The 267,206-nt window shown below is 42.4% G+C and overlaps 4 protein-coding genes, 1 long non-coding RNA gene, 1 other non-coding gene and 2 pseudogenes across 11 annotated transcripts; 3 read left to right on the forward strand and 5 right to left on the reverse strand.

Moving 5' to 3' along the window:
• Positions 1–30,543: 30,543 nt before the first annotated feature.
• Positions 30,544–31,061, forward strand: LOC107973907 (large ribosomal subunit protein eL21-like; annotated as a pseudogene).
• A 15,389-nt stretch (positions 31,062–46,450) lies between these two features.
• On the forward strand, positions 46,451–63,651 carry COL9A2 (collagen type IX alpha 2 chain). 3 transcript variants are annotated; one of them, XM_016959840.4, is made up of 33 exons: positions 46,451–46,533; positions 46,848–47,034; positions 48,496–48,570; positions 49,771–49,806; positions 49,891–49,953; positions 51,379–51,432; positions 51,554–51,589; positions 51,684–51,707; positions 52,045–52,098; positions 52,442–52,495; positions 52,607–52,654; positions 52,867–52,923; positions 53,007–53,060; positions 53,386–53,439; positions 53,836–53,889; positions 53,989–54,042; positions 54,162–54,215; positions 55,900–55,953; positions 56,389–56,442; positions 56,646–56,699; positions 57,963–58,007; positions 58,382–58,435; positions 59,309–59,362; positions 59,632–59,685; positions 59,770–59,841; positions 60,062–60,097; positions 60,189–60,233; positions 60,322–60,354; positions 60,504–60,650; positions 60,995–61,049; positions 61,367–61,555; positions 62,287–62,364; positions 62,795–63,651. In XM_016959840.4, exons 2-33 carry the CDS (start codon positions 46,960–46,962, stop codon positions 62,992–62,994), a joined length of 2,070 nt encoding a protein of 689 aa, XP_016815329.2. In that variant the 5' UTR covers positions 46,451–46,533; positions 46,848–46,959; the 3' UTR covers positions 62,995–63,651. The 3 variants fall into 3 exon arrangements, with proteins under 3 accessions (XP_016815329.2, XP_016815327.2, XP_063659367.1); XM_016959838.4 differs by lacking the exons at positions 46,451–46,533; positions 46,848–47,034 and adding an exon at positions 47,152–47,506; XM_063803297.1 differs by lacking the exons at positions 46,451–46,533; positions 46,848–47,034; positions 48,496–48,570 and adding an exon at positions 48,708–48,920.
• Positions 63,652–69,980: 6,329 nt separating this feature from the next.
• On the reverse strand, positions 69,981–114,628 carry ZMPSTE24 (zinc metallopeptidase STE24). The gene is made up of 10 exons (XM_513352.6): positions 114,249–114,628; positions 111,654–111,800; positions 104,781–104,867; positions 104,118–104,234; positions 102,527–102,679; positions 100,586–100,727; positions 91,362–91,546; positions 78,160–78,264; positions 73,174–73,317; positions 69,981–71,711 (listed from the first exon to the last, which is right to left on the reverse strand). The coding sequence occupies exons 1-10, from the start codon at positions 114,369–114,371 to the stop codon at positions 71,487–71,489; spliced, it is 1,428 nt and encodes a 475-aa protein (XP_513352.2). The 5' UTR covers positions 114,372–114,628; the 3' UTR covers positions 69,981–71,486.
• Positions 114,629–120,989: 6,361 nt separating this feature from the next.
• TMCO2 (transmembrane and coiled-coil domains 2) lies at positions 120,990–124,764 on the reverse strand. The gene is made up of 2 exons (XM_001172267.7): positions 124,453–124,764; positions 120,990–121,394 (listed from the first exon to the last, which is right to left on the reverse strand). Exons 1-2 carry the CDS (start codon positions 124,687–124,689, stop codon positions 121,083–121,085), a joined length of 549 nt encoding a protein of 182 aa, XP_001172267.1. The 5' UTR covers positions 124,690–124,764; the 3' UTR covers positions 120,990–121,082.
• A 6,999-nt stretch (positions 124,765–131,763) lies between these two features.
• RLF (RLF zinc finger) lies at positions 131,764–210,382 on the reverse strand. 4 transcript variants are annotated; one of them, XM_063782187.1, is made up of 9 exons: positions 210,038–210,345; positions 183,578–183,732; positions 181,940–182,021; positions 177,014–177,146; positions 170,665–170,753; positions 170,067–170,269; positions 149,971–150,107; positions 141,030–141,171; positions 131,764–136,894 (listed from the first exon to the last, which is right to left on the reverse strand). In XM_063782187.1, exons 6-9 carry the CDS (start codon positions 170,226–170,228, stop codon positions 132,239–132,241), a joined length of 5,097 nt encoding a protein of 1,698 aa, XP_063638257.1. In that variant the 5' UTR covers positions 170,229–170,269; positions 170,665–170,753; positions 177,014–177,146; positions 181,940–182,021; positions 183,578–183,732; positions 210,038–210,345; the 3' UTR covers positions 131,764–132,238. The 4 variants fall into 4 exon arrangements, with proteins under 4 accessions (XP_063638257.1, XP_524678.1, XP_063638258.1 ...); XM_524678.7 differs by lacking the exon at positions 170,665–170,753 and having other exon boundaries at positions 210,038–210,382; XM_063782188.1 differs by lacking the exon at positions 183,578–183,732 and having other exon boundaries at positions 210,038–210,286.
• Positions 194,831–194,937, reverse strand: LOC112206995 (U6 spliceosomal RNA). Its single transcript, XR_002941474.1, has one exon. It is a non-coding gene; the product is annotated as a U6 spliceosomal RNA (small nuclear RNA).
• Positions 210,383–213,851: 3,469 nt separating the features above from the next.
• On the forward strand, positions 213,852–224,087 carry LOC107976435 (uncharacterized). The gene is made up of 2 exons (XR_001720409.4): positions 213,852–213,956; positions 223,522–224,087. It is a non-coding gene; the product is annotated as an uncharacterized LOC107976435 (long non-coding RNA).
• Positions 224,088–238,285: 14,198 nt separating this feature from the next.
• LOC748678 (ornithine decarboxylase antizyme 1-like) lies at positions 238,286–239,131 on the reverse strand (annotated as a pseudogene).
• Between the last annotated feature and the right edge of the window lie 28,075 nt (positions 239,132–267,206).

Raw genomic sequence — 267,206 nt, forward strand, 5'->3', positions numbered from 1 at the left:
AGGCACTGTACTAGGGGAGAGGGAAACAGCATGATCCGATTTGTGGTTTTAAAAGGTCACTCTGGCTGCCATGGAAATAATTAATCAGGGAAGATAGTAAGCAGATGCTAAGAGTTATCTAAACTCTGGTGAAACCCTCTCCTCCATTTCTTTACTTTCTCCCAAGACCAGGATCCCCTCAAAGCTTTCATCTCATCAGAGGAAAACTAAACATTTCTATTACTTTATTAATCACAACAATTAAATTTTCTGGCTAAGCCTCTTCCCTTCTAGCCATGCCTAGGGGACTTGACTTTTAAAAACACACAAGTTCATTGGGGTGTTTTTCCTCAGAAAACCCATCCAAGTAGGTATTACCATAACCATTTTTCGGTTGAAATAGACAGTCAAGATTAACTAGTTACTGGGTGTGGTGGCACATACCTGTAGTCCTAGCTACTCAGGATGCCGGAGCCAGAGCATCACTTGAGCCCAGGAGTTGGAATCCAGCCTGGGCAACACAGTAAGAACCACCCCTCCAACCCCCAATGTACCCCGTTACCCTGTCTCAAACAACAAGAACAACAACAAAACCCAGTTAATTGCGGTGAATGGTGATTGTACTTTAGTTCAAGCCCTCCCCATCTTCATCTCCTCACTCTGCAAATAGCCTTCCTGCCTTAGTCTAAATCTGGTTAAATTAATCCTTCACCGTGCTCTCTAGAGGGAGCTTTTAAATGCCAATTCTGATGGACTCACACTTCCTGCTTAAAAAATCCTTTAGTGGCTCTCCATTGCCTATGGCAGTGTTTCTCAAATTGTTCCACCTAGTGAGAGATCTCATGGCTTTGTGGTTAAGCACACAGACTCTGGGGCAAGAATGCTTAAGTTTAAATCTTCAGCTTTTACCACCTATTATCTGTGTGACTTTGAGCAGGTTACTTAGCCTCTTGGTGCCTCAGTTATTTCATCTATAGAATGGGAATGATGTTAACATTAATAGTACCTATTTCACAAGATTATTATGAGGCTTAGCTGAGATAATGCCTGTAATATAATTAGAACAGTTCTTGGTAGGTAGTGAATGATAGACAATTAGCGCTCTTCACTAAATATTTCTGGCGTTTTGCCTTCTGAGCACATGGTAGGATTTTATTTCCTGGCCTTCAAGTGATTGGGAAAGACCAATGAGTTTGAGCAGAAAGGATGGATTACTTTGTCTCTGAAGCATTTATTTGTTGCTTTGAGCCTCTTCTGCTTCTCTTTCCCTCTGGCATGGCAACTATTGATGCTGAAGATGTTGGTTGCTCTATTAGCCTGGATTTCTGTGTAGCTGATAAACAAGAGCTCTCTGCCAGCCCATAGAGGATAACTTAGCATAAGCAAGAAATAAGCATTGTGTTGCCACTGAGTTTTGTTTGTTTACCACTGTATAAGCTAGCCTATCCTAGCAGATACATCAAGTATTAGCTCTTTTTATTATCATTACTAATAGCAAAGTAAAGTGAGTGCATAGCCCAGGGTCTGAGGATATAAACAAAGCAAACTGCTCCTCCCAAGTACACATTTTTTTTTTTTGAAGTCTTGAATTTTGCTTTGACTAGTCTTGCAAAAATGTTCACTCTGTTCCATCATGCACACGTTATCTTATCATAAAACTGTTTCCACATTAGTTATAGAATTTTTTTTTTGAGACCGAGTCTCGCTCTGTCGCCAGGCTGGAGTGCAGTGGTGCGATCTCGGCTCACTGCAACCTCCGCCTCCCAGGTTCAAGCAATTCTCCTGCCTCAGCCTCCCAAGTAGCTAGGACTACAGGCACGTGCCACCACTCCTGGCTAATTTTTTGTATTTTAATAGAGACAGGGTTTCACCCTGTTAGCCAGGATGGTCTCAATCTCCTGACCTCGTGACCCGCCCACCTCAGCCTCCCAAAGTACTAGGATTACTGGCATGAGCCACCGCGCCTGGCCAGTTATAGAATTTTCTATCTGTCCCAGTGGCTACTGAGCATAGTTTGGTTGCACTGTATCTAATGGATTTCAGAAAATTGGAATGAATTGAAGAATCCTGATATCACATTTCATACTCAGCTTCCAGATAATTTCTCTTTATTGTTTTTATTTTGTTTTGTTTTGCTTTGGTGGCAGTAGAATTTATTAGAATGTGCCTTTTAAAAATTATTTGAAATAGAGATGGAGTCTTGCTTTGTTGCTCAGGATGGTCTTGAATTCATAGCCTAAAATGATCCTCACACCTTGGCCTCCCAAAGTGCTGAGGTTACAGGCATGAGCCTAGAATGTGGCTTAATACAGGCACCTGGGCTTGCCCACGTTGCTCTCAGTATATAAAGCTTGAATGTCTTGGCAATTTTTCTTGAGTAATGACACTAGGAAGTTGACAGCCAGGTGAATGTTATGTACAAGCTCATTGTCTGTCATCTTCACATGGCCAACAGCCACAGCCAGACATAGCACCTTCTTCATCTGAAACTGGGTTGTGGACTTCACCTCATCCACTTTGGCCACCATGTTTTTGTTGTGTGTCAGCAGGGGAGGGAACTTACCCACCTTATTTAGGCCTGGGCCAAGGATTCATGGGATCTGCTTGATCAGAGACTCTGAGGCTAAAAAGACATTATACTTCTTTGACAGCTGTTTGACCGATTATTATTCTTATTGAGCTTTTCAGCACCTTGATGTCCCTGTGGAGGATATCCACAGCCTTGAGCCATTTTTTTTTTTTTTTTTTGGAGACAGGGTCTCACTTTGTCACCCAGGCTGGAGTGCAGAGGCTCGAACATAGCTCACTGCAACCTCGACTTCCCAGGCTCAAGCAGTCCTCCCACCTCAGCCTCCTGAGTAGCTGGGACTACAGGCGTACATCACCATGTCCAGCTAATTTTGTGTATTTTTTGTAGAGACAGGGTTTCACCATGTTGCCCAGGTTGGTCCTGAGCTCCTGGAATCAAGTGATCCTCCTGCCTTGGCCTCCCAAAGTGCTGGGATTACAGGCGTGAATCACTGTGCCTGGCCCATCTTATTTTTCTTTAATAAATTATTTTCTGTTTGTAGAAATAGGATCTGGCTATGTTGCCCAGGCTGTCTCAAACTCCTGGCCTCAAACAATCCTCCCCACTCAGCCTCTCAAAGTGCTGGGATTACAGGTGTGAGCCACCGTGCTTGCCCTCTTTTTTTTCTTTAAATCAGAGTATTTTGAAACCCCAACTCACATAAATAAGGACAAAATAAAAACCACTATACTAGAGAAGCCACAGTAATAAAATGCCCAGATTACTACCAAGAAAGAGGTATGGTGAACATTTTTGGACTATTGCCACAGGAAACTCTCATTAGTGTATCTTATAGCTAAGAGATCAAAATCTCTTAAGCCATATGTTAATCAGTTTCTGATTCACTGGCCAGTCACTTTACCTATACCAGATAACACTCATAGAATGACCTGTTCATTTAGAAAGCTGGATAATTATGCTCCCTGTTTTACTATGAGCTCAGTGTTATTTGTCACATGCAAATGAGCTTGGTGAGACTAAGCTTAGTGAGCTTCGTGATTCCCCTCTGGCTACAGCTGGTCTAAATGCTGCCTCTGGGGGCACCGGCTGAGTTCTGCCCAGGGTTGCTTTCCACTGTGACAAGGCAGCACTGAGTTCTAATGCAAAGTCCCACAATCACTGCACTCTCCTTCCCCCAAGCACACCAGTTCTCTCTCTGATCCACACGGCTGCTGGTGGGGAATGGGGGAGTAGTGGCATCAGCAATTCAAGACTGTCTTTTGTACTCTCTTCAGTGTCTCTTTCTGTAATATGAAGTTAAAACCAGGTACTGTGATTACTCACTGTATTTTTGGTTCATATGAAGGTGATTTTTTGTGTGGATAGTTGTTCAATTTGGTGTTCCTGTGGGGAGGACAACTGGTGAGGTCTTCTATTTTTGGCCATCTTGCTCTGCCTTCCTATATATTAGATTTTTTTTTTTAAGTTTTAAATCAAAGTAAAAACATGCACATAGTTTTAAAAGTCAAGTAATTATACAAGGCTTATAATGACAAACAGTAATCCTCTGCCCCATCTCTGCCCACACTGGTCCCTACTCCTCTGAGACAACCATTTTCAACTCTTATAGTTGTTTCTTCTACAATTTATGTATTGCCCAAATAACATGTTTCTATCACCATGATTTACCTTCCCAGCTTTGTTTATTCACTTCCTGCTATGGAAGATGAAGATTTAGATTTCTTTATATATACTCCCCCAGACTTCCTTTCCCACATTTTCCTAGTATAGTTAAATGACAATATTTTGTTAAATTAATGCTCAATATTTATAATATTATGACTTAATATTATTGACAGTTGTGCTTTGTATTCATTGATTGCATTTTTTTCCTGGTTAAACTTTTTGTTTTTCCTGGAGTCAATAATTGCTCCACTTTGGAGTGCTTAATTTTCTATGAACCTATGATTAATTCATCTCCTAATACTCTGACAGAAGAGAATTTCCTCTTAGTGAGTTCTAACACATCAGCTAAGCTATAGATTTCATTATTCTTGGCGCTGTCCATCCTGAAGCTTCTGCCCTGCCGCTCCAAGCTGGAGGAGGCCTGCTGCTGTGTAATCATCACCCTGGAATTCCCCTTCACTATCATCCTGGGAATAGCCTTCCTCTTTTTCCTGTGTTGAATGCTCTATTTTCTGGATTTGGTGCTTACGAGGGACAGAGCAAGTGTAACTGACCAAGGCCCACTCCAAGAACTCTGTAGTGTAATGATAGGAAATTGCCCCACACCAGAGCATATCAATGTGAAATGGCAGAACACTGGGGGAAAAGGCAAGATCTGAAGTTTCCAGAGAGGAAAAACAAATCACATGAAAAAGAATCAGGAATGAGAATAGCATGGAGTTCTCAACAGTAGCACTGGAAGCCAGGAGACAATGAAACTTTGCCTCCAAAATTCTGAGAAAAAAAAAAGTTGCCAACCCAGAATTCTGTACCAGCCAAACTACTATTCTAGAGGCAATGTTGAATAAAGACAGTTTCACATACCGTAGATTTCAAAATCTTGCCTCCTGCGCTGGCTGTGTTCCATTGGCTTCCACATCCTCTCTCAGCCCTTCACCTGGCTCTGAGGTCTAAGAGACAACTTTGATAGATGGCATCAACCTGGCTTCTCTGCACACCAGCTTTTGGTTGTGTTCAACCAATGGGAAGAACAGTGGGAAATCAGGGGGCAAGAGGAGAGAGAAGTCTAGTTATTTATTTTCTCTGCTTTCTCCCTACTGGCAGAGCTACTGCCCCCTCCAGTGACAGTCAAAGTGTCTGCGACAGTGGCCCTCTTGACTGTGATGGTGGCCCTCTCCTACAGCGAGGGCTCACATCACATTCTGGTCATACTCTCTCCCCTGGCCTCTTCAGGCTTTGAGGGCAACAGCCATCTGCACTTGCTCGCCCCAAGATACATCATGCCCTTGGTTGATTTTCTTTCACCCTTCCCACACTTTACAAAATGGTCCCTTCTTTAAACGCTCCTCACTGGCCTCTTTTGCGTTGGCCACAGGCTTCCTATTGGAATCCTAACCAGTTTATCTCCCATGCACACTTTGTCAAAAATGACAGCACAATCAAGCCGGGAGTCAGAAGCCTTAGGAATCAACCTGTTGCTCTATTCTATAGCAGCTGAGCTGGCACCCAAGCCACAAGACAAAGTCCTTCCCCCTCTTCCTTTCCCTTTGCTCAAGCAGAGGAGTCTCTCCCTGTGGCCACCAGTGCCCCAGGCCCACGGAAAGTACTCCCTGGCTTCTGTTGATGTTCATTCAAAGCCTAAGGGCTCTTTGGTCAGCTTGTGAATGCTGCGAGGTGTGGGACTCTCCCTTCAGGGCAGTGGGCTCCCCTCTGGCCCAGGGAAGGTCCAGAAATGCCATCTAAGAGCTAAGGTCTGGAATTGGGGACCTCAAGGGCCCACTTGGTCAATCTGGTACCTAAGCTGCAGGACAAAGTTCCCTTTACTCTTCCTTCTCCTTTTTCAAGCAGAAGGAGTCCATTCCTGCAGCCACCACAGCTGGGAATGTGCTGGGTCACACATTAAGCCAGCACATCTCTGAGTCTCACCCAAGGCCCATGGTGAGTCCTGCCTGGGTACTGCTGCTGATTATTTGGGGCCCAAGTGCTCTTGAGTGAACAAGTGAAGAATCCTGCCAGGACTGGGTTCTTCCCTTCAAGGCAGTGGGTTCCCTTCTGACCCAGGGTGTGTCTAGAAATGTCATCCAAAACCTAGGACCTGGAATAGGGGCCTCAGGACTCTGCCTGGTGCCCTGTCCTACTGTGGCTGAACTGGTATCCAAGTTGCAAGGCAAAGCCCTCTTTTCTCTCTCCTCTCTTGTGGAAGAAATGACTTTCTCCTGGAACTGCAAGCTATGCTGCCTGCAATTGGGGAAGGGATGGCAAAAGCACTACCTTGGCAGCCCCAGCTGGTGTCTCATTAAGTCATGTGCCCCCCATGTCCACTGGCTTCAAGCCCAGCATAGCATCAGGACTTTCCCCAGAATTGCAGTCCTCGTGGCCTTGACTGCCTTTGAAGTTTACTTAGAACTCCAGAGCACTTTGGCCTGGGGTGGTGAGACTAATGTGAACCGTTTCCAACCACTGGTATGGACAATTCCCCTCTGGTGAGGATTGATCTAAATGCTCCCTGTGGAGCACTGGCTGAGTTCTGCCCAGGGTTGCTTTCCACTGTGACAAGGCAGCACTGAGTTCTAATGCAAAGTCCCACAATCACTGTGCTCTCCTTCTCCCAAGCACACTGATTCTCTCTGAGCCACACAGCTGTTGCTGTGGAATGGGGGAGCAGTGCCATCAGCAATTCAAGACTGTCCTTTGGGCTGGGCACAGTGGCTCATGCCTGTAATCCCAGCACTTTGGGAGGCCGAGGCAGGTGGATGACCTGAGGTCAGAAGTTTGAGACCAGCCTGGCCAACATGGCAAAACCATGACTCTACTAAAAATACAAAAATTAGCCAGGCGTGGTAGTGGGTACCTGTAATCCCACTACTCAGGAGGCTGAGGCAGGAGAATCACTTGAACCTGAGAGGCAGAGGTTGCAGTGAGCCAAGATCTTGCCACTGCACTCCAGCCTGGGCAACAGAGTAAGACTTTATCTCAAAAAAAAAAAAAAAAAAAAAAAGCTCAGGCACGGTGGCTCACGCCTGTAATCCCAGCACTTTGGGAGGCCGAGGCAGGCGGATCATGAGGTCAGGAGATCGAGACCATCCTGGCTAACATGGTGAAACCCCGTCTCTACTAAAATTACAAAAAATTAGCCGGGCGTGGTGGTGGGCACCTGTAGTCCCAGCTACTCAGGAGGCTGAGGCAGGAGAATGGCATGAACCTGGGAGGCGGAGCTTGCAGTGAGCCGAGATCGCACCACTGCACTCCAGCCTAGGTGACACAGCGAGACTCCATCTCAAAAAAAAAAAAGAAAGAAGAAGAAGAAAAAAGACTGTCTTTTGTACCCTCTTCAGTGCCTCTTTCTGTAATACAAAGTTAAAACCAGGTACTGTGATTGCTTACCGATCAAAAATAATAACTACAACTTTTCAAGACATAGACAGTCCAATGAGATATAGACAGAAACGACAAAAAGTTAAAAAGGAGGGGGATAAAGTGTTGAGTTTTTATTAGTTTTTTTCTTTGCTTATCTGTTTACGCAATCAGTGTTAAGTTGTCATCAGTTTAAAATAATGGGTTATAAGAGATGATTTGCAGTCCTTATGGTAACCTCAAATAAAAAACAAACAACAGATAAACAAAAAATAAAAAGCAAAAAAGTAAAGTGTACCACTAGAGAAAACCACCTTCACTAAAAGGAAGACAAGTAGAAAGGAAAGAAGGAAGAGAAAACCGCAAAACAACCAGAAAACAAATAACAAAGTGGCAGGCATAAGTCCTTACTTACCAATAATAACACTGAATGTAAATGGACTAAACTCTCTGATGAAAAGACATAAACTGGCTGAATAGATGAAAAAACAAGACCTGGTGATCTGTTGCATACAAGAAACTTACTTATAAAGACACAAATAGGGGTGCAGTGGCTCATGCCTGTAATCCCAGCACTTTGGGAGGCCAAGGTGGGTGGGTCACCTGAGGTCAGGAGTTCGAGACCAGCCTGGACAACATGGGGAAACCCCGTCTCTACTAAAAATACAAAAATTAGCTGGGCATGGTGGCACGCACTTGTAGTTCCAGCTACTTGGGAGGCTGAGGCAGGAGAATTGCTGGAACCTGGGAGACAGAGGTTGCAGTGAGCTGAGATTGTGCCACTGCACTCCAACCTGGGCAACAAAGCAAGGTTTTGTCTCAAACAAACAAACAAAAAAAGATACACATAGACTGAAAATAAAGGAATGGAAAAAGATATTCCATGTCAATGAAAACAAAAAAGAACAGAAGTAACTATATTTATAACAGACAAAATAGATTTCAAGATACAAACCATAAAAAAAGAGACAAAGAAGGTCATTATATAATGATAAAGGAATCAATTCAGCAAGAGGATGTATATATCTGCATCCAACACTGGAGCACCCAAATATATAAAGGAAATATTATTAGAGCCAAAGAGAGAAATAGACCCCAATACATTAATAGCTAGAAACTTCAACACCCTACTTTCAGCACTGGGCAGATCATCCAGACAGAAAACCAACAAAGAAACATCAGACTTAATCTGCACTAAAAATCTAATGAACCTAATAGATACAAAACATTTCGTACAACAGCTGCGGAATACATATTCTTCTCCTCAGCACATGGATCATTCTCAAGGATAGAGTATATGTTAGGCCATAAAATAAGTCTTTAAAAATTCAAGACCAGGTGCAGTGGCTCATGCCTGTAATCCCAGCACTTTGTGTGTGTTTTTTGTTTTGTTTTGTTTTGTTTTGAGATGGAGTCTTGCTCTGTCGCCCAGTCTAGAGTGCAATGGTGTGATCTTGGCTTACTGCAACCTCCGCCCCCTGGGTTCAAGCAATTCTCCTGCTTTAGCCTCCCAAGTAGCTGGGATTACACATGTCCACCACCACGCCCAGCTAATTTTTTGTATTTTTAGCAGAGACAGTGTTTCACCACATTGGCCAGGCTGGTCTCGATCTCCTGACCTCAAGTAATCCACCTACTTTGGCCTCCCAAAGTGCTGGGATTACAGGTGTGAGCCACTGCACCCGGCCAAAAATCAGTAGCATTTCTGTATGTCAACAGCAAACAATCTGAAAAAGAAATCAAGAAAGTAATCCCATTTACAATAGCTACAAATTAAGTAAAATACATAAGAATTAACCCAAGAAGTGAAAGATCTTAACAATAAAAACTATAAAACATTGATGAAATAAATCAAGATGACACAAAAAATGGAAATGTATTCCATGTTCATGGACTGGAAGAATAAATATTGTTAAAATATTCATATTGCCTAAAGCAATGTACAGATTTAATGCAATCCCTATAAAAAAAAACCAATAACATTCCTCAAAGAAATAGGAAAAACAATCCTAAAATTTATATGAAACCACAAAAGACCCAGAATAGCTAAAGCTATCCTGAGCAAAAAGAACAAAGCTGGAGTAATCACATTACCTGACTTTAAATTATACTACAAAGGTATAGTAACCAAAACAGCATGGCACTGGCACAAAAATGGACATATAGACAAATGGAGCAAAATGAAAAACCCTGAAACAAATCCATACACCTACAGTGAATTCTTTTTGAGCAAAGATGCCAAGAATATTGACTGGGGAAAAAACAGTCTCTTCAATAAATGGTGCTAGGGAAACTGCATACCTATATGTAGAAGAATGAAACTAGACCCTTCTCACCATATACGAAAATCAAACAAAATTTGATCTAAGACTTAAATCTAAGACTTCAAACTGTGAAACTACTAAAAGAAAACACTGAGGAAACTCTCTGGGACATTGGACAGGGCAAAGATTTCCTTCTTCTTTTTTTTGTGGTTGTTGTTTGTTTTTGAGACAGAATCTCACTCTGTGGCCCAGGCTGGAGTGCAGTGGTGTGATCTCAGCTTACTGCAACTTCTGCCTCCCAGGTTCAAGGAATTCTCCTGCCTCAGCCTCCTGAGTAGCTAGGACTACAGGCACACGTCACCATGCCTGGCTAATATTTGTATTTTAAGTAGAGATGGGGTTTCACCATGTTGTCCAGGCTGGTCTCGAACTCCTGACCTCAGGTGATCCAAAATTTCTCAAGAAATACCTCACAAGCACAGGAAACCAAAGCAAAAATGGACAATGGGGTCCATTGGAAATACTCAACAATCCAAAGGAAATAATCAACAAAATGAAGAGACAACCCACAGAATGGGAGAAAAAATGTGCAAACCATTCATCTGACAAGGGCTTAATAAACAGAATATATAAGGAGCTCAAATAACTCAATAGGAAAAAAATTTAATAATCTGATTTTAAAATGGGCAAAAAATCTGAACAGACATTTCTCCAAAGAAGACACACAAAGGTCAAATAGGTATATGAAAAGTTGCTCAACATCACTGATCATAAGAGAAATGCAAATCAAAACTAAAATGAGATATTATCTCACCCCAGTTAAAACGGCTTTTATCCAAAAGACAGGCAATAACGAACACTAGAGAGGATGTGAAGAAAAGGGAACCCTCGTACACTGTTGTTGGGAATGTAAATTAAGACAACCACTATGGAGAACAGTTTGGAGGTTCCTCAAAAAACTAAAAATAGGGGTCCAGCACGGTGGCTCACGCCTGTAATCCCAGCACTTTGGGAGGCCAAGGCGGGCTGCTCACAAGGTTAGGAGATCGAAACCATCCTGGTTAACACAGTGAAACCCCGTGTCTACCAAAAATACAAAAAATTAGCTGGGCATGGTGGCAGGTGCCTGTAGTCCCAGCTACTCAGGAGGCTGAGGCAGGAGAATAGCGTGGACCCGGGAGGCAGAGCTTGCAGTAAGCTGAGATCACGCCACTGCACTCCAGCCTAGGCGACAGAGCGAGACTCGGTCTCAAAAAAAAAAAAAAACAAAAAAAAACAAAAAACCCACAAAAAACTAAAAATAGAACAACCATATGATCCAGCAATCCCATTGCAAGGTGTATATCCAAAAGAAAGGAAATCAGTATATCGAGGGGATATCTGCACTGTCCTGTTTATTGCAGCACTGTTCACTATAGCCAGGACTTAGAAGCAACCTAAGTGTCTGTCAACAGACAAATGGATAAAGAAAATGTGGTACGTACATACAATGGAGTACTATTCAGCCATAAGAAAGAATGAGATCCTCTAGTTTGCAACAAGAATGGAACTGGAGGTCATTATGTTAGTGAAATGAGCCAGGCACAGAAAGACAAACTTCACATGTTCTCACTCATTTGTGGGAGCTAAAAATTAAAACAACTGAACTCATGGAGACAGAGAGAAGAATAATGGTTACCAGAGACAGGGAAGGGTAGTGGGGGTGGGGGAAAGTGGGAATGGTTAACGGGTACAAAAATATAGTTAGATAGAATGAATAAGATCTAGAATTTGCTGGGTGCAGTGGCTCACACCTATAATCCCAGCATTTTGGGGGGCTGAGGCAGGTGGGTCGTTTGAGCCCAGGAGTTCCACAGCAACCTTGGCAACATAGTGAGACCTCGTCTCTACAAAAAATTTAAAAATTAGCACATGCTTGTAGTTCCAGCTACTTGAGGGGCTGAGAAGGGAGGATCGCTTGAGCCTGGGAGGTCAAGGCTGAAGTGAGCCCTGACGGTGCCACTGCACTCCAGCCTGGGCAACAAAGTGAGACTCCGTCTCAAAAAAAAATCTAGTATTAGATAGCACAACAGGGTGACTACAGTCAAAAATAATTTATTGTATATTTTAAAATAGCTTAAAGAGTATAATTGAATTGTTTGTAACACGAAGAATAAATGCTTGAGACACCCTATTTACCCTGATGTGATTATTATGCATTGTATGTCTGTATCAAAATATCTCATGTACCCCATAAGTACATACACCTACTATGTACACACAAAAATTAAAAATTAAAAATAAGCAATTATAAATACATATTGAAAGTATAATAGTATAGTGATAACGAGGAATAAGCAAAAAAGAGACCAAAACAAAAATTCTTAGTAAACAGGCACTGATACTCATCATTATCCTTGAAAACTAGTCAGAGGCAAAAGCACCACTATCATACCCTGAGTAGAGGCCGGAAGAGTGCTGAAGGTGGCAAAGCAAGAATAGAACTCTGGTCAGTTTCTATTAATGGCCAGTAATTTTAATGGCAAAAACCACAATTATTCTTTATCAGTATCAGCATAAGGGTGATCTGTAAAACCTTCAATGAGGCCAGGTGCACCTCAGGCCTCACTTTGGGAGGGTGAGGCTGGCAGAACATTGGGAGGGTGAGGCGGGCAGATGACTTGAGGCCAGGAGTTTGAGACCAGCCTGACAAACATGGTGAAACCCCCTCTCTACTAAAAATACAAAAGTTAGCTGGGTTTGGTGGTGGGTGCCTATAATCCCAGCTACTCGGGAGACTGAGGCAGGAGAATCACTTGAACCCGGGAGGTGGAGGTTGGAGTGAGCTAAGGGCCGAGATCACGCCACTGTACTCCAGCCTGGGTGACAGAGTGAGACTCTGTCTCAAAAAAAAAAAAAAAATTCAATGTTTTGGTTCATTTCACTGCTCTGATATGCCAGACTAGTTGGTCACAAGTTATACTACTAAAGCTAATAAAATCCAAAACAATTCTCATTTAAAAAAAATTAACTAACCTTTTATTAAAAAACTTGGCTGGGCACGGTGGCTCACGCCTGTAATCCCAGCACTTTGGGAGATCGAGGCAGGCGGATCCCAAGGTCAGGAATTTGAGACCTGCCTGGCCAATATGGTGAAACCCCATCTCTACTAAAAATACAAAAATTAGCTGGGTGTGGTCGTGGGCGCCTGTAGTCCCAGCTACTCGGGAGACTGAGGCAGGAGAATCACTTGAACCCGGGAGGCGGAGATCAGTGAGCTGGGATCACGCCACTGCACTCCAGCCTGGGCGACAGAGCGAGACTCCATCTCACAAGAAAAACAAAACAAACAAACAAACAAAAACTCACAATCTTACTATTATCAACACCCATGGACTCTAGGACATAATTTGAGACATTTCCTGTTGAGGCAGTCTTTATTCCATTTGAAGTCACCCTTGGATGAGCATCCCTCTGGATTTTTCTCTGCTTGTGCCCTTCCTACAGAGCCCAGCTCTCTGTAAGTTCAGAAGGCCTTTGAATGAGAATCAAGAGAAACCCAACTAACAGTAGCTTAAAGAGTGGTTTATTTTATCACTGAACAAGAAATCCAGAGGCAAGGGAGTGGTTTACATTGATTCAGCTTCTGGACAAGGCCATCAACACCCAGGCTTTATCATTCTGCTTTGCCATCCTCAACCTATTGTATTTTTATCCTGATGTTTAATGGTTCTCAAAGTGTGGTCCCCAGACAAGCAGCATCAGTGTTACCTGGCAACTTGTTAGAAATGCACATTCTGGCCAGGCACGATGGCTCACACCTGTAATCCCAGCACTCTGGGAGGCTGAGGCAGGAGGATTGCTTGAGGTCAGATGTTCAAGACCACCCTGGCCAACATAGCAAGATACTTGTCTGTTAAAAAAAAAAGAAAGAAAGAGAGAAATGCAAATTCTCAGCCCACTCTAGGTGTATAAATCAGAACTTCTGAGGATAGGGCTCAGCAGTCTCTTTTAAGAAGCCTTCTGGGCCATGTGCGGTGACCTGTAATCCCAGCACTTTGGGAGGCCAAGGAGGGTGGGTCACTTGAGATTAGGGACTCGAGACCAGCCTGGCCAACATGGTGAAAACCCATCTCTACTAAAAATACAAAAAATTAGCCGGGCATGGTGGCAAATGCCTGTAGTCCCAGCTACTCAGGAGGCTGAGGCAGGAGAATCACTTAAACCCGGGAGGCGGAGGTTGCTGTGAGCTGAGATCGTGCCATTGCACTCCAGCCTGGGCAACAAGAGCAAAACTCTGTCTCAAAAAAATAAAGAAGCCCTCTGGGTGACTATTCTGGTGCACATTCAATTTTGAGAACTGCTGCTCATGCAAATCACCTCATGGTCACAAGATGGTCACCACAGCTCTAAACATTGCATCATCTTCCAATGAAGGAAGAAGAGAAAAGGAATGTCCCCAATCTTAGCTGTTTCTTTTATCAGGAAAACAAAAGTTTTCCGAGAAGCTCACAGCAGTCTTTCCCTTAAGACTCCTTGGCCAAAACTAGGTTGCATGGCTCAGCCTCTAACTGCAAAGGACACCAGGAAAGCCCTTATGGCAGGAGGCAGCAAGAGAGATGGGTGCTGGACATGGCTGTGGGCAACCCCGGACAATGTCTGCCATAGAGTCCATGGTGGTCAGGACCATGGAAAACGTCATGCCTGACTCCATCTGCAAACGTAGTCTTAGAACTTTCAGATTCTTCAGATGGGAGTACCCAGACATAAAAATTTCATTGTTGTTAATATCTATCAATTGTGGTCGAGATCATTACTCATCATGCTAAAATAATCCTTTCCCATCAAAAATGAGCAGGAGGTGCCGCGTGTGGTGGCTCACACCTGTAATCTTAGAGCTTTAGGAGGCCAAGGAGGGAGGATCGCTTGAGGCCAGGAGTTTGAGACCAGCCTGGGCAACATAGTGAGGCATTGTCTCTACAAACTTTTTAAAAAATTAGCAGAGAATGGTGGCTTGCTGCTGTAGTCCTAGCTAAGGTGGGAGGATTGCTTGAGCCTGGGAGTTCAAGGTTGCAGTGAGCTATGATCATGCCACTGCACTCCAGCTTGGATGACAGAGCAAGATCCTGTCTTTAAAAGTAAAAAAAAATAGAAAACTTTTTAAATTAAAATATTTAAAAATGAGCAAGGGAAACAACAAAGAAGGAAGAAGAGAAAGAAGTGATGAACTCTGCCTTGACAGAGTGGAGTTCTTTTCTGAGCAATCAAGGAGAACATTATAGGCAGAGAGATTAAAATGCATGAAAATGCAGAACTGAAAAAGAACTCTGAGCTGCTAGAGAGGTTACATGTGGCAAGCATTAGGAGAAGCTGGACAGAGGGTGAGGGCCAGATCACGAAAGGCCTTGTATGCTGTGCTGAGAAGGTTGAACTCCACCCTGTTCCTAATATCATTAAAGCTTGGAGGACATCTTATCCTGGGTCCACAGATGGACTTTGGCACCTTATCAACACTATTTATTTTAAACATTATTTATAATATCAACCCCCCTGAAATTGTATGAAAAATTTCATGGAGCTGCTCTGCCTATGGAGTAACCATTCTTTTGTTTCTTTACTTTCTTAATAAACTTGCTTTCACTTTACAAAAAGAAAACAAAATTCATGGATGTGTGGGTGTGTGCAGTCTTGGGGAGAGAGGGCCTCAGATTTGCAGGGATGTGCATAACCCAAAGAAGCTTAAGAATCTGGCTGGGTACGGTGGCTCACACCTGTAATTCCAGCACTTTGGGAGGCCGAGGCGGGTAGATCACTTGAGGCCAAGAGTTCGAGACCAGCCTGGCCAACATGGTAAAGCCATGTCTCTATTAAAAAAAATTCTCTGGTGCACGCCACCATGCCCAGCTGATTTTTGTATTTTTAGTGAAGGCAGGGCTTCACCGTGTTGGCCAGGCTGGTCTCAAACTCCTGACCTCAGGTGATCCACCCACCTCGGCCTCCCAAAGTGCTAGGATTACAGGCGTGAGCCACTGTGCCTGGCCTAAAATTATATTTCAACCTCCATGTTGGCAAAGACTTTTAAACTTAATACTCCCTGGGCTGGGAAGTAGAAAGCAGGTAACCTTGTATAATGCTGGCAGGGAGGGGATTGTAATTTGTTAACTCAATTCTGGAGAACAATTCAGAAATACATATCAAATGCCTTAGAATATTGTGTACTCTGTCTGATATTTTGCTTTCAAGAATTCATCCTAAAGCAATAATTATAGTTGAATACAAGGATTTTTTAAAATGTTTTATTTATTTTAAAAAATTATTTTTCTTTTGTAGAGATGAGGTCACGCTATGTTGCCCAGGCTGGTCTTGAACTCCTGAGCTCAAGCAATCTGCCTGCCTCGACCTCCTGAAGTGCTGGGATTACAGGTGTGAGCCACTGCACCCAGCTAGGATTTTTAAAACATTATTTATAATAGTGAGAAATTGAAAACACACCAAAATAAATTTGAAAAAATAGATGAGTATGTAGAATAAATGACCAAAAATTTTTCTAAGCATAAAATCCATGGAATGGAATAAATCTCACACACAGACACACACACACACACACATTTAATGTATGTTTTTAAAGATCATAAAATATATTTAAAGGAAAGCAACTAGCTGGAAGAATATGTACCACAAATATGCCGAATTGTTAATATCCTAAAACACTACACTAAAAATGTGTATGCTATACTATAAACCAATAAAAATGCCCTCCAACAAAAAAATGAACAAAGAATTATCTGAAGACAGGCCAGGTGCAGTGGCTCATGCCTGTAATCCCAGCTACTCAGGAGGCTGAGCCAGGAGAATCACTTGAACCTGGGAGGTGGAGGTTGCAGTGAGCTGAGATTGTGCCACTGCACTCCAGCCTGGGTGACAGAGCAAGACTCTGTCTCAAAATACGAACAAACAACAGCAAAAACCCAAGAATTGTCTGAAGACAATTCACAGAAAAAGTGTAAGTGGTTAATAAACATAAGAAAAATATTTAGCCTTATTACCAATGAAAGAAATACATATGAAAATGAGATTTGGCCAGGAGCCATGCCTGTAATCCCAGCAGTTTGGGAGGTCAAGGCTGGCAGATCACCTAAGGTCAAGAGTTCAAGACCAGCCTGGCCAACGTGGTGAAACTCCGTCTTTGCTTTAAAAACACACACACACACACACACACACACACACACACAAATTAGCCAGGCGTGGTGGTGCACCTGTGGTCCCAGCTACTCAGGAGGCTGAGGCTGAAGAATCGCTTGAACCTAGGAGGCAGAGGCTGCAGTGAGCCGAGATCGTGCCACCGCACTCTGGCCTGGGCAACAGAGTGAGACCGTGTCTCAAAAATAAATAAATAAATAAATAGATTTTTAAGCCAGGCCAAGTGGCTCACGCCTGTAGTCTCAGCACTTTGGGAGGTTGAGACAGGAGGATCACTTGAGCCCAGGTGTCCCAGGCTGCAGTGAGCTATGATTGTGCACTCCAGCCTGGGCAACACAGCAAGAGTTAGTCTCTAAAAAAATTAAAAATAAATGAAACAAGATTTTTAAAAACTTATCAAACCAGCAAAAGAAGTTTAATTATAATACCTAATGTTGTTGAATATACAGGGAACTATGCATTTTCATTTACTTGGAAGTTTAAATTGGTTAAAAGTTTTTTTTTCTGAAAAACACCAGCAATATATTAAATGATTTTTTAAAAAATCACACTTTTGGTTATGTGCAGTGGCTCATGCCTGTAATCCCAGCACTCTGGGAGGCTGAGACTGGAGGATCTCTTGAGGCCAGGAGTTTGAGACTAGCCTGAGCAACATAGCAAGACCCCATGGCTACAAAAAATTAAAAAGTTAGCCAGGTGTGGTTGTGCACACTAGTAGTCCCAGGTACTCGGAAGACTGAGGCAGGAGGATCACTTGAGGCCGGGAGGTTGAGGCTGCAGTGAGCTGTCATCATGCCACTGCACTCCAGTCCGGGCATCAAAGCTAGACTTTGTTTCAAAAAAAAAAAATCCTATTCTTGTCTTTGAGAACCTATTCTAGCAGTATCCAAGGACACAATTTATTAAATGCACAATGCATTATGTGTAGTAACTTTCTTCACAGTATTATTCATATTTTTGTAAACAAAGGGGCTGGTTAAATAATGTATTTATATAGGGGTGAAGGGTGAGAGCAGGGAAACCAATTGCATTTTCATCGTCATCTAGCTCCTTGATTCTGGTGGGCATATCAGCTACTAACAGATATAAAAGTGACTTTAAAAGTATATTGTGGCTGGGTGCAGTGACTCACATCTGCAATTTCAGCACTTTGGAAGGCCTAGGTGGGATTGCTTGAGTTCAGGAATTTGAGACCAGCCTGGGTCTCAACACAGCAAGACCTGTCCTTAAAAAAAAAAAAAAAAGGTGATAGAAATACCAGGTCTGAAGACTACTTTCTAATATAATATAATATAATATAATACAATACAATACAATATAATACAATATAATATAATATAATATATAAGAGAAAAGAAAGAAACTCCAGCATAATACCTTCCCCTCCTTTCTCCTCCAGCCAAATGCAAATTTAACATTATATTATAATACACAATAGATGTATTCTAAAATAAAATATTAAAAAACAATGAGAGAGATCTTTATATGCTGATCAGGAAAAAAATTCACGACATGTTGAAGAAAAGAAAATTGTGAAAAAAGGTTTAAAAATGAAAATAAAAGGTTGGGTGCATGGCTCACACTTGTAATCCTAGCACTTTGGGAGGCTGAGGTGGGAGGATTGCTTGAGCCCAGGAGTTCAAAACCAGCCTGGGCATTGGGCAACATAGTGAGACCCTATCTCAAAAAAAAAGAAAAATGAAAATTGTGCTTGTGTGTGGTGGGGGTGTGTGTGGATGAATTGATAGAGCGTTTTTAAGAGATGGAAGCATAGATGCTGTTTACTTTTTTTTTTTTTTTCCTTAGAGACAGGGTCTTGCCTAGGCTGGAGTGCAGTGGCACAATCATGGCTCACTGCAGCCTCAAACTGTTCCACCCTCCTCAGCCTCCAGGGAGTAGCTAGGACTACAGGTGTGTGCCACCATGCCCAGATATATTTTTTAATTTTTTGTAGAGATGGAGCCTGCTATGTTGCCCAGGCTGGTGTCAAACTCCTGGTCTCAAGTGATCCTCCCGCCTTGGCCTCCCAAAGCACTGGGCTTACAGGTGTGAGCCACTATGCCCAGCCCTTATTTTGCTTTTTACAAACGACAACAAAAAATAAAAGCAAATAAATGTCAGTCTTTAGAGCTGAGTTGTCTCTTTTGCATCAATAGAAAAGAAACTCCTCTCACAACTACACCTGATGAAAGAAAGAAAGAAAAAGAAAGAAAGAGAAAGAAAGAAAGAAAGAAAGAAAAGAAAAAAAAGAAAAGAAGGAAAGAAAGAAATCTTCTTAGGGACTAACCTGGAGTTGTGACAGTTGTGGCTCAAAACGTTGCTTTCTGAGCTAGGAATGAACTGGAATCACTGCCATTCACTAGTGAGGCAATGGTCTGGCTGCTCGACTCTCTCCCTCTGCCGCCCCCACCCTGAGCTCCAAGTCACTTCATCTATCATGATGATTGCACTGGATGTCTCTGCCATAATCCTCCAGCAAATCACGCAAGGAGGGTTCACAGAACGGACTGTGTGAGCTCAAAGGAATCTTGCCCATTTATTTTCTCAGCAAATACTCAGTTTCTATTTCATACTGGACCCTTGCTAAGCAACTGAGGATAAGCAGTGAGGCAGATACAGTCCCTGCCCTCTTAAAGTTTATAATCTAGTAGATGAGACTGAAAAATAAATGGATCGTTCCGGTAGCATACAATACACCCTGACAGGAGAACAATGGAGGGGGCACATAGCCAGACTGGGACCAGAGGGCCCGGGGGAGAGTGACAGGGCAGGATTCCAGAAGAGTTTAGATGTCTAGCTTAGATGTCTAGTTTAGATGTCATCTAAGAACAAGTAAGAGAGAACTAGATGAACAGCAAGTAGGAGCAATATTAGAAAGGATGGGTGATGGCAGCCTTGACACCGTGAGGCTGCAGGCAGTTTAGCATGCCTGCAATGCAGGATGCTGGAGGCAGGAGAGAGGAAAAAGGAGCGACATGATGCTCCACAGGAAAGAAGGGCCAACTCACAAACGTTGCTTTATAATAGCCACGATAAGAATTTGTTCTGCATCCTAGAGTCCGTGGAAAGCCATTGGAGAGTTTTAAGCAGGAGGCTAACAGGACTGAGTTTGCTTGGACAGACCACATCGGCTACAAGATTTAGAGGGGTGTGGTGGGGGGGGCAGAAATATGACCCCCCAAAGATGACCACATACTAATCCCTGGAACCTATGGATATGCTACTTTACATGGCAAAGGAGATTTTGCAGGTGTTGTTAAGAATTTTGAGATGAGGTGTTTATCCTGGATTAACTAGATGGGCCCAATGTAATCACAAAGGTCCTTTAAAGTGGAAGGTAGGGACAGAAGAGAGAGGCAAAGGAGATTTTACTGTGGAAGAGTGGTCAAGGAGATGTCACATTGCTAACTTTGAAGATGGAGGAAGGGAGCCACAAGCCAAGGAATGCAGAAAGCCTCTAGAAAAGAGAAAAGGAAAGGAAATAGACTCTTCCCTAGAGCCTCAGGAAAGGGGTGCAGCCCTGCTCACGTCTTGATTTTAGCCCCGTGTCATTCGGACTTCTTACCTACTGAGCTAGAAGTAACAAATTTGTATTGTGGTTTTTTTGTTTGGTTGGTTGGTTGGGGTTTTTTTATTTTGTTTTTTGTTTTTTTTTGAGACGGAGTCTCGCTCTGTTACCAGGCTGGAGTGCAGTGGCGTGATCTCGGCTCACTGCAACCTCCGCCTCCCGGGTTCAAGCGATTCTCCTGCTTCAGCCTCCCGAGTAGCTGGGATTACAGGCACCCACCACCATGCCCAGCTAATTTTTGTATATTTAGTAGAGACGAGGTTTCAACATGTTGGCCAGGATGGTCTCGATCTCTTGACCTTGTGATCCACCTGCCTTGGCCTCCCAAAGTGCCGGGATTACAGGTGTGAGCCACCATTCCTGGCCAGAAATTTGTATTGTTTTAAGCCACTACGTTTGTGGTAATTTCTTACAGGAGTAACAGAAAACGAATACAGATTATGTTACTGCTGTAACAAATACCTAAACATGTAGAAGTGGTTTTGGAACTGAACTTTGGGAGGAGGCAGGAAAAACACTGAGGAGCATGATGGGAAAAGCCTGTATGGCCTTGATCAGACTGCTGGGAGAAATGTGAATGCTAACAGCTTGGACAGTGAGGACTCTGGAATCAGTAATGAGCAGAGTCAAGAATATATCAACCAATTTAGAGAACATGAACGGACTTGGAAGAAATATGGCTGTTAAAGGTGCTATGGGTGACGGCTGTGAAAGAAATGGGGAATATGTTAGGGGAAACTGGAGGAAAGAGGATCCTTGGTACATAGTGACAAAAAGCTTATCCAGTTCCTTGAAGTTATATGAAACACAGAATTTATAAACAATGAACTTGAGGCTGGGCAAGGTGGCTCATGCCTGTAATCCTAGCACTTTGGGAGGCTGAGGCGGGTGGATCACCTGAGGTCAGGAGCTCAAGACTAGCCTGGCCAACATGGAGAAACCCCATCTCTACTAAAAATACAAAATTAGCTAGGCGTGGTGGCAGGAACCTGTAGTTCCAGCTACTAGAGAGGCTGAGGCAGGAGAGTTGCTTGAACCCCAGAGGTGGAGGTTGCAGTGAGCCGAGATCGTGCCACTGCACTCCAACCTGGGTGACAGAGTGGGGCCCTGTCTCAAAAAGAAAACAACAACAACAAAAAAACAATGAAATTGGGTAGTTAGCTAAGGAGATTTCCAGGCAGTGTTGAAGGGTGTGGTCTGGTTTCTTCTTGCTGCTTATAGTAAAATGTGAGAGGAAACAGATAATTTGAGAGAAATGTTTAACAAAAAATGAACCAGAACTTGATGATTGGGGGAATTCTCAGCCTATTCAGATTGCAAAAGACGTTAAAATGATGAAATTCACTGTCAGGAAAGTGTGCTTTAGAGAAAAAGCCAAGAACGTGGCTGGACAACCTTTTGCTAATACCTCAGAAAGATCAAAAGGTCAGAGTATCAGGCCTGTAATCCCAGCACTTTAGGAGGTTGAGAAGGGAGGATCGCTGGAGCCCAGGAGCTCAAGGTCAGCTTGAGGAAACATAGGGAGACCTCATTTCTACAGATAACAACAACAACAACAACAACAAAAATTAGCTGGGTAGGTGGTGCTTGCCTGTAGTCTCAGCTATTTGGGAGACTGAGGTGGGAGGATTGTTTGAGCCTGGAGAGTCAAGGCTGCAGTGAACTGTGGTTGCACCACTGAATTCCAGCCTGGGCAATAGAGCAAGACACTGTCAAAAAAAAAAAAAAAAGTTCAGAGTATTCTGTCACATAAGAGGTTTTTTGAAGTGATTAAGTGTGAGACTCATATATCCCCTCAGCTACCTCAACAGAAGACAGAAATAGAAACGGGCTTATCAAGCGAAGATCTGCAAAGGAGCATTTTGTCTAATGGAGTGACATACATGAGAGATCCACAGGGTTCTTGAGAATTTTATACCAGCAGAAACACTTGAGCTTGGACTGTACAGGATAGAGAGGGTATGAAATGAAAGAAGGCTATAAGATCCCCCAAATTCTACAGGCAGGAAACAAGTTGATAAAACCACCCAGCTGCATCCATGTGCTGAACCTTTCATGAAAAAGGAAGAATGACTAAGAGGACAGAGCTGTGATCCCAGAGGGCAGAGCTTTGAGCTGCAAAGTATTATTTCCAGGCTTTGAAACCTAATGGAGTTTGTCTAACTTAATTTTGAAATTGCTTGGGACTAGTGACTCCTCTATTTCTTCCTTTCTCTCTTTTTACATGGGAATGTCTATTAGTGTTATCCTATGCTAGACCCAGTATCATATTTTGGAAGCAGAAGCTTATTTTCTAGTTTCACACGTCCACAGGTGGAGAGAAACTTTGCCCCAGGATAGATTATGCTGAGTCTCATCCAATACCTAATTTAGATAATATCCATGATAAATCTGAAACTCTTGAGCTAATGAGATTTAAATGAGACTTTGAACTTTGAGTTGATACTTTAATGGGCTGAGATTTTTAGGGACCTTGGAATAAGGTGAATGCATTTTGTTCGTGAGACAGGTATGAATACTGGGGCCAGAGAATGGTCTGTGGTAGGCAGAATAATGATCTACCAAAGATGTCTCCAGAACCTGTGAATCTGTTACATTACATGGCAAAAAGGGACTTTGAAGAATTGATTAAATTAAGGATTATGAGACAGGGATATTATCCTACATTACCTAATAGGCCCAATATAATCACAAGGTCCTTAAAAGTGGAAAGGGGGCCGGGCGTGGTGGCTCATGCCTGTAGTCCCAGCACTTTGGGAGGCTGATGCAGGCAGATCACTTGAGGTCAGGAGTTCAAGACCAGCTTGGCCAACACGGTGAAACCCCGTCTCTACTAAAAATACAAAATTATCCAGACGTGGTGGCAAGCACCTGTAATCCCAGCTACTCGAGGCTGAGGCAGGGGAATCGCTTGAACCTGGGAGGCGGAGGTTGCAGTGAGGCGAGATCACACCATTGTACTTCAGCCTGGGCAACAAGAGTGAAACTCCATCAAAAAAAAAAAAAAAAGTGGAAGGGGAAGACAGAAGAGAGAAGCACAGGGAGATTTTACTATAGTATGGTCAGTAAGATGTAACTTTGTTGGTTTTGAAGATGGAGGAAGGGGAAACCAAGAAATGTGGGAAGCCTCTAGAAGGTGGGAAAGGCTGGGCAATGAGTTATCTCCTTGAGCCTCCAGAAAGGAACACAGAGGAAAAACAATGGAGCAAAACTGGAAGCAAGGAGTTAAAATAAGAGGCAGTTGCAATACCCCCAAGCAAAAGAGGATGGTATGCTGAATAAGGTAGGTGCAGTGGGGATGGAGAGAGGTGGATGGATTAAACACCTATGAGGTATAGTCACTGGGACAAGGCGATAATATTTCTCGGGGAGGAGAGAGGGAAGTCTCTTCTCCAGGATGACATCCATAGTTTTGGCTTACGCAATAGGGCAGAGGGTGGGACCACTGGCTGTGTAGGCCACACAGGAAGAGGTACAGGTTTGTGGGCAAGAAGATAATTTCATTTGGGACATGTCAGTTTGGTGGTGCCTGTGGAACATCTGAGAAGCAGTTGGATAAGCAGGTCTGAGACTCAGGAAAACATATAGGCAGCAGTTAAAGTCAACCCGATGGATAAGATGGCCCAGGAAGAGTATGAAGAATAAGAAGATAGGACAGGACCTTGTAGAGTGCTAAGTAAGGGTGTGCAGAGAAAAGAAATCTGCAAGGGGCCTGAGAAAGAACAGCTGGAGAGGTAGGAGGAAAGCCAGGAGAGTGTAGTTCATGTAAGCGGACACTAAAGCTTATCAGTGTTGGACCAGCACTGGGAAGGAATCAGATGGAACAAGTGGGAGGTCAGATGAAACCAGGGTCAGGATTGGCAATTCTGAGGAGTTTGGAGTCGCTCTGTTCTAGCTGGAGAGAGAAGCACCTGTGGGAAGCTGATGGTTGGTATTTTCTGCCAGGCATAAGAGGGCAGCCAGAGGCCAGGTGAGCAAACCTGTTTAGGACTCTGGCTCAGCCCAGAATGGGCAGCTGTTTCCAGGAAGGGGTTCTAGGTCGTCTCACTGTGCTGTAATTAAGAGACTCAGCCCCTGCCCCAACTTGCTCCACGGGACTGACCAGCTGTGTTTGCTCTTCTCTAGCAGGGAAGGGGGATCATCTGTCACCTACTCTGTTTTCTGAACATTCATCCCACTCCCTGCCTTTCTTACAAAGTTCCTTCTGCCAATTAACCGGGTGTGGTGGCGGGCGCCTGTAATCCCAGCTACTCGGGAGGCTGAGGCAGAAGAATCGCTTGAAACCGGAAGGCAGAGGTTGCAGTGAGCAGAGATTGCGACACTGCACTCCAGCCTGGGCGAAAGAGCGAAACTACATCTCAAACAAACAAAACGAAGTTCCCTTCTGCCCAAAACAAATATCCAAAGCGTTCTGGGCACTGTGCTAAGTACTTCACGGTCATCAAGAGACACTATTCTCCCCATCTCACAAATGAGGAAACTGAGGCTTAAAGAGATGAAATGACTTGCCCAAGGTCACAGTCAGTATGTGGTAGAACCAGGATCCAAGTCTAGCTGAATCCAAATTCTAAGTTCTAACTCCCCAGAAACCACGACTGCTCCCTCGCTGGGTTCCCACAGTGCTTTATCTGCCTCTATGCCCGTTTCATCTCGCTAGGAGCTCCTGGAGAAAGGGACTTTTAATTCGTCTTGTCAAGCTGTCATCATGGTGTGCTGCCGCAGAGGACCACTAGGTGCCGCCAGAGCACCAGCCAGCCTGATTTACTGCTCACCTGGAGTCGGTCTAAAGGAGCAACTGGTGGGGAAGGGAGCTGGGCCTTTTCTTCCTGCCCTGCAGCCCACCTCTCCTTCCTATCGGAGGTGGGAAGAAACGACTGGAAGATTGGAAGGTTAGAAATTAGAGATTTGGCCGGGCGTCGTGGCTCACGCCGGTAATCCCAACACTTTGGGAGGCAGAGGCAGGTGGATCACATGAGGCCTGGAGATCAGCCTGGTCAACAGGGTGAAACCCCGTCTCTACTAAAAATACAAAAATTAGCCGGGCGTGGTGGTGCACATCTATAATCCCAGCTGCTCAGGAGGCTGAGGCAGGAGCTGAGGTTTGAACCCACGAGGCAGAGGTTGCACTGAGTCGAGATGGCGCCACTGCACCCCAGCCTGGGCAACAGTCAGAGCTGGTCTCAAAAATAAATAAATAAATAAATAAATAAATTTAGAGATCTGAGGAGCGTAAACTGGAGCAGCCCGGGGCTCAAGTCAAACAGAAGATCCTAAGAGTTCTCTAAGAAAGCTAGAACCAGCAAAATAAAATATTGCGGCAAACATCTCCAGGCTGGGTCTCAGCCCCACTCCTCTGTCCTCCCTTTTTGTGCAGATCCTAAAATGCACAACCCTATGCTGTGGCTGTAGTGGAAAATGGGGAAAATGTATGTTACTGAGACCTATCCAGAGCTAGAAACTGTGGGAAAACAGGTGTGTGTCCTTGGGGAAATCACTTCACACCTCTAAGCTTCAGTCTTCTTGTAAATAAAATGAGGATAGGCCCGGCACAGTGGCTCACGCCTGTAATCCCAGCACTTTGGAAGGCCAAGGTGGGAGGATCGCTTGAGCCCAGGAGTTCAAGACCAGCCTGGACAACATAGTGAGACCTCTTCTCTATTAAAAATAAATAAATAAATAAAATGAGGATAATCAAGGGACCTACCTCGTTGAGCGGTTGTGAGGAGTTAAAGACAAAATGCATGTACCACACTGATACAATATCTGTCATATAGCAAGTGCTTAATAAATATTGTTATAAACACAATAATTATGATAATATAAATATTTAAATGATAAACATTATTGTTATATTTGTCAGGATTCTCCAGAGAAACAGAACCAATAGGATATATATAGATACGTAAGAGGAAATTTATTACGGGCGTTGGCTCATGCTATTACAAAGGCCAAGAAGTCCAATGATAAACCGTCTGCAAGCTGAGAACCAGGAAAGCCGGTAGCGTAATTTAGTCCCCAGTGGAAGGCCTGAGAGTGGGGTTGGGGAGGGAAACCAGTTCAAGAACCAGGAGCTCCAATGTCCAAGGGGAGGAGAAAATAGATGTCCCAGCTCAAGGACAGAGAGAATTCACCCTTCCTCTGCCTTTTTATTCAAGCCCTCAATGGATTGGATGCTGCCCACTCACATAGATGAAGGTGGATCTTCTTTGCTCTCAGTCTACTGATTCAAACGTTAACTCTTCCAGAAACACTCTCAAAGGCACACCCAGAAATAATGTTCTACCAGCTAATATCCCTTAGTCCAGTCAAGATGACACGTAAAATCAGTACACAAAATTAACAGTCAGTGCCGGGCGTGGTGGCTCACGCCTGTAATCCCAAAACTTTGGGAGGCTGAGGCGGGAGGATCACCTGAGTTCAGGAGTTCGAGACCAGCCTGGCCAACATGGTGAAACCCCGTCTCTATGAAAAATACAAAAAAATTAGCCAGGCATGGTGGCGGGTGCCTGTAATTCCAGCTACTCTGGAGGCTGTGGCAGGAGAATTGCTTGAACCCGGGAGGCAGAGGTTGCAGTGAGCTGAGATCACACCACTGCACTCCAGCCTGGGCAACAGAGTGAGACTCCATCTCAAAAAACATTATAAGCAAATCAAAGAAAATTGAGGACTGCCAGATTATAATTTCTGACCCATTATCTTTCACCCAACTTGGTCTTGAACAACTAGTAGCTATTTCTCAAATCCAATCCACCTTCAAGGTTTAACAAACAAATAAAAATATGTTCACACACCTTCAAAATAATCTGATAGAAGTTCTGAAGATAGGCTGGGTGAGGTTCACACTTGTAATCCCAGCATTTTGGGAGGCCGAGGCAGGCAGATCACGAGGTCAGGGGATCCAGATCATCCTGGCTAACAGGATGAAACTCCATCACTACTAAAAATACAAAAAATTAGCTGGGCTTGGTGGCACACAGCTGTAGTCCCAGATACTCGGGAGGCTGAGGCAGGAGAATCGCTTGAACCCGGGAGGCAGAGGTTGCAGTGAGCCGAGATCGTGCCATTGCACTCCAGCCTGGGCAACAAAAGCAAGACACCGTCTCAAAAAAAAAAAAAAATTAATGATCACCATTAATAATAAATGGTAGTTCTCGGCCGGGCGCAGTGGCTCACGCTTCTAATCCCAACACTTTGGGAGGCCGAGGCGGGTGGATCACCTGAGATCAGGAGTTCAAGACCAGCCTGGCCAACATGGTGAAACCCCATCTCTACTAAAAATACAAAAATTATCCAGGCGTAGTGGTGCAGGCCTGTAGTCCCAGCTACTTGGGAAGCTAAGGCAGAGAATCGCTTGAACCCAGGAGACGGAGGTTGCAGTGAGCCGAGATCGTGCCATTGCCCTCCAGCCTGGGCAACAGAGTGAGATTTGGTTCCAAATAATGAAAATAATAATAATAATAATAAATGGTAGTTCTTAGCTGCCGCCTTCATGATGACATCATTTAATTATCTTCTCACACTACAGGCCTGACACATAACGTCCTCAACAAATATTTGTAGGATAAAAAAATAAAAATAGTTTTCACTCATGTTCTCTATGTTAATCCAGCTTGTTGATCCTGGAGAGACTTTCTGGACGTGGTGTCTTTAAGGATCAACAGGAGTTTGTTGAGGATAATTGCACCTTCTATATTAAACAAAACAGTGCCTAGATACAGAGAAAGTGTTCGGTAAATACTTTGGAAAGAAGAAAGGGAAAGAGGAAGAAAGGAAAGGGAGAAGAGAGAAAAGAAGGAAGAGGAAGAAGAGAGGAGTGAAAGAAAAGCTCAAGAAGGGCCTGATACACTGTCTCACGCCTGTAATCCTCACATTTTGGGAGGCCAAGGCAGGAGAATCACATGAACCCAGGAGTTCAAGACCAGCCTGAGCAACATAGTGGGGCCTTATATCTTAAAAAAAAAAAAAAAAAAAAGACACAAAACAACAACAAAAACCTTAAGAATTTTTCCTTTAAAACTTAGCCTTCACTTGAAACTCATCAAGGAGGTTTTAAATTTGAGCTAAGGATCTCTGAGACAGGCTGCAAATAGGATCTCTAGCAAGACGTGGTTTTGTTTGTTTGTTTGTTTTTTGAGACGGAGTTTCGCTCTTGTTGCCCAGGCTGGAGTACAATGGCGCAATCTCATCTCACCGCAACCTCCCAGGTTCAAGCGATTCTCCTGCCTCGGCCTTCTGAATAGCTAGGATTACAGGTGTGCACTATCACGCCCAGCTAATTTATGTATTTTTAGTAGAGACAGGGTTTCACCATGTTGGCCAGGCTGGTCTTGAACTCCTGACCTCAGGTGATCCACCCAACTCAGCCTTCCAAAGTGCTGGGATTACAGGCGTGAGCCACCGCGCCTGGCCCAAAATGTTTCTTAGAGAGCTGATATCACTACACTTTAGGTCCCGATAGTCCCACAAGTTTCCTCTAATGTAGCTGTCAGCACACTTCTGTCTTATCTGAACCGCTACCCTAAGTGTGAGCTCTGTGAAGCTAGGGGCTGTATCTATTTTGACCAATGTTGTACATATTTAGTACAAAGAAGGTGCTCACTAAATTTTGTTAGTTCTTAAATTGGTCTGAGTTCTAGTTCTGGTAATGGCAGAGTAGATTGTATCTGACTAACTCCCTCATAGATAACAACTATAAATTCTGCTAAAAATATTTGGCAGTGATAAAAAATAAAAACTGAATTAAGGCACTGTAAAGTGACGAAAACCAGGCATAAGCTGGAAGGAGATTCTGTGTTTCAAATAAGGGAACCACACTGGGTATGATCCACATTTATATGGATTTTCCACCAAGGAAAATTCTTCAGTTTCCACAGCGCAGAAAGCTAGAATTCGAACAGAAATTCAGAACTTAATTTGTCAATTAAATCAGAAGATAGAGTTCAGGCTGTTACAGTGACTGAAAATTGAGGGAGAAACCCCAGAAACAAAAGATCCAGAGAAAATAACCAAAAATCTGCACATAAACTTCCTCAAATCCTGAGCTAAGCCTTGAATCGCACATGCACAAATAAGACTCCAAGTCACTCAGCGGGGAAACCAATAGCTGGAAGGATGAAATTACTGAGCAAAGATTTTAGCTGCTGCTCACTGCAAGGAAGACAATTTGAAGTTGAAATTCTGCCACATTATCAGGGCTTGGTAAAAGACAGTCCATCAAAACCCCAAAAGGACTATACCTAAGGAGAAAACCCTGTATCCTGAGTTAAGAGATATAGCCTATGACTAGGAGCAAAATAAAAACTAGACTTAGGCCGGGCGCAGTGGCTCACTCCTATAATCCTAGCACTTTGGGAGGCCAAGGCGGGTGGTTCACCTGAGGTCTGGAGTTCGAGACCAGCCTGGCCAACATGGTGAAACCCCATCTCTACTAAAAATACAAAATTAGCCAGGGAATGGTGTTGGGCGCCTGTAATCCCAGCTACTCAGGAGGCCGAGGCAGGAGAATCGCTTGTACCCAGGGGATGGGGGTTGCCCTGAGCCAAGATCGCGCCATTGCACTTCAGCCTGGGTAACAAGAGCGAAACTCTGTCTCAAAATAAATAAATAAATAAATAAATAAAGTAGACTTATTCTAACAAAGAGTAAAATCAAACACCCACAAGTTTGAGATGATCCACCAGTAATTTAACTGCTGGCAAAAAAAAAAAAAATTGACACTATTCAGAGGAGTATAACAGAATTCAGAATCTCTGTAACGTATCACTCATGGTCAATGTGCAATAAAAACTATTAGACATGCAAAACAACAACAACCACAAAAAAAAATGTGATCCATAGACAAGAGAAAAAAAGTCAATAGAAACAGAGCCACAGACAATTCGAATATCAGAATTCGGAATCAAAAACTTTAAAGTAACCATGACAAATTGTCCTTAAGAGTCTACAGGAAAGGATGGTTATATTGGGTTTAAAAATGAAGAATATCAGCCTTACGGCCAGAAACGCCACCTTCCAGTAATTCGCCAAAATGACAAACACAAAGGGAAAGAGGAGAGGCACCCGATACATGTTCTCTAGGCCTTTTAGAAAACATGGAGTTGTTCCTTTGGCCACGTATATGTGAATCTATAAGAAAGGTGATATTGTAGACATCAAGGGAATGGGTACTGTTCAAAAAGGAATGTCCCACAAGTGTTACCATGGCAAAACTGGAAGAGTCTACAATGTTCCCCAGCATGCTGTTGGCATTGTTGTAAACAAACAAGTTAAGGGCAAGATTCTTGCCAAGAGAATTAATGTGTGTATTGAGCACATTAAGCACTCTAAAAGCCGAGATAGCTTCCTGAAACGTGTGAAGGAAAATGATCAGAAAAAGAAAGAAGCCAAAGAGAAAGTTACCTGGGTTCAACGGAAGCACCAGCCTGCTCCACCCAGAGAAGCACACTGTGTGAGAACCAATGGGAAGGAGCCTGAGCTGCTGGAAACTATTCCCTATGAATTCATGGCATAATAGGTGTTAAAAAAAAAATAGAAGACTTCCGGACTGTAAAAATGTTTCTCTCCATTGAGTAGAAGTGTAGTATCCTCTCCCCCAAAGAAATATTTAAAGGAAATTTTAATTGTGTCCTAATTCAGTATGCAATGTCTTTACTGTTCGAATTTAATGTATTTCTTGCTGAAAGACATGAGGTAGCTTATTGTGCAACAAATTACTCAATTGGTTAGAAAATGGCCAGGTATTATGTATGAAATATTTGTACTGGTTTGAAGACAGGGCCTCTAAATCATCAAGGAAGAAATAAAATAATTTACAAAAATAAAAAAATGAAGGCTATCAAGAGAGACTTGAAAGTAGTAGAAAAGAACCAAATGAAAATCCTAAAAAGGAAAAATATAACATCTAAAATTTATTTATTTATGTATTTATTTATTTATTTATTTATTTTTAGATGGAGTCTCACCCTGTCACCCAGGCTGGAGTGTAATAGCACAATCTCAGCTCACTGCAACCTCTGCCTCCCAGGTTCAAATGATTCTCCTGCCTCGGCCTCCCAAGTAGCTGGGATTACAGGCACACACCACCACACCCAGCTAATTTTTGTATTTTTAGTAGAGACAAGGTTTCACCATGTTTGCCAGGCTGTTCTCGATCTCCTGAACTTGTGATCTACCTGCCTCAGCCTCCCAAAGTGCTGGGATTACAGGCATGAGCCACCGCACCCAGCCAATATCTGAAATTTAAAATGTGTTGGATGTATTAAGAATAGATTTGACATAATTGAAGAAATAACCCATAAGTGTAAATACTAGTTAATAGGATCAACCAAACTGAAGCACAGAGGGTGAAAAAATTGAAAAAAAAAGTGATCACAATCTTTATGGCCTATTGGACACTGTTGAAAGATCTAATATATGTATAATTGGAGTTCCACAAAGATAAGAGAGAGAGATTGTGGAGAACAACAAATATTTGAGGAAATACTAGCTGAAATTTTCCAACTTTAATTTTTTCTAAGCAGCAATCTATAGACCAGAAGATCAGAAACCCACAATTTGATAAGTACAAATAACACCGTATTGGGATACATAATAGTCAAACTGTTATGGATAAAGAAAAACTTTAGGCTGGACGCAGTGGCTCACACCTGTAATCCCAGCACTTTGGAAGGCTGAGGCGGGTGGATCACGAGGTCAGGAGTTTGAGACCAGCCTGACCAACAAGGTGAAACCCCGTCTCTACTAAAAATACAAAAATTAGCCAGGCGTGGTGGTGTGTGCCTGTAATCCCAGCTACTCAGGAGGCTGAGGCAGGAGAATTGCTTGAATCCAGGAGGTGGAGGTTGCAGTGGGCCAAGACTGCGCCACAGCACTCCAGCCTGAGTGACAGAGCAAGACTCTGTCTCAAAAAAAATAAAAATAAAAAAGAAAAAGAAAAACTTTAAAGTGGCCAGAGATAAAAGACCTACAGGGAACCAAACATATGAATAATAGCTGACTTGTCACTAGAAACAGTGGAGCCCAGCCAACACTGGAACAACTTCTTTAAAGTGCTCAAGTAGGCTGGGCACAGTGGCTCACACATGTAATCTCAGCACTTTGGGAGGCTGAGGCAGGAGGATCATTTGAGACCAGGAGTTTAAGACCAGCCTGGCCAATATGACAAAACCCTGTCTCTACTAAAAATACAAAAACGAGCTGGGCATGGTGGTGCACATCTGTAATCCCAGCTACTCAGGAGGCAGAGGCATGAGAATTGCTTGAATCTGGGAGGTAGAGGCTGCAGTGAGCCAAGATTGCACCACAGCACTCCAGCCTGGGTGACACAGCGAGACTCTTTCTCAAAAAAATGAAATAAAATAAAGTGCTCAAGTAAAAACATACACACACACAAAAACACAAAAACCTGCAAACCTAGAACTTAATATCCAGTGAAAATGTATTTCAAAAATGAAGACAAAATGAAGAATTTCAAATAAATTAAAGTTGAATTTGTCACCAGCAGAACCAAATGTATGAAATGATGAAGAAAGGGCTTCAGTTTAAAGGAAAATTACACCAAATAGCACTTTGGATTTCCAGGAAAAAAGGAAGAACACTGAAAATAGTACATAGGTTGATGTGAAAGATATTATTCTTTACTTTCTTAAATTCTTTAAAAGTCAGTGGACTCTTGGGGCGTAATGTCAGCAAGATGGTGGAATAGGAAGCCCCAGACTTCATTCTCCCATAGAGATACTGAGTTAACAACAGCATATAGTCCAAAAAGCCTTGATGAGGACTCCAGAAACAACTTAAGGAATCATGGTATTCCAGGCAAGCACAAAACCAATAGTAGCCATGCTGAAATGGGAATAGAAGACAGTATTAAATGTGTTATTGGGATTTAATTCTAAAAATACGAATGTTATAGGTTCCTGTAAAAATAAAGCATTTTTGTTTATTTCTCTTTAAAAATAGTCAATGGACTCTTTAAAGCAGAAATATTAATACTGTATTGTAGGCTCAAAAGCATATGGAGAAATAAAATATATGACCGAAACAGTGCAATGAACAAGAGGAGTGGCAATGGAATAGTACTGTTGGAAGGTTCTTACATTATGTATCAGGCGACATAATATTACTTCTAGGTAGACTGTCAGGGAAATGTAAATCAAAACTATGATGACATACCATCTCACACCCATTAGGATGGCTGCTATCAAAAAAACAGAAAATGGCCAGGTGTGGTGGCTCACACCTGTTAGCCCAGCATTTTGGGAGGCCAAGGTGGATGGATCGCTTGAGCCCAGGAGTTCGAGACTACCCTAGGCAACATAGTGAGACCCCATTTCTACTAAAAATACAAAAAAAAAAAGCTGGACATGGTGGTGCTCGCCTGTAGTCCCAGCTACCTGGGAGGCTGAGGTGGAAGGACCACCTGAGCCTGGAAGGTTGAGACTGCAGTGAGCTGTGATTGCACCACTGCACTCCAGTCTGCGTGACAGAATGAGACCCTGTCTCAAAAAAAAGCAAAGCAAAACAAAACAAAACAAAAACCTCACAAGATCAACATACAAAAATCAATTTTATTGCTGTATATTAGCAATGAACATGTGGAAAACAAAATTTAAAATACCATCATAATCACTGAAAATGCTATACTTAGGGACAAAAGTAACAAAAAAATGTCCAGGACTGATATGTTGAAAACTACAAAATGCTGGTGAGAGAAATCAAAGCAAATCTAAATAAATAGAGAGATCTACCATGTCCATGAATTAGAAGACTCAATATAGTAAAGATGTCAGTTGAACTACAGGTTTAACACAATTCCTATCAAAAATCAAGACAAGATTTTTTTTGTAAACACAGACAAGGTTTTTCTAAAATTTATATAGGAAGGCAAAAAGGAACTAGAATATCTAAAACCAAAAGAATAAACAAAAAAGAATAATTAAAAAAAGAATATCTAAAGCCAGTTGGAAAATGATAAAGTGGGAGGAATCACCTACCTTGAGATCCATCTACCACTAGGATCCATTTAAACTGAAAAATAATTTAGTGATTGAAGGATAATTGGATATCCATAGGCAAAAAAATGAACCATGGCATAAACCTCATATTTTATACAAAATTTACCTCAAAAGGATCATAATTCAAATGTAAAGTGTAAAACTATAAATTATTATTATTATTTTTTTTTTTTTTTTGAGACGAAGTTTCGCTCTTGTTGCCTAGGCTGGAGTGCAATGGTGCGATCTCAGCTCACCCCAACCTCCGCCTCCCTGGTTCAAGCGATTCTCCTGCCTCAGTCACCCAAGTAGCTGGGATTACAAGCATGTGCTGTCATGCCTGGCTAATTTTGTGTTTTTAGTAGGGATGGGGTTTCTCCATGTTGATCAGGCTGGTCTCGAACTCCTGACCTCAGGTGATCTGCCTGCCTCGGCCTCCCAAAGTGCTGGGATTACAGGCGTGAGCCACCGTGCCCGGCCTAAAACTATAAATTATTAAGACAGAGAACATCTGCTGGACGTAGGGCTCAGCAAGTTCTTAGACATGATACCAAAACCAAAATATGTAAAAGAAAAAAATCAATACATTGAACTTCATCAAGATTAAAATCTTTTGCTTTGCCAAAGGCCTGATTTTAAAAGTATAAAAAGCCAAGTTACAGAATAGGAGAAAATACTTGCAAACTATACGTCTAACAAAGGACTCATATCTAGAATATATAAAGAAGTCGCAAATGCATCCAATTAGAAAATAGGCAAAAGACATAAACAGACATTTCAAACAAAGAGGATATACAGATGGGAAATAAGCACTTGTAAAGATGTTTAGTATTAATAGCCATTAGGAGAATGCAAGTTCAAATCATGGCAAGATATTATCACACATTTAAAACAACAGAATGAGGCCAGGCACAGTGGCTCATGCCTGTAATCCCAGCACTTCGGGAGGCCAAGACGGGTGGATCACCTGAGGTCAGGAGTTCAAGACCAGCTGGGCCAACATGGTGAAACCCCATCTCTACTAAAAATACAAAAATCAGCTGGGCATGGTGGTGCGTGCCTGTAGTCCCAGCTACTCGGGAAGCTGAGGCAGGAGAATAGCTTGAACACAGGAGGCGGAGGTTGCAGTGAGCCAAGATCACGCCACTGCACTCCAGCCAGTGTGACAGAGCCAGACCCTGTCTCAAAAATAAAATAAAATAATAGAACAGCTAAAATAAAAATAGTAAGAACAACAAATGCTGGCAAGTTTATGGAGAAACTGGATCTCTTATACATCATTGGTAGGAATATAAAATAGCACAACCACTCTGGAAAACATTTTGGCAGTTTCTTTACAAACTTAATATAGGCCAGGCACGGTGGCTCACACCTGTAATCCCAGCACTTTGGGAGGCCGAGGCGAGCAGATCACCTAAGGTTGGGAGTTCAAGACCAGCCTGGCCAACATGGTGAAACCCTGTCTCTACTAAAACTACAAAAATTAGGTGGACATAGTGGCACAGGCCTGTAATCCCAGCTACTTGGGAGGCTGAGGCAGGAGAACCACTTGAACCTGGGAGGCAGAAGTTGCAGTGAGTCAAGTTCGCACCACTGCACTCTAGCCTGGGTGACAGAGTGAGACTCCATCTCAAAAAAAAAAAAACTTAATATAGGCTGGACATGGTGGCTTATGCCTATAATCCCAGCACTTTGGGAGGCCAAGGCTGGAGGATCACTTGAGCCCAGGAATTCAAGACTAGTCTGGAGGATCACCTGAGCCCAGGAGTTCAAGACCAGCCTGGGCAACATGGTGAGACCCTGTCTCTACAGAAAAAATTAAAAAAAAATTAGTCGGGCATGATGGTGCATGCCTGTGGTTTCAGCTATTGAGGAAGCTGAGGTGAGAGGATTGTTTGAGCCTGGGAGGTCAAGGTTGCAGTGAGCTGTGTTTGCACCACTGCACTCCATCCTGGGTGACAGAGCAAGACCCTGTCTAAAACAAAACAAAACAAACAAAACAAAACTTAATATACACTTACCATATGATCCAACAATCGCACTTCCAGGCATTTATTCCAGAGAAATGAAAATTTAGGTCCACACAAAAATATGTACATGAATGTTCATAACAACTTGATTCTTAATAGCCCCAAATGGGAAACAACCCAAATATCCTTCAGTGGGTGAATGGTTAAACAGACTGTGGTACATCCATACCACGGAATACTACTCAGCAGTAAAAATGTACAAACTATTGATACACTCAACAGGTAGGTGTTTCTCAAGGGAAGTATGGTGAATGAAAAAAGCCGATCTCGGCCAGGCGCGGTGGCTCATGCCTGTAATCCCAGCACTTTGGGAGGCCGAGGTGGGCAGATCATGAGGTCAGGAGATCAAGACCATCCTGGCTAACATGGTGAAACCCCGTCTCTACTAAAAATGCAAAAAAAATTTAGCTGGGCATGGTGGCGGGTGTCTGTAGTCCCAGCTACTCAGGAGGCTGAGGCAGGAGAATGGTGTGAACCCAGGAGGCGGAGCTTGCAGTGAGCCGAGACCGCACCACTGCACTCTAGCCTGGGCAACAGAGTGAGACTCCGTCTCAAAAAAAAAGAAAAAAAGAAAAAAGCCAATCTCAAAAAGATGTGTACTGTATAGTTCCATCTCTGTAATATTTTCATAGTGGACAAAATTATAGAGATAGAAACAAAGTACTGTCACCAAGGTTTAAGGGGCAAGTGGAAGAGAAAGAGATGCCACCAGAAAAAGGTAGCATGGGGGATCTTTGCAGAAATGGAATAGTTTTGTGTCTTGATTGTGGTGGTGGCTACGCTAATGTCACATGTGATAAAATTGCTTAGAACTGTACGTGCATGCGATCACATATGAATGCATGTAACACTGGTGACATCTGAATGTAGTCTGTGGATTGTATTGTCAGTTTCCTGGTTTTATAATTGCTCTACAGTTATGAAAGATGCTATCACTGAGACAAATTGGATAAAAGGTCTTTAGCACCTTTCTGTACTATTTTTGAAACTTCCTATGAATCTGTAATTAGTTCAAAATAAAAACTTAAAAATATTTTGTAATACCTCACTATTCTGTGGATCAGGAATTCAGGCAAGGTTTGGCTGGGCGATTTTTTCTCTCCATTTGGTGTCAATTCGGGCTTTTGGAGGTATTTAGCTGGTGATGCTGTCGGTCTGGAAGGTTCAAAATGGCTTTAGTCAAATGGCTAGTGCCTTGGTGGGGACAGCTGGAAAGCTGGGCTCAGCTTGGCCCCTCTCCCTCTCCATGTAGTCTCAGGGCCTCTCCACGTGGTTTCCCCGACACGGGTGTCAGACATCTTACACAGTGGCTCTTGTTTGATTTTAATATTTCAGAGGTGAGACACTTCTGGAGGATACCAAACCCCAGGCATAGCCTTCCTTAAAAATACTGCTGAAGAAGAGTTGAAGAGATGGTCACTAGAAAGGAAATAGTCAAGAAACTGAGAATGCAGGCTGTTGAATGGGTCGTTAAAGAAGTTTTTTGGTTTGTTTGTTTTTGTTTTTTTGAGACAGAGTTTCACTCTGTCGCCTAGGCAGACAGAGTGCAGTGGCGCGATCTCAGCTCACTGCAAGCTCCGCTTCCCGGGTTCACGCCATTCTCCTGCCTCAGCCTCCCAAGTAGCTGGGACTACAGGCGCCTGCCACAGCGCCTGGCTAATTTTTTGTATTTTTAGTAGAGGCGGGGTTTTACAGTGTCAGCCAGGATAGTCTCAATCTCCTGCCCTCTTGATCTACCCACCTCGGCCTCCCAAAGTGCTGGGATTACAGGCATGAGCCACCGCGCCCGGCCTAAAGAAGTTGTTGATGGCCAGGCACGGTGTCTCACGCTTATAATCCCAGCTCTTTGGGAGGCCGAGGCGGGTGAATCACCTGAGGCCAGGAGTTCGAGACCAGTCTGACCAACATGGAGAAACCCCGTCTCTACTAAAAATACAAAAACTTAGCCAGGCAGGGTGGGGCATGCCTGTAATTACAGCTACTTGGGAGGCTGAACCGGAAGAATTGCTTGAACCCGGGAGGTGGAGGTTGCGGTGAGCCGAGATCGGGCCATTGCACTATGGCCTGGACAACAAGAGCAAAACTCTGTCTCAAAAAAAAAAAAAAAAAAGAAGAAGAAGAAGTGGTTGAGGCTGGGAGTGGGGGCTCACACTTTTAATCCCAGCACTTTGGGAGGCCAAGGTGAGTGGATCACTTGAGTCCAAGAGTTTGAGGCCAGCCTGGGAAACATGGCAGAAACCCCCTCTCTACTCATAATACCAAAAATTAGCTGGGCATGGTGGCGCATGACTGTAGTCCCAGCTACTTGGGAGGCTGAGGTGGGAGGATTGCTTGAGCCCAGGAGTTGGAGGTTGCAGTGAGCTGAGATCATGCCACTACACTCTGTCTCAAAAAAAAGAAGAAGAAGAAGTTATTGAAGTGCACCAGGTGATGGCAGGATTCTGAGAGGAGGGGAAGATATGATCCAGGTGCCCAAATCACTAGTGAGTGAGAGACAGTGACCCAGGGAAAACAGGATGATGGCAACAAGGAGGAGGGATGACAGAATCAGTTGGTATAATGGCCGGGCGCAGTGGCTCATGCCTGTAATCCCAGCACTTTGGGAGGGTGAGGCGGGCAGATCACGAGGTCAGGAGTTCGAGACCAGCCTGACCAACATGGTGAAACCCCGTCTCTACTAAAAATACAAAAATTGGCTGGGCATGGTGGCACATGCCTGTAAGCCCAGCTACTCAGGAGGCTGAGGCAGGAGAATCTCTTGAACCCGGGAGGCAGAGGTTGCAGTGAGCTGAGATTGTGCCACCACACTCCAGCCTGGGCGACAGAGTGAGAATCCTTCTCAAAGAAAAAAAAAAAAGGAATCAGTTGGCATATGCCTGAGAGTAGGGATTTCTATAATCAGATGTCTGGAAAAATATCTAAAGACACAATGTGGAGGCCGGGTGCAGTCCGGCCCATGCCTATGATCCCAGCACTTTGGAAGGCCGAGGCAGGAGGATGGCTTGAGTCCAGGAATTTGAGGACAGCCTGAGCAACATAGGGAGACACCTCAGCCCCACTACAAAAAATAAAAAATAGCCAGGTGTGGTGGTGCACGCTTGCGGTCCCAGCTACTTGGGAGGTCTGAGCCTAGGAAGTTGAGGCTGCAGTGAGCCCTGATGGCACCACTGCACTGAAGCCTGGGTGACAGGGTGAAATAAATAAATATATGATTTTTTACAAGAAACAATGTGGACACTGATTCCACCCCCTGTCCCTGAGGGATGTGGTGTGAGAGGATAATCAGCTTCCGGGTAAGAGGGCTGCAGGGAAGGACTGTTGTCAGGGATCATGTTGAGTTCTGTGGCTTGGAGGCAGAGGACACGCTCCCGGAAATTGAGAACAGTAAGGCAGCTGGCTGATTGTTGAACCCATGTCCCAGAAGACACCGTGGGAAGGTTAGGATGGGAGACTGGCAGAGAACTTGGATGCTGGGTCAGGGGAGGGAAAACAGAACAGCAAGGAGAGAGATTTTGGGAGATGATCAAGGAAATGATGTAAGCCTGGTGCATTCGGCAAGGTGTAAGAAGATTTAGTCCGTGAGCTCCAAACTGAGCTCTGAGAACCTGCCCCTGAGAGAGAAGGGCACAGCTAGGGAAGGTCCTTAAGTAAGGCTCAGCCTAGTGTGGGTTGGGGGTTGATTCAGTGATCTGTTACTTGCTGATTCCGTGGCACACGCCTGTAGTCCCAGCTACTCAGGGGCCTGAAGTGGGAGGATTGCTTGAGCCCAGGAGTTCCAGTCTGGCCTGAGCAACATAATGAGATCGTGTCTCTTTAAAACAAAATCGAAGGACTTCTGCAATTGGGGAGCACAGGGGATGAATCAGATTCAGTCTCTGTTCAAATATAAAATATCTCTATGACTACAACTTAAAATTGTATTGAAAGAAGAGAAATCCTGAGTTAATTCTAATAAAAAGGAAATAGAAGGGACATTTATCTTCCCTATTTTTTGCTCTAGTCCCTAGGAGGGTGTGTCCAGGCTCTGTAAATTGTTCCTTGGGAGAAGGGATGAGGCTGGGGAGGGCATGGTGTCTATGCTCCCTCCTGGTCCGGGACCTGGCCTCTTAGGTCCTCATTTTCAGGCTTGATCCTGCAGAAAAAATTACCATGGTAGGTGGAGCAAAAACAGACATTTGAGTTGCTTTTTTGTGTGTATCTTGATATGATCTTAAACTCTTTGCATTAATAGATTTTCTTATTTGAAACCGTTCTGTCCTTGCTCTGTTGCTGAGGTTGGAGAGCAGTGGCATGATCTTGGGTCGCTGCAACCTCTGCCTCCCAGGTTCAAGCAATTCTCCTGCCTCAGCCTCCTGAGTAGCTGGGACTACAGGTGTGTACCATTATGCCCAGCTAATTTTTGTATTTTTGGTAGAGACAGGGTTTCACCATGTTGGCCAGGCTGGTCTCAAACTCCTGACCTCAGGAGATCCACCTGCCTCAGCCTCTCAAAGTGCTAGGATTATAGGCGTGAGCCACCGTGCTCAGCCCAATCTGTTAATATTTTATATGGGATTTTTGCATCTATGTTCGTAAAATAGATTGGCCTTTAATATTCCTTTCTCTTACTGCCTATCACTGGTTTGGGTATCAAGTTTATATCAGCCCCATTAATGAGTTTGAGAATGTTCTTTATTTTTCTATTCTCTAAAAAGTTTGTAGAATATTTGAATTAGATATTCTTTTTTTTTTTTTTTTTTTTTTTTTTTTGAGAAGGAGTTTCGCTCTTATCGCCCAGGCTGGAGTGCAGTGGCGTAATCTCGGCTCACTGCAACTTCTGCTTCCGAGGTTCAAGCGATTCTCCTGCCTCAGCGTTCCTAGGAGCTGGGATTACAGGTGCCCACCACACACCTGGCTAATTTTTTGTATTTTTACTAGAGATTGGGTTTCTCCATGTTGGGCAGGCTGGTCTCAAACTCCTGACCTCAGGTGATCCGCCCACCCTGGCCTCCCAAAGTGCTGGGATTGCAGGCGTGAGCCACCGCGCCCTGCCAGGTATTCTTTTAAGTGTTTCATAGAGCTTGTCTTATTGATTTATAAGAGTTATTTGTATGTTTTCCATATTAATGCTTGTCTTGTAATGTATACTGTAAATTATATAATTTATATAATTTATATAATATATATAATCTAAATATATATTTAGATATGTAATTGTATATGTAATATATATATGTAATTGTAAATATACATTATAATACAGGTGTGAGCCACCACACCCGGCCAACATGGAGTTTCCTTATACAGAAATGTAGATATATGACTCTCAACTTTTCTGACTTTTAATTTTATCTGTAATTTTTATTGTAAAAAAATCTTAAAAAGTGTGATAAAGTCAACTTTAAGCATTTTTCTTATCTTTTTTAGGTTTTGTGTACTGCCCAGAAATGTTTTCCATGACAAAAAAAATTATTTTTTAAATTTCTTTTAGGCCTTTTATAATTTGCTATCTTTATATATGGGCCCTCAATTAATTTGTTCAAGAATATAGTTTTGGTATGCTGATATAGAAATCTAAGTTGAATTTTTTTCTGAATATATGGCCAATTACCTCAACATCTAGTCTACCCTTTCCTCACTGCTCTTGAATTTAACCTTTATCATAAGCTAAATATATATACTTTCATCATAGATTTCAAATATTATATATATATACATCTATGTTGCCCAGTCTTGAAATCTTGGGCTCAAGGGATCTTCCCACCTTGGCCTCCCAAAGTGCTGGGATTACAAGCATGAGCCACCATGCCTATCCATTTGTTTTTACGTTTTTATTTTTATTTTTTGTGTTTTTAGAGACAGTCTTGTTCTGTCACCCAGGCTAGGATGTCATGGCTCAATCACAGCTCACTGCAGCCTCAAATTCCAGGGTTCAAGTGATCCTTCCACCTCAGCCTCCCAAGTAGCTGGGAGACACCACTACACCCTGCTAATTTTTTTTTTTTTGTAGAGAAAGGGATCTCACTGTGTTGCCCCAGCTGGTCTTGAACTCCTAGCCTCAAGTGATTCTCCTGCCTGAGCTTTCGAGAGTACTGAGATTACAGGTATGAGCCACCACACCTGGCCAACATGGAGTTTTCCTATACAGAAATGTAGATATATGACTCTCCACTTATTCAGGGTCTCCCTGTGCCTTAAGAGTCCTATGAAAGAAGTACCTACTGAGGAGGCTGAAGTGGGAGGATCGCTTGAGCCTGGGAGGTCAAGGCTGCAGTGAGCTAAGATTGTGCCACTGCACTCCAGCCTGTTTCCAAAAACAAACAAACACCCATATGCGATTGGCTGGAACCTCCAGTCCATGTCTTGTGGTCCAAAGCCTTCCCTAAAATTTATATATATATATATATATATATATATATATATATATATATATATATATATATTTTTTTTTTTTTTTTTTTTTAGACAGAGTTTCACTCTTGTTGCCCAGGCTGGAGTGCAGTGGCATGATTTCGGCTCACCGCTACCTCCACCTCCCAGGTTCAAGCTATTCTCCTGCCTCAGCCTTCCTGAGTAGCTGGGATTACAGGCATGCACCACCATGCCCGGCTAATTTTGTATTTTTAGTAGAGATGGGGTTTCTCCATGTTAGTCAGGCTGGTCTCAAACTCCCGACCTCAGATGATCTGCCTGCCTCGGCCTCCCAAAGTGCTGGGATTACAGGCGTGAGCCACCGCGCCTTGCCTAAAATTTATCTCGATTGGCTCCAGCTTTAAGCTTCAGCTACCACTGGATTGGTTCAGTTTATAACCCCAAGTGTGGCAGGATGTATTTTCCAAAGATGGTTGCGTCAATAATAAAAATTGTATCCCCAGGCTGGGTGCAGTGGCCCACACCTGTAATCCCAGCACTTTGGGAGTCCGAGGCAGAAGGATTGTTTGAGCCCAGGAGTTCAAGACAACCTGGGAAACATGACAAGACCCTGTGTCTACAAAATATAAAAAATTAGCTGGGTGCATGGCTGGGTGCGGTCGCTCACGCCTGTAATCCTAGCACTTTGGGAGGCTGAGGTGGGCGGATCACTTGAGGTCAGGAGTTGGAGACCAGCCTGGCCAACGTGGTGAAACCCTGTCTCTACTAAAAATACAAAAATTAGCCAGGCATGGTGGCAGGCGCCTGTAATCCCAGCTACTCGGGAGGCTGAGGTAAGAGAATTGCTTGAACCCAGGAGATGGAGGTTGCAGTGAGCCGAGATCACACCACTGCACTCCAGCCTGGGCAACAGAGCAAGACTCTGTCTCAAAGTAAAATAAAATAAAATAAAAAATTAGCTGGGTGCAGCGGTGCATGCCTGTAGTCCCAGCTACTCAGGAGGCTGAAGTGGGAGGATCAGGAGCCCGGGAACTTGAGGCTACAGTGAGTGGTGATTCCTCCATTGCACTTCAGCCTAGGTGACAGAGGGAGACCTTGTCTCGAAAGAAAGAAAGACATAAATAAATAAATTTTATCCCTCATTCTCTTCTTAAAATGTGACACTGGCTGGGCGCGGTGGCTCATGCCTGTAATCCCAGCACTTTGGGAAGACAAAGCGGGCAGATCACAAGGCGGGCGGATCACGAGGTCAGGAGTTCGAGACCAGCCTGACCAACACGATGAAACCTCGTCTCTACTAAAAAGACAAAAATTAGCCGGGAGTGGTGGCGTACGCCTGTAATCCCAGCTACTCCAGAGGCTGGAGCAGGAGAATCGTTTGAATCTAGGAGGCGGAGGTTGCAGTGAGCTGAGATCGCGCCACTGCACTCCAGCCTGGGTGACAGGGCAAGACTCCGTCTCAAAAAAAATTTTTTTAAATGTGACATTAACATTCATCCTTGAGGTGGGGTCTCTGTTCCCTCCCCTTGATCATGGGCAGACCTTTGCAATTGCCTCAACAGTAAGAATGTGGTGAAGGTGCCACTGCATGACTTCCAAGGACGGGTCCTGAGTGGCAATTCTCTTCAGTCTGGTGCTCTCCTACTCCCTCTGAGCTGCTATAGAGGATGTTCAGCTACCTTGAAGCTGCCATGTTGGAGAAACTTCATGGAAAGCCCACAAAGAGATAAAGGAGAGAACTGTCCAAGCAACTCCAGCTGTTCCGGCCCCAGCGGTTGAAGGCTTCCCAGTACTGACATCAGACATGTGAGTGAAGAAGCCTTCTAGGTGACATCAGGCCCAGCCACCATCTGACTATGACCTTATAACAGACCCCAGGCCAGACCGAACCAGCAGAGTCACTCTCAAATTCCTAATCCAAAGAAATTGTCATTTTAAGCTGCTGAATGTTAGGGTGATTTGTTATGGTGCAACAGGTAATTAATACATCAATGTGTGCTGTCCAGACTGTGAAACTCATCCCCTTTCCATAATTTCCACACACAAAAAGAAAACTTACTCACACAAGGCCTTTCTTGTGGTTAGCCCACAAAAGATGGAGAGATAAGTGATGTGAAACAAACAACTTAAAATTGAATTTGGACATCCCAGTTCTAAAAATCCTTTATAGGTTTACCCCACCCACCCCAAGCAATGCCCACCATCCCTCTCTTACATCCTCCTCCTCTTGCTCTCATCTTCCAACAAACTTCAAATTCTTCTTCACTCTGTTAGGCAGAGCAATTACATTCTCTCAAGCTCTTTCTCCCAAACTCAGCTCCAGGACAACCTTTCAAAATCCAGAGCCCTTTGCTAACCTGCCCAATGGAGTTGGACTTTTCTAGCTTCAACTAGGTTCATCATTTTAGCTGATCTGCCTGTGGCCAGCTTCCCCACATTGGATGCCAACCTAGTAAAACAGTCATCCATAAATCATAAGGAAAGCTAAAATGTATCAAGCACCTACTATGTGCTGGTTCGAGGTTAAATGCCTCGCATGAGTCATCTCATTCAATTTCCACAAAAACCCTTTAAGATAAGGACTATTTGCTGGGCACGGTGGCTCATGCCTGTAATCCCAACACTTTGGGAGGCTGAGGCAGGCAGATCACCTGAAGTCAGGAGTTCAAGAGCAGCCTGGCCAACATGGCGAAACCCCATCTCTACTAAAAATATAAAAATTAGCCAGGCATTGTGGCTCATGCCTGTAATTCCAGCTACTCGAGAGGCTGAGGCAGGGGAATCATTTGAACCCGCGAGGCGAGGTTGCAGTTAGCTGACATCGTGCCACTGCACTCCAGAGCCTTTTAAGACTCTGTCTTAAAAAAAAAAAAAAAAAAAAATATATATATATATATATATATATATATGGACTATTAGTATCCCCATTTTACAGATGAGGAAACTGAGACTTCATAGAGTTTGGGGTGCCTGTGGTCATATCTATAATTGTGAAAAAGTCAGATTCTAAAGCATTTTACCAATATTGCCTAAGTGAGTGGGAGGGAAGGGAAGGGAAGGCTCTCTGGAGTCGGGCTATGCTGGACAGCGGGGTTCGGAAACTCTGGTGAATAAAGTGGTAGTTGTTTCTATGAACATGGAGTGAGAAGGCCCAATCCTAAACACACCAGTGCTTAAGGCAGCTGCAGAGAATTAAAGGCAATAGAAAAAGGGGAGCTGGATGGCAGGAGCTTGGATGGGGAAGACTTCAAGGGCAGGTGAAGATGCCAACAGCTTCCTGCCTGGAGGACCGAAGAAAGGTTGGGCTTCACTGCAGACCTCCAGGAGACAGATTTGCTTGTTGGGACAGAGTAGGGAGGTGAAAGCGAGGTGAGGAAGTTCGGGGGTGGGGGAGGTGCACACAGCTCCACTAAAGAGCTGAAAGAGGCCGATGGAGTATTCATGAGACGGCTGATCCAGGAAGGACTGTGGCATATTAATATGGAAAAGGCCTGTTTGTTTGTGCTTGGAGAGGAAGGAGCCAGAGGAGAGGGGAGCAAGGTGGGCGGGAGCTGGGGAGAGCCTGCAGCAAGATCTGCAGAGCCCGAGGTGCTCTCGGCCTGGGCCCTGGAGAGGACGTAGGGTAAGTGATGGGGCACAGGCTGTGCGTCAGGGGGAAGGTGCTGGGGCCTGAAGGTCCCGCGGGGAACCTCAGACGGCCTTATGCCTTCTCACAAAGAAACTGGACCATCATCTCCGACCCGCACCCCGGTCGCCCCTGGGATTACCAGGCTGAGGCGCCCGGGAAGCCCGGGCAGAGGACAGAGGGTGGGCGCAGGAGGCTGGACCGCGCGGGGCGGAGCTGGATGCCTGGCGCCGGCCTCCCTCCCGGCAACCCCGCCGGTCCTCTCAGGTGACAGCTCACGCCGGCCCCCGCCCCGCCCCCCGCATATTCAGGAGCCCCAGCCCACCCCGCCCGCGAACAGCCAGCGCTGGAGGAGCGCCGGGAGACTCTGCCGTCGGTGCGTGCGCGGACACGCACCCGTCCCCCTTGGTCTCGCCGCCAGCCATGGCCGCCGCTACGGCCTCCCCCCGCAGCCTCCTTGTTCTCCTCCAGGTGGTAGTGCTCGCTCTGGCGCAGATTGTAAGTTTCGCAGCCCCTCCGCTGCCAGGGTCCAGGGTGCGGGGTCTGGAGTCCGGGATGGAGGAGCTCTGCCTGTGTCCCGCGCCTACTGACACCCCTAGCCCGAGAGGCCACCTGAGGACAGCGCCGCGGGCAGGTCCCCTCGGTGGGTGCATACATGGTGCCCATCGCGGCACCATGAATGGAGGTGGCTGAGCCGGAGAGTCAAACGGGACCCGTCCCGAGACGCGCGGCCCGGCCCGGGACAGGCAGCGTGGGGCAGGAGCTGGCGCCCGGTCCTGGCAGCCCGGGGAGCCCAGGTGGCGGGGCATACAATGGTGCTCATTCACCCGCTGCGCAGCCTCCGCCCCCGCCGCCTCCCAGGGGGCGCCGGCTCCAACCAGACGCCGCTGTCGCCCCGAGGCGGCCTCTCGGCCCTGCCCGTCTACCCACGTCTCCCTTCCGAGGGCCGCCGGGGGCTGCGGGCGCGCGGGTAGGGCAGAGACTGGGCCCCGTCGGGTGCTGGGTGTGGTTTCGAGCTCGCCTGCGGGGCGCCAGCCTGGCACTTCACGGCCTGGGGAGGTCGTGGGCACCGGGACCCCTGCCTGGGTCCGAGCTGGCCTCTTAAAAGGGCCGCCTTTTAAGATCTCTGATCTGTTCAGAGATGGGCAGCAGGATGGAGGAGAATCTCCAGCTGTGAGCTCGCCTCATCTTGATATGACTTGTGACCTCCCTGAAACCTCACACCCACCCAGGGGCATTGAATTGCAGGCAAACGGGATCCAGAGAGAGGGTCTGCTTTCTGGGAGGTGCCGGCTCCTCCTGCTCCCCTGCAGCAGTCAGGACTTAGCGGAGGGAGGACCGGGCAGCTGTGCTGCCGAAGGGGCGCTCCGAGTGGGAAGATAGTACCCGCTTCACCTCCCTACACCTCCTTTCTCTGCGCCTCCCCCACTTTCCCGTCGGGTTTTCCCGCACCATGGGGAGAGGAGGAGGCGCTGTCTCTGCCTGTCGTTCACGTAAGAATAACAACCCGAGCCACCGCTCACTGAGGGCCGGCAGCCTGCTAGGCACAACCTTACATTCCATCTGTGATTTATTTGAGCTGTCCACGTCTCCATCTATTCCCCACCGCGACCGCGCAAGGGCAAACTGGCACAGTGGAAGGAGTCGGGCAGATCCAGGGCGGAGTCCTGGCGCCGCCGCCCACTCTCAGTGACCATGGACCCTTCACGTTCTGAGCCAGTTTCTTCGACTGCAAACTGGGGCCCGTAATAGCGCCCGCCTCCCGGTTCTGAGTATTCTGTAAGATAATGAATGCATGTAATGGCACACAGTGCCTGCTATACAGAAGATTCTCAATACGTGGGAGTTCGCGGAAGAGGTGCGCCCCTAGGACCCCGCTCCCAGGGTCGCTTGCAGCCCCGGAGACGCCCAGCTTCCTGCACTGTCTGAGGACTGCCCCACCCCGTGTGTGTTTTTCAGAGAGGTCCACCGGGAGAGCGGGGCCCCCCGGGTCCCCCGGGACCGCCGGGAGTGCCTGGATCCGACGGCATCGACGTAAGTCTCTAACCTGAGACCAGGGCGGGAGGGAGGCGGCAGACAAAGGAGAACTTTGTGAGCGCTGTGGTGGGGCTGGGGACTGGGGTGCCCGGAGATGTAGTGCCCCTCGTCGCCAATAGGCGGCGCCGGCCCGCACCACAAGGACGCCGTTTGTTCTGCAAAAACCTCAAACCAGCCCTGACATGCGGAGCCCGTTATAGCCGCCGACAGACAAGGAGCTGCTGTTCAGTCCGCCGGCCGCAGCTCACAGCGAGGCCTCATCCCCCTCCTCTCCTTTCCCCTCCTTGTGGGGTAGGAGGCGACTCAACCCCTCACCCTGCCTCTGGCACATCTGGACGCTTCTTCAGGTTCGCTTGGGAGCCTTGGCCAGACCACCGACCAGCTTGGGCCAGACTCCCGTCTCTTCCCTTCGGTTTTCTCTCCCCGATTTAGAATCAGCTGGGCTTGTTCCCTGCAGGGTGAGGGTTAAATACCTCATTCTGAAAGCTCGCGCAGGAGGGCCGCTTGATGTTTACCAGTCTGGACAGACTTCTATTCAACCTGGTGCCCCCACCCCCCAAACACAGGATGCTGGGCCCCCGGCCAGGCCCTGGCTGCTGAGGGCTCTGAAATGCCTGGAGGCCTCTCTGGGGCTGAATCGCACTCCACCGGCCCTGCCTGCCCACCACCAAGGGTCCTTTGGCACTGGAAGGAGGTCCTTCCCTCCTTGGGAACACTGAATTTCCCCCTTGCAGTCCCCCTTGGTCCTTGCCACTGGCTCAGCTTCCCGTTCTCCTGCCCTGCAGTCTGGAATAGAGCTGCTGCCCAACTCGCTCATCCCCCTTCACGTTTCTCTAAAAGCCCCAACCTTCCTCCCACACGTGCCCAAATCCAAGAGGCATCAGCTTGGAGCCCCCAGCCCTGGTAGTGGGTCTCACAGCTGGCATCTCATGACATCAGCATGTCTGTACCTTCTTGCATGTTGCTGTCACCCTCTCCAGCCCGGCCAGGGTTATTCTCATGCTCCTATGATTTGTTTTTGGTTTTTATTTTTGAGGAAAAGGGGGCTCTTTTCCCAAAGATTGCAAGGCTTAGGGGACCTGGACAGAAGAGAGGAGAGTGAGGAGAGCCTTTGGGAGCGGCCTGCCAGGGCCTGTGTGTGCCCACTTGGGGTAGTGTGAGCCGTAGTGTGCTGTCTCACCAACTTGTATCTTGCAGGGTGACAATGGGCCCCCTGGAAAAGCTGGCCCTCCGGTGAGTGCTTTATCCTCTTTGGCCTTTGACCCTTCCTGCTCTTGCCCTCCTCTGGCTCATGTTTGTTCCATCTCTGTTTTCAAGGGACCCAAGGGCGAGCCTGGCAAAGCTGGGCCAGATGGGCCAGACGGGAAGCCCGGGATTGATGTGAGTAGCTGAGTGTCGGGTGGGGCAGGGTAGGGCTCTGCCAATTGACCTCCAGGGCCTGGCTCTGGCATCTTCACTGATCTGTTCAGAGATGGGCAGCAGGATGGAGATTCTCCAGCTGTGAGCCCCCCTCACCTTGATATGACTTGTGACCTTCCTGGAACCTCACTCTCACCCAGGGGCATTGATTTGCAGGCAACCGGGGTCCAGAGAGAGGGTCTGCTTTCTGGGAGGTGCAGGCTCCTCCTGCTACCCCGCAGCAGTCAGGACTTAGTCTCACATTTCTGGCCTCCAAGGATCAGGCTGAATATGTTGGGTGGCTGTCCTTGTGTGCCCTGTCCTTTCCTCCACTCTTCCCCTGACCCCTACCCACAGCCCCAGGCATGACTCAGGAGAGAAACATCATTTAGCTGATACCACAGAGCTCCCAGGGGGCCCCCAAGGTCACAGGCTCTTGAACACAGCCAGCCCCAGGGGCATGAGGACAACATCTGATGGGGTTTACACTGGGTCAGTCACTGAAAGATGGGAGAAAGGAGAAACCTCCATGACTTGCCTCTGCCCTGCTGGCTCATGAGGTGTGACCAGGGCTGGGACAGTCACCAGGGCCCCTTCAAACTCATCCACACCCTGCAACGATTACAAGGCATATTGCCTTCTACGTTGCATCGGTTCTCACATCCACCCAGAGAGGCACCCAGATGAGAAACTAAGGCTCAGAAAAAGTTGCCAATGGCCTGGCGTGGTGGCTTATGCCTGTAATCCCAGCACTTTGGGAGGCCGAGGTGGGCAGATTACTTGAGGTCAGGAGTTCAAGACCAGCCTGGCCAACATGGTGAAACCCCATCTCTACTAAAAATACAAAAATTACCCAAGCGTGGTGGCACATGCCCCTGGTCCTAGCTACTTGGGAGACTGGGGCACAAGAATCATTTGAACCCAGGAAGCGGGGGTTGCAGTGAGCTGAGACTGTGCCACTGCACTCCAGCCTGAGCAACAGAGTGAGACTGTGTCTCAATTAAAAAAAAAAAAAAGAAAGAAAGAAAAAGAAAAGAGAAAGGAAAGGAAAGAAAAGAAAATGAAAAAGTTGCCAAGGTAGGACATCAAGCAAATGACCAATCTTGACCCATGGCTAGGTCTTCTAGACTCCTGAACCCGGAGGCATGAAGCCTGGGTCTGGCATAAAGCCAAATCTTTGGGCTTTGGTTTCTCATCTTTCAAAAGAAGGGAATTGTTCTGCCTGCCTCCTAGGGTTACTATGGGAACTGGGGAAAAGGAAAGAAAGGTGTGGAGGTTCCTAGGCCTTCATGAGGTATGGCAAAAGGGAGCCTCGGCCCACCCAGGAGGGACCCTTGAACCTGCCCTGCTCTGTGGGTCAGGGAGCAGGTTGGCCCTCATTGATCCTACATTTTCATTCTTCCCCAGGGTTTAACTGGAGCCAAGGGGGAGCCTGGCCCCATGGGGATCCCTGGAGTCAAGGTAAGGGGCCTGCTGGGGCCTCAGCATGGGCAATCTAGGGCCAGCATTTGGGAGTGGCTGTAGAGAGGAAGTAGGAGCCGGGGAAACCCCAGCCTCTGAGCCTTTCTCGTTGCTTCTGCAGGGCCAGCCCGGGCTTCCTGGTCCTCCTGGCCTTCCGGTGAGTACAACCTGCAAGGGCTTCGAGGGACTCTTGGGGGAGAGGGGACCTGCAGAGGGAGCCATGAAGCCAATTTTCTTTCTTTCTGTTCCAGGGCCCTGGTTTTGCTGGACCTCCTGTAAGTCCTCAGGGATGGGGCAGGATCCCCAGAACTCCCAGGGAAGGAGGGGACAACAGAAAGGCTTCGAGGGAATGGCCACCATGGGGAGGAGCCAGCTTGCTGTGATAGTGTCAGGAATAAGTGGACCTGCCAGAGACCCAGGGCAAGCCCACTCTGGGCCTGTCCACTGGCTCTGCAATTCTCTGGTCCTTAAAGCCTCAGTCTGTCAGTCTCTGGGGTTGGCAAAAAAAAAAAGTAAAGGTGGAGAAACGGGCTTTGGGTGCCTGTCTCTACCTTCATGCCCAGGGTATCTGACCCTCTGAGGCATCCTGACCATCAACTCTCTGCTCCCCAGGGGCCGCCTGGACCTGTTGGCCTCCCTGGTGAGATTGGAATCCGAGGCCCCAAGGTGAGCCTCAGCCACCCTCTGTTCACTGCCTCCTGCCTTCTATCTCCAAGCTGGCAAGCTGGGTGGTCTTTCTGGAAGTTCCTGGGCCTGCTCCTGGCCACTGGGAAACTCCTCCAGGTCTGGGGCAGAAACCCCTCCTATGAGCCCACCCGGCACTAGGTCTTTTAGGGACGCCGCTGGCCCCATCCCTTGTCAATCAGGCCTTCATCTCCCAAGATGGTGGATCTCACAAAGTTACCGGGAAGACAGGGTGGAGAGGGCAGAGGCAGGACCTGGAGGAGGGCACTAGGGTAAGCTGGTAAGGGCTGGTCAGGGGTATGATTTGGGCTTCTTTTGCTTCCAGGGGGACCCTGGACCAGATGGACCATCAGGGCCCCCAGGACCCCCTGGGAAACCTGTAAGTGTCCCCAGACCCCCGACATGGCAAAGTGCAGGGGAAGAAGGGTCTTTGAGCAAGCCTGCGGCGGGAAAGGGTCAGGCCAAGCTCCATCTTCATGTCTCCTCTCAGGGTCGCCCGGGAACCATCCAGGGTCTGGAAGGCAGTGCGGATTTCCTGGTGAGAGGCGAGGTCTGGGGCGGGGCTAATACAGGGGGCGTGGCCACAGAGATAGGGAGGCGGGGCCACGGAGATGGGGGTGTCGGGAGAGATGCGGAGGGGCTGCAGTGCAGGGGTTCCACCAGGTGAGGCGGAGGAGAGCACGGGGCTTGGAGAGATGGGGGTGCACTGCCCAGCTAATCACAGGACCTTGTGGGATTTTCTGTTTTCAGTGTCCAACCAACTGTCCACCCGGAATGAAAGGTCCCCCAGGGCTGCAGGGAGTGAAGGTGAGAGCTCCTGGCCTGAATCTTGGGAGGGTGGTGCAGGTGACAGGAGGGGACCTCGTATTGAGCTCTCTCCTTCCCTTCAGGGGCATGCGGGCAAACGCGGGGTTCTGGGTGATCCTGGGCGCCAGGGGAAGCCGGTGAGTGCAAGGGCTGAGGGCTGTGGGTCGGGGATACATGGAGATGGTCCTACAGGGCTCTGTCCCCTTCTTCATCCCTTCCCCTTCCCCTGTGGGTTCTGGGGACAGAGCCTTGAGCCGGGGGCTGGAGGCCTGTGCTCCAGGTCGGCATGTCTCTGGTCATGTCTCCTTGCTTGGCTTTTCTCTATCTGTAACACAGGACTGTAGGGTTCGTAGTAGTCCCTCCTGTCTGCTTGTGCAGGGGAAAAGAGGTGGTATCTTTGCTTGTCTGCATATGTGTCTTTCCATTTGCCTGCCCGTCTGACAGCTCATCCCTGCCCTTTAGGGTCCCAAGGGAGATGTGGGTGCCTCTGGAGAGCAAGGCATCCCTGGACCACCGGTAAGGAACACCTTGCCTCAGTGGCCCTCTTCTCCCTTACCCCAGGAGCCCTTCATGGAGTCATTCCCCTGCTCAGCCCTCTAGCTTGTAAAAGAGACACCTGTGTCTAGCTGGGAGCATCTCTGGATGGGGAGATGGAGGCTGAAATTGTCAGGAATGAGGGACAGGAACCAAAGCTGTCAGCAAGAAGCCCAGGCTGAGGTCCAGGTCTGCCACTGTCCCTTTGAGTAATGCAGTGAGTCCCTCCTCATCTCTGAACCTCCATGTCCCATCCATGAGACAGAGACTCTGCTGCCTACCTCAAAAGGGCACTGTAAGATTGAAGGTGGGCATCAGACAAGGTATCATGAAGTGGGCCTTGCAATTGCCATTGCTGTCATTTTTCTTTCTCAACAGGGTCCCCAGGGCATCAGGGGCTACCCGGGCATGGCAGGGCCCAAGGGAGAGACGGTAAGTGAATCTTGGGGTGTTCTACAAGAGCTTCCAGGAGCTGCCTTCTGGCCCCTGGAGTTCAGCCAGGACTGACCTGCAACCCTTTCCTCTCCCCAGGGCCCTCATGGATATAAAGGCATGGTGGGCGCTATCGGTGCCACTGGGCCACCGGTAAGCCTCTTTTTGCTCCCCTACCCCCGAGGCTGGAGCTCCTACAGCTACAGCCACAAAGTGGGCATGGCTCCCCCTGAGCCTGTGTGACCTGGATTCCTGCTTGTCTTTCTTGCCAGGGTGAGGAAGGTCCTAGGGGACCGCCAGGCCGAGCTGGGAAGAAGGGTGACGTGGTGAGTCCTCAGGCACCCATTGTTCAGTCAGGGCCCCTGGGGAGTACTGGGCAGGACAAGGCACCCCCTAAGGCTGTGTGTGTGAGAGTGCGTGAGTGTGTGCGTGTGTGTGAATGTGTAGTGTGTGTGTGTGAGTGTGTAGTGTGTGTGAGTGTAGACTGTATATGCGTGTATGTGTACAGTGTGTATGTGTGAGGCTGTCTGTGTGTGTAGTATGTGTATGTGAGTGTGTGAGGATATCTCTGAGTGTGTGTGTGTGACTGCGAGTGTATGTATGTGTGTGTGAGTGAGTGTGTGTGTGTCTGCCCAAGTGGGTGACCTGCTGGGGAGGACCATCTGTGCCAAGAGCCCAGTCAGCCCAAATTCAGACTTTAGGAGAAGCCCTGGGATCCAGTCCCATGGTCACTGGGGCCAGACAATGAGATTCCAGCAAATCAGCCATGGGGCTAATGGGATTTGGTCTCGATCCCAGTTCTCTTAACTCTTTTTTTTTTTTTTTTCCAATTAATAGACCTGTTGGGGGAAGCAGTTTTAAGTTTACAGAAAAAAGGAGCAGAAAACACAGTTAACTGTTATTATTATTTAGTTTTTTTAATTATTTTCTTTTCTTTTTAAAAATTAAAAAATTCTTATACTTTTATTTTTCTATTAGACAGCAGAGATCGTCTAGTTGTTTTGTTTTGTTTTTGAGATGGAGTTTTGTTCTTGTTGCCCAGGCTGGAGTGCAATGGTGCGATCTCGGCTCACTGCAACCTCCGCCTCCCTGGTTCAAGAGATTCTCTTGCCTCAGCCACCCAAGTGGCTGGGATTACAGGCATGCGCCACCATGCTCAGCTAATTTTGTATTTTTAGTAGAGACAGGGTTTCACCATGTTAGGCTGGTCTCGAACTCCTGACCTCAGGTGATCCACCTGCCTCGGCCTCCCAAAGTGCTGGGATTACAGGTGTGAGCCAACACGCCCAGCAATATCTAGTTTTTTAATGCAATTTTTTAACTATACAGAAAACCAGTGAGAGTGATATAAAGAATCCCCATGTACCTATCACAGGTTCCAATTCAGTTATTAACATTTTGTCAGTCTTGTGTCCTCTATCCCCCAGACCCCTCCTTCCTTTGCTTTTGTTATTGCTTTGCTCTGATGTTTTCAAGTAAATCCTTAACATCCTATCATCTCAGCCCTAGATACTTTTGTACAGATCTCTAAACAATAAGCACTCATTCTCACATAATCACATTATCACAACTGACAAAATAAACAAGTACTCCCTAACATCATCTAATGGCCAGTCTCTGTTCAGTTTTTCCCAATTATCTCAAAAATGTCTTTTCCTGGTTCTTGTTCAAATCGAGACTCACACAGCATCCACACACTGCATTCGGTTGTTGTGTTCCTTTGGCTGAGTGGAGTGTGGGGCCTTGGCCAAGGTCTCAGTGGATGCTGGCTCCCACCCCTGCTCTGGCTCAGCCCAGCCTGGCCTCCTGGCACTGACTTCTCCTCCCTCCTGCTGGTGCCAGGGCAGGAAGGGTACTCCCAAGGCTCTCTCCTCCGGCCCCTGCATGGTGTGGCCTGTGCCAGAGGAACTCTGGGACCTAGAGGCCACTGTTCTCAGTGGTTCCCCTCTCTGCACAGCCAGACAGGGGCCCAACATCCTGAGGGTGACCTGATCTCTCTCCGCTTTGCAGGGCAGCCTAGGTATTCGTGGACCCCAGGGGATCACAGGCCCGAAAGGAGCAACGGTAGGTGCCAGAGGCCTAGGCCCACCAGGACAGAGGCCAGGGCCCAGCTGCTTTGTCCAAACCCCCAGAAGAGAAGCCTGGGATGCTAGTCTGAACTCTGCAACTGGTGGGCTGGCTCCGTAACCTCAGGAAATGCCTCCCTTTCTGTGCCTCAGTTTCTTCACCTGTAAACAGGGGTGATGACATACGGGAGGTCATGGGGAGCTTGCAGCAGTCGGGGACACCACCCTCCACACTAGGGAAGGACTGTGTTCCGTGACCCTCATCCCCTTCCCACTTCAACTCCCCTCCCCCAGTTGGCCAGTGGGGCTTCCCGGGATGACCAGAGCCACTCCCTCCCTGCACACTGCAGCTGTCGCAGAGGAACAGGGGTGGGTGGCCAGACCCCAGACATCTCTGCATTATCACTCTCCCTTGAACTTTTCTCCTGGGTAGGGCCCCCCAGGCATCAACGGCAAGGATGGGACCCCAGGCATGCCTGGCATGAAGGTAGGAGTGGGGCTGCTGATGGGACTGGGGCAGGGGCAGGACCTTGAGTCCTGGATTCTAGACACCAAGAGCCTGGGGTCCTCAGGTCATGGACATGCCCTTTCTTGCCTCTGGATCTCAGTTTCCCTACCTGCATCTGGGTAGAAGCCATGGCCCTCTGGCTGGAGCTTTAATTTGTATCTTTGGTTATCTGTCTATCCCAGGGCAGTGCAGGACAGGCGGGACGGCCCGGAAGTCCAGGCCACCAGGGCCTAGCGGTAAGTGTCAGGTGGAGCCACAGGGGCTGGCCAGGGGCTAGTGGCTGATGAGGTTAGAATCCACACACACCCGGGGCTCTTGCTCAATCACCACCTCTTGCCTAGTTACCAACTCTGTGGCCCCTGGCCTGGCGAAGTCTTCATTACTTGGACAATTACTCTAGCCTTCTCTTTGGCCATTCCAGTCCTCCATGTTAGCTAAATGGGATCTGACCATTTCTGCACTATAGCACCTTCCATGGCTCCCCACCGCCTCCAGGAAAAAGTCATTCAGTCCAGTCCTTCAATAAGTAGTTATTGAGGTCGGGTGCAGTGACTCATGCCTATAATCCCAGCACTTCAGGAGGCTCAGCTGAGTGGATCACTTGAGGTCAGGAGTTCAAAACCAGCCTGGCCAATGTGGTGACACCCCGTCTCTACTAAAAATACAAAAATTAGCTGGGCATGGCGGCTCACGCCTGTAATCTCAGCTACTCAGGAGGCTGAGGCAGGAGAATTGCTTGAGCCCAGGAGGCGGAGGTTGCACTGAGCCAAGATTATACCACTGCACTCCAGCCTGGGTAACAGAGCAAGACTCCATCTCAAAAAAAAAAAAAAAAAAAAAAAAAGTTATTGAGTATCTGAGGTATACTAAGTGGCAGGTAAACAATTATAAACAGGACAGATGCAATCTTTGTCTTCATGGCTCATCTTACCATTCAATGACCACCATAATCTGACCCCAACCTGCCCCTCCTGCCATATCAGCAATGGCCCCTCTCTGTCCTTTCCCTTCTCAACAGGCCTTGGCTTTTCTGCCTCCACACCTTTAGGCCTTTGCTGGTCCCTCTGTTTGAAATGCCCTTTCTGGTCTCTTTGTGCCTTCTTATCGTTCAGGGCCATCTCCATTCCATACCTCCTGGAGTCCAGTCCATGGGAGCCTGCCCTCCCTCCCTGTGGGGGTACTGAGTGGCCAAACCTGTTTCTGTGCACACATGCAGACTTGTGTTCCTGCGTGCACTCACATGGGCTCAGGCACCTGAGAGCACATACCCATCTCTTCCACATAGACCCCAGGTCCTGGAAGACAGGGCATTCTCTGTGCCCCACTCCTCTGCCACCACTGTGGGAATGTACAGTTAAGTTCATGATGCCGTGGCTGGACCTTCTGTTGTTCAGCTCCCACAGGTGGGGGAAATCTGGATTGGGGATGGGAAGCAAAGCAGCAGGTGCATGGGGCTCCCTCATGCCAGGGCAGAAACTGACTTCAACTTCTTTCTGCAGGGTGTGCCAGGCCAGCCTGGGACAAAAGGAGGCCCTGGAGACCAGGTGAGGCGATCCCAAGCTGGGGACAGAATTGAGCAAGGAAGTCTGGGGCCAGGAAGACAGCAAGGCCCAGGCCTCAGCCAAGTCTCAGAGGCTCAGCCAGAACATAAGCCCCTTGGGCCTAACCACCTCCCTCCTGCCACCTCCCACCCATCATGCACTCCTCAGCCTGCCTCAGTGCAGATAGGATGGCATGGCTTAAAATCCAGAGGAGAAACAAACAGGAAAATCAGGAGCCAAGAGGATTGAACCAAGAATACCCTCTCCCCCGTCCCAGCTCATCTGGTTCCAGGCTCTGTTTAGGCTTCGTTGGGTTTCCCTGAGGCCAAGGGCCTGACTGGGCCACCCAGACTGACCTGAGAACTGTCTTCCTGCAGGGTGAGCCGGGCCCGCAGGGCCTTCCTGGATTCTCTGGTCCCCCTGGGAAAGAGGTAAATGCCCCCTGCACTGACACAAGGGTTCCTGCTTTAGGGTGAGGCCATGGGGTGGAGCTCTAACCTAGGGAGAGCTCCGAGTTAGTCTGGCTCTGCCCTGACCCAATGATTCAGGGAAGCTCTTTCTCCTCCCTGGGCCTGTTTCCCTATGTACATTGCAGGGAGGGTGGGGACTGGCTCTGTTCTGGAGTGTGACTTTCCTAGATGGCCAAGTTGATGGGCTGGGAATCCAACAGGCAGAGTTGTTCGTTCATTTATTCATTGCATAAACATTCACTAAACACTTGCAACTATGAGTCTCCTCCTCATATGGAGGGTATAGTTTAATGGAAGAAATAGACATGAAATAAATGATCACGCCGGGCGCAGTTGCTCACGCCTGTAATCCCAGCATTTTGGGAGGCTGAGGCGGGCGGATCACGAGGTCAGGAGATCCAGACCGCGGTGAAACCCCGTCTCTACTAAAAATACAAAAAATTAGCCTGGGGCGGTGGCAGGCACCTGTAGTCCCAGCTACTCTGGAGGCTGAGGCAGGAGAATGGCATGAACCTGGGAGGCGGAGCTTGCAGTGAGCCGAGATCGCGCCACTGCATTCCAGCCTGGGTGACAGAGCGAGACTCCATCTCAGAAAAAGAAAAAAAAAAAGAAAAGAAAAGAAAAGAAAGAAATGATCACATGATAAGTAATTCAAATTGTGTTGGGTCCTTTGAAGGAAAACTACAGGGACCCAAAACCATGGAACAGGTGGTCTGGGAAACCTTCCCTGATGAAGCAAATTAGCTGAGACCCAGGGTAGGGAGGGGCTGGCCAGGTGTGGAAGGGTGGGTTCCACCAGGTCAAACGCTTAGCCCCAATTTCTCCTTCCTCCAGGGAGAGCCAGGGCCTCGAGGAGAAATTGGTCCCCAGGGCATCATGGGACAGAAGGTAAGTGCCTGGCACAATGGCCCCTCCCCGGGGGCCTCTGCGGCAGCTGGCACTGCTGGATACAGCATCTGCTCCGTGCAGCCCAGCCTGTGAGATGCCTCCCCAGGCAGGGCCTAGGTTTGCTTTGCTGGTCTGCCAAGTGGAGAAAGGACCCCCTGCCAGTGACAGCAGGAATGGAGGGCACCCTGACCATGCGGTGCCAGGCCTCGGTGCGGGAGGCCACCCCTGCTGAGAGCTGCTGAGGGTGTGACCTTCTCTTTCCATTTCAGGGTGACCAAGGCGAGAGGGGTCCAGTGGGGCAACCAGGCCCTCAGGGAAGGCAGGTGAGTGCAGGCCAGCTGAGGTGGGCAGGGCGTCATATCCAGGCCCCTCATTCCATTTATTCCTTTGGTTTCTTTTCTCCTCAGGGCCCTAAGGGGGAGCAGGGCCCCCCTGGAATTCCAGGGCCCCAAGGCTTGCCAGGCGTCAAAGGAGACAAGGTGCCAGATGGGGCTGGGAAACACCTGGGAAAGGGGCCCTATAACAGGGGGAGTGGGGTCGGCAGGACTCAGATCCTTCCGGAGCCTCCAAACCTGCGGATCTCAGGGTTCTGGTCTGGTCGGCGAGGCGGAGTTGGAAAGAGGGGTGTGGCCGAAAGTTAGGTGGGGGACCCCGTGGAGGGGGGAACTCGCCAAACCCCTCACTCCCCACTTTCTCCAGGGCTCCCCAGGGAAGACCGGGCCCCGCGGCAGAGTGGTGAGTTCCAGCACCCCTGTTCCCAGCCACCCCCAACCCTGCTCTGCGTCCCCGCCGCCACCGCGCGTCTGACCCGTGGTTCCTTCTGCAGGGTGACCCAGGGGTGGCCGGCCTCCCCGGAGAGAAAGGCGAGAAGGTGAGCGCGCGGCCTGGGGAAGGGCGGGGAGCGGCGGCTGGCCCCGGGGTCCCCACGGCTTCGTGACCGCTGCTCCTTGTGCCTGCAGGGCGAGTCCGGCGAGCCGGGGCCCAAGGGACAGGTGAGTCCTCCCCTCCCGGCGTTCTCCGACTTTCCTGGGCGGCCCCTCCCTTCTCCCGGCCCCACTCCCTTCCTCGACCCCCACCCCCCACTCTCGCCCACCCAGGCGCCTTCTCACCCGGCTCTGCTCCCACCCCCATCCCCCCGCAGCAAGGAGTACGTGGAGAACCCGGCTACCCTGGCCCCAGCGGGGATGCGGGCGCCCCAGGGATTCAGGGCTACCCTGGTCCCCCCGGCCCTCGAGGACTGGCCGGGAACCGAGGCGTGCCAGGACAGCCCGGGAGACAGGGTGTGGAGGTGAGTCGGGCCCCGGGGTAGGAGGTGATTCTTCTAGGTAGATCTGTTCTGGGGTGCGGCTTACCCGCCAAAGGCTAGGGATTCCCAGAGACTCACCGACTTCCCCGAGACTGGTTCCAAGCCCCAGAGCAGACAGGAAGGCTGTGAGTGCAGCCTGAGGGATTACCCCGCGACCTTCCCAGGTAAGCCCTTGGCCCTGCCCAGGTACAGTCTGTTCCTCAGCTTGGGAATTAATGACTCAACACCAGAGTCTCCTCCATGGCGGCCTCACGCTCAGCCAGGTGGGATAGGAGCGGTGGGCCCTTGTAGCCAGGGGCTTCTTCCTGAAAGGCCTCTGCTTTCAGGGCCGGGATGCCACTGACCAGCACATCGTGGATGTGGCGCTGAAGATGCTGCAAGGTGAGGGGCAGCAACCCCTCCTCACAGTCAGTTCGAGGGCATCGCCGCCCCCTCACCCCCTCCCGGAGCCTCCACGTGTTCACTTGTCTGAAAATCTGGAGTCCTGGGGGCTCCTTCCAGTCCAGTCTCTGAAGGGTTTTGGGACCTTGAATAAGTCACTCTGGGCCTCTGACTTCCGCAAAACAGAGCCCACGGAAGGTGGTGCTTTTCTGTCTGCAAACCTAGGGGCCAGGGCCCATCGGAATGCTCTGCCTCCCCTAGTGTTACTGCTGACACCCATCTCATAGACTTCCCTCTCCCTCCCTCCCTCCCTCCAGAGCAACTGGCAGAGGTCGCCGTGAGTGCCAAGCGGGAAGCCCTGGGTGCGGTGGGCATGATGGGTCCTCCAGGACCTCCTGGGCCCCCTGGGTACCCAGGAAAGCAGGGCCCCCATGGGCACCCTGGCCCTCGGGGCGTTCCTGGCATCGTGGGAGCCGTGGGTCAGATCGGCAACACGGGGCCCAAGGGTGAGTGCTCCTCTGCGGTGGGCATGGGGGCCAGGCAGTGAGGATTTGTCCAGGCCGGCCCTTTCCCCATTCCCTTCTCAGGATGACATACAGACCCTTCCCCGGTTCCTCAGCCACATGGTCCAGGAGACACTCCTGGGCTCTTTCCTAGTAGCAAACGGATGGCAATGAATGTACTATGTTATCACTCGGGGTTTCTGGGGTTTGTTTTTGAATGTGCTTAGTGGTACCCCATAAGCATCTTTCCATGTCAATAGAGATGGGGCGGCAGAGCAGCAGAGCAGTAAAGCAGGCAGGCTGGAGCCACACACGGGTGTGAATCCAGACTCCCCTTTCTCATCGTGGCTCTCAGACGAGTTACCTGCTAATTTCCCTGGGCCTTAGGTTTACCATCTGTAAAATGGGGACACTGAAAGTACCAACCTCATCATGTGGCAGTGAGGACTATCCTTAGAGTAGTTTACATAGAGTTTGTCTTAGTTCACTGAGACACAGTAAATGCTAGATATTGTTATGCTTACTTTCCTGTAATAAACTTTATTGGTTACATAATCTTCCATCCTTTGTCTGCACCTTCCTTTATTTAACAAGCCCTGCATGATCATTTCCAACTTTCCTCTATTACAAACTAGCACAAAACAGGAATAATTTCTGTGTGTGAAATATAGCAAAAAATAGAGGAAAAGCATTTTCCAATTCTGAAAAACGAAGATTCCCTTTTTTGTCTACAGGAAAACGTGGAGAGAAGGGTGATCCAGGAGAAGTGGGACGGGGGCACCCCGGGATGCCTGGGCCCCCAGGGATCCCAGGTAAGCCATTGGCCCTGCCCAGCTGCAGTGTGTTCCTCAGCTTGGGAATTAATGACGTGTGGACACTGCGGTCTCCTCCATGGCGGCCTCATGCTCAGCCAGCTCAGTCCTTGATACCCAGCTTCTGCACCCCTTTGGAGCACCCCAGAGTCTCTGGGTGGTTCCAGCTCTGGAAGCTGGGCCTCTCAGGACTTCCCAGGATCCACCACCATCACTTCACAGAGGTGATAGAAGGGATGTTTGCTCCCAAAGCTCACTGATTGGGAGCTGGGTGTAGGGGACAATCACAGAATCTCTGCCTCTGGGGCACAGTCCCTTCTCCTATGGTGTTTTGGCCTCATTTTCTCCATCTGAAAAATTTCCCCACCTTCAAAATTCTGGGCCTGAGACAAGAGGTGCCCCTAATGTCTTGGCTTTCTCCTGTTCACAGGACTCCCTGGCCGGCCTGGCCAGGCAATCAACGGCAAGGATGGAGATCGAGGGTCCCCAGGGGCTCCAGGAGAGGCAGGTCGACCTGGCCTGCCAGGCCCTGTGGGGCTGCCGGGCTTCTGTGAACCTGCAGCCTGCCTTGGAGCTTCGGCCTATGCCTCTGCCCGCCTTACAGAGCCTGGATCCATCAAGGGGCCTTGAGCATCAGGCCCAGACAGAGCCTGGCAGGCATCCTGGTGGGAAGGACCAGGTCCCCTCTGGGTGGACATGCACCCATCCCCCACCCAGGAAACCATCTCCCCCAGGACCTTCTGTCTGGGACCCAGGAGTCCTGAGGAAAAGGAATTCTAAAACATGGGGGAAGGGGAGGTAGAGCACTGATGGGTGAAAAAGTGAGGCCAACACACAGGGCAAGTGGTGTCGATGGAGTCAAAGCGCTGAAGGAATAGGGCGGCTTTCCTTCCAGCGAGCATCATTCAGCTGTTACCAAAACAAACATCTTAATCTGCACCATTCTCCACTGGCCATCTTGTCCTTGGGTCAGTGGGACATGGGCACCCTGGAAGGCCTGGGCCCTGCCCAGCTACAGTTCCACCCCTCAGCTTGAGGACCAATGACTGAGGTCTCTGCCAGTTCCTGATCCCATCTCACTCTCTGGACCTACCAGGTGACTGCTGCTGGGTGACTACCCTGAGGCGGCTATACCCTTAAGCCAGCCTCACTACTTCCTTCCCTGCCTCCCAACTCAGTATTTAAACATCATCTCCCTTCTCTTTCTCGCATAACTCCCCACCCCTTTCTCCCCGATCCACCCAGGCCTTTCTGTAAATAAAAGCTCCCAAGTTGGGTACAAACCAGGATATTGGAGTTACTCTATCCTGGAGTTAACCAGGATAGAGGAGTTGTTGGGCTTCTCTTCTTGTGGATGGGGCAGTTGTTGCTGGGCCTCCATTGCCCAGGCAGGAAGGACAGAGGCTCTGGAGGGGGAGGGAAGGATGGGGCATTTTCTCTGGGCACCTGAATTCTGAGCATTAGGATAGCATGGCAGTTTTGAGGAACATCTGTGGGAGGAACCTAGGAATGGAGGCAGGATGCTGACCTGCTGTGTAACTTTGGGTGAATCCCTTTTGAGCCTTTGTACAACTGTGGCAAGGACTCACCTGTATCTTTTCATGCCAGTATAGCACACCCAGTGTCTCGCCGGGGTCTGCCACTTGGAAGGTCCTCTGTGAGTTTCAGCACCCACGGTGTGCTGGCCCTGGGGTAGGAGCTGGTAGTGAAAGATTGGAAGACCTTGTTCTTGCCTTCCAGGGGTTTCCAGGTTCATGAGAAAAACAGATATGGACTTGGAAGAAAAAAGTCTGGGAGAGACTAGCTCAGATCTGATCTGTACCACCTGGGGGTTCCCAGCCCATAGCTCTGTAGGCCTTCAAGGAGGAAGAGGAGGGGAAGGGGGGGAAGGGGCTGAGGCTCGGGGACTCCAGCCTGAAGTCCAAGCATGTGCGGAAGCCTAGACCCTCCCACCTTACCACAAACTTGGCTCCAAGTCCCCTCTGTGCTGACGCATCCTTGCCCTCCTCCTTCTCCCCACTGCCCTCCACCAGCCCATCCTCCCTCCTCCCTCCTCCCCTCAACACACATTTATCACTAGTGACATCTCAGCCCCCCTACCCCAATCCAGGGACACAGGAGGGACACAGTGGGGTTAGACTGAGGGCCACTGATGTGGCTTCACCCTCAGTGCTTGGGCAATTCCCAAGTTACAGCATCTCAGTCCCCAGAGAAGGCCATGCGGCCACTGTAGCCGCCAAGGGCCCCCTGGAGTGCAGGGCACAGAGGAGGAAGGGAGAGGATGTGAGCTGCAGGAGGCAGCTGAAGCCAAGCCTTGGGCAGGCTCTCAGGTATTACATACCTGGTGGGGAGGAGGGTTCTCCCTTCCCTAGGCTGGATCCCTCACTTGCTCCTAGTGCCTGGAACCTTAGGTTTAGAGAGCCACTCTACTCCTTGAAGTCTCTTGATGCACCTTACCTGGGGCCCTTTCCTTATCCCTCTCTGCAGCATTCCCAGAGATGGTCCACTGGAGGGTTTCAGCACCACAGAGAGGCTGATGATTCACAAATCTCATGCAGTTACACCTCATTCCTTCTGACAGCAATTTGAAGGGGCTGAAAGGGGGCTAATCCCTAAGGACCAGTGGTTGGTAGCCTACGTAAGACTCCCTGATGGGTAAATTTCACTCAGACCATTTGCTGTGATCTACGAATCTCCTATATGCCTTTCTAAACTCACCTCTGTGCTTAGACTCTGGTACATTCCACTGCAGCCATACCAGCCTATGCTGTCCCTCTAACACGTGTACAACACACAAGCCATGCCCTCTGTTTGGAATGTTCTTCCCCAAAATATCACTGCCAGTGACCTTGCTTCAGGTCTTTATTCAAAACTGACCTCATCCTTACCCTGATATTCCAGAATACCATTCTGCTTTATTATTTGTCTTCCAAACTTAGCACTATTCAACATAAAGCACTAGAATATAAGCTCCACGAGGGTGGAAACTTTTGCTCTTATTTGCTGTTCTATTCTGCAGCACATCAAACAGTGCCTGGCACACAGCAGGTGCTCAATAAATATTTACTAAATGAATATGTTCAGGATGCTCAGAGGAAGATCCCACCAATCATCAAACCAGGAAGGATGGGATCTGGTCTCCACTTGTGTGTGGCTGAGATGTGTTCTGAGATGGCCCAGTGTCCGAGTTTTATTCCCTCACCTACTGAGAACAGGGACCTGCCCTTTGACAGCTGAATCTTGGGAGGCAACAGTCTGATGCAAAAAAAAAAAAAAAAAAAGTAGGAACTCAATTCCCCTGTTTACAATTAGGAAAAGGGGGATTTAGAAGCTTAACAGAAAGGGCATTGCACCAAGACAGTCCAGCCCCTTTGCAAAGGTTCAACACCAAACTGCACCTCTAGAATGCAGCCTGTGAGGAGAGTCCCACACCTGCTGCTGCTGACTCTTCTTTCAAACTTCATCTCTCTGGCAATCCTCTCCTCACCCTGAAGGCCAGCTGGGTCAGAAACATTTTTTTTTTTTTTTTTTTTTTTGAGACAGAGTCACCCAGGTTGGAGTGCAGTGGCGTGATCTCAGCTCGCTGCAAGCTCCACCTCCCAGGTTCAAGTGATTCTCCTGCCTCAGCCTCCCGAGTAGCTGGGACTACAGGCACCCGCCACCATGCCCGGCTAATTTTTTTTGTATTTTTAGTAGAGACGGGGTTTCACTGTGTTAGCCAGGATGGTCTCGATCTCCTGACCTCATGATCCACCCGCCTCAGCCTCCCAAAGTGCTGGGATTACAGGCTTAAACCACCGCACCCGGCCCAGAAACATTTTAATTTTGTGCTTATTTACGTCATAGCAATTAGGGTGAATTATTAATATCACCAACAAGTATCAATTGTTGAGCTCTTATATTATTAGATACTGTGCTAAGTGTCTGCAAACATTATTTCATACTATCCCTACCACAGCCCTGTAAAGTAGGTATTACCCCATCTGCCATGTTAAAAAATAAAATCTCTGTCTCAATCCCACCTGTAGATACTATCCCAAATTTGTGCTCCCTTTTATGGGGAGGGTTGGTCTCACTTTGGCTTTTAGCTCACCACACTGTTCGCAGATTCCTGCGCTGATTTCTCATGTCTCCAGTATCTGAAAGTCACTTGTTCCTTGGACCACATCTTTTTCTCTGGCTCCTCTCATATCTCATTCAGTTTCATGGCTTTAAACTTTATCTATATATCCCCAGTCCAGATCTCGCTGCTTAACTTGATCCGTTGATCCAACTGCCTAGTCAACATCTCCCCTTCGATGTCTGATGGGCATCTCAAATTTAACATGTCCAAAACAATTCCCGATCTTCCCCTCCAGAATCCCCCCTCCTGCGATCTTTCCCATCTCACCCAAGGGCAACTCCATCCTTTCAGTTATTTAAGCCAAATACACTGGAGTCATCCTCCACTCCCACTTTATCTCTTAGACCCCACATCTGATCCATCAGCACATCCTGTTGGCTCAGTCTTAAAAATATATCCAGAATCCAGCCACTTACCACCTCCCGACTACCACTCCAGTCTAGCACCATTATTTCTTGCAGGAAGGATTGCAAGCCTCTCCCAACTAGTCCCCTGCTTCAACCTTTGCTCCTCAACATAGAAGCCAGAGTGGTCCTATTAAAACTTCAGATCATGTCGCTCCTTAGCCTAAAACTCTACAATGGCTTCCTACCACACTCAAGGAAAAGCCTGAATTCTTACAGTGGCCTACAAGGCCCTGCAAAATCTAGCGTCTGGGATGCTCTTCCCTCAGACACCTCCCTAGAACACCTCACTCTTCATTTCCTTCAGGTCTTGGTTCAAACGTGACCTTCAGTGATGCCTTTTTGTGACCACCCTATTTAAAATTGCTGGCCAGGCATGGCTCATGCCTGTAATCCCAGAACTTTGGGAGGCCAAGGCGGGTGGATCACTTGAGGTCAGGAGTTCGAGACCAGTCTGGCCAACATGGTGAAACCCCATCTCTACTAAAAACACAAAAACTAGCCAGGTGTGGTGGTGGATGCCTGTAATGCCAGCTACTTGGGAGGCTGAGGCGGGAGAATCGCTTGAACCCGGGAGGCAGAGGTTGCAGTAAGCCAAGATCGTGCCACTGCACTCCAGCCTGGGCGACAGAGTGCAACTCTATCTCAAAAAAATAAAAGATAATAAAATAAAATTGCAGCTCCTACCCCCACCCAAACACCTCAGCCCCCCCCTTTTTTTCCAAAACATGTATCACCATATAAATACATTTTAGTTGTCTTTCTCCCTGATACTAGAATGTAAACTCCAAGACGTGGCGGATTTTTGTACCTTTTGTTTACCATGTATTCCCCATCACCTAGAGCAGCGCTTGGTAGAGTGGGGACAGATGGAGAAATACAGTCTCGGTCAAGTTTCTTACCCAAAGTCTTACTAGTAAGTGGCATGTTGGATTATAGAGCCCCAGGCTTAATCCTAATACTTTACCTGTTATTGACCATCATCCAGAGAGCCAGAGGGGAGCTCGGACTCAGCCAAGGGCAGAGTAAGGCAAATCTGCTTCCTGAGTATTGGCGGTCCCGGCTTCACAGGTTTTTAGAACACACAGAGGTATCTTCCTAGCTGTTTCTTGTCAAACTGTTTAGGAAATCCTCCTCCCTGGAAATCATCCTGGATAACAGAGAAGAGCCCAAGATTTCCTTATCCATATTGTCTAAATGGGACTATCCCATTCCACAATGGATTATATTTGCCTTCCCACAAAACTGAACTCAGCCTGGCACACATCATTCAAGTTACTTGCTCACATCACTGTGGTCTTAAAATGTTTCTGGATAAAAGTTTTGGATTACAAATTATCTGTAATTTTCTTTGTTTTGCCCTTAGGATAGAACGTTAAGGCCCTTAAGTGGTAGTTAGCTTTCTGCTAATGATGGCAGGATACTCAAAACCATCAAAGATATAGAAAGTATATAAGAACATGGCCAGGAGTGGTGACTCACACCTGTAATCTCAGCATTTTGGGAGGCCAGGGCAGGCAGATCACAAGGTCAGGAGCTCGAGGCCAGCCTGGCTAACATGGAGTAACCCCATCTCTACTAAAAATACAAAAATTTGCTGGGCACGGTGGCTCACCCCATAATCCCAGCACTTTGGGAGGGCAAGGCGGGCGGATCCCCTGAGGTCAGGAGTTTGAGACCAGCCTGACCAACATGGAGAAACCCCGTCTCTATTAAAAATACAAGAATTAGCCAGGTGTATTGGCCCATGCCTGTAATCTCAGTTACTCGGGAGGCTGAAGCAGGAAAATCACTTGAACCTGGGAGGCAAGGGTGGCAGTGAGCCGAGATCATGCCACTACACTCAATCCTGGGTGACAGAGAGACAGAGAGTCTTAAAAAAAAAGAAAGAAAAGAAAAAAATACAAAAATTAGCCGGATGTGGTGGCTCACATGCCTGTAATCCCAGCTACTCAAGAGGCTGAAGCAGGAGAATCTCTTGAACCTGGGTGGTGGAGGTTGCAGTGAGCCGAGATCGCACCATTGCAGTCCAGCCTGGGCAACATGGTGAAACCCCATCTCTACTAAAAATACAAAAAATTAGCCAGGCGTGGTGGCGCAAGCCTGTAATCCTAGCTACTTGGGAGGCTGAGGCAGGAGAATCGCTTGAACCCAGGAGGCGGAGGTTGCGGTGAGCTGAGATCGGGGCATTGCACTCCAGCCTGGACAACAAGAGAGAAACTTCTTCTCAAAAAAAACAAAAACAAAAAAAACAAGTAGAAGGTTTCCACAGGGAGGGGAATATCACATGTAGGATCAGGGGTAACAGTGAGCATATAAAATGTAAGGGCAAGCGGGGACCATCATTTGGTACTAAAACCACTGAACTGATCCTGGGAATTCTCCTATCCTAAACAGAGGCAGAATTTACAAGCAGTTCTCAGACCTCAGCAAAGGGCCAACTCAGATAAAGCTAGTATATACACACAACAGAGATTCTACCTTAGATTCAGAGCTTAACTCTGCTGGAGTTGTGCCATTTTACCCAAGGCTTTGACCTACTCAATTTTGCCCCTGCTGCACATCCACCAGGTCTTTCTTAGGGTGCAGAGTGCCATCTATTCCTTCGTTGGTGGGCCTATCTACTCTTCCCTTGATTGGTCAATTTCTTAGGAACCTACCAGTATCCTTTTGGCCATCCCTATGCCTCTGCCATCCATAAAGTGTGGGTGACTAAGTCAGTCACATATTTAAAAGCTAATTACTGCCACCATATGTAAGGAAAACCAAAGAGGCAGCTGGAGCAGACCAGGCAGGCCCAACAATTTGAGGTTATAAAAATAGAGAAGGAATGATTCCAAATGAAGCTTCCAAGGAAATATCTGCAAGAACTGGTGATACTCTGGAGCAGAGCAGGAGCAAGACACTGAAGAGACTCTGTGTAAAGCACAGTGGTGGCAGTGACACCACTCATCATTAGGGCTATTTCTTCATTCCACTCTTCATTGCTGGCACCCAGTTCCTCTCAGGTAATAAACATATGTTCAGGTAACAAATGATACACAAATTAAAAAAATGATACACAAATATCAAACTAAAGACAAAGTACATACATTTGCATTGGCAATGTTTAATGTTTCACTTTTGCAGAACTGAAATTTGTATTCAAAGGCACAGAAGGAAGGAAAGGCAGTTATCAGAGCATGAAGTCACAGATAAAGGATGCTGAATAAAAGCATAGGACTGCTCCTCTTTAGCCTTAGGAAAATAAATAATGCAGTATTAAACTAGATTTTTATTTTTATTATATTTGCATGTGAAGACATCACCCAAATGTCAGTGGAGCAAAAGACTTTATGGTCAGATACCAAAGGCGTACAGTTGATCCCACTTTGGAATAAATGCCCAGAAGGTAATAAGCATTATCAGTGAGTGAGAGCTCTAGGCACAAAATAAGTTCTCATTCAGAAAGTGGACAGAGATATGAAGCAGTGAAACATATAGCTTTAAAAACTGGAAATCTTTCATGACATTTGTTTTCAAAGTAAACATTATCTGCATTTCAAGAACTGTAATTTTCAAAAGTAGAATCAGGCCTGATTAAGTAGTATTTATGACTTACAGATAAAATTACAAAAATAAAAATGAAAACTCTTCTGCCCTTGAAAGAGATAGAAAACTATATTTTTTCCCTGTAATGTCACAGAGATTCATCAGTATTTCATCCTTACGTTGCTTAAAAAATGTTATTTTTAATTTGTCTTTCCTGTTCTGCCACTTTTAACATAGCAAAACGTGTTTAATATGGCCATCTCTGCTGAGTGAAAGGATGTATTATTTACTGCATGAATGAGAAAAAGCTACAATTTACCTCCAATGGGATCATATCTACCACGTGGGAAAAAAAGATAAAGACACGGATTTTCCAAAAAACAAAAGAAACAAACAAAAAAACCCCACAAAACTCAATGATTTAAAATATCCTATACATAATTTCTAACTTCAAAGCACTATGAGAAACTCTTGATCACTGTGTAGCAAGAAAGGGAAGAGAGAAATTAAAAATTTGGTAGAATAGGAGAGCATTTTTCTAACTACTTTCATTTAAATAACATTGGCCTTACCAACTATTACCTTTCTTATTTAAAACACTGATTCACCAGGTGAAATCATAACAGCATGAAAGTAAGACCAGATTTCAAGTTAGGTGTGAGCACAATGATTCAGGACCACTGCTTCCACCTCACAGAAAGGATTCCTGTGGTGATGCTCCCTCTTTCAAACATATGCCCTCAAACACCTCACATGCAGATTCCATATAAGTATACAAATAAAACGAGTTCTGTATTTTTCCAAATAATTTTACAACTTGATGGTAAATTAGATGTCAAAGATAAAACTATGCCTTTTAAAACATTAAGCTTCAAAATTCATTCAGTGTTTTAAGAAATGAATTATTAAAATCATTTTTAAAATGACATATTAAATGTATTTAAATCTGGGCTTTTCTGTACTTAATTTTTCTTTTAAAAAAAAGTTTAAAAACATCAAGAGCTGGAACATGCTGCCAGGACAGAAATAATCAGAAATGTCTTCAGTCACAGACCCTGGACATCTCAGTGTTGCTTCATAGTTTTCAAAGCTTGAAGTCTCTCTAGCAGTGGAGGATGAGAATAATGCCACATTGAGAACAACCAGTCAGAAACGGGGAATCCCAAGTTATCTTTGTTAAGTTTGATTAAAGCAGAATATAAGTCTTTAGCCTTCCCAAGTTTCTTGGCAAATGCATCAGCTTGAAACTCAAATCTGCGGCTTAGGACTGTTAGGCAAAAAGAAAGAACCTGAAAAAGAAAATGAAAGGGTTTTAGCCACTGCCCACCTCTTTGTTGTTACTAAAGGTTCCATGAGCTGAGACTGTAGAGGAAGTTTGGCTTGGGATAAGAGGAATGGCAGGACAAAAGAAAGATCACTAATATTTAGGGGACCTAGGGTGAGGAAATTATAAATTGAGCCTTATTCTCCCCCAAGCAAACAGGCCAGAAACACATATAAAAGTTAAACATCCCTAACCAAAAACTTGAAATCTGAAATGTTCCAAAATCTGAAACTTTTGAGTGCTGACATGAGACTCAAAAGTCATGCTCAGGCCGGGTGTGGTGCCTCACACCTGTAATCCCAGCACTTTTGGGAAGCTGAGGCAGGTGGATCACCTGAGGTCAGGAGTTCGAGACCAACCTGGCCAACATGGTGAAACCCTGTCTCTAGTAAAAATACAAAAATTAGCTGGGCGTGGTGATGGGTGCCTGTAGTCCCAGCTATTCAGGAGGCTGAGGCAGGAGAATTGCTTGAACCCGGGAGGCGGAGGTTGCAGTGAGCCAAGATGACACCCCTGCACTCCAGCCTGGGAGACAGAGCGAGACTCCATCTTAAAAAAAAAAAAAAAAAAAAAAAAAAAAAAAAGAGTTTTAAGATAATACATCTCAGTTCTCTGCCAAATTTGTTTATGTGGACAATGCTATATGAATATGATCTATGCCCCTCCATTTTTCTTTCCTGGTGTCCCCACCATACATAATAGAAAAATATAATTCATTTAGCTCATCTTAACTCTACAATCTATCCCAAGAAAGAATTCTTCTGAATGGAGATACCTTAAGATCTTCAATATTATTTCTTAGCTTAGTTTGGAAGCCTTACCAAACATCATGAAATGATGCCATTGTCAGGTTTGTTATATAGTCTCACATTAACCTATGTATTATCACTCACACGGAATACCCCTAATGAGCTAACACAGAGCAATGTTCTTAAGTTTCATTTACCACAAAATACCCGATTTTGATTTTGTGGGTTTGGGTGGATCCCTCAGGCTATATGGAGGCAGGTGGTCATGGAGCAGAGGAACAGTCACTAAGCCTCCCTTACTGAGCTGTACACAGACTCAGTTAGTGTTTGCTTTGTCCCCTCATACACATAAGATTTTTACCCAAGCACTGGTGAATATGTGGCCTAGGACACAACATTCCAATAGTTAATCTCCATCTACCGAGTCCTTTTAGGTGTTCACCACTGAAGTCTAATTTTCTACTTATATTTTCCTAAGAGTATGCAAACGTTTATTTATTTGGGCTTGAATTTTTCTGCTACTTTGTCATACTGACCAGTGAATCAGGGGACTAAAAGACTTTGTTTCATCTATTTGTTAAAACTGTACTGTTCTATTTCCTTTTTCACTATCCTGAAAGCTCTAGATTTGAAGCAGGCAAGAGCATATGTGTGATAATTTTAAAGATCATACATTACCTCATTGTAAGGTGAAAAAATAAACTGGAAGATGATCAATAGTCCAATAAGAGTGGGTTGGCTATCATAAAAACCAAATGCAGCAAAAAGCTCCTTTCGACCAATTAATACAGCAAATAAAAAAAAACACAGGAAAGAATTCATCTAGAAAGAAGGACATGAAATTTCTAAGTTATTACCAAGCTGATTTCACTATGGGATCAGTAGCATCCATAAAGTATAAGAAATCACAGTGTGGCCGGGCACGGTGGCTCACGCCTGTAATCCCAGTACTTTGGGAGGCCAAGGCGGGTGGATCACGAGGTCAGGAGATTGAGACCATCCTGGCTAACATGGTGAAACCCCGTCTCTACTAAAAATGCAAAAAAAATTAGCCGGACGTGGTGGCGGACGCCTGTAGTCCCAGCTACTCGGGAGGCTGAGGCAGGAGAATGGCGTGAACCCAGGAGGAGGAGCTTGCAGTGAGCTGAAATGGCGCCACTGCACTCCCGCCTGGGCAACAGAGTGAGACTCCATCTCAAAAAAAAAAAAAAAAAAATTCATAGTGTGATTTTAAGAAAGGTATTAGTGTGATCACAGAACAAATTATTTAAGTAGCTTTTTTTGAGACAGATCTCACTCTGTCGCCCAGGGTGGAGCGCAGTGGCACGATCTCGGCTCACTGCAAGCTCCACCTCCCATGTTCACGCCATTCCCCTGCCTCAGCCTCCCGAGTAGCTGGGACTACAGGCGCCCCCCACCATGCCCGGCTAATTTTTTGTATTTTTAGAAGAGACGGGGTTTCACTGTGTTAGCCAGGATGGTCTCAATCTCCTAACCTCAGATGATCCGCCCACCTGGGCCTCCCAAAGTGCTGGGATTACAGGCATGAACCATACTGCCCTGCCAGTAGTTTTTAGTTTCACTTTTATTTCAAAAGTAAAATAAAATGTTCCCAAATGTATAAACTGTATCATTTTCTATAAGGGCAAGCTTAAGTTGAGGCTCCTATCATTGAGGGTTTGAAGTGGTCAATAGCAATGGGATATTTTCTCTCTGTAAAAGGGTGAAGGGCTAGAATGGATTCTGGCCTTGTTTTATAACACTGTAATCAGATACAACGCCTCCCACCTGACTTTGAAGCGGAGGCTCCAAAGAAACAGGCTTCCCTTGAATCCTCTCTAGGCCCACTGGAGCTGTACCAGATAGTTAGAAAGGTCAGGGGGAAAAGTAGTTCCATCTTGATCAATAAATGAGAGGAGAAAAAAATAAAAAATCTATACCAAAATACAACCTCTTGGAGTAAGGTTGGAGAACACACAACATTCTTTTTCTGTGCAAATTAGGATCTTGGAGGCCACATGTACCTTATTTAAGTGTGTTGCTTCAAACCATTTGACCCAAACGAGATGACCCAAGAAGCTGTCAGCTTAGAATGGGGCTTAGAGCATAAGAAGGCTCACCAGCTGCCCCAGGACAAGCAGCTTCGACACTCATCCTTCTAACTCAGTGGATCCAATATGACAAGCTCCAACAGAAAACTCAGTGAAGTCTCCTACACTTATAATCTATACATCCACTTTTGTCAAGTAACCATTGTCCTTTTGAAAAATAACTTTTGGTTTGCTACTGGGCCCTACTACAGACTGAATTCCTGGCCATGGGATACTGTGATCCTGCAAACTGAACTATCCCTTCTGAACTGGGTGCTATGTTAATCTGTTAATCTGCCTAGCCAGGAAACTGCTATGCGCAGAAGCACTTCATCATCAAGGACAAGTGGTAGATATAAGAGTGGAAATGAAGCAAGTTATGAAGGCACCAGTAAGTTAAATAAGCAGATGGCTCATACTCTAGTACACCAACTCCTACCACCAACAACCCTCAACCAACCCTTACTCATATGCCGTTCCCTATAATCAATTAGTTGAACAGGAACAAAATCAGAGCCTATTTTACAATAACTTAATACAATATGCTGGCACCAGATGAAAGTGGACTGCTGTGGTATTACAGAGCCACTCAGGGATGGTCTTGGAAGGCAGTGGTGAAGGGAATTACTCTCGGTGAGGTGAACTTTAAGGTGTATATCTCACTGTCTACTCAGCCTGGGAGGAGAGAGAGTCTGAGGCAAGGATATATATCCTAATTTATTGGCAGTGGGAAAAAAATGGTTCGGCTGAATTATTAGGGCCTTGGAAAAAAGTAGAGGATGGCTAACGAGATTTGGAAAAGAGGTATGTGAAAAACTTCCAAAATTACTGTTTGGACTATAGAGTTTGACTATAGTTGGCCTAATGTTAATGTTCACCCAAAGAGTCCCATGGTCAAGGAGGCTCTTGGTCAAGTGGGGAAGACACCTGCTCTGTGAAGGTCAGCTAGCCTTTCTCTGTAGCCGCTCCATGACTTGGTCAAGGGACTTATGAATAGAGTGGCCACAGCGACAAAGATGGAGTTAATGTATTAGTCAACACAGACACCCTCCTCACTGGCGCATGCCATATGCCCAATCTGTCCGGAGAAGCAATCAATCCCAGCCTTGATAAGGTACCACATCTCAGGGACCATTTAGCCACCTTGTGGTAGGCTGATTCCATTGGAACCCTTTCCCTCATGGAAGGGGCAGTGATTTTCCTTATTAGACTGAAAACTCAATTGAACTTGGACCTGGACTTATTTAATCTTACTCAGTGCCATGTATCCACACAACATAGCTTCAGGCCAAGGAATGCATTTCTATACCTAAAGATATAGGAAAGTGCCCATAGGAGTTCACAAGTCTTCCCATATAATCCATCACCCAGAACCAGCTGGCCTTTTTATTTTAATTTTTTTTAGAGACAGGGTCTCCTTGTCACCCAGGCTGGAAGTGCAGTGGTGTGATCATGGCTCACTGCAGCCTTGATCTCCTGGACTCAAGCCATCCTCCCATCCCAGCCTCCCAAGTAGCTGGGACTACAGGTGCATACCACCAAGCCCAGCTAATTTTTTAACCTTTTGGAGAGAAGGGGGTCTCGCTATGTTGCCCAGGCTGGTCTCAAACTCCTGGCCTCAGATGATCTTCCCTCGTCAACCTTCCAAAGTATTGGGATTACAGGCATGAGCCACCATGCCTTGCTCAGCCAGCCTTTTTAAAGGTCTGAAAATCCACTGAAGATTCAATTAAGGCCACATATGCTCAGAACTAGTCAACATGATATAGTGCTTTTTCACTCAAAGCCTAAACATCTGTTGGTTTAGAGGTTCTAGAACCGAGAAGAGGAACATTATTGGGATTGCTTTCTTTTTGTATTTTCTACAATTTCCAATGAATATATGGCAACTTTTTTTTTTTTTTTTTTTGAGACAGAGTCTCACTCTGTCGCCCAGGCTGGAGTGCACTGGGGCGATCTCAGCTCACTGCAACCTCTGCCTCCTGGGTTCAAGCAATTCTCCTGCCTCAGCCTCCCAAGTAGCTGGGATTACAGGCGTGCCACCACGCCTGGCTAATTTTTGTATTTTTAGTAGAGACAGGGCTTCACCATGTTGGCCAGGCTGGTCTCGATCTCCTGACCTCAAGTGATCCACCGTCTCAGCTTCCCAAAGTGCCGGGATTACAAGCATGAGCCACCACGCCGGCAATAACTTTTAAATGAAAAAAATGTTTTAGACCGGGCATGGTGGCTTATGCCTGTAATCCCAGCACTTTGGGAGGCCAAGGCGAGTGGATCGCTTGAGCTTAGGAGTTCAAGACCAGCCTGGACAACATAGTGAAAACCGGTCTCTACCAAAAATACAAAAAAATTAGCCGGGCGCGGTGGCATGCACCTGTGGTCTCAGCTACTAGGGAGGTGGAGGCTGGAGGATGGCTTGAGCCTGGGAGGTGCAGGTTGCAGTGAGTTGAGATCACGCCACTGCATTCTAGCCTGGACGACAGAGAGAGACTCCATTTCAAAAAAAAAGAAAAGAAAAGAAAAGAAAAGAAAAGAAAAAGAAAAAAATGTTTTTTAAAAAGCATTCTAGAGGCCGGGAGTGGTGGCTCATGCCTGTAATCCCAGCAATTTGGGAGGCTGAGGCAGGCGGATCAACTGAGGTCAGGAGTTCGAGACCAGCCTGGCCAACATTGAGAAACCCCGTCTCTACTAAAAATACAAAAAAAAAAAAATTAGTCAAGTGTGGTGGCGTGTGCCTGTAATCCCAGCTACTCAGGAGGCTGAGGCAGGGGAATTGCTTGAACCCGGGAGGCAGAGGCTGCAGTGAGCTGAGATCACGCCATTGCACTCCAGCTTGGGCAACAAGAGTGAAACTCCATCTCAAAAAAAAAAAAAAGCATTTTAGGGTGGGCAAAGTGGTTCACGCCTATAATCCCAGCACTTTGGGAGGCCGAGGTGGGTGCATTACCTGAGGTCAGGAGTTCGAGACCAGCCTGGCCAACATGGTGATACCCTGTGTCTACTAAAAATACAAAAATTAGCCAGGGATGGTGGTGGGTGCCTGTAGTCCCAGCTACTCAGGAGGCTGAGATAGGAGAATCGCTTGAACCTGAGAGGCAGAGGTTGCAGTGAGCCGAGATCACATCACTGCACTCCAGTCTGGGTGACAAAGCGAGACTCTGTCTCAAAAAAAATTTTTTAAATTTAATTTTAAAAAGCATTTTAATGTCCAACTTATCTAGGCTTGTTCCTTTTGATTTTCCAAGTTCTTACTCTGGAGGTGATGATGGTGGTGATAACAATAATTTATATAGTACTCACCATGTTCCAGGTGCTAGTCTAAACTCTTTACATGTATTAACTCACTTAATTCTTAACCAGTCCTATGAGGTATTATCATTCAATGAGGGGACAGAGGCAGAGGTTAAGGAACTTGCCTGAGGTCACACAGGTAGTAAGTCAGGGAGCTGTGATAGGAAACCAGGTAGCCTGGCTGTGGCGTCTGCCTTGGCCTCTCTTATATGACCTCTCATGCCTGCCATAGTTCTAATTTGACTACCATGCCATAAAAAAAGAATTGTCACTCCACACTTACCTGGCTAATAATGATATTTTTGACTGTATGTCCCAACTTCCAGTGCCCCAGTTCATGGCCTAGTACAGCGAGTACCTCCTCATTTTTACATCCTTGTTTCTTATTCTGAATAAAAAAAAATCAAAAATAAATTATTGAGAACCTTTAAAAAGTTTTATCTTTTAACCTAGTAATAGCCCTTCATAGATTTTAACTTAAAGAAATAATCAGTTTTGTTCAAAACTGTTGATTGTCTTAACAAAACATTCCCTGAACCACCGCTCCACATGAGACAGTGGGTTAAGCACTGAAGATAGAATGACGAACAAGATGGACATTCCCAGACTACATAAAGCTCACAGTCTAGACTAACTTAGATTACGAAAAAAAAACTGGAAGAAATAGAAATCTTTATAATGGGACAATAGTTAAATAAATCATGATAAAGTTATATGACAGTCACATTATATTATAAAACCATTAGTAATTTTGTTTTCAAAGATTAGGGCCAATTGCAGTGGCTCACGCCTGTAATCTCAACACTTTGGGAAACCGAGACAGACAGATAACTTGAGGCCAGGAGTTCCAGACTAGCCTGGCCAACATAGCAAAATCCCATCTCTACTAAAAATACAAAATATTGCTGGGCGTGGTGGCTCATGCCTGCAATCCCAGCACTTTGAGAGGTCAAGGTGGGTGGATCACGAGGTCAGGAGTTCGAGACCAGACTGACCAACATGGTGAAACCCTGTCTTTACCAAAATACAAAACATTAGCAGGGTATCGTGGTATGCGCCTGTAATCGCAGCTGCTCTGGAGGCTGAGGCAGGAGAATCGGAGGTTGCAGTGAGCTGAGATCACGCCATTGCACTCCAGCCTAGGCGACAGAGCAAGACTCCATCTCAAAATAATAATAATAATAATAATAATAATAATAATAATAAATTAGCCAGGCGTGGTGGTGCATGCCTGTAATCCCAGCTACTCAGGAGGCTGAGGCATGAGAACTGCTTGAAACTGGGAGGCGTAGTCTGTAGTGAGCCAAGATCATGCCACTGTACTCCAACCTAGGTGAAAAAGTGAGACTCCATCTCAAAAAAAAAAAAAAAAGGATTATGTTTTGACATTGGAAAATGATTAGGTGAAGAAAGACACAAACTAAAAATATATAGTATGATTCTAATTATGAAACAATGTGAATGTGTATATAAAAATATACAAATATAAAAAGTAGACTGAAAGTATATACAAATGTTAACAGTAGTTATTATTATTTATTTTAGATGGAGTTTCACTCTTGTTGCCCAAGCTGGAGTGCAACAGCACGATCTCGGCTCACGGCAACCTCCACCTCCTGGGTTCAAGTGATTCTCGTGCTTCAGCCTCCTGAGTAGCTGGGATTACAGGCGCATGCCACCACACCCGGCTAATTTTTGTATTTTTAGTAGAGACGGGGTTTCACCATGTGAGTCAGGCTGGTCTCGAACTCCTGACTGCAGGTGATCCACCCGCCTTGGCCTCCCAAAGTGCTGGGATTACAGGCATGAGCTGCTGTGCGGGGCCTAGTCCCATTCTCTTACTAAGGAGCAAATAATCAAGGATTTACCAGATATATGAGGTAAGCTGTTAACACAGAAGATCTGATCCACAAAAAAAGCAACATGAAATAAATTATATAAAGAGAAAGTTTAGAAAATTAAGACATTGCACCTAAGAAAAAGTAACAAAATGCTGTAAATTGGAAAATTCAGATAAAAAAATTCTTAGAAATCCAAGCTGAAGGCCAGGCATGGTGACTCAAGCCTGTAATGCCAGCACTCTGGGAGGCTGAGGCAGGTGGATCGCGAGGTCAGGAGTTCGAGACCAGCCTGGCCAACATGGTGAAACCCCGTCTCTACTAAAGATACCAAAAAAAAAAAAAAAAAAATTAGCTGGGCATGCTGGTGCACACCTGTAATCCCAGCTACTCAGGAGGCTGAGGCAGGAGAATTGCTTGAACCCGGGAGGAGGTTGCAATGAGCTGAGATCGCGCCACTGTACTCCAGCCTGGGCGAGAGGGCAAGACTACATCTCAAAAGAAAAAAAAAAAAAAAAAAAAAAGAAAGAAAGTTCAATAAAAGGATTGGAAGATGATGAGGGAATTCTAGAAAGCAGAAAGAGATATATTTAAAATGGAAAAGAGGGTTAAAAAGATAGGAGAGTTCAGTATAACAAATCCAGCACTCGAGTAAGAGGAGCCCTGAAAATACAGAATTTAAAAAATGGAGAGGAGAAAAATCAACAAAATAATTTCAGAAAATTTCTTACAACCATAGGACCTCGATTTCCAGAATAAAAGGGCCTAATGCATATATCACAGTGGATGAAAACAGTGTGATGCATATAACATGATAGATGAAAACAGATCCCCATCAAGGTATGTGAAATTTTAGAACACTGAAACAGAGAAAGATCTAACAAACTTCCAGAAAAGCAAACAAAAACAAAAACAAAAAAAGTAACAAAAGGATCAGCAATTTTTTTTTTTTTTTTTTTTTTAAGACAGGGTCTCACTTTGTCACCCAGGCTGGAGTGCAGAGGCAGGATCTCAGTTCACTGCAACCTCCACCTCCCAGGTTCAAGCAACTCTTGTGCCTCAGCCTCCTGAGTGCTGGGATTACAGGCGTGTGCTATCATGCCCAACTAATTTTTGTATTTTTTTGTAGAGACGGGGGTTTCGTCATGTTGGCCAGGCTGGTCTCGAACTCCTGGCCTCAAGTTATCTGCCTGCCTTGGCCTCCCAAAGTGCTGGGATTACAGGCATAAGCCACCATGCCTGGCCAGGATCAGTAATCTGAATGACTTCAGATTCATCAGCAGTGTTGGAATCAAGCAGGCCATGAAACAATGCCTTCACAATCCTGAAGAAAAAGTATTTCCAATCTAGAAATCTATACCCAGTCTAAGTAGCAAGCCAGTATGACAGAAAAATGAAGGCATTTTAAGCATACAAACTTAAAAACTTTACCTATATAATCTTTCTCAGGAAGGTAATAGAGGATGTTTTCTACCAAAATAAAGGAATAAATTAAGAAATAAAAAGTCATGGACAAGCCTGGGCAACATAATGAGACCCTGTTTCTACAAAAAAAATTTTTTTTAATTAGCCAGGCATAGTGGTGTGCACCTATAGTCCCAGCTACTTGAGAGGCTGAGATGGGATGATGGCTTGAACCCAGGAGTTCAAGTCTACAGTGATCTATGATTGTGCAATGCACTCCAGCCTGGTAACAAAAGCAAGACTGTCTCACAAAAAAAGGGAAAAAAATGCATCCTAATTTGTAAATGTAAAAAAAAATAATAAAAAAATAAGACAATAAGCTCCGAGCCAGATATTATCAACAGGAACAACAAAGAAATCCAGAAAATGGGCTGGGTGCAGTGGCTCACGCCTTGGGAGGCCAAGGCAGGTGGATCACCTGAGGTCAGGAGTTCAAGACCAGCCTGGCCAACATGGTGAAACCCCGTCTCTACTAAAAATACAAAAATTAGCTGGGCGTGGTGGCGGGCACCTGTAATCATAGCTACTCAGAAGGCTGAGGCATGAGAATCCCTTGAACCCGGGAGGCGGAGATTGCACTGAGCCGAGATCGCGCCATTGCACTCCAGCCTGGGGGACAAGCGTGAAACTCTGTCTCAAAAAAAAAAAAATCCAGAACACAATAGAACACTATCTTTATCTTATTTGTTTATTTATTTTTGAGGCAGGATCTCATTCTGTTGCCCAAGCTGGAGTGCAGTGGTACGATCATAGCTCACTGCAGCCTTGATCTCCTGGGCTCAAAAGATCCTCCCACCTCAGCCTCCTGAGTACTGGGACTATAGGCACGCACCACCACAACTAGCTAATTTGCTAATTTTTATTTTTAGTAGAGACAAGTTCTCGCTATGTTGCCCAGGCTAGTCTTGAACTCCAGAGCTCAAGTGACCCTCCCGCCTTGGCCTCCCAAAGTACTGAGATTACAGGTGTTAAGCGCCTGGCAGAATGATATCTTTAAAGTGTAAGAGAAAGAGTTGTCATTTCTGCATTGATATCCAAGAATAAGAGTAAAATAAAAACAAAACCAGAATTTTCCAAAGAAATTCCTAAAGCATGGCCAGGCGCGGTGGCTCACACCCATAATGCCAGCAATTTGGGAGGCCGAGGTGGGCGGATCACAAGGTCAAGAGATCAAGACCATCTTGGCCAACAGGATGAAATCCTGTCTCTACTAGAAGTACAAAAATTAGCTGGGCATGGTGGCGTGTGCCTGTAGTCCCAGCTACTTGGGAGGCTGAGGCAGGAGAATCGCTTGAACCCAGGAGGCAGAGGTTGCAGTGAGTCGAGATCACACCACTGCACTCCAGTCTGGTGACAGAGTGAGACGCCATCTCAATAAAAAAAAAAAAAAAAAGAAAAAGAAATTCCTAAAGCATATACTTCTGGAAGAAGGAAAATGATTCCTAAAAGGTGTGACGTGAATAAGGAATGTTAAGCAGAAAAACAGATAAGCATATAGACGAATCTAAATGATAACTGTGTAAGACCAAAAAAAAAAAAATGACAATTTGGGGGATAAACAATGAACAGGATAAAACTAAAATACAAGATGAAAGGGATAATGGTTTCAAAGTATTTAAGGACCCTGGATTGTTCAGGAAACAGTGAAGATACTGTGTATTTTAAGATCTTCAGTTATGTGGGCATGCTTAAGTTTTAGCGGCAATCATTAAAAGAACAGTAATACAAGAAACTCCAAAGATGAATAATGACCCAAGCGGAATTTTTTTAAAACTTTCAATCAGTTCTTAGAAAAAAGTGGGAGGGTGTATGTGTATGTATTGAGGTGAGGAGAAGATGAGGGTGGAAAACAGAAAAGACAGAAAAGAGACACAAAGGGCATAAAATAAGATGGTAAAAATAATTCCAAATATGTCAGTAATCACAACATACATAAATAAACTAAACCAGTCAATAAAAAGATAGTAACTGTCAGTATAGCTTTAAAAACAACCATAATAAAACCTATTGACATGCTATCTTCAAGAGACATTGAAAATATAAGGCCAACTTAAAAGTAAAGGATGAATTAGATAGTGGTTTGGTGATGGTTATACAACTTTATGAATATACTATAAGCCACTGAATTATACACTTTAAAATGGTTAAGATGGTTAATCTTATGTGAATTTTATCTCAATATTTTTTTTTTTTTTTTTTGAGACGGAGTCTCGCTCTGTTGCCTAGGCTGGAGTGCAGTGGCGTGGTCTCGGCTCACTGCAAGCTCCACCTCTTGGGTTCACGCCATTCTCCTGCCTCAGCCTCCTGAGTAGCTGGGACTACAGGCGCCCACCACCAAGCCCGGCTAATTTTTTGTATTTTTAGTAGAGACGGGGTTTCACCGTGTTAGCCAGGATGGTCTCGATCTCCTGACCTCGTGATCTACCCACCTCAGCCTCCCCAAAGTGCTGAGATTACAGGCATGAGCCATTGTGCCTGGCCATCACTAAATTTTTTTTTTTTAGAGTAAAAAGATGACCTCTGAGGCTGGGCGCAGTGGCTCATGCCTGTAATCCCAGCACTTTGGGAGGCTGAGGCAGGCAGATCACAAGGGCAGGAGTTTGAGACCAGCCTGGCCAACACAGTGAAACTCCATCTCTACTAAAAATACAAAAAGTTAGCTGGGCTTGGTGGTGGGCACCTGTAATCCCAGCTACTTGGGAGGCTGAGGCAGGAGAATCGCTTCAACCCAGGAGGCGGAGGTTGCAGTGAGCCGAGATCACGCCATTGCATTCCAGCCCGGGCGACAGTGTGAGACTCCGTTTCAAAAATAATAATAATAATAAAATAAAAAATAAAAAAGATAACCTCTAACAAACACTAACCAAAGGAAAGCTGGGACACCTGTATTCATATCAGACAAAAATCAACTTTTTTTTTTTTTGAGACGGAATTTGGCTCTTGTTGCCCGGGCTGGAGTGCAATGGCACGATCTCGGCTCACTGCAACCTCTGCCTCCCAGGTTCAAGCGATTCTCCTATCTCAGCCTCCTAAGTAGCTGGGATTACAGGAATGTGCCACCACGCCCGGCTAATTTTGTATTTTTAGTAGAGACGGGGTTTCTCCATGTTGGTCAGGCTGGTCTCGAACTCCCAACCTCAGATGATCTGCCCGCCTTGGCCTCTCGAAGTGCTGGGATTACAGGCATGAACCACTGCGCCCAGCCAACTTAAAGGCAACTTAAAGGCAAAAAGGATTATTTAGGAAGGCCACAACACAATCATAAAAGTTTCAATTTACTGGGAGGATACATTAATTCTAAATTTGCATGTAACTAATACACTGGCCTCAGAACATATTAATTCAAAACTGTAAGATTTGCAAAGAAAACTTGACAAATCTACTGTAATAAAGGACAGTAACAGACCCCTATCAATAATGGAAACACCAAGGAAATAAAATATTAATAAAGATATAAATATTTGAATGAAATAATAAACAAGTTTGACCTATTGGACACATACAGTGCCCTGCAAGTTAGAGAACATATATCCCAGAAAGTTCAGGCTAAACGTTTTGAAATAAACTTCAGCTACTAAAAAGAGCAAATTACGTTAAAAAAAAAAAAGATGAACTTGGAATAGATTTTGTTTCACACAGCTGAGAAAAATGCTGCCTCATGAGAACACAGACAACAAGATTTACTGGAATCTAGATATTCTACCACTTTTCCCCCTCTTTCACCAGTTCCTCATTTTTAAGGAAAATGACCACATATAGAGAAGCTAGGTCTCTTGTATGAGAAAGAGGGATAAATTATAATGATTTGCAATACACGACTGACATTTATTATCTCTTTCCTATTTACATTTTAGAGTTTGGGTCAGAGTACATTTCGTAAAGAATCACATAACTAACCTCGTTCCTTAAAGAGCTAAGAGACACACACTTACCTGTACCTTCAGGGAATGGTCATGAAGAAGGAGTAACAAACTAAAGCACCAATTTATAGACTACTCTAAAGGGAAAATTAAGAGTTACAACTGAAGGATTACATACAAAAATACTCACTGCAGAAACATTTTTAACAGCAAAAAATTGGAAACAATCTGCATACTCAATAAAAGGAAAACAGTAAAAAAAATGATAGAAGACTAGAAATTAGTAAGAAGATGTTTATGGTTTGTTGGATCATTATTTTTGTTATTGATGTTTTCTAACTTTTTAATTTTTATTTTATTATTATTTATTTATTTATTTATTTATTTTTTGAGATGGAGTTTCACTTTTGTTGCCCAGGCTGGAGTGCAATGGCACGATCTCAGCTCACCGCAACCTCCGCCTCCCGAGTTCAAGAGATTCTCCTGCCTCAGCCTCCCAAGTAGCTAGGATTACAGAAATGTGCCACCACACCCAGATGATTTTGTATTTTTAGTAGAGATGGGGTTTCACCATGTGGTCAGGCTGGTCTCAAGGTGATCCACCAGCCTCGGCCTCCCAAAGTGTTGGGATTACAGGCGTGAGCCACTATGCTGGGCTGACTTTTCTACTTCAATCATAAGCAAAAACATAGCTAATGTTTTTGTTTAATAATAACAGTGATAACAGCTTCCATGTATTAACTGCCTATGTACAGACACTGTATGTATTAGATATTTTACAAACAGTTCATTAATCTTCACTAGTATAAGGCAGGTATTAATAGCCTCATTTTACATAAAGTAACATGGTCCTTAGGCTTCTGTTTTCACCAGTCACCTGCTTTCCAATATGAATTATGCATTATTTTATAAAACAACCAATCCTCTATTGTTCAGGATATGCTCTCATCTCTTGGTTGTCTGGGTTTAGGAAGCTGTTTAGAACAGCATCTTGGTCACACTCAAAGATACGCTGATGTGGAATGATTACAGCTTAAACAGTGTGGATCACTTTCCACAGAAAGGAGACTTGCTTATTCACTAGAGATTCTTAGACCTCGATTTTCTTTTCTTCCCACACTAATTTCACATAAGAGAACAAAAATAGGTATTGCCCATCTATTAGTTTTCTTAGCATTTTCCTTTTTACAAAATTCATACAGTGCCTCATTTGATCCTCACAGCACCAAGTGGGGCAGATGGGAAGTATGGTCTTCATTTTAGAGATGAAGAAAAGGAGCTAATATATTAAAATGTCTTGCTACTAAGTAGTGGGTAAAATCCATCTCTCTGGAGCCTGCATCCTTTCTATCATATTTATCAACTGGGAAGACTTTCACATAACCCTAGTACTTACTGGGAAATACTTGCTGTCTTCTATAAAAGGGAAGCTTATATATATTTAAAATTATTTTCTTAAATTGCTTTTGAATATTTTGTATTTTTAAATTTTCTGTAGAGATAGGGGTCTTGCTATGTTGCCCAAACTCCTGGCCTCAAGCAATCCTCCCACCCTGGCCTCCCAAAATGCTGGGATTACAGGCATGAGGCACTGTGCCTGGCCTTAAATTGCTTTTGAGACAGGTTGTTCCAATTCTTCTATTGGTCTTCTGAAGGGTAAAATTCCAGCCAGGTTTCCTAGTTATCTTTTAAAATGTAATAGCCATTATGGACACACTCATCAAAATGTTAATAGTAGTTATCTCTAAGGGGTGGGATTTCAGGTAACTTTAGTTTTTTTTCTTTAAATTTCTGTTAAAAATGAAATGCTTCATGTTCTCTATACCATCCAGGCTAACACCATCTTTGCATCCCTTACTGCATTGTACATAGTAGGCATTCAGTACCAAGTGCTGAATAAATCTGCTTCCTAAACTTCCACCACATCTGTGTACCCTCCATGTAATTATTTACTTATTTCTTTAAACCAATCCACCTTTTAAAACTAGCCTTATCCTAAGTGACAATACATTTGTATGAAATCATGAGTTTGATACACTAGTTTCATTTTTTCCCTAATATATATTAATAGATATACAACTAATCAAATTTAAAATATTGATATAACTAAAATAATCTCACCAGTGGTACATGTGCCGAAAAGCAATAAAGTTAATAACTTGAGTCAATCTCTTTTTTTTTTTTTTTGAGATGAAGTTTCACTCTTGTTGCCTAGGCTGGAGTGCAATGGCTCAATCTCAGCTCACTGCAACCTCTGCCTCCCAGGTTCAAGTGATTTTCCTAAGTAGCTGGGATTACAGGCGCCCACCACCATGCCTAGTTAATTTTTATATTTTTAGTAGTGACAAGGTTTCACCATGTTGGCCAGGATCTCAAACTCCTGACCTCAGGTGATCCACCTGCTTCAGCCTTCCAAAGTGCTGGGATTACAGGTGTGAGCCACCGCGCCCGGCTTGTTGAGTCAATCTTTGACCTTCTCCTTCACTTCCCATAATATCAATCTCTAAGTATAGTCATGCATCACTTGATGATGGGGATATGTTTTGATAAGTGTGTTGTGAGGTGATTTTGTTGTGTAAACATCATAGTGTACACTTACACAAACCTAGGTGATACAGTTTACTATACCTCTACACTATGGTACAGCCTATTGCTCCTAGGCTACAAACCTGTCTATCATGTTACCATACTGCATACTGTAGGCAACTGTAACACAATAGTGAGTAACTGTGTATCTAAGCATATGTAACCTTAGGACAAGTATGGTTACAAACATGGTATTATAATCTTATGGTAGCATATTCGGTCCATTATTGACCGAAATGTCATTATGTGGAGCATGACTGTACTTTCAATCCATCCTTTATTATGACTCTTGCACTTACTTGGACCTCTCATTCTGGAGCAGGCTCTCATTATCTCATGCTTATCTTGGTCATCTTAATGCAGCAGACTCCTAGAAGTCTCCTTGCCTCCAATCTTTGCTCTATTCTATATTCTGCCATCAGATTGAATCTTCCTAAAATAAGCTTTGGCCTCTACCCAAATTAATCTAAACTTTCCAGGCCACTGGAAATAATCACTTGATGGCTTCAGGAAAATGTATTCAAAAAACTGGTCCTGGCCTACCTTCCTATCCCCATCTACAAGAATCTATTTAATCATCAGTTTCAGAACAGGCATTGTGAACTTTGTCTCTATTCATTCCTTGCCTTTAACCTGAAAAACCCCAGCCCCAAGTCACATTTCTACCTACTTCAAATAGCCACACTTCTGGCCGGGCACTGGTGGCTCATACCTGTAATCCCAACACTTTGGGAAGCCGAGGCGGGCAGATCATGAGGTCAAGAGATTGAGACCATCCTGGCCAACATTGTGAAACCCCGTCTCTACTAAAAACACAAAAATTAGCTGGCTGTGATGGTGCGCACCTGTAGTCCCAGCTATTCGGGAGGCTGAGGGAGGAGAATTGCTTGAACCCGGGAGGTGGAGGTTGCAGTGAGCCGAGATCACACCACTGCACTCCAGCCTGGGCGATAGTGTGAGACTCCATCTCGAAAAAAAAAAAAAAAAAAGACAAATAGCCTCACTTCTAAGAAACTTATCTGACCATTAGAATCTGCATTAATATCTCCATTTCTGAAATCCACACTATATCAGCTGCTGCTCATGACATTTACCATGCCCTGCCTTAAACTCTAGGCTATTTGTCTCCTCTACTATAGGTTCTTTAGGGTAAAACTATGTCTATTGTATCTTGTCATGTAATATGTATTTAGACAGTAAAATATTTGTAGTTAATCAAGGAAGCAAAGCACACTGTTTTTGTTTGTTTTGGAGACACGGTCTCACTCTGTTGCCCAGACTGAAGTGCATTAGGGCAAACACAGCTGACTTTAGCCTTAACCTCCTGAACTCAAGTGATCCTCCCACTTCAGCCTCCCAAGTGGCTGGAACTACAGGTGCACATCAGCACGCCCGGCTATTTTTTTAAATTTTTGAGAAGATGAAGTCTCACCATGTTGCTCAGGCTGGTCTCAAACTCCTGGCCTCAAGCAATCCTCTAACCCCAGCCTCCCAAAGTGCTGGGATTACAGGTGTGAGCCATCACACCCGGCTGCAGGCCCCTAAAGCAGCCAGCAAAATAAGTCAAATCCCATTCAACATACTTCAAAGGACCACCCAATTGTTTTTGTAGCCAAAGAAAACTATTCTCATAGACTTTAAATGTCTGTAATTTCTGTACTTTGCTTGTAATCAGCACACCATTAGCTAATGTCTAGGTTTAGCTATAATGTAGTCCACCCCATATGTGGATGCCTCTTAAGCAGGTTAACTTTCTTTTTTTTTTTAGACAGGGTCTCACTCTGTCACCCAGGCTGGAGTACAGTGGCACAATCTCAGCTCACTGCAGCCTCTGCCTCCTGGGTTCAAGCGATTCTCCTGCCTCAGCCTCTGGAGTAGCTGGGACTACAGGCATGCGATGCCTGGCTAATTTTTTATTTTTAGTAGAGACGGGGTTCCACCATGTTGGCTAGGCTGGTGTCTAAATCCTGACATCAGGTGGTCCATCTGTCTTGGCCTTCCAAAGTGCTGGGATTACAGGTATGGGCCACAGTGCCTGACCATAAGCAGATTAACTTTCTAAACTTGCATGATTCTCCAGTGTTATCACTGGGTTATTCTTTCTGGACTTCAGTTTTCCTATTTATAAGATGACTTTAAGATGTCTTCTAATCCCTTCACAGAATTTTATTTCATCTACATATTTATAACAGGCTAGGTACTTTACTAGAACCTGTTTTTAGTGTCAAAACAGATGCTCAGATGCTAATCATTTTCTGGTACTCTCTACATTTGGGTAGAGAGTACAAGGTATTTCACACATATTATTTCATTTAATCTTCAAAACCCTAAAATGTAGGTACCTTTAGCCTAGTATTTCTCAACCAGGGGAGACTCGGCCCCACCGCTACCTTTAGGGGACATCTGGCAATATTCTGAGACATTTTTGTTGTTACAATTTGTAGAGGTTGTAGGGGAAATGGCCCCTAGTGGGGAGAGACCAGGGATGCTGCTAAACATCCTGTGATGCACAAGATACCTCCCACAACAAAAAAATTATCTGGCTCAAAAAAATAGGGTGCAGCTTGAGAAACCCTACTGGCCTCATCTTTCAGTTAAGAAATCAAAGATTTAGAAAGCTTGGTGGGGTGCGATGGCACACGCCTATGATCCCAGCACTTTGGGAGGCCAAGGCAGGCGGGTAACTTGAGGCCAGCAGTTCGACCAGCCTGGAAAACATAACCAGACCTCATCTCAAAATAAATAAATACATAAATAAATGAAAGCTTAACTTACTTGCACAGAGTTACACAGACGGTGAGTGAACAGGGATCTAAAATCATCTCTGTATGACACCAAAGGCAATGGCACATTCCATCACACATACAAATACTGATGATCATTTCTGACAGTTTGTATTGTTTCTTATCATTGTCCCCTCTCCCCCATTTAGTCTTGATACTTTAAATTCTGCTAATCAATATCAGTCAATCTTATCCAGGAAAAGGATTCAGAAGCAGCTTTCTCAGACTCTCAGGTCAGATTTGAGAAATGTCTTTTCTTGTGCTCCAGTTACTATATCTAGAATCTAAAGCTTGACAGTAGCAATTCACATATTGTACTGTGATTGCATGACTATTTCCCCTTTAGACTGTAAGCTTAAGAGGAAGGTATTCCTTTTTATTTTTGTGTACCTACTGCCAAGTAAAGTCTCTCAGCACAGAGTATACATTTCATAAATGTGTGTTAAACAAATAAAACAGACTAAATTACACAACGTATCCAAGGATACAAAGCTACTAAATGACAGAACCAGGATTCAAATCCAAGTCTCTCCATTGCCAAAGCCTACAATTACTGTCTTAATAAAGCTAAAAATTAGATGTTTATCTTCTCTTTATCTTGCTTGTGGGAATTCTTTGATCATAAACACATCAGAAATTATATATATATACACACACACACATATATATATATACACACAAGTTCCTGTTTTAAAGATAGCTTATAATCATATGAATTTTCTTATAAGAGCTTCCAATTTTAATATCCACATTCTATAAAAGCTTGCAAGGTAGTTAGCATGTAATAATAGTGGTGATCTCTCCTAAATACCAGAACTGTAAAGGAGCCATGGTTTTCATCTGATAGTCTCCCTGAATTCAACACTCACTGCCTAGAAATTGATGTTATTTTGAGTTGTCACAGGAACTGTGTATAAAAACTAAGGTAGAATCTCTTAGGAAAAAATAACTCACTTTAACTTTAGCTTTTATTTCTTCACTGTTCCCTTCTTCCTCATTGCGGGGTTCCATGCCAGAATCCTCCTGGATGTCTTTGTTTAGTACAGAGTACTCTTCTAGTAGAGTGTCAAACAAAACTATTCGCTTGTTCTTGAAGAAGCCATAAAAATAAGCATTGCTGTGGGAAGAGCGTTTAGATCCTAAGGAAAAGACAGTTCAAAGCATGGAATATAATTAAAAAGTTTGGGGTCCTTTGGAGAGACTCCTAGAAATTGAATTACTGGAAAGGACATTAACATTTTCAAATCGTTTAATATGTGAAGAAAAACCATATCAACATAATTCACCACCAGCAGTGGAGAGTGTCTGTTTTTTGCCAATAAATGTGCTCATCACAGCTTTATAGCAGTAAGTAAATAAGTAAAGCCTAAACATCCAACAGTTACAGAATGATTCAATTATAGTAAAACTATGAAATGGAATTTTAAGCGGCCAGAAAAAAATTATACTTCCAAAGAATTTTAACAAGAAAAAGCTCACCAATATATTGTGAAGGATACAAAACTTCACGTATATCAGCTTCCATTATCGTCAAGAAAAAATGTACATGTATTAGGTTGGTGCAAAAGTAATTGCGGTTTTTGCACTGTTGAAATTTGCTGTTTGATATTGGAATACATTCTTAAATAAATATGGTTATGTTATACATCATTTTAATGCACATTTCTCACTTTATGTTTTTTGCTAATGACTTATTACTTGCTGTTTATTTTATATTTATTTTAGATAAGGGAAATTATATTAGACAAAAAGCAAATTCAACCGGGTGCAGTGGCTCATGCCTGTAATCCCAGCACTTTGGGAGGCTGAGGCAGGCGGATCACTTGAAGTCAGGAGTTCGTGACCAGCCTGGCCAACATGGTGAAACCCTGTCTCTACCAAAAATACAAAAAATTAGCCGGGCATGGTGGCGCACACCTGTCATCCCAGCTACACGTGGGGCTGAGGCATGAGAACTGCTTGAACCCAGGAGACGGAGGTTGCAGTGAGCAGAAATGTCGCCACTGCACTCCAGCCTAGGCAACAGGAGACTCTGTCTCACAAAGAAAGAAAAAAAAAAGCAAATTCAAGCAATTTTCTTCTTTGAGTTCAAAATGGGTCGTAAAGCAGCAGAGACAACTCGCAACATCAACAACGCATTTGGCCCAGGAACTGCTAACGAACGTACAGCGCAGTGGTGGTTCAAGAAGTTTTGCAAAGGAGACGAGAGCCTTGAAGATGAGGAGCGTAGTGGCAGGCCATCGGAAGTTGACAATGACCAATGGAGAGCAATCATCGGAGCTGATCCCCTTACACCTACACAAGAAGTTGCCGAAGAACTCAATGTCGACCATTCTACGGTCGTTTGGCATTTGAAGCAAACTGGAAAGGTGAAAAATCCTGATAAGTGGGTGCTTCATGAGCTAAGCGAAAATAAAAATTAAAAAAATCATTGTTTTGAAGTGTCGTCTTCTCTTATTTTACACAACAAACCATTTCTCTATCAGACTGTGATGTGAGACGAAACATGGATTTTATAGAACAACGGGCGATGACCAGCTCAGTGGGTGGACACAGAAGAAGCTCCAAAGCACTTCCCAAAGCCAAACTTGCACCAAAAAAAGGTCATGGTCACTGTTTGGTGGTCTGCTGCCAGTCTGATCCACTATAGCTTTCTGAATCCTGGCAAAACCATTACATCTGAGAAGTATGCACAGCAAATCGATGAGATGCACAGAAAACTGCAACGCCTGCAACCAGCACTGGGCAACAGAAAGGGCCCAATTCTTCTCCGAGACAACACCCAACCGAACATCACAAAATCAATGCTTCAAAAGTTGAACAAATAGGGCTATGAAGTTTTGCCTGATCTGCCACATTCACCTGACCTCTTGCCGACTGACTACCACTTATTCAAGCATCTCAACAACTTTTTAAAGAGAAAACGTTTTCACAACTAGCTGGATGCAGAAAATGCTTTCCAAGAGTTTGCCAAATCCCGAAGCACAGAGTTTTACCCTACAGAAATAAGCAAACGTATTTCTTGTTGGCAAAAATGTGTTGATTGTAATGGTTCTTCTTTTGATTAATAAAGATGTGTTTGAGCCTAGTTATAAGGATTCAAAATTCATGGTCTGAAACTGCAATTACTTTTGCACCAACCTAATAAATATTAACAGAAAAGCATAAGCCCATGCCTATTAGGAAACATACCAAAATACTGAAATGTTTATCACTAAATTCTAAAAATATAGATTTTTGTTTCCTTTCTTTTCCCAAAGACTTTTAAAATCAGCATACCTACTTCTATAATTAAAGCAATTTTTATAAAGACTGGAAGAAGACATATCTTTTTTTCTTTTGAGACAGGGTCTCTCTGTCGTCTAGGCTGCAATGCAATGGCATAATCATGGCTCACTGCAGCCTTGACCTCCTGAGCTCAATCAATCCTCCTGACTCATCCTCCTGAGTAGCTAGGACTACAGACACATACCACCATGCCCGGCTAATTTTTTGTAGAGACAGGGTCTTGCTATGTTGCCCAGGCTGGTCTCTAACTCCTGGGCTCAAGCAATTCTCCTGCCTTGGCATCCCAAAGTGCTGGGATTACAGGTGTGAATCACCACAGCTGGCCCATACCTAAATTTTTAATAGCAGCTAACAGTACCTGAACTACGGTTGATTTTTATTTTCTTCTTTATGCACTTCTTTGATTTCTAAATGTCCTACAATGTGCAGTGAGTTGAGTATAGTGATTAAGAGCATAGACTTTGGGTTCAAATCTTGGCTCTGCCATGTATTAGTTCTGTCAATTTAGAAAACTTTCTTAATTTCTTTAAGCTTTAGTTTCCTATTTATGAAGCGAGGCTAATATCTACCTCATTGGGTTAGATTATGGATTACATGAGATATTCTAAGTGAAGCAATTAATATGCTGTCTGATCTTTATACTACTACTGTTATTTATATACTTTTTTCAAAAAAGAAATGATAAACATTTATTTCTCCTGGGAATTTGAAGTCTCTCGCAAAAAACATGAATTTTCTATCTACTCATATTTCTAATGAAAAGTACTTGGCAGTATGTTTAGTAGTAAAACTTTGACAAATAGAAGCTATTATTTATTTATTGCATTATTACATTTCTTTTTGGTTTGGTTGCCAGGAAGAGCCAAACATGTTTGTTTATTTTGTCTGTGTTACCCTTTGAAGTCCCATCCTTCTATCTCTATCTTTCCTGATCCTAAATTTTTTTTTTTTTTTTTTTTTGAGATGGAGTCTTGCTCTGTTGCCTAGGCTGGCAGTAGTGCGATCTCTGCTCACTGCAGCCTCTGCCTCCCGGGTTCCAGCGATTCTCCTGCCTCAACCTCCTGGGTAGCTGGGATTACATGCACACGCCACCACACCCAGCTAATTTTTGTATTTTTAGTAGAGACGGGGTTTCATCATGTTGGCCAGGCTGGTCTCGAACTCCTGACCTCAGGTGATCTGCCCACCTGGGCCTCCCAAAGTGCTAGGATTACAGGTGTGAGCTACCATGCCTGGCCGCTAATCCTAAATTTTTAAATTAATTTAAAAATATTTATTAAACACTATCTGAAGTTATTTATGAAAGTAAGCAGATTGTATGCACACAAATAAAAGTAAATTAATGTCTTACTATCTCCCACCGGTCCAGGTATCTCAAAGTGTGGTCCAAGGAATACGCCAAAATCACCTAGGGGTACTTGTTAGAAGTAGATACTGGAAACACCTACTAAGTCAGAATCTCTGGGAATGAAGCCCAGGAATCTGTCTTTTAACAAACTCTCGAGGGACTTTTATACTTACTAAAGTTTAAGAATCCCTGGCAGGGTGCGGTGGCTCATGCCTGTAATCCCAGCACTTTGGGAGGCCGAGGCAGGTGGATCATGAGGTCAGGAGATCGAGACCATCCTGGCTAACACAGTGAAACCTTGTCTCTACTAAAAAAACAAAAAAATTAGCCGGGTGTGCTGGCGGGCGCCTGTAGTCCCAGCTACTCAGGAGGCTGAGGCAGGAGAATGGTGTGAACCCGGGAGGCGGAGCTTGAAGTGAGCCAAGATTGCACCACTGCACTCCAGCCTGGGTGACACAGCAAGATTCCGTCTCAAAAAAAAAAAAAAAAAGAATCCCTGTACTGTACTGTAAGCTTTTTATATCGCTGTGCCTGGCATGTCGCATACAGTCATGTACCGCATAATGACATTTCGGTCAACAGACTACATATAGGACAGTGGTCCCACAAAATTATAATAAAGCTGAAAAATTCCTATCACCTAGTGACCTCATAGCCACTGTAATGTTGTAGCAGAGCACACTATCTTTTCTATGTTTAGATACACAAATGCTAATCATCATGCTACAATTGCCTACAGTATTCAGTATAGTAACATGCTAGATAGGTTTGTAGTCTAGAAGCAAGAGGCTATACCATACAACCTAGGTGTGCAGTAGGTAACACCATCTAGGTTTGTATGAGTATAATGGTGTTTGCACGACAACGAAAAGCCTAATGGCGCATTTCTCAGAACATATTGCCATTATTAAGCAATGCATGACTGTATATTCAATGATGTTTATTTACTGAATGGATTAATGATATCGCTTGAGGTATGAAGTAACATATCTGAGAACTCCAAAAACAAAAACATTCTACAAAAATGTAAGGCATTGCCATTTTTTGTTTAGAATGCTTCCTCTTAATCTCTTAGCAGCATTTAACATAGTTGACCACTTTCTCCTTAAAACACGATCTTCTCCTGGTTTTTGAGACTCCAGTTTCTCCTGGTTTTCTTCCTACCTCAAGGGCCTCTCCTCCTTAGCCTCCTTCCTGGCTGTTTCTCTGCTGACTCTGACCCTGGTCCCCTTCTCTTAAGTGCCCTCATGGATAGCACTGAACACCATCTATGTGCCAGATACTTCCAAATCTGTATTTTTAGCGCTGACCTCTCCCTAAAACTCCAGACTCATACCTACAGTTACCTATCTGACATCTCCACAGGGATGTCTATAGACTTATTTGTTGTTTGTATTCTTGTGTGTAGTCTTTTTTCTTGTCCAATATTAGAATCTCCTTTCAGAGTTTAGGAAGTGTCACACTATGTAAGAGGCTGCTTCTCATTTGAGAAATCTAAAAGGCCAGATATTTGTTTCGCCAGCACTCCAAGCAGCTAGCCCCATGCCCTGGCTTAGTCAATCAGATGTGCCCCTTAGGGACTCTGAATAGTTAGCTAATTACATAAAAAAGCAAAGCAGTGAGGAATTAATTCTGCAGGTGCTAGTGGCTGAATCCGGTGTTCTGAAGTAGCCACAGCAGTGTCCTCACCAGACAGGTTCTGCAATATGATTATAAGTTCCTAGCCTTCCTATGTAACAGCCCATTTTCTGAGCTTCGCAAACTTAATTTTCCTGTGGATTTTGTGAGATATCAAACGTTGTTTTTTTTTTTTTTTTGAGACAGGGTCTCACTCTTGTTGCCCAGGCTGGAGTATAGTGGCGCGATCTCGACTCACTGCAACCTCTACCTCCCAGATTCAAGTGATCCTCCTGCCTCAGCCTCCCCAGTAGCTGGAACTACAGGTGTGCACCACCATGCCCAGCTAATTTTTGTATTTTTAGTAGAGATGGGGTTTCACCATGTTGGCCAGGCTGGTCTCGAACTCTTGACCTCAGGTAATCCACCTGCCTCAGCCTCTCAAAGTGCTGGGATTACAGGCGTGAGCCACCACGCCTGGCCAAATACTGGTTTTGTTTGTTTGTTTGTTTGTTTGTTTTTTGAGACAGAGTCTTGCTTTGTCGCCCAGGCTGGAGTGCAGTGGCACGATCTTGACTCACTGCAACCTCCGCCTCCTGGGTTCAAGCAATTCTCCTGCCTTAGTCTCCCAAGTAGCTGGGACTACAGGTGCCCGCCACCACGCCCGGCTTTTTTTTTTTTTTTTTTTTTGTATTTTTAGTAGAGACAGGGTTTCACCATGTTGGCCAGGCTTGTCTCGAATTTCTGACCTCAAGTGATCCGCCCACCTCGGCCTCCCCAAGTGCTGGGATTACAAGCATAAGCCACTGCACCTGGTCCAAATATTGCTTCAATAAGCAGTTTTTCTGCTTAAATCAGCCACAGTTGGTTTCTATTGCTTGCAGAATTCTAATACAATGTTTAGTAGGTTCCTCAATATGTAATATAGCCATTAGAAGTCTTAATTCCCCACAAACCTACTCTTCTCCCATTTTTTTCCATCTCAGGAAACTACCATATATCTAACTGCTCAGGTCAAAAGTCTAGGCCATTATCTTTGATGTCACTCTTTCCCTTATTCTCCCAATGCAATCAATTAGAAAATTCAATCAACTCTACCCTAAAACTTGTCCCAAATGTATCCACTTCTCTCCATTAATTACTATTATCCTAGTCTAAGCTACCATTATGTCCTACCTAGACTCTTGCCTGTCTCTACAACATATTCTCCATACAGTAGCCCAGGATATTTTAAAAACACAAAGCAGATCATGTCACTTTCCTGTCTAAGCCTTCAATGGCTCTTCCCACTGAACTCAAAATCCAAACTCCTTACCCTGACTTACAAAGGCCTTTGTGGTCTGATTCTTGCCTATGTCTCAGATTTCATCTCCTAACACTCTCCTGCTATGGTGCAGCCACACTGGACTTCTTCATGGTCCTTGAACATCTTCCCACTGACGTCAAATGGGTGGCTCCTCCCTTTAGGTCTCAGCTCAATCTGATGACCAATCTACAGTATCAACTTATCAGACCAAACTAGTTTAATTTGCTGCATAGCACTTGCTATCTGATAATATTTTGAGAGCAATATTCTTGGCTTTTCACTACAATCTCCCTACCAATTTACAAATATGTAATGTGTGTTGTTATTGTCAGCAACAACATTCATTCATTCAAAATATTTTTGAGAATTGTTACTGTTGTTAACAACAATTAAAACATATATTATAGATGAGTAAACTGCTGTTTGGCAAAGCTAAGTTGCACAAAGTCACACAACTAGTTTGTCTCGAACTCCTGACCTCCCACCTCAGCCTCCCCAGTAGATGGGATTACCGGCTGGAGCCACCAAGCCCAGCACTGATAATCTGTGATAGAGCTATGATTCAAACCCAAGCCTTTTGACCCTGAAGCCTGACGTCTGAAATGCTGCCCCCAACCTACTCAAATCTTGACTTCCCATTAACACCCAACTCAGGTCATAACCTTCCATAAAGCCTTCCCTGACTATTTTATCTAAAATGAAAATAGCTCTCATACTCTGGATGTTGTAGGGGAAAAAAAAAAAGATAAAAAGAAAATCGCACCGATATATTTCACATATTCTATTGACTACCTCCACTGTCATAGCATTAACTATTATTTCATGTTATCTGATTGTAACTTAAGGGATCAGCAACTTAGGTTGCTCCTTCAGTAAAAGCAGCTTAGAGACTATTCTGTTGTACTGATTAATGATTAAATTTCTAGTTTAATATTACCTAAAAAAAAAAAAGAGTAGTTATTTCAGAGGCTAAAGAAGTAAGTATGAACTGGCTTATTCTACCATTTCTCCACAGACTTTTAAGCTACTCCAATCGTGCCTTTAGTTGGGCTGTATATCCTCAGGAGCCACTAAATGTCTGACACATACATATATATATATATATATATATATATATATATATATTTTTTTTTTTTTTTTTGAGACAGAATTTGGCTCTTGTTGCCCAGGCTAGAGTGCAATGGCTTGATCTTGGCTCACCACAACCTCCACCTCCGGGTTCAAGCGATTCTCCTGCCTCAGCCTCCCAAGTAGCTGGGATTACAGGCACGCACCACCACGCCCGGCTAATTTTTTGTATTTTAGTAAAGACAGGGTTTCACCATGTTGGCCAGGCTGGTCTCAAACGCCCGACCTCAGGTGATCCGCCTGCCTTGGCCTCCCAAAGTGCTGGGATTACAGGCGTGAGCCACAGCGCCCAGCCAGATGTCTGAAATTTCTATGTTCTTCCAGTTGCTGTTGATTCATTCTTTTCAGTTGTGACCATCTCTGTTCTCCTCTAACCCTGTGATTGTTTCTGCTTCTATTCCTTCATCTAACACTGCTGCTTCTCACTGGTAATATTTTATTTTAGAGCAGGGATCGGCAAACTGTAGCTCACAGGCCAAATCCAATCTGCCATTTATTTTCATAAAGTTTTATTGGAACACAGCCACACTCATTTGTTTAGTATTGTCTATGGCTGCTTTTGCGCTATAATAGTAGTACTGAATAGCTGCAACAGAGAACAAGTGGCCCACAAAGCTAAAATATTTACTATCTAGCCCTTTACAAAAAACATTTGTGAAACCATAGCTTAGAGGAAACACAACTGAAACCCAGAAGGGTGAAGTCACTTGTCCAAGATCCTATAACTGGTAAGTGGCAGGAACAGAACTATTACATTCATTTATATGGACTTTATAAATTCTGAAAGTCATAGAACCTTACAACAGTTTCTCTCTACATCTCCGTGGTCTTCTTTGAGACTTTAATAGTCAACTACCAAAGTCTCAAAGAAAGTAATAGACTGGGTGTTAATGGGAAGTCAAGATTTGAGTAACGGTCAAGAGACCACTTAAATCTCAAAAGTAATCATCAAAAAAGCAGAGTATAACAAATCTGCAGTACTCAGTGGTACTGCAGTCTTTGGTAATCAATCTTCAGGTGAGTCCTCCAGAACACTGGATATTTTGTTGGAGGAGACAAGGTCAATAACACTGGCTTTGTTTAAGAGCCTCCAAACTAATACTAAACAGAATTTGACTATTCAAGAGTCCAACTTAACTACCTAAAAGAACTAGGCAGATAACAGAAGTGAATAAGTCTAATATATAAGATAATATAACAGAGAGTGAAAAAGCCTTGGCCAAAAATTTAAAACAATACTGTAAAACCAAACAAACATAGCTGCAGACAAGAGCAGGATTTGGCATCAAGCCACCAGTTTCTATCCCTGGCCTATGTTATCAATTTCTGTAAATCTTAAAAAGCCAAAAGGTAAACTCCTAGCCTTTAAATAACAAATTTTAAAAAGAAAAAAACAAAAACTGATTAACTCATTTATTAAAATTTTAAGAATAAAGTATCAAATAAAATAAACCACTTGGATAAAACTTTCTTATCCCCAGGTAGCCTTACCTTCCACAACATACACCTTCGTCAAAGGAAAGTCAATACTCTTTGCCATTACTTCAATTTCTTCTTTAAGCTTTCCCTCAGGCAGAGGTGTGAATTTGTCAAATAAAGGGGCAATATAATCAGCATAGATTGTGACAAGAACCTGAAAAGTAAATGTCAGAATAACATATGAACATGTTCTTAAAGAAAAACCATTCTTTATTATACAGATTAAATTATATTAAAACAATTATGTTGACCTCAAACTTGAGAACAAGGAACTTACTTGCTCTGGTATTCCCAGGCCCAAATAGTACCAGATAGTAAGAGCATAATATCTGTCTGATGAATTAAATTGAAATGAGTAGTCTGATAACAGAGTAAACTTATGAATTTTATTTTAAAGGATAATGCTACTAACAGTGATTAAAATCTCTAGGTGGTAATAAGTATAGTCCTTTCAGAACTATCTTGGGGATTTCTGATGCTTCATGAGTCAATCATAACACGCAGTTCTGCCTTTTAGCGTAATCACAATAGACCTGAAGTCTTTCCCAAAAAAGAATTAGTAGAACTTGATTGTGTGCTGTTACTTGGTTGGCTTATCAGCTAAAATTAATTACCTGTAGTTCATAATTGTACATTGTGGTTGAAATAGCACTTCCTTAAGCATTTTTAGAGCGTTTTCTCTGCTCTTTTTCGTCTTACTTTAATTTGCCATACAATAGATACCTGTAAATCCAACTAGCGCCCATTTTCTGATCTTGATCCCATCAATGGAAAATGAAACAATGAGCATTATGTAATTCAGACTAAAATAAACCTCAGCTGGGGCATGGTGTCACACACCTGTAGTCTCAGCTACTCAGGAGGCCAAGGCAGGAGGACTGCTTGAGCCCAGGAGCTCAAAGCTGTAGTGCACTATGATCATGCCTGTGAAATAGCCACTGTACTCCAGCCTGGGCAACACAGGGAGGCCCTATCTCTAAAATAAAATAAAATAAAATAAAATAAAATAAAATAAAATAAACCTCATCAGTGGAGCTGAAGAGCTGATAGATGATAATTTCTGGGTGCACTGAACAGACCACTTTGGGTTTTTTCATTTGGGTTTTTTAAAAATTATTATTTGTAGAGACAGAGTCTCACTGTGTTACCCAGGCTGGTCTTAAACTCTTGGGCTTAAGCAATCCTCCCACCTTGGCTTCCCAAAGTGCCAGGATTACAGGCGTAAGCCACTGTGCCTGGCCCTGAACAGATCATTTTGACTGTGTTGTAGTGTTTGTGTTGTGAAGCACTTGAGAGTATGGAAAGAGAAGAGGAATAGGAGATGTGAGGGAGGGAAAAATCAGGGGGAAAAGAGTGAGAGGGAAAAGGAAAGGAGAAGAAGAGAGGCAGGAATAGGTGGAAGTTGGGGAGAAAAGGGAAGACAGGAGAAGGAAAGGAAGAAGAATGGGTAAAAGACAGAAGGGGAAGGGGAAGTAGATGGGGCAAAGAAGGGAGAGAGTGTCTAACGGGGAAGGGAAAGGCAAGGGAAGGGAAGCAGAAGAAAGCCAGTTAAGTATATGCTTTCTTTCTCTTGTCCCTCTTAAATCTCATTTCTCTTCAAAATAACCATGATTTTAGGCAGTGGAGGTCAGTCAGGAGTCATTAAATTATCATACTTAGTCATTCTGGTGGCAACTCACAAATGCACAACCCAAAACTGCCTGACAACTGAATCATTAAAAGTGACTAACAACTAGTTTCTATGACCTGAAGAGTTAGCATAAGGAGAAGGAAATTTATGGTCAGTCAATACTCCTGTTTCTACAATCAAAAGCAGAAACCAAGGGGGAAATGTATATAAGCACCTATTTATATTTCAGCTGCTTCTTAAGAACTGTTTACATGCCAATGAAGATTACAGAAATCTCACCAAGGAACTTTTGTAAAAGAAAACGAAATAAAGATTTTACTCACCAGAGACACAACTAATGTGAACAGCCAGGCATAAATAAAAAAATAGTCACCCCCAATTTTAATAATGTAAAGTAGAAGTGAAGACACAGGCAACAAAATACACTGAGTCACAACAAATTTCTTGATTGCATCTTTCATGAAGAACCCCAAAGTCTGCAAAAAGAAAACATTACCACAAGAAACTGGGAAACTGGTTCTGCTTTTTAAAATAACTGATAAATAAATACAAAGGATACATTATTAAAGCAATTTTTCAAATTAACATGCAGTGAAACTATATTATATGACATTAGGCAGCTTAAGACAATGGGTAAATGTCTTGCATTTTACAGCTGAAAATTCATTTAAACATTATTAACTGAGGACAAGTGCAGTGGCTCACGACTGTAATTCCAGCACTTTGGAAGGCCTAGATGGGAGGATTGCTTGAGCCCAGTAGTTCCAGACCAGCCTGGGCAACGTAGTGAGACCCTGTCACTACTAAAAATAACAATAAAAAAATTAACCCAGTGTAGTATAATTCATCTATAGTCCCAGATACTAGGCAGGCTGAGGTGGGAGGATTGCTTGAATCTGGAAGGTCGTGGCTACAGTGAGCCATGATCCTGCCACTGCACTCCAGCCTAGGTGACAGAACGAGACCCTGTCGCAAACAAACAAATGATTAGTAGCTGAAAAACAATAGATATTAGTGCTAAAGGAGTTTATAACATAAATTTCTTTTTTTTTTTTAAGAGACAGGTCTGGCTCTGTTGCCCAGGTTGGAGTACAGTGGCACAATGATGGCTCACCGTAGCCTCAACCTCCTGGGCTCAAGCAATCCTCCTGCTTTAGCCTCCCAAGTAGCTGGGACTTCAGATGCATGCCACCACAACTGGCTTTTAGAATTTTTTTGTAGAGATGAAGTCTCACTATACTATCCAAGCTGGTCTTGAACTCCTGAACTCAAGTGATCCTCCCACCTTAGCCTCCCAAAGTGTTGGGATTACAGGCGTGAGCCACCGTACCCAGTCAAGACTTTCTTTCTTTCTTTTTTTTTTTTTTTTTTTTTGAGACGGAGTCTTGCTGTCACCCAGGCTGGAGTGCAGTGGCGAGATCTCAGCTCACTGCAAGCTCTGCCTCCCGGGCTCACGCCATTCTCCTGCCTCAGCCTCTCGAGTAGCTGGGACTACAGGCGCCCACCACCAAGCCCGGCTAATTTTTTGTATTTTCAGTAGAGACAGGGTTTCACGGTGTTAGCCAGGATGGCCTCGATCTCCTGACCTCGGGATCCACCCGCCTCGGCCTCCCAAAGTGCTGGGATTACAGGCATGAGCCACTGGGCCTGGCCTTAAGTATTTTTTTTTTTTAAATCAGTGTTGACCAGGTTGGCCTCGAACGTGTAGCCTTGCCTCCCCGAGTGCCAGGGCAACTGGCCGGAGCCACCGCGGCCCCCAAGAATTTCAGCTATGATCTTTACGATATCTGCAGTTCCCTTTTTTCTCAATTCATACTCTGAAATAGTCAATTATGTTTAAATTATAAACAGTACAGGACAAAAGCACAGAAGTTTTTCACATTTAAAAGAGAACATTTGTATTCTTTATTATACCTGTTGATTGAAGCCATGTTTTTCTTCTATCACAAAAGTATTATAAAGACTCCATGGCAAACCAGTCAATGCACTGAAAAGTGTAGCCAACAGCAGAAACACCAGGGACTGAGTGATCTAAGCAAAAGAAAAAACAAAAATCCAGTTTTTATGAACTACTGGCAAACAAATCAACAAGTATTTGCTGAGCACTTACTTACTACATCCCAAGCAATATGCTTGATTCTATGGATAACACAAGGTCTGAAATATCATCCCTGCCTTCAAAAAAGTTTACTTTTGAGAGAAGTAAATGAGAAACAAAACAATTCCTTTTTTATTACACAGGCACTATATGAAAGGTACCTTAAATCATACAGACAAATCCCTAAGATAAAGAGCCTGGATTCTTGGCTTACCACATGGAAGAAAGTCACCTGATAACTAAAAATACTCACACTGGACTATTATGTGATTGAGAAATAAACCATTGCAAATAAGCCTGTGATATTCTGGGATTTGTTATTGTAACTAATGTTATGCCAATACAGCATGGGTAACCAAGGACTATGCAAACAGAGAGGCAAATCTTAACATTGGCAGAAGCCAAAAAATTAACTTTAGTAGAAAGCCTGCCAAGCTAAAAGAAATACCATGACAAATACATGCTAATGAATCACATACCTCATATTCTGGTCCAAAGCCAGCATAACCACAGAACCGTCCAGAAAGTCTCCAGAGATAAGGTATTCCTCCAAAGAGAAGAATAAGCTATAAAACAAAGCATACTTTGATCACAGTTGAACAGTACTAGAAACTATCATATGAGAAAGCATGGTATAAAGAAAGAAAGGACAAAATAATCATCTCTATTAAAAAAACAAAAGAGGCCAGTACGGTGGCTCATGCCTGTAATCCCAGCACTTTGGGAGACTGAGACAGAAGCATCGCTTGAGGCCAGGAATTCAAGACCAGCCTGGGCAACAAGGTGAGTTGAGACCCCATCTCTACAAAAAATTTAAAAATTAGCTGGGCCTGATAGTGCGTACCTGTAGACCCAGCTACTTGGGGGACTGAGGTGAGAGGATTGCCTGAGCCTGGGAAGTCAAGGCTCCAGTGAGCCGTGATTGTGACACTGCATTCCAGCAAGGCAATAAACTGAGACCCTGTCTCAAATAAAATAAAATAAAATAAAATAAAATAAAATAAAATAAAATAACAAAATAAAATAATTTTTTAAAAAATAGACCTATTTCACATTTAGTATAAATTATGCATTTAGATGAGTACTAACCATTGAGATACTAAATTTAGGTGGTTAATATAACATTTTTGTCTGTACACTATATATGGATGAATTGTATGGTATATGAATTGTATGGTACATGAATTATCTCAATAAAGCTGTTCTAAAACAAAACAAAAAAAAAACTTTTGTCAAAAGACCACAACAAAATCACAAACTAAACTTAGAAAGGTTAAACAGCCGGGTGTGGTAGCATATGCCTGTAATCCCAGCACTTTGGGAGGCCAAGGCAGGCAGATTGCTTGTACTCAGGAATTCGAGACTAGCCTGGACAACATGGTGAAACCTGTCCCTACAAGAAATACAAAAATGAGCCAATTATGGTGGCATGATTCTGTGGTCCCAGCTACTCGGGGGAGCTGAGGTAGGAGGATTGCTTGAGCCTGGGAGGTCGAGGCTGCAGTGGGCCATGATCGTGCCTGCACTCCAGCCTGGGTGACAGAAGGAGACCCTGTCTCAAAAAACAAAACAAAACAAAACAAAACAAAAAAACGTGTTCGAAATCCAACAGCTAATGAGTGATAGAAATGGAATTTGAACCACATTAATATGGCTCCATAATTGTCTTTTCTGTGAAAGAAAATAGTCCTTTTCCATCAGAACAAAGCACAGAAGTGGAGAGTCATGTCCACTTACTAAACTGGGGAACAGAATGGGATTATCTGTGTCTTTGCTGGGTCAGGAAGAGGTGAGGTAGGGGCCCGGCTTTCACAGGAGAAGGCTCTTCCTCAGCACCACCCTCTGTCTTGGTCTTGGGCAGATAAAGTGAACACAGACATTCACTAAATAACCAGGACATTAGGAGCTAGGAAGCAGCTCAAAATTTGAAAAGAATGCATGTTTAAGAATTCTACCGCCCAAAACACATACAACTTTGTGGAACTCGTTTGTCAAGAGGAATCAATTTATTTTTTCTCTCTATAGGACAGCAGCTTAGGAACACAATGATCAATCACATTCCTTGACTAGAAGCACAATATTCCCACTGGTTCAGACATAGTTCCTCATGGTTTGAGGGGTTTTGGTGCTATCATATTTCATAGGTACCCTTCCAATCTAATTCCCATTTTCATACATGTATCTACAAATAATATAGTGATTTATGTATGCTTTTAAAGAATGTATATAAATGACATCATATTATACTTATCAGTCTATGATTTGCTTTTTATATTCTAAATTTTCTTAGATCCATCCATGGTGGACTTCAACTTTATTTGGTATTATCAGGATATTTCCTAAAGTGTTTATAACAAATTACACTCCCATCAGCAGTACTCCAGTGTTTCTGTTTTCCCACAATCTCACCCACACTTTAAACTATCCATCTTTTAGACTGTTACCAGTACATTGGATTGGTTTAATATCATGGGTCTCAAATATGGTCTCTGGACAGCAGCAACAGCATCTGGGAATTTCTTAGAAATGCAAAGTCTCAGGCCCTACCCCAGATGTACCAAATCAGAAGCTGGAAGTGGGGCCCAGCAGTTTCTCGGTAAACCTGATGTACACTAAAGTTTGAAAATCATTGCTTTAATAAATTGTTTTCTTTTTTTAAGAGACAGAGTCTCACTCTGTCACTCAGGCTGGGGAGCAGTGTTATGATCACAGCTTACTGAATTTTTGAACTCCTGGGTTCAAAGGATCTTTCCATGTCAGCCCCCCAAGTAGCCAGGACTGTATGCGCCACCATACTTGGCTAATTTTAATTTTTTGTACAGATGGGGTCTCACTATGTTGCCCAGGCTGGCCTCAAGCAATCCTCTCACTGTGGCCTCCCAAAGTGCTGGGATTACAGGCGTGAGCTACTGCACTCAGCCCCAATAAATTGCTTTTCAAAAGGCTCCCCTAACACTACCTCCAGGTATTTCCACTTTACTACAACTAATTCAATCTTAGACATAAACCTTGTTTTCCCAAAAGACATGCTTTGGTACCACTGTCTGACATATGCTGTAGTTGTTGATCTAATTGACCTGGGATGGTATTTCTTTCAGCCAATTCCCAATACTAATAAATAATGTATAATTAAGGACTTATAATGCTTTTAGTAAAGGCCATAGCAACTATTATTAAAAGTCCAGTATTTAAATAAGCATCAAGGGTAGTTTTAATATGAATTCTGAATGATCTATAAACGCATTTGAAAACTGATACTGCAAACCTTTTGGGGACTGAAAAACAAAGCATGTTTAGTTTCTTTTGGGGACTGAAAAACAAAGCATGGTGAACTGTACAATGTCTCTATGTTGACAATTTCACTAAGCATGCTCCCAGGGTTGTTCTATGGCAAAATTAATGATCCCAGAAAAAATAATTCCAGCGCTTTGACATATATTATTTCACTACATTCTTTTTTTTTTTTTTTTTTTTTTTTGAGACAGGATCTCACTCTGTCACCAGGCGGGGGTACAGCAGTGTGATCACAGCTCACTGCAGCCTCGATCTCCTGGGCTCCAGCAACCCTCCCACCTCAGCCTCCAAGTAGCTGGAACTGCAGGTGCACATCACCACACTCAGTTGATTTTTTAAAAATTTTTTTGCAAAGATGGGGTATCACTATGTTTCCCAGGCTGGTCTCAAACTCCTGGGCTCAAGTGATCCTCCCACCTGAGCCTCTCGAAGTGCTATGATTACAGGATTGAGTCATCATGCCTGGCTTCACTACTACAGTCTTGAAAAACAGGCAGGGAAAAGGGTATAATCATCTCTATTTAATAGATGAGGCAACTGAAACTCTTTAACTGAAAGGTTACTTTAACTGAGAGGTTGAAGTAACTTGTCCAAAGAAATCCAGTGACTAAGTAATTCCTATGCATTGAGCTTCATTTACACTATCTCACTCACTTAGTCCTTGCCACAAACCATACAAGGTATGGCTTAACATCCACACACTTCTCATTTTATTTTTATTTATTTTTGAGATGGAGTCTCACTCTGTCGCCCAGGCTGGAGTGCAGTGTTGCAATCTCAGCTCACTGCAGCCTCCACCTCCCGGGTTCAAGCAATTCTCGTGTCTCAGCCTCCTGAGTAGCTGGGATTACAGGCATGTGCCAACACGCCAGGCTAATTTTTGTATTTTTAGTAGAGACAGGGTTTCGCCATGTTGGTCAGGCTGGTCTCAAACTCCTGACCTCAGGTAATCCGCCCCCACCTCGGCCTCTCAAAGTGCTGGGAATACAGGCGTGAGCCACCGTACCCAGCCCACTTCCCATTTTAAAGATGAGAAAACTTAGGCTCAAGACTGCTCACATAGAAACATGCAAAAATTAGAGAAGCAACAATTTAAACTTTTCGACCCTGACCTACTCTGCTCCCCAGCCATTCCATTTCTTCAGTGGGCCCTTTATTGATATCTGTGAGATATTAGAGAAAGTGTCTCAGAGAGGCTGGACATTTTCTGTCTGGGTGCAGTGTCATATTTATGTGAACAGTGGCAACCATAAATGGCCACACAATGACTCTATTTAGGTTCCCTCAGGTAGAAAGTACTACGGCAAAAAAAAAAAAAAGTCGAAGCTAATCTTCTCACTTGATCTCTGTGACCAAAACATACAAACCTATTAATTCTAATCAACACAAAATAGAAATTAATGAACTTGTTTCCAAACAAAACAAGGTTTCAAAGTTACCCAAAATATTCTTCCTGCCAAGCATAAATGCAGCCAGAAAATCCCCAGAGATAAATTTAGCACATTCATGTTGCAGTCTTTAGAGTTTCAAGAATGGTTTTTTCAATGTCATTTTAAAGACTCAGCAGAACAGAGTTTGAAACCCAGTTATCCTACTTATTAGCATGTCCCTTGGCAATTAAACATGCAAACCCTTTAATTTATCCAAGCCTTTGCTTCCTCATTCATAAAAAGGGAATAATAATGCCTATCCTTTCTACTTCACTGTTGTAAACATCAAACAATAAATATAAAAACTATGTATGAAGTGAAAATCATGACGACTATTAACTATTACTGTTCCCAACCTTAGCCCATCAGTACTGCTTCTAGTTTGAGCCACAGTACATTACAAAGCTCTCACTTTATATATGTATTCTCCCTATTTCTGTCATCTCCTAGAACAAACAGCCATTCCTATGGTCACCAACCATAATTACCAAGCCACTGTCTATCTTTCCTGGCACTATTTACCAGGGACAACCAAGGAGATTGAAAATGCTTTTCCTATTATTTTACTATGGCCCTGTAGTGGGTAAAGTCAAAGGACTTCCAAGAAGCAAACATCAGAAAGAGAATAGTGTCTACCTCATCTAATTGCCTTGTCATTATTAAACAGAGAATTCAGACTTTTCAGAGATGAAGAAAATATGGGAGCTATTAATCAGTATAGAACAAGAACTCTTGAGTATTACTTCTTCAGGTAGTGTTGTAAGTTGTTCAACAATTCTCTGGAACTGGTGAAACAGAAGGGGAAATGTCAGTTGACAAAACAGCAAAACTCAGCCGTCAGACATCGACTGCAGAAAGAAGAGGCAAATACACTTACCAAGCAATGGAGGGAAAACATGCAAAATATTAAGTCAAGTTTGGAAGCAGCTAGCTTTTCCGGAGAATGATACATTTAAGATCTTGGATATGTTTAATGTATTTTTTAAAGTTACTATAATTCTTTTTTGAGCTCCCTTTAGTCTTTTTTGGACCAAGGCCATTATATAAATACATAAGTAAACTCTCTTTAATCTATTTAAAAAAAAAAAAAGAATAGTGTCTAAATTAACCACTTCTACTTCCATCTGTCTCTGAAGGATGATTTCCTACTTGTGACATGTCCCTAACAGAAGAAATGCTCAGATAAATTAACTAAAGCCAAGTCTTTATTGAAAAGATTACTTAATAGCAATAGCTGTGTATCCCCAAAGCCAATGAGACTTTGTTTTCCAAATCATTTATTAATTTTTCTAAATACCAAAATTTAACTCTTCTAGAAGCATTGCCATTTTCCATCACCTTGAAGAAATAAGTGCAGTTTCTAATAATTCGGATCTAACCACACTAGTCTTATTATTCCATACTTGTTAAGAAAAATTTTGTGATGAGCTAGACAATTCTGTCATTTACCACAGCTACATAAAGCCAGTTTCTTTAACTCATGAAACAATGATGGTAGCTGATCATGATTCTTTTAAATTTAGGAATCTTTCTCTTAGTGGTACTAGTAGATCTAAAAGTTCTAGAGAAATGATGATGATGATGATCAGGATGATAAAAATAAAAGTGGCAGGGCACAGTGGCTCATGACTGTAATCCCAGTACTTTGGGAGGCCGAGGCAGGCAGATCACGAGGTCAAGAGATCGAGACCATCCTGGCTAACATGGTGAAACCCCGTCTCTACTAAAAATACAAAAAATTAGCCAGGTGTGGTGGCACGCGCCTGTAGTCCCAGCTACTCAGGAGCCTAAGGCAGGAGAATCGCTTGAACCCGGGAGGTGGAGATTGCAGTGAGCCAAGATCGTGCCACTGCACTCCAGCCTGGGCGACAGAGCAAGACACTGCTCAAAAACAAAAACAAAACAAAACAAAAAAAGCAACAAAAAAACCCCACATTATTTCATTCAATAAATAGGAACTATATGCTGATTACATGCCAGGCACTAGGTATAAAATGATGAACAAGACTTAACTATTTCTTTAAGGAACTACCAGTCTGCCAAGTAAACAGTCAAATCAGGCCAGGTACAGTGTGGCTCATGCCTATAATCCCAGCACTCTGAGAGGGTATGGTGGCATGCAACTGTAGTCCCAACTACTCGGGAGGCTGAGGTGGGAGGATCATTTGCGCCTAGGAAGCAGAGGTTGCAGTGAGCCAAGATCACGCCACTGTACTTCAGCCTGGGTGACAGAGCAAGACTGTGCCAGAAGAAAAAAAAAAAAAATCCAGGCAAATTCAACATAATGAGATAAGTACTCCGACAGGAATAATGATAGGATGCTACCCTATCCACATTCGTCAGGCAGGGAGTTTCAAATGGTTGCTTAGAAGACACATCTCAGTTGGATCCTAATGGAAGAGGATCTTTTTCCTACCTGGCTTCAGGGTAATAGTTCCCATATTCTATAGTTTTCAACTGACTAAGCAGTTATGTTTCTGTCTTTTTTGCTCCACAGCCGTTACTATCAATAACAAAGGTTAAGAAAGCATTCTGGGACTTGTAAGTGTGGTACCCTCTTTTGTGTTACAAAAATATGAAAATGAAAACAACCAGACAGACTGTCTCTCCAAGAAGTAAATTACTCACAGTGCCTTCAATCTCTGAATAGAGTCCTGACCAGAAGCTGAAAGTGCTTTTATCCAGTTGATAGAGTCGAGATTTCTCAAATGTTTCAGAATCCATGATCTGTCCTAACTCCGGTGGTACATGAGTTGTTGTTTTATATATCCTTCTCTGAAATATTTTAAAGAAAACACTTTAGTGAAATAGTTGTTTATTACAATAGTCATTTATGATCAAACATCGAATGGTTTATAGCTTGCCACTTATATCTGTTGAATTTGCTTTATATCTACACAAATATTGCACTTGATCAAGTACATGAAACGACTGATGCAGGAAAATAAAAGCAGAACAAGAGAACCTGAGGTGACCTGACTGGTAAAACTATAATCAGGGTTGTCATCACACTTCAGTTTGTATATGTAAACCAAAGCTGTAACATCACAACTTTGTTACATGTACTACTCATTCTGGGTATTACATACCTCCTATAATACGGAAAACAAATTCATGGAAAGGAGAAGCACACATGCTAACTGTGAGTATGAACAGATACTGAGGCTGCTCATTAAATTTGGTCCTAAATGCCAGAAACTTGAGGATCACCAGATGGAAACATATCAGGTCTGTGAGAAAAGACCAACTTTCAGCCGGGCACGGTGGGTCACGCCTGTAATCCCAGCAGTTTGGAAGACAGGGGCAGAAGGATTCCTTGAGCCCAGGAGTTCAAGACTGGCCTGAGCAATGTGGTGAAATCCCGTCTCTACAAAAAATACAAAAATTAGCAGAGTGTGGTGGTATGCACCTGCGGTCCCAGCTATTTGGGAGGCTGAGGTGGGAGGATCACTTGAGCCTGGGAGGCAGAGGTTGCAGTAAGCCCATATTATGCCACAGCACTACACCCTGGGTGACAGAGACTCTATCTCCTTAAAAAAAAAAAAAAAAAAAAAAAAAAAGGAGAAAGATCAACTATCTCATTATACTAAATTATAAAAGGTAAGGGTAATTTCAGTCCAGGAAATGTAATACAGAGAATGGATACCAAACAAAATAATGGGCCACTACAACATGCTTTCCCTATATATTGTTGTGTGCCAATAAAAGCTGAGGGGAGATCGAGCACGGTGGCTCATGCCTGTAATCCCAGCCCTTTGGGAGGTGGAGGCGGCAGGATGACTTGAGTCCAGGAACTCCAGACCACCCCGGGCAACATCTCTACAAAAAAATCAAACAATTAGCCAGGCACAGTGATCCGCACCTGTGGTCCTAGCAACTCAGAAGGCTGAGGTGGAGGTGGAGGGGTCGTTTGAGCCCACGAGTTCGAGGCTGCCTTGAGCTATGATGATGCTACTGTGCTCCAGTCTGGGTGGCAGAGTGAGCCCGTCTCTAAATACAATAAATATTCTATCCTGGCCAAGATGGTGAAACCCCGTCTCTACTAAAAATACTAAAATTAGCTGGGCGTGGTGGCACGTGCCTGTAATCCTAGCTACTCGGGATGCTGAGGCAGGAGAATCATTTGAACAACCCTCCCTCTGCGCGCTGCTGGCAGTGTCACAGACACACTCTTCCCCTTGCAGACTCTCCCTCGTCCCTCCTAGTTTCTTGCAGTGAGCCGAAATAACGCCACTGTACTCCAGCCTGGTGACAGAGCTAGACTCTAAAATTAAATAAATAAATAAAGATTAAAAATAAATAAATAAAAGTTCAGATCTCTAAACCATGGTTATCTCAGGTAAATTGTTAACTTTCACTTTCTATTTTACCATTTTAATATTTCAACTAAAATAATGTTGATTTTATGAAAAACGAGAAATATATTTCATTTAATTTCATTTATTTATTTATTTTGAGATTGAGTTTCACTCTTGTCGCCCAGGCTGGAGTGCAGTGGCACAATCTCAGCTCACTGCAACCTCCGCCTCCTGGGTTCAAATGATTCTCCTGCCTCAGCCTCCTAAGTAGCTGGGACTACAGGTGCGCGCCACCACACCCGGCTAATTTTTCTATTTTTAGTAGAGACGGGTTTTCGCCACGTTGGTCAGGCTGGTCTCGAACTCCTGACCCCAGGTGATCCGCCCGCCTCGGCCTCCCAAAGTGCTGGGATTACAGGCATGAGACACCACGCCCGGCCCGATAAGTTTTTTGTTTGTTTGTTTGTTTGTTTTTTCAAGCAGAAACAATATATGCACTTTAAGGAGAAACAAGAGTGCAAGTTCTTGGAAGGACTGCAAAATCCTATGGTTAGGCATGATTACATAAATGTCATGAGGAAGTTGGGTGTCTAAATCCTTTTAAAGGCTTATTCCAAAGATAAAGGAGGCCAAGTCTGGGCCCAAGGATCCCAAGGAAGCTGCAGGGAGGGCACAAGAGCCCAAGCCTTCCTCCAGGCCCTAAAGGGATTGGGTCCCATGATAACGTTACAGAAAACTTCCTTGACGCACCAAGACCCTCCTCAAAGCCACAGTCCGCCATCGGGCCAAGTTACGAGACTCAGCAGGGACCACAAAGACGAGACTGGCGCGGGGACCGAAGCAATCAAGAGTCTCAGGGTCGAAGCCAAGGCTACTCCAGGGCTGGCCGGGTATGGGGGTCAGGTTGGACCCTGTCTAGGCTCACCTGCCGCTGTGCTAGGAAGGTCTCCCAAAGATACACTGTCCAGGAAAAGAGCAGCACGGCCCCGAAGATACGCTTCTCGGCCGGCATCTCCCACAAAGCGTCCAGCGATGCCCACATCCCCATGGCCACCCGGTTCCGCCGGCTCCTTCAGCGTGCACCGGTGCCACACCGACAATCGTCCCTTCAGAGCGTCCCCGCGGTGTCACAGCAATATCCGTTCTTTCCGAGGGCCCCTACGCCGATACCCGCCCCCATCCCTCCCTCTGCGCGCTGCTGGCAGTGTCACAGACACACTCTTCCCCTTGCAGACTCTCCCTAGTCCCTCCTAGTTTCTACAGGAAAAGCCCCAGCCCCACCTTCCTCACTTCCGGCCCAAAGAGGGCGGGGACCCAAACGCCGAGTTCCGGGCCCGGCTGAGCTGTGTTGCATCAACATTCTTCCCCGACGTCTTGACGCTGGGTTCCGGCTTAGGGTTCTGGCTTTCCTCCTGGGCTAGTGAACGCGGCGAAGTCCTCCTCTTTTCTAATCTTCAGAGCCGTAGTTCCATCCTCTGGGTCAGCGGCTTACCCTGACTGGGCTGCGGTATCTGCCTTCCTTCCCCCAACAAGGCGACAGGTAGTCGGGGCTGGGGCCGGAACTGACTGAGTGGGCCGCGGCTCCCGCCTGAGGAGGCTAGGAAGGACTGGACAGCAGCCGACTTCCCAGGCTCTAAAAATCGTGCCTCTGAGTTAGAGCTACCTCAAAAGCAAGACCAAGCATGAGAAATGGGGTCTTTTGGCCAGTATTGGGGTGTTCGGAATTCAAGCGTATGAGAGAGTGGACGGTAGCGTTGAGAATTTTCATTTGAAGATCTCGTCTTAACCACCCCAAGTGTAGTCAGAGGCGGCGTTTTCCCTGCGAGAGTGCCCTGGAACAAAGCAAGGATAGCGTGGGTTAGACATACCTGAAATGAAAGCGTCTTACTTTATCTAGGTACATATTTGCGTCAGTAAGGCGCAACGCCATTTCTCTCTTGGAATTCAGAAGTGAAATATGGTGACTGGGACGCCTGTACATTGCTTTGACTTAAAAATTGAAGTCAATTATTCTGACCGAAAGTTAATCTGATGATTAATTGGTTAAACATACTATCGTTGCTAATTAGCATAATTATTATTTACAATAAAGTGAGCTAAATAGCTACAACTAAAATATATTTAAATTACTGTGATATTGTGATGCTAAAGATGTGTTGAAATTAATATCTTGAATTTCTCAACCCTGCCTAAATGCCTCTGAGAGTAATTAGTATAATTAAAAGTCACTAGAGAAAGTGAATGACTCTAATAACAGGATAACAAATTCTTTTCAAGTCAGATGGTTTCCAGTTCTTTGCTTTCAACAAAATTAATGGTGGCCCATGAATTGTCAGCTGATGAAGGAACACTATTTGGTTTTTGGCATGCAACTCGGAAAGAAACCAAACGATTGATTGACATGCTTACAACAAAACTACTAGCATTCTCACCTATTTATGTAAAACCATTTCTCAGCACTTGTATCTGTGAAAACAACAGAATTGAAAATGAACCCTGTTAATCTACCAGTAGGAACTATTCATCCAGATAAATGAATTAATTGGTGGGTCAGCCCCATCTATCTCACTAAGAGATGTGTTCCCAATAGAATTTCACCTTTTATAACTGTGTATTATCAATATTTGCAATCGTGTCATTTTGATCCATTATATACTAAAGATGATTGTGATGATTACTCACTTCAGAAGAATTCCAGCGTAGAGCCATAAAGTTACACGAAATTTTTTAAGGTTTACTACATATGTCATATTTTTATTGCAAAGAAGTGATCAAGAAAAGGTTGTTCAAACATCAAAGTATTACATTTGAATAACATTTTTTGTTAGAGTACAATCTAAATATGTTAGAGATAATAAAAGAACAATGTTGAAGAGCTCATTAGTGTATGTTTTAATGCATAATGGTGGTTATTCAGTTGTTATGTAGATTCTCTTGGATACATTATAAAGAGTGATTTAACAGTTTTTAAAATTCTTTTCTTTATCCTGAAAAGTTGCAATGATTTAACAGTTTTATCTTAAAATGTTAGTATTTACAATTTGCAAGAATTTACATCCATTGCAACTATTTGAATTTATGATGGAACCAGTTAGATACCAACTTAAATATATGAGGGGTAAACACTTTTTCAAAATTTTCTCTCCCTCAGGCCATCATTGCTATGCCCTCTTCACTCTTGACTTCAGCTGTCTGTGAGTCCAAAGCCTCACAGGAGCTTCTACCACCCAAGCTTTGTGGCTAAGGGCACAGGTTTAGAGTCAAGCTGCTTGATTGCCAGCCACGGCTGCACCATGTATTAGCAAGTTCTTTAATCTGTCTGTGCATCAGATCCTCATCAGTAAAATGAGAATAACATAGTATGTACTTACTTTCTCATATTGTTAGGATCAAATGAGAAAATTCATGTAAAGCTCCTAGCAATGTAGATGGCCCTGAGTGCCCAATAAAGGTTAGCTACTGCATGGGAGAGGGGCATCATAGCATTGATCTGTCACCATGTGTCTGAAGAGATAGGAGAGTAGGAGGCCGAGGTGTCAAAAAGCCAAGACTGACTGGAATTCATTCATTCAATAAATACTGAATGTCTGCGAAATGCCAGACGCATTTCCAGGTGCCAGGGATATAGCAGTGAACCAAAGCCCCTTTCCTGGAGCTTACATTCTTAGCTGGGGTGGATGCAGTGTTTGATAAATAATAAGCAAATATTTAATAGTAAAAGTGGAAGTGGTGATAAGTGCTATGAAGAAAAAGCAGCAAAAAGGCAATACAGCATGTTGGTGTGAGGGCTGCTTCTTTACATAAGTTGGTCAAGGAAGCCCTCTCAGATTAACTGGCATTTGAGTCCCCCAAAAAAAGTAAGAGAAGAAGCTGTGTGGATATCTGAGGAAACTGCCAGTCAGAGTGAAGAGCAAGTGCAAAGGCCCTGAGATTGGCCAATGCTTATCATATCTGAGGAATGGCAAGAGGCTGTGGAAAGAGTAAGGAAGAGGGGGAGTGCAGATCCATGCCATCATGCAGTCTTTTAGTTAAAAGACTTTTACTTAGAATGAAAGAATAAGCCATTGCAGGATTTTGAGCAGAGCATTGCAGAGTTTTGAGCAGACAATCCTTCTCATTACAACGTGGAGAATAAATTTAATGGGGAATGGAAGCAGGGAGTGCAGTTAGGAGGCCATTTCAAGAATCCAGGTGATTTAGCAGTTGCCAAGGATATCAGAAAAAAAGAAAAAAGAATCCAGGTGAGAGATGGTAGTGCAGACTAATGTGGTGGCAGTGGAGAACTAGTGAATTATGGAAAGTGAATAATCACTTGTTTCTCTTTTCAGAAAGACAGTACTAATAGAAGGGCTGGCCTGTGTGGAGTCTAAAAATGGGAACCTCAAAACAGGCTGTTGGCAGGATTTTGCTAAAGGAGAAAGACTGGCAGGGTGTGCTGGCTCACACCTGTAATCTCAGTTCTTTGGGAGGCCAAGGTGGGATAATTGCTTGAGTGCAGGAGTTCGAGACCAGCCTAGGCAACACAGTGAGACTTCATCTCTATAAAAATAAATAAAGGAAAATGACTGAATTTGAAAGATAAAGATTATTATCCCTAGAGTGATAGACATTGCTGTAGGGTAGTCCATCTACCCTGTCTAACCTAAATCATAGAGTTGCTCTCAAGCTTTTTCCCTATCTTGCCTTGATTCTCTGCTTACCAAGCATTCAAGGTCCCTTAATTGAAACTCTGGCCATAAGTGCTCTGGCCTCAAGAAAAGAATGATCCCCCTTGGCTGGGCGCAGTGGCTTACGCCCGTAATCCTAGCATTTTGGGAGGCCGAGGTGGGTGGATCACTTGAGGCCAGGAGTTTGAAACCAGCCTGGCCAACATGGTGAAACCCCATCTCTACTAAAAATACAAAAAACAAAACAACAACAACAAAAAACCAGGCATGGTGGTGGACGCGTATAATCTGGAGGCTGAGGCAGGAGAATCGCTTGAACCCGGAAGGCGGAGGTTGCAGTGAGCGGAGATCACACCACTGCACTCCAGCCTGGGTACCCTTACAAGAGCAGCTGTTATTTCTTTTGCATCTAGCTCATTCTACTTTCTAGCTCATACGTTCTGTCTCTCATATAGGCTACTAATTCTGTGTTACTCCCTGTTAAAAAAGAACAAAAACCAAAACCCTATAATGGTCCATTTATGATAGTATAAAGCCCAACCTATATATGGTATATATGGTATGACCTTCGAGGTCCTTCATTACCTGACATCAGTCTACTCTTCAAAACCCTTCTTTTTTGGCTGGGCGCGGTGGCTCACGGCTGTAATCCCAGCACTTTGGGAGGCCGAGGCGGGTGGATCATGAGGTCAGGAGATCGAGACCATCCTGGCTAACACGGTGAAACCCTGTCTCTACTAAAAATACAAAAAATTAGCCAGGCGTGGTGGCGGGTGCCTGTAGTCCCAGCTACTTGGGAGGCTGAGGCAGGAGAATGGCATGAACCCGGGAGGCTGAGGTTGCAGTGAGACAAGATTGCACCACTGCACTCCAGCCTGGGCAACAGAGCGAGACTCCGTCTCAAAAAATATACATATATATATATCCTTCTGGGCCGGGTGCAGTGGCTCATGCCTGTAATCCCAGCACTTCAGCAGCCCAAGGCGGGTGGAACACCTGAGGTCCGGAGTTCCAGACCAGCCGGGCCAACATGGTGAAACCCCATCTCTACTAAAAATACAAAAAGTTAGCCAGGCATGGTGGCGGGCGCCTATAATCCCACCTACTTGGGAGGCTGAGGCAGCAGAATCGCTTGAACCTGGGAGGCAGAGGTTGCGGTGAGCTGAGATTACGCCACTGCACTCCAGCCTGGGCAACAAGAGCGAAACTCTGTCTCAAAAAGTAATAAAAATAAAAATATACTTCCATGATGATCCTGCTCAGGAATATTATCTTCCATTTCTTTGTCTGCCTATGTAATCATTTATGGGACACCTCAATGTCACTTCCTTTGCAAAGCCTTTCCTGGCCCCACCCTGTATTCACCCACCTGTTTTTGCATTTAGTACACGATACAGTGAAGTCTCATCCAGGGGTGGCATTTTAACTCCAGTGGATCAGGCAGAAATTACAAATGGTCAAGATTACCCTTCCCTTAGGAAGATGCCCCTTTGGAGACTGCTATTTTTTTTTTTAAAGACAGGGTCTCACTCTGCCATCCAGGCTGCTTGCTGCAGCAATCTCCTAGGCTCAAGTGACCCTCCTGCTTCAGCCCCCTGAGTATCTGGGACTGCAGGTGTGCACCACCACACCCAGCTAATTTTTTTATTTTTTGTAGAGATAAGGTCTCACTATCTTGCCCAGGTGGGTCTCGAACTCCTGAACTCAAGCAATCCTCCTGCCTTGGCCCCCCAAAGTGCTGGGATTACAGGCGTGAGCCACTGCACCCAGCCTTACATTGTGTCTTGTTGAGCAGCATAGCCAGTTTTTCTCCAGCAAGGCAACAAATCACTTTATCTGCATACCAGATGAAATGTTTTTTTTCTGTAGACCTCCTCTGTGGGTATGAAATATTTCATTTAGGTGCCAGATAGTTACACAGTGTTTCAGATGACCATGATCTCATTTATTGGGGCAAAAATGCACACACTATAAGGTTGGTGGAATCTGAGGCCTGCTGAGAGAACCATTTTTTGCCACCTCCCAGGTGGGCCATCTCTCTCTCTCTCAGGGTACATACTCATTGAGTGGAATCTCTACATTGTTCCCTCCCTGCCAAGGAGAATTCTCCTCAGTTCAAGATGTTATGGCCAGGTGCAGTGGCTCATGCCTGTAATCCCCGCACTTGGTTATGCCAGGGTGGGTGGATTACTTGAGGCCAGGAGTTCAAGACCAGCCTGGCCAACATGGTGAAACCCTGTCTCTACTAACAATGCAAAAATTAGCCAGGCGTGGTGATGCACACCTGTAATCCCAGCTACTTGGAAGGCTGAGGCAGTAGAATCACTTGAACCCAGGAGGCGGAGGTTGCAGTGAGAAGAGATCCTGCCACTGTATTCCAGCCTGGGTTACAAAGCGAGACTCTGACTCAAAAAAAAAAAAAAAAGTTATGACCCCACTGTATTATAATTCCCTGATCTGAAATTACTTGTCCATCCAGCCAAACTGAATGCTCCTGAAGCACTCAGGAAAGATGCCTAGGGATTATCACAATGCTTAGCATAGAGTAGGTATCAGTAAAAGTTGGATAAAATTAGTCTCCTTTATGTCAGTCTGTATCTACTCCCACCCTTGCCCACTTTTGAGTAATTAATGCAGGAGACCCCTGGACTGCATATATACCTTTAGGCCAAAGACCAGCACAGGGGTCAGCCTACCTCTAAAGGACAGTCCACTGCAGGGCCCTCAAACAGCACTTTCCTACTTTTTATTATATTTAGTCTAACCTCGTCAGCATGGACCTCAAGGCCACGTACCTGACCACCCTCCCTTCTCTTCCTACAGCCTTAGATTCCAGCCCAGCTATCCTCTCCCATCTATGGCAGCTTATGGTCTCCAGCCTGCTGAGTGTACACCACAATCCTAGAGACATTTTTAACTACCACTATACCCCACTATACCCCACCATCCATACAAGTAGAAGCTCAGCCCTACTAAATAGAGAGCTAGTCTTTGCAAGGTAATTTCAATAGCGTTCTCTATCTTTATTGATACACCACTGCACACATGAGGGAAACAGTGCTTTCCTGGAAAAGATTGGAGTCCATCACATTTCAAGTGGGGGAAGTAAACCCTGATGTGGACAAGGGACTCTGGCAGTCAGAGCAGCTGCAGTAGGGCTCAGAGGAGCAATCCCTCTTCGTGGCAGGTTTTTGAGCAACGATTATCCCTTCTAGGTTCTTCATTTTGTTTTCCACTGTCTGAAGTTTTTTCAAAATTTTCTCTTGCAGACCCAAGGACAGGAAAAGATTATTATTGTCTTGAATTCGGAGACCACTTCCTTCTGGGTTGGCTAGCAAAGCCTCAAAAATATGTGAGCCCTTCTTGTAAAGTTTGTAGAGTGTGATTACAAACAACAATGTTTTCTAAAATGGAACAACAGAAGTTGAGTGTTAGTTGCTACAGTTTACTATCTATAAGAGAAAAACAAAACAAAAACCTAATAGTAACAATAATTCCTCATTCCAATAACAAGTCTCCCATTTAGCAAATTCTTCTTTTTTTTTTTTTTTGAGATGGAGTCTCACTCTGTCGCCCAGGCTGGAGTGCTGTGGCGCAATCTCAGCTCACTACAAGCTCCGCCTCCCAGGTTCACGCCATTCTCCTGCCTCAGCCTCCTGAGTAGTTGGGACTACAGGCGCACACCACCACGCCCGGCTAATTTTTTGTATTTTTAATAGAGACGAGGTTTCACCGTGTTAGCCAGGATGTTCTCAATCTCCTGACCTCGTGATCCGCCCATCGTGGCCTCCCAAAATGCTGGGATTACAGGCGTGAGCCACCATGCCCGGCCTTAGCAAAATATTTTCACACCTATTTCATCTTTTGATTTTCACTGCAAACTGGAGAGGTAGGCAGGTCAGGCAGGATTATTATTTGCATTTAATCAAGATTGTAATAATAGATAACCATTTTCTGAATGTCTGGAAGTAACTTTGCCTTTGCATGATCTATTTATGCAGAAAAAACACAACTGGATAACTATATACCTTCTAGTTTGAACTCTGTCATTGTCCAAGGTTATATATTGGAAGTGGCAGAGCCAGGACAGGAATCCAGAAATTCACACTTCCAAGTACACTTTAGGACATAGTAGTCTGAAAAACTGGATTTCTTGGTCATGGAAAAGGTTTTTAAAATATACTAGGAGAGATCTGGGTACAATGGCACACACATATAGTCCCAGCTACTAGGGAGGGTAAGGTGGGAGGATCACCTGAGCCCAGGAGTAGTGTGCTATGATGGCACCTGTGAATGGCTACTGCACTTCAGCCTGGGCAACATAGCCAGACCGTGTCTCTTAAAAAAATTAATATATATATATATTTTTTTTATTTATATAAAATAAATTATAGGTGTGGACCACTGCATCCAGCACTTTGAGAGGCTGAGATGGGAGGATTGCATGAGGCCAGGAGTTAAAGACCAGCCTGAGCAACATAGTGAACGTAGCAAGACCCTGTCTCTACAAAAAAATTTTAAAAATTAGCCAAGCCTGGTGGTGCATGCCTATGGTTCCAACTGCTCAGGAGGCTGAGGCAGGAGGATCACCTGAGACCAGGAATTTGAGTCTGCAGTGAGCTATGATGACACCACTGCACTCCAGCCTGGGCGACAGAGCAAGACACTGTCTCTAAAACATAAAAAAATAAATAAATAAAAAAATAAAGCATATGCTGGGCACAGTGGCTCATGCCTGTAATCCCAGCACTTTGGGAGGCCGAGGTGGGTGGATCACCTGAGGTGAGAAGTTCGAGACCAGCCTGGCCAACATGGTGAAACCCTGTCTCTACTTAAAATACAAAACATTAGCTGGGTGTGGTTGTATGCGCCTGTAATCCCAGCTACTCGGGAGGGTGAGGCAGGAGAATTGCTTGAACCTGGGAGGCAGAGGTTGCAGTGAGCCGAAATTGCACCATTGCACTCCAGACTAGGGGACAAGAGCAAGACTTCATCTCAAAATAAATAAATAAATAACAAAAGCATATGTATAGTAGGACAGATTCTTGCTAGGATAAGAAAAAAAATCATCTTGTTCCTTATTATAACAACTAGCACCACTTTTTTTTTTTTTTGAGACAGAGTCTTTGTCGCCCAGGCTGGAGTGCAGTGGCACGATCTTGGCTCACTGCAACCTCCACCTCCCGGGTTCAAGCAATTCTTCTGCCTCAGCCTCCTGAGTAGCTGGGACTACAGGCGCGTGCCACCACCACACCCGGCTAATTTTTGTATTTTAAGTAGAGATGGGGTTTCACTGTAGCACCACTTATTGAATATATGTGCTAAGATTTACACATACAATATCTTCTTTAATCCTCACAATACACATATATATGCGCATGCGCATACACGCACGCACACACACACACACACACACACACACACACACCCCACACACACACTTTCCTGTTCAAGATTTAGGTCAGTTGGTTTACATTAAATGAGATTTTGGAGAAGAACTGAATTTCAAATCCTAAAAATTCGATTCAAACTCCAATTTTGCCAGCTCTTACAAACTATATGAACTTGGGTGGGTAGCAATCAAGTTCTCTCATCTACAAAATGGAGCAAATAATCTCTCCCTGACTGTTATGCAGGATTGTGATGGTTTAAAATAGAAAGGCCCTGTGACCATGATTACTAAACAATAGTGACATATGAAAATAAGTGAATGCTAAAAAATGATCCAATAACAACTTCTCTCTGCATTTATCAAGTAAACTTGTCACTCTAAGAAAGCCGTTTTAAAAGCCTGTCACCTTAAGTTTCCACTGAACCTCAGTGCACCTCAGTTTCTTCACTTGTCATGTGAAAATAATCTCCATCCATTTCATGGAATTTTTGAGATTCTCATTCAACTATATTGTATGTCAACTATTATTATTGGTGACTACACAGAAGTATGTAAAATCCTGTCTCTCACAATCCCAGCCAGTTAAATTCCTACTCCCCAAAGAGCTCCTATATACTTATGGAGCCTTATCTTGTCAAAACACAATAATGAACACATTGTGATGACTTAATACATATGCCTCCTTATCAGTTACAGAACAATGGCATAGTAAGAAAGGCCATACTCATGATCCTAGCTACTTTGGTGCCTATTCTATAAACATAGTAGCACTCAAAGATGAATAAGTGATCAAAAATTTTTGAGGGTAAGGCTGTCTTTTCAGGTTACCAACATGTTTGGTCTATTTTATTACAGAAGACAAGCCAAAGACCATTGTGAGAAAAGCATTTTTATGCCCAAAGCCTAATTGATGGAGATTTTCAAGGATAACCTAGTTTCTGCCAACTTAAGAGACAAAGGTTCGCCTTTGCACATCTGCATGATCTTAAAACAGGTGGCAGCAATATGGGAGAGAACTAATCACATTTCAATTTATAACTATATAAATGTTTGTAACAAAAGAGTATAACCTGAATTGACTGAATACTTCGTTTCCATAAGGCATATATTCCTATTCCCAATAAAATCAAGAAAGAAATCCTCAAGATGATTTGCACAGCTGGAGCAAGATTATCTAATAGTCCCAAACTTGTTTGCTGAGGTGCACTAGTCTCTCCCAAAAGACTTGCTTGTATCCAATTCCATACTGTGCTGAGAGAGAGAGACTCTAAGAGGTTGTCCCAGCTAGAAGATGAAGATGTTGACATTTTAATAAGCAGCAGCTCCAGGAACTACATGTGCAGAAGCTTCAGGAATCTAAATATGAGTTAGGGGGAGTAGTCTGGGGGCCTAGGTATTCCAGAGCCATTGTGAGCTGTGCTTTGTGATGTCACTGTTCCAAAGGTCAGGTTGCTTCCCACTCACCCAACCAATGAATCTTACTCAAAACCAACCAGGCACCGGCCTGGGTTTTCAGTTCATTCATATTGCTTTATCTGATCTTTGGCTAGTTCTGGCTCTAGCATAGTGCTGTCCAGTACAACTTTTTGCAATAATGAAAATGTTCTTTATCTGCCATGTCCAATATGGTAACCACTAGTTACCTGAAATGTGAATAGTGCAGCAGAGATTGCATTTTACATTTTAACTAAATTTGGCTGGGCATGGTGGCTCACGCCTGTAATCCCAGCACTTTGGGAGGCTGAGGCAGGTGGATCACTTGAGCCCAGGAGTTCGAGACCAGCCTGGCCAACATGGTGAAATCCTGTCTCTACTAAAAATACAAAAATTAGCCTGATGTGCTGGTGCACACCTGTAGTCCCAGCTACTTGGGAGGCTGAAGCAGGAGAATCACTTGAACCTGGGAGGCAGAGGTTGCAATGAGCTGATGTTGTGCTCCAGCCTTGGTGACAGAATAAGACTCCATCTTAAAAAAAAAAAAAAATGTTAAATAGCCACCTGTGGCTAGTGGCTTCTCTCTTGGTTAGTGTAGATCTACATTTCCAACAATTCAAATGGACAGCAGCTGTTGCAGCTGTTTTCACATAATAAAAAAAAATGAGTTGTATTGAGGTTGAATGGAAATGTGAGGAGATGGGATTTTTTATTTTTATTTTTTTGAGCTGGCGTGTCACTCTGTCACCCAGGCTGGAGTGCAGTGGCGCGATCTCAGCTCACTGCAACCTATGCCTCCTAGGTTCAAGCGATTCTCGTGCCTCAGCCTCCTGAGTAGCTGGGATTACAGGCGCCCGCCACCACGCCTGGCTAATTTTTTGTATTTTTAGTAGAGATGGGGTTTCACCATGTTGGCCAGGCTGGTCTAGAACTCCTGACCTCAAGTGATCCACCTGCCCTGGCCTCCCAAAGTGCAGGGATTACAGGCATGAGCCACTGCACCCAGCAAGGAGATAGGATATAAACAGGGCTTTTTTTTTTTTTTTTTTTTTGAGACGGGGTTTTGGTCTCGCCCTGTCTCCCAGGCTGGAGTGCAGTGGCGCAATCTTGGCTCACTGCAACCTCTGCCTCTGGGGTTCAAGCGATTCTCCTGGCTCAGCCTCCTGAGTAGCTGCGATTACAGGCATGTGCCACCACGCCTGGCTAATTTTTTTATTTTTAGTAGAGACGGGGCTTTACCATGTTGGTTAGGCTGGTCTCGAACTCCTGACCTTGTGATCCACCCGCCTAGGCCTCCCAAAGTGCTGGGATTACAGGCGTGAACCACCACACTCGGCCTTCAGTTTACCTTTAATAGTGGCATCCACCCACTCATCTGTCAGTCACTTCCACTCAGTAGTCTTCCACATCATGCCCTATTAGGACTTACTGACTTATGCAATGCCTACTTTCAAGCCTTTGGTAAATTCTTTTTTTTTTTGAGACAGAGTCTCGCTCTGTTGCCGAGGCTGGAGTGCAGTGGTGCGATCTCAGCTCACTGCAACATCTGCCTCCTGGGTTCAAGCGATTCTCCTGCCTCAGCCTCCTGAGTGGCTGGGACTACAGGCACGTACCACGCCTGGCTGATCTCTGCATGTTTAGTAGAAATGGGGTTTCACCATATTGGCCAGATTGGTCTCGAACTCCTGATCTCAGGTGATCCTCCTACCTTGCCCTCCTAAAGTGCTGGGATTACAGGCGTGAGAAATAGCACCCAGTCCGCCTTTGAAAAATTCTTATAGGTTCTTCATTGCCTTTCAAACAAAATCCAAAATCTGTAACATGGCTAACAGGGCACTAAAATGCCTGGTCCCTGCTTACCTACCAAGTCTTCTCTTCCTCTGCCATTTGTTCTTTCAACTCCAGCTATAGTAGTCTTATCAATGTCACCAACACACCAAGCTGTTGAACCACAAAGCCTTGGCACATAATTGGATTACTCTTGTTCTTTGCCTAGCTTCCCCCTCCTCCCCCAGCTTGGAGGTCAATGCATATTCACAGGTGCGATTATTGCACAGTACAGCCTCTAACTCCTGGGCTCAAGTGATCCTCCTACCTCAGCCTCCCGAGTAGCTGGGACTACAGATTATTGCCTGGCTAACTTCTATTGATTCTTTAGGTTTCAGTTTAAACATTATCCTCAATGAAGCTTTTGCTGTCCTTTTTTGGTCCCCTTCTCATAAGCCCCTCCACCCCCCCTGTTTAAAAGCACTTTTACTTTATTATTTGTACTGTTTTAATGTCTGTCTTCCCTACTGGATTATTTTTTTTGTTGGGGGTGGGGAGGTTGGGGGCACAGGGTCTCACTCTGTTGCCCAGGCTGGAGTGCAGTAGCCTGATCTTGGCTCACCGCAACCTCTGCCTCCTGGGTTCAAGCGGTTCTCCTGCCTCAACCTCCCTAGTATCTGGGATTACAGGCGCATGCACCACTACAGCGCGGCTAATTTTTGTATTTTTAGTAGAGACAGGGTTTCACCATGTTAGCCAGGCTGGTCTCAAACTCCTGACCTCAAATATCCTCCTGCCTGTGCCTCCCAAAGTGCTGGGATTACAGGCATGAGTCACCGCACCCAGTCCCTTACCGGATTCTTAAATCTCTATGATGCAGGAAATGAGTCTTGTTCAACACCTACCACCCAGGGGCTAGCAGATGGTATATGCTTTGTAAATATTTGGCTTCTTAACCATTTAGATAGCTTTCCTACGCCTCTGGTCTTTTTTTTCAGGTTATACCTGTCAAATACATGCTGACAGATTTTTAAATCTCTTGCCTATCCTGGTTACCTTCCCCAGAGTGAATCAAACCTCCAAATGCAGTCTGTCACAGAAGCCACTCCTGCAGGAGTAGACCAAGAAGGTCACAGAGGGATAGGCCACTCTCTCTAGACACAGTTCTACATAATAGGGTATAAAATCAGTAGTATAAAGCCAGGAGGTATCACAGTTTACCTTGGGGTAGGAGGTGAGGAGGAGCAACTTTTCTGAGTTTTAGAAGTTTCTGGCCGGGTGCAGCGGTTCATGCCTGCAATTCCAGCACTTTGGGAGGCTGGGGTGGGAAGATTGCTTGGGCTCAGGAGTTCAAGATCAGCCTGGGCAACCTAATGAGACCTCGCCTCAAAAAATAACAAAAATGAGTAAGTTTCTTTCAGAAAAGAAAACTTGCCTTTTTCGTAGGTTACATGTTATTCGCAGAAAAAAATATGCACGTTTCCCATCTCTATACTCAAATGAAGAAATGTCAGCACCATATGACTGTGGAGTTTGAGTTGAATAACCTGGCTTTCACCTACACTTCAAATTGTATTTCCCACTATTCACCTTCACAAACAACACTCACATTACAGAACTGTGGTATTTTTGGTACTTCAAATACCACCTGCAACTTTCCATCTGTTATTCCTTTATACTAAATGTCCCTCTCTGACATTCTTCTAGTCAGAAGAGATTGGAAACTGGGCTCCACCTCTATTTGTGCCAGCCAGGCAAGACACTTCATCTCGTTCTTTGTCAAATATAGTAACAGCACCTACTTCATAGGATTATGAAAATTCAACAACAAAATTTTATGTAAAATGCTAAAAAGCACAATTACCCTGAATTCTCACAGTACTTTCCACTTCCAGGCCAGTGCTTCTAGAACTTTTCTGTGCCTAAGAATCACCTGGAGATCTTACTAACACGCACATTTGGGTCCAGTAGGTCTAGAGTAGGGCCTGAATTTATGCATTTTTATTAATAACAATCTCCTAGGTGACACCTATACTGCTGGCCCACTACCACACTTTAAGTAACAATGTTCTGAGATACTCCAGCCCTCCCTTCACCTTGTGAAAGCTTCTTGATGGCCCTGACAACTTTTTTTTTTTTGTCTCCCATTGCATCTGGAATTGTATCTCTTTAAATGTGTGTACTTAAATATTTGGTGAATGATTATGTCTTAGGCAGTTCAGCTCAGTAGGCCTTTTGGGACTGAGAAAGGATAGATTGAGAATGGAATACCCTGAGGAAGGCTAATAAAAAACTTTCTTCTCCACAGTTCCTTACCCTATTTCACACATGGGCTCATGAAAATGGGGAAAACACTGAAGCAAGAGAATTCTGGGTAAAGGTAAGAACAGAAGTGTCTGGAAGTCTTCATTCCTACTCACCATTTTGGAGGCACTCTTGAATTGAAAAACCTTTGAAAACAAAGTCAGTGCTTTCAGGTCTGTGCCAGGGTTGGGACAAATTCCAGAGATATCAAGTTAAAATGATTACTACAAGCTAAAAAAAAAACCCTTTGCCCTGTATTATCGTATAGTCACTCACGCTGGTTTAAACAGGAAAGTCTTTTTTTTTTTTTTTTTTGAAATGGAGTCTTGCTTTGTTGACCAGGCTGGAGTGCAATGGTGCAATCTCAGCTCACTCCAACTTTCACCTTCAGGGTCCAACAGCGATTCTCCTGCCTCAGCCTCCTGAGTAGCTGGGATTACAGGCATCTGCCACCACACCCAGCTAATTTTTGTATTTTTAGTAGAGACGGGGTTTCTCCATGTTGGTCAGCCTGGTCTCAAACTCCTGACCTCAGGTTACCTACCCGCCTCGGCCTCCCAAAGTGCCAGGATTACAGGTGCGAGCCACGGCGCCCAGCCAAAAGTCTTTAATAAAGATCAAATGATGCAAGCTGCTCTAACTGGGATAGACAGTGATCTTAGGATCAACTACTTAGGCTTATACTTGAATTATTTTGTTTTTTTTGAGACAAGTCTCGCTCTGTCACCTGGGCTGGAGTGCAATGCCGCGATCTCGGCTCACTGCAACATCCGCCTCACGGGTTCAAGCGATTCTCCTGCCTCAGCCTCCCAAGTAGCTGAGGGTGTGTGCTCAGCTACAGGCGTGTGCCATCATGCCCAGCTAATTTTTTTGTATTTTTAGTAGAGACGGGGTTTCCCCGTCTTAGCCAGGATGGTCTTGATCTCCTGACCTCATGATCCGCCCACCTCAGCCTCCCAAAGTGCTGGGATTACAGGCATGAGCCACCGCGCCCGGCCTAATTGGGTTCTTAAAATCTGGGTTTAGTTCCACTGTGAATGGCCTCACTTGGTCCTTCCAGGGGCTACAAGTTCTGTGTGGTTGAATGGATATAGTTCAGTCTTAGTAGCTTTCTCTTACTCTGGACTAACCATCTCTCTTGTATGAGGAATTTTTACTAGGCCTACAGGTGCTTCTCATGCTCATATCACAAAAAGGGACCTTTCACCTCTACCTCCTCCCTTCGTAAGTGAGGAAATAAAAGTCACTGAAGAAATTAGCTTGATTCCAAAGAAACAATACTGGTCTCAGTCTCTAAGATCCTTGTTTCTGCCACTTCTTTCAACAGAGTCTTACTCAGATCACTCGGATTTCTCAGAATCCTCTGTTACCTACTGGGATCTGAGACAATAAATGACTTGGTTATGGGAGTGCTTTAGACTCAGGGTGAGGTGACAGAATGAAATTCCTGAAGAGCTGACAAAACAAGAAAATAAGGTTTAAGAGTCAGAGAAAAGGTCTTGAAATTCTAACCACAACAGACTGGGCGTGGTGGCTCACGCCTGTAATCCCAGCACTTTGGGAGGTCGAGGCGGGTGGATCACGAGGTCAGGAGTTCAAGACCAGCCTGGCCAAGATGGTGAAACCCTGTCTCTACTAAAAATACAAAAAATTAGCCGGGCGTGGTGGCACAAGCCTGTAATCCCAGCTACTCTGGAGGCTGAGGCAGAGAACTGCTTAAACCTGGAGGGGCGGAGGTTGCAGTGAGTCGAGATCGCGCCACTGCACTCCAGCCTGAGCAACAAAGCAAGACTCCGTTGAAAAAAAAAAAATCTAACCACAAGGATGAGAAAGAGATGTTAGTTGTCTGAGTCACTTCATTACTAGCTAATGAAAGTAGTTGAAAACTTCACAAGCAACAGGAAATAAAGCTGCTGTATTAAAAGGATATACTGCTATCCTCATTAGACACAGACATCCCACAGTCCAATGAAACTCAACACATCTAAAAGCCAAACTCACCTTGGTTTCCATTATCTTCCCAAATATTCATTCCTTCTTTGTATACCTACTTAAAATGGTTGCATCAGTACCAAATCTTTTCCTTCACTCTCCAAGCCCCCAAAATCCTGTCTCCTTAAATACCTCAATTTCATCTACTCTGCCTTCTGCTGCAATTGTCAGTAAATACACTCACCAAGCTTGCCTCAATTACTTCAAGTATACTGTTTCCAATTTCAGCTTCTCAAATCAAGTGAACACTTCAACTGATATATGCCTATAGACTCAAATCCAAACTCCTTAGTCTTCATGATTTAGTTCCTGCTATCTCTACAATGATGTCACTCTCTTGTTCCCCTTTTATTGCCAGCATATCAAATTATTTGTAGTTTCCTAGAAACATGCCCTCTGAATTTGCTACGTCCTTCATGTTCTAGGTTGGCATATCCTCTCCTTTCTACTCGGCCAACATCTGGACATCCTCTGGGAGCTATCTTGACTCCCGCAGCTAATTACTCAATCTCAGAATTATCTTTCCACAAAAACAAAAATTTTAAGATAAAAAGAACCTTGTTCTGGGATGGGCATGGTGGCTCATGCCTGTAATCCCAGCACTTTGGGAGGCCGAGGCAGGAGAATAACTTGAACCTGGGAGGAGGAGGTTGCAGTGAGTCGAGACTGCACCATTGCACTCCAGCTTGGGCAACAAGAACGAAACTCTGTCTTAAAAAAAAAAAAAAAAAAAAAAAAAAAAAAAAAAAAGAACCTTGTTCTGAATGATTTAGCTAATAATAAATAAAAAAATTACTGGGGTAAAATATGAATGGCATATTTCAGAAAATACAAGTGCAATTTCAGTTTACATGTGGCATGAAAGCTCATGAGTAAACAACGAATGGGTGAAAAATTGTAATTTATTGAAACTTAACTCAAAAAATATAAGATGCTGTAGTGTACAATATATTACACAAAGCACCCTCAGGTGCACATTCAAGTCAAGTAAGAACTCCATATCCCTTTCCCTAGCCCTCCCACCCTGGGACCTTAGTATTTGTTCCATATACAATCATGCACACTTAATTTGAAAAAGGAAGCCCCAGTATATTTTGATGTATTAATTAGCACCAAACAAGTGTACAGTTCCATTTTTTTTAATAAACAAACAAACAAAAATAAACCCAATCATTAAACCAACTGGAGAGCTAATGGACTCAGCCAATACTGCTGACATAGATATTATACATTCATGTAAATACACAGCCTATTCTACCCTAAACAACGGTGTGGCTGCTTCTCAGCCTTTGTTCGAGTTGGCAAATGTCCCCATGTTGCAGTGTTGGAGCCAGTCTGTTACTAAAACAAAATTGCTACTTATGAACTTCCTACACAAAGCTCATCTGTCTTTTTTGTTGGAAATAAGTCTAAAATTGGTGTGGAAAACTTAGATCTTTCAAGAACCACCACTGGCCGAAGATAATGAAGTTGTTTTAAGGCAAGCTCTCCACAGTCTGTTAATGCTTTGTCCAATACAACCCTCAGGTTTTCCAAGGAAGGAACTGTTGTTGTTTCAGCTACTATTAAAGGTGGGATTGCAGTCAGGTTCTCATGAATTGTAGAGTCACTGGAAGAATGAGGTATGTCAACTTCAGGTTCACTGTCATTCACCATATTATTTGCCACAACATTCCCTGTTAAATCATTACTGGACTGTGAAGAATTACTTAATGTTAAGTGCTCTGAAGGCTCCCAATCATCAAAATCATCTTCTTTCTCTTCACTTTCCTGAATAAATTTCAGAAATGAAGATTCAAATCCCATAGGTTTGTAAGTCTTCAAATCAAATGACCGGGGCTGTGAATGTTTCCTAAAATTCTCTTTTGGGACATGGGTTGGATTTTTTACAGTGTTTTCTTGCCCTGAACTATGCTGCCTAGTTTCTGATTCTTTGATCCTTGGTAAAGGCAGCTGGAAACTTGTGAAATAAGTCCCACTTTCAGTCCCATTGGGATTAGGTATGGAATTTTCTATTTTACAAGGAGGAGGAGGCTGAACTATATTACACTGTTCTAGGGAAGTGGTTTTGGAACTATGGTTACATTTCAAAGTTCCCCTGTAGAGCAGAGTATCTGCATCAAATACTGAGCTGCTTTCTATGCACCCTTTCTGACCTCCATCCCTTTCACTTGAATGACAGCAATCAGTGTTCTGGATGGGTGCACTACTGTCACCCGGGGAATGGCTGTGTTCTGTGCGCTCTGATTCACAGCTTCTATTTTCTTCTTTCTTTATACAGGGATCTGCTTCCGAAGGGGGTTCCTCCTTAATTTTGGTACCGTACTTAACGCAAACAACAAGATTCTCCATCTGTTGCTCTAAATAGGCACTACTCATCTGATGAGTGCGTTTGTAATGCCTCACAATGCTGCTCTCCAACTTCACCACAGATAAGCATCCTTGAACCATGCAGGGGTACTGTGTGTGCTCAGAGTGCTCCACACACATATGGAGGGCCTCAGCTCTGGTTTTAAAACTTATTGGGGCTTTCTTTTCTTTGATTAAGCCACATTTTTTAGACTTAGCATTAAATGATCTCCTAGTGGTCTGATGTTCATGCCCCTGAGTGTCAGCTGTTTGACATACCTTTTCACTCCTTAGTAGTCTCTCATTTGCTACTTTCTGGCTTCTAAACAAATCATCATAATAGTCTTTATGTCGGTAATATACATGTTGTGAGTAATTACTGCGATGGGTGAAAATCTGGCCACAGCCATTAAGATCACAATGAATTTCATAATCTGAATGTATTTCCCCTTCAATATTATGCTGTTCCATCAAGTGGTGCTTCAACTTGTTGAATGTATAAAAAACAGCAGGGCACTGAGGCTGGTTACAAGAAAACCTTGCTGCAGATCCAGCTTCGGAAAGTACTTTAGGCTCTTCAATATGGTCTAGGTTATGAGAGTCACTACAGTGCTTAGCAAGAGCTTTGGAACACAGGAAGCGTTTATTACATTCCTTATATTTGCAAGCAAATATCTTTTTACATTTGACAAGTTCCCTTTTGGTTCTTGCTTTGTCTTTCTCCAAACATAACTGTTCTTTGTTGTACTGATGTACAGTTCTGTAATGGCGAATTAAGCCTTTTAGATTGGTGAATGAGGAGTTGCAAGTTTTATGAATACAATGGAATGGTTTGTGGTATTTATTCAAAATATAACACAGATTTCCTTTAGCAACAGTTCGCCTGCTACCTCTGCCCTCTCTTCCTTCTTGTTCTTCTCTATGGCTGCCTATTGGTGATGAAATGTCAGATGTTTTACTTTCTGTTTCTTCACAAGATGATTCCAAATCTGTTTCAGAACTACATTCATCCTTTTTAGGATGACAGTGTGGTTTCTCAGAGTTACTACTGGGATCACCTCCAAGTTCTGCAGAACAATCACCTTTCAACCTATCTACTGAACATGGGCCTTCATGATCACACTTTTCATTATCTAATAGTTTGTGAGTTGCTCTGTCACTGCCAATTTGATGTTTATTTTTATAATGAATCCTAAGGTGTGTTTTTCTTGTAAATGACCTTTGGCAAATATGACACTGAAATGGGGAATACCGATGTTGGAACATGGTTAACTGAAGGACTTTTTCTTTTGAATAATTATGCTTCTTAAGATAATGCATTAACAGAGCCTCTCTGGTCACAAATTCATATTTGCATCCTTGAAGCTCACAGAAAAACGGCTTAGCCGCCAACTGTGCAAGGTACTGACTTGGCATATTTTCATCTTGATTCTGAAAATTAAGGTCTGAGATAGATGAAACTGATTGAAGAGACTTAGCACCACTGGATGGGTACCCCTGCAATGACCCTGAGAAAGATCCATGTGTTATTGAGTTTTTCAAGCTTAAATGTTTCAAGCGTAACAGAAGTTCCAACATGGTATCCTCTGTACAGGGCCTTTTAGAAGCACAAATGGAGGATTCTGAAGAATAACCTTGATGTTCTCGTTTACATTTAATGTGAATATTGTGATCTAGACCTTCATCTGGGGAGTCACTGTTTGTATCTGAGCAGGGTTTAGGTTCTGCATCCAACTTTTCAGTTGTCTGATTATGTTCATCACCCAAAGAGGGAAACAGATCTTTCGTCTTTATCTTTTTGGGCTTAAAATGGTATGGATGAACCTTCCGTAAATGTTTCTGCATTCCTCTTGCATTTTTGTATGTGGAACCACAGCCATCAAAACCACAGGTAAACTTAGTCCCATCAAAACAAACTGCCATACTGGAACATTTTTCTTTTAAATTGGAGGGCCCAAAGACTTTCTCATTAGATAACAATACATCCTGCATAGTTTCAGAGTGATCTAGTGTGTCAATTAGCTCTTCATTCATTGAAGCTGAAGAGCTATGACTTAACTGATCACTAGAATTACTGTCACTGTTTTCTTTCAGGTTTTCTGCAGTTTCTGTATCTATTTGAGAATTAGCTGATTCTGCACAGAAAAGATCTTCAGGTAAATGTGATTTATCAGTTTGGTTAAGTAGATGGGGCTGATTAATACAATCTTGCTTTTCACCTGTTGCAGACTCCTCAAGTTTCACTGATTTCTTTATGTCTCCATTTGAATTTTCAACATTATGCACTGAGAGGTGATTCTGGTATTCAATTTTGGAGTAATAGAACTTTTTACAGCCAAGAAAGTTGCATGTGTAAGATGCATCCCTAAAGTGTTGTGCTTCATGGTGGTAAAGCTGTCCCAAGTCACTGAAAACAATATTACAGCCATTTAATTCACATTTGTAACGCAGATCGTCATGCTTTTGTTTATGGTTAAGTAGTTCATTTACTGATCCAAACCTAGCATAGCAATCTATAGATACACACATATAAGGTTGAGGCCCACAATGCACTTGTTCATGCTCTCGAAGGTGAAAAGCAGACATAAAATGTCGTCGACAGTAAGTACACTTCTCTCTTCTATTTTTCATATCCAAGTAGTGCTTGGCATTTTCATCATTATTTTGGTGTTCAGCTTTAAGATGCACACTTAAGTATTTAAATTGCTTAAACACACGGGAACAGTCTGTACCGGGACATGGATACAAATCTCTGTCTTGCAGGTGGCAATCTTCTAATTTGCTGAATGTGACGTATTCATGAGACTCTCCTTTGGCTTGGTCATTCAATGAATGGTTTTGCTCTGGGATTGCAGAGGGGCTCTTAGGACAAATACCCTTTTGAGAGCCTTTTAACAGTAATTTCTTTTTAGAGCGGTCCCTTCTGCTTGGTGGCATTTTAACATGCTCCATCACATGAGGAACAAACATTTCTTTTCTCTTAAATTTTTTAATACAAACTGGACAGGTGTAAATTCCATCTTCCATATGCATCTTAGAATGATGAAGAATTCTAGCCTCTATACATTCCCGCTTACATAACAAACAGAAAAACTTGTACTGAAGCCACCTCTGATATCTTTCAGAAGAGCCAATGGGTTTTTTGTCTCTTTTCTCCTTATGCTGATCTGTCAAATCTCTTCTTCTATATTGTTTATCTTCTTTACCCTCATCATAGTCACTGAGAAATGACTCTAAAACATCTGTGTCATTAATGGACATTTCATAGCCACTTAAATCATCATCAGAATCTGAGGCTTCTTGTCCTAAAAGTTGGTGGCAGTGTCGTTTTAAAGTTTTCCAGTCCCAAAACTCAGGATCAAAAGGCCAGTGGGCTTTTAAAGCTAGTAAGAGCTCACATCGAAGAGAATTTGGAACCGGTGCATTTTCTTCATCAAATTTTTGATCTGGTTGCAAATATAGTTCTTCTAACATATTAAATCCATCCAAACTGGGTTCAATTAAGAATTCTGTAAGCTGACAGGCTCGTCTAACCTCTAAATCTTCTGGTAAAAGACAGGCAATGGTTTTACAAACTGATGCCTTCATTTCCTCATCTTCACTTGATCTGAGTTGAAGAGCTCTGACACACAGTAAAATTGACACCCCAAGACCAGCATCTTGTGCCTGTAAGTAAAAGAGGATAAAAAAATTATTTTTTTGCATACAGAAAGATTATATAACTTTCACTGATAAGGAATTTTGGCTTGTAAAAACTTTTAGAGTTCCTAAATTTTATCTTAAATCTTTCTTCATGAAAGTTACATTTAGATATTTCTTGTCTCAACATGCAAAGAACTGAATTAGATGCTACAACTACGAACAATGTACATTTACTAGGCACTGTGTATTAAAGCAGTTCCTTACTTCCAAGGAATTTATCTGTACCCCGAATGCATAAACAATAAATGCATGTGAATCCAAAGAAATTCAGGATAAAAAAGGTCACTGGAGGATTCAAAATAGAATGATGTTGAGTAGAGGGGCAGGGTTTAAAATGGCAGCAACAGGAAACACAGGTATAGATGTGAGTCTAAGATTAAATTCAATTTAAGAAATTCTCTTTGGCCGGGCACGGTGGCTCACGCCTGTAATCCCAGCACTTTGGGAGGCCGAGGCAGGTGTATCACCTGAGTTCGGGAGTTTGAGACCAGCCTGACCAACATGGAGAAACCCCGTCTCTACTAAAAATACAAAATTAGCCAGGTGTGGTGGTGCATGCCTGTAATCCCAGCTACTCGGAGGCTGAGGCAGCAGAATCGCTTGAACCCGGGAGGTGGAGGTTGCAGTTGAGCCAAGATCACACCATTGCACTCCAGCCTGGGCAACAAGAGCAAAACTCCATCTCAAAAAAAAAAAAAAAAAAAAGTTCTCTCTATCATGAACACTTGGATTTTTCAAAACTTCAAAGATAAAATAAATGATCCTCTCCATTTCCTCCTGAAAGAATCTGGTAATTTATAGTCACCGTCACAGGTGTACTGAATCTCAGCTTTCCAGGGAAAAAACAGAAATCAGAAATCTTGCTATGGCAGCAGGTTCTCAGAAACTAGTTTAAAATTAGGAAGACCTGGTCATATGTGATAAAAGCTTGGTACATACAAGATAACTCTTTTTATCTGAGAGGCTGAAATAAAATACAAAAATGACATGAGCAAAGAAAAGCAAGATATGTCAGAGTGGCTTAAAACGCACTGCTATGAGCAGAGACTTTAGAATCAGACTTTGACTGCCTTTGAACCCCAGCTTCACAACAAGTGACAAGTTCTCAACCTCTAAACTTCAGTTTCCTTATTGGTAAAATGATAACAGTAATGTTAATAACAGATTTTCCTCCTAAGGTTATAAAGATGAAATAATAACGCTGGCACATTGTAACTATTTAACAGAATACGATGTAAAATAATGGAGTCAATTCCACTGTTTAAATCAGTAAACAATTTGCCAGGCATTTAATTCTGTGTTGGGCATCATTCATTCTAAATGCTGGGAACACAAAGAAATCACTGTCATTGATTTACAGAACCCCTACTACAGCCTAGGCACTTATTTGAAATAAACTTTTTTGCACATATTATCCTCATTTTATAGACAAAAAACCCCCAACACTCAGAACGTTAAGTTGCCCAATGTCACTAACTAGTGAGCAGAGGAGCAAGGACTTAAAAGCATTTAGGCCGGGCACAGTGGCTCACACCTGTAATCCCAGCACTTTGGGAGGCCGAGGCAGGCACATCACTTGAGGCATGGAGTTTAAGACCAGCAGGGCCAACATGGCAAAACCCCATTTCTAATAAAAATACAAAAAATTAGCCAGGTGTGGTGATGCAGGCCCAAAGCCCCAGCTACTTGGGAGGCTGAGGCATCAGAATCCCTTGAACCTGGGAAGCGGAGGTTGCAGTGAGCTGAGATCACGCCACTGCATGCCAGCCTGGGCAACAGAGTGAGACTCCGTCTCAAAAAAAAGAAGATATTTGGCCTGAAGAGTAGAAGAGATGTGGACTGGTAGGTGAAAAGGGAGTGAGTGAGTGTAGAATCCCTTGCAAACTGAGACTCCAACTTTTTTTTCTTTAAAACTAGTCAAGTGTAATAGTGAGAAGGGGGAAAGAGTAGAACAGAGTTCAGTCTGTAACTGACTGTGAACAATCAATTGAGCTAACTCCCTACCTTTCAGACGAGCTGAGACTCTAGCTTTTTTGAAAGAGAGGCATTACCTAGCCTGTATCAGCTAGGATCTAGTTCTGTTGTGAATGGCAGACTTCCCACAACAGTAGTGGCCTAAAGAATATAGAAGTTTCTCCCTCTCATTTGGAATGTAGTCCAAGTAAAACAGGCCATGTTGCTTTAGTGGCTCCACAGGACTAGACCATAGGTCTCTTGACTTATTAGGATGATGTGATATAAGTTTATCATTTGTAAGTAAGAGCAGAGAGGACTTGGGGAAAGTCAGCTAAATTTTAAAATAATTCAGTTTCTCAACAAGTTACTAACTCCTTTGGAAGACTGTGAGGTGGACAGCAAAGAATGGCCATTCTTTCTTAAACAGCCTAATCTGGCTGGGATGGTAACATTTGAAAAATCACTAACAACACTTTTCAAAGAAAAGTAACCAGAAATACTATTATATATTCTGAACAGATATGCCAAAAAGTTACTGAAAGGAGTAGTGAATAAATGTGAATCAGGATATGGAATGTGGAGCTGAATTTTGAAGAAACTGGTGGGTCTTAAACTAGGAAGGTGAGGGATCAAGAGTGACTTGGCATACTGTTGCAAGCGCACATAGGATATAGCCAAGTCATTTAATCTTTGCTTTTTTTTTTTTTTTGAGACAGAGTCTCACTCTGTCGCCCAGGCTGGAGTGCAATGGTGTGATCTCGGCTCATTGCGACCTCTGCCTCCCAAGTTCAAGCAGGTGTGGCAGCTTACACCTATAATCCCAGCACTTTGGAAGGCTGAGGTGGGAGAATTGCTTGAGGCCAGGAGTTCAGAACCAGTCCGGGCAACAAAGCAAGACCCTGTATCTACCACTGCTCCCCGCCAAAAAAGAAAAAGCCAGGTATAGTGGCACACGCCTGCAATCTCAGCTACTCTGGAGGCTGAGACGGGAGGATTGCTTGAGCCAAGGAGTTTGAGGCTGTAATGAGCTATGATCGCACCACTGCACTACAGCCTGGGTGACAGAGCGAGACCTGTCTCAACCAAAAACTGAAAACTAAAGTCAGAGATGGAGGATGTCAGGTTTCAAGCACCAACTTGTTGCACCCTTGCTGCTTGAAAATAGAGGTAAAGACTGAGTGTAGCTTCTAGTACCTGAGAACAGACCCTGACTGGCAGCCAGCCAGAAAACAGAAACCTTAGTCCTACAACCACAGGAACTGAAACCTGTCGATAAGAATAAGCTTTGAAGTGGATTTTCCACAGAGCCTCTGATAGAACTTAGCCTGGCAAACTACATTTTAGCCAATATGATAATCTTAGAAGAGAATCCTGCCACATTGTGCTGGATTTCTGATTTACAAAACTGAACTGATAAAAACGGACATTGTTTTAAGTATTAATTTTTGTGATGTTATTCAACAATAGAAAGTTAGTACCTTTATTAAAGATTTAAACAAAACAAAATGTTCTAATGGCCAATTATAAAGTAATTGTTTAAACAGGCAAGTTCTATAGTTACCTTGAAATGTTCTTTTTTTTTTTTTTTAAAAAAAAGACCAAGTCTCACTCTGTCACCTAGGCTGGAGTGCAGCAGTGCAATCTTGGCTCACCGCAACCTCCGCCTTCCCTGTTCAAGCGATTCTCCTGCCTCAGCCTCCAAAGTAGCTGGGATTACAGGCGCCCGCCACCATGCCCGGCTAATTTTTGTATTTTTAGTAGAGACGGGGTTTCACCAGGTTGGCCAGGCTGGTCTCGAACTCCTGAGCTCAAGTAATCCACCCGCCTTGGCCTCCCAAAGTGCTGGGATTACAGGCTTGAGCCACCGTGCCTGGCCTCTTAAAATGTTCTTAATGTGACAGGAGACACAACTTCATTCACAGTAATTAGAAATAAATATCACCTAACTTGTTTGACCATCAATTTGTTTCTGATTAATTATAGGAAGTCAATCTGGAGAAACAGTCAGATGTGGTCAATTCCATTAATCTTATTAAAACTCATTATTTCTTATCTTCCTTTAAAGGGAATTTCCTGAGAAGTTATCTTCCCACTCATTTCTTTCCTCCAGCTACAGTTAGCAGAGAAGGCATAAAGTACTCACTTCAGTTTGTATAACTCTAATGAGGCAAAATAAATGCTGCTGCGTTTTAGCTATGACACCAAACTGACGACAGCGCTCCAAAAAAGTATCTAAAGAAGGGTCAATTCTTCTTTGCAGTTTACTCCAAAAAAGAGTCAGTTCCCTATAAAAAAAGAAGATCATGGTAAAACATTTAAAGTAACTGGTATTTGCTGCCCTGCCCCCGGCAACCCAATTTTTTGATCTGTAGAAAGCTGACAGTAGAGAAAACAAAAACTAGATTAAAAGCTGTCTATATTCACCACTGCTTTCTCCCAAACTGATAAAATTGTTAAGAATCCTCCGTAACAATTCCCTGACTTCTCTCTTGTGTTTAGGGGGAAAAATAAAAACAAAACACTACCTCCTTAACAGTGGCATTTTAAAAAAACTTATTTAGATCCCATATTGTTCTAAAAGGTTTTATCCTTCACACTGGTGATTAATATACTGATTGAATTAAGCCCTGTCCTAATGGGCAGAAATAATCAGCCATCACTAAACTAACAACGAAATATATATACAACAAATAGACATTCTAATGGTACACTTCTATACAGTGATCTTAAAGGGCCCTTTCCAGATCTAAAATGTCAGGATGCTACTTAGAGCCTGTAGTTTGGAATGGTTAAATACTTCCAGTGAAATAAGTAAAATGGCACTTTTTGGAAATGGCTAAAATACAGGAATCTCACAAAGATTCATTATGGAAACAAAAGGAAAGCTTGAAAATAATAAATTAAACAAAAACATTTAATGGGTAAAACACTCAAGCAAAAAAGCATTAGAAACTCAACAATGCCAAGGATAGAAATGCTAATGAGAGAATGTAAAATGTGAATGCAAGGAAAGCTAATAGTGAAACTAAAAAGAATGTTATCACTTCTAATAGCAAAACTAAAAAGAGGCTGGGCATGGCGGGTGGCTCATGCCTGTAATCCTAGCATTTTGGGAGGTGAAGGGGGGCAGATCACTTGAGGTCAGGAGTTCGAAACCAGGCTGGCCAACATGGTGAAACCTCATCTCTACTACAAATATAAAACTTAGCTGAGTGTGGTGGTGGATGCCTGTAATCCTAGCTACTTGGGAGGCTGAGAACAGGAGAATCACTTGAACCTGGGAGGTGGAGGTTGCAGTGAGCTGAGATAGCGCCACTGCACTCCAGCCTAGGCGACAGAGCAAGACTCCATCTCAAAAACAAAACACTAAACTAAAAAGAATGCTATCACTTAATACATGTGGCTCTTTTAAGTAAATCAATGGATACTGATTAAATAATTTTCATTTAAAAATCTGTACTTTTTCATAAGCCAATTTAAAAACACTGATATCCTATATTGCTATTAACACAGACTGTCTCCCAGAAAGTTGGCTACAAATCCAAAGCTTAAGAAATGAAAACATGTAATTTAAAGTAAATATATTTAACGGAATTTATTTTCTTATATTTCTGAAGAGGGAACTGGGGCTCTTGTAAGGTGATTTTCTTTTCTTCTTTTTTTTTTTTTGAGACGGAGCTTTGCTCTTGTTGCCCAGGCTGGAGTGCAATAGCACGATCTTGGCTCACCGCAACCTCCACCTCCCAGGTTTAAGCAATTCTCCTGCCTCAGCCTCCCAAGTAGCTGGGATTACAGGCATGTGCCACCACGCCTGGATAATTTTGTATTTTTAGTAGAGATGGGGTTTCTCCATGTTGGTCAGGCTGGTCTCTAACTCCCAACCTCAGGTGATCTGCCTGCCTCGGCCTCCCAAAGTTCTGGGATTACAGGCATGAGCCACCGTGCCTGGCATAAGGTGAAATTTTTAAGTAGTTATAAAACTTGCTTCAAAGATTGAAATGAATATATGGTGTCTCAAAAGATAAATGACTGGCTGGGCACGGTGTCTCATGGCTGTAATCACAGCACTTTGGGAGGCCAAGGCAGGTGGATCACAAGGTCAGGAGTTCGAGACCAGCCTGGCCAACATGGTGAAACCCCGTCTCTACTAAAAATACAAAAATTAGCTAGGTGTGGTGGTGCATGCCTGTAATCCTAGCTACTCAGGAGGCTGAGGCAGGAGAATTGCTTGAACCCGGGAGGTGGAGGTTGCAGTAAGCCGAGATTGCACCACTGCGCTCCAGCCTGGGTGACACAGCAAGACTCTGTCTCAAAAAAAAAAAAAAAAAAAAAAAGATAAATGAATAAAGCTTAACAGGATGGCAAATTTGAGCTATAACCAATATAATTAATTTAAAATGCCTTTAAATATTTGCCTTTATTTGGCTAGTGCTACTTTCCTAACCACAAGAAGTGAAAATTGAGATAGGCCAGCTGTGAAAATAGCCACCAACCAGGCAAGCTGGGATAACTGTTCATTTTAAACACACAATTGCTTTATTCAGATTTAAGCACGTTAAGTAATAAAAATTTTTGTAATCTGTCATATGTATGTGAAATCTGTCCTATTTGAACAGAACAAAAATTATCAAAGCCAGTAAATCCTGATTATAACGATAAATGAGTAAATGATGTCAACTATCTAAAATTTACTGCAGGGCTGGGCATGGTGGTTCATCCCTATAACCTCAGCAGAGGATTACTTGAGGCCAGGAGTTCAAGACCAGCCTGAGCAACACAGTAAGACCCTAAAACCAACCAAACAAAAAAAGCTTAGCCACTCTTGGTGGCACACCTGTAGTCCCAACTATTGAGGAGGCAGAGGCAGCGGGGGGCAGGCAGGGTGGTCATTGAGCCCAGGATTTAAGGCTGCAGTAAGCTGTGATCTCACCAGTATACTCCAGCCTGGGTGACAGAGTAACATCTTCTCTCAAATAAAATAAAATTCACTAACTAAAGCTGGGCACAGAGGCTCATGCCTATAATCCCAGATACTTGGAAGGCTGAGGTGGGAGAATCACTTGAGCCCAGGAGTTCAAGGCTGCAGCGAGCTTCGATTTTGCCACTATACTCCAGCCTGGCAACAAAGTTAGGTAAATCCATTAAAGTGGTAAAAGGCAGGTTGAGAACTAAGGTGTCTCAAATAATTTTTTTTTTTTTTTGAGATGGAGTCCACGCTGTCGCCCAGGCTGGAGTGCAATGGCATGATCTTGGCTCACTGCAACCTCCGCCTCCCGGGTTCAAGTGATTCTCCTGCCTCAGCCTCCCTCGAGTAGCTGGGATTACAGGCACCCACCACCATGCCCAGCTAATTTTCGTATTTTTAGAGACGGGGTTTCGCTATGTTGGCCAGGTTGGTCTTGAACTCCTGACCTTAGGTGATCCGCCCACCTTGCCCTCCCAAAGTGCTGGGATTACATGCATGAGCCACCACGCCTGGCTTTTTTTTTTTTTTTTTTTTTTTTTTTTGAGATGGAGTCTTGTTCTGTTGCCCAGGCTCAAATGCAGTGGCATGATCTCGGCTCACTGCAACCTCTGCCTCCCAAGTTCAAGCAATTCTCCTGCCTCAGCCTCCTGAGTAGCTGGGGACTACAGGCACACGCAACTATGCCCGGCTAACTTTTGTAATTTTAGTAGAGATGGGGTTTCACCATGTTGGCCAGGCTGGTCTCGAACTCCTGACTTCAAGACATCCACCCACTTCAGCCTCCCAGAGTATTGGGATTACAGGCTCAAATAATTTTTTTCCCCCCAGATGGAGTCTTGCTCTGTCGCTCAGGCTGGAGTGCAGTGGTGCGATACCGGCTTACTGCAACCTCTGCCACCCAGGTTCAAGCGATTCTCCTGCCTCAGCCTCCCTAGTAGCTGTGGTTACAGGTGCCCGCCACCATCCCCAGCTATTTTTTGTATTTTTAGTGGAGACGGGGTTTCAGCATCTTGGCCAGGTTGGTCTTGAACTCCGGAACTCATGATCCACCTGCCCTGGCCTCCCAAACTGCTGGGATTACAGGTGTAAACCACCATGCCTGGTCACTCAAATAATTTTTAAAACAGTAAGTCAGAATGTCTAGGGCTTGGTTTATTCCAAATTAAGTATTTCAGGCTCCAAGTATGTTAACTCCAAATAAGCATGATCAAAAATGGGCATTTTATGGTGTATTTTGTAAAAATATTTGCATAGTTATAAATTGATGTAAAATGATTACCCACCCAAATATATAAACATGCCTGAAACCACGACAGCCAGTATGTTACTCATGAGGATGCAAGATGTCACTTCAATCATCCATTCAAATCTGTACACTGGAACACTGAAATCAACATCCAATAGTAACCTACAGCCTGACAGATCAAACATGCACTAGGATAAGTTCTTCTTCAATTACTACAATAATGTGACTTTTTTTAAACAAAGCCAACCATTGAAAATCATGGAAAATGATTCCACTGTATGTATGCTGCCAATGTTCAGATGATCTACTGTACCCTTGATTTAGCCCATTACCTAGCTCATTTCAACAAATTATATATAAATTTATAAAAATCGGAAAGGAAATTTAGCTCTGTTAACAGCAAGAAGCACATTTTGGTAGGAATTTAGCTACTAAGACAGAACTCTAAATTACTCTGTGTTTTGGCCAGCGTGGTGGCTCACCTGAGGTCAGGAGCTCGAGACCAGCCTGGCCCACATGGTGAAACCCTATCTCTACTAAAAATACAAAAAATTAGCCAGGCGTGGTGGCTGGCACCTATAATCCCAGCTACTCAGGAGGATGAGGCAGAGAATCACTTGAACCCGGGAGGCAGAGGTTGCAGTGAGCTGAGACTGCACCATTGCACTGCAGCCTGGGTGACAAGAGCAAAACTCTATCTCAAAAATAAATGAATAAATACATACACACATATATACATACAAACATCACTCTGTGTTTCTACATAGCAAGAAGCCCATGAAGTCCAGTTAACATGTTACACTGAGATTCAGAATTTAGGTATTTTAGGAATGAAGTAAATAAAACTGTGGAATTAAGGGATGATCATCCCCTAAAAAAGGCTATTACAGAAAAGAAAAAAATTTTTAAGCTATTACAATAGTAATTGACCCCCATGACCTCTTTTCTCTCCCATACAATTCTGTTAAATAAAACACATATGCTAGTCTTCGCCAGTTACTTAGGACACAACTGTGAATTAGACAACATATTGGTTGGTATATCACAGTCTAGCTGGGGCAGAACAGACATGTAACTACATCTGAAGAAATACAAATGTGTAACACAAAATTTAAGCTTAGCACATTACAGAAAGCAAAGGCCAGTCTATCAAATACTCACTGAAAGCTTACTGTGGAGGTTCAAAGTTCAACTTTATGACTTTAAAATGGCTGCAGTAATTACACCTCTCTATATACAAACACCATCTCACTCAAAATGGTCACCTTTTTCAAATGCATGACTATTCCAATTACGTTACCACTGAGAGGCATCTACAGGGAGCTTACTCCTCTAGTACTTCTTTAATTTTCTTCAACAGCCAAAAATCTTTTGGGGTCAAGATTAATAAATAAGTTAAATATAACTGCTATAAAGTTTAAAACATTTTTACTTTTTACTGTGGTTTGTAAATGTCTCTGAGCGAAATTTCTAAAATAATAAAAACCGTTCTGAGTGACAGTTACATAGTTTTTTGTTTTTGTTTGGTTTTTTGAGACAGGGTCTCATTGTGTCACCCATACTAGAGTGCTGCAGTGTGATCTTGGCTCATCACAACCTCCACTCCCAGGCTCAAGCGATTCTCCTGCCTCAGCCTCCTGAGTAGCTGGGATTATAGGTGCGTACCACTACCATCCGGCTTTTTTTTTTTTTTTTTTTTTTTTTGAGATGGAGTCTCGCTCTGTCACCCAGGCTGGAGTGCAATGGCGCGCGATCTCGGCTCACTGCAAGCTCTGCCTCCCGGGTTCACACCATTCTCCTGCCTCAGCCTTACGAGTAGCTGGGACTACAGGCACGCCCGCCACCAGGTCGGCTAATTTTCCGTATTTTTAGTAGAGACAGGGTTTCACTGTGTTAGCCAGGATGGTCTTGATCTCCTGACCTTGTGATCCGCCCGTCTCGGCCTCCCAAAGTGCTGGGATTACAGGCATGAGCCACCGCGCCCGGCTTTTTTTTTTTTTTTTTTTTTTTGAGACAGAGTCTTGCTCTGTCGCCCAGGCTGGAGTGCAGTGGCACGATCTCAGCTCACTGCAACCTCTGCCTCCAGGGGTCTAGCAATTCTCCTGCCTCAGCCTCCAGGGTAGCTGGGATTACAGGCACACGCCACCACGCCCGGCTAATTTTTGTATTTTAAGTAGAGATGGGTTTTCACCATGTTGGCCAGGCTAGTCTCGAACTCCTGACCTCAAATGATCCACCCGCCTCAGTCTCCCAAATTGCTGGGATTACAGGCGTGAGCTACTGCGCCTGGCCAATAGCTACATAGTTTACATTTCAAATATTATCTTCATGGTAACTACACTCAAGAATGATACTCCCAAGACATAAATTCTAGCGTATGTGTTTAAAAATAAGCATGACTACTTTTATTATTGTATTTTAACTTTATTGTCACATTTAAAAAATACTGATATCTCTCTTATCCAAAATACCACTTAATTTAAAATTTTTTTCTAAACAAATACTCCTTATGTCCCACTACCTCAAGCATAACAAAAGATCTATCTCATATGAACAGAATTCCTGTGATTAATTTTCCTTAGTAAAATTCAATGTTTTTTGTTTTTTGTTTTTGAGACGGAGTCACTCTTGTCTCCTGGGCTGGCATGACCTCGGCTCACTGCAACCTCCGCCTCCCAGGTTCAAGTGATTCTGGTACCTCAGGCTCCCGAGTAGCTGGGATTACAGGTGTCTGCCAAAATGCCCGGCTAATTTTTGTATTTTTAGTAGAGACGGGGTTTCACCATGTTGGTCAGGCTGGTCTTGAACTCCTGACCTTAGCTGACCCACCCACCTTGGCCTCCCAAAGTGCTGAGATTACAGGCATGAGCCATGCCTGGCCAAAATTCAATGTTTTATGTTATTCTAATATTCTAACTCCAGCATCCCACTACCAAAAAAAAAAAAAAAAAAAAAAAAAAAGCTTTCAAAAACAATGGAAGGGAAAAAAAAAAAAAAAAAAAAGATGTGGCCAGGCACAGTGGCTCACGTCTGTAACCCTAGCACTTTGGGAGGCTGAGGCAGTGGATCACAAGGTCAGGAGTTTGAGACCAGCCTGACCAACATGGTGAAACCCAGTCTCTACCAAAAATACAAAAATTAGTCGGGCGTGGCAGGGTGCACCTGTAATCCCAGCTACTCGGGAGGCGGAGGTTGCAGTGAGCCAAGATCACACCACTGCACTCTAACCTGGGTGACAGAGCAAGACTTCGTCTCAAAAAAAAAAAAAAAAAAAAGATGCAATTGCTCCTTGAATTGCTTGAAAGAAGCTTCCTTTTAACAAAGTGTGAAATGACTAAGATTTTCTTTCCTTTACTCATTATAGCTCCTGAGGAGGCCACAAAGGGAAATCTCCATTCATCTCTTCCTGCTACAGAAGAACAGCATTAATCCTAGAGCCACTAACAGCTCTGGAAGAGTGAATGGTGGCTGACTGAAGAAGGGGAGAAAAATTTTAAACACAATCTATAACACATTCTATATATGATTTAATTTATTATTCGTACTGAAAACCTAGCTATAATGGTGGATATTTTTTCATTATAAAGAAATTATATTTAAGTCCCTATCCCACTATCTCCTTTCTCACAGGAGGTATAACTCTGGCATAGTGGATTTGGTGGTAAAAAACTACAATTTGAATTTTGGCCTATGCCAAGAAAACAAGTATACAGAAGAAAAGCACTGGATTAGAAGTCTAAAACCTGGGCTTGAATCTCAGCTCTACCACTTTAGCCTTGAGACCATGGACAATTACAAGTTTTCTCTGGTCCCTATGATCCTCCCACTGCCTCACCTGTGCAATGATTATTATGAGGACTGGGTGAGATTACAGTACACAAAATTTCTACATAAAATAATAAACAAAAAGAAATATAGTAACATACAATGGTATTAACCATAAAACTATAAAAATAGACAGACGATCCAGAGGGAGATCAATGAGGGCTGAAGTACACAAAAGGCTTTACTAGGTTTTCCTATAAACAAAATGCTCATTTCCAATTTTAAGCCATCCTTAGGTTCTGAAATACTCAGAGCTCCTCTAATCAAGATAATGCAAATCCAACCCATTCTTAGAATTAAATCTCAAATATTACTTCCTCCCTGACACCTTTAATACTCTGGTATACAGTGAGCACCTCTCTCTGATCTCCTATAGCATTATCCATACCACTAATCTGATACTTACTGACAGAGAGTCTTACATTTTAGAGGTTTCCTGTGTATCAGGTTTGTCCCTTTGGCCTAAATAGATTCAATACAGTTAGAATGAAAGAACCACGGATACACTTACTGTTTCCTTTTTAGCAACTAAGTATTCTGTAGGCAAACAAGATATAAATTGAATTAAAACCAAAATAATGCAATTCAACTATATAGTTCCAAAGTTGCAAAAGAGATTACTATTCAAGTGAATTTCCTTTTTTAGTGCTAGTTTGACCTAGAAACCTAGATAATTTGATCCTTTTCATTTGTGGGTTCCCAAATAAGAATGGGGAGTGACTACCCAGAAGATACTAAAAAAATGAAAAGAAAAACAATCTAACTAACACAGGTTTGTTTCATATTGACAAAATTTTATCTTCAAGGTAGAAGACATATATTGGAGTTAACAGACAACCCATTATGGGATGATCAAGAGGAACATTTTACCTTTTCTTGACTAGATTAAACCAATGATATTTTTAATTAAATGATTGTGTGTGGAAGCAAGAAGCTATTCACAGGTCATGCTAGGTTTTAAATTAGAAACAAATTAACATTTTACATAAACCCTAAATGCTATACTATGTACTAACAAATAAAGAGTGTAAAACTAAATATACTTACCAAGAACAATATACACTTGCAGTTTGGAGCTGCTGGGTAAGGTAAGTCGTACAAAGAACAAATGCTGTGTTATCCTGCCCCTCAGATTCCAGATTACAAATGATGTCTAGTACTTCCTTGCAGTCGACCTTTGCAATCTATCAAAAATGAGATGACTAAGTCAAAAAGAAAATGGTGACTTTTCAGTAAACTTTGTTATATAATGTGAAACTTCTTAATGAGGCAAAAATTAGAGACATAATTTTCTCCTGCTAATGAATGAGTCTTCTTGCATGAATATTTCACATAAGAAAATATTAAAGAAGGGAACAGACACTATAAGGAAGTTCTACTACAGTCTCAATACAAATAAAAACATTTTTGCAGTTTAAAAAAATTACTTACGAACATTGCTACCATATAGATGAGTCAAATTATATATAATCATCTCAGGTTATTTTTACCTGAAGTATTACTATGTTTTTTTTTCTTTCCTGTTCCTGTCTTCCCCTAGTATCTATGACCACAGCTGGGTCACTCTGGTTACAGATAGTAAAACATATGGCTTATCCTCAATATCAGTGGGGCTAAAGGAGGCCAGTTCAGGAACTGCTTTAAATACAAATGCTACATTGACATCATTTTTTCATAGAAGGAAAATATCTAGTGTATTAATGAGTTTTTCAGACCATCAAAACCCTTTTTAGAAATATATCTTTTCATTTATATGACTTAAATCTTAAAAAAACAAAACAAAAAAAAAACAAATAAAAACCCTCTGGACAAATCAATCAAATTTTTCTGGGGCTCCTTTCCTTTCTCTTTTTTTTTTTTTTTTTGAGACGGAGTCTCGCTGTGTCGCCCAGGCCGGAGTGCAGTGGCGCGATCTCAGCTCACTGCAACCTCCGACTTCCGGGTTCAAGCCATTCTCGTGCCTCAGCCTCCAGAGTAGCTGGGACTACAGGCGCCCACCACCGTGCCCAGCTAATTTTTTATATTTTTAGTAGAGACGGGGTTTCACTGTGTTAGCCAGGATGGTCTCAATCTCCGGACCTCGTGATTCACCCGCCTTGGCCTCCCAAAGTGCTGGGATTACAGTCGTGAGCCACCGCGCCCGGCCTTTTTTTTTTTCCATCAGAGCAAATGAGGTAAACAGCTCAACTCCTCCAGTGTGCTACGCACTTACAAGGGGGTGGTTCTAAGGCTCTAATTTTAGTCATATCTTCAGGTAGGTGCAGAAAAGCTTTTTTTAAAGCTCAGCTCAAATGTTATTTTCTTACAGAATCCTTTCCTAACTTCTGAGGTCATGTTATTTGGTTCGCTGTCAAACACTCTCAAATTTCTCCTTCGTAGCACTTATTTCTAGAACTTTTTTTTATTTTTTCAAATAAGTTTTACTGTATTATCTTGTTTTTTTGTCATATCTCAACATGACAAATCTGTAAGACTGGCAAGGCAGGCAATATTATTTCTATTTCACAAATAAAAAATGAGTCCAAAGTTCATTTTTAAATTAAAAATGTTTAAATTGGGCTATTTATTCTGCCTTGGGCCAACATTTAACCTACTCATACTGGCCTTTACCTTTTATTATTTTTAGTTTTTTTAAGACAGTGTCTTACTCTGTTGCCAAGGCTGCAGTGCAGTTAGGGTAATCATGGCTCACTGAAGTTTCCATACTTCTGGGCTCAAGCGATCCTCCTGCCTCAGTTTCTCAAGGAGCTGGGACCACAGCTGTGTACCACCACACCTTTTTTTTTTTTTTTAAATTTTTGTAGAGATGAGGTCTCACTATGCTGCCCAGGCTGGTCTCAAACTCATGGCCTCCAGTGATCCCTCCTCCCTCAGCCTCTCAAAGTGTTGGGATTATAGTTGTGAGCCAATGCCCTGGCCCTATTATTTAACTTTTTTATGCACTTTCACTATGGCTCTCCAGCTAGACTATAAACTTGAGGACAAGAGCACAGCTCTATAAATAATATCCCAAATCCACTGTAAACAAAATCCTGTAAGAAAAATAGCCATATCAAAATGTGTGTGCCTAGCAAAGCAGTGCCATTTGCTAAATACCTGCACCGTGCTAAGTACTGGAGATGCAAGCCAATCTAATTTTTGCCCTAATGGATATCACAGTCTAGTCAGAGTTGTTAGTAAGGAAGCAGTTACTAAGAATCAAATAGCTACAATGAGAGAGTATACTTTTTAAAAATACCTTTGGTAGGAAGAATCTAACTCAAATTTGGGGACCAAAAAAGACTTTCTGGGTAAAGTGGCACCTAAGATGAGTAGGAATGAATGAGTAGGAATAAGCCATGGCAAAGAGAGAGTGAACTGAGAAAGATACTCCAGGACAAGAAAAACACATGCAGTGGCCTAATAAGAGTGAGCATGGCATAGAAATAGAAATAAAATATTTCAGTATAGTTGTGGGTAACCCAGCAATACTGTGGGAGCATCAACTCTTGAGAGTTGCTAGGAGTAGAAGCGCTTTTGTTTTTCTTTTCTTTTTTGAGACAGAGTCTCGCTCTGTCGCCCAGGCTGGACTGCAGTGGCATGATCTTGGCTCACTGCAACCTCTGCCTCTCAGGTTCAAGTGATTCTCCTGTCTCAGCCCCTCGAGTAGCTGGGATTACTACACCACGTCCGGCTAATTTTTTTATATTTTTAGTTTCACCATGTTAGCCAGGATGGTCTCAATCTCCTGACCTCATGATCTGCCTGCCTCAGCCTCCCAAAGTGCTGGGATTACAGGCGTGAGCCACCGCACCTGGCCAGTACTTCTGTTTTTCTATTATCATTATCTCCATGCCTTCTAAGTTACCACAGGGATTGTTGGTAAACATGCTCCTGCACTGGCCTAAACAAGCAAAGTTTAACTTTCTCTACCAATGTCTCAAATTAAACTTAACTTTCTCCAATTATGCAGTTTCAGCAAATACTAACATTCTTTTAATTAGCTCTTAATATTGCTGTTTACCTGGCATTTTAAAATACACGAATATGCCTGATAATTAAATTTCTGATCAAGAGGTTCATAACTCCTAAGCATGGTATCTCACACACACATTTTCATTACCTATTAACCTGACTGTTTTACTTCCATCAAGGTTTCTATTGTGAAGGCGGAACTAGTTTATAGTGGGGGCTTTGTATAAGCTTCCAATTCAAGAGCTCATTTGCCTTGCACCCACTTATCTGAGCTAATAACAGGAATATCACTCTAGACTTATTTTCCACTGTCATTTAACTAAATGAGACATCTGATCATTTTTACAAATGAGAAAAACTGAAGCCAGAGTTTTTTCATATCCGTTATCTGTTCTTCCTTATAGACTCTAAATCCCTTGAAAACAGGTACTAGATCTTATTTTATACTTTTATCCCCCTTAGCACCTGTTTTAGGATCTTCACATGACAAGCACTCAGTTAATATCCTTTGACTTGAAGGGAATCTCAGTATTATGCCCCAAATACCTGTACCTTCTTGAATATAGAGGAAAAGATACGATAAAGAAATAAAAGTAAATAAATAACTGAAAAAATTCATGTAAATTAAAATGAGATAACACCTCACTAATAAAATATGGTTATACTACTTGTCCTCAATCTTTTGCAATAAATACCTAAGACCACACTAAAAAACAAATATATGCCACAAAATACTTCTCAGCTAAAGTAAATTAAAATGAAGGTCACCAACAAACTTTTGAGAGTTTTAATGAGTATCTAGGAAACATCTTATACTTAAGATACTGAAACAATTTTTTGTTCTTAAATATAATTTCTAGTCCTGGGGCTTACAATTCTATAGCTATTAAGACAAACTGAACACGTGTTTCAAAGAATCAATTATGTTTACTAACTATTTTACCACTAAAATGTAAGTTCCCTGAGGGCAAAAGTCTGTTTCTTTCACCACTGTATCTTCAGTGCCTACAACAGTGCCAGACCCATGAATGAACATCAATAACTATTTGTTAGAATGAAAAATAACTATAAGATAAATAACATGAAGAATAAACGGGACAGAAAACTGAAGACAGGAAGAATAATACTGACTGAAGGAAGCCACAAAGATTCCAAGGAAAAGAATTCTCGGGGAGATAGCAGTCTAGATGGATAGGGGAGAATGTAGCCCAAAAATACAAAGCTGGAATGAGCAAACTAATTAACGTGAGAGTAATTGTGGCATGTGAGGAGGGAAAAGGGTATCTGATGTAACGGCAATGCGTGATGTCACGTAGCTGACACTCAGTGAATGAAAGGTTAAATTAAACAAGTTTAGAGACTTAGGATAGAGCTAAATCATACACTGGGGGAAAGACAGACTGAATAAGGCCATGTCACAGAGTTGTGCAGTTTTGCATGGCACGAAAGTAACCAGCCAAGGGAGTTAGTGGGGGCTGAAATTCAGTCCACTTGTCAAGCCCCAATGAGGCTTTTGCCCTCAGAAGGCGGAAGACCTTTGAAAGGCAACCATATGAAGGTGGAGTTAGAGGGTGATGGTACTTTTTGCTGATTTCCACAAAGTTATCATACAGGCCAATGATAACAGAAGACTAAAGGATCTGAAACTTACTCATGGGGTTTTATGGGGAAAACAGATAATTTTGTTGTTTTCACTTGGATATACATCCAAAAGAAATCACTTGAAATCTGTAGTTTAATTACTATTTACTAGATTTCTGCTCATTACAAAAATATTTACGATAGAAAACCTAGAAAACAGAATAAAAACTATCCTTAAATCTTACAACTCAATGATAACCAGTATTAACAATGTGAATTTTTTTCCAGTATTATGTCTACATACACGTTACACAGCATGGGTTTAATATGTGACTACTGCAAATATATACATATTTTAAAGAAAGGTGATACTATGCTGGTTATATGTTACTTCCTTTACCTTATGCTATGTTGTGACTTAAGTAGGAATTGGGTTTTTCTTTCTTTCTTTCTTTTTTTGAGACGGATTGCTCTGTTGCCCAGGCTGGAGTGCAGTGGCGCAATCTCGGGTCACTGCAACCTCCGCCTCCCGGGTTCATGCAATTCTCCTGCCTCAGCCTTCCGAGTAGCTGAGACTACAGGCGTACGCTCCCGCGCCCAGCTAATTTTTTGTATTTTAGTAGAGATGGGGTTTCACCGTGTTGCCCAGGCTGGTCTCGAACTCCTGACCTCAGGCAATCTGCTCGCCTCGGCTTCCCAAAGTGCTAGGATTACTGGAGTGAGCCACTGCACCCGGCCCATTTGTTTTTTACTATAAGAGACAGCGTCTTGCTCCGTGGTCCAGGCTAGAGTGTAGTGGTATGATGGCAGCTCACTGCAGCCTCGAACTCCTAGGTACCAGTGATCCTCTCTCCTGCCTCAGCCTCCAAGGTAGCTGGGACTACAGTCACCCACCATCATGCCCAGTTTATTTTATTATTTTTCTGTAGAGATGGAGTTTCATATTGTTGCTGAGGTTGGTCTTGAACTCCTGGCCTCAAATGTTCCCCCAACCTAAGCCTCCCAAAGAGCTACGATTACAGGCATGAGTCACCATACCCAGCCTTAAGTAAGAGTTTTTACAGATGTATTCAACAGCCCAGAAAAAAAGGAGAAGGTGAGGAGAATATAGAGGCAAAGAGATCAATAAGAACAGAAGTGGCATGAGTGGACATTCTGGAATTCTTGTCTTTTTGGAGACAGAGTCTCACTCTCTCACCCAGGTTGGAGTGCAGTGGCACGATCTCAGCTCATTGCAACCTCCGCCTCCTGGGTTCATCCAATTCTGCCTCGGCCTCCTGAGTAGCTGGGATTACAGGTGCGTGTCACCACACCTCGCTAATTTTTGTATTTTTAGTAGAGACGGGGTTTCACCATGTTGTCCAGGCTGGACTCGAACTCCTGACCTCAAGTGATCTGCCCGCCTCTGCCTCCCAAAGTGCTGGGACTACAGGCGTGAGCCACTGTACCTGGCCTGGTCTGTGGTTTTCTTTCTTAGGATGCCTTTGTTTGGTTTTAGTATCAAAGTAATACTGGCTTCATAGTATAAGTTGGGAAGTGTTCCCTCTTTTTCTATTTTTTGGAATACTTTGTGAAGGACTGGTATTAATTCTTCCGTAAATGTTTTGTCCAGTGAGGCCCTGTGGATGTGGGAAATTTTTAAATTACCCTCTTTACTAGTCATAGGTATATTCAGGTTTTCTATTTATCTGTGAGTCAGTTTCTGTGGGTTTCTTTCTCTCTCTCTTTTTTTTTTTAGACAGAGTTTCACTCTTGTTGCCCAAGCTGGAGTGCAACGGCACAATCTCGGCTCACTGCAACCTCTGCCTCCTGGGTTCAAGCGATTCTCCTGCCTCAGCCTCCTGAGTAGCTGGGACTACAGGTGTGTGCCACCACGCCCAGCTGATTTGTTTTTTGTATTTTTAGTAGAGACGGCGTTTTACCATGTTAGCTAGGCTGGTCTCAAACTTCTGGCCTCATGTGATCCATCCGCCTTGGCCTCCCAAAGCGCTAGGATTACAGGCGTTGAGCCTCCGCACCTGGCCTCAGTGGGTTTTATCTTTCTAGAAATTTGTTCATTTCATCCAGTAATGTAATTTGTTGGCAAACAGTTGTTCAGAGTATTCCTTTATAATCCTTTTTATTTCTGTAAGGTTGATGGTATCTCCTTTTTTATTCCTGATTTGAGTATTCTCTTTGTTCTTGTTCAGTCTAACTGAAAGTATATCAATTTTGTCAATCTTTTCAAAGAACTTTATTACTTTCCTTTATTGATTTTCTATTCTCTATTTCATTTATTTATACTCTAATCTTTATTATTTCCTTCCTTCTGCTTGCTTTCAGTTTAATTTGCTCTTCTTTTTCTAGTTTCTTAAGGTGAATCGTTAGGTTATTGGCTTAAGATATTTCTTTTTTAAAATCAACATTTTACAAATAGAAATTTCCCTCCATAAATATTGGTATGTTGTGTTTCATCATTCATCTCAAAGTATTTTCTGGGCTGGGCATGGTGGCTCATGCCTGTAGTCCCAACACTTTGGGAGGCTGAAGTGGGAGGACCACGTGAGCCCAGGAGGTTCAAGGCTGCAGTGAACTATGATTCTGCCACTGCACTCCAGTCTGAGGGACAGAGTGAGACCCTGTCTCAAAAACAACAAAACAAAATACAACAAAAACTTACTCTCTGATTTCTTTTTTTTTCTTTAATCCATTGCTTATTTGGGAAGGTAGGTTAAATTTCACTTATTTGTGAATTTCCCAAATTTCCTTCTGCTATTGGTTTCTAATTTTATTTTACTGTAGTTAGAGAACATACTTTATGTATTTCAATCCTTTAAAATTTATTTAGGTTTGTTTTATGGGCTAACACATGGTCTATCCTGGAGAATAGACCATGTGCATTTGAGAAGAATGTATATTTAGCTGCTGTTGGGTGGAGTAGTCTATAGATGTCTGCTCAGTCCAGTTGGTTTATAGTATTGTTTAAGTCTTCCATTTCTTTGTTGCCTAGTTGTTCTACCCATTATTCAGAGTGGGTGTTAAAGTCTCCAACTCTCATATTTGAATTGTCCATTTGCCTCTTTGATTCTGCTATTTCATGCATTTTGGGCTCTATTATTTCTCAGACTGGACAAGTTTGCTGATTCTTTCTTCTGGTAATTCAAATTTGATGCTGACCTCCTCTAGTGAATTAACTTGAGTTGCTGCACTTTTTGACTTCAGAATTTCATTTTGGTTTTTCATAATTTGTCTTTTTACTGATATTCTCTATTTACTGAGACATTGTTCTCATACTTTAGTTTTTTTTTTTTTTTTTTTTTTTTGAGACAGGCTCACTCTTGCCCAGGTGGGAGTGCAGTGGCATGATCACAGTTCACTGCAGCCTTGACCTCCCAGGCTCAAGTGATCCTCCCACCTCAGTCTCATGAATAGCTGGGACTACAGGTGCACACTACCACACCCAGCTAATTTGAAAATTTTTTTTGTAGACACAGGGTCTCTACATGTTGCACATGTAGATGTTGCTCAGGCTGGTCTCAAGAGCTCCTCCCACCTCGGCCTCCCAAAGTGCTGGGATTACAGGTGTGAGGCACCTCACCTGGCCTCCTTTAATTCTTTAAGCATGTTTCCTTTAGTTCTCTGAATATATAGTTGGGCCTCACTATTTGCAGATTCTGTATTTGTGTATTAGCCTACTTGCTAAAATTTATTTGTAAAACCCCCAAATCAATAATCAGAGCACTTCTGTAATCACTTCACAAACATGCACAGCGTGACAAAAAAATTTGAGCCACCTGACAGGCATATTACCAGCTGAGGTCAAAGGTGATATTCTTATGAGATTTATTTCTTTTTCTTGAGTAAAACCTCCTCAGATTGCTGTAAAGCCTTTATTTTTCAGAGTTCTAAAAAAGTTAATCTTATTCACTCTCTGGTTTCAAATGGTGATTAGAACTCTTAATTTCCAGCTCAGATCTCTCCTCTAAGTCTCACATTGTGTGAACACTGTCTGTTGTTTCTCTCCCTTTTGTCTTGTTCATTCTTGTATACCCATTGCCCAGCAGACACCTCCAATGAATGTATACTGAATAAATGGAAGGCATTTCTGCATTATTTCTTGTAATTACATGTGAATCTAAAATTACCTCAAAATAAAATATCTAATTTTACTTAAAAAAGAAAAAGGATCACCTTGGCCACTGCAGAAAATAAATTAGGAAAAGGCAAGATTAGATACAGTTAGAAAGGTTTCAAAATAATCAGGCAATTAAACAACAGTAATAACAGGCATAAGAGGCAGCCAACTGGCATAATAGAAGGTGGGTACAGGCAGCATACTTATGTTCCTAAGTTATTTTCCTGCTTAGGCTATCAATGTAAACTAGTATTCCGGCCAGTGCCATTAATATTTTATCATTACCCTTCTCTAGAATAGTGGTTTTCAATGCAGTATTTCCCTGATTAGTTCTGAGGTATACTGAAAACAATTTGTTCCTAGTAATAGATTTTAAAAATCAAAGTTGATAAATGTTTTATTTTTTCAAAAAGGAATCAAAGTAGATTTAAGCTTATTCATATAATAATACTTCATTCACTTGCATCCTTGAGTAGAAGAAAGGTGGGAGTTACAGTTAGCAAACTTACATTTCAAGTAACCCTAGATATCTTTGGGAAAATCATCTGTTAGCTTCAAAGACATTACCTGGGAAAAAAGAATACTGACCAGTTTTAAAAACATGAGACTCCTTTTAAACTGCAGTAATGCTACAGACCAGTACTATGATGCTGCACAGACCTTGTATATTTCTTAAAGAAATAAATGGTCACCAATGCTTCCATTTAAACCCTATCACAGTGTGTATCTGAAAGAAGGCTGAAATGTCCTGCTGAATTCTTGACAATATGTCTGATAGACTCTTCATAATGATCCCCTCCAGTGCAATCATACACCAACCAAAATACCCACACATAACCCATGAAAGTAAGATCAGAAGTGAGATCCAGATGCATACAAAGTTCTGGGAAGACGTCTCTTCAAAGCTATTTGAAAGAACTGTGCTTTAGGAGATAAAATACCTAAACAAGCAAATCCTCAATTTCTTTACACAGACTTTCTGTCATTAGTGTATTCTGAGTGTATTATCTCATTCCTTGTATGATCACAAGGATAAAATAAAAGTATTAAGACTTTCAAAATAATCAGGCAATTAAACACCAATGGTCTAACAGGCAGCCAATTAGTATAAAAGAAGGTGGTGGAGGTGGCATATTTTAAACTTAATTAAACCTTTTGTAATTATTCCTTGTTCAGAGTTCATCTTAATCTTGATTCTTAAACTACATCTGGAATTTCTATACTCCTGTTTACTTTTTCTTCTACTCCCAAACTGAATTCCCACTGGGTCCTGTTTAAATGTATCTGCTCTATCATTTATACCTAGTGACTGTGTCAATTCCCAACAGTGTTAGGCTGGTAAGTAAATTGGATCCTGTTTGTCCTGTCCTTTCCCCATCAGGAAAAGAAACAACCATCTGCTATTGTGTCTATCAACCACGTCAGATACCGAAGATGTAGTTCATTCAGGGATTAAGAATGAAACGGACCCCTGCCTTAACTGCGCCAAGAACTCTGCTGACAGATTTCTGAGCTCTTTAAAATAGAAGTGCTTGATGTTTAAAATGTTATCTTTTCTATGTTGAAAACCTGATCTTTGCAAAGACTTCCCCTTTCAGTAATGAAAAAATATAGGAAACATCCACTTGGGACACTGAGCCACTGCCAAGTCTATAACTTTTATTAAAATCCTTTAATATGTAAAGTTAATAGCAATGTCATCTCATTCAATTCTACATAAATAAAGTATCACAACCTAAAACTCCAGGATTCCATGAAATTCTTCTGCCTTCCAGACCTACCAGATATCTGAAAGGACTCACTCTTTACCCACTAGGTTCTGAATTTTGACTTTCAGATGACCCAGTCAATTAATCTTAATTGTATGTGTCTGGCTAAATCTTCCCCAGCAGCGGTTTCCCATTACATATGCCTATTATTGGGATACCCCCAGGTACCAACATACAATGTACTTTTATTCCCAGCTGTTGCTCAAGTTAACTCTTCTCCTGAACTCAGGTGAAGTAGATGGCAAATATGTGTGTAACTCTGCTACTTTAGAACATATGCTGAATTTAAACTCTAATTAATCAACATCTAGTGACTCACTAGTAATTTTCCAAAGCAGACTACAGATTATTTTTAATTCTGTTGACACTTGCAAAAGAAAAGTATCACTAGGATAAGAGACTGACTAGTGGCTGGGCGTGATGGCTCATGCCTTGTAATCCCAGCACTTTGGGAGGCCGAGGCGGGCGGATAACAGGAGGTCAGGAGTTTGAGACCAGCTGGTCACCAGTAGAAACGGTGAAACCCTGTTTCTACTAAAAATACAAAAAATTAGCCAGGCGTGGTGGCACGTGCCCGTAATCCCAGCTACTCGGGAGGGTGAAGCAGGAGAATCACTTGAACCCGACAGGCAGAGGTTGCAGTGAGCCGATATCGCGCCATTGCACTCCAGCTTGGGCAACAAGAGTGAAACACCATCTCAAAAAAAAAGAAAGGAAAAAAAAAGACTGACTAGTTATGATGATACGATGATACCAGGGTTCCTTTAAAATAATTTTAAGATAACTTTATGTGTACTAAATGTTTTGCATTGGTATATTTAACAAATTAATCCACATCATAAAAATGTTTTAAATCACACCTATATGTATAAATATGAACAGAATGATATATCACCAAGATGTTCCCAATCAGACCATGGCTTATCAATGTCTAACACATGGAAATAGGTGGTACAGTGGAAAGAAGGCTGACCAAGGAGCCAGGTGACCTGCATTCCAGCTGGGCTTGGCCTCTCTCATTAGCTTAATGCAGGAAGGGCCTTGGAAACATTATCAGCTTGGCTTCAGTTTCATCACTTGTAGAACACGGAGGGTTAGACCAACAGATATCAAACCACTGAAATAGACTGAAAAATTTAATTCTTGTAGAGCAGAGGTTAGCAAATATTTTTCGTACAAGGACAGACAGAAAATATTTTTAGCTTTTCTGGCCAGAGAGTTTCTGTTACAACTACTCACCTCTGCCACTGTAGCACAAAAGCAGCCACAGACAAGAAATGAATGTAAGACTTTGTGCCAGTAAAGCTTTATTTATAAAAACAGGTAGCTGGGTGGGTGCCAACCCCCTGTTGTGAATAGTATCAAATCGTATTTCCTATAACACAGTTCCCTGCAAACTCAACACAATCAGGAAATATCCTGTTTCCAAACATTGTTATTAATAAATCAGGAAAGATCATGTATAAAACAAAGCTTATCATCTTCCCAGACTCTCCCTTGTCCCTCCACCCATTCTTTCTTCTAATTAGCAGCAGAGCACCACTATTCTTCCAGTCTCCCAAGCTAGAAGCCTTATGAGCCTCTTGAAGGTATCTCTGTACATCCTCCTCTGTTTTTGCCATGTCAGCAAGTCCTGTCCTTTGTCCTCTTGCTGGCTACAATCTCTTGTCCTAAACATAATACATATTCTTTCTGTCTAGTCTTCCTAAAACACCACTTCAGACATGTCACTTCCTAACTGCAAAGCCTTCTTAATTTCTACTGCATCAAATCTAACCATTAATGCAATGGAGTTTCCAAGCCCTTCTTTTCCAACCCCAACAGGTCTTATTTCTCACAAGACTTCAATAACCACTCTGCCCTAAGCAGGGTATTTATTCTCCAGTGGATCCCTGCAAAGTACTCATTAGTACCTGTGCTTTACTACCATTCAGTCATCTCCAAACCATTCTTTCCACCCATCCAAACCCCACCATTACTTAAAGCTCCAATTCAAGGATCAATTTTTCCATAAACACAGAATTCTCTATCTTTACACTTCTACTGAATTTAGGGCAGTAATCATTGAGCTTAGTACTTATCTTTCTGTAACTATTTTTGGCAAACAAACTGGGCCATACAGTTTGCTGTATTTGCCAATGCCTAATACAACATTAGAAACAAAATGGGTTTTAATTAAGCAAAGGCTGAGAGAGTAAAGTTGTTATTATTATAGGATGAGGAATCAAACCCAAAATGTAGTGTTTTGCTGCTGCTTTTAAATTGTTTTGGCATGTGTCAGGTGCTGAGAATAACCATTACTACATCTCAGTCTGATTAACTTTCCCAAACATAAAATACTGCAGCTGCTATTAGAGGTAAGCAATCTATCTCCTTACACTACCTGATACTGCAAATAAATAAATTAGCATACAGGTTTATAGTTGGTCTCTTATGATCGCCTTTTTTTTTTTTAAGACAGAGTCTCGCCCTGTCGCCCCAGCTGGAGTGCAAATGGCACGATCCTGGCTTACTGCAACCTCTGCCTCCTGGGTTCAAGTGATTCTCTTGCCTCAGCCTCCTGAGTAGATGGGATTACAGGCGCACACCACCACACCTGACTAATTTTTTGTATCTTTAGTAGAGACAAGGTTTCACCATGTTAGCCAGGCTGGTCTTGAACTCCTGATCTCATGATCTGCCCACCTCGGCCTCCCAAAGTGTTGGGATTACAGGCATGAGCCACTCTGCCCAGCCCATATGACTGCTTTTAAAAATGTAGATGAAGTCATAGGAGGCTATCTCTGTGTATACCACATTGTTTCTCTGTGCAAATTCAGGTTTCACCTCTGATCAATCTTGACTTCGACTGATCCTCCCTAGTTCTGCACCCCAGGCTTAAAGAATTCTTATACTAGGGTCTATATTTGTAAGGTGTCTAAAATATGCCAGGAACTGTGTTAAGTGCTTTAGATATTATCACATTTAAACTATCCAGCCATTTTGTGAGACGGCTACTACTGTTGTGCCTACTTTATAGATAAGGAAAATAAAGCTACCTGGCCAAGGCTGTATGGCTAGTAAATGACAATGTCAAGATTCAAGCCTACATATTTTGATTGTTGCTTTCACTTCTCTAGATGTCTTGTGAAAAACATACTCTACCTAAGCTCCTCAGTAAATCCAGTCCAGTAATGAGCCACCCACAAGCCTCAGAACTTCAAAGTCCCCTCCCATCTTTTCTGAAGTTTCCCCTCTGGGTAAACAAAAGAAATAAAAACTTGCCTGCACAACAAGTCTACTTTAAGAACTAGAATCCAGAAAGAACCAGAAGGTTGGCAGTGACAGTGAGTTGGATCATGTACATGAGATGTGTGAGTGTCAGATTAATATGTATAAAAGCAAAGCAGAGGCAGATCACCTTGGATTTAAACCCTGGGCACACCACTTACTGGACATCTTACTACTATGGGCCAGTAATATCATCTCTCAGAGCCTCAGTTAATTTCTATAAAATTCAAAGTTTTTTTGTTTTTGAGACAGGGTCTTACTCTGTCATCTAGGCTGCAGTGCAGTGGTGTGATCTCAGCTCACTGCAACCTGTACCTCCAGAGCTCAAGCAATCCTCCCACCTCAGCCTCCCGAGTAGCTGGGACTACAGGCACATGCCACCACGCCCAGCTAAGTTCTGCATTTTTTTTTTGTAGAGATGGGGTTTCGCCATGTTGCCCAGGCTGGTCTTGAACTCTTGGCCTCAAGCAATCCTCTCTCCTCAGCATCCCAAAATGCTGGGATTACAGTCATGAGCCACCACACCTGGCCTAAATTAATAGATTTTTATAAGGATTAGATACCGACACATTTAAAGCACACAGCACAGTGCTTGGAATAGACAAGTGAGCAAGAAATGTTTTCTGCAGTTATATTTAAGATTCAAGTAGAAAGTCTGAAAAGACAGGCAGTGCAAAGCATTTTATCCTTTGATTTCTTTATCACCAGAAAGTCTAACAAATAAGAACATTTATTAATGAGGCCCTAGGTCATAGCTTCAATCCCCATTTGAGGAAACTACATGTTGTCCACTTCATAGCCACCAACTGGCTGTTTCATCTCTGCATCCCGTATCTGTGCTCCTGTCTAAGGTCATTCCCCAAAACAAAGATGACTAGCATTCTGTCTCTATCTATACTTTCCCTGCCTAGACAATCCTCTCAGATTCAAGTTACTACTAAATCTCAAAGACCAGGCCACAGTGCTTCCAAGTGGAATGTTGCTAACCCAATATCCATCCCAGAATAAAGTCTGTGAGCACTTGAAAAAATAAGTTAGTTGATAGAAATGCAAAGACTACTAGGAGCCAGGACAGAATCACAAATTCCTGGAGTCAGTATTTTGGCCACTGGGAAGTATCTTAGATATAAGTACATCTTAAATTTCAACAAGGGGCCAGGCGTGGTGGCTTACGCCTATAATCCCAGCACTTTGGGAGGCTGAGTCAGGCAGATTGCTTGAGGTCAGGAGTTGGAGACCAGCCTGGGCAACGTGGCAAAACCCTGTCTCTACTAAAAATACAAAAATGAGCTAGGTGTAGTGGCGCACGTCTGTAATCCCAGCTACTCAGGTGGTTGAGGCAGGAAAACTGCTTGAACTCAGGAGGTGGAGGCTGCAGTGAGCCGAGATCACGCCACTGCACTCCAGTCTGGGCGACAGAGACTCTGTCTCCAAAAAAAAAATTTTTCAACAAAAAAATCTGATAAAAGATTCCCACAGTGGGAAGATATGATCTGGGCCATAGCGGGGGGTCTTAGCCATTTGAAATAACTATTGACCCAAGCACTGATCCAGGATGCAATCAACCTATACAGAAATCTGAATCACAACACTGTACTTGGTTTCATCTTGGTTCTTATTTTTATAAATATACAGATAGCATAACTATATTTCAAAATAAAATAAAGCTGAGAGAGAGAAATATAAAATCACAATTTTAAAATTCAAAAAGACCTCCAAGCAAAGTTTAAAAACTTAGAAAGCATGAGTGGAATGTTCCAGCTTTGACATTCTGGTCATAACTCAGGTAATAAAGCTAGAAATCCTAGTAACAAAAGATCAAGGGATGAGGCTATACCTTTCATTAATTCATTCAATAAGTATTGAGTGCCTACATGGCTAAGCATTCTTCTAGAATACAGGGATATACCAGTAAACAACCTATGTTCCTGTCCTTCCGGAGTTTACAATCTAGTGGGAGGAAATACTGAATAATCAAATATGATGCCTAGTAGAAGCAGTAATGTGTACTATGAAGAAAATACAAATAGGCAGAAAGACAAAGTGATAGGGGTCATTTTAAATGGGTTAGTATATATTTATAATAATGACAGCAGATATTTAGGGCAGAGTAGGGGGATAGGGTAATATTTTAGATGAGACAGCGAGGAAGGCCTCTCTGATATGGTAATATTGAACAGACATGAGAACACTTAGAGCAGACATGAGGTAAGGGAGTAAGCCATTCAAATTATCTTGTGGAAGGCAATTCTGGTCAGAGGGAATAGCAAGCACAAAGCTCTAAGACAGGAACATCCTTGGCTTGTTCAAAGAACAGCAAAGACAAGGTGGCTGGAGAGTAGTGGGCACTAAGATTACAAGATAAGGTGAGAGAACGTTAGAAAAGTAGCCAGGGCCCATGGCACATAGAATAAAGAATTCTGAATGTATTCTGAGTAAGATGGAAAGCTATTAGATAATTGTGTGCAGAGAAGTGGCATGGCACGACAAGTTTTAGAGAGATTATTCTGGCTATTTTCAAGATAAAATGTAGAGGCCAACAGTAAAACCAAGTATGCCAGTCCAGAGACTTCTGCATTCATCTTTGAACCCCAATGCCTAACACAGCATTTGGCATATAAACTCTAAGGTAAATACCAACAAGGATAATATTCCTTACCCTATGTCTTTAATATAATATTACTGGTAGTACATCAAACTCAGGTTTGAATCCCAGCTTAACCACTTTAGCTTTGTAACCTTGAAGCACACAACCTAATCTGAGCCTGACTTTCCTCATCAATAAAATGGAGCTACCTCAGAGCTATTGTGCTGATTAAATGTAGCAAAGTACATAAAGCATTTAGCATGGTGCCAAACACATAGTGAGGACTAAAAAAAACCCTCATAAAAGCAAAGTCCAAATATCAGGAATATCAAGAGCTTAGTTATGGACATGTTAAATCTGTAAGTAGAGATGGTAATTAGGCAATTGGATACGGGTCTGGAGTTTGGAGGAGGGAACAGGGCTGGAGAGAAAACTTTTGGGAGTCAGACCATAGTTGGTATTTAAAGCCAAAGATGAAGGAAATAAGCCTAGTTAAGCGTAAAAAGAGAAGACCCAATGACAGAGTCATTGGGTACTGCAACATGTACTCATTAGACAGCAAAGTAGAACTGAGAAAGGAGTAATCAATGAGGTAGACAGAAAACTGAAAGTCATCATTAGATTTAGTGATATGGTATACTGCCAGGGGCAAAGGTCATATTAGAATGTCTTGAAAGAAGAAAAATGGGCCGGGCACCGTGGCTCACGCCTGTAATCCCAGCACTTTGGGAAACAGGCGAGCGGATCACGAGGTCAGGAGATGGAGACCATCTTGGCTGACACGGTGAAACCCCGTCTCTACTAAAAATACAAAAAAAATTAGCCGGGCATGGTGGCGGGCGCCTGTAGTCCCAGCTACTCGGGAGGCTGAGGCAGGAGAATGGCGTGAACCTGGGAGGCGGAGCTTGCAGCGAGCCAAGATCGTGCCACTGCACTCCAGCCTGGGTGACAGTGCGAGACTCTGACCCAAAAAAAAAAAAAAAAAAAAGAAGGAAGGAAAATGTTCGATAGTAAATTAAGACAATTTGTTAAAGAAATTATGCTTAAAAAGCCAGAAGGAAATGGGGCAGTAGCTAAAACTAGAAACAGGATCTAAAGCAGCGTTATTTTTATTTTATTTTATTTTTTTGAAGACAGAGTCTCGCTCTGTTGTTCTGTTGCCCAGGCTGGAGTGCAGTGGCGTGATCTCAGCTTACTGCAGCCTCTGCCTCCTGGGCTCAAGCAATTCCCGGGCTCAAGCAATTCTTGTGCCTCGGCCTCCCTAAGTGCTGGGATTACAGGCATGAGCCACCACCTCTGGACCTAAGAAGAGCTCTTTTTTAAGGACAGAATAAATAATAGCATAAATGCCAATGGGGTGGTTATAACAGAGACAGGGAAATCGATGATGTAATAGAGAAAAGGAGAACTGCTGTAGCATTATCCTTAAGGGAGACAACATCAATTGAAATACAGAAGTGAGGGAGGCTGGCCTTAGCTAGGAGATCAGATATAATTTATCTCTAGTAACAGAAGAGAAGATGTACATTCATAGATGCTGGTAGATGAATAGATGTTTCAGAGACAGAGCTTATGAAAATTCTCTTATTTATCTTCTCAGCGCTTCAATTTTTTTCAGAGAAATAGGGAGTTAAGTTCAGCAACAGAGAGTGAAACAGGGCAGAAAGTATTACAGTATAGTTTTGAAGAATAAGAAAAAACTATGCAACTATCTAAGAGTGGGAGAATGAATGGGCTAAAGAAATATAGGCTGGGTGCAGTGAGTGGCTCACACCTGTAATCCCAGCACTTTGGGAGGCTGAGGTGGACGGATCATTTGACCCTGGGAGTTCGAGACCAGCCTGGGCAACATGGCAAGACCCTGTCTCTCCAAAAAAATAAATAAATAAATAAATAATAAATTAACCGGGAATGGTGGCATGTTTCTGTGGTCCTAGCTACTCCAGGGGCTGAGGTGGGAAGATCACCTGAGCCCAGGATTTTGAGGCTGCAGTAAGCAGTGTGCGCCACCACACTCTAGCCTGGAGTAAAATTAGCTGGCAGATTTTTCTCCATGTAAATTTGGCCCCATGAGTGCAGGTAAACACATAGAGAGTAGGTGAAGATTTAGGGATAATCAGGATACTGGTAGTCAAACAAGTACAATTAAGAGAGAGACCAGTGGCCGGGAGCAGTGGCTCACGCCTGTAATCCCAGCACTTTGGGAGGCCAAGGCGTGTGGATCATGAGGTCAGGAGTTCAAGACCAGCCTGGCCAAGATGGTGAAACCCCATCTCTACAAAAATACAAAAAAATTAGCCAGGCGTGGTGGTGGGCGACTGTAATCCCAGCTACTCGGGAGGCTGAGGCAGGAGAATTGCTTGAATCCAGGAGCCGAGATCGCGCCACTACACTCTAGCCTGGGCAACAGAGCGAGACTCTGTCAAAAAAAAAAAAAAAAAGAGAGAGGACCTCTCGCTCTTTGAGAGTGATAATGATGATCTGACAATGACAAAGCAGAGTTAAATAGGGAAGTGAATACATAAGGGGGATAAGGGAAAATGAAAAGGTGACAAGATCAATAGATCTTGATTGATCCTGGTGGAGACTGTATATTAAAGGGAGTAAGGTAGAAAGATAGACAATTGTATTTGGAGAGTAAGATATTACAAGTAAAAGTTTCAGAATTACTACAGCATAAAACCAGATCCTTGGGACTCCTACATCTAATAAAAAATTTCAGTTCAGAGTAAGAATCCATATGTCAGAATTGAATGGCAGATAAGAGGATTAAAGGTAGATGATGAAATAAAGCTTAAGAATCTCTAGTTTTTTTCTGTATAATATGTCAAAAACCATTAGAGAAGTCTAACTCCAAATTTAAGAAACATAATAATTGAGGTTTTTTTTTTTTTAAAGGATGCAATCTGATAGATAAAATAGTTGTTTTTTGTTTTTTTGAGATGGAGTCTCACTCTTGTCACTCAGGCTGGAGTGCAGTGGCACGATCTCGATGCACTGCAACCCCCACCTCCCGGGTTCAAGCGATTTTCCTGCCTCAGCCTCCTGAGTACCTGGGATTACAGGTGCCCACCACCATGCCTGGCTAATGTTTGTACTTTTAGTAGTACAAGCTGAAGCAGGTGGATCAGTTGAAGTCAGGAGTTCAAGACCAGCTTGGCCAACATGGTGAAACCTCGTCTCTACTAAAAAGTACAAAAAGTAGCCAGGCATGGTGGCGCATGCCTTTAGTCCCAGCTACTTGGGAGGATGAGGCACAAGAATCACTTGAACCCGGGAGGCAGAGGCTGCAGTGAGCCGAAATTGCACCACTGCACTCCTGCCTGGGTGACAGAGCAAGACCTTGTCTCAAAAAAAAAAAAAAAAAAAAAAAGACTCAACCCTTATTTTCCATGATATCCAGTTTGGCCACTTAATTGTTCAGGATGTAGTCATGGAATCTAGAGTCCTATACTTTTCTGCTTACAAAATTAAATATATAAAGTAACTTAAGCTAAAATTAAGTGCCATTTTCTTTAGTTTATCCCTTGATGCCATGATTAACAACTTCTGCATTCCCCAAACATGGAGACGTCATTACTTTAAAAAGAAAAAACAACTTTCACATTTAAAGATTTCACAGCAAATCATCACCCAAATAAGTAAACATGCCTCTGTATATTCTTTAGTTATCTACTTTTCAAATTCACTCTAAAATATTACATTCTATCTGTCGAGCAGTTAAATATACAATTAAAATCATACATTTTGGTGGCCTGAAAAAAATGAATCTTGGTTTTCATTCTAAAGGGAAAAAATAAACCATGCAATATATATATAAATCTATTAAATTAATACCAAGTTTGAATGACAACAATTATTTACTCACCTCCTTAATAGCATCTTCATTAGGGAGCATAGAACATAAACATGTGATATAGGCTTGCTGAAAAGATGACACATTTGAAATTTCTTTAGATTCTGCACATAGTTTTGATAAAGCAGTAGCCTGGGGGATGCAGTTAGATTTCAACAAATGTTTTATTCGCATTTGCAGAAAGGAAGGTCCTTCTTGTGCAATCAATTTATTGACTAGAAAAAATGAAAAATAAAACAGTTTGACAACATACCACATAACATGTCAGACTTGCTAAGATGAAAGTTTGAGATCTTTTTATTTGATTTTTAGTTAATAAAAATTTAGTTTATATAAATGAGAAGTTTACTCTGGTCTCAATATTCATCTAATAGAGATGAGAGGAAAATTAAGAAATAGTGAAATGAACTATAAGCATAAATGCAAGAAATGAAGCAAGTAACCTATGTAATATTAACAACTATCAACTGAATGCTTATGAGACATCAAGTTTTAAGCTGCATATTTTTATATACCTCTCATTTATTCTTCACACCACCACCAAGGCAAGTATTATTATCCCCAGTCTAAGGTTAGGAAAATTAATATTCACAGAAGTTAGGTAACTTGCCAAGGATTCCAAAGCCAGTGGTGCTCTTTCCTCTAAACCAGGCATTTCTCAAAGTGTGTTCCACCGACCAAAAGACCTGAGAGATAGTCCTAGAAAAAAAAAGGATTCCTTGGTCAAATCTCTGAACAGTCCTGCAATAAAGAAAACTGTTCACTTTTATTTAAAAACCCAATGTTTCCTAAACTGATTTGACCAGAGAACCCTTTTATACATATTAGTAACCTGTAAAACATGTGTTCCTGGTTCAGTACACACTTTGGAAAATGCTACTCTGAAAGCTTCAGAAGTACTGAAGCTCAGTACTTCTGAGCTGTACTGAATATTAGGCACTTGGCATTGACTGTACAGTGCTCTGGATGAGCTCTCAAATTTTTTTTTTTTTTTTTTTTTGAGATGAAGTCTTGCTCTGTCACCCAGGCTGGAGTGCCGTGGCGCGATCTTGGCTCACTGCAAGCTCCGCCTCCCGGGTTCACGCCATTCTCCTGCCTCAGCCTCCCGAGTAGCTGGGACTACAGGTGCCCGCCACCATGCCCGGCTAATTTATTGTATTTTTAGTAGAGACGGGGTTTCACCGTGTTAGCCAGGATGGTCTCGATCTCCTGACCTCATGATCCACCCGCCTTGGCCTCCCAAAGTGCTGGGATTACAGGCATGAGCCACCGCACCTGGCCGAGCCCTCAATTTTTGAATAGTAAATATCCAACAAGTATGTGACATCACTACATAGTATTACTTAAAGAATAGAGGTGAGAATATTGCATGTCAAGCCAAGTGGTGAGTAAACAAACTGCTTTAGGTGGTTAATCTAAAACAGTATCTCTCAGACTTGAAAGTGCCTAGATCACCTAGGGAGCTTATTAAAATGCAGATTCTGATTTATTAGGTCTTGGACCTGAAATTTTGCTTTTCTAACAAGCTCCCAGGTTGCGGGGGGGGGGGGGGTGTGAGGTGTGAGGTGGCTGTGTGTGTGTGTGTGTGTAGAGTAGCAATGGTTTATACTAAGGATAAACCACTGGGGGGGTGGGGGTGTGTGTGTGTGTGTGTGTGTGTGTGTGTGTGTGTGTAGAGTAGCAATGGTTTATACTAAGGATAAACCACTGGCCTGTGTGTGTGTGTGTGTGTGTGTGTGTGTGTGTGTGCGTGTGTGTGTGTGTGTGCGTGTGTGTGTGTGTGTGTAGAGTAGCAATGGTTTATACTAAGGATAAACCACTGGCCTGTGTGTGTGTGTGCGTGTGTGTGTGTGTGTGTAGAGTAGCAATGGTTTATACTAAGGATAAACCACTGGCCCAATTTTAACTACATATCAGAATCAATTGTAACATTATCCTTTAAAATAATATAAAGAAAAACATATATATATATAATCACAGATTTCAAAAGGACAGAAAAAGCTATACAGTTAAAGTTTTTCTCCCTCCTACCCTGACCCCAGTGCTCTGGTTTCCCACCCTGAGAAACAACAAGTTTCCAATTTCTTGTTTATCCTTCCAGAAATATTCTATGAGTATGGAAGACATTTTCTTTTGCCACTTAATATATGATACAGGTTATTCTATCATCTGTGCAGTTAGAGCTACCTTCTTATTTTTAACAACTGAATAGCATTATGTGGTATGGATGTGCTATAATTTATTTAACCAATCCCCTACTGATACACTTGCAGGCTGTTTCCAATCTCTGTCAATCATCAATAATGCTGCAACTTACAACCCTATATACTAATCTGAAACATGTGAATAAATCTACAGAACAAATTCCTAGAGGCGGAATTGCTAAATTAAAGGCTCTGTTCATTTGTAATACTGACTCATACTGCCAAACTGCTCTCCAAAAATTGTACCAATTTATATTCCCATCAGCAATATGTAAGTGCCCATTTCCTAAAGCACTTCAAAAAGTTCTGGATTCCAGAGCTCCAACTCTGGAGATTATGATTTAGCAAGTGGAGTCTGGACCTTGGGATGTATGTTTTTTGGTTTTAAATTCCATAGATACTCTAATATGTAGTCAAGGTCAAAAAGCATGGAGGGAAAACAGGTCACAATCACTTGGACTTTTCCATTTTAGTCCCACAGTTACTAAATTCCACAAGATGAACTCACGGTCATACCCTTCACTCACATAGCTCCTTATTCCCTACTTCTATTTTCAGCAATGATATTCTCTCAATTATACAACAATAAAATTTTGGAATTATCTTTCCTTGATACTTCCTTTCCTCAAGGAAATCAACTTAGTTATTATGTCCTAGTAATTCTTTTCTAATTATCTCCAATCTAATTCATGCCTATTATTTCCTGTCACGTCTCCCCTATATCCTATTCTGCCTGCCTAACATCAGATTCTGCTCTATTTATCTGCCATATGAGGTTGTAAGCAATTCTGCAAATCCAACAGGAAGCAACATACCTGATAACAGGCGTATTACCTACACAACCTATCGCCTTGCAAATTCCCACAGCATTTTACTTCTTTCCCCACATTTAGTTTTCTCGAAGAACAGTGATAAGGGATTATAGTGTACAAATGTTAACATTTCAGGTTTTAGAATCACTGATCTGATGTTGAAACCTGATTCTGACACACAGCTGTGAGACCCTTGGACAAATTAACTGACCTCTCTGAGACTCAAGTTTCTTCATCTGTAAAAAGGTTATATCCATCTCACATGGATGAACAAATTAAAGAAATACTAGAAATGCAGATAAGACTCACCACAAGGCCAAACATGGAGTAAATGTTTAATAGTACTTACTATTGTCTCTGATATCTCCTTTATTACACTGTCAGCAATTTGTGAACAAATATCATGTCTTGTTAGCCTTTGTATTCCCTACAGCACTAAGCACAAGGGCTTGTATATTACGGATGTTTAATTAAACCATGCACTTAGCAACTGAAGGGTCATCACTCTCCAATCAAAAACATTTTAACGTCACCTCACCTGGGCTCAAATTCTGCCTCCACAATTTTAACTACATGGTCTTGGGTATGTGTAATCTCTCACCTGTTTCATGGATTACATGAGATATGAAAACACAAATACAGTGCCCAACACATAGCAGGCACTCTGAAAATCATAGCTATTATTTCTATGCGGTAAGCTATTTTATTCAATAATTATAACTACAGTTAAACTGCTGCTAAATCAATTTTAACATATGGCTCAATCTTGTATTTTACAAATCATTTGAAGATATCAATCTTTAAATTTCTTTATTGAAAGGAAATCTACCATATGCTTCAATATTTAAAACAATATGTCTCACTCCCAATCACAATCCTTTCTGTATCTCATTTCTTCAAACATTTCAATACAAAATTTTTTTTTAGTTTTTATACCCTTCCTTCCAACTAGATTTAACAATTGAACTGGTTTGCCACATTTCTTTGCCTTCTCTTTTTCAGAACCATTTAAAAGAAAGGTGCAGACATCATGACACTTTATCTTATACTATATACTTCACTATGTAAAAACAGTAACACTTAAGATCCAGTTGAAAAACAGCTCTGCCGGGCACAGTGGTGCACGCCTGTAATCCCAGCACTTTGGGAGGCTGAGGCAGGTGGATCATCTGCGGTCAGGAGTTCGAGACCAGCCTGACCAATATAGTGAAAACTCATTTCTAAATATAAAAAATTAGCCGGGTGTGGTGGCACATGCCTAAAATCCCAGCTACTTGGGAGGCTGAGGCAGGAGAATGACTTGAACCCAGGAGGCGGAGGTTGCAGTGAGCCGAGATCACGCCATTGCACTCCAGCCTGGGCAACAAGAGTGAAACGCTGTCTTTAAAAAAAAAAAAAAAAAGAGGCCGGGCGCGGTGGCTCACACCTGCAATTCCAGCACTTTGGGAAGCTGAGGGCAGATCACCTGAGGTCAGGAGTTCGAGACCAGCCTGACCAACATGGAGAAACCCCATCTCTACTAAAAATACAAAATTGGCTGGGCATGGTGGCGCATGCCTGTAACCCCAGCTATTCGAGAGGCTAAGGCAGGAGAATCGCTTAAACCCCGGAGGCAGAGGTTGCAGTGAGCTGAGATCACGCCATTGCACTCCAGCCTGGGTAACAAGAGCGAAACTCCATTTCAAAAAAAAACAGAAAAGAAAAACAGCTCTTCCATGGCATCTTTACTGATCATGTCAGGTGAATATCAGGTAAAATTATCAACAATTGGCACTTATTACAGAAGACAATCAGTGAGATGAACATCACTGCTTTTTGGTATCAAATATGTTAAATATCTGGCCTGCAGGGGCAGCAGAGATATAAAGAAAGCTTTTTAATCTTTTGACCTGAAATTAGATTAAGGGCCAACTGTGAAAGGAGGCAGGCTACATGTTACCCACCACTTATACTGTGGTCCTCAACATAATTCCTTGGATATGTAGGTATCATGTACCTATTCAGAGTCTTAAAGATAGTGAGTGCTTAATTAATATTTACTGAATAAACAGGATACCAAGAATGTTAGGTAAGCAATGCTTCTCCCCATTTCTTGATGTTTTTCTATGTTAAAAATGATTAATTACTGTTAACTCCAGAGATGGGGTGACATAGTTGATTAGTATATCAGGGGAAAATACACTAAGGATGTTTAACTCAACCCCACCCTTTTTTCCTCTTGGGCTTGGGCCTGCCTGCACAAAACATGCAATCTCCTCTGCCCCAGTCAAGATTTATCTGGATAGGATCTGCCCAATTCTGGGATGTTTCTGAAATTACCTGGTTCTAAGAGCTTTTGTCAATAACAAAGGTGATACTTTAGCCTCCATCTACCTACATTTACAAGGGGATGCCGTTTTTTGAGGACCTCAATGGAAAACTATAAACACCAATCTTTTTCTATTTAACAGCTCTTTTCCTTATTCTTTTTTTTTCTTGTCAGTGCAACTGGTAAGCACTAGAATGATCAAAGGAAACGGATCAAGAGAAAATCTAAGTGCCTTTATGCCCATCTTCTCACTATACAGAGAGGTCCAAACACCATGTATATGGTAGGTGCTCAAGCTTGGTGAATGGATAAACTAACTGGGATATTTTAAAGGATCGACAATCAAATGGCTAGTTCTAAGACCTAAAGATATCTCAAAATGTGTAATAATTGTTCTAAAGTCTGTTTTTATAGCAAAAAATGTACTTAACAGAGTGTAATCCTTTGAACTTTCCACTAACTTGACGTAAATGAAGTTACAGTTGTTGGCTCTATCAAAGAAGATACTTTTGTGTATCTAAAATGCAAATGTCAATTCAAATCCATAATTTTTCTGGTCTTCGATTGACAATTTTGCAAATAAGATATTTCATTCTGGCCAGATATGGTGGTTCATGCCTGTAATCCCAGCACTTTGGGAGGCTAAGGCAGGAGGATCTCTTGAGTCTAGGAGTTCAAGACCAGCCTAGGCAACATAGTGAGACCCCCCATATCTACAAAAAATAGAAAAATTAACTGTACACAGTGGCGCATGCCTGTAGTCCCAGTTACTTGTGAGGCAGAGGCAGGCAGATCACTTGAGCCGGAAAGGTAGAGGCTGCAGTGAGCCATAATTGTGCCACTCCAGCCTGGGTAGCAGAGTAAAACCTTGTCTCAAATTAAAACAAAACAAAACAAAAACAACAAAAACTTCATTCTTTGCATCTCTCTATAAAACAATGAATTCCAATTATTTCACATATATAAAATAAAAAAGAAATTTTTTTCATGGCCCTCAGTTGTTGCAGCCAATAAAAAAGGTATAAGCAGACCGGGCGCAGTGGCTCGTGCCTATAATCCCAGCACTTTAGGAGGCCAAGGCAGGTGGATCACAATGTCAGGAGTCTGAAACCAACCTGACCAACATGGTAACGCCTCGTCTCTACTAAAAAAATACAAAACTTAGCCAGGCGTGGTGACGCGCACCTGTAATCCCAGCTACTCAGGAGGCTGAGGCAGAATCGCTTCAACCCTAGAGGCAGAGGTTGCAGTGAGCCGAGATCCTGCCACTGCACTCCAGCCTGGGTGACAGAGCGAGACAACGTCTCGGGAAAAAGAAAAGAAAAGAAAAGAAAAGTATAAGCAAAGCTCTACCACACACCAAAGATTACAGCAGATTATTCATTTCTGTCTCAGGAACTTTGTATGAACATTGCTACTCAATGCAAAATTTAAAAATGAGTGTAAAGGGACTTAAAACAGTGCAAGAATCCTTACTTAAGCAAAACATTAAATGCTAATAGTTAATTTTTACTACTCAAAGTAAAAACAGAAAGACTAGATATATACACAAGTTAAATTCCCAAAATTTTAACCCATAATCAATTCCAACTTTCTCAGAACTAAATCCTCATCCAATATAGTCTTAAGACTTACCTTCCTCCGTTTCTACTGGCTGTTGAGACAGAATTTTAAGAAGAACTGGGTTTTTCCACACCCCTTCCTTGGTAACATGAACCAATATTTGTAGGTTATTATTCCCAAATTCCAATAATGCATCATGTGACTCCTAGAACAAGAACAGCACACCCAGAAAATAAGTTAACAATATAAAAATTAGTTTTGCCTTTTCAATATATCTGATACACCTAGGAATTGAAAGAACCTATACTTTGGATTTCCTAAAAATAAGTAACCAAAAAAGACTATACTCAAAGCCTTGTGAAATTCTGTTGCTGTCTTTTTTTTTTTTTTTAAAGACAGAATCTTACTCTGTCACCCAGACTGGAGTGCAGTGGCGCGATCTCAGCTCACTGCAACCTCCACCCCCTGGGTTCAAGCAATTATCCTGCCTCAGCCTCCTGAGTAGCTGGAATTACAGGCGTCTGTCACCGCGCCCAGCTAATTTTTGTATTTTCAGTAGAGACAGGGTTTCACCATCTTGGCCAGGCTGGTCTTGAACTCCTGACCTCGTGATCCACCCGCCTCGGCCTCCCAAAGTGCTGGGATTATAGGTGTTGAGCCATCGCGTCCAGCCTCTGTTGCTGTTTTTAGAAAAAAACTAGGATGGGGCCAGGCACAGTGGCTCATGCCTGTGATCTCAGCACTTTGGGAGGCTGAGACGGGTGGACCATCTGAGGTCAGGAGTTCAAGACCAGCGTGGCCAAAATGACAAAACTCTGTCTCTACCAAAAATACAAAAAATTAGCCGGGCGTGGTGGCGCCCACCTATAGTTCCAGCTACTCGGGAGGCTGAGGCAGGAGAATCACTTGAGCCTGGGAGGCGGAGGTTGCAGTGAGCCATGATTGTGCCGCTGTGCTCCAGCCTGGGTGACAGAACAAGACTCCGTCTCATAAATAAATAAATAAATAAATAAATAAATAAATAAATAACTAGGATGTTTTCACTAAGTAAAAGAGTGCCTTTAAAATGTTTTCCTGAATTCCTCCCTGGTAAAATTATCACAATTCAAGTTAGGTCCTTGCATTACTGTTGGATATTTGGAGTGCCCTACTATTAGGATCACTCATGTTACTAGCAGACTCTGAAGACTTGAATGATAGCCCTGGTGGAGGCTGATTTATTTTTTTTGTTTTGTTGGTTTTTTTTTTTTTGGAGATGGAGTTTTGCTCTTGTTGGTTCAAGTGATTCTCCTGCCTCAATCTCCCAAGTAGCTGGGATTACAGGCGCCTGCCACCACGCCTGGCTAATTTTTGTATTTTTAGTAGAGACGGGGTTTTGCCACGTTGGTCCTGGCTGGTCTCGAACTCCTGACCTCAGGTGATTCACCTGCCTCGGCCTCCCAAAGTGTTGAGATTAAAGGCATGAGCCACTGTGCCCATTTATTTAATTATTTGAAAGCCATTGGTGCCGCTTTCTTTTAAAGAATTCTGCAGTATTCACACAGGCTGCCTGTTCCTCTAACAGGAATTACAGGAGTATTACTTAGTGACACAAATCATTATATAATTGTTTAAATTCGTCTAAAAAATTGCTATTTAAATGACAGGTGGCTCTATATAAAATGTCCTGAAAAGTCTAAGTTATTAACTCAGCAAACAAAATGTATTTACCAATAGTTTGTTCACTAAAGTTCTTATATTCAAGGGTGAGGGAAAAGGAGTCAGAAATGTAATTCAGTATAAATGATTACGTATATGTTTCACTGTCCTCTATTACTACTGAGTATTATTGATTATGGTGAGCTTGTTCCCATGTTCTAAAATTCTAATTTGTTTCCCTTATTTTAAACTCCTGAAATTCTCTAGGAACATAAGCTTCCATTTACGTCAACATTTCTTTGGAAAATATAAGCCAAAAATGTTCACAGGCATAAGAATATAGTTTAGTATTCACTCAAGTGAAAACTACAAGATATAAAGTCTCCCCCATCCCTTAACTTTCATGTTAAAATAGGCTTTTACTACACATATACACCCACCCACACACCCACCCAATATGTTGCATTATTTTCCACTGAGAAAGGACTTAAAATATGGAATTGATACAGAAAGTAATATTTCTGATTATTAGTTCACCAATAGCAATATTTAACAAATGCTGCAATTTTGCTTTAACAGCTTGACTTGTCCTCAGGCTTCTTTCTTCTTAACTTAGAATGACTCGCGTTTACTTTGGAGTGAGGAGAAAGAGTCCATGTGAAAAGTTAAAAATTTGAGGTGTCAGGTTTATCATATTTATAATGTCTAACTGACCTGTACCATTACACTTTAGCAGAAAATACTACCACCCACCATGATATGCAGCAACTGAAATAAAAACCACAGTTTGAGTTTCTTTTTAAAAGTTCTCTACTTTCTCATTTGTTAAAGTTCAAAATACAGTTTACTCAGAATAAGAATGGTGTGTAATCCTTTGTTACCAATAGACATCTAATATAGCAAAGTTATTTTTTAAAAATAATATTAAATCTACAAACTACAAAAACTATGGTAGCATTTCAAGAATAATTTTAAAACTTCAATTTGTTTCTTTTTAAGGTGGAAATATCCTAGCCCAGTTCTTGAAATCTACAATACAGAAATAATAGCACAAGATGCTCACTCTTTTTTTTTTTTTTTTGCTAAGACCACTCTGCCGCCCTTTTCAAGATGTTCACTCTTGCACCATTTACAATAAATAGCAAGACATTGGTCAATTAAAGGCACAACCACAAAACAGAATTCTAGGTGATCATCAAAACAGGAGATCTACATATGCAATCTTAGATATATGTCCATGATTATTATGTAAAAAACCAAGTTGCAGAAAATAGGCTCTCATTTTTCATTAAAAAATCATTTGCAGAGTGTATATTTTTATGTCCATAGGAAAAAAGTTACTCAGCTGTAAATAGTAATTGAGAAATATTCTACCTGCAGCCTGCTCTGATAAAAACTATTCTCTTACCAAAAGTATCCTTAATACCATTTGCTGCCTTGTCCATTTATAATATAAAATAAGAAAACTTAAGGGCTTTTTATCTTTTGGATTTCAACAGGGATCATGTCTTAACATTTATTTGTACCCCTACTACATTTATTTACTGAACACATGTTAAAAAATATATCCTACACATCTGATAAACCTGAAAAAGCTTATGCAAGTGGAAAAAGAGGCACCTATTTTATTCAAGCAAGCTATCTAAGAAAAGAATAAAGAAATATGAGAGATTTCCCTCTAAAAAGGATAGAGGTTGAGTGTCCCTAATCCAAAAATCTGAAATCCAAAATGTTCCTCAAATCCAAAACTTTGTAAGCATCAACACGATACTCAAAAGAAATGCTCACTGGAGCATTTCGGATTTTCAGATTAGGGATGCTGAACTACTAAGTGTAATGCAAATATTCCAAAATCCAAAATACTCCTAAGCATTTGAGATATGCGATACTCAAACAGTATTAATATAGTAGTAATAGTCCTAATTAGGATTTGCCCTTCTAGAATGCCATATGCCAGAACAAAACGACTGGCAGGCTTCAGAACACAGAGTGACAAAAATCGAAGTGCTACGCATGAAAGATGATTTTAGCAGCTGTACGGATATGTGAGATATTAGGACTGCATTACAGGGCTTTAAATAGGCCAAGAACATGACAAAGAATCCTCTTCTCACTAAAGAGAACATTATATCATTTCATTTTGGGTTATGTATTCCAGAGGAAAGAAATGTTCAGATAATGAAGTGTGTCTGTTAATATGCATGTCTTTATTTGTGCCTCCATGAAACAGGTCTAAGTTGTGTCCTCAAGGAAGTAGTTAGCAAAGTAAGCTCAGGGTTTGAAATCTGTGTGTAACTTTGTCTAAGCTAATTAACCTCTCTTCACCTGTCTCCCCATTTGTAAATGGAGATTCAAATAATTCTCACACTATAAGGTTTGTAATTTGATTAGAAGATATAAAACAAGTAAAATGTAGTGTAAAGCAGTGATTGGTACATAATTAGTGATCAATAAATGAATGACTGCATGCATTTATTTTTAGAGATGAGTCCTATTATTTTAGGGATGAGCCCTGTCACCCAGGCTGGAGTGCAGTGGTGTGATCATATCTCACTGCAGCCTCGGACTTTTGGGCTTAAGAGATTCTCTTGCCTCAGCCTCCTGAGTAGCTGGGACTATAGGTATGTACCACCATGCCCGGTCTATTATTTATTATGTCTTTTTTTTTTTTTTTTCGAGACAGAGTCTCACTCTGTTGCTCAGGCTGGAGTGCAGTGGTGCGATCTTGGCTCACTGCAACCTCTGCCTCCTGGGTTCAAGCGATTCTCCTGCCTCAGCCTCCCAAGTAACTGGGATTACAGGTGTCCGCCACCATGCCCGGCTAATATTTGTATTTTTAGTAGAGACAGGGTTTCGGCATGTTGGCCAAGCTGGTCTCGAACTCCTGACCTCAGGTGATCCACTTGCCTTGGCCTCACAAAGTGTTGGGATTACAGCCGTGAGCTACTACACCCAGCCAGGTACAATTCTTAAAGTGTTAGGAAGAAAAAGGTGAACCTTAGATGTAATGAAATAGTGTTTTGTATATTGAAGGTTACCAATAAGTATGCTATGAAGGATCCAAATACTGTTACTTTATAATCGTGTATGATTTTGATAGCTTTATGCTGTCTAAACTTTATGTTTGAATAATGAAACTTTTTTGTTGATTTCTAACTATGTAGAGGCAAACAAAACCAAATTTAAAAAACCCATTTTTAATACATCCCCTTCATGTGAAGGGCATTTTTATCATTTCATGACCTAATATCAATATATAATAAACTTGTTTTTGTTCTAAGTTTCCAATTTTAGTTTGCTGGGAGTAATTAATTAGGTGTCTTGGATACAGAAAACTTTTCTGAGTTAAAATCAGCTCACCTGTAGAGACTGAAGGAATGGTAGCCAGACTTCACATGGCAGTTCACTTTCAGACACTGAAAGCAGTAATTCAAAACAACTCCTACAATAAAAATGAGTAAGTATATAAAGGTGGTTATAGTAATAATTAAGTAGAGTATGACAGCAATACTGAAAATCTATTTTACATTTGTTTAGGCTATTTTAAATGTTTTTACTCTTCAAAATTTGCTTCAGAGTTGTTATATTGACTGTTCAATTTAAAAAGGAGGAAAAAAAGAAAGACAAGGCTTTGTATTTACATTGTTGCTTTAGTACATTTGGTAAGAATATAATAAGCTCTTTAGAAATCACATTCCAAGCAGTTTTATTTTGTTTATTTGGGTGTGAAGAGGCACCCATATAGGACAATTCTAATTCCAGTAGACAAAAATGGGAGCTCATACTACTGTCAATTCAGCTGATAAAATGATAAATGATAAATATATGTAACTGTTATCTATAGGTTTCTGTCACTTGCAGAGGAAGCAGGAAGACTGGCAAAGTCGTTTCTTTACCTGTAAAAAAAACCAAGCAAAAGAGTTTCCTTTTTCTGACTATTATCCAGAAGACACAGAAAAGAAATAACAGGAAGATTTTTTTGAAAAAAGAAATGCACTACAACTTGAATAATGAGCAACTCAAAATACCAATGAATCAACATCTCTCTAAAACCCTACAGAATAATCCTTTACCCCTTAGGGATTACAATAGATAAAACAGAAACTAGGACTTGGTAGAAGGAAAAATATGATCATAAAACCAGGAATGCTGGTCTTCCATAAAGGGCCACTGGAAAATAGGAAGGAAAACAGGTGAGGCTAGAAAAAAAATAAAATAAACCATCTAGACTAGAAGTCATCTCACTAAACAATCTGTAAGTTGAACAAGGTGATGCCCAGCTAAAACTGATTGGCTGTTGTATCTTTTCAATTTGCAGATGAAAATTACAATAAAGGTGTAATTTTGTCTGCTACTATGCAGCTAAATATTAAAACAACAGCTAAATCACGTTCTTTTTTTTGTTGTTGAGACAGTCTCACTCCACCACCCAGGCTGGAGTGCAGTGGCGCCATCTTGGCTCACTGCAACCTCCGCCTCCCAGGTTCAAGCGATTCTCGTGCCTCAGCCTCTTCCCAAAGTGCTGGGATTACAGGCGTGCGCCACCATGCCCGCGCTAAATCATGATCTCTTTCTTAGGATGGTAATCTTATACTGTACCCTGATATTTTTTGCTAATAAAATTATTCTTAGTTCAAATATAATCAAATTGCAGAATTTCATGTTGTTTTTGCCAAGATGTTCTTCAAGGACTACCAGTTTCCAGGTATTCTGTCATTTAAATCAATCTATACCTAAAGGATAGAAATATATCATTCTCAGATTCCAAGCCTGAATAGGAAAAGAGACCCTAGAGGCAAGTTAAAGATGATGTTGCTTGGCTGGAGCTTCACTTGGACTATATCTCCTGGGAACGTGAGTAGGAAGGAAATTTCATTCAATGGTATGACTCTAATGGTGCTCTGAAGAATAAATGTGATGCCACTGTAAAGAGAAACCAGGCAAACAATACGACCAATGGTACTCAATTTTAAGAGTGATTTAAGTTCTCAAACTTACAGTACTAATCTGCCAAGCACTAAGAGGACATCTTCACATTCAGTAGTTAAGTATGGACGTGCACTGGCAAAGCTTTGGATGGCAAGTCGATATACCTCCAGAAGATACACAATATGTTCTGATGCATTCTTGTTGCTTGCATATTGCAATAAGGTCTACAAAATAAAATTAAAAATTATTTACAAATAAAAATAATGAAACAGATTGTCTTTGTCCTCAAACACACCACATAGCTCTCCCATTTTTTTTCTAACAGATGCATATACCTTTTATTTGCCTTTTAAGGCTCTGGTTTGTTTAGAAGATTCTATTTTCATCACTTAATGAATGATTTCTGCTGAGTTAAAGAAATGGCAGAACTACTCTTTTGATGTCAGAATAATTCTAAGAGTAGAGCCATAAAATGTCTAGTTGTTCTCACTATAGGTCTGGAGTTGCCATCTCTATAATTCAATAATGAGTTTTCAACCATGTGCCAAGCACTGGGTACATAAGAATAAGACTATGATCCCTGCCTTCTACAACAAGAGATGAATTATTCCTGAGTATGACTCTCAGTTCTACAGCACCATAAAATCCTTTTTTTTTTTTTTCTGGACACATGGAATTGATTAGGCTTCCAAGGGTTAATTTATGCTAGCTAATTTGTAAAAGGTTAATGTTATATTGATATTTTTATTTTTCACTAGCCCTGTATCCTCAACAAAATATATATTTATTTTTTATAAAGTTTATGAAGAAAAATACCATATAGGCCAAATGCCAGTTTATTTGGTTACAATGGGGGGAATAGTCCTCTTACCACACAGGGTACCCTATTCCTCATACTGTGGCATCTGAGAAGTTATCTGGTGAGTATTGAATCTAAACCAAAAGAAAATGAAACCACAATAAAGCCTGATAAATTATGTGTGTCCTATCACTAAAAATTTGTCCAAATGATGGTGGAAAGCTGGCTTATGTTCTCCCTGGACAGTGTTGAAAAATCACTGCCAAATTCATGTTTGGGGACTCTCCTTCTGAGTTCCATGGAGTTGTTTTCTCTCTTGTTCATATATATCTTCCTTCTGACAACTGATTAGGTTTTGCCTATTCTTAATTGGTATATCTAGTTAAGACGTGAAGTATGTAGTACAGTCTAACATAAGCAGGATACAGCCTTCTCCCTGGAATACACATTCTGTCTGACTGGGCTAGGGAGTTCCTAATAGGCTTTTGGTTGGGGATACTTCTACAGGCAAGTCTTATTTTCAGAGGATAGCTTTAACATGAGTGAAATACATCTTATCTGAATTCATTACCCTAGAATAATGTCTTCAAACATTCCTAACTTCCTGTCTTTGATTTTTCTGCCTAAACAACTACAAATAACTACAATAGTAACGCAGGATTCTGCTGGATTTTCTGCAGCTTTAGTTTCCACACAAATGGTCCCCATATGAGTTCTGGTAACTGACTGTTAGCATCATCTTGATTACTTTAACATTTAAAAAAAAAGAGAGAGAGAAACAACTTACAAGGAAATATACCATAGACCATTATACCATATACAGTAGAAGTTCCCTTAACTAATATATTGCATTATCTGATCTTTGCATACCTGAATCATTACAGTCAGTTGAGCTATTTTTAGTATACCGACCTACTCAATTAAGTATCTTGCTACTTGGTCACAGTCACTTTAGATAAATGCCCTTCTGTAATTTCAGAAGAGCATCATGTCACCACTTAATCAAATCCCTAATTTTAATAAAATAAAAAAACTGAGTAACATTATAAAACTGACCCCTAAGCAATCCTGCTTCCCAGCTGAATTAGTAGAGAAAGAATGCAGAATGGGTGTCTGTTATATAACTAAGATTTCACCTAATTTATTAAAATCAGCCAGGTGCTGTGGCTCACGCCTGTAATCCCAGCACTTTGGGAGGCCGAGGCGGACGGATCACAAAGTCAAGAGATCGAGACCATCCTGGCCAACATGGGTGAAACCCCGTCTCTAAAAATACAAATATTAGATGGGCGTGGTGGCGCGCGCTTGTAGTCCCAGCTGCTCAGGAGGCTGAGGCAGGAAAATCGCTTGAACCTGGGAGGCGGAGGTTGCAGTGAGCCAAGATTACGCCACTGCACTCCAGCCTGGCGACACAGCGAGACTGTCTCAAAAAAAAAAACACAAAAAACAAAAAACAAAGAAATTTATTAAAATCTATGTTACAAAAAAACTCTGGTTTAGGTCAGTAAGTTACTTACTGTCTGCATTGGCTAATCTAAGAATTAAGGAGTTTCAAAAATTTATATTTAGTGCCAGATTTATGTTCCTTAAAGTCAGACATTATGTCTCATCAATCCTTATAGGCCTACCACTCCTCTACCCACTTCCACCCCCACAGGACATTCTCAAGTCTCACTAAATGTCTGCTGAATACATTCACCATTTTATTCATTTGACAAATATTTTTCAATAGATTATCACACATAAAGTGCTAGATGCGGTGGGGGCGGGCAGACATGTGGCCTCTCCTCACAGAGCTTTCAGAATGAGTCAATACAACATGATGGCTGAAACCACACATGCAAATTAACCAACTGCTAACTAAAGTATGCAAAGAGAAGGACAGAGTGCATACAGATGGGGTTAGTCTTTCCACAATCCACCTGTCCACTTAGAACGCTCTTGCCACCAATCTAACAGCTTCTGACAGACATTCCACCAGGACTTCTGTAAGTTACACAATTTCAAAGATTCAATACTCTTGAGGAACTTCCAGTTTGCTCTATACTAATTTATACTTTTTATATTCCTAAATCTTTACCCCCTCATGTGTTGGTTCAAATTAAGTAGTGAGATCTCTTATACCCACTATAAGCATACTCTGGGTATGTGAAGAATGGCTGGAATAATCAATCTTCTTCATTATCACCTTTTTTTTTAAATTGAGATAGAGTCTCATTCTATCACTGCTGGTGATCCTCCCACTTCAGCCTCCCAAGTAGCTGGGACTACAGGCATGAACCACTGTGGCTAGCCAGGCATTTTCTTTCTTTCTTTTTGTTTTTTTATCAAGTCTCACTCTGTCACCCAGGTTGGGGTGCGGTGGTGAAATCTTGGCTCACTGCAACCTTCACCTCCCAGATTCAAGTGGATCCTTCCACCTCAGGCTCCTGAGTAGCTGGGATTACAACTGTGCGCCACCAGGCTCAGTTAATTTTCCTGTTTTTAGTAGAGATGGGGTTTCACCATTTTAGCCAGGCTGGTCTCGAACTCTTGACCTCAAGTGATCCGCCTGCCTTGGCCTCCCAAAGTGCTGGGATTACAGGCAAAAGCCACCTCGCATCCAGCCTTTGTGGGTTTTTTTTTTTTTTTTTGCTTTTTTTTTTTTTTTTGAGACAGTCTCACTCTGTCAGCCCAGGCTGGAGTGCAGTGGCACGATCTTGGCTCAATGCAAGCTCCAGCTCCCAGGTTCACGCCATTCTCCTGCCTCAGTCTCCCAAGTAGCTGGGACTACAGGCACCCGCCACCATGCCCAGCTAATTTTTTTTTTTTTTTTTTTTTGTATTTTTAGTAGAGACGGGGTTTCACCATGTTAGCCAGGATGGTCTCGAGCTCCTGACCTCATGACCTGCCCGCCTCGGCCTCCCAAAGTGCTGGGAGCCACTGCACCCGGCTTTTTTTTTTTTTAAATGCAAGATTAGGTTGAAAGGATTACAGCCATCCAAATAACAGGATGGCTGTAATCCTTTCAACCTAATCTTGCATTTAAAAAACTGGACTAGGCAAGGTGGCTCACGCCTGTAATCCCAGCACTTTGGGAGGCCGAGGCAGGTGTGTATCACTTGAGGTCAGGAGTTCAGACCAGCCTGGCCAACATGGTGAAACCCTGTCTCTACTAAAAATACAGAAAGTAGCCGGGCGTGGTGGCGCATGCCTCTAGTCCCAGCTACTTGGGAGGCTGAGGCTGGAGAATTGCTTGAACCCGGCTAGAGTTCAGTGGTACAATCACAGCTCACTGTAACCTCAAGCTCCTAGGCTCAAGTGATCCTCTCTCCCACCCACCTCAGCCTCCTGAGTAGCTAGGACTGGAGAAGTGCATCACCATGCCCAGCCAATTAAAAAACACTTTTTTTTTGTAGGGACAGGGTCTCTTTGCTGCCCAGTCTGGTCTCAAATTCCTGGGCCTCAAGTGGTCCTCCCACCTTGGCCTCTCAAAGTGCTGGGATTACAGGTGTGAGCCACTGTACCCAGCCACGGTCTCTTATTTTTCTTTAGGAACTGAAATCACAACTGAAGAGAAAAGGGGCAATAAATGATAAAGATGACCTCCTAAAGTTCATTCTACAGTGACCAAATTAATGACCTCTCTCTTTTGTTTCAGTAAACTCATTCCACAAATACCTACTATTTTGTACTGTGCTGGGAAGTAAGGATGGAGACTCTATTCCTGCCCTTGAAAGGCTATGATATATACTAAGGGGTCAGATATATAAGTAAAAAATTAGCTCACTTACGCACCATATTTGACTATTCGGTGCTCTCATTCACATCCCAAGCAGATTACCCTCAAATTACTCTCTCAAGTCCTTGCTATATACCTCAACTGCCTATTACATATTTCCATCTGGATGTCCTATTCAAATCTCAAACTCAGCATGTCCAAAACCAAACATCTTCCCCAGCAAATATGCTCTTCCTCCTATGTTCCATCTGCCTCCTTTCAGGAGCCAGAGCTAAAAAACTATCTTTGAAACCACCACACCAAAGTTTGTTGATTCTATCTCAGAAATATCTTTGTCTCCTGTCCCTATGCTTTATCTCTGTAGCCATTCACCTAAACCAGGCCCCCAATATCCCTCATCTAGACTGCTACATTGGTTCACTTCTCTAGGCTAAATAACCTCTAGTTCTGTATATGTGTTATAATCACGTATGTCTGTACACTGAAAAAATTAATGTCCAAGGGGAAAATGACTAGAAGAAATTAACTAAAATGCTTACATGGTTAGCACTGAGGTAGCAGGAATATGAGCAATTTTTGTCATCTTTATACTTTTCTAAACTTCTCAAATTTTCTTTAATAAGCATGACTACATTTTCAAAGCAAAAAAAATCTCCCCTCACCCTTAATTCTCTCTACATTTCTCACTACATGGTTTCAAGGAGCTTGGCAGCATTCTGACTATTCTTTGAAACTATCAAGAAAGGAGAATTTCTTTCAGGATGGTCACATTTAATGTTTAAAGAATACATTCCAATTTAAATTTCACATAGTTCAGGATTAACTTTCCTAATGAAATAATTATATTTACTGAGCACACAGTATGGGTTAGGCACTTCCTAAGAGCTTTACGGCCACTAAACTTATTTAATATGCACAACTCCATGAGCTAGGAGTTATTATCAGCCCATTTCAAAAATAAGGAGCCACTGTCAAGTTGTCTTTTGGGAATTTTTTTTTTTTTTTAAATGAGGAAACATGAGAGATTGAATTATTTGGGCAAAGTCATCCAATAGGTTTTAGATTCAGGATTTGAACTAGAGCCATCTGGCTCCTCAGCCCACACTTAATCACCACGCTTTCTTTATGCCTTTTCACAATTCAACTATTTTAAGTGTGCTTTTAAATTCTGCCCCCTCACCCCCAGCATCAGCTTTAATATTTTGTAGCAAGTTGTGTCATGGTCATCATTTGGCCTTCTTCCTGAGTTTACAACATCTAACTTCCATTCTAAAGTGAATGCTTCTGGGGAATGTTTTCAAGCAATGGCACTGACAGATATCCTGTACTTCAGAATGCTGGTGGGTCACAAAAAACTGACAAAAGATAGCTAGTGTTTCTTTTTAAAGCTGTATGTTCTATGGCAATAGGAAGTTACGTGTTTTCTAATAGAGAGGGGTTTGGATTATTTCAAATTTTGCACATAAAGCAAGAAACTTTGATTTAAATTTCTCAGCATGTGAAATTCCCAGAATTATACATTTCAGTAAAATGTGACTGCACTACAAGAGGTAGACTTCCAGGAGAGGGCAGCACTTGAGATGGATCTCTGAAGTACGAGCAAAAGTGAGGGGAACAGGAGGACTCCAAAGAAAGAACTTGAAAAAAGTCAGAAAAGATGAATAGACAACTAGATGGCTAGAACAGATCAGAGTAAATGCTGAAGAGACTTAAATGTCAGTATGAGGAAGCACCTCTTGATGGAGGTTTCCCATCAAGAGACTAAGCTGAGAGTGAGATGAAATGAATGGGGAGAGAACAGCTGGCTGCTTACAACCAGAAAGTTAAGTGGCTAGAGTAAATTAAACCCCCTAAGTCTTTAACATATGCTGCCACTATGCCCCCTGCCTCATTTTCTATATTGGTTATAGGTGGTTTTCTTAAAGCCAGTGATATGACTAACTTATTACTCTAACTATCTATCTATCTATCTATCTACCTACCTACCTACCTACCTATCTATCTATACTTTTTTCATCCATCCTGATTAAATTTCACTGGATTCAGTCCATCAATCTCAGCCTACTAAGATTATTTTTAGATACCGATTCTGCCACAGGATTTAACTATGCTTTCTAGTTTTATTTCATTTTCAATTTTCAAAAATGCCTTTTACTGTCTTGTCATAAAAGTAACATAACATTGTTACATACATATGCAAAAATAAAAATTTAATAACCCATAATACCACCACCCAGAAACAGACCACTATTAACAGGCAATACATTAAGCTTGAGGGGTTTTCCTTTACTTTTCTTTTCTTTTTTTTTAGAGATGGAGTCTCCCTCTGTCACCAGGCTGGAGTGCAGTGGCGCAATCTGCGCTCACTGCAACCTCCCCCTCCCAGGTTCAAGAGACTCTCCTGCCTCAGCCTCCTAAGTAGCTGGGATTACAGGCGCCCGCCACCATGCCTGGCTAATTTTTTGTATTTTTAGTAGAGACGGGGTTTCACCATGTTGGCCAGGATGGTCTCGATCTCTTGACCTCGTGATCTGCTCACCTCGGGCTCCCAAAGTGCTGGAATTACAGGCATAAGCCACCATGCCGGCCGCTTGAGGGTTTTTTTAAATGCCTAAACCGAACATTTTAATAGAATCATGCTATAACGTCTTTCCATTTATTGTAAAGTTTTCTTCAATGTCAGTGTTTTTATGGCTGCACAACTTTGTGTGGATACAATTTATTACCCAATTATTTATTTATGGACATAATGTCTTCTAACTTTGCAGTATTATATATAAAATATTAAGATGAACACCCCTCTAACACTAAAATGAGCACCCCTTATCTAACTTTTCCCATGTATCCATGACAATTTTCTTATAATAATGTCCTATAAATGGAATTGCTGGGTGCATAATTTTTAAGGCTTTACACAGTGTCAAATTCTGCTCCGGAAAATTTGTTCCAATGTACATTCCTATTATTGGTGTTACAGGGTGACAGACTGAGGAGCTGTAACAATTATTAGATATTATAATTTTAATATAACTTGTGAGGATCAGCTTAATAGAAGAAATACTTTGTTTATTCAATTTATATTCTTTTCATCACTGTTACAGTTCAAGAAAATTTTTCATATATTCCTTTAATAATCTAAACACCTAATTACTACAGAGTTATCCATAAAAGACACACAGACCAATGGTATCTAACAGAAAGCCAAGAAATAAATCTTTGTATATGTGGTCAAATGAAAATGATTTTCACCTAGGGTGCCAAGACCATTCAAAGGGAAAAAGACAGCATTTTCTTTTCTTTTCTTTTCTTTTTGAGATGGAGTCTCGCTCTGCTGCCCAGGCTGGAGTGCGGTGGTGCCATCTTGGCTCAATGCAACCTCCACCTCCCAGGTTCAAGCGATTCTCCTGTCTCGTTCTCCCAAGTACCTGGGACTACAGGCATCAGCCACCACACCTGGCTAATTTTTGTATTTTTAGTAGAGATGGGGTTTCGCCATATTGGCCAGGCTGGTCTCAAACTCCTGACCTCAAGTAATCCATCCACCTTGGCCTCCCAAAGTGCTGGGATTACAGGCATGAGCCACTGCAGCTGGCCAAAGACAGCCTTTTCATTCAACAATGTTAGGAAAACCAAATATTCACATACAATAGACTGAAGCTGGACCTTACCTTACACCATATACATAAACCAACTTGAAATGGATCAAAGATCTAAACATATGAACTAAAATGATAAAACTTCAGGAGAAAACATAGATAAATAGCTTCATTACATTGGATTTGGCAACTATTTTTTGACTATGATACCAAAAGCACAAGCAACACAAAAATATATAAACTGGACTTCATCAAAATTAAAAACTTCTGTGCATCAAAGGACACTATCAAGAGAGTAAAAAGGAAACCCATAAAATGGGAGAAAATACAGCAAATCTTATATCTGTTGATGGATTAATATCTAAACACATAAAGTCCTCCTAAAACTCAACAACACAAAACAAACAAGCCAATTAAAAATTGGGCAGAAGACTTGAAAAGACATTTCTCCAAGGAAGACATACAAATGGCCAATAAGCACATGAAAAGATATGAAACATCACTAATTAGGGAAATCCAAATGAAAACCACAATGAGATACGACTTCGCACCCATTAGGATTGACTATTATGTAAAATAAAAGAGGTCAGACCAAGTGGCTCACACCTGTAATCTCAGCATGTTGGGAAGCCAAGGCAGGTTGATCACTTGTGGTCAGGAGTTCGAGACCAGCCTGGCCAACGTGGTGAAACCCTGTCTCTACTGAAAAAAATACAAAAATTAGCTAGGCGTGGTGGCGGGCGCCTATAATCCCAGCCACTCAGGAGGCTGAGGCAGGAGAATCACTTGATTCCAGGAGGCAGAGGTTACAATGAGTCAAGATCATGTGACTGCACTCCAGCCTGGGTGACAAAGCAAGACCCTGTCTCAAAAAAAAGAAAAGTAAAGTAAAGAACAGAAAAAGTGTTAGCAAGGGTGTGGAGAAATAGGAACCCCTGTGCATTGCTGGTAGAAATGTAAAATGCTGCAGTGGTTTGGAAAATGGTATGGTGGTTCCTCCAAAAATTAAACAGAAATACCATATGATCCAACAATTTCATTTCAGTGTACACATCCCAAAGAAGTGACAGCAGATCTTGAAGAGGTTATTTGTACACGCGTGTTCACAGCAGCATTATTTACAATAGCCAAAAGGAGGAAGAAATCCAAGTGTTCATGAACAGATGAACAAAAGTGATATATCCATAAAATGGAGTATTATTCAGTCTTAAAGGGGAAGAAAATTCTGACATGATACAACATGATATATCTTGAGGACACTATATTAAGTGAAATATGGCAGTCACAACAAGACAAATACTGTACAATTTCACTTATATGAGGTACCTAAGAGTAGTCAAATTCATAGAGACAGATAGTAGAATGATGGTTGCCAGAAGGTGAAGAAAAAAGGGAATGGGGAGTTAGTATTTAATGGGTACATAGTTTCACTTTGGGAAGATGACAAAGTTCTGGAGATGGATGGATGGATGGAGGTAATGGTTGCACAACAATGTGAATGTACTTAAAGCCACTAAGTTGTACTCTCAAAAATGGTTAAGATGGCAAATTCTATGCTATGTATACTTTACCACAATAAAAGTACCAAAAAAAAAAAGAGTTAACTTTAAGTCTAGAGATTTTGGATTAGAAATTTTCAAGAAACTGAAGTGGATGATCATGCAAAAGGAAGACGACGGGGGCTGGGGGCAGGGAGGATAAATTCAAACCATCCTCCATTTCTGCATTAGCGAGCCATTATTACTAAAAGGACTGACTTACAATACTTCTTAAATCTGGAGATTGTAAAGTTCAAACTTTATCATGCTGGGTAAAAGTATTACAATTCTGAGGTAGTTGTGTAACAACAGAGGGAAATAACAGGCATTCTGGCTACAGTTTCAAATCTCTGCCCCATCAATTACCAGATAACCTCTCTGGGTCTCATTTTCTGAAATCAGTCAACTGAAATTGACTACCCATTTTGTACCAGCATCCTACAAAATAGCTTTTTTAAATATGAGGTGGTAAAGGCTGGGTGTGGTGGCTCATGCCTGTAATCCCAGCATTTTGGGAGGCCAGGGCAGGTGGATCACCTGAGACCAGAAGTTCCAGCCTGGCCAACACGGCGAAACGCTGTCTCTATTAAAAATACAAAAATTAGCCGGGCATGGTGGCACAGGCCTGTAGTCCCAACTACTGGGGAAGCTGAGGCAGGAGAAACACTTGAACCCGGGATGTGGAGGCTGCAGTGAGCTGAGATCGCACCAATCTCTCCAGCCTGGGTGACACGGCGAGGCTCCATCTCAAAAAATAAAAATAAAAAATGGTGATAAGGCTGGATACCAGTGGCTCATGCCTGTAATCCCAGCACTTTGGGAGGCCAAGGTGGGAGGACTGCTTGAGCTCAGGAGTTTGAGACCAGCCTGGACTAACTATATCAAGCCTTCATCTCTGGGAAAAAAAAAAACACAAAACAAAAAAGACCATAGCAAGATCCCATCTCTCCAAAAAAAAAAAAAAAAAAAAAAAAAAAAAAAAAAAAAAAAAAACACCAAAGACAGCTTTGGGTTCAAACTATTTTTTCAAAATGGTGGTAAAATACATATAAAATTTACCATCTGAACAATTTTTAAGTATATATTTCTGTGGTATTAAGTATTCACATTGTTACATTGTTGTGCTGCCACTCGAACGTCTACCCACTGAACTCCTGTCATCTTACAAAGCTGAAACTCCGAACTCATTAAAAAACAACTCTCCATTCTCCCCTCCTTCTAGCCCTTGGCAACCACTATTCTATTTCCTGTCTCTATGTGCTATATAGCTTTTATAGTATATTATATTTTGTTTGAAAATGCAACATAAGAGTGTGGTATTGGCATCAGAGTAGACAAACAGATCAATGAAACAGAATAGAATCCAGAATGAGACACACATGTATGGCTAATTTTCAATAAGGTGCAAAGGCAATTCAGTGGAGAAAGGATAGTTTTTCAACAAATGGTGCTGCAACTTTAAAAAAAATCACTCATATACATAGCTATAGATATACTTATATAACACTCATATATATCTATAGATATATCTATATACCTATCTCTATATATATATGTTTTTATTTTTATTTTTTTGTGAGCCAAAGATTTTTGTGAGCCAAAGATTTATCTGTTCATTTACTGCATTTGAAGTACTCTTCGACGACATCCTTGGCCTGAGACTCCCTGAAAAATATAGAACACTTCAAAAATTTGCAGGTCATCTTTGCACAGGGGCCAGGCTAATCTTCTCCATGTTGTTCCAATTTTAATGTATGTGCTGCTGAAGCAAGCACGAGTGATTTTTTTTAAAGTTTAGATATACCTATATCTATATCTAAAGAACTTTCCATCCATCCCTCACACCGTATATAAAAATTAACTCCAAATGAATCATAGACTTAAATGTAAAACCTAAAACTATACAATCTCCAGAAGAAAATAGCAGAACATCTCTGTGGTCTCGGATTAGACAGATTTCTTAGATATAATGGGAAAAACAATTTATCAATATTAAGAATTTACGTTCTTAGAAATACACTGTTGGCCGGCGCAGTGGCTCACGCCTGTAATCCCAGCACTTTGGGAGGTGGGGGCGGGCAGATCACGAGGTCAGGAGATAGACCCCATCCTGGCTAACACCGTGAAACCCCGTCTCTACTAAAAATACAAAAAAAAAATTAGCCAGGCGTGGTGGCGGGCGCCTGTAGTCCCAGCTACTTGGGAAGCTGAGGCAGGAGAATGGTGTGACCCCGGGAGGCGGAGCTTGAAGTGAGCTGAGATCACACCACTGCACTCCAGCCTGGGTGACAGAGCAAGACTCCGTCTCCCAAAAAAAAAAAAGAAAGAAAGAAATACACTGTTAAGGCCGGTTGTGGTGGCTCATGCTGATAATCCCAGCACGGGCAGATCACTTGAGGTCGGAAGTTCAAGACCAGCCTGGCCAACATGGCGAAACCCTGTCTCATCTAAAAATACAGAAATTAGCCGGGTGTGGTGGTGGGCGCCTGTTCCCAGCTACTCAGGAGTCTGAGGCAGGAGAATCGCTTGAACCTGTGAGGCGGAGGTTGCAGTGAGTCAAGGTCGCGCCATTGCACTCCTGCCTGGACGACAAAGTGAGACTCGGTCTCAAAAAAGAAAAATTAATTAATTAAAAAAAGAAATAAATAAAAAAGAAAGAAATATACTGTTAAGAGAATAATAAAAAGAGGGAAGGCACAATCTAGGGAGAAAATCTTTGCAAAGCATATATCAGAAACACAAACACAACACCTCTCAAAATTCAACAATACGAAAACAATTATTTTTCAATGGCAAAGATTTGGACACTTCGTCAAAGAAGATATAAGGATGGCAAACAAACATATGAAAAGACACGTGACATAAGTCATTAGGGCCAGGCACACTGGCTCACGCCTGTAACCCCAGCATTTTGGAAAGCCAAGGCGGGAGGATCATTTGAGACCAAAAGTTTGAGACCAATCTGGGCAATGTGGCAAAATCCCGCCATTATAAAAAAAAATACAAAAAAATTAGCCAGGTGTGGTGACACAAGCCTGTGGTCCCAGCTATTTGGGAGGCTATCGTGGGAGAATCACCTGAGCCTGGGAGGCAGAGGCTGCAGTGAGCCAAGATCACACCACTGCAGCCTGGGTGACAGAGTAAGACCCTATCTCAAAATTTTAAAAAGCCATTAGGGAAATGCAAATTAGAATCACAATGAACTAACAGCAATTTTAGAGTGGCTAAAATGAAAAACACTGGCCACACCAAGTGTTAGTGAGGAGATAGAAAACTAGAACTCTCATACAGCGCTGATGTGAATGTAAAATACAACTACTCAGGAAAACCTGTCATCTGACCCAGCCATTCCACCTAGGTGTTTACCCAAAAGAAAAGAAAAAAAGCATCTGTCCATACAAAGACTTCCACACAAAATGTTCGTAACAGCTTGATTTGTAGTAGTCAAAAACTGGAAACAATTCAAATGTCTATCAACAGGTAAATAAACAAATCATGATATATCCATATAATGAATACTCATCAATAAAATAAACTACTGATATATACAAGATGAATGAATTTCAATAATTATACAGAGACACCAAAAAAGAGAGACTATATGATTATAGTATTTATATAAAATTCTAAAAAATGCAATCTAATTTATAGAGACAGCAAATCAGTAGTTAAGTGGGGATGGGAGGGTATGTATACAAGAGGAGGATAAGAAAGGGAATACAAAGCAGTAGGAAGAAACTTCTAGGGATGATGGATATAATCATAATCTTGATGGTTTCATGGATATTAAGATATGCCAAAGTGCACCAAATTGTACATTTTTTTTTTTTTTTTGAGATGGAGTCTTGTTCTGTCACCCAGGCTGGAGTGCAGTGGCACAATTCTGCTCACTGCAACCTCCACTTCCCGGGTTCAAGAGATTCTCCTGCCTCAGCCTCCCGAATAGAATGAGAATTATTATTATTTTTTTGAGTCGGAGTCTCGCTCTGTCGCCCAGGCTGGAGTGCAATGGCTCGATCTCAGCTCACTGCAACCTCCGCCTCCCGGGTTCAAGCAATTCTCCTGCCTCAGTCTCCCAAGTAGCCGGGATTACAGGCACCTGCCACCATGCCCAGCTAATTTTTGTATTTTTGGTAGAGACAGGGTTTCACCATACTGGCCAGGCTGGTCTCGAACTCCTGACCTCATGATCCGCCTGCCTAGGCCTCCCAAAGTGCTGGGATTACAGACGTGAGCCACCGTGCCTGGCCAGAATGAGAATTTTAAGTGAAATCTTGTTAAGTTCAAATATACATATATGTTCTCCATTTCACGTGACAATAAAACACAAGATTGATCCAAATGTGATGTTTTATGCACATTTACTGTTAGAACTTTATGGGAACGTCTGGTCTAGATTTAACTCCACCCCCCCCCCCACCATAACAGAACAGAGTCTTGGTTCTCCTGCTCAGGCTGGAATGCAGTGGCACAAACACAGCTCACTGTAACCTCAAACTCTTCAGCTTCAGGGATTTCCTGCCTCAGCCTCCCAAACAGCTAGGACACCACAATGCCCGCCCAACTAACTTTTAAAAAGTTTTTGTAGAGACAGGGTCTCACTACGTTGCCCAGTCTTGGTCTTGAACTCCTGGCTTCAAGAGATCCTCCCGCCTTGGCCTCCCAAAGCACTGGGATTACAGGTGTGAGCCACTGTGCTTGGCCCCTTGATTTAACATTTTCATTGACAATGTCCTTTAAAGACTGAAATCAAGATTTCACTGTGAAGAAAAAACCAAATAAAGAGAGTGAGCATAACTAACGCAAATACTTTCAGTTCTAATCAGTAGTTTCCACTGGCATGGGCATTTATTCTACAGGGGCAAATAATAATCCATCAGGGAGAAGGAATATAATATTAATACTTATATTCAAATGAGTTTTTAAAAATCTCACCCCTTTTATGTATTTCTGTGTCTGTTTTATACAATATATAGGTATGGTACAAATAAAACATATTTTTAAAAGATTAATTTATTTTGATAAGAATATACAAGACAAATATTTGGAGATGACTTAGAAAATAAATCTTATATAGCAAACATTTTTCAATAGAGTTATATAATTTTGGAGCAGAATCAAACCTTAAAGAGCATCTCATTTAGGGAGCAATATGAGGCACCCAAATAACAAGCTGACTTGCCCCAAGGTCATATACCCATTTGGTGGAACTCTATTTGAAAACATATAAAGGTCACTTTTTTTTTTTTTGAGACAGAGTCTCACTCTGTCACCCACGTTGGAGTGCAGTGGTGCAATCTTGGCTCACTGCCACCTCTGTCACCAGGGTTCAAGCGATTCTCCTGCCTCAGCCTCCCGAGTAGCTGGGATTACAGGCGCCTGCCACTGCGCCTAGCTGATTTTTGTAGTTTTAGTAGAGACAGGGTTTTACCATCTTGGCCAGGCTGGTCTTAAACTCCTGACCTCATGATCCACCCGCCTCAGCCTCCCAAAGTGCTGGGATTACAGGCGTGAGCCATCGTGCCCGGCCAGGTCACAACATTTTTTAAAGTTAGCTAATGGAAAGCACTACAGTCTTTCCAGTTACTCAGCTATGACTTAGTCTTCCAGAGTTTAGAAGAATTGATTATAAGAGATCAATAAATGATCAATAAATGACTACACTGACAAACCTCTCACAGAGCCACCATCAATCACAAAAGTGTATCACACATTCCAATGGCTTCAGGTTAGGCTATAGCTCTAATTATAATTCTTTGGACATGTTCCGCTTCATGAGAACTTCAAAGAGACCTAAAATCTCAAGATTACATGATCAGCCTGGCACGGTGGCTCACGGCTATAATCCCAGCACTTCGGAAGGCCAAGGTGGGCGGATCACTTGAGGCCAGAAGTTTGAGACCAGCCTGGCCAACATGGCAAAACCCCGTCTCTACTAAAAATACAAAAAATTAGCTGGGTGTGATGGCACACACCTGTAATCCCAGCTACTCAGGAAGCTGAGGCATGAAAATCACCTGCATCCAGGAAGCAGAGGTTGCAGTGAGCTGAGATTGTAACACTGCACTACAGCCTAAGCAACAGAGCAAGGCTCTGTCTTAAAAAAAATAAAATAAAATAAAAAAAGTTACATGATCATAATGATTGGACAAAATCTAGTTTTAATGACTTTTAACAACATTTTTAAATAGTCATAATATATGAAAAAGGTAAACCTCACAAAAAAAAATGTAAATGTCTGATACATATAAAAATACCTGAATGTAGGCCAGGCGTGGTGGCTCATACCTGTAATCCCAGAGCTTTGGGAGGCCAAGGCGGGAGGATCACCTGAGGTCAGGAGTTCAAGATAAGCCTGACCAACATGAAGAAACCCTATCTCTACTAAAAATACAAAATTATCTGGGCGTGGTGGCGCATGCCTGTAATCCCAGCTACTCAAGAGGCTGAGGCAGGAGAATCGCTTGAACCCGGGAGGCAGATATTGCGGGGAGCCGAGATCGCACCATTGCACTCCAGCCTGGGCAATAAGAGCAAAACTCTGCCTCAAAAAAAAAAAAAAAAACCTGAATGTTACTAAAATGCAAATTAGTGTAACAATCTGATAATTCTTTCCTATCAGATTGTCAAATATTAATAAGTTTAATAATACAAACATTGGCAAGGATTTAATAAAACGGGGACTCCCAAACACTATTGGCGGAAGTACATATTCAACTTTTTGTAGGCAAGTATCCATCAAAACTTAAACATTCTCTCAATCCAGTAATTTCTTTTTTTGAGTCAATGTCTCGCTCTGTTGCCCAGGATAGAGTACAGGCAAGTATCCATCAAAACTTAAACATCCTCTTTAATTCAGTCATTTTTGTTTTTGAGTCGGCATCTCACTCTGTTGCCCAGGATAGAGTGCAGTGACGTAATCTCAGCTCACTGTAACCTCTGCCTCCTCGGTTCAACCAATTCTCTTGCCTCAGCCTCCAGAGTACCTGGGACTACCTGCTGATTTTTGTATTTTTAGTAGAGACAGAGTTTCACCATGTTGGCCAGGCTGGTCTCGAACTCCTGACCTCAGATGATCCACCCGCCTCAGCCTCCCAAAGTGCTGGGATTACAGGTGTGAGCCGCCGCACCCGGCCTAATCCTATAATTTCAATTCCAGGAATTTATATTATAGATAGAAATAACCAGCACTTAATATTTAAGGAAGTTCATGGGACACTGTTTATAATAACAAAATAACACAAATGTTTAAATTATGGTGCATGCTCCAAATGTACTCATAAAGGGTCAACATATCAAATTAAAAAGTAAATTGCAAAAGGATGAGTACTTGTGTTTTTAAGGACACACAAGACTGTTAACAGTAATTTCCTCTGGGAAGTGACTGGAAAGATTGAGGGCAGAAGGAAAGAGGCTTTTACTTTTCCTTAAACCCTCTGTACTGTATTTTTTGCCACAAAAAGTGCTTTTATAGTTTAAAAAAAATTTTTTTTTAGTTAAGAGTGTTGAAGGTGTTGCTACCTGTAGAATTTTAAATCAATGCAATTTCTGATGGAATACCATGCATTTATTTCTTAAATACAGTAAGTCTACACATATTCTACGTGAAAAGATGTCTACAATAATAAGCAGATTTTAGTATATAAGCTTGAAACCTTTTCTAAAAATAGTACATATATATGTACACATCATACAGAAAAATTCTATAGATATGCATTCCTAAACTGTTAACAATGGTCTACCTAGGAAAAGGTAGTACTGGAATACATAAGAGTGTATATGACAGGAGCTTTTACTTCTTATTCTCCCCTTTTATACTGTTCTAATTTTTAACAATTAGAATGTATGCATGAGTTGTTTGCACAATTAGAAATTGTAATATTTATATAAACACACATTCTATATGTATTTTTCCAAAAATCTGATAAATACACCAAGCTATTAAAAGTGAGTTTATATGGTAGTTTCACTATCTAATTCATCTATTTGTAAATCTTGTTTTAAGTTTCTAGAATGAGCATCCACTAGTTTTGAGTCACAAAAACTAAAATGTTTACATCTGCTTTATTACTTTAGGATACTTTATATATTTTAAACATATACCTGAAGAAAGCAAAGACAACAGAATCACAAAAATATGCCTATTTTATAAAATTATATATCATAAAAATGCAATTCCCAAGCAAGGATATACATTTTATCATATACAATAACAATTCTTATAACAAATGTCCACATTAATAAGAAATTGTGCTGGCTAACGTGACACATTCAGGTTATTTCCTTGGGAGTAAGAATACTGAGAAATCAGGCTGGGAGTGGTGGCTCACGCCTCTAATCCCAGTGCCTTGGGAGGCTGAGGTGGGAGGATCACTTAAAGCCTCAAGTTGAAGACCAGCCTGGGCAATACAGTGAGACCCTGTCTCTACAAAAATTATTTTTCAATTAGCTGGGCACTGTGGCATGCACCTGTAGTCCTAGATATTTGAGAGGCTGGGGTGGGAGGATCACTTGAGCCTAAGAGTTTGAGGTTACTATAAGCTAAGATTGTACCACTGCATTCTAGCCTGAGCAAGGGAGTACGATGCTGTCTCTAAATTAAAACAAACAAACAAACAAAAACACTATCAAATCAAATGTCAGCACCATAACCTGCTAGATCCAAATACTACTACTACTACTAATAATAACAACAATAGCACTCAAAAAGACAGTAATCAGACTTAGCACAAGTGGCGAGAAATAAACAAATACATTAGTAATCCCGGCCTACCTATGTTGCAGCAATATAGGTAAACCTTTAAGAATAAATCTTGACTCAAGATACGTCTGAAATATAACTCATTCTCAACTTTCCCCAAATTATAATACACTAAAATATTTTTCATATGTAACAAATACACATAATTTAATCCCTGCAAAACCTCTGGAGGTGAAATTTTTTCATAAAAAGCTCAGTCAGAGTCAGCTGGTTTTACAAATAAATTTTAGCAAGTAGGCTAATGCACAAATACAGTATCTGCAAATAGCGAGAACCAACTGTATATTCAAAGAACTGAAGGAAACATGCCTAAAGAATGAAAGGAGGCCAGGCAAGTTGGCACTCACCTGTAATCCCAGCACTTTGGGAGGCTCACTTGAGCTCAGCAGTTTGAAACCAGCTTGGACAACGTGGCGAAACCCTGTCTCTACAAAATACAAAAATTAGCAGGGCGTGGTGGCATGCGCCTGTGGTCCCAGCTACTAGAGAGGCTGGGTTGGGACAACTGCCTAAGCCTGGGAGGTTGAGGCTAACAAGGCTACAGTGAGCTGTGATTGCACCACCGCACTCCAGCCTGAGCGACACAGCAAGACCCTGTCTCAAAAAAAAACCAAAAAACAAAAAAAAGCTCAGAATTATGTTTTAGGCTAAAACTAAATAATTAAAACTAGTGGCAGGCAGAAAGACAAGGCAATCACCTCTTCACCTCTGCACTTTGCTTTATTGTAGTGAAAAAAAAAAGCAATGTGACTCTTGAGCTGATAAAGGCTTTAGAATATGGCAAAATGTTCTAGACCTGGTAAGTTTGGCAAATGCTGCACAATACGTAATGTCTCTCTTGGAAATTCACAACGTATTTTAACATTTAAAATGTTTATCCCATGGCCACGTGCGGTGGCTCACGCCTGTAATCCCAGCACTTTGGGAGGGTGAGGTGGGTGGATCACCTGAGGTCAGGAGTTCGAGACCAGCCTGGCCAACATGATGAAACCCCATCTCTACTAAAAATACAAATAGCCGGGTGTGGTGGCGAGCACCTGTAATCCCAGCTACTTGGGAGGCTGAGGCAGGAGAATCACTTGAACCCGGGAGGCGGAGGTTGCAGTGAGCCGAGATCACGTCACTGCACTCCAGCCTGGGCAACAAAAGCGAAACTTCATCTCAAAAAAAAAAAAAAAAAAAGCTTATCCCAACTTATATGAACATAGAACCCTTATTTCAAGAAGCACTTATTAATAAATATATCATATGGAGTGAAACACAGTTTAGGAAATTCTGATATAAGAAAAAAGAACATAGGCTCTACCACCACTTGCCAGCTGTGTGATCCTGGGAAAGTTACTTAACGTCTCTGGACCTCAGTTTTCTGTCTGTAAAATGAAAAATCACACTACCCACCTGAGGGCTTGGCACACAAAAAGATCCTCAATAAATTATTCAGTCCCTCAAATTTTTCATATAATGGATTGTATGTTGGCCTTGTGACAGCAATGAGTTTTATTATATAAATGTTTATTTATGTTAAAACATGTTATTTTTTTTTTGAGACAGAGTTTTGCTCTTGTTGCCCAGGATGGAGTGCAATGGCATGATTTCTGCCCACTGCAACCTCTGCCTCCCAGGTTCAAGTGATCCTCCTGCCTCAGCCTCCTGAGTAGCTGGGATCACAGGTATGCATTACCACACCTGGCTAATTTTAATTTTTTTTTTGTAGAGAGTTGCCCAGGCTAGTCTTGAACTCCTGGGCTCAGGGGATCCTCTCGTCTTGGTCTCCCAAAGTGCTGGCTGGGATTACAGGCATGAGCCATCACAGCTGGCCAAATGTCCCTATTTCTTGATAAGGACAGTTAAGACTTGCTTATTACTCTCAAAAATTCAAGTGGGAGATACAGGAAAGGGAGGAGATCAAGATCAACAAGCATTTAGTGAGTACCCATTAAGTTTTAGAGACTAGGCACTAGGTAAATAAAAGCCAACACCTTCATGGCACTTACATCCCAGTTGGGGAGACGGACATACAAGATTAGTAGTGATTTGAAGAAAAATAAAGCAGTACTTAAAGAGGTGAAAGGCAATGGGGAAGTGCTATTTTAGATAAGACAGTCAAGGAAGGTCACTGGGAAAGGTGACAAGTATCTAGATCTGAATGAAAATAAAACACGTTTTAGTCTTTGCAGTCTTGCAGTAAGTTTTTGTCAACACTATTCAGAAGAGTATGATCCATGGAAGAAACAGAAACCACTAGAGGTCACAGTACACAGTAAGAGACAAGATGGTACCACAGTAAATGACAGCACCCAAAGTTTTCACTGCTTCACGGGTCACATTTATACTATGTTTTTGTCATGTGCATTACAAAGCTAGCTTTTGCTATGATAACTACTTGTCATGTAGTTTCTATTTAGATATCGCTAAAAAGAAGGCAGCGCAAGAAGAGAAGCTAATGCATTAAAAACTTCTTGAAATATATGAAAGAGGTAAGGCTCAAGAGCCTTCATGGCCATCAACCTCAAGGTAAGGGGACTGATTATACCCATCTTGGCATCTCCAAACTATTGTCCTATTAGGTGACTACTCTTCCTCAATACTAGGCCTCTCATTTTCTCTCTCCATCAATGCTATTCCTCACTGCACACATGTAAATGTATACATTATTATATGAATGTAGGCTTAGATTGATAAATAATGTCTCCAAGAAATGGCCAAAAGCTCCTATCCTGTTCCTTTAATTTCTTTTTTTTTTTAATTATACTTTAAGTTCTAGGGTACATGTGCACAACATGCAGGTTTGTTACACATGCACACATGTGCCATGTTGGTGTGCTGTACCCATTAACTCGTCATTTACATTAGGTATATCTCCTAATGCTATCCCGCCCCCTCCCCCCACCCCACAACAGGCCCCGGTGTGTGATGTTCCCCACCCTGCGTCCAAGTGTTCTCACTGTTCAATTCCCACCTATGAGTGAGAACGTGCGGTGTTTGGTTTTCTGTCCTTGCAATAGTTTGCTCAGAATGATGGTTTCCAGCTTCATCCATGTCCCTACAAAGGACATGAACTCATCCTTTTTTATGGCTGCACGGTATTCCATGGTGTATATGTGCCACATTTTCTTAATCCAGTCTATCATTGATGGACATTTGGGTTGGTTCCAAGTCTTTGCTATTGTGAATAGTGCCGCAATAAACATACGTGTGCCTGTGTCCTTAAAGCAGCATGATTTATAATCCTTTGGGTATATACCCAGTAATGGGATGGCTGGGTGAAATGGTATTTCTATATTTCTAGTTCTAGATCCTTGAGGAATCGCCACACTGTCTTCCACAATGGTTGAACTAGTTTACGGTCCCACCAACAGTGTAAAAGTGTTCCTATTTCTCCACAACCTCTCCCTTTATAGTAATTTCTTATGGTTAATTTGCTTTTTACATACTAGATTTTACATTAGAGGTCCCCCCTAAAGTACTGTTTTAAGTGTCTATCTCATGTGTGTATCATGAAGTCCCTACAACTGATTTAACAAATTAGTTTTGTGTGCCAGGCATCATACTAATTGCTAGGTACTAAGTATACAAAAAAGAATAAACAAGACCCCTGCTCTTGTTGATTTACAAGTCAATACAAAAGACAAACATGGAAACAAATTATGTAGGCACCACGTTTATGTACTGGAAGCTAATAGAATGCATTGGAGAAAGAACCACCTAATTCTGCCTGCTGAAATCAGAAAAAGCTGAAAGACCATAATATTAGACCCAGGTCTTAAAGGATAAATAGGTAGATGGGGAAAGGAAGACCCCGGGTTATTTAGGCAGAGTGAGAAATGGACACAGTGGTGAAGGTGGGATCAAACCAACTTTTTTAATGAGGCTGGGAAAATGGGAGTTGGTGGTCTGGATTCTAAAAGGCTTTGTATACCAAGCTAATAAGTTTGAACTTTATCTTTCCTTTGGCGGGGGCGGGGGGGGGGGAATTGAGGTATTTTAGGGAATAAAGTGACGAACAAGATTATATTTATAATTTAGAAAGAACACAAAGATGAACTGCAGATGTCAGTCAGAAAACAAGAGATTAGTGAAGAGGTTGCTGCAACAGGAGAAAGCCTGAATGAAGACAGTGACAGCAATAAAATTAAGAGTTAAAACTACAGGTATGTACAGTGTCCCCCCAAAAAATCCCAAACAAATAAGAGGAAACCTATCAGGTAAATCAGGAAAAGCTTCACAGAAGGGATGACATTTATACTGGGCCCTAAAGAAGAAAAATCTCCCATGCAGAAAATGAGAGAACCACACAATGAAAGGGAAAGACACGGCCTGAGATCTTGTTAACGTAGTTAATACGTTTATTGGATCTTGAAAAGTCAAATGAAAATTAAAATCATCTTTCCCAAAATTATGTGCTTGGAAACTTACAGACAAAATTTTAATCACAGGAATAACTGCAATCACATGTTGGTCCATGGACTGACTCCAAGTAAAGAACTCCTGAAAAGGAGTAAACAAGTTGGATTCAGGTGATGGGACTGACGAGGGGAGGGCTGAAAAGCATGCTGAGACCAAGGTTGTGAAAACTTTTTATTACAAAGCTAAGAAATCTGGATAACACAGACAATTCTGAAGGCATTTTTAAAAATAGATATTTTCTTATTAAGTCCTTACAACAATGAATTTGCATACAAAACTTAAGTACTATTATCCATTTGCAAAAGAATTAACGTTTAAGGAAAATAACATGCCCAAGGTCACACAACTATTTCAATAGTGAAGCCAGTACATAGGCTATCTGACTCAGAGCCCTTGTACTCCCCATCACTAATCTAGGAAAAATGGAAATTTTAATGGAGTACTTACTTATTTTAGCCATCAAAAATCTACGAAGTCACTGTTAGTCTTGAACCTAAAAGTGTCTCATATAAACGTGGTTTACTCATAAAATTACTTTGCCCAGTATTCTCAAAGTGTAATCACATAATCACTCAATAATTTCAATTTTGATAATGAAGTTTACTAAAAAAAGTCTTCAAAATTTGTGTTACAAATAGAGACACCAATTGTAAAACTTAAGGAATCCTGGTCCCCAAAATACAGGAAAAACTTGAGAAGACATCATCAATTTTTCAAGAAAACAAAGAAAGACTGTTTTCTAAAGTTAATCTTATCCACACTGTCTGGCAGTGGTTTCAGAAAAGGAACTGAAGGAAAGAGGAAAACAAACCACATCCCATAGTCACTTAATACCAATTTTCACTGAATACAGTTTGACCTAAGTATCATTTTCTTAGTAAGTATTACTTTCAGTGTTTCATTTTATCATCTTCACAAACTTATGAAAATTGAAAATATGCCCAGAATGAGACAAGCTTCTCTATTCACTCATATGTTAGTTTATTTCTTGATTTGGTGCAATCCCAAAGATAGAGCCATTTCTTTTAAGTGCTGCAAGAGTTGGAGAGAATATGGTCCCAGGATGTTGCAAAAGGGATCTACTTGGTACAATCTAAGTCTCTAGGACATTTCTAACTAAATAACTGATGAAAATACATTTGTAGTATTAAGCATCCCATAAGCAGGGGTCAGACCTTTATAATGTAAAAATGCCTACAATCTATCTTTATATATTATGTGCTCCTCTCCTAGAGTCCGAGAAAACTGTCTTAACTAGGCTCCCACCTTCAGAACTGTCACACAATCAGTGTTCCTTAAGTAAATGAATATATCTTATTCTTCTTTTCAAATGTGAAACCAAGAGCTATTCAACAAAATTTACTGATGGTGAAAATTTTCCTGCTTCTTCATACAATTTTTACTTTTTCTCTATCTGGTCATCAAGGACACAGTTGATCTTATCTGGACTACAGGGGAAAATGTGTTAAAAATATGATAAATTTTGTGAAGACTTGTACACAAATTTTCTATTCTGATTGTATAAAGCATTATAAGGAGATAAAGGTCAGAAAATAAGATAGTTTTGCAGACATGGTTACCCAAGGTTATTAGCTAAGAAGTGGTAAAGTCACAATCAAGACCCAACTTAACTCCCAATCCCATGTGCTTTCTATTACAATACAGTGTTACAGGAATACTTGTTCTTATTTCATTTATTAGTCTAAAAAACATTTTTTGGGAAAATTTTAGGTTAAAAAAAACTTCATAGAAAAGACAAATTACACATGCTTTCTTTTAAAAATTCTTCTGGGCCATCACATCTCTGGTGTCACCAAGACTCAAGACATTAAAACATTACGTTAAACAAAACTGCAGTTGCAAGCACTAGACATAAAGCAGAATACATATATATATATGTGATCCTTTGACAAGCTTCAATGTGACTGGTTACATTCATTCTTGTCATCTTTCCAGGGAGACAACTCAAGCTTAGAAGCCTTACCCAAAACCCACAGTTGTTTTCCTGCACCACCCCTCTCCTTCCATTAGTTTCCCCTCCTCCCATAGCATTCTGGGTCCTTACCAATCTCTACCTTTGGCACTGGGATGCTTTCCCCACCCCAGACCTTCACGTGACTCATTTTCATCCTTGCAGCCCATAGGGTCTTACTAACTAAAGTGGCCTCTCCCAGTTACTTCTTTCTAAGCACATATTCCAATTTATAATTAACCTTTTTACTTATTTTTACTAGTTAATTGTCTTTCCCATCAGGATATCCCATGAGGGCTCTCTCCTCACCATTGTCTCTACAACACCTCCTTTTCCATCATTACCAAAACCGCACTGGAAATACTGTCATTCCTACCACCTCCCACCAACTGTAAGTTCATCAAGGCTAAGTGCTGTCTTACTCATGTTTCCCCAGCACTTGGTAAAGTCCCTGGCACTATCCTATGAAGTCAGTAAAAATTTGTAAAATAAATGAGCTTACTAAACAAGGATGACTACTACTAAGGAAGCAGAGAACAACAACACGTTAACATTTAATAGTACGGGGCAATGTTGCAGGTTGTACACACAAAAATTGGAGTGGTACAATCCATGGAAAAGATTAGTAAGGACAAAATTCCATTCAGAGAGATGAGGTGCTTCTGCCTCGGCAGAGAGAGGGAAGAAAAGCAATCAAGCAAGCTAACTTTTATTCTACTCCGGACCAACAGAGCAAATTGCCCCCCAAAATTATTTTAGAACGCCGCAATTTATTCAGCATACTAGACTACTTATTAGACTCCAAGTACCAACATGCCACGATTATTTTGCATTTTCTAAGGTACAACAGATAAGGAGCTGAGGGGTGCCTCTGAAACCTGACAGAACAAACATTGGAAGCAGAAATAATAATGGCCAATATTTATATTTGTAAAAGACTTGAAAACATACAGAAAAATCTCGGAGTGGTCATGGAGACTAAACTAAACACACCCATAAATATGTAATCATAGGTTAGGACCCACCAAGGCACAGAAATGATCATACGACTGCCAAAAGAGGCCACACTCTACATCCCTCTTCCCATCCTCTTCTACTCAAAGAGTCAGCCTTATTCTCGGTAGCACAATCCTCTCAAAGAAATACAGAAAAGACGAAAGAACGGCTTAAACGTAAAAAAAAAAAAAGCAAAAACCAAACAACCAACTGGCTCCGCAATCCCTAATCAGAAAGCTCTAGACGCCTTTCGAAGCCAACTGTCATACCTTTTAGGAGCCCAGAAGATGTTAACTCCAAAAATAAGTCTCTGGCCCCAACACACCTCTCTGGATTATTCAGAAAAACCCGGGTTTACCAGTTCGGAGATCTGCACTCCACTCAAAAAAGGATCTCCCGGCAGGGACAAGCAATCAATCCCTCAGGGGGCAGTGGCGCTCCAACCACCCGGCCAGGACACAGGCAACGGCGACAGGGCACAGCCCTTCCAGGGACCCGCCAGGGCCCTCCGGGATCTCAATAAGGCTCAGAGCAAAACGCCCCAGCGGTGGCCAAAGTCGGGCAGTGGCGCAGGGGGGCCAGCGGTCGAGCTTCCGAGCTGGGCCTTCCCGGCCCGGGGACGCGGCGAGTCACGGAGGTGGCGCCTTTCAGTTTGGACCCGGCTGCTTGCAGAGGATCCAGGGCCTCCTTCCCTGACTTCCCCGCCCCGCCGCCCTCAGCCAGCCAGTCAGCCCCTCACCTGGCAGAAGCTCCGGCAGTAGTTCAAAGATGAGACCTCCGACACCTCTTGCTCCCTCAGCTCTGTCTCCAGCTGCCACAGACACGGCCGCAGTCCCGAGGCTCCCGGCGCTGGAGATACGGGGCGATGACCCCGAACCATGGACTCAGTCTCGACTCCATCTCCGGCTCCCGCTACCGCCGAAGCCTCAGCCCCAGCCCCGGCGACAGCGGCGGCGTCTCCCTTTCCGTCCGCCATCTTCCCACGGCCCACCAGCGCGTAGGCAACCAAGCCACGTGACTCAGCCCTGGCCCTGCCCCCGGCCGCCCGCGCACTGTGACGCACTCCTTAGCGACGCGGGCGCCCGCCTGATGCCGTCACTCGGACTCCGGGTGCTCTCAGTGGCCTACGCATCGCCAGTCCTGACAACAGCCTAGCAACAACTGGCTAGAGGCTATGCCCACCTAGACCCCTTTGAGGTCATGGGATCACGGAGCCAGAAATGCCTGTAGAGCAATCTAGATTTGAGGGGGATGACATTTGAACTGCGATCTGAAGGGACAAGAGGAAGGTAGCCCTGAAAGGAACATAGCGAAAAGCATCCCTGGTAGAAGGAAAATAAGCAAAGATTGTGAGGCCGAAATGAAGAGTAACATCAAGGGAACTTGGTTTATGATACAGACGGCATTACAAGTCAGTGGGCGAAAGGACAGACTCTTCAATAAATGGCGATGAGACATTTTTTCCAAAAGGGAAATAAATAATTAGATTTCTACCTCAAACCATATCCAAAAATAAGGCCGAGATGGATTAAAGACCTGAAAACATTTTTCAGAAAATAAAAATAGCTTTATAATGTCAAAAATAGGGAAGAATTTTTTTTTTTTTTTTTTTTTTTAGACGGAGTCTCACCCTTGTTGCCCAGGCTGGAGTGCAACAGTGCTATCTCAGCTCACCGCAACCTCCGCCTCCTTGGTTCAAACATTCTCCTGCCTCAGCTTCCGGAGCAGCTAGGATTACATGCATGCGCCACCATACCTGGCTAATTTTGTATTTTTAGTAGAGATGGGGTTTCTCCATGTTGGTCAGGCTGGTCTCGAACTCCTGACCTCAGGTGATCCGCCCGCCTCAGCCTCCCAAAGTGCTGGGATTAGAGGCGTGAGCCACCGCGCCCGGCTAAGAATTTCTTAATAAGACCGGAAAAGCACAAACCATAAGGGAAAATATTTAGATTTGACTGTATTAAAATGTGTTACTTACGTATAACAAGTTGAAAAAGCACACAAAGACAAGCCACAGACTAAATGATATTCCCCATATATATAACCATTGTTTATTGTTGTTGTTTTTTGAGACAGGGTCTCACTCTGTCACCCAGCCTGGAGTGCAGTGGCACGATCTAGGCTCACTGCAACCTCTGCCTCCGTGGTTTAAGTGATTCTCGTGCTTCAGCCTCCCAAAGTAGCTGGCACTATAAGCGTCCGCCACCATGCCTGCCTAATGTTTGTATTTTTAGTAGAGGCGGGGTTTCACTGTGTTGGCCAGGCTGATCTCGAACTCCTGGCCTCAAGTGATCCGCCCACCTTGGCCTTCCAAAGTGCTGGGATTACAGGCGTGAGCCACCGCGCCCAGCCATAACCATTGTTTTGATTAGTATCCAAAACAGTTCCCGGGCTGGGAGAGGTGGCTCACGCCTGTAATCCCAGCACTTTGGGAGGCCGAGGCGGGCAGATCACGAGGTCAGGAGATCGGGACTATCCTGGCTAACACCGTGAAACCCTGTCTCTACTAAAAATACAAAAAATTAGCCGGGCGTGGTGGCGGGCGCCTGTAGTCCCAGCTACTCGGGAGGCTGAGGCAGGAGAGTGGCGTGAACTTGAGAGGCAGAGGTTGCAGTGAGCCGAGATCGCGCCACTGCATTCCAGCCTGGGTGACAGAGCAAGACTCCGTCTCAAAAAACAAACAAACAAATAGTTCCCAAAATCGAAAAAGGCAAACAACCCAATAGAAAAGTAAATTAAAAAGCTGGACGTTTTGGCTCATGCCTGTAATCTCAGTACTTGGGAGCCCAAGGCGGGAGGATTGCTTGAGTTCAGGAGTTCGAGACCAGCCTGGGCAACATAGTGAGACCTTGTGTCTACAAACAATAAAAACAAAATTAGCCAGGCGTGGTGGCATGCGCCTCTAGTCCCAGCTACTTAGGAGGCTGAGGTGCGAGGATCGCTTGAGCTCTGGAAATCAAAGCTGTGGTGCAGTGACCCAAGGTGGCATCACTGCATTCTAGCCTGAGGGACACTAAAAAAAAAAAAAAAGAGAGAGAGAGAGAGAAAGAAAAGTAGGTAAAAAGGCAGTTCACCAAAAAAGAAAACTGAATGGCCAATAAACCCAAGAAAAAATATATAATTTTGCTGTAACTATCAAAGTACAAGTAAAACAACGAGATACATTTCATATCCATTAGATTGACAGGAATTTTAAATTAGTATAGGAAATAGGAAAATGGAACTTATATACCCCTGGTGGAAGCATAAATTGACATATCGCTTAGGAGAATAAATGTGTAATATTTAATGAAATAGAAGATGTACATGTCCTGTAATTAAGCAATTCCTAATAATAAGGGTAATAATAATAATGGTCAATATTCATTGAGATTTAATATGTTCCAGGCACTTTTCGAAGTTCTTTATATGTATTAACTCATTTAATTCTACTAACAATATCATGAAAATTTATTGCCATCATTTTACAATTAAATAAACTAGAGCACAAAGAAGTAACTTGCCCAAAGTGACACAACTAGTGATGGTGCCTGAAATTCAATCCTGGGTAGTCTGGCTCTAGAATCCACCCTCTTAACTGTCATGTTGCTCATATTCATTGCAGCACTATTTGGAATAACAAAATATTTGAAACAACCTAAATGTTCAACAGTAAGAAATAGATAAACAAATTATGGTATGTTCACACACTGAAATATACAGCCAAAAAACTGCATATATCAACATAATAGGCATAAAGCATGATAAAAAAAAACAAATTGCAAGGGATATTTAACATATTATTCCATACTGTAAATTTTGAAAACATAGAAAACCAATGCTCAATATTAAAATTGAGCTCAAACCAATGCTCAAAATATTAAAACTAGGGATATTATAGGCATGGCATATATCACCTTTAGAATGGTAGGTAGTTCTTCTGGGGAAAGAGGAAGGGAAGGAGGTATAAGGAGCATTCACTGTATCTGTAATGTTTTACTTATTTTTTAATGTGAAGCAAATATTCAATTATACCAGATGCATTGAGCATATATTATGTGTGAGGCAATTTTTCAGGTAATAGAGATTCAGAAAAGACGTGTAGTTTACATTTTAATGGTACATGTAGCTAAGTATTAATTAAAGTATTAGATCTGGCTCTATAATCTATAATATTATTATAGATTATTATATAATATCTAGAATATTATTCCCTATTGGCTGGGCTTGGTAGCTCACTCCTGTAATCCCAGCACTTTGGGAGGCCGAGGCAGGCAGATCACGAGGTCAGGAGATCGAGACCATCCTAACTAACACGGTGAAACCCCGTCTCTACTTAAAAAATACAAAAAATTAGCCGGGCGTGGTGGCGGGCGCCTGTAGTCCCAGCTACTCGGGAGGCTGAGGCAGGAGAATGGCGTGAAGGGAGGCAGAGGTTGCAGTGAGCCGAGATTGCGCCACTGCACTCCAGCCTGGGCGACAGAGCAAGACTCTGTCTCAAAAAATATATATATATGTATATATATATAAATATTATTCTCTATTTTTTATATCTTTGTAATACAAATAATTAGGTTTAGGCCAGCATGTCTGGAGTATGGTGCAAGAGAGAGAAAGAAGTGAAGATGAGATTGGAGAAGGATCAAAAAGCCAGGTCATGTAGGACAGTATAGCTCAAGGTAAGCAGTGGGGATTTGAAGTGTACTGAGTAATCATTGTTTTACTGAGTAATCAAAGCTTTAAGTGGAGGTGTAACTTTGTCTGATTTACACTCTTGCTGCCATATGAGAATAGGTGGTGAGAGGCAAGAATGAAAGCAGGGAACCTATTGTAGTACTCCAGATGATCAAGTTAGAGATGTATTTTGGAAGTAGAACTAACAGGCTGATGCACAGTTTTTGAGGAAATTGAAATAATCTGGAATGGCTACATGGCTTTTGGTTTGAATGGTGGGCAATGATGTTTATTGAGAAAAGGAAAGAACAGACTGGGGATAGAGTGAGGGAGAATCAAGAGTTCTATTTGGAACAGGTTAAGTTTGATTTTCCTATGAGTTCCTATGAGACATTTAAATGGAGATGCCAGATAGGCACTTGTATGTGTGACTGTGGAGCTTCAGCTGAAGATGTGGGGCCATCAGCTGTTCCACCTCTGTTAGGCAAAAAGAAAAATAAATCTCTAGTGACTCCACCACATCTTCATCTAGCTTCCATCCCACTTCTTTGCTTCCTTTTATAGAAAAACTTCTCTAAAGAGCTGGCCAGACCTTCTGTTTCTACTTACCCTCTTTTCATTCTTACTTGAACTCTTCTCAGTCAGGTTTTATCCCCACCAGTCAATGAAACAGCTCATTTTAACACCACCAGTGAGTTCTACTTTTGTGTGTGTCCAAAGGTGAATTATCAGTCCTTGTTTAGTCAATCTCTTAGCAGTATTTGACATTGTCAATAATTCCCCAACATTTAATTTCACTTGGATTCCAAGTCTGCATATTCTCCTGGTGTTTTTTTTCCTTGATTTCTTTTCTTTTATTCTCTCTTTTCTTTGTGATTTCTAAGTGTCCCAGGCATAGTCTGTCAACTTCTTTTCTATCTACACTCACTGCTACACTCACCCAGTTCTAATACATGTATGTGCTTATGACAATACCACCCTAAGTCCAGGCAAGAAGGGCCCTGCCCTGGGTCCCACACTTTAGAGGACTACACAAACCTCTCTCCCTCTCTTTTACACACACACACGCGCACACACACACACACACACAGTAACTATATTAAAGGACACATGGGCACCCCTATCATTTGAAATCCAGCACTCAGCACAAGTACAATCTTAAATATTTGCTTTCTTGAGGCAGGGTCTCACTCTGTCAGCCATGCTGAAATGCGGTGGTATGATCACAGCTCACTGCAGCTTTGGCCTTCCTGGACTCAAGCAAGCCTCTCACGTCAGTCTCTTGAGTAGCTGAGACTACAGAAATGCAACAACAAGCCTAGCTTTTTTCCATTTCTATTCTTTTCTTTCTTCCTTTGTTTCTTTTCTTTCTTTCTTTCCTTCTTTCTTCTTCTTCTTCTTCTTTTTTTTTTTTTTTTGACGGAGTTTCCCCTTTGTCACTAGGCTGGAGTGCAGTGGGGTGATCTCAACTCACTAGAATTTCTGCCTCCTGGGTTCAAGAGATTCTTCTGCCTCAGTCTCCTGAGTAGCTGGGATTGCAGGTGTGCATCACCACACCCGGATAAATATTTGCTTTCTTTACCACTACGATTCAGGCTTTAGGGAACCTCTTTATCACGTCTCTTGCTCCATATACTCAAAGCTGAAAGGCACCAAAAGAATTGAAACCAGGGACATGAACAAATATTTGTACATTTGTGTTCACAACACTGTTATTCATAATAACCAAAAGATAAAAACGACCCAAATGTCCATGAATGAATGAATAAATAAATGAATGTGGTATAGACATGCAATGGAATGTTATTCAACCTTAAAAAGGAAAGAAATTCATTCCTGAAAAAGCAGGGGGAGGGAGGAAATTCTGACACGTGCTACAACATGGATAAATGTTGATTATGCTAAGTGAAACAAGCATCATAAAAAGACAAATGTTGTATGAGTCCACTTATATGAGGTATATAGAGTAGTCAAATTCATAGAGTAAGAAAGAATAATGGTGGTTGCCAGGGGCTGGGGGAGAGAGAGGCCAGTGGAGTTATTGTTTAATGGATGTAGAATTTCAGTTTGGGAAGACGAAAAAGTTACGGTGATGGAGGGTGGTGACGCTTGCACAACAATGTGAATGTACTTAATGCCACTGAACTATACACTTAAAAATGGATAAAATGATAAGCTTTACCTTATGCATATTTTACCACCATTAAAAAAATGAAAGACAACTGCATCCTAATGTCTTGAAGGTTTTGGGTTGTGCTACTTAAGAGAAATAGGCACACTGTTTTTGAAATGCTACGTGGAGTGTGTTCGAGCTACAGAAGCACTTAGGTAAGAGAAAACACAAATTAGCTTGTTATACTCTTCCTCTTAGATAGCATAAATGCATTTTCTTGCATAACCGTGTATTGTTTCTTGGTAGTGGCAGATGTTCCTTTTTTTAATTGTCTCCATACACACATATGCGTATACACTGATATATACATGTATCTGTCTAGATGTAACATGAGTAGAGAGTAAGACTGAACATTTACATAATCATAAATAGACAATGAATATTAGCATTGGGAATAACTATTTGTACAAAAATATTTAATAAGACTGAATTGTTTTTTAAATGAAATTTACAATTCTAGCATTATTTACTTAATTTTAATTTAAAATTGTGAAAGAAAATAGTCTATTTTGAGCTTCTAAAAGTTGTTAGGCCCTAAGCAAGGTTGACTTTGGAGACTGAGTCACAAAGCATGACCTCTTGTTTACTGGCATTTTTGTTTTTTTGTTTTTGTTTTTTTTGACACAAGGTCTTACTTTGTCACCCAGTCTGGAGTGCAGTGATCTCAGCTCACTGCAGCCTCAACTTCTTGGTTCAAGAGATCCTTCTGCCTCAGCCCCTCAAGTAGCTGGAACTACAGGCACATGCCACCACACCAAGCTAATTTTTGCATTTTTTTATAGGGATGGGGTTGCTGGTCTCAAACTCCTGAACTCAAATGATCTGTCCACCTCAGCCTTTCAAAGTCCTGGGATTACAAGCGTGAGCCACTGTGCGTGGCGGCCTTTTGTTATAGATTAACTTCCTTCCTATTTTCTTTTACTTGGCTCAAACAAGAAAAAAAGACCCCTTGACTACTACATCCTTAATGTGAAATGTGAAATATACCCTTCCCCCAAAAGAAACACTGCATATAATCAATCAAATTGCTGTATCTATGCATTAATCTTGTATGCAAAATGTTGAAATCCTGGTAAGCTTCCCCAGACTTTGCCTATTTAAGCACCCTCAAACCTCTCCATTTCAGAGCACTGACCCCATCTTTTTGGAGTCTATATCCTCTCAGATGGCCACCCTCAAATTTACACTCGAATAAACTGAATATTTAATACTGTTGCCTGAATTTCATTATTAAGGTTGACATTTTGGCGACCATGAAGGGACCTAAGGCAAACCTTCATTCCAGTGATTCCTGTCATTTCACTAACAGCCAAAATCTTGGTACCAGCATGAACAACTTTTGTTCATCCACCCTCAAAGGAACTAATGGGGATCCCTGGTAAGGCTCCTCTCAGGTTGTAGTCCTCTTGGCTTTGATGAGGATTCAGACTTTATTCCAGCTATACACTTCTAACTGGAGGGAGTAAGAATTAAAGCTCTGCTCCAAGATAGGAGTTTCATTTGTTATTCTGTAGAGATTCTGCTGATCATAGATTTGTGACTTTCAGTCGGGTGCAGTGGCTCACACCTGTAATCTCAGCACTTCGGGAGGCCGAGGCAGGCGGATCACTTCAGGTCAGGAGTTCGAGACCAGCCTGTCCAACATGGTGAAACCCCGTTTCTACTAAAAACACAAAAATTAACTGGGCGTGGTGGCACATGCCTGTAGTGCCAGCTACTCAGGAGGCTGAGGCAGGAGAATCACTTAAACCCAAGAGGCAGAGGTTGCAATGAACCGAGATCACACTACTGTATTCCAGCCTGGGTGACAGAGCAAGACTACGTCTCAAAAAAAAAAAAAAAAAAAAAAAAATTGTGACTTTCACTTTTCTGTGAGGTTTTTTTGTTTTGAATTACTCCTTAGAGTTTTTACAACTTTTTCTCTCATTCAAAATGTTGATAAGGTGAAAAACAGTTTATTTTTAAAAAGAGGAAGTAAATCTTTGTGGTTTAAGCAAAAATGTTATAATATTTAAAGCTAGCCAGGTTCTGAGGCTTGGTTCAATTGACAAATTCAAGCTTGCTTCTTGAGTGACCAAAATTATGAAATACTCTGTATAAGGATGAAATAAGTCCTGAAGATAATAGACACTGTTTCTCCCAGCTAAAAGGCACCTTAAGCAACTAAGGTCTAATGTGAGTATCTGAGTTAATCACTCCTGATAAGTAACAGTCTCACAGGAAATCCCTTAAGTAGAATTTAAAGGAAACCTTGCTTAATCTGGTGAGCACACATAAAGGATTGATTACCGTGTATCTTAAGCATCCAAGTTTGTTGGTATCATTGAGATTTGTATGTGAGAAGAACTGACTCAAGAGTGACACCTTGAGGAGCTATTTTCGCAAGCAGCACACTAGATCTCAAAACAACTTTCCCTAAGTCTTTTGGTCTTAGGGATCTCAAAACAACTTTCTTGATCTCAAAACAACTTTCCCTAAGTCTTTTGGTCTTAGGGATCTCAAAACAACTTTCTTGATCTCAAAACAACTTTCCCTAAGTCTTTTGATGCACTATGGGCAACTGTGCTTCTAAAACTGAACCTTCCTCCTTAAGAGAGACCCACTATTAGAAACTCCAGCTGGATTTATAGTTAACACATGTGACATGACGCCTTTTCAGGTAAGTATTTAGAAAATTGCTCGTGAATAACTCACAATGACTCCAAATTATAATGGCCAAAATGGTGTGCCTTTGAAATGCCTAATCTAGTTTACTTATATGCTCAATTAGAATAAGCTGGCTCTAAAATAAAACAGAGCAATCGGAAAAGTTATTTTCAATGGCATTTAGAGGCTTCCAAAAGAGGTTTTGATAAAGTTCTTTCTTTACAGAAAGAAAACAAAAGATTCTCTGAAACAATTTCTGAAATAAAAAAGCTGCTGAAATTTCTCCTCCTCAACTCCTCCTTCTCTTTATCCTTCATTATCTCAACTACTTTTTCTTCCTCCTCCCACTTCTACTCCCATTGTTCTGGCTCCATTTTGTGAGTAGCTGGTGTCTGGTAGGGGAGAACCTACCTTGGTTTATGAACCAAGGTGAAATCTAAAGGCATAGTTAAAGAATTGCCTGACTCTCACCTGGACCCTACTCATTTTACCAGACAATTTGAATGGAATATTCAAGCTTATGATCCTGTTGGTTTTTTTCTAATTTATACTAACTAGTTCACATGTTAACATCAAAAAGTAAAGCTAAAGGCGGAGCTTGGTGGCTCATGCCTATAATCCCAGACCTTTGCAAGGCCAAGGTGGGTGGATCACTTGAGGTCAGGAGCTCGAGACCAGCCTGACCAACATTACAGGCGTGAGCCACCGCGCCCGGCTTAAGGAGTCTTATATCTCAGTCAAGAATCAGTCAAGGAGACGTATATAGACTCAGTCAAGGAGTCTTATATCTCAGGTACCATCTGAGTCAGGTACAAGAAAATAAGAAAGGAAATTAATCTATCATAAAAAGTCAAGATTAAGAGGTCATGCTCTGTGACTCGGTCTCCAAAGTCAATCTTCCACAAAACCTAAGCTTTTAGAAGCCCCAAATAGACAGACTATTCCTTTTCTTTCACATTTTCCCCTTTTCTTCAAGATCTTTGAAGAAAGCATTACAGAAGAAGCATTTGTTAGAGAGTAGTTATATCTCACATCACTAGGAAGTCTCATTCCTAGAGAGTCATGTCCCACAGAGAGGGGAAATGTTTAATTCATAAGCCAAAAGAAGCTAAAGCCTAATTATAAACAACAGAAGGAAAGTATAACTTAGTGGTCTGATTCTGGTTGTGTGACTTATTTTCAATTAAGGCAACTTTTTAAGCAATTATTATCCTAGTTTTAGTCACTGATCACAAGCAAGCTGAAACACGAATCATGAGTAATTTGATAACTAGGAAAATGGAAACTATACTTATGATTATGATAACAATTACTTGAAGACCAGAACGAAAAATGAACTTAGCCCTGAGGGTAACCAACTAAACAAGTCATTTAGAGAATCCATTTTCTTTTCTTTCTTTCTTTTCTTTTCTTTTTTTTTTTTTTTTTTTTTTTTTTTTTTTTTTTTGAGACAGAGTCTTACTCTGTCACCCAGGCAGGAGTGCAGTGGCATGATCTCGGCTCACTGCAACCTTCGCCTCCTGGGTTCAAGTGATTCTCCTGCCTCAGCCTCCTGAGTAGCTGGGACTACAGGGGTGTGCCATCACGACCAGCTAATTTCTGCGTTTTTAGTAGAGATGGTGTATTGCCACTTTGGCCAGACTGGTCTTGAACTCCTGGCCTCAGGTGATCCACCTACGTTGGCCTCCCAAAGTGCTGGGATTACAGGCGTGAACCACCGTGCCAGCCTAGAGAATCCATTTTCTAACATCTTATAACCATTAGTCTTTTGAGTTTTATTTATTTATTTATTTTTGAGATGGAGTCTCACTCTGTCCCCCAGGCTGGAGTGCAGTAGCGCAATCTTGGCTCACTGCAACATCTGCCCCATGGTTTCAACCACCGTGCCTGGCTTTTTTTTTTTTTTTTTTTTTGATGGAGTCTTGCTCTGTTGCCCAAGCTGGAGTGCAGTGGTACAATCTCGGCTCACTACAACCTCCGCCTCCCAGGCTCAAGTGATTCTCCTGCCTCAGCCTGTTGAGCAGCTGGGATTACCGGCACCCACCACCATGCCCAGCTAATTTGTGTAGTTTTAGTAGAGATAGGGTTTCACCATGTTGGCCAGGCTGGTCTCAAACTCCTGACCTCAAGTGATGTGCTCATCTTGGCCTCCCAAAGTGCTAGGATTACAGGTGTGAGCCACCACGCCCAACCAAGTTATTCTTTTAAATTGAGTCTGCACTTCTCTAGAGGTATTAACATAGATACAACAAGTGATGTGTGCTACTGCACAGACTCCTCCTTTTTCAGCCAATACATAGTCAAAGGCAATTCTGTTATCTAGTATTACCTGGGCTAAGGAGGTCAAACATTTTTGGTGAGCTGCAATGCTTCTTGCATTGTCTCCAGCTATCTGACCAATACGAGCTGATAGGTTTTTATTCATCTCTATTAATATGAACTCCCAGCACTCAGGATTAGTAGTCCCAAAATGCTGTGACCTAAATTATTTTAATACTCTGCTAACAGCCGGGCGCAGTGGCTCATGCCTGTAATCCCAGCACTTTCGGAGGCCGAGGCGGGCGGATCACCTGAGGTCCGGAGTTCAAGACCAGCCTGACCAACATGGAGAAACCCCATCTCTACTAAAAATACAAAAAATTAGCCTGGTGTGGTGGTGCAATCCTGTAATCCCAGCTACTCCGGAGGCTGAGGCAGGAGAATGGCTTGAACCCGGGAGGCGGAGGTTGCTGTGAGCCGAGATCGCGCCATTGCACTCCAGCCTGGGCAACAAGAGTGAAACTCCATCTCAAAAAAAAAAAACAAAAATACTCTGCTAACATAGTCTTCTTATCTCTGTAACAGAGAAAGGGGGGGTCCATATATGTATGTATATATATTCTCCTTCGTCTGCCTCAGCCTCCCAAGTAGCTGGAATTACAGGCACGTGCCACCACACCCGGCTAATTTTTGTATTTTTAGTAGAGACAGGGTTTCACCATATCCAATTCAGGCTCTTGACTGAAAATATATTCCCAAGCTGACCTTTTTTTTTTTTTTCACTTCCTCCAGCTATACCACCCTAGTTTTATTCATTAATATCTCCCATCTAAACTTAAGGAGTAACCTTTTTAGGGGACTAGCTATTTCTATTCTGGCCCTCCTGGAGTCAATTGTCCACACAATAGCTACATTAATCATTTTATGGGAAGAAGAAAAGATTCTTCTTTTTTATTTTTTGTGGGAAGAAGAAAAGATTTTTTTTTTTTTTTTTGAGACAGAGTCTTGCTCTGTCGCCCAGGCTGGAGGCCAGTGGCACCATCTCAGCTCACTGCAACCTCTGCCTCTCGGGTTCAAGCGATTCTTCTGCCTCAGCCTCCCGAGTAGCTGGGATTACAGGTCTGTGCCACCACGCCCAGGTAATGTTTGTATTTTTAGGAGATACAGGGTTTCACCATGTTGGGCAGGCTGGTTTCAAACTCTTGTCCTCAACTGATCCACCCGCCTCAGCCTCCCAAAGTGCTCGGATTAGAGGTGTGAGCCACCATGCCTGGCCTACATTAATCCTTTTAAAACATAATTCAGGTTGCTTTGCTTCCCCTGCTCAAAACATTATAGTGACTTCCCATCACTCCTTGAAAAACATGAAAAAATCTTTACCAGAGTCTGCAAAGCCCTACCTATATTGGCCCCTGCTCCCTCTCTAAACTCAGGCACTACTTTATCTCACTCATTGGGCTCCAGCCACATTGGTCTTGCCATTCTTAAACAAGATGAACAAACTCCATGAATTTTGCACTTACCGTTCCCTCTGCCTGTGGAACTCTTCTTTTTTTCATTTCATTGAGGTTCAAGTATCACCTCATAGAGGCATTCACTGACAACCCTATCTAAAAGAGCCTTTTCTATCCCCTTGCTCTCCTTCCACTTTTAAAATATTATTTGGCTTTTTTTTTGAATATTTTTCTTTTTTTTTTTTTTTGAGATGGAGTCTCGCTCTGTCACCAGGCTGGAGTGCAGTGGCACAATCTCGGCTCACTGCAACCTTCGCCTCCCAGGTTCAAGCAATTCTCCTGCTTCAGCCTCCCAAGTAGCTGGGATTACAGGCACCTGCCACCACACCCAGCTAATTTTTGTATTTTTAGTAGTGACAGGATTTCACCATGTTGGCCAGGATGGTCTCAATCTCTTGATCTCGTGATCCGCTCGCCTCAGCCTCCCAAAGTGCTGGGATTACAGGCATGAGCCACTGCGCCCAGCCCAAATATTATTTGGCTTTATGTTATCACTGTTGTGTGTGTCTCCCCTCTATAGAAGGTAAGTTCTTTGGAAGTAGAGTGACTTGCATCATTCACCGCTGTATCCCCAGTGTCTGGTACAGTAGTTCCGGGCGTATTGTGTGCACTCAATGTTATGAAAGAAGACATTTTTAAAGCATATGGTATTTAAATGGGTATTTAAATAAGATCCACTGGGGAGAGTATAAACTAAGGGTCATACATTTATATTCCTACTAGCCTTTGTCAGCTCACCTAAATGAATGACACAGGCTGGGTATAAGATGTTTGGAAAGAATGAGTTGATTAAGAAATGACCCAAGAAGCAGGTACTCAGCTCCAGAAAATTATTGCCATATGAGAATACAGAACTCATTTTACTAGGTCTGCTAATTCTCCAAGATAAATTGGAAGTTCAGTTTTGGTTTTGTTGTTGTTGTTTTTCTTTTATTTGATTTTGTTTTTTAACATGATTTCCTATTTTGAAAACTGCAGGCCAAATAATACCCACCTGTGAGTTCAGTGTGACTGATGAGCCAACGGTCTGCAACCTCAAAACAGAAAGAAGGAGGAGGGTCCAGGATCTTGCCAACACTAAGATGTCAGAGGAGTAGGATCCAGCCATCAAAGAATGTTCAGAACCCACTGAACAGACAGAGGGAAAACCAAGAGTGTGATATTCCTCAAGACAAAAGAAGAAAGCGGCAGGAAGAAGCTGAATGGTCAGCTTTGTAGGCTGCTGACAAGAGTTTGGGTAAGGTGAGGACCCACAAATGTCCATTTGATGTGCCATCATGAGTATTGGTTGGTAACCTCAACTAGAGAAGTTTCTGTAGATCTCTGGTATGGAATCCTGTTTGAAGAAGATTGAAGAATTAATGTGAGATATGAAAGTAAAAAGAGCAGGGCAATTACCCTCTTCAGAAGTTTTTCTGAGAAAGAGGAGAATAAAACTGGGGCTGTGCTATTAAGGGGATATGAGGTTTTGGAAGGAATTCTTAAAGATAGGTTTATTAGTATGTTCTCATGCCTGTAATAAAGACATAACCAAGACTGGGTAATTCATAAAGGAAAGAGGTTTAATTGACTCATACTTCCACACGGCTGGAGAAGCCTCACAATCACAGCAGAAGGCCAACAAGAAACAAAGTCGTGTCTTACATGGTGGCAGGCAGAGAGTTTGTGTAGGGGAGCACCCCTTTATAAAACCATCAGATCCTGTGAGACTTACTCACTATCATGAGAGCAGCACAGGAAAGATCTGCCCCCATGATTCAGTTACCTCCCACAGGTACCTCCCACAACGCGTGGGAATTACAATTCAAGATGAGATTTGGGTGGGGACACAGCCAAATCATGTCAACAGGAGATTCTAGAGCATGGTTGCATGTGTATGGAAATGATACAGGAAAATAGGAGAAAATTTAATGTAGAAAACAGGGTGGGGGGATTGCAGGAGAAAAGTCCTTGAGAAGGCAAGAGGTCATGGCATCCAGAATACAAGAAGTTTGATCTGCAATAGAAATTAGATATGTATTTTTATTTCAAAAGGAGGGAATCTAGAGAGTATGGGTACAGATGCAAGTAGGTGTATAGATTTGGCAGTGGGAGATTTGGGAGTCATTGCCTGAGTGCTTCTTTTTGCTCCATGACTTGTGAGAGAAAGCTGAGGTGGTAGAGAAAGGCAATGTTGAGCCTTTGAGGAGACAGTAAAAACTTTGTTAGAGTTGTTTTAGAGTGAGAAAAAAAGAATGCATACTAGATATGTGCAGGAAGATTGCAGGACAGTGTTGAGTGGCATCATTCATTTACTCAACAAATATTCACTGAAAGTCTACCATGTTTCAGGTACTGTCCTAGAGGCTAAAAATACATCATGAAAAAAAACAAGTCCTGGGTTTTATATTCTTTTCTCCCTCAGAAGTTATAATACAGTTTATTTAATTGCAACTTTCCTTATCATATTCCAGTTCTATGGATACTCCCAGGTCCCCCCCATACCCCTCAACCCAACCACCGGCTTGAGTGAACCTAGATATCTCTCAATACATCATGAGTAAGACACAAATGATGAGTTAGAGTGGTTACATTTTTAAGATCCATCTGTTTAGATTCATGGAACATTGTGGACACCTACTATGGTCAAGGTAAATTTTTCTCATTATGGGTAAAACCCAGAGGGCTCTAGGGTCAGGTTTGTCAGATTTGGATCCCAGCTCCAACTGCTTATTCGTTGTGTGCCTTTAGATCGTTTAATTTCATTGAGCCTTGGGTTCCTCATCTTAAGGTGGACATTGTAACAGCATGTGTCTCATAATTCTCATAGTTGTGAGTCCTAATGAGATTTATCAAAAGAGCGGAGAATGAGGCCAGATGCACAGTAAGCACTCGGTGTCACTAGTATTACTCCTATAAGGTTCAGCTTCAGAGGATAACTTTAGTTTCCTTTACTGTAGTCCCTCCACACCTACTGACTATGGATGCCATCTATTTTCATGACTTTGTCCTGTGAGTGACAAAATGATCAAGAGGACAGACCCATACTGTGGATCATCAAAGGAGCTGATTGATTAGGCTAGGATTTCTGATTTGCAAATTCAATAACTTGATTCTATCATTTCACCTAGGTTGTGATTAAGGCACAAGAGCCCAAATTACTAATTTACCTTAAGAAATATAATGGTATCTCTACAGAAAAGTCAGCTTGGGAAACAAAATTAACACCGGAAGTTTGCTTAGGGAGGGTACAATTGGTGTAAAGGGAATGAGAAGATCTTAAACCACCATTGTTCCAACACCCTAGCTTCTCCCATGGTTATTTTTTATCCTTTCTTTCTCTACCCCCCAAATCTAATCAGGTTAGATTCTAAGTCCTATTAATTTGTGCTCAGGAAACTTTCTCCCATATTTTCTCTTACCCATTTCTACTTCTCCATGCCTGGGGAATGAGAGTATATAGATAACACAAAATAATGTCCTCTAAAGGTCTTCAAATGAGAAGCATTTGAAGAGTGAGAGTGACTTCCAGGTGAGGGAGAGGATGTGCTTCAGAAGCTGATTTTGATTATTATTTCCCATGGCTGGACTTGCTGCCCTCACCTCCCTGGGACCCTGGGAACATTTTGTTCCTTTCCCAGGGGCTCAGCATTCCCTTCTGGGAGGCTTTGTTACTCCCATTTTGATGAAGGGTTAGGGGCCCAAAGGTAGAGAACCCCCAAAGGAGATGGGAATCCAAAAATCTCACAGATGCTATTTCAGACTTTCCCCTCCTGCCAAAGTCTCCCTGGAGAATCCTTCTTTCCTCTGCCCTTTGGGAGATTTTATATTTGTTGGATTTAAGGGAGGGGCAGTTCTTTCATCGTACCACTACCGTTAGACATGCCCTACTTTGCTCTTGCTTGAATGATTGCAAGGGCTTCCCAACAGGCATTCCTGCTTCTAGTTCATCCCCTTGCTCCCCGAGATTCATCTTCCTAAATTTGACTCCATTGTTTAAGATTGTTCAGTCCCTTCTTGCTTCAAATAGAATTGAAATCTTCAGCCTGCCTATTAGGTTCTACCACCTGGCCTTATCACCTGCTATTCCTAAAAGCACCAGAATTTCTTGTTAGCACCCCATACATGTTGCTACCCCATCCCCCAACATATAATTTTCCTGCCTTTGTGTCTGCTCAATTTGTCACCTTTTCTTGGAACTCCCTTCTATGTGTACTAAATACAATTAATGGGGCATATCATCCAGTCATGGCAGAGGCCCCCAGTTACATTAACCTTCAGCAAACCCTAAACTTTTTCTCACTTCAGGGCCTCTGTACTTGTTCTTCCCTCTATCTGGAACATTCTTCACTTGTCCAGCTTCTTCTCAATCTTCAGGGTTGATCTCTTAAAGTAAGGCCCTTAATTTTCTCTCTTCTAGCATCCTGTTCTTTTTTTCCTTCATAGCACTTACCAAAATATGTAATTATACATTTAAATATTAATTTATTTGTTTAATCCTCCGCTAGACTGTAAACTTGCAGTATTCATGTCTATTTGCTCCCCACTCTATTTTTCAGTGCCTAGCACAGTGCAAGGATGTAAAAAACATGAATATTTGCTGAATGCATAAGTGATTGAATGGGTTATAGTGCATAGAACTCATGGTCTGTCATCAACAAAATCCTATATTCTCGATCTCTTCTCTGCTTTAACTTAGACCTGGCTTTCCCCAAAGAACACCATTTCTCCCAAGTGACATCTTTTCTCTTTTGTTCACTTCATAGATTAGTGCCTGGCACAGAATAGTTGCTCTGCAATTATTTAATTGCTGTTTACTGGCTGTGTCCTTTTCCCTCTAAGCTAATGAATGGTTAGGAAGATAGCTCAACAGAATGAAAAGAAGTCATTCTGGAGGCAGACAGGCTGAGATTGAATCCTAGTCCTGCTGCTGACTAGCTGGTGATTTGACCAAGTTCGTTAACCTCTCTGAGCCACAGGGTTCATCTTTAAGTGTAATAGAATTTTAACTTGGGCGAAGGTACTTTATTAGGTTGGCCCAATGAGTTGATTCACACTGCCCCCTAGAGGACTTCTGTTTCTGGGACAACAGACTCCAAACCCTAGGAATGTTTGAGGATCTTTGTGAGCTACTCAGACGCACCTGAGGGAGAGGAGGGCTCCAGATCAGCCCTGTGGGAGTTGGCTCCAGATCAGCCCTGTGGGAGTTGGCCCCAAATCAGCCCTGCAGGGGTTGGCCCCAGATCAGCCCTGCAGGAGTTGACTCCAGATCAGCCCTGCAGGAGTTGGGACACAGACAAAAAGTTAAGAGGTCTTGGAGAAGGCAGCTCAGACATTGACAAGGTCAGCAGTCCTCGAGCAGCAGGGACAGTGGGAGTTTTAATGATTTCTGAGAATCAAGGAGGGGACTTGTTTTGCAAAGCCTACCTTTGTTGCTACTTAAGCATGTGGTGGGTTATCCAGAGCTCGGAGATTTAGAATATTGCTAAAGGTGAAGTCCATTTGTGTTAACCATAGCTGAGGTCAGGGGTATTTCAGAGTCACATGTAAAATGGAGCATCCTTAATAATAAGTACCTGCCTTTCAGGGTTGTTGTGAGGATCAAATGAGAAAAGAGTCATGTAACATGCTAATATGGTACCTGATACATAATAATTGCTCAATAAATGACAACTGCTATTATTGTTGAAGGTAAGGCAGCCTCTCCACTTTCCTTTCTTACACTACATGCTAAATTTATTCTCTAATAATAAAGAGTCAGGAAAAAAATGGAGCAAAAATGTGACCAAATATGCACTTTCTTGTAGGCAGTCTTTTGCTTTTTTCGTTTTGTAATAAAATTATCCTATTAATAAATTAAATGTGTATAGTTAAATCTATTTAAAATCCATTCATAAATGGTAAAGTAATTATTATGTGGTTGCCAGTGGCCAGAGGTAGAAGTGAGGTAGAAATTGATGGATAAGGGGCAAATGGAATCTTTTGGGGGTGAAAGAAATGTTCTATATCTTTTTTTTTTTTTTTTTTTTTTTTTTTTAGGCAGAGTCTCGCTCTGTCGCCCAGGCTGGAGTGCAGTGGCATGATCTCGGCTCACTGCAACCTCCACCTCCCGGGTTCAAGTGATTCTCCTGCGTTAGTCACCTGAGTAGCTGGCACACCACCATGCCCGGCTAATTTTTGTATTTTTAGTAGAGACGGGGTTTCACCATGTTGGCCAAGATGGTCTCAATCACCTGACCTTGTGATCCACCCACCTTGGCCTCCCAAAGTGCTGGGATTACAGGTGTGAGCCACCGCGCCCGGCCCATTTAATACATTTTAATTTAACTTGACTACTATCTGCAATAGCAATGGAAATGAATCAGTGGGGAAAGATAAGAGAGACAGAGAAAGAGCGTAAGAACCCATATTATAACTCTAACCTGGACACAGAGCTGGGCTCTTGGAATACAAACTGAAATAGAACTGGTTCCTGACCTCAAGCAGCAGCTAACTGTCTTATGAGGAAGACACACACATAAACATATAATTTCTCCTTAAAAAATTAAATATTCTTGAATAATTAAAATATGTATTTGGTTTTGAAAAAATCTGTACAAATAATAGTAAAAATAAGTCTCCCTCCCACCCCTGTCTCTTGGTTGAAAGCAACCACTGAAAACAGTTTATTCTATAGCCATTCAGAGGCATTCTACTTACATACAAGCACAATTTTTATATGGTATGTGTATTGTTAGCTTTGTGTATGGTAGCTTTACTCTCTCTGAGTTTTCCTCCTTTAAACAAACAAACAAACAAACACTTAACATTCTACCCTGTAGGTGAGTCCATAACAAAACCTATTAAACAGATGGTTTGCAATATAAGATGGTAAGAACAATGGGAAAGAAATGAAAAGAATGCTATGGTGTGGAGACTACTGGCATCTAGCAAGGGAAAGCTTCCTGGAGGATTGATGAGGCCGCCTTATCTCTTTTATGAGTATTCCAAGATAAAAATACAAGAGCTAATTAGTAAACCAAATGCTCTAGTTGTATACTAAACTGTGTTGTCTACAACTCTGATTGTTGTTTGGAGGGGAGCAAAAACAGTTTGAGCAGGCCAGGGGTGGGGAAAAGGTATTGCACAGAAAGTGGGACTGCCGAGGTATGAGGTAATAGGTCTTGGTACAGGAAGCACTGGGAGCCCATTGTGTGCAGGGAGGTCTTTGGTTACAGACTTGAGTATAGTATTTCAGATGACCCAGGGACTGATTAGAAGGATTAAAGGATGCTTACTTGTAGTTCTTTTTTTTTGTTTTTGTTTTGAGACGGAATCTCGCTCTGTTGCCCAGGCTGGAATGCAGTGGCACAATCTCAGCTCACTGCAACCTCTGCCTCCCGGGTTCAAGCAGTTCTTCCTGCCTCAGCCTCCCGAGTAGCTGGGGTTACAGGCACCTGCCACCACGCCCAGCTAATTTTTGTATTTTTAGTGGAGACGGGATTTCACCATGTTGGCCAGGCTGGCCTCGAACTCCTGACCTCAGGTGATCTGCCCACCTCAGCCTCCTAAAGTGTTGGGATTACAGGCGTGAGCCACCGCGCCTGGCCACTTATTTGTAGTTCTAACTAGCATTGCCAGATTTAGCAAATAAAACCACAAGGCATCCAGTTAAGTTTGGAGTTACATAAACAATAAATAATTTTTAAATATAAGTATGTATTTCCCATATTCAACTTAACTGGGCATCCTGTATTTTATCTGGCAGCCCTGTCTTTAACCCAACCATGTGAAAAAATCAAATTGACCACTCAACATCAGGCAGTTAAAAACAATGACGAAGTGGGCGTTTTTAACTGGAAGAATAGACAAACAAGAAAATGTGTAGGGCTGGGGCCAAGAGTTGTTTAAGTGAGTTTAGGGCTGGTGGAGCCTGGGCCAAGGAGACTCTGGCGATCTGGGCTGGCAGGTCTGGGGCTGAGGTAGTAGCTTACAAGGTCAGGACAACTAGGTTCAGAGCCAAATAAATGGTTCTCATGGTCAGGAATGGCAGGGTCATGGCAAAGCCTGCAGCTCAAGGTCAGGGTCAGTAAGAATGGGGCCAAGGAGATGGCCCATGTGGTCAGGAGATTGAGCAAATAAGAAAATATATTGAGAATAGTGAGAGCCAGGTTTCTTACTCTTGGAGACAATAAGTATGAAAAGGGGAAAGACTAGAACAAACCCTGTAATTAGAGTCAGAGGTGTGAGCCTATGGGGTGTGTGTGTGTGTGAATATTATATATTATATACAAAGAGAGACAGAAGGGTAGATGTGTGTGTTTATGATATGTATAGTGGCTTTCTGATTTTTCAAAACACACTAATTTGTAGCATTTGCTGATTTCCATGGTGTGAATACTCCCAGCATGAAATAATACCAGTTTCACAGCCACCTGCAAAGTTCCTGAATATTTAACAAGCAGCTTTTGCAAGTCCATATGAGCCAACTCCACTACAGTACTTCGGAATGTACATCATACGTATGATTGTGTGTGTGTGTGTGTGTGTGTGTGTGTGTGTCCAGACATATTTTTCCTAGTTGATATCTTGTTTCCTTGTCCTACTGAAAGGACTTGCAAGACCGACACACCCATAGCAATGAGTGCACCTAGCATCTACATCTTGACTTCCAAGTATCATTCTTCACTAAAAAGAAGCCAAAAGTTCTTAGAGAAATGGCTGATTTCGTGACTAGGGCAGTGAAAAATCTTACTGGTTCAGGAAGAAAGGAAGTATTCAAAGAATGAGGATGTAGTAAGCTAAGTAATGGCCCCTGAAGCTCTAATCTCTGGAATCTGTAAATATTATCATATACAGAAAAAGGATCTTTAGAGATATGATCAAGGAACTTGAGATGGGGAGATTGTCTTGGATTATTCAAGTGGACTTTAAATGCAAACACAAGTATCCTTGTAAGAGAGAGGCAGAGAGAGATTACGCAAAAGGAGAAGGCAGGAGGCAGAGACTGGAGTGGTGCAGCCACAAGCCAAGTGCCAGCTGGAAGCTGGGAGAGGCAAGGAACGAATTCTCCCCTAGAGCCCAGAGGAAGCATGGCCCTGTTAATATTCCTGATTTGGGCCCAGTGAAGTTGATTTTGAATGTCTGGACTTCAGAACAATGAGAACTGCAGCTGTTTTAAGCCACCAAGTTTGTGGTACACTGTTACAGCAGGCATAGCAAACTAATACAGATGAGAAATGTCAAAAGAACACAGGAGCCAGTGTAAAGAGGCTCCCACTGGCCAAATCAGGGACAATCTAGTCATCAAAGTAAATTATGATTGTAAGGAATTATAACTTATTGAATAAATTGGGAATCCTTAAGCCCACACTAATATAAATAAAAAATTAATTAAAAAGGATACAGGAGGCCAGGTCCAGTGGCTCATGCCTGTAATCACAGCACTTTGGGAGGCCGAGGCAGGCAGGTCACTTAAGGTCAGGAGTTTGAGACCAGCCTGGCCAGCATGGTGAAATCCCATTTCTACTAAAATTACAAAAATTAGCTGGGTGTGGCAGCGTGCACCTGTAGTCCCAGCTACTCAGGAGACTGAGGCATGAGAATCTTTTGAACCTGGATGGCGGAGGTTGTAGTGAGCCGAGATCTCGCCACTACACTGCAGCCTGGGCAACAGAGCAAGACTTGGTCTCAAAAAAAAAAAAAAAAAAAAAGAGGATACGGGAAAGGAAATGATACTTTACTATAGAATTCAAGTAATAAATGTAGAAGAAACAATGGACATAGGAAAATCTCTATTTGGTGGCCATTATAGTAATAATCCAGGCAAGAATCATTAATGGATGCTAAAACTACTAGGTGTAAATTCGTGTATATTTATGTATGTGTATATATATATATATATATATGGAAAGAGAGAGAGAGAAATAAAGAGATAAGGAGGCAAATATGATAAAATGCCTCTGGTGGAGATTCTTCAGGATTCTCTGCACTAATCTTGCAAATCTTTTCTAAGTGTGAAATTATTCAAAACCATTTTTTAATTGTGGCAAAATATACATAAAATAAAATTTACCAACCTGTCCGTTTTTAAGCACATAGTTCAATAGTGTTAAGTACATCTGCATTGTTGTGCAACCAATCTCCAAAACTCTTATCTTGCAATCTAAAACCCTATACCCATTAAACAACTCCCCATTTCCCTTCTCCCCAGCCCCTAACAACCACTATTCAACTTTCTGTCTATAAATTTGACTACTAAGTACCTGATATAGGTGGAATCATACAGTATTTGTCTTTTTGTGACTGGCTTAGCATAATGTTGTCAAGGTGCTATATCCATGGTATAACATATGTCAGGATTTCCTTCCTTTTTAAGGTGGAATAATATTCCATTGTATGGATATATCATATTTTGCTTATCCATTCATCTGTTGATGGACATTTGGGTTGCTTCCATGTTTCAGCTATAGTGAATAATGCTGCTGTGAACATGGGTGTACAAATAACTCTTCAAGACCTTGCCTTCAATTCTTTTGGATATATACCCAGAAGTATCAGTGCAGGATCATGTGAAAATTTTATGTTTAATTTTTTGAGGAACTGCCATACTGTTTTCCATAGCAGCTGCACCATTTTTCTCTCTTTTCTTTTCTTTTCTTTCTTTCTTTCTTTTTTTTTTTTTCTTCTTTTTTGGACAGTTTTGCTCTTGTTGCCCAGGCTGGAGTACAATGGCGTGATGCTGGCTCACTGCAACCTCCGCCTCCCAGGTTCAAGCGATTCTCCTGCCTCAGCCTCCCGAGTAGCTGGGATTACAGGCACCCGCCACCACGACCAGCTAGTTTTTGTATTTTTAGTAGAGATGGGGTTTCACCATGTTGACCAGGCTGGTTTCAAACTCCTGACCTCAGGTCATCCACCCGCCTTGGCCTCCCAAAGTGCCGGAATTACAGGTGTGAGCCACTGCGCCCAGCCAACAGCTGCACCATTTTTCATTCCCATCAACAGTACACAAGGATTCTGATTTCTCCACATCCTCACCAAAACTTGTTATTTTCTTCATATTTTTGATAGTGGCCATCCTAATGCGTATGAGGTTGTAGCTCATTGTTGTTTTGATTTGCGTTTCCCTAATGATTAGTGATGTCAAACATCTTTGCATGTGCTTTTTGGCCATGTGCATATCTTCTTTGGAGAAATAACTATTCAAGCTCTTTGCCCTTTTGGTTTTTTTTGGTTTTTTTTTTTTTTTGGTTTTTTTTTTGAGACGGAGTCTTGCTCTGTCGCCCAGGCTGGAGTGCAGTGGTGCGATCTCAGCTCACTGCAACCTCCACCTCCCGGTTCAAGCAATTCTCCTGCCTCAGCCTCCCATGTAGCTGGGATTACAGGTGCACGCCACCATGCCTGGTTAATTTTTTTGTATTTTTAGTAGAGACAAAGTTTCACGGTGCTAGCCAGGATGGTCTCGATCTCCTGACCTTATGATCCTCCTGCCTCAACCTCCCAAAGTGCTGGAATTACAGGCGTGAGCCACTGTGCCCAGCTGATTTGCCCAATTTTTAATTGGGTTGTTTGTTCTGCTGTGAGAACTCTCTGTATATTCTGGATATTAACCCCTTATCAGATATAGGAGTGCAATTATTTTCTCTCATTCTGTGGGTTGCCTTTTTACCCTGATTGTGTCCTTTAGAGCATTGTTTGTTTGTTTGTTTGTTTTTTGAGACGGAGTTTCACTCTTGTTGCCCAGGCTGGAGTGCAATGGCACGATCTCAGCTCACTGCAACCTCCGCCTCCCAGGCTCAAGCGATTCTCCCATCTCAGCCTCCTGAGTAACTGGGATTACAGGCTCCCGCCACCACACCTGGCTAAATTTTGTATTTTTAGCAGAGACAGGGTTTCTCTATGTTGGTCAGGCTGGTCTTGAACTCCCGACCTCAGGTGATCCGCCCGCCTCGGCCTCCCAAAGTGCTGGGATTACAGGCGTGAGCCACAGCGCCCGGCCTAGAGCATAGTTTTAAGTTTATCTACTTTCACTTTTGTTGCCTGTGCTTTTGGTGTCGTATTCAAGAAATCACTGCTAAATCCAACGTTAGGAACAATCGTTATAAACAATGTTATGTTTTCTTTTTAAAGTTTTATAGTTTTAGCTCTTATTTGAGGTCTTTGATCTAATTATTTTAGGTCTTTGAATTAATTACTGTATGTGGTATAAGGTAGGGTTTTAACTTTATTCATTTATATGTGGATATCCAGTTTTCCCAAAACTATTTCTTGAAAAGACTGTCCTTTCCCAATTGAATATACCTGGCACCCTTGCCAAAAGTCATTTGATCATATATAGGAGGGTTTATTTCTGGGCTCTATTTCTACTCCATTGGTCTATATGTCTGTCTTTATGCCAGGAGCACACTGTTTTAGTGACTCTGGCTTCATTAAAAGTTTCAAAATCAGAAAATGTAAAACCTACAACTTTGTTTTTCTTTTTAAAGATTGTTTTGACCATTCAGGGTCTCTTGAAATTTCACATAAATTTTAGGATGGATATTTCTATAAAACAAAAAGTTTTAAAAATGCTTTTCTATAGAAGGAGATGGCACCATTACCTATTCTTATAATTCAGGGTGTTCTTAAAATAGTCATGACTGGCCACAGACATGAAATTAGGGGCACTTTTGAGATATGCCTTAATAGTACTGGAATCCTGTCCAGAGAAAGTTGAAAAGCCCAAGACAACGTTTTATGAGATTTTTTCCTTCCCTGTTTGTGCCAATTAGAGCAGGCTCAGCAGCTTTCTGGTCCACCTCCCCCAAGGCTATTACATCGGAAAAGAGGGCTCATCTCTCATGGGTTTATTTGTTCCACAGGCCTTTTGGGGGTCATAAAGAGTTTAGTGAGTTTTGATAGGATTGCTTTATCTTATTCAAAGATAAAGATAAAATTTAACAAGTACTGCATAGTCACAACATCTTTTATGGCCATGTATCATTCAACAGAATAAAATGATCTTTGATTCATTTGCTCAATGTACTTGAAATCAAATCATTCAATATGACTCTTCTCTTTCTAAGATTAGAAAAATAATAATGTATATTTTTAAAATACATGTACACAGATGCTGGCTCTGTACTTACTAGGTAAGGCTGTTAAACTCTTTGTGTCTCAGATCTTTAAAATTGAAAACTAGTAGAAACTACATCATGGGGTTCCCTGAGGATCAAATGTGTTAATATATGCAAAATGTCTAGAACAATGTTATGTAAATATCAGCCATTATTATTCTCTTATTAGGTGTTGTGAGGATTAACGTAAATGAGATTACCCTTGTGAAGCTTGTGGTACAGTGCCTGGTGCATAGAAAGTGCTAAATAAATATTGGCTATCATTATAAACAGATATTTCTGTGATTTATTATGAAGCCCACACCTTCATTAGGTACATCTTACCTTTCTTTACAACTTGGATACATGGGGAATTTGTTATCACAATAAGCATGGATTGAGTCTTCCTCTGTCATCCAGGCTGGAGTGCAGTGATGTCATCATAGTTCATTGCAGCCTCGAACTCCTGGGCTCAAATGATTCTCCCACCTCAGCCTCCTGGGTAGCTGGGACTACAGGTGCACACCACCGTGCCTGGCAAGCAACTCATTTTTCAGGCCCTGTGGTTGCGTTGTCCAATATGGTAACCTGTGGCCACATATAGCAATATGTCTGTCTTTATGCTAGTATCACAGTTTTAGTGAAATATGAGTAATACAAATTGAAATATGGCTAATACAAACTGAGAAGAGCTGGCTGGGCACGGTGGCTCACACCTGTAATCCCTGCACTTCGGGAGGCCGAGGCGGGTGGATCACCTGAGGGGAGTTCGAGACCAGCCTGGCCAACATGGTGAAACCCCGTCTCCACTAAAAATACAAAAATTAGCTGGGCATGGTGGTGCACGCCTGTAATCCCAGCTACTCAGGAGGCTGAGGCAGGAGAATCACTTGAACCCAGAAGGTGGAGGCTGCAGTGAGCCGAGACCACACCACTGCACTGCAGCCTGGGTGGCAGAGTGAAACTCTGTCTCAAAAAAAAAAAAAAAGTAAAATACACACCAGATTTCAAAGATTTAGTACAAATCCAGGCATGGTGGCCTATACCTATAATCCCAGTGCTTTGGAAGTCCAAGGCAGGAGGATTGCTTGAGGCCAGGAGTTCAAGACTAGCCTAGGCAACACAGGGAGACTTTGTCTCTACAAAAAACGTAAAAATTAGCCGGGCATATTGTTGTGCTTCTGTAGTCTCAGGTACTCAGGAGACTGAGGTGGGAGGATTGTTTGAGCCCAGGAGTTCGAGACTGCAGTAAGCTATGATTATGCCAGTATACTTCAGCCTGGGTGACAGAACAAGACCCTGTTGAAGAAGAAAAGAAGAAGAAGAAGGAGAAGGAGACGGAGAAGGGGAAGGGGAAAGAGGAGGAGGAGGAGGAAGAGGAGGATGAGGAGACCACCTACTATGAGATTCAAGTGATTCTTAGTACGAGGAAGAAGAAGAGGAGGAGGAGGAGGAGGAGACCTAGTATGAGATTCAAACGATTCTTCTCCCTCAGCCTCCCAACGAGCTGGGATTACAGGCGCCCGCCACCACACCCAGCTAATTTTTGTATTTTTAGTAGAGATGGGGTTTCACCGTGTTAGCCAGGATGGTCTCAATCTCCTGACCTCGTGATCCGCCTGCCTCAGCCTCCCAAAGTGCTGGGATTAAAGGCGTGAACCACTGCCTCACATTTTTATTTCTATTGGACTGTGCTTCCTTATATGGTAATAATTGTGATTGTTTACTCAAGTCATGACCATAGCTCTAAGGTGGAACTTTCATAATTTGACTTAATAAATAATATTCTCAATTGTTTATAAACATATATTGATAATTTACTTCTACATTGTAACTATATTTTAACCATATCTCATGTTAACATCTCTTTATTTTATATTATCCTGGATTCAGGGCGTATATATAGATTTAACTTGTTCCAGTTGATTATAGGCATTGATTTGAATCCTGTCATGGTTTGACTGTCCCTGGGCGTGAAAACTTTCTTCTCAAACCTTCCTGTTTGACTCCTGCAACATTATACTTGAAATCCCCCAAAAATTCCTCCTTCCCATCAGTAACAAAATATATCAGGCATTTCTCTGCCTGGAGATTTGGCACTGGCCACTATTTTTATGAAGGTTAACATGGAGGATTTAGGCACCAGGGCTGCAATGTATCATCTTCAGTGACCGTAGGGTGTCAGCAGGGCCAAAAACAAAGCAAACGTTTAACCATTTCATTGGCTGAATGAGACTTTTCAGAGTCATGGATTCAATTTAACTCTAATCTCATTATTTTTATCTTACTGTAATACAAATAACAATTCTAAATAAAATTAAAATTCTACATCAAAATCCTAATTATTTAACATTACAATCCTCCCTCTCCAACATTCCTGATCCCTCTTATTCTGCTCTATTTCGTTAATGGCACTTATATCTTCCAACATATCATGTCTCAATTTTCATTTCTTTTTTTTTTTTTTTTTTTTTTTTTGAGACAGAGTTTCACTCTTGTTGCCCAGTCTGGAGTGCAACGGCACGATCTTGGTTCACCACAACCTCCGCCTCCTGGGTTCAAGCAATTCTCCTGCCTCAGCCTCCCAAGTAGCTGAAATTACAGGCAGGCGCCACCACGCCCGGCTAATTTTTTTTTTTTTTTTTAACATTCATTTGCAGTTACAACATGTGGATAAACCCAGGCGAGATGAGCGAGCCTACCGTTCGCACCCACCCGGCAGACGCCGGGGCGGCCCCAGGAGCTTGATGCCCAGCCCCACTGCGGCCGCTACTACTCCTCGCCCAGAGACTCTCTCCCCGACGTGTAGGCCATGAAGCAAGTGTCGGGTCTCTTGGGGACAAGGGGGGGATGCCCCGGTCTCACAATCTCAAAGCCCCAAAAGCTGAAGGTCCGGAGCAAGGCGGCTCTGTCCTCGTGGTTCTTGTGGAAGCAAATGAAGACATGGTCGGCGCTCAGCTGCTCCTCGGCGAACTGCTGGGGAACTGCAAAGCTATCCTCGCTCCCCTGGGGCAGCGCACCACCAGGAATCTCCGATGCAGAGGCTGCCGCCGCTCAGCACGGCTCGCCAGTTAATGCCAGTTTGGCATCTGTGAGCCTGGAGTGGACGTTGAGAATCCTCGTCTTGTCGTTGGACGTTAGAATCTCTGTTACATGCAGTCGATCATAGGAGTAGAGTAGCTGAAAAGATCGTGATCCCTCTGACAATTCCCTCGCCCACCCGGAATCTTCAGGGGTGGGCGACCGGCATCAGGGGTGCGCGAGGGGCATCAGGAGCACCACCGAGATCCCGGACCGGGTTACTACAGCAGCGGAGGGAGACCCTGGAACTCTTGCTGCTGCGGCCGCTGCGGCTGTGCAGGCTGAGGAGGGGCCTGGTGCGGCTGGCGTGGACGGTGGCGCTGGCTTTGATCCCCTTTCTTCTCTCTGGCAAAGCAGTGACTTTTGAGGATTCGCTGCAGGGAGGAGTCCACCATCCGGCCCCTGGCATCCGAAACCGGGAAAACCTCTGCTGCGCCTCTCTGCGCCGTGCGCCCTTAAAGCACAAATTGAGACGTCCCATAAGTTATCGAATACCTTAAATTTATATTTATTTTTATAATAAATATAAAATTTATATTTATTGTTATTTATTTTTATAAATAAATACAAAAATAAAATTTGAATTTATTCATCCCTCTTTGAATTTTTACATCCATTGACACTGGTTAAGTGATCTTGTAAAAAAAAGTCTACTTTATTTCCTGTCAGTAGGGGAAAAATGGCTTCCTTTGCTCATATTTTGTCATAAACAGCTTTGACAATAATTAAAAAAATAAAACCCTAAGCAAGAAAGGAAATAAATTAATTTATATAAATTATAATTAATGGTTTGGCTTTGCTCTGCATAATTACATAGTCAATGGAAGTAGTCCCTGCTGATTTCAACTTGGCATCAGCTTATAGACAAAGCACGAAAGACTGAATGTAAATGTTTTCCATCTTGATCTTGTAAACGTGAAACTACACATGATAGAAGTTGGAGGGTGAACGTGGGGAAGAATGCTGAAAGGAAAGGGAAAGTCTCTGATATCTGCATTTTAAAAAAAACTAGGTGTCCGGCTGGGCGCGGTGGCTCACGCCTGTAATCCCAGCACTTTGGGAGGCCAAGCGGGCGGATCATCTGAGGTCAGAAGTTAGAGATCAGCCTGACCAACGTGGTGAAACCCCATCTCCACTAAAAATACAAAATTAGCCTGGCGTGGTGGCACATGCCTGTAATCCCAGCTACTCAGGAGGCCGAGGCAAGAGAATCGCTTGATCCTGGGAGGCGAGGTTGCGGTGAGCCGAGATCGGGCCACCGCACTCCAGCCAGGGAGGGGGTCAGAGCGAGACTCCATGTAAAAAAAAAAAAAAAAAAAAGGTCGGCGCGCGGTAGCTCACGCCTGGGATCTCAGCACTTTGGGAGGCCGAGGCAGGCGGATCACGAGGTCAGGAGATCGAGACCATCCTGGCTAACACGGTGAAACCCCGTCTCTACTAAAAATGCAAAAAATTAGCCGGGCGTGGTGGTGGGCGCCTGTAATCCCAGCTACAGGCTGGGAGGCTGAGGCAGGGAAATCGCTTGAACTCCCGGGAGGCGGAGCTTGTAGTGAGCAGAGATCGCGCCACTGCACTCCAGCCTGGGCGACAAGGCGAGACGCCTTCTCAAAAAAAAAAAAGAAAAAGAAAAAGAAAAAGAGAGAGAGGATCTAAAACAGTCAGTCCTGTAACTGTATTGAGAGAAGAGGAGGATTGTATTAGCTTAATCCAAAAATAGACAAATCAAGGAATGGTGGCATAGTATATTATTTAGAAATATGAAGGTAAGCACAAGAGAGGAAAAACGCCTTTCAATAGAGTTATTTTTAAAAAGCTTCCCATTGGGGAATGGGTCAGGGGAAGAAGGTGAGGACGGGTAGAACAGAGCCTTGTCTTGGGCAGCTACAAGACAGTGGACACCTGCACCTGCCCTCCAGAAAATATCCTTTATATAGCAAGTTTTTTTTTGGTAAAACACGTGCAGTTAGTCATGTCTCAGACGCTCTTGCAAAACTCATGACCACTGGGGAAGTTAGATAAGCATCTTTATGAGGGGTTATCTATGCTACAGGCATTGTTTCTGTGGGACTGCTTTGGTATGCAGGAGTCAAATATGGGTCATTATGTAGGCTTTGCTTGAAAATGGCATTACTCTGGCCATGCAACAGGCTGTTCTCCAAATGAAGAAAACAATTCCATGTACAATAACATCAAGAAATAATGTATTCAGGAATAAATTTAACAAAAGAAGTGCAAGACTTGTACAATGGAAACATAGAATACCATTGAAAGAAATTAAAGCAGATCTAAATAAATGGAAAGGCCTCCTATGTTCATGGATCAGAAGACTTATTATTAAAATGGACATATTCCCCAAATTGATCTTAAAATGGACATATTCCCCAAATTGATCTGCAGATTCAATGCAATCCCTACAAAAATCCTAGCTGGATTTTTTTTGCAGAAATTGATGAGCTGATTCTAAAATTCATATGCAAATGTAAGGGAACTAGAATAGCCAAAACAACTCTGAAAAAGAAGAGCAAATTTTGAGACTCTCACTTCCTGATTTCAAAACCTACTACAAAGCTACTATAATCAAAACAGTGTGGTGGTAGTGTAGGAATGACATATAGATCAATGGAATAGGAATGAGAGTTCAAAAATAAATTCTTCTATTATGACCAATTCATTTTTGACAAGGGTGCCAAAACAATTCAATCAGAAAGATAGTCTTTTCAACAAAAGGTGCTGGTACGACTGGATATCTACATTCAAAAGAATGGAAATGGGGAGTGACTGACTGATAATGGGTACAAGATTCTTTTGGGAGTGATTACAGCATTCTAAAATAGATTCTGGTGGTGGCTGCCCAACTATGTATACTAAAACCCACAGATTTTACCCTGTAGGTGAATTTTATGGTATATAATTATATATCAATAAAGTTGTTTTAAAGCATGTCAGATGTCACTCCTTTACTTACAATTCTCCAAAGGCTTTTGATATTATGTAGGCTAGTTGTTCTTGACAAGGATCAGAGGAGAGGAGGATTTTTCTCTAGGGGAATTTAACAATGTCTGGAGACATTTTTGGCTGTCACACTGGCAGGGGACTACTAGCGTCAAGTAGGAAAAGGCCAAGGATGCTTCATTTTTTTTTTTTCTTGAGTCAGAGTCTTGCTCTTGTCACCCAGGCTGGAGTGCAGTGGTGTGATCTCGGCTCACTGCAACCTCCACCTCCCAGGCTTCAGCAATTCTCATGCCTCAGCTACCTGAGTAGCTGGGATTACAGGTGTGTGCCACCATGTCTGGCTAATTTTTGTATTTTTAGTAGAGACGGGGTTTCACCATGTTGGCCAGGCTGGTCTCAAACTCCTCACTTCAGATGATTCACCTGCCTCAGCCTCCCAAAGTGCTGGGATTACAGGCATGAGCCACCAGGCCCAGCCCCAAGCATCCTTCTTAATATTTTACAATGTTTTGAGCTAGGCAATCCTCTACAAAAAAGGATTATCTATCAAAACGTCAATAGTGCTGAGACTGAGACATCTTGATCTAGAGAAAACACAAGGTCCTTACAATGGCCTATAAAGCTCTACCTACTCAGGCTCTGGCTGCCTCTATTGTCATCCCCCTCCACTCCCCTTATTGCTCACTCTCCTTCAGGCACACTGGCCTAGTCACTGTTTCTCAAACACACCAGGCTCACTTTTTCCTTGGAGCCTTTGCATGTGTTATTCCTCTTGCTTAAGAGCCTCTTCCCCCAGTGACCACATGGCTAAATCCCCTATCTTTTTTCAAGTCTTTGAACAAGTGTCCCTTCTCAATGAGACCTACCTTGACCATCCTATTTAAAATTACAGCACTCCTGGCCGGGCGCGATGGCTCAAGCCTGTAATCCCAGCACTTTGGGAGGCTGAGGTGGGCAGATCACCTGAGGTCAGGAGTTCAAGACCAGCCTGGCCAATGTGGTGAAACCCCGTCTGTACTAAAAAATACAAAAATTAGCTGGGCGTGGTGGCAGGCACCTGTAATCCCAGCTACTCGGGAGGCTGAGGCAGGAGAATTGCTTGAACCCAGGAGGCAGAGGTTGCGGTGAGCTGAGATCGCGCAGCCGAGATCACGCCATTGCACTCCAGCCTGGGGAACAAGAGAGAGACTTTGTCTCAAAAAAAAAAAAAAAAATTACAACATTACTGTAGTCACTAGCACTCCTTCCTGTCCTGTTCTATTTCTTTTTTTAAATTCCCTGTTACTTATTGCCTTAGAATCTATTGTTTACTTTGGTTATTTAGCATGTCTATTGCTGTTGTCTGTCTTCCCCAAGCATCACAAGGGTCCTCATCTGTTTTGCTCACTGACTTGTCCCAGTGCTTGGGATACTGTAGCTGTCAATAAATATTTATTGAATAAGTTGAATGAATACACTTGATTATTTCCAAAGCCTTTAAAAACATATAGGCACTCACTATTCAATATCTATCCCAAATTTCCAAAAGACATTTTAAAACCAAGTATTTATTAAAAATCTAAATTATATATTGTAAATTATACCTAATAGCACTTTCTTTCTTTCTTTCTTTTTGAGATGGAGTCTCGCTCTGTCACCCAGGCTGGAATGCAGTGGTGAGATCTCGGCTCACTGCAACTCCTGCTCCCCAGGTTCAAGCGATTCTCCTGCCTCAGCCTCCTGAGTAGCTGGGATTACAGGCATGAAGCCACCACACCTGGCTAATTTTTGTATTTTTAGTAAAGGCAAGATTTCACCACGTTGGCCAGACTGGTCTCAAACTTCTGACCACAGATGATCTGCCCACCTCAGCCTCCCAAAGTGCTGGGATTACAGGTGTGAGGCACTGCCCTCGGCCAATAATACACTCTTAACTCTAGACAAGACTTTTTGAAAATTCATGGATTAGTCTCTTACACTCCTGACATCCTCCATCTCTGACTTTAGTTTTCAGTTTTTGGTTGAGACAGGTCTTGCTCTGTCACCCAACCTGTAGTGCAGTGGTGTGATCGTAGCTCATTACAGCCTCAAACTCTCTGGCTCAAGCAATCCTCCCATCTCAGCCTCCAGAGTAGCTGAGACTACAGGCATGCACCACTATACCCAGCTTTTTCTTTCTTGGTGGGGAGCAGGGGTAGATACAGGGTCTTGCTTTGTTGCCCAGACTGGTTCTCAACTCCTGGCCTCAAGCAATTCTCCCACCTCAGCCTTCCAAAGTGCTGGGATTATAGGTGTAAGCTGCCACACCTGTCCGCTTGAGTCTGAGAGGCAGAGGTTGCAGTGAGCAGAGATCACACCAATGCACTCCTGCCTGGGCAACAGAGTGAGACTCTGCTCAAAAAAAAAAGTAAGATAACTTAAGATTATTGTTATTATTTTAGAGCAGGGTCTCACTATGTTGCCCAGGCTGGAGTTCAGTGGCTATTTACAGGCATAATCACAATACGCGACAGCCTCAAACTCCTGGGCATAAGTGATCCTCCCGCTTCAGCCTCTGGAGTAGCTGGGACTACAGGTGCACGCCACCACGCCCAACTATTCTACTGTTTTGCTCAATACATGGCTCCTAGTTAATACAACTAGTTTGGCACATTTATATTGTCTTGAACTGAAATTTGAGTATTTTCTTTTCAGTATCTAAATATGGAGATGTTGCCTACAACTTTTAATTTAAATTCCCAGATATGGTACAATTTTCTTTCCTGTCCTTTTTAGTGGTATTCCTTAAAAAAAAAAAGAAGTAGAGAACTATTAAGTTATATTGATAAATCTGACACCATAGAAGCACAAAATCTTGGAGCTGAAAGAATTGCCAAAAAGAAGCAGGGAGTGGTGGCTCACACCTGTAATCCCAGCCCTTTGGGAGGCCAAGGCGAGCAGATCACTTGAGGCCAAGTGTTCGAGGTCAGCCTGGCCAACATGGTAAAACCCCATCTCTACTAAAAATACAAAAATTAGCTGGGCATGGTGGCAAGCTTATAAGCTTATAATCTCAGCTGCTCCGGAGGCTGAGGCAGGAGAATTACCTGAACCCGGGAGGGGAGGTTGCAGAGAGCCGAGAGCATGCCACTGCACTCTAGCCTAGGTGACAGAGCCAGACTCTGTCTCAAAAAAAAAGATTGACAAAAATAATTTATTCCATCACTCCCTACCCCCATTTGTTGTTGTCGTTGTTGTTTATTTTTGAGACTGAGTCTTACTCTGTTGCCCAGACTAGAGTGCAGTGGTGCAATCTTGGCTCACTGCAACCTCTGCCTCCCAGGTTCAAGTGATTCTCCTGTCTCAGCCTCCCGAGTAGCTGGGATTACAGGTGCCTGCCACCACGCCCAGCTAATTTTTGTATTTTTAATAGGTGAGCCACCTCACCTGACCTAGACTTTTTTATTTACAAAACTGGGGGTATGGCTGTAATCCCAGCACTTTAGGAGGCCTAGCCAGACAGATTATGTGAGTCTAGGAGTTCGAGGCCAACCTGGGCAACATGGCAAAGCCCTGTCTCAAAAAAAAAAAAAAAAAAAAAAAAAGCTGGGCTCGGTGGCTCATGTCTGTAATCTCAGCACTTTGGGAGGCCGAGGAGGGTGGATCACTTGAGATCAGGGGTTTGAGACCAGCCTGGCCAACATGGTGAAACCCTCATCTCTAGTGAAAATACAAAAATTACCCAGGTGTGGTGGCACGTTCCTGTAATCCCAGCTACCGGGAAGGCTGAGGCAGGAGAATCGCTTGCACCTGGGAGATGGAGGTTGCAGTGAGTCAAGATCACACCACTGCACTCCAGCCTGGGCGACAGAGTGAGACTGTCTCAATTAAAAAAAAAACTTATAAGGTGATCTGGCTCCTACTGTTGGTCTCTTTATGCTGCACTTATTTCTCATAAGTAAAGATTTTTATGTCAATAATTTATGACTTATTAAATAGATTTATTTGTGTTCTAATTCATAAAAAACAAAGGTATTTGAATCCACTTACGTCAAGAACACAAAAAATAAAGTAGAAATGAAGATGGGACATTATGGTCATTAAGAAAACCAGGCACCCAGCTTTGGGTACAGAAGTCTGCAGTCCTTGGACATCTTGACCTGATTTATCTTCTTTTTGTTTCTATGTTTCTTTGTTTTTCTTTCAGTAATATTGTACAATCTCCTCTTTGCAGTATGGAGAATTGTTGGAAAACGTTCTCAGAATTTATTTTCTCTTGGTATATTGCTAAATATTGGGGAAGGAACAGCCTTGTTGTATGTGGTATTGGTGTTCTTTTTTATGTCTTTTTTATTTTATTTTATTTTTTAAGAAATATTTTTTTAAAAATAAAAATAAAATTAGAGACGGAGTCTTGCTATGTTGCCCAAGCTGGTCTCGAACTCCTGGGCTCAAGTAATCCACCCACTTCAGCCTCCTAAAGTGCTAGGATTACAGACATGAGCCACTGTACCCAGCTGGTATCAGGTATTTTTGAGTGTCCATCTGAGAGCATTACCAAGGCTTATGGGAAGATGCTACGTGTTGCATTCCAAGCAACATGTATTTGCTTGGAATGTTTGTTCCAAAACATTCTAAGCATCAAGATCTCACAAGAAGGTAAGGCAGCAAACAGCTCTTAATTTGGACAAAATGTCTTCCTCTTCCCAGCTCTCTCAGTCAAAAATATCCTCCACCCACTACTGCCTATAAACTACTGATTATGGCACTTGATTGTGATGGAGAAGGGGCACTGGACTGGGATGGAATGGTTTAGTATGTGCAGGCTGAGGCCATTAAAATCCTTTGCAAAAGTTGATTCCTCAGAACTGTGTCTGACCCCGAGATGCCATTGTGCCTCATGAGCTCCTAAAGTCTCCTAAGACCTTGCAAGCTATATGTAGCAGTCAGGTTAGGTTCTTTGGCTCTGTAGTCAGAATTACTAGCTTCAAATTCTGTTTCTTACTAGTTGTCTCACTTTGCCCTTAACTTCATGTCTTGGTTTCTACATTGAAAATTGAGGATGATTGAGCTCACTTCGTAAGGTGGTTGAATTTAATTAACTAACTAAATTAGTTAATTTTCATAACCTCTAAGAAAGTTCATGGTTCATAGTAAGTGCTCAATAAATGTTGGTAATAATTACTGGTCTTTTCTCCCTGGTAGGTATGGCTACTAACAAATACATAGCTTTCTGGTGGTTTTGATCTGATCCACAGTGTTAAGAGCACCAACATGACAGGTAGATTCTACACTTACTCCTCCCACAGGGCCTCCTCCTTCTGACTATAATACTCTCCTGTTCGTCTCCAATCCCAGTTGTGTAACCGCCCAAGGAGTTCACCTTGCCCACTGTCTAGACAGAGCCGATTCATCAAGACAGGGGAATTGCAATACAGAAAGAGTAATTCAAGCAGAGCCTGCTGTGCAGGAGAACAGTTTTATTATTACTCAAATCTGTCTCCCTGAGCAGTTCTTAAGGATAATTAGCTGGGCGTGGTGGTGGGTGCCTGTAATCCCAGCTACTCGGGAGGCTGAGGCAAGGAATTGCTTGAACCCAGGAGGCGGAGGTTGCAATGAGCCAAGATCGTACCATTGCACTCTAGCCTGGGCGACAAGAGCAAAACTCTGTCTCGAAAAAAAAAAAAAAGAAACTTATGACTCCCAAATAGAAGGCATATTTGAGACCAGCTACATTCTCTAGAAGTGTTCTGTTGTGTTATTTTTGCATAGCCTGATTAAACATTTAATGCAGTTATCCAATTCTTTCTTACCTGTGGATTTTTTTTTCTCTGATGGCTATAATCATATAATTTTACTAAGGGCCATTGATCATTATAATTTAGCTTGTCTGTTTATTACAAAATGCCATTTAACTATTACTAAGTCATCACATTCTGGTAGCTGGCATAAAAATAACTCTGGGGCAGCCAGCAAACAATCAGGAATTGCTGAGGCCTGTATGGTTCAATTACTTTGAGTAAAGTCTACACATTTTGATAATTGTTATGGTGAAATAATCTTGTGTGCATTTTTTATTTTACTTAGAATAAGAGTTTGTATTTTTTCTAAGTAAATAATGAACTGTGTCTGCTTGAATAGATTCTCTTTTTTTTAACGGCCTAGTGTTGTTAGCCAAAATGCAATAAAGCTGAGCTTCAGGATCTTAGTGCTTTTCAGGCCTGAACTGCTAGCATTTTATTTTGCTTCTGAGAAGAGAAGAGCATTCTCATCAAAGAGCATATTTATTAATACACTGGCATATTTTGTTCCTGAGTGAGACAAGAGAATTAAGGATAGAAGAAATTTCAGTTCTTTCAAATCCACCCACAAGAAACAATTGAATGGAGCCCTCCTAACATGAGGCTATTTTAAGAAGGGGAAGTATGCTTATTTATTGGGTACCAATAGACAAAGGAGTAAGCAATGACCCAACAGCCTCATTCTCCCTAATTGCCCATCCTTCTCCTAGCAGTGTTCTCCCTCAGGATGGAGGTGCCTGGAAGTGCTGCTAGTGGCCACTCCTGAACCACAGACTATCCTGGGTTAACATCTTCAGTTGTATATTCAGAAGGAAAAAGCCAAGGACCCATCTGTGGTCTCAGGGTATCATCTGAACAAGCAATATACACCCAGCGAAGAACACTCTGTCCCCTTAGAGAGTTTCCAGTCCTTTCCCACATAAACAGACTAACACCTGCACTCCTTGCCTCATCTTCAGGGCACGTCTGTCACAAACAGAACTTTCAGAAATCCTTTATGAAGGTATAGACTTCAAACTCCTGTGAGTTTGGTTATTATGAGTCTACTCTTTGAGCCTAATCCTCTTTGGGCACACTAACAGAGCTCAGACCCTGGGCTAGGAAGTCCCTGTTTGGCCAGCTTGTCAGCCTCTTTTGCTGTCATCCCTAGTTCACTTAAATGGAACTGCAAGAGTTACAACATTCTGTATATTTCAATTAACATTACTGTACTAGGGAAAGTAGTGATGCTTTCTTTCCAGTTGGAGATTTATTGTCTCTAAATTGGGGGTCTTCTCAATCCAAGTTTGCCCTGTGAACGTGTTGTGAAATCGTCATCTGAAGCAGGCCCCTCAAAGATGGTTGAGAAGCCTTGCATTTTCCTGAAGAGCAGAGGACACTGTTTATCTTGGCAGAATTCCAAGCCCAATCAGTAGTTATGAAGAGCAAGAAGAAAGGAGCATGTGTTCAAAGCTTTTTCTTATCAAGTCTTTAGAGTGCAGGCCCTGGGAAAAATGCTGCAGGTACATTAGGATGGAAAGACTATGTTGGGAGAAGGCCCTTGGCTAATGAGAACATAGGTCTAGTAGAATATTGAGGAGCCCTTTAAGGAGAAAACAATTAGCTTTTTCGAAGCTTTCCTTTTAGAGACCAACTCACTATTATTAGTAAATTAGACATACTAAGAAATAGATTATTCAAGAAAAAGGACTTCAGCCACAGAAGTAAAATGGGCAGAGTTAGATCAAGAGGGAGCAAATATTCAATAGGAAGCAAAGAGTAAACAATACATGCATTTGTTGCTAGTAATAAGGTAAAAAATGCTAGCAATAAGGTAAAAAATGCAAGAGAAAGCACATTAAGGATTCTATTTGACCTTTCTCAAATAAAGAAAACTGTATTTAAAATAGTAGCCCCATTTCTGATGAGATTGTGATAAAATTGAGGTGAGGATAGGAATGAAAATAGGAATACCATTTGGGAAAACAAAATAGCCATAATTAGCAACAGGCTTTTACTGAGTGTATAGTTCAATGACTTTTAATATATTTGCAGAGTTGTACAACCATTACCACAATCTAGAAACTGTCTTGAAAATATTAGTATCCTTGAAATTACTCCTGGATCAAGAATTAATAATAACAGCAGTCGTTATTCTGTATCGAGTACTAACTCAGAACCAAGCACTTTACATGTAATTTATTCATTTCAATTCTCACAACAATCCTATGAGGAAGGTGTTATTAGTGACCCTTCTTGATAAATGAAATACTGAGTTATAGAGAAGTTAAGAAATTTGCCCAAACTACCATGGATACTGTTAAAAACCAGATTATCTCTTTCCAGAACCTATACTCATAACCAACTACTACACTATAAGGAAATAATACAACAAAAGTAAAAAGCTCCATGCAGGAAGAGTTAATTACAGAATTCTGTAAGATCCAATAATGGGCATAAGTTAAATGCGCTACAATCCAACAAAGAATAGGTTTAGTAGATTTTGGTGTGTCTGCCACTCAGCCATAAAAAGGAAAATAGTAGACCCTGTAGAAATAAGGAAAATATTTATGAGATTCAATAGCAGAGTATAGTAGTTGTTGGATGAATGAATAAGCCAGCATAGCCCCTGCCTTCTTCAATATCTGTCCTTCACAAATGATCATCAATTGCTGTATACCCAGGGCCAAGCCCAGTGTCTTCAATGCATGGGGCTCTCCAAGTGGCTGTGGGGTGGTAAGATCTCTTCACTGGGTGAGCCACAGGAAATGACTCCAATAGTCAGGCTCCTTCTGAGCTGAGACCTGGCTGGGCATTGGAGATGTTCTCCAAGGACAAAGGTATTTGTTTTTGTTTTTGTTTTTGTTTTTTGAGATGGAGTCTCTGTCGCACAGGCTGGAATGCAATGGCGCAATCTTGGCTCACTGCAACCTCAACCTCCTGAGTTCAAGCGATTCTCCTGCCTCAGAGTAGCTGAGATTACAGGCACGCGCCACCACTCCTGGCTAATTTTTGTATTTTTAGTAGAGACAGAGTTTCACCATGTTGGCCAGGCTGGTCTCAAACTCCTGACCTCAAATGATCTGCCTGTGTTGGCCTCCCAAAGTGCTAGGATTACAGGCATAAGCCACAGTGCCTGGCCCCCAAGGACAAAGTTTTGATGGTGTCCTCTGTGTCTGCAAAATATTGAAAAGACACCTGCATGTGAACAAAGTCTGGAAGACAGTATGCAAAAAATTAAAACAGTTGCAATGTTTGCTGGAAGAATTGTAAGAGGTTACTTACTTTTAAAATTTTTTCTGCGATGTTATTACACTATCTTTTTCAGCAATGTTTTGAAGAAAAGGGATCTCCTTCATCTTCATCTTGATGTTCCTAAGACAAAAGCCAAATCAATGAATGACTCATTGCTGGCCACATCTGACCCAATGTTAGACACTGACAAGACTCCGTCCTCCAAAGAATATCTTGGTTAGAAGTATTTAATTGTTCTAGGTTCTGGAGATATGACAAAGCATAAGATTGAATCCGTGCTCTCTTGCTCTCTCAAAGCTTACATACTAGAACTGTGTTGTCCAGTACAGTAGCCACTGGCCACCTGTGGCTATTTAAATTTAAATCAGTTAAAATTAAATTAAATTAAATTAAAAATTCGTTTACTCATTCACACTAGCCACATTTCAAGTGCATAGGAGTCATATGGTAACTAGTGGCTACTGTATTGGACAGCTCAAATATAACAGTACTTCCATCATTGCGGAAAATTCTACTGGTTAGTCCTCTTTTAGAGAGAAGAGTTTGATAATAATCAAGTAAACAAAAATGGACAAGAGTAAACATTGCTCTGAAGAAAATAAAAAACAGTGCTGCCTTGTATTGTAGACTGATGGTCTTGGGAAGGCATCTCCGAGGGACTCTCATTTGAGCTGAAAAACTAATGAAAAGAATGAGCCAGTCATGCAAAGATTTGGGTACAGAATGTCTTAGGAAGAAGGTGAGGCAACCGTAAATGCCATTGAGGTAGGAGGTGAAACTCATCTCCAGAGGCATGGCTTGAACCTCAGACCAGATAGAGAAATAGATAAAACAGGGAAAAGTCCAAAGCACCTCTCTGTAAGACACTCCCACTAGTGTGCCATGTCAGTTTACCATTTCCATGGCAACGCCCGAAGTTACTGCTCTTTCTTTTCTTTCTTTTTTTTTTTTTTTTTTTTGAGACGGAGTCTCGCTCTGTCGCGCAGGCAGGAGTGCAGTGGCACGATCTTGGCTCACTGTAACCTCCTCTTCCCAGGTTCAAATGATTCTCCTGCCTCACCGTCCTGAGTAGCTGGGACTACAGGCACGTGCCACCATGCTGGCTAATTTTTGTATTTTTAGTAGAGACGGGGTTTCACCATATTGGGCAGGCTGGTCTTGAACTCCTGACCTCGTGATCTGCCTGCCTCAGCCTCCCAAAGTGCTGGGATTACAGGTGTGAGCCACCCCGCCTGACGAGTTACCACCCTTTCCATGGCAATGACCTGACGACATTTTTTCTAGAAAATCTGCATAATATTCCCCTTAATTTGCATATAATTAAAAGTCAGTATAACGATGACTCCAGAACTGCCACTGAGCTGCTACTGTGGGCACACTGCCTATGGCGTAGCCCTGCTCCTCAAGGAGCAATACTACTGCTGCTGCTGCAGCTGTACACAGCCACTTCAATAAAAGTTGCTAACACCACTAGCTCGCCCTTGAATTATTTCCTGGCAAAGCCAAAACCCTCCTGGGTTAAGCCCCAATTTTGGGGCTTGTCTGCCATGCATCACCATGAAATGGGAATAAGCTTGGGGTATTTGAGAAACAGAAAGAAGATTATTTTGGCTAGAATTTTGTAAGCAAAGAGGAGAGGGGCCTGAGATGAGTTTGGAGAGATAGGTAGGAACAGACTCTGTAGGGCTTCCAAGGCCACAATGTGGGGTTTGGAATCATCCTCTTTCTGTTTTCAGAGGGTGGTTAACCAGATGCTGTCTTGAGGTCTGCAGATAAGTTTATACTTCTTGTTAGGTTTTTTGAGGCCATGAATTAGATATTCAGGCACCTGAGACCCTGGGGCAGAGCAGAGTTGCAGAGCCTGACAATGGTTTTGGAATTGAGCAGAAGATGGTGTCAGAAAAGTTGGGCTTGCCAAAGACAAATAGGAAGAATTGGGGTATCAGCTAGCAGCATCCATAATCCCACTATCAGATGAGGCATAGACTGTCAGGCAAGTCAGTGCTTTCACAGGGCGACAGAGAGCTCCTCTGTGCTAGCTCCTAAAGGAGTAGTCAATACATGGTTATACTCATTTTGTTGGTCCCACCCTAAGCACGAACCTTTTGAATATTAAAGGAACACAGCATGGTTTAGGCCAGCACTAAGCGTAGGAGAAACTATAGGTGGGGAATGAGAGAGTAACATCCCCTCATCCTGGAGTGTTCAAAAGCAGAGCCATCTTCCACCTTTATCTAGGACCCATCCATTCGATCATTTACTCTCGCAACAACTTTTAGTTGTGTGCTTCTGCTCTGAATTGTTTTAGTTGTCAGGAATATAGTATTAAACAAGACAAGTTCTTTATGTCACTTACAAAGCAGGTCATAAACAAATGGATATATAATATAATGTTAGGTGGAAAACGAAATGGTAAAGAGGATCAAGAGTGATAGGAGCATATACAACTGGCCCTCCATATCTGCAGGTTCTCTGTCAGCAGATTCAACCAACCGGGTATGGAAAATATTTGGGGAAAAAAAGAGGGTGGTTTTGTTTGTACTGAATATGTATGGACTTTTTTTTCTTGTCATTATTCCCCAAGCAATATAGTATAACAACTATTTACACAGCATTTCCATTATATTAGGTATTATAAGAAATCTAGAAATGATTTAAAGCATATGGGAGGATGTGTATAGGTTACATGCAAATACTATGCCATTTTATGTAAGTGACTTCAGCTCCTTGGACTTTGGTATCAGAGGAGATCCTAGAACCAATTCCCCACGGATACTGAGGGATGACTATATATTGCTTGGGGAAAGCTCTAAGGAGGTGACCTTTGAACAGAGATCAGAATGAAGTGAGGGTGAAAAACACGCAAATACTTGGAGGAAGAGCAGTTCAGGCAGAAGGAACAGCAGATGTCTTGAGGTGGGAGTCGACCTGGTGGCCTCATAGAAGCAGGAGGCCAGTGTGCTAGAGCTCAGTGAATGAGGGGTGGCCGGGTGAGGGATGCAACCAGAGACATAAGGCTGGGGGTGTGAATGTAGTTAAGGAGTTAAGGGCCTTGGAGATCATCATAAAGATATTTGGTTTTCTTCTTCTTTTTTTTTTTAGAAGGAGTCTCACTCTGTCACCCAGGCTGGAGTGCAGTGGCATGATCTTGGCTCACTGCAACCTCCACCTCCTGGGTTCATGCGATTCTCCTGCCTCAGCCTCTCGAGTAGCTGGGATTACAGGCGCCTGCCGCCACGCCTGGCTAATTTTTGTATTTTTAGTATAGATGGAGTTTCACCATGTTGGCCAGGCTGGTCTCGAACTCCTGACCTCAGGTGATCTGCCTGCCTCAGCCTCCCAAAGTGCTGAAATTACAGGCGTGAGCTACCGCTATTGTTTTTAAAGTCATGGCGCCAGAGGACATTATCTAGGGAGTAAGTATAAACAGAGAAGAGACCGCAGGACTAAGGGGTGACACTCTACCTTTAGAGGTTAGGAACAGGAGAAACAAGTAGAGCAAGAAGACAGAATAATATTTCATTGTATGCATAGACCACATTTGTTAACCTATTCATTCTTCGATGAACACTTAGGTTGTTTCCACATTTTGGCTATTGTGAATAATACTGCTGTGAACATGGGTGTTCAAACATTTCTTCAAGACCCTGCTTTCAGTTGTCTGAGTATATATCCAGAAATGGAAATGCGGATCATATAGTAATTCTATTTTTAATTTTCTGAGGAACCACCATACTGTTTTATCCAGCAGCTATACCATTTTACATCCTCACCAACAATGTACGAGGGTTACCGTTTATCCACATCCTCACCAACACTTGTTATTTTCTGTGTTGTTTTAATAGTAGCCATCTGTGAAATAATAATAAATAAAAACCATTAAGAAATAAGAAATATGTCTCTGGCCCAGTTCATGAGACAGAGTTCCTAATACCCTTGCTGATAGGGGTGCTAGGAGAATCTTTTCTTCTAGTATTCGATCTTTGACCCAGTTCCTAACACAAATCTCCTTAAACTTTTGTAATTTTCAGAGTGATAAGAGTGTCTGACACAGAGTTCCTAAATTACTTGGAATTCCCTAGGGATAGGAGCATTTTTTGTTCTAATGAGGTGACTCTTGATAGACTTCTGGGTGAGTACTGGTCACCAGAAAGATCAAGATAAGATTAGAAGCTTTGAACTTTCAGTCCCATCAGCATACTTCTAGAAGAGGAGAGGTGTGGAGATTAAGTCAATAGTTGATCATGCCTACGTGATGAAGCCTGCATAAAAAATCCCTGAACTACGAAGTTCCAAGAGCTTCTGGATTGCTAACACGTATAAGTGCCTGGAAGGTGGCACATTAAGAGAGGACATGGAAGCTCCATGCCCCTTCCCACAGCCTTGCCCTATGCATCTCTTCCATCTGGCTGTTCATCTGTATACTTCATAACATTCCTTATAATAAACTAGTACATGTAAGTACAGCACTTTCTTGAGTTCTGTGAGCTGCTCTTGCAAATAATCAAACCCAAGGAGGGGATCAGGGGAATCCCCGGTTTATAGCCAGTACATCAGAAGTTCCGGAGGCCTAGACTTTTGACTGGCATCTGAAGCTGGGGGCAGTCTTGTGGGGCTGAGCCCTTAGCCTGTGGGATCTGACTCTAACTCCAGGTAGACAGTATCAGAATTTTTTTTTTTTTTGAGATGGAGTCTCTCTCTGTCACCCAGGTTGGAGTGCAATGGCGTGATCTCAGCTCACTGCAACCTCCGCCTCCTGGGTTCAAGCGATTCTCCTGCCTCAGCCTCCCGAGTAGCTGGGATTGCAGGCAGCTGCCACCACATCTGGCTAATGTTTGTATTTTTAGTAGAGACAGGGTTTCACCATGTTGGCCAGGCTGGTCTCAAACTTCTGACCTCAGGTGATCCACCCACCTTGGCCTCCCAAAGTGCTGGGATTACAGGCATGAGCCACTGCACCTGGCCAGTGTCAGAATTGAATTGAATTATAGGACAATCAGTTGGTGTCTACTGGAGAATTGATTTATGGGGGGTAGGAAAAAAGCAACCCAATCTGGTGTCAGAAGCATTTTGTGCTGCATTGAGTGTGAGATTAGGAAGAAAAGTTTGTTTTTTTCTATCTCAAACACCATCCTAATGGGTGTCAGGTGGTACCTCATTGTGGTTTTGATTTGCATTTCCCTAAGGATTAGTGATGTTGAGCATCTTTTAATCTACTTATCTGCCATTTGTATATCTTCTTTAGAGAAATGTCTATTCAAGTCCTTTGCCCATTTTTGAATCGCTTTGCTTATTTTTGCTGAGTTTTAGAGATTCTCTATATATTCTGAATATTAATCCCTTATTAGATATATAATTTGCAAAAAGGTCTCCCATTCTGTAAGTTGCCTTTTTTACTCTGTTAATAGTGTCATTTGCTGTGCAAAATATTTTAATTTTCATGAAATCCAATTTGTCTATATTTTCTTTGGTTGCTTTTGTTTTTGGTGTCATATCCAAGAAATTATTGCCAAATCCAATGTTGTGAAGTTTTGTCCTATGTTCTCTTCTAAGAATTTTATAATTTAAGGATTACATTTAGGTCATAAATCCATTTTGAGTTAATTTTTGTATATAGTGTTAAATAAGGATCCAACTTCATTCTTTTGTGCGTGAATATTTAGTTTTCCTAAAACTATTTGTTGAAAAGACTGTCTTTTCCCCATTGACTGGTCTTGGCACCTTTGTAAAACAATTATTTGAACATATATGCAAGGATTTATTTCTAGATTTGCTATGCTATCCCATTGGTCTATATCTATCTTTTAAAAAACTAAATTATTATAAAATTTATGGAAATATCATAGTTGTACATATTTTATGTACATATACATATATAGTTGTACATATAGCTCTCTTTATGCCAGTACCACTACACTGTTTTAATTACTGTAGCTTTGTAGTCAGTTTTGAAATCAGGAACTGTGAGTCTTCCAGCTTTGTTCTTCCATTTCAGGATTGTCTTGGTTATCCAGGATCCTTCGAGATTCCATATGAGTTTTTTTATTTATGCAAAAAATCCTTGGGATTGTGATAGGAATTGCATTCAATCTGTTGATCTCTTTGGATAGTGTTGACATCTTATAATATTAAATCTTTGGATTCATGAACATGGGATGTCTTTCTATTTATGTCTTCTTCAATTTTTTTCAGAAATGTTCTGTAGTTTTCATTGTCCAAGACTTTAATCTTCTTGGATAAATTAATTTCTAAGTATTTTATTCTTTTTGATGCTATTGTAAATGGAATAGTTTTCTTAATTTTTTTCCAGATGGCTTATTGTTAGTGTATCAAAATGCAACTGATTTTTGTGTGCTAACTTCGTATCTCGCTACTTTGCTGAATTCATGTATTAGTTCTAACAGGTTTTTTTCTCGTTTAATCTTTTTTTGATGTTTAACATCAGAGGGTACATGTACAGATTTGTTACAAAGACATTTTGCATCATTCTGAGGTTCGGAGTATGAATGAATCTGTCACCCAGATAGTGAGCATAGTACCCAATAGGTAGCTTTTCAACCCTTGCTCCACTCCCTCACTTCCTGCTCTTGTATTTCCCAATGTTTTGTGTTTCCCAGTGAACAGTATTTCCCATTGTTCCCATCTTTATGTCCAAGTTTACCCAATGTTTAGTTCCCACTTATAAGTGAAAACATGAGATATTTGGTTTTCTGTTTCTGCATTAGTTTGCTTAGGATAATGGCCTCCAACCACATCCACGTTGCTGCAAAAGACATGATTTTATTCTTTTTAATGGCTGCACAGTATTCCATAGCATATATGTACCACATTTTTAAAATCCAATCCACATTGATAGGCACTTGGGTTGATTCAATGTCTTTGCTATTGTGAACAGCACTGTAATGAACATAGAGGTGCATGTGTCTTTTTGGTAGAATTATTTATTTTCCTTTGGGCACATAACGAGTAATGGAATTGCTGGGTTGAATGGTAGTTCAAATATTAGTTCATTAAGAAATCTCCAGGCTGGGCATGCTGGCTTATGCCAGGATAATCCCAGCACTTTGGGAGGCCAAGGTGGTTGGATCACTTGAGGTAAGGAGTTTGAGACCAGCCTGGCCAATATGGCAAAACCCTGTCTCTACTGAAAATACAAAAATTAGCCAGGCATGGTGGTGTGCACTTGTAGTCCCAGTTACTCTAGAGGCTGAGGCATGAGAATCGCTTGAACCCAGGAGATGGAGGTTGCACTGAGCCAAGATCGCACCGCTGTACTCCAGCCTGGGCAGCAGAGCAAGACTGTCTCAAAAAAAAAAAAAAAAAAAAAAAAAAGAAATCTCCAAACCGCTCTCCACGGTGGCTGAGCTAATTTACATTCCCACCAACAGTGTATAAGTGTTCCCTTTTCTTTGCAGCCTCACCAACATCTATTATTTTTCGACTTTTTAACAAAAGCCATTCTGACTAGTTGAGATGGTATTTCATTGTGGTTTTGATTGACATTTCTCTGATGGTTAGTGATGATGAGCATTTTTTCATATGTTCATTGGCCATTTTTTGTAAGTCTTTTTTTGAGAAGTCTGTTCATGTCCTTTGCCTACTTTTTAATGGAGTTATTTGTTTTTGCTTATTGATTTAAGTTCCTTATGCATTTTAGATAGTAGACCTTTGTTGAATTCATGGTTTGTGAATATTTTCTCCCATTCTGTAGGTTGTCTGTTTACTCCTTTGATAGTTTCTCTTGCTATGCAGAAGCTCTTTTGTTGAATTAGGTCCCACTTGTCAATTTTTGCTCTTGTTGCAATTGCTTTTGAGAACTTAGCCATAAATTATTTGCCAAGGCCAATATCAAGAAGAGTATTTCCTAGGTTTTCTTCCAGGATTTTTATAGTTTTAGGTTTTACATTTAAGTCCTTAATCCATCTTGAGTTAATTTTTATATATGGTGATAGGTAGGGGTTCGATTTCCTTCTTCTGCATACAGATAGCCAGTTATCCCAACACCATTTATTAAATAGGGAGTCTTTTCCCCATTGCTTTTTTTGTTAGATAGGGTCTCACTCTGTCACCCACACTGCAGTGCAGTGGCATGATCACAGCTCACTGCAGCCTCTACCTCCTGAGCTCAAGCAATTCTTCACCTCAGCCTCCTGGGTGGCTGGGACTACAGGTGTGTGCCACCACGCCTGGGTAATGTTTGTATTTTTTCTAGAGTTGGGGTTTCACCATGTTGCCCAGGCTGGTCTTGAACTCCTGGGCTCAAGAAATTCTCCTTGCCTCAGCCTCTTCAAGTGCTGGGATTATGGGCTTGAGACACTGCGCTGGGCCTCATTGCTTATTTTTGTCGATTTTGTCCAAGATCAGATAGTTGTACATGTGTGGTTTAATTTTTGAGTTCTCTATTCTGTTTCCTTGGTTTATGTGACTGTATTTGTACCCATACCATGCTATCTTGGTTACTGTAGCCTTGTAGCATAAGTTCGAAGTTGTCTAATGAGATGTCTCTGACGTTTTTATTTTTGCTAAGGATTGCTCTGGTGATTCTGGCTCTTTTTCGATTCCTCATGCATTTTAGAAGTTTTTTTCCAATTCTGTGAGAAATGATGTTGGTGGTTTGATAGGAATAGTATTGAACTTGTAGATTGCTTTGGGCAGTATTGCCATTTTAATGATGTTGATTCTTCCAGTTCATGAGCAGGAATATTTTCCCATTTATATGTATCATATCTAACCTCTTTCAGCAGTGTTTTGTAGTTCTCCTTGTAGAGATCTTTCACCTCCTTGGTTAGGTATATTCCTAGGTATTTTATTCTTTTTGTGGCTATTATAAATGGGACTGTGTTCTTGATTTGGCTCTCAGCTTGAATGTTATTGGTGTATATATATGCTACTGATTTTTGTATCCTGAAACTTTACTGAAGTCGTTTATCAGTTCTAGGGGTCATTTGGCAGAGTCTTTAAGGTTTTCAAGGCATAGAATCATATCGTCAGTGAAGAGATAGTTTGACTTCTTCTTTCCCTATTTTGATGCCTTTTATTTCTTTCTCTTACCTGATTGCTTTTCCTAGGACTTCCAGTACTACGTTCTGGAAGATATCCTTGTCTTCCAGGACATAGTGGACATCCTTTGGACATCCTTGCCTTGTTCCAGTTCTCAAGGGGAATACTTCAGCTTTTGCTGGCTCAGTATGATGTTAGCTGTGGGTTTGTCATGGATGGCTCTTACTATTTTGACATATGTTCCTTTGATGCCTAGTTTGGTGAGAATTTTATCATGAATAGATGTTAGATTTCATCAGAAATTTTCCTGCATCTATTGAGATGATTGCATGCTTTTTGTTTTTAATTCTGTTTATGTGGTGAACCACATTCATTGATTTGCATATGTTGAACCAACCTTGCATCCCAGAAATGAAGTCTACTTGATCACAGTGGATTAACTTTTTGATGTGCTGCTGGATTTGGTTTGTCAATATTTTGTTGAGGATTTTTGCCTCTATGTTCATCAGGGATATTGGCCTGAAGTTTATTTTTTTCTTTCTTCCTTTCTTTTTTTTTTTTTCTTTCTTTTTTTTTTTTTTTTTTTGAGACAGAGTTTCATCCTTGTTGCCCAGGTTGGAGTGCAATGGCACAATCTTGGCTCACTGCAACCTCTGCTTCCTGGGTTCAAGTGATTCTCCTGCCTCAGCCTCCTGAGTAACTGGGATTATAGGCATACATCATCACACCCCGAAAATTTTTGTATTTTTAGTAGAGACAGGGCTTCATCATGTTGGCCAGGCTGCTCTTGAATTCCTGTCCTCAGGTGATCCACTCGCCTTGGCCTCCCCAACTGCTGGGATTACAGGCATGAGCCACCGTGCCCAGCCATTTTGTTTTTTTTGTTCTTTTTCACTATGTCTCTGTCAGAGTTTGGTATCAGGATGATACTGACTTCATAGAATGAGTTAGGGAGGAGTCTCTCCTCCTCAACTTTTTGGAATCGTTTCAGTAGGATTAGTACCAGCTCTTCTTCGTGCATCTGGTAGAATTTGGCTGTCAATCCATCTGGTCCAGGGCTTTTCTTGTTGTTGTTGAAGTTTTGCTCTTGTCTCCCAGGCTAGAGTGCAGTGGCACAATCTTGGCTTACTGCAACCTCTTCCTCCCAGGTTCAAGTGATTCTCCTGCCTCAGCCTCCCAAGTAGCTGGGATTACAGGTGCCTGCCACCATGGCTGGCTAATTTTTGTATTTTTAGTAGAGATGGGGTTTTGTCATGTTGGCCAGGCTGGTCTCGAACTCCTGACCTCAGCCTCAGCCTCCCAAAGTGCTGGGATTACAGGCATAAGCCACCATGCCCGGCCCCAGGGCTTTTTTTGATTGGTAGGTTTTATGTTACTGATTTAATTTCAGAACTCCTTATTGGTCTGTTCAGGTTCTCAGTTTCTTCCTGGTTCAGTCTTGGGAGGTGTATGTTTCTAGGAATTTATCCATTTCCTCTAGAGTTCTTTAGTTATGTGCATAGAGGTGTTCATAATAGTTTCTGAAGATCTTTTGTATTTCTGTGGGATTAGTTTTATTGTCATCTTTCTTATTTCTGATTGTGCTTATTTGGATCTTCTTTTTTTTTCTTCGTTAATCTAGCAAGTGGTGCATTACATTGATCTAGTTTCATATGTTGAACCATCCTTGCATTCTAGGAATAAATCCTACTTGGTCATGATGTATAATGTTTTTAATATGCTGCTGAATTTGGTTTGCTAGTATTTTGTTGAGGAGTTTTGCATCAATGTTCTTTAAAAAACATTGTTCTGTAGCTTTCTTTTTTTAATCTAGCTTCTAAAATTAGGGTAATTCTGGCCTCATAGAGTGAGTTAGGAAGTGTTCCCTCCTCTTCCAGGTTTTGGAAAAGTTTGAGAAGGATTGGTGTTTGTTCTTTAAATATTAGGTAGAGTTCACTGGTAAAGCCATCATGTCCAGGGATTTTCTTTGTTAGGAGACAATGTCAGGAGTTTTTTTTTTTTTAGACAGAGTCTTGCTCTGTCACCCAAGCTCTGGAGTGCAGTGGTGTGATCTTGGCTCACTGCAACCTCCACCTCCTAGGTTCAAATGATTCTCCTACCTCAGCCACCTAAGTAGCTGGGATGACTGGCATGCACCAACACACCTGGCTAATTTTTTTATATTTTTAGTAGAGATGGGGTTTCACCATGTTGGCCAGGCTGGTCCCGAACTCCTGACCTTGTGATCCACCTACCTTGGCCTCCCAAAGTGCTAGGATTACAGGCTTGAGCCACTGCGCCCAGCCAAGATTTTTTATTACTGATTCCACCTCTTTATTAGTTACGGCTCTGTTCAGATTTTTTTTTTTTTTTTTTGAGACAAAGTCCCATTCTGTCCCCCAGGCCAGAGTGCAGTGGCATGATTATAGCTCACTCACTGCAGCCTCAAAGTCCGGGGCTCAAACGATCCTCCTGCCTTAGCCTCCTGAGTAGCTGGGACTACAGGCATGTACCACCATGTCCAGCTAATTTTTATTTTTTCAGAGACAGGACCTCACTATGTTGCCCAAGATGGTGATTTGCATTTTTTAAACTTTAGCCTGTCTAGTGCCTATGCCCAACTTTCTTCCTGTGCTAGAGGCTACAGAGCTTCAGCCTGGGATTCTTCAGTAGCTGCAGATGGGTAGACTGCAGGCTCCCTAGATCCTCCTTCCATGTTTTCCTCAGACTAGATTCTGGAACTGCTGTCCTTTGAAGGATTTGTGTATTTGCAATGTCTACCTTTGGTGATCATTCAATTATTAAATAGGAACTTGTCGGGCACTAACCTTGTGCGAGATCCTCTGAACACCAAGTGAATTAGACATAGCCTCTGCTTTTGAGAACTTGCTAGTCTAAAGGTGAGACAACGAGGTAAATAGATGGGTGCAGATACTCTGAATAAGTTGAGGACAGAGTGGGTAAGAGAGAACACAGGAGTAGGTATCTAGGAAAGAAATTACGCTTGAGATGAGGATTAGAGGACATGGGCAGTTCTTTTCAGAATCAACAAATTTTAAACAATCAAAAGTGAGATTTAAGTTAACTATCAGGTAATTTATTCAAGCGTTACATTAAAAACAATTTAAGAAACCAATTGGTACAAATGGGTTTTTATTCTTCCACCTTTATAAAGGTATCTGGTACTGGTAACTTTTGCTCTAACGCTGAAGTATAAGAATGTCTCCCTAAAGAAGTAGTGGTTTGCCTGGGGGAGGACTCCTTGAGAGAACATTTAGCTTGAGAGAAAGTAGATCAGACTTGCATAAAAAGAAGGATGGGACAAAAAAAAAAAGTGTCAGCTTCACTCAGGAGTAATTCATGTAATGCACTTCACCGTCATGATGGAGTCAGTTTTGGGGTCATCAGACTGCCTGACTACTCCCCACCCATGCATTCTACAAAGAAGCCTCCCTGATCATGTGGTTCTCCTGCTCGCATAGAGCCCATGATTAAGGAATAGGCCTAGAGGAAAAATACACATGTAGAAGAAATTCATGCCATCTCTCTGTATAGGAATCTGAGTGGGCAGCCAAACATTCAAAGAGAAAAAAACAAACAAACAAACAAAAACAAAATAGGTTCCCTAAAAAGCAATAAGACTTATCATCATTAAAAATAGATGTTTGGCTGGTCATAGCAGCTCACGCCTGTAATCCCAGCACTTTGGGAGGCCAAGGTGGGCGGATAACCTGAGGTGAGGAATTCGAGACCAGCCTGATCGATATGATGAAACCCTGTCTCTACTAAAAATACAAAAATTAGCCGGCGTGATGGCATGCACCAGTAATCCCAGCTACTCGGGAGGCTGAGGCAGGAGAATCGGTTGAACTCGGGAGGCAGAGGTTGCAGTGAGCCGAGATCGCACTATAACACTCCAGCCTGGGAAACAAGAGCAAAACTCCATCTAAAAAAAAAAATACAACAAATGTCTTCAAAATTGGCTGGGCGAGGTGGCTCATGCCTGTAATCCCAGCACTTTGGGAGGCCAAGGTGGGTGGATCACCTGAGGTCAGGAGTTCAAGACCAGCCTGGCCAACATGGTGAAACCCTGTTTCTACTAAAAATACAAAAAATTAGCCGGGCATGGTGATGGACTCCTGTAATCCCAGCTACTCAGGAGGCTGAGGCAGGAGAATCGCTTGAACCCGGGAGGCAGAGGTTGCAGTGAGCTGAGATTGCGCCACTGCACTCTAGTCTGGGCAACAAGAGCAAAATTCCGTCTCGAAAAAAAAAAAGTCTTCAAAATTGTAAGGGAAAAAGAATAGCACCCTAGAATTCTTGCAGAGAAACAGAGCCAGACACTTGTTAAAGGTAGTAAAGACAAATATTCAGTGCTATTGTAATAGGGAAGAGAGGTTCAGTAAAACTGAGCTCAATCTTAATGCAGCAAATACAGCTAAGGATTCATAGCCAACAGGTAGATTGGATGAGTCAGGGGATAGAAATTTATTAAGAGGAGACATCAAGGGTAGGGAGGTTCTTGGTAAACCGGCCTAACGGGATTCTTGCTAGAGGCAGGCAAAGAACTTAGATATCAATGGAGGGGAATGAGGATCATGATCAAATATCATTGGCGATCAGATTTCAAGGATGAGGGGATTCTCTCTAAACTGACTTAGCAAGGTTGCTCTAAAACTGGGTAATGCAGGCTGAGGACAGACCCAAAGATTAGGGCCTGCCTTCAGTTGAAAAGAAGGCTCAGAGGAGCCTGTCTAAAGTTTGGTCAAAGAGAGAGTCTTTGTCAGAATTTGATACGTATCCACACACACTGCCAAACAATTATAAAGGCAGAGTAAGGAATATGTCAGAACTCAGAATGTTTAGAGCTACACACTCTATGTGGAAAATCACCCAAAGATAGACTTTAGCAAAATGGAAATGGAATCTAACAAAGAGGACCCTATGGGATATAAGTAATAGAGGTGTATGACCCGGCAAAGTGAAGAAAAGTTGGGGTGAAAACATAAAAGACCTATTAGTTTTTTGTTTGTTTTTTTGAGACAGAGTCTCACTCTGTCGCTCAGGCTGGAGTGCAGTGGCTCAATCTCAGCTCACTGCAACCTGGGCCTCCTGGGTTCAAGAGATTCTCCTGCCTCAGCCTCCTGTGTAGCTGGGATTATAGGTGTGCATCACCACGACTGGCTAATTTTTGTATTTTTAGTAGAGACGGGGTTTCACTATGTTGGCCAGGCTGGTCTCGAACTCCTGAACTCAGGTGATCCGCCCACCTCGGTCTCCCAAAGTGCTGGGATTACAGGCATGAGCCACCGTGCCCGGCAATCCATTAGATCTTGATGTGTGGAAGACTCCCTTTTGAGTTACAAAGTCTTAGTGACACAGTAATATATTTCCATCACTAAGGGTTTAATCATATCTCTTGGCTCTAGAGCAAATATACAGATGATTATAATATGATAAATTCTGGGTTTGAGTTTTTAGTTTTTTGTCCATCTATATACACATCACAAAATATTTTATTTATTCCCAGAAAATAATATAAACATTACACTTTTTTCCCCCACCGAGATGGAGTCTTGCTCTGTGGCCCAGGCTGGAATACAGTGGCAGGATCTTGGCTCACTGCAACCTCCGCCTCCCAGCTTCAAGCAATTCTCCTGCCTCAGCCTCCTGAGTATCTGTGATTACAGGCATGCGCCATCACGCCCAGCTAATTTTTGTATTATTAGTAGAGACAGGGTTTCACCACATTGGCCAGGCTGGTCTCAGACTCCTGACCTCAAGAGATCCACCCGTGTTGGCCTCCCAAAGTGCTGGGATTACAGGCGTGAGCCACCACGCCCAGCCAACATTACACATTTTTATTATATTAACAAAAATTTAGAGATGGAAAGGAGAGGTGGAAAGAAAGGCAAGTTTTCTCATTTCTGTGTCTTTCATTATGGGGAGATATAGTTTAAAGGTGGTAAATCAATAAATAATTAAATTAATTGAATCAAATTAAAATAATTATATTAATGATAAATATTAGGAAAACTAAAAAGCAGAAATTGATAACAGAATTGCCTCTAGGGTGTAAGACTTAAGAAATGTGTAGAAAAACACAACAAAAATAAAATAAATGTGGAGGAAAAGAGACTTTATTTTCTCTTTTGTGCCCTTCATAAAATGTAAATATTGCATGTGTGTATGTATATACCTGGTAAAAATTTTCAAAAACTTGAAAAGTTGTCTTAATGCTGTGAAAAAAAAATAATATTATTTTCCACTGGGCAAGAAAATAGATGAAAGCGGCCAGGCCTGGTGGCTCATGCCTATAATCCCAGCACTTTGGGAGGCCAAGGCAGGTGGATCGTCTGAGGTCAGGAGTTTGAGACCAGACTGGCCAACATAGTGAAACCCCATCTCTACTAAAAATACAAAAATTAGCTGGGCGTGGTGGTGTGCACCTGAAGTCCCAGCTACTCAGGAGGCTGAGGCAGGAGAATCTCTTGAACCCAGGAGGTGGAGGTTGCAGTGAGCCGAGATTGAGCCACTGCACTCCAGCCTGGGTGACGGAGTGAGACTCTGTCTCACAAATTAAAAAAAATAATAAAAATAAAAAAGAAAGAAAGAAAAGATATATAAAAGCATTTTCTCAAAAGTTTTTACTATAGATGGCATGTCTAATATAACTTACTCACTTTTATGATCAGTTTTGTAGCCCTGAACAGTTAACAAACCAAGAAATCTTAATGTTGCTTTTTATCCACTGCTGCCACAAGGTAACGGCATCATAGTCTTTTTTCATGGCCCAGATAATAGAAGTAGGTTGTTTTTCAGTCCGAAAGTATTTACTCTTAATATATTTAGTCACTTGGTGAAATTTCTGCTCATTTTATTGAAAAGCCAGTAAATCTCTAGATCTTACTTATTCATAAGTATGCTTTTTAATAGCAAGCAACTTTAGTCTCATGTCAAAAAAGAAAATTGAAATCGTTGAGCGTTCAGATACTTCTCTATGTTCCCATTGTTCCTTGAATTATAGTCTATTCAAGGAACTGATATGCATCTTATTAACTCTCAGTACTAGTTAGGTTGAAATTCAGGCTTTGCAATTTCTCACTTCTTATTACTAAAATTAATAAGCTTCAGTGGCTGCTTACTAAAATAACAGTCAAGAATTGACTTACACTGAGAGAACTTATTTGTCTCCCACTAAATGGTTCCTCTTTAAACCAAATCCAGAGGAAGTAGGAACTCTAGGTATTTCTCTACATGGATACTTTTAACTACTTGATTTGAAAATGTTGTGGGGCTCTGGGAGGTCAATGGAAGACATGGAACAGAACTTCAGCTTTGTGGGGTGGGTTGCATTTGTTTAATACAGATAAAGATGGCAAGCCTGTTCCAGATGGTAAAATGATTTGGGCAAAGGAACAGCAGCAGGAATTTTCAGGGAATACTGTTTATATTAATATAATAATTGTTAATATATTAATATATTAATATAATAATTTAATTATTATTAAATGTGGGAAGTAGGTTTGGGAAGATAGTTTGGGTTCTCATTTTGAATACAAAAGCTTGAACTACATCCTGAAGACTAGGGAGAAGTGTTGAA

The sequence above is a fragment of the Pan troglodytes genome, chromosome 1 (assembly GCF_028858775.2).
Source record: "Pan troglodytes isolate AG18354 chromosome 1, NHGRI_mPanTro3-v2.0_pri, whole genome shotgun sequence".
Taxonomy (NCBI): Eukaryota; Metazoa; Chordata; class Mammalia; order Primates; family Hominidae; genus Pan; species Pan troglodytes.

Excerpts from the sequence above, each read along its gene's own strand:
- RLF (XM_524678.7), bottom strand. The coding sequence starts at position 210,274 with ATGGCGGACGGAAAGGGAGACGCCGCCGCTGTCGCCGGGGCTGGGGCT. Across the intron at positions 182,022-183,577 it reads GTGCTTGGCAGATTAGTACT|GAGTTGTTTTGAATTACTGC; the intron begins GTAAGTTTGAGA and ends TTTTTATTGTAG. Across the intron at positions 141,172-149,970 it reads GCAAGTGTATATTGTTCTTG|GGAACTGACTCTTTTTTGGA; the intron begins GTAAGTATATTT and ends CTTTTTTTATAG.
- TMCO2 (XM_001172267.7), bottom strand. The coding sequence starts at position 124,689 with ATGTCAACATCTTCATCTTCTAGCTGGGACAACCTCTTAGAGTCTCTC. Across the intron at positions 121,395-124,452 it reads GAAGTATTCAGTCAATTCAG|AAAACATTGTTGTTTGTAAT; the intron begins GTTATACTCTTT and ends GTTCCATTTTAG.
- COL9A2 (XM_016959838.4), top strand. The coding sequence starts at position 47,216 with ATGGAGGTGGCTGAGCCGGAGAGTCAAACGGGACCCGTCCCGAGACGC. Across the intron at positions 54,216-55,899 it reads CTGGGAAGAAGGGTGACGTG|GGCAGCCTAGGTATTCGTGG; the intron begins GTGAGTCCTCAG and ends TCCGCTTTGCAG. Across the intron at positions 59,363-59,631 it reads AGGGCATCATGGGACAGAAG|GGTGACCAAGGCGAGAGGGG; the intron begins GTAAGTGCCTGG and ends TTTCCATTTCAG.
- ZMPSTE24 (XM_513352.6), bottom strand. The coding sequence starts at position 114,371 with ATGGGGATGTGGGCATCGCTGGACGCTTTGTGGGAGATGCCGGCCGAG. Across the intron at positions 111,801-114,248 it reads CCTTCCTAGCACAGCGGCAG|AGAAGGATATATAAAACAAC; the intron begins GTGAGCCTAGAC and ends AAAATATTTCAG. Across the intron at positions 104,235-104,780 it reads GCTTTGGACCAGAATATGAG|ATCACTCAGTCCCTGGTGTT; the intron begins GTATGTGATTCA and ends TCTTTTGCTTAG.